At 42.1% G+C, this 269,632-nt stretch overlaps 8 protein-coding genes, 1 long non-coding RNA gene and 2 other non-coding genes across 24 annotated transcripts in view; 6 read left to right on the top strand and 5 right to left on the bottom strand.

Annotated features, from left to right (window-relative positions):
- Ppef2 (protein phosphatase with EF-hand domain 2) overlaps positions 1-9,052 on the top strand; it is a 25,234-nt gene extending 16,182 nt beyond the window's left edge. The window contains exons 12-16 of the mRNA XM_021648646.2: positions 335-477; positions 3,909-4,015; positions 5,498-5,661; positions 6,706-6,793; positions 8,301-9,052. Coding sequence (XP_021504321.1) covers positions 335-477; positions 3,909-4,015; positions 5,498-5,661; positions 6,706-6,793; positions 8,301-8,554 — 756 coding nt within the window. The 3' untranslated portion in view covers positions 8,555-9,052. The remainder of the gene's footprint in view (positions 1-334; positions 478-3,908; positions 4,016-5,497; positions 5,662-6,705; positions 6,794-8,300) is intronic.
- A 17,658-nt stretch (positions 9,053-26,710) lies between these two features.
- Positions 26,711-32,446, top strand: LOC132652819 (endotoxic shock protective protein U9-ORF-like). Its single transcript, XM_060378740.1, has 5 exons — positions 26,711-26,809; positions 27,930-27,995; positions 28,936-28,989; positions 30,742-30,777; positions 31,701-32,446. The coding sequence occupies exons 2-5, from the start codon at positions 27,942-27,944 to the stop codon at positions 31,827-31,829; spliced, it is 273 nt and encodes a 90-aa protein (XP_060234723.1). The 5' UTR covers positions 26,711-26,809; positions 27,930-27,941; the 3' UTR covers positions 31,830-32,446.
- A 7,667-nt stretch (positions 32,447-40,113) lies between these two features.
- Uso1 (USO1 vesicle transport factor) lies at positions 40,114-103,619 on the bottom strand. Of its 4 annotated transcripts, XM_060380930.1 has the most exons (26): positions 103,372-103,619; positions 94,880-94,910; positions 91,605-91,691; positions 91,277-91,341; positions 86,347-86,423; positions 77,296-77,396; positions 76,780-76,882; positions 76,579-76,634; positions 72,589-72,709; positions 67,851-68,029; positions 63,947-64,087; positions 63,067-63,155; positions 62,564-62,718; positions 61,457-61,668; positions 60,154-60,174; positions 54,481-54,591; positions 54,093-54,211; positions 53,789-53,970; positions 52,602-52,723; positions 49,658-49,796; positions 48,307-48,470; positions 46,905-46,991; positions 44,661-44,759; positions 43,067-43,174; positions 41,574-41,789; positions 40,114-41,072 (listed from the first exon to the last, which is right to left on the bottom strand). In XM_060380930.1, the coding sequence occupies exons 4-26, from the start codon at positions 91,309-91,311 to the stop codon at positions 40,992-40,994; spliced, it is 2,718 nt and encodes a 905-aa protein (XP_060236913.1). In that variant the 5' UTR covers positions 91,312-91,341; positions 91,605-91,691; positions 94,880-94,910; positions 103,372-103,619; the 3' UTR covers positions 40,114-40,991. The 4 variants fall into 4 exon arrangements, with proteins under 4 accessions (XP_060236913.1, XP_021504302.1, XP_060236914.1 ...); XM_021648627.2 differs by lacking the exon at positions 94,880-94,910; XM_060380931.1 differs by lacking the exon at positions 86,347-86,423 and having other exon boundaries at positions 103,372-103,618.
- LOC132653312 (small nucleolar RNA SNORA57) lies at positions 49,035-49,181 on the bottom strand. The gene has a single exon (XR_009591081.1). It is a non-coding gene; the product is annotated as a small nucleolar RNA SNORA57 (small nucleolar RNA).
- A 168-nt stretch (positions 103,620-103,787) lies between the features above and the next one.
- Positions 103,788-176,684, top strand: G3bp2 (G3BP stress granule assembly factor 2). Of its 7 annotated transcripts, none has more exons than XM_021648640.2 (12): positions 103,788-103,959; positions 158,612-158,730; positions 161,222-161,303; positions 161,960-162,133; positions 163,678-163,768; positions 164,358-164,460; positions 165,301-165,481; positions 166,398-166,496; positions 171,270-171,372; positions 172,493-172,621; positions 173,353-173,471; positions 173,803-176,684. In XM_021648640.2, exons 2-12 carry the CDS (start codon positions 158,636-158,638, stop codon positions 174,073-174,075), a joined length of 1,449 nt encoding a protein of 482 aa, XP_021504315.1. In that variant the 5' UTR covers positions 103,788-103,959; positions 158,612-158,635; the 3' UTR covers positions 174,076-176,684. The 7 variants fall into 7 exon arrangements, with proteins under 7 accessions (XP_021504315.1, XP_060236917.1, XP_060236916.1 ...); XM_060380933.1 differs by having other exon boundaries at positions 103,840-103,858; XM_021648638.2 differs by lacking the exon at positions 103,788-103,959 and adding an exon at positions 148,842-149,077.
- Positions 106,540-117,850, bottom strand: LOC132653194 (uncharacterized). Of its 3 annotated transcripts, none has more exons than XR_009590956.1 (3): positions 117,642-117,850; positions 107,302-109,404; positions 106,540-107,121 (listed from the first exon to the last, which is right to left on the bottom strand). It is a non-coding gene; the product is annotated as an uncharacterized LOC132653194 (long non-coding RNA). The 3 variants fall into 3 exon arrangements; XR_009590957.1 differs by lacking the exon at positions 106,540-107,121 and having other exon boundaries at positions 107,235-107,430; positions 107,530-109,404; XR_009590955.1 differs by lacking the exon at positions 106,540-107,121 and having other exon boundaries at positions 107,235-109,404.
- On the top strand, positions 172,696-172,820 carry LOC132653323 (small Cajal body-specific RNA 23). Its single transcript, XR_009591092.1, has one exon. It is a non-coding gene; the product is annotated as a small Cajal body-specific RNA 23 (non-coding RNA).
- An 8,463-nt stretch (positions 176,685-185,147) lies between the features above and the next one.
- Positions 185,148-213,799, top strand: Cdkl2 (cyclin dependent kinase like 2). 3 transcript variants are annotated; one of them, XM_021648636.2, is made up of 15 exons: positions 185,148-185,351; positions 185,612-185,954; positions 188,826-189,024; positions 191,816-192,010; positions 192,722-192,900; positions 194,199-194,311; positions 196,050-196,195; positions 200,349-200,437; positions 203,121-203,250; positions 205,252-205,547; positions 206,067-206,160; positions 207,688-207,811; positions 208,014-208,120; positions 208,842-208,930; positions 209,802-213,799. In XM_021648636.2, the coding sequence occupies exons 3-14, from the start codon at positions 188,857-188,859 to the stop codon at positions 208,905-208,907; spliced, it is 1,707 nt and encodes a 568-aa protein (XP_021504311.1). In that variant the 5' UTR covers positions 185,148-185,351; positions 185,612-185,954; positions 188,826-188,856; the 3' UTR covers positions 208,908-208,930; positions 209,802-213,799. The 3 variants fall into 3 exon arrangements, with proteins under 3 accessions (XP_021504311.1, XP_021504312.1, XP_021504310.1); XM_021648637.2 differs by lacking the exon at positions 185,148-185,351 and having other exon boundaries at positions 185,458-185,954; positions 207,715-207,811; XM_021648635.2 differs by lacking the exon at positions 185,148-185,351 and having other exon boundaries at positions 185,459-185,954.
- A 7,262-nt stretch (positions 213,800-221,061) lies between these two features.
- Positions 221,062-228,636, bottom strand: Odaph (odontogenesis associated phosphoprotein). The gene is made up of 2 exons (XM_021648632.2): positions 228,506-228,636; positions 221,062-223,417 (listed from the first exon to the last, which is right to left on the bottom strand). Exons 1-2 carry the CDS (start codon positions 228,570-228,572, stop codon positions 223,080-223,082), a joined length of 405 nt encoding a protein of 134 aa, XP_021504307.1. The 5' UTR covers positions 228,573-228,636; the 3' UTR covers positions 221,062-223,079.
- Positions 228,637-244,944: 16,308 nt separating this feature from the next.
- On the bottom strand, positions 244,945-249,002 carry Thap6 (THAP domain containing 6). Its single transcript, XM_021648631.2, is given in 5 exon segments — positions 244,945-247,576; positions 247,579-247,639; positions 248,714-248,740; positions 248,743-248,804; positions 248,933-249,002. Coding segments are annotated over 5 exon segments (540 nt in total). The 3' UTR covers positions 244,945-247,256.
- Positions 249,003-249,386: 384 nt separating this feature from the next.
- Positions 249,387-266,738, top strand: Rchy1 (ring finger and CHY zinc finger domain containing 1). Its single transcript, XM_021648633.2, has 9 exons — positions 249,387-249,829; positions 256,762-256,881; positions 257,101-257,216; positions 260,419-260,497; positions 262,910-262,954; positions 263,059-263,117; positions 263,206-263,232; positions 264,071-264,191; positions 266,104-266,738. Exons 1-9 carry the CDS (start codon positions 249,740-249,742, stop codon positions 266,230-266,232), a joined length of 786 nt encoding a protein of 261 aa, XP_021504308.1. The 5' UTR covers positions 249,387-249,739; the 3' UTR covers positions 266,233-266,738.
- Positions 266,739-269,632: the final 2,894 nt, after the last annotated feature.

Raw genomic sequence — 269,632 nt, 5'->3', positions numbered from 1 at the left:
GAAGTAATTTGCCTGGCACACATAACTACTGTCCAAGTTCATAAGACCCAGCCTGCTTCTAGGCTGCATTGAATGAGGATAAAGATGTGAAATCATGTTATGGATCTCCAATCAATGTGAGGGTCTACAACTTAAGTCACAATTCCCTAATTGCATTGAGGACAGAGAGAGGGGTGTAGGAGGAGGAGGAGGAAGAGGAGAAAGGAGGGATGGATGGGAGGAAGGGCCACAGATGGGCGTGAGAAGCAGCCGGGAATGTAGGTTTGGCCAATGGGCTCAGGGACGGAGGCTCCTCAGCATGCATAAATTCTGTGTCGCTTCCATTTTGATTCAGGTGTTAACCATTTTTTCTGCCTCCAACTACTATGAAGTTGGCAGCAACAGAGGAGCCTACGTGAAGCTGGGGCCAGCCCTGGCTCCGCATATTGTGCAGTATCAAGCTAACAAGGCGACCCACAAACTAACCATGAGGCAAAGGCAAGACTTGTCCCTTCTTCCCTCCTTTTTGTTTGTTTGTTGTTTTTTGTCTTTTGAGACAGGGTTTTTCTGTGCAGCCCTGGCTGTCCTAGAACTCTCCTATGTAGATCTGGCTGGCCTCAAATCACAGAGAACTGTCTGGCAGACACCACCACTCCCTGGTAAAGGCAAGACTTTTCCTTTCTTTTCTTTTATTTTTTTAGACAGGGTCTCATGTAGTCCAGGCTGGCCACAACCTCACATATAGCTAAGGATGACCTTTCTTCTCCTGTTCCTTCTGCCTCTCTTTCCGAAGAGCACTACCCAACCTGCCTGATTCTGTTCACAGTTATTATGAGGATGTACCTGAAGCAGGGTATTGCTAAGGGAATGAGCTTACTTAGCATGTAGTTTTGCAGGCTGGACATGTAAGACTGGGCAGTCCCTTGGTCTGTCCCTTGGTGAGGGACAGCTGCACGTAGCTTCTCAACAGGGGGAAGTCCACACCTTGAGGTCCGAAGCAGACAAAGGAGGAGGCATCAGGTTCTATCTTAATAGCTTACATAACTCAGTCAAGAGTCCTACAAAAACTGCCTTAATCTCTTGAGCAGCGGTGGGGGCAGGGAGTCTGCGGGGTGAGGGAGTATGACCCAAGGACCTTGTTCTTGACATCACCCTCTAAAACTTCCATCACCACACTGCGAGCCAAGTTCCCAACACCCAAGCAAACCCCAGCAACGGAGAGCAGCCCGCTCCTCCACACACACCTGCCCCAATCCCTTTACCCTCCCATCACCAATACAGGGGTCTCTGGATAAGGTCTACACAGCAGGACACTGAGTCCTGTTACTCTCCTATTTCCTGCTACCCAGGGAAGGATTTGCGCTACCCCAAGTCTTTTACCCGGGGAACTTAGCAAACAGATTTCAGAGCACAGGTTTGTTAGCGGTGAGCCTTTCTGGGAAGGAAGCATGGGATAAAATATGACTGGTATCTGTTGAGGTGATTTGGAGTTCTAACTCTCACTGAGAGCTTAATGTATGTTGAGAGTTATGAAGAATTTACATAGAGCATGCCACACTGAGTTTGTGGAGTATATCCATCTCATTTTATCAATTTCGTGCTGATAGATGAATTCACTAAGAGGCAGAACTCAGTGAGCCTGGAGTGGGGTAGGCGGCCTCCACTCAGGTGGTCTGATTGCAGCATTCCTGGGTTTAATGACTGTTCCTCATTGCCTGCCACGGGGAAGAGGGCTTCGGGGTAACTGTGCACTCACTGAGAAGTCTGGGTTTACTCCCGTGAACAATCTTCTTTAATCATTCAGGCAAACCAAATTAAAAAACAAAACAGACAAAGCATGAACTGAGTGGGTGGAGAGTTCAAATACTAAGATTTAACATCCAACTTTTTCCAAAAAGAAATGTGACACGAAACGTAAACTTCCCACAGAAAAATTAACCCTCCTGTGAATCTAAATCTTCTTGGAGCTTTATAATAAATAAATAAAGAAGCAAACAAACCTGCAACCCATTGGAGCACCACACAGGGCCAACCCAGCTGCTCCAGAGGGAGGAGCCAGCACTGGGAGGCTGTGACTTCCTAGGACTTAGCTGTTATCACGACAAAAACGGTCACCGTGGGTGTGTTTTCATAAAAGGATCAAAGAGAATTCCACTCCTGGTAAACATTTGAGTGGGTTACATAAGTAGTCCACCCAAATTTCCCGGAAGTCACTTTTCAACCGCGCCAGCCACACGGAGCACTTAGAAATAAGGGGGATTGTCCCAAAGCCTCAGATCCACCCCCTGTCTTTGCTTCTCTCAGAGGAACAGTCATTTGGCAGGCCTTTACTGTTTCACTTCACTTCTACAGTAACGGCACAGCCGGCCTGGGTTTCAGCCATTGAGGCCATGGCGTCCTGTCATAGTCATGCTACCTATGTCAGCAGGTGTGAAGGAGAATCTGTGCGGACGAGCTGGCAAGATGGCTTGATGTGTAAGAGCATTTGCAATCAAGCCAGAAATCCTGATTTCCATCTTTGGGCTCCACGTGATCAACACACACACACACACACACACACACACACACACACACACACACACACGCCAAGCAGGGTTCCAGAGAACCTCATCCATCCAGAAGGTTGTCCAGGCTTTGCTACCCCAGGCCTCTGCGTAACTATGGATGACTACTGTTTGCAAGGACACCATCCAAATGACTCCTCTCACTGATTCTTTTCAGGCCCCTGTACATCTGGTAGCTTATGACATGACAACAAATTCTAGACAAAGCTCATGTACTCCTACACCCATGCCATTTGGACCAAGTTTTAATGATTAATGGAGCCCACATATGAGTTACTAGTTAAATAATTTAAATTGCAACAAACATCTTTCTTCTTTAAGAAGGAACAAATGAACAAATAAGCAAACCTTTCTGTTTTGTTTTGTTTGTTGAAAGAATGTCTCAAGTAATCCAGATTAGCCTTGAACTCGCTACACGGCCATAACTACTCTTGAACTTTCTGTCTCTGCTGGGATTCTAAGGCATGTACCTCTACACCTGACCTGCAATGAATATTTTTATCAAATGTGACAAAAAATGCTTTAAAAAAATGCTTTGTCACTTGAAAAGATGGGTTAGCCTCTCATTGTTTATAGAATGGCTGGCCTTCCACAACACATTACAAATTAAGCACATTTGCTTGTGTCTCCTTTATGTCTCTTGCCCCTTGGGTTACAGGTATTTATTGAGTGTTCTGGGCCATGTGCTGGGCCCACAACTATTTGATTGACCTACTTTTCAAAAATGAGAAAACTGGGGTAGCTCTGTAGTTTGTAACTACAACACTTGCTTAGCACGGGCAAAGCTCAATCCCAGGACTTCTTCCCCATCAGAAAATAATTTTAAAAAACAACTGGATTAGTGATTTTTGTCTCTTATGTAAATCTTATTTTCTGCTTAAATTATTCATAAAATATGAGGAAAACAGGACGATTGGGTAAGATTACAAGTAGCACATGGCACATGCCAGGCTTTCTGCTAAATGCCCATTATGAATTTACTTATTTAATCTCCATGTTCGCCCTGTGAGGGCGGCGCCCTTTTATACCTGTCTTTCGATGGAACAGTTGAGGCACAGTCCGCTTAGAGCACGTGACCACGGGGGAGATCTTTCTCTGGACCTGAGCCACCGCAGCTCTGGAGTAGGGAGGAATGATGCTCTCAGGCTGGTCCCTGGCGTAGGGAGGACCAGTGCTCCCGATCTGGTTCACACGTTCACATACAGCTGGGGAAAGTGAGGACAGGAAGGAGGCATGCGCTGAAACTCTTCTCTCCAGAGTTGAGCTCTTAGGGGCTTGAGGTACTGACAGTGAGAGAGGGAGCGTGTTAGAGCCAGGACTTACCTCAAGTTTCAGCTTTTCCCAAACCCTTTTCTCCCGTCCCAGGATCAGCAGGGTAGAGGAGTCCGCCCTGAGAGCCCTGCGGCAAAAACTATTCGCCCATTCCTCGGACCTGCTAGTGGAGTTTCGGAAGCACGACCCTGAGGAAAGCGGTGAGGACAAAGGAAACATCCTCACCCCACCCCCACCCCCGCCCCGCCCCACCCCGGGAAGGCTGGAGCCCTGGTTAGGGACCAAAGGCGACTTCGGAAGACTTCCCTTCTTCTTCAGCTTAATGCCATTTTTGTAATTTTTTAAACGCTAACCTTATGGCAGATGAACTTGGCTAGATGGAGATGGTGAGGGTGGTGGGATCACCGGAAGGGCCAGGCCGAGAATCGAGGGGGAGTAGAGCACTCAGAGTCTGGGGCTGTAGCCCCCAGGGACCTCTTGTCTCCGAGCTTATCAGTCCCACGTTCTATTGTCAAAGCCAAACATTTGTTTTTATTCAACTTGGGGGAATTGCTAACCAAACTTTGATTAGCTGCAGCCCTATTAGAAATTGAGAAAACATTCATACACATATATTACAGGCTCTTAAGGGTTTCCGTGAGTAACACAGTCCAAGGAACGTAGAACATCAATTCTTTCTGTCTTCAGTACTTCAGTACTGGGAATTGAACCCAAGACCTTGTATAGGTTAGGCAAGGGCTCCGTACCGAGGTACACCAGCACCTACCTTTTTTTTTTCTTCTTCTTCTTCTTCTTCTTCTTTTTCTTCTTCTTCTTCTTCTTCTTCTTCTTCTTCTTCTTCTTCTTCTTTTTTTTGAGAGAGACAGTATTTCTCCGTATAACCTGGCTGTCCTGGATTCACTTTGTAGACCAGGTTGTCCTTGAACTCACAAAGACCTGCCTACCTCTGCCTCCCACAGTGTGTGATTACAGGCATGTGCTATCGTACCCGGCTCAGTACCTACCTTTTAAAAATACCACACACATACACATACATACGTACACATGTGTATATACATATGCACATACATACACACTTACATATACACATACACACACTCATACATAGACACATACATACACACAAATATACATACACACTCATACATGCACATATACACACTCATACACAGATACATATACATACATATACACATAGGCACATATTCATACACATGCATATACTCAAACACTACATACATTCACAAACACATACACACACACATATATACACATACACACGTACATACATATATATTCTTATACATACACACAGACACAATACACATATATACATACATATAAGTATACATACATACACACAATGTTTTACGAAATTATTTACAATAATCTTCATGTACCCAAATTAAAAAAAAATAGAAACAATACATGATTAAGTTTTAATTGTAGGCAAACACAAAGTTTTACGTTTGACATTTATGCTCTGCCAGGTTGTGTGTTGTCTGGCAAGGCTGGTTTCCAGTCAGCTCTGCCGTGACCAACGAAAGTAGTGGCAATGCCCATTATTTATTCCTGTTCCCACCGAGAGTTCAAGGGTAACGGTGTGTGCCCTGTGTGTCCACCCTGCTGGGCAAGAAGCGGACTTCTGTGTGGCAGGCCAACAGGCCAGGTCTTTTCTGCAGGCGTGATCACCCTGAGTGACTGGGCGGTTGCCCTGGAGTCTGTCCTGCGCCTGGGACTGCCGTGGCGGATGCTGCGGCCACAGCTGGTGAGCAGCTCAGCAGATAACGTCTTAGAGTACAAGTCCTGGCTGGAGGGCTTGGCCAAGGAACAGCTGAGCCGAGAGGTAAGCCGCGACGGGTGGGAGCACACTGTGGACTCTGAGCCCCACTAGGGAGCCCCGAAATTCTGAAATAGCCATTTGGGGCCCCAAAGGCAGGGTGAGGGAAGAAGGAGCAGCTGTTAAGTTCCTGTGTGTCAGGCTATGTATTGAGGGGTTTATGTAGCTGCCTCAGTTAACTCCCCCAAACACCCTAGAGATAGGTGTTGTCTGTGCTATTAGACCTGAGAACGCATTAGCCTGGGGTTATGGAATTTCTCAGCCGTGACTCAGGCCTGAGAAAAGGGTGTACTTTGCGGGAAAGCATGTGCTTACTGTGCCCAAAGCCCTGGATCAGCCAGGCCCCAGTACCAACACAGAACAGAAGCAAACTCAAGTCTGCTGACTTTAAATCCCATTTTGTTTCCCCAACACCAAGACATTTCCTCTATCCTGAAATGCCAGTCAATAAATAGTTGCTGGCAATGCCGGCTAAGTGAGACTTTTCCTTGTGTGCTTTCGAAAAACATCTTAGTGTAACATGATTCACACGCTTAAAAGGATGAAATGCAGTGACATTTAGGATGCACTCATCCCTTGGTTCCTGGCCTGAGGACAATACTCAGAGGCTATGGACCCTCAAGTCTCGTATGTAAAACAGCATGGTTAGCATAGCCCCCACGAGACTTTCGAAGCTACTTGTATCACCTAGCACAATGCAAATGCTATGTAAAACTCGGCACTTCTGTAGAGAGAGTAAAGATGAGAAAAGTCTGAGCGTGTCCAGTACTGACACAAATTTCATCCACGGTTAAACCCTCGGATGCTGAGCCTGTGGGTGTGAAGGGATGACTACATTTGCAAGTATGTGCAACCACCCACCAGTCTCTGGATATTTTTATTTACTGTGAATGACATCCCTACTTCACTCTAGGGAGGTGGAAGAGTAATAAAAAAACTTCATTCTTGAAAAAATGTCAGAGTTCATTGTGTATTAATTATATGTCAGGGCAAAAAAAAAAAAAGGGTTTTTTTAATTATTGTTTTGTTGTTTTGGTTTTTGTCTCACAGAACATTCAGTCAAGTCTGCTGGAAAAACTCTATCGAAACCGATCCAACTTGGAGACCATTTTTAGGATCATAGACAGTGACCATTCAGGTAAAAATAATGCATTGCCGTTTCGCTTCTTATGCACAGGAATTATTTTGCTTGAGACCCTTTAGTTTCCTTCACAGCTCACCTCCTCTCAAGTTACATGCCGACGAGTTATCCCCAGAGGTATTGAAAAAACTACTCTGTTTATTTGTTTTGTTGGGTTTTTTTGTTTGTTTGTTTGTTTGTTTTTTCAATACAGGGTTTCTCTGTGTAGCCCTGGCTATCTAGAACTTACTCTGTAGACCAGGCTGGCCTCGAACTCAGAGATCCACCTGCCTCTGCCCCCTGCTCCAGAGGCCTGAAATTAAGGTGTGCGCCACCTCCTCCTGGCTTTATACCCTCCTGGCTTCTTCCACTAGATAGTCTCGGGTGGGATTTATTTGTTGTGTGCGTGTGTGGCGTCTGCCTGTGTTTTCTAGCTGGCTGTAAACTCCTGCTCATACAACATCTTCTTGCCTAATTCTCCCTAACTCTCATTAGTAGTTGGGATTCAGCATGTATCACCTCCCCTGGCTTCATTGGGTGATCTTGGAACCTTTGTTTAAAAAAAAGAAAGAAAGAAAAAGAGGGAGAAAGAGAGAGAGAGAGAGAGAGAGAGAGAGAGAGAGAGAAAGAAAGAAAAAAAGAAGGAAAGAAAGGAAAGAAAGGAAGAAAGAAAGTCTATTGCAGGCCAGTGAAATGGCTCAGTGAATCAAAGAAGCACTCCACACATAGCCTGACAATCCCCAGAACCCAAAGTGGAAGGAGAGAGAACTGACTCCTAGAAGTTGTCCTCTGACCTCCACTGTGCCACACATGGCCATGAGCGTGCATGAGCATGTATGTAGGTGTGAACAGAACCCTTGCCCTGGCCCAGGGTTCAACTTCCAGAACCACAGAACAACAACGGAAAAATACAACTCCAGCCGGCTGTCCCTGCATGTTTGCAAGGGCTCTTGTTAGGTCACACTCTGTTTGCTTTTGAGGTGACATCTCTCTACACTGTCCAGGCTGCCGTCTCACTCCTGGGTGCAGGCAAACCTCACACCTCTATCCCGAGTAGCCAGCACGAGGGTACCCGGTGTAAACACATTGCGTAAGCAGTGTAAATGAGATAAGCAGTGTGTCTGGGAGGGCTTAACAGAAGAAGATGTCCACTACTGACATTTTTGGGCCAGAGAGTGGATTGTGAGGGGTTCATTTCGTGCATTGCACAGTGTTAAGCGGCATTCCTAGCTTTTATCTGCTAGACGTTTCCAGAACTCCACTCTCATGTTTGTTACAACTGTAAAAAAAAACAAACGCCTCAGACATTTTCGAATGCGCCTCCATCCCGGGGAGCACAGTTGCTCCCAGCTGAAGGCCGCTCAGGATTGATGCTTTTCTGCGGCCCTCTTGGGCGTTGATAGGTCACCCTGAGCCTTGGGGTCAGTGTCTGCGTACTAGTGAGGGAGCAGAAGTCTCTTACATAAGTGAGCCGAGGCTAGCACTGGGAACTAGATGGGCTCACGGGCTTCTCCCCTCTGGTAAGGGTTCATCTCCCTGGACGAGTTCAGACAGACCTGGAAGCTCTTCAGCTCTCACATGACCATCGACATCACCGACGATGGCATCTGTGACCTTGCCAGAAGCATCGACTTCAACAAGGACGGCCGCATCGACATCAATGAGTTCCTGGAGGCCTTCCGCCTGGTGGAGCAGTCCTGCTCTGAGCGCCGAGCCTCTGCCTGCCCACAGCCCCCTGACACTGCAGAGAGCGGCCGCAGCAGCCCGGGCCCTGGCTGAGGACAGCCTGGCCTTCAGCACCCACAGTGCCTACAGGCGATGCCAAGCTTGGGCTGGGCCTGGGGTATGTGTGCACGCTACTGCATGCATGCGTGCGCACACACTCATGAACAGAGAGTGAACCCAACCTCTGGTTTTGGTACGTTTAAATTCTCAAACCTGCTCTAGTTATCACTGATAATTCAACACCCTGTTGTTTTTATTTCATATATTTTATTTACTGTTTTAAAAATGTCATCGGTAAAAGAAAGTTTTTTAATTGTGTATAATCCCATGACCCAAATGTACATTTTTTCATTATGTGCTCTTTCTTCTTATAACTATAAAGCTTCTCTGATTCTGTGTCCTTGTTTTTAAAGAAATTTGTATTTAATTGTGCATACTTTTCCATGTTGCTAAATAATCTTCACAGCTATCATGATGATATCATGAACATGTATGATTTTCTTTCAAATTTATGTAATCTGTTTGGTTCCTAATTAGTAAACAGATACGCTGCTTAGTTTTTTTGTTTGTTTCTTTGTTTTTGTAAATAACACGATGGCTAATTTGTTTTGCAGAAATAGTTTTGAATGAAATGTTTTTTTTTTTAGGATACAAATCTCAGGAATACAAAAGATATTGTATTAGTTTGGGTTTGGGGGGGAAAGAGAATCAATAGGCTATAGATAATTTACTCTAAAGAACTGGCAAGGGCCTGGGAGATGGCTCAGTCAGTAAAGCACACGTCATGCAAGCATGATGGCCTGAGTGTGACCTCCTAGCACTCATGAAAGTGGGACCTCCTGCTAGAAGGTGAAGGACATGCCACCCAGCCTAGCCAAGCACGGATCTCTGCACTCAGTGAGAGACCCCGTCTCAAAAAATATGGAGAGGCAGAGAAGAAGACATTACACATCAGCCTCTGGCATATACACACACATACACACCACATGTACACATATTCTCATACAAATGCACACCACATATGCATACATACCACACACACACATACACACACACACACACACACACACACACACACACACCATTCCCACTCGTACACCACACACACACACACACACACACACACACACACACACGCACGCACACACTCTTAACCTGAGCTAGGGCTGCCTTTGAACTCAGTCTATGGCTGAAAGTGGCCTTGATTTCCCAGTCCTCTGGTCTCCACTACCCAAGTGCTGAAAGACTCGAGTTTAATCTAGTACTCAGGCACTCCATGACCCATTCAAATCAACATTTAAATCACCCATCAGAGCTGTGAGTGTTTTGTGGTTTGATGCAGTCCAGATTGCTCTTGAGACCACGCATGTGGATTCTACCATGAGCTCACAGCTTCCAATGGGGCCATTTCAGATCTTTGCTAGAGGTGAATGATGAGTGTTCCATTTGTACCTTACTGAATGTTTCACTGATTCATGCCGAACTGTCTCCCCTCCCTCATTGTATTAATCATGAATGAAGCAGAGCTTCAGAGAACTTTCTGAGTCTGACTCAGTAAAACAGCAAAACCATGACTCCATGATTCTCACTTCTAGTTTTACCTGAAGCATATAGGGGGAAAAAATTACGCTCCTCTCCACTCTATTGAATGCTATGCAGCCACTAAAAAGAATGGTCTGCTATTGGCTATGGTTATGCGGGGGTGGGTGGGATTTTCACTTTTTATGTAAGTGGCACACTAGTAAAGATTGAGGTGAGATTTTAAAAACAAATATAATTTCTAAAGGCATGCAGACTGTGAGGAGGCCAAGACAAATGACCAGGCTTCTTCAGCAAATAAACCACAAGGAGAGGAATATAAAGAGAGCAAGGAGAAAACCACAGACTTAAGAACGCTTATGAGCTGGCCATGGCAGTGTAGTATACCTTCAGGTCCAGCACTGGACCTCTGTGAGTTGGAGACCAGCCTGGTCTACATAATGAGACCCTGTCTTGAATTGTTATAGGATGTAACAGTCACATACAGAACTTAATCTGATCCCCAAAGAATGGCTGCTTCCATCTTAAATAACCAGAAGTGTCTGAATAATAGACTATTGCATGATGTGATGGAATTATTCATCTTTTAGATTTGGAGGTCATTTTAAAGTCACTATCCATTACACACTGATTTGTTTCAAAACAGAGGCTCCTACATGGGCATGTGAACAAAGCCGGGCTGGCCCCAACTGGATCACCATGGGAGCTACATTAGGGATCTTTGCATTTGAAATTTTCTATCATATGTTTTTTATTTGTTTTGTTTTTGTTTTTTTGTTTTTGTTTTGAGACAGGATTTCTCTGTGTAACAGAGCCCTGGCTGTCCTGGACTCACTTTGTAGATCAGGCTGGCCTCGAACTCACAGAGATCCGACTGCTTCTGCCTCCCGAGTGTTGGGATCAAAGCCGTGCACCACCACTGCCCAGATATAATATTCAGGGCAGGGCCAGGTGTGGTGGTGCTCAAGAGTGATTCAGTGCGTGGGAGGAGGAGGCAGGATCATGAGCTGGAGGTCAGCCTGGGCTCCAGAATTAGTTTTAGGGCAACCTGTGCTACATAGTGAGAACTTGTCTTTAAAAAGACACATGAAAATCAGACTTCAGTGTAGAGTGAGAGAAAAGTACAGCAGATTTGCTAACTCAAACAAGGGTGCAAACTTCCTCAGGCATAGCTGGAAGCAGGAGAGGTCCAGCATAGTCACTAAAGCTCTGAGTGGACAAGAGTTGAACAGAGTCCTTTTGCTGCTGCTGTTGTTGTTCAGTTTGGTTGGATTTCAACAGAGAATTCACCTAATACCATATGATAAAGAGGGTATCATATGGTATTTTCCAGGGAAGTCACATGGCTTGTTAAAGTAGGTTAAGGTGCAAACAAGGTCCAGGGAAGGATCCTAAGCAGAGCTGGCTAGGCCCCATGAGTGATTGTAAACTTTAGCTTTGCAAACATAAGCAAAACGGCTTTTGTTATATTTTGCATCTGTCTATACTAAGAAAACTGGAACTTTAGCCAATCAGAAGCAGCCAATGAAGATAAGCATGCTAACAACAGACATTCTAGGGGACAGACCAAATAGCACAACTTTATTGACAAATATTTATTTGTGTGGGGGTGTGTACCATGCCTTAAATACAGGTGGAGGTCAGAGGACAACTTGCAGAAGTTAGTCCTCTCCTTCCACCTTGTGGGTTCCTGGAATTGAACTCAGGTCCTCAGACTTGCCAGCAGGTACCCTTATGCACTGAGCTAATTCACTGGCCCTGCAACCCAAACATTTTTTTCTATAAAAATCCATCCTTTATGCTTGGAGAATAGAGTCCCTGAGCCCTCCTCACCTCTGCTCAATTCATGAATCCCTGTTTTCTGCAAAAAGTCTTGAAAATTTTGTATCCTGCCTCAGTTTACCTTTTTAGCAGGCAAATAAGAGAAAGAAACACAGTCAAAAGTATCTGGAAGCCCAAGAATTGCTGCCCCATGCCTGTGGGTGTCTGTACTTTACAGTCTGGTTGTGGAGGACTTCTGTGTTGGGTGACGGCTCAGAGTCTGCAAATTTGAAGATGAACAGAACAAGAACACCTATCATCCCAGTTACGGTGGAGGAGGTGGCCGAGGAAAGAGGATCAGCTGAGCCCAGGAGTTGAGGGCCAGCCTTGGCAACAAGACATGGTCTTTTTTAAAAACGGGGCTGGAGAGATGGCTCAGCAGCTAAGAGCTGTGCGGCTTTTGGAGAGTACCTGAGTTAGGTTCGAAGTACTCAACGTTGGACAGTTCACAACTGCCAGGAACTTCAGGTCCGGGGACCCCAATACCAAATGCTAGACTCCAAGGGCATCTGCACTCATATGCGCGCGCGCGCACACACACACACACACGTGTACATCCCACATTCTTTATTAAAAATATATATATTCTTTAAAAAAGATGATTACATTTGCCCTACTTGGTCTGATTCAGTGGTTCTCAATCACAGAAGACATTTGAAAGTGCCAGGGCTTGCCTGTTTATCTAGGCCAGATAGCTCAGAACCTCCCTGAATGTGTCTTGGGCACAAAAATTGTAAGTGCTGTCACAAGTGCTGGCTTCTCTACCCATTACACAAAATAGTTACATGTCAAGTTGCTTTTTGGTCAGTGTACTTCTGAGGCACTCATTAAGACCTGGCTTGGTTAAATCTGTTCTTTTTGTTTTCAGACATGACCTCACAGGTATAGACTAAGGTGATCCTGGACTCCTTCTCCCTTTACCTTCCAAGTATTGGGATTCAGGCATGGGACACACACACACACACACACACTCACACACACTCACACACACGTTCCGTTATTAAGCAACTTTCAGTGGCTCGATGAGCTCTCTGGGTGCTCTGAAGGAGCAGGCGCTGGCCAGTTGTGCATCTTTGTAGCCGTCTGGTCACAGCAGATCTGCCAGCTGCTGACTCAAGAGTCAGCTCAGGTCAGATGTCTCCAGTGGGAATTTCCCAGTGTGTCTCGGCGCCTTCTGTGGGACGTACGTATCCCTTCTGATTCCACACGGCTTTGGGTTTTGCAAAGCTCTGAGCTTTCTTCAGCTGTAATCATGGTAGATCAGCCAGAGCTCCTGAGTCACCTCCAGACCAGGCCTTTTGGAATTTGCATGCTTGAGTCACACTGAGAGCCTTGGAACAGGAACCAGGCCGGAGCCAGGCCATACCACTGCACCCTGTCCAGGACCCTGCAGCTTCAGCTTCCTGTTAGGCCACCCTGCCTGCTTTCGAGTACTCTCTGCATGAGAAACACACTGAACTGGATTACACAAAAGACTTGTGCAAGAGAACAGAGTTTTTAGAGTCAAACACTGTGAACGCAGAGTGAAGATTCGCCAAGTCTCTTTACCAGGTACACAAGCCGTGGGAAGCTGTGGAAAGTGTTCTCATCTTCTTTAAGGCACACCGTCAAATGCAAGACACCCGGTGGGAAGTTCTGACCCCAGTGACTGCTCAAATAGTCCCTTCCCATCTGTGCAACTTTGAGTAAGATGCTTGACCGTTCCCCCACTGCATCCTGGAATGTGTGATAGTAGCTGCTTCCTCAGGGCCTGAGAGGCTTAGATGCCTTAAGGCGTGAGGTAATGGGGTGAGCTATGCAACTCAGGGAACTGTGGTTCTATTAATCAGGCTCAGAAGTCCCCTAGTCTGGAATTTGTCTGTGATTCACCCAGAGGACTTACTTCCAGGTCTGCTTAGGGGTAGGAGTTTCAGTTTGGGAAACCTGAAAAGTTCTCAAGTGGAGGTTGTGTGCACTGAAGAGTGAACATGAAAGCTGTAGACTTTTTTACAGCTATTTCATGGGCATAAATACATTGTGATATAAATATAGAAATAAATACATATTTCTAGCGAGATGTTTGGTGAAACTGCTGGTGCTGGCTCACAGGTCGTATTCTGTGAGTAGCAGGCCCTGCCTGGCTATAAGGAACCTCCACCACTGGATTCAGATTGAGCTCTGGGGTGTAGCAAGGTGTTCTTGGTGGCTGCTCCCTGGGATCTCCATAGCAACAGCCCGCCAGCACTATGCTCTGTCTGGATCAGATGCAAATCTCACCCAACAGCCTTCAGCGGCCATCTTGCTGCTGGGTGCCAGCACTTTGCATCAGAGAGGAGCCATCCCTTTATTTAAGCAAATAGGGTGTTAGTTGGGGGCTCCTTTGCATTCACCTGCTTCAATTGCTCTTAACACCATTCTCCCCGCCAATGCTTCCCCTGCCAGTTTAGTGCTTCCCTGCTCTTTGCATGTCTATGACTCCAGATAATGATAGGTCCCGGGGCTTTGCCTCACTCACTGGATAGTGTTTTCCTTGGGAGCAGGTGGTTCCTATTTTAATCAATTTTCTCTGTCCTCCCTCCTCCTTTTTTTTTTTTTTTTTTTTTTTTTCCTTGAGCCAGGCTCTCACTATATAGCCTGGGCTGCCCTGCAAGTCTATATGTAGACAATACTGACCTTGAGCTCATAGAGATCTGCTTGCTTCTTTCTCCAGACTGTGCCTGGCCTGTGTTGTGCCATATTAATGCCAGGGAATGCTGGAAACCCTTGAGGTGCTGTTGGGACTTCAGTCTTCTTCGTTTGGCTGTCATTACTACCTATCAGCAACTGAAAGCAGCTGGGAGGTGCCAGCCAGCTGCCCAGGCAGTCAACACCTACCAAAGCGAAACCAAAGGAAACGATGCAGGAATCTTCCTGGGCTAAGCATTCAGACACCAGTGGGCGTGGGAGAGGAGCTGTCACCCGTGGACCCAAGGCAGGACATCTCCTGAAAGGCTTTGGTCCCAGGTCCACTTTGCACTCTCATTTTATATTCTCTAAAACCATAAGATGGGGTGGGCAAGTGAGAGAGATTTTACGAAAAGGCACTTAGCAATCAGCAGGTTGTCAAGGGCAACGACCCATTGTTTCAGCTGTTTCTCCAGGTCGTTCCATTCCAGGTAGGAGTGACATCGTGCTTTTAGTACAAGCAGCACTTTAAGAAATCACTAAATAAGCCAATAAGTCAGCATCTAATAGTTGGCCCTTTTACCTTATTCTACTTCATTAAAACACCACATCTCAAAGTATGTGATGCTTACTTAAACCAGGGGGATCTGATTTCCCACAATAACACACTAGACCTTTGCTAATGGCATTTTTTTCAGTGGTTGTTTCCCATCTTGGAAGAAGTTCAGGCAAGTTTAGACTCTGTCCTCAGAGTAATTTATGGGACTCTTCCAGTACTGTGTCCACTTCCTGAGCTGTGGGAACAAGAGCGGTCACTGGCCCGTTCACAGCTCTGCTCAAGAGGAAAATGGCCTGTCAGCTTTCCCACTCTGAGATGCAGTCCCGGGAGGAGCAGGCATTCTCAGAGGCTAAAACCTTCAAGAGTCGAGGGGGTGAGGCATAAACCCCAGAGGGAAACCCCCTTAGAGCAGTGGATCTCCACATTACAACTACCTGAGGAGGCACATGCCTTAAAAATGCAAATGCCCATGCCACACCCAGATCGCCTGTGAGAAACAAACAATTATTTGGAAGATGAAGCTTAATGCAATAGCTTTACAGCTCCATCGCACAGGACTTGCTTCCGGTTTCAGAGGTTTTTAGTCCATTATCATCATGGCGAGCAGCGCAGCAGCATGCGGGCAGACGTGATATGGAGAAGTAGCTGAGACTTTTACATCCTGATCCACAAGCAGCAGGCAGAGAGAGAGAGAGAGAGAAAGAGAGCAGAGGCAGACGGAATGACAGACAGGCAGAGAGACTGGGCCTGGTGTCACCCTTGGTGACACACTTCCTCCAAGGCCCTCCTCGTCCTTCCCAAACAGTTCCACTAACTGGGGACGGAACGTTCAAACATGCAAGCCTCTGGGGCCATTCTCATTCAAACCACCACATGCCTGTAATTTCAGCCCTATGAAGAGGCAGGAGGGGCATCGCTGGGGCTTGCCAGGTAGCCACATACCTGAATCAATGAGCCCCAGGCTCAGTGAGAGACTGTGTCAAAAATGAGGTGGAAAGAAACTGAAGATATCCAGTGTTGACCTCTGGCCTCCAATCTCATGTGCATGTGTGCACAAGCACACACACACACACACACACACACACACACACCCCACAGTTAGAAACCCTTATGAATTGAAGTCTAAATCTAGAATTCTTGGCCACATCTACAGCCCCTTCCAGTAGGGATAGTTTTTGCTTGACAGCCTTTAGAAAAACAACATTTGCAAAGATGAGGTTGTAGCCACGTGCCTTGCTTTCTTTACGTCTGCCCCTTGGAAGGAACTGAAAGCCACGTGCTCAGCTTCTCCTTCCCCAACTTGGGGAAGACAAAGTAAAATGAAGCCCGTGTAAGAACCGCTCAAGACGGGCTATAGAATACAAGGATGGTGTGTGGCTGGTATATTCATTTCTTCTCCTTTTGTTCCCCCAACTCTTTATTTATCTGTCTGTATGGGTGTTTGGCCTGCATGTATGTCTGTCCACCTTGTGTGTGCCTGGTGCCTCAAAGCCCCTCTTGGCCTCAGATCCCCTGAGACTGGAGTTTCTGATGGTTGTGAGCTGCTCTGTGGGTGCTGGGGATCAAACCTGGGTCTTTGTGGAGAGCGGCCCTTGCTCTTGGCTTGCTAAGCCAACTCTCCTGCCCTGGCATATTCATGTCTTAACGTTGCCAGAAGAAACCACAAGTTTAGAGGCTTAAATGATACCAATGTGTCACCTTACGAGTAAACACAGGCCGCCCAGGGGAACAGCAGGGGTTTGATGGCACTGGTTGCTTTCGGAGGCCCTGAAGAGGGTTCCTTTCCCGTGCTTTTCTAACTCCCAAGCTGCCTGCATCTTGAAAGCCAGCAAAGGCTCAGGGATCTTTCCCGAATCACCTTTGCTTCTGCATTCCATCTCTCTTCCAGTTCGAAGGACCCTTATGATCCCACTGTGCCCACCTGGATAATCTCAAAGTCCTTAATGATGCCTGCGAAGCCTCTTCTGCCACGGTGGTAGCAGGTATCGGTCACAGGTTTAGGACCTGAACAACTGCAGAGGCCATTATTCTGTCTCCCCAGCAGCTCAAAATGCCCAGGATAAACCCGAGGCGCTTGCGTCCGGGCCTGCCATCCAGGAAGCACAATGGCTGCCAAAGGCTCTTCCGGTCCCACGTCTCAGTCTCAGCCCATTCTCCTTCCTCATGGCATCCTCGCAGGCGTGTCGCCAAGCTCACTGTGCCCCTCCGTAAACATCGAGACCTCAAGGTGATTTCAATTGTGGTCTCACCGATGATACTTATGGAATGTACGTTTTTACTTTCCTTGTTGTGCTTGGAGAACAATGATCTCTTTTTGATCTATAAGAGATGATTTAGTTTGCAACTCAATTATGCATTGAGGAAATCATATCAGTAGAAGAAGAATGTTAAACTGTCAAGTTAAATTGTGTGTGTGTGTGGAGGGGCTTAAACTTAAGTCCTAAGTGAAAAGAAATAACTGCTCTTCACTTCAAAGAGGGAGGTGGGGTTTTTTTTGTTTGTTTGTTTGTTTGTTTTAAGATTTATTTATTTAATATGTATACAGTGTTCTGCCTGCAGGCCAGAAGAGGGTGGCAGATCTCATTATAGATAGCTGTGAGGCACCATGTGGGTGCTGGGAATTGAACTCTGGACCTCTGGAAGAACAGCCAGTGCTCTTAAAGTGAGGGAGATTTCCCAGAAAGATAGAAGCCTATGAGGTGGGACTGAAGAGCCGCAGCTGTAGTAGCTTGGCATCATTCACCTTAGAACTGGGGAGAAGGGGCCTATTTGGGCATCCAAAGGCCTCTGTGGGCCATGAGCAACAGAATATAATGAGCTTTACCCTAAAGCGGTCTGTTCCCTTAATAAAATTCAGGAGAAGCATGGAGATGTCGCTCAGTTGACACCCGCCTCGTACGTACAAAGTCCTGGGTTTCGTCCCCAACGCCACATAAACTGGGTGGTACACACCTGCAGCCCAAACCCAGGAGGTGGGGGCAGGGGGATCGGAAATTCAAGGCCAGTTTTGAGGTCTTTGCCACCAAGCCTGACCACCTGACTTCAGTTCCTGGAACCCACGTGGTGGCAGGAGAGAGCGACTCCCACATGCTGCCCTCCCACCTCTCTGCACATGCTCATTGGTGCGCACAGAAGACAGACGGTCGTTGCTCTTGCAGAGGACCCAGGTTCTATTCCCAGCATCCACTTGGTGGCTCACAAATTTGCGCAGCTCTAGCTCCAAGGGGTGATGCTCTATTTTGACCTTTGGGGGCGCCACATACATGTAGCATACATACACACACAAAAATAAATGTTAAGCAAAAGAATTGCTGGGCCAAAGCGTAGGTGCATTTTCTACTTGGTCAACCTTTCACTTGCATTGGTATTTCTTCTGGAAACTTCTTATTCATGCTCTCAGTCTGTTTCTTTTCAAGATTTGTGCCTTTCGATTTTGTCTGTGTGAGTGTTTTGCCTGCGTGTATATATATGTACTTCACCTGTGTCGAGTGCCTGCAGAATCCAGAAGGGGGGGGGCGTCAGATCAGAGGCTACAGAGCCACTGTGTGCCATCTGAGAACTGAACCTGGGTCCTCTGCCAGAGCAGCCGGTGCTATTAACCACCGGGTCATGTCTCCAGGCCCCTTAATCTATTTTAAAATAGAGTTGTTCACACTTTTTTAGAAACTTTTTTCATTTTTAATGAGTTTTGTGCTTTTGACAATCTCTCTCTCTCTCTCTCTCTCTCACACACACACACACACACACACACACATACACACACACACACACACACACGCATGAAAACATGTACTTAATTCACATCAATCACCCTCACTCTTACTTCCCTCTCATCCCTACGATTACCCTCTCTACCAGTCCATTCCTCACGTTCCTCTTTTCCTTTCTTTTGTGACCCGCTGAGTTTAACTATGGCTGTTTGTGATCCTGGAACTGCACATTAGCGCATAGCAGACACATGACTGAAGACAGTGCCTGCCTCTCACTCAGAAGCCATCCACATCGCTCAGTTCAGCGGGGAGCGGGGGAGCTACATGGACCATTCCCTGACATGACTGACTGATGACAGGCTGGTTTCCAGCAGCCAAGGCTGCTGTGAGATCATGATGGTGCTGGCTGCCTCCCGCCCACAGGGCAACACTTTGCAGCCTTCTCCCTATCCTCACACTCTGACAGTCTTCCTGTCCAGAACGCTTTCTGTGGGAGGGAAATGTAGTCATGTGACGGATTGTTAAGGGAGATCCTCCAATCTTTGACGTCTTGATTTTTTTTCTGAGTTGCCAGTGTCATCTCAACTATAATTGAGAGGTGACAATCATTGTCTTGGATGTTTTTGCAGAGTCACGTGATTTGTCCTAGGACCTCAAAGCCTGTACAGACCTGGCTGAAGCTTCCCACTTTGTCATCAGCCCGAGTTCAGAGGACTGAACTCCTTCTGGGTGCACAGCCCGTTGTGTGATTTCTCTGTGTGTCTACTCACACCTCTGCTGGCTGTGCCTTTCCATCCTTCCTACAAACCAAGGTAGACGATGCTGGTCCCTTCAGGGTCGTTGAAATCATCTTCTCCACCAGGAAGCCCACTGAGTGAGGAGTTTGTTTTCCTGCAGCTTGCTTATACTTTGGATGGGATATGGCGCCGTGTCGCCAGCTCTTACGTCACATTTTACACGTTTTAAGTTGTTTTTGTGTTGCTTTTAGTCAGTCTTCACACAAGCCTGAGAGGTAACTGGACCTGTCGATGGAGCCCCATCTCTCCCAGGTTTGGGGAAAATTGGGGAAACTAGTGGCGTGTACCTAACTACCCAGAATCCAGTGCTCTTTCTCCTGGCCCATTCTGCCTCCACACAGCCTAATGAAAATCTAATTTGAACTCTATGGCTGTTTTCAGAGTGGGTTTTGAAACCCCACAGTATGGCACTTGCATCTGTTTAAGCTTTACAGCTCTGGGAATGCCTGAGGCCTCTTTCTCTTGCTACTGGTCACCCCCCCCACACACACACACACATAAGGACCATATGTGTCCCACGGATAACGGTCCAGCAAGTAAAGTCTGGTAGCCTGCATAGTGATTGCTCATTGTCCTTTGTCTGCTGTATTCTAACACTTTCTCCCCTTTTCTCATTCTTGACTGTCAGCCTTTCTGCTTTTCTGTTGTTTGTTTTTAGAGACAGCTCAAAAGTCACTGTGTAGCCCAGGTTCGCACTGAACTCAAGTTTTGTTATTTGTTTTGATAATGTGTCGTAGAGTCCAGATTGACTCACACTGTGTAGCCAAAGATGATTTTGAATTCCCGAGTGCTGGGATTGTAGGAGTGGGCCACCATGTTTGGCTTGCTGGCACTGAACTCATAATCCTCCTGCCTCAGCCCCCAGAGTGCTGGGGACACAAGTGTGTGCCAGCTCCTCCCCTGCCCCCCATCAACCAATAAACTGTTTAACGTCTATTAAAATTAGTGTTTACAAAGCATCTATGTATTGTTTAGTGAAAATTTGTATTTATTTAATTTTAATGTTTTTTTTTTAATGTTCATACGCTGGGCCACACGCCCTTTACCACTAATCCAGAAATATTTCCACCACCCAAAAAGAAATCCCAGACTCATCAGCCATTCTCCATTCTCATCTCCCCAGTTCCTGGTCACTATTTTCTCTACTTTCTTCCTTTTCTGATTCACTTATTCTGAATATTTCATAGAGAAAGAACCATGGGCTATGTGAGATTTCATGTCCGGTCCCACGTCTCAGTCTCAGCCCATTCTCCTTCCTCATGGCATCCTCGCAGGCGTGTCGCCAAGCTCACTGTGCCCCTCCGTAAACATCGAGACCTCAAGGTGATTTCAATTGTGGTCTCACCGATGATACTTATGGAATGTACGTTTTTACTTTCCTTGTTGTGCTTGGAGAACAATGATCTCTTTTTGATCTATAAGAGATGATTTAGTTTGCAACTCAATTATGCATTGAGGAAATCATATCAGTAGAAGAAGAATGTTAAACTGTCAAGTTAAATTGTGTGTGTGTGTGGAGGGGCTTAAACTTAAGTCCTAAGTGAAAAGAAATAACTGCTCTTCACTTCAAAGAGGGAGGTGGGGTTTTTTTTGTTTGTTTGTTTGTTTGTTTTAAGATTTATTTATTTAATATGTATACAGTGTTCTGCCTGCAGGCCAGAAGAGGGTGGCAGATCTCATTATAGATAGCTGTGAGGCACCATGTGGGTGCTGGGAATTGAACTCTGGACCTCTGGAAGAACAGCCAGTGCTCTTAAAGTGAGGGAGATTTCCCAGAAAGATAGAAGCCTATGAGGTGGGACTGAAGAGCCGCAGCTGTAGTAGCTTGGCATCATTCACCTTAGAACTGGGGAGAAGGGGCCTATTTGGGCATCCAAAGGCCTCTGTGGGCCATGAGCAACAGAATATAATGAGCTTTACCCTAAAGCGGTCTGTTCCCTTAATAAAATTCAGGAGAAGCATGGAGATGTCGCTCAGTTGACACCCGCCTCGTACGTACAAAGTCCTGGGTTTCGTCCCCAACGCCACATAAACTGGGTGGTACACACCTGCAGCCCAAACCCAGGAGGTGGGGGCAGGGGGATCGGAAATTCAAGGCCAGTTTTGAGGTCTTTGCCACCAAGCCTGACCACCTGACTTCAGTTCCTGGAACCCACGTGGTGGCAGGAGAGAGCGACTCCCACATGCTGCCCTCCCACCTCTCTGCACATGCTCATTGGTGCGCACAGAAGACAGACGGTCGTTGCTCTTGCAGAGGACCCAGGTTCTATTCCCAGCATCCACTTGGTGGCTCACAAATTTGCGCAGCTCTAGCTCCAAGGGGTGATGCTCTATTTTGACCTTTGGGGGCGCCACATACATGTAGCATACATACACACACAAAAATAAATGTTAAGCAAAAGAATTGCTGGGCCAAAGCGTAGGTGCATTTTCTACTTGGTCAACCTTTCACTTGCATTGGTATTTCTTCTGGAAACTTCTTATTCATGCTCTCAGTCTGTTTCTTTTCAAGATTTGTGCCTTTCGATTTTGTCTGTGTGAGTGTTTTGCCTGCGTGTATATATATGTACTTCACCTGTGTCGAGTGCCTGCAGAATCCAGAAGGGGGGGGGCGTCAGATCAGAGGCTACAGAGCCACTGTGTGCCATCTGAGAACTGAACCTGGGTCCTCTGCCAGAGCAGCCGGTGCTATTAACCACCGGGTCATGTCTCCAGGCCCCTTAATCTATTTTAAAATAGAGTTGTTCACACTTTTTTAGAAACTTTTTTCATTTTTAATGAGTTTTGTGCTTTTGACAATCTCTCTCTCTCTCTCTCTCTCTCACACACACACACACACACACACACACATACACACACACACACACACACACGCATGAAAACATGTACTTAATTCACATCAATCACCCTCACTCTTACTTCCCTCTCATCCCTACGATTACCCTCTCTACCAGTCCATTCCTCACGTTCCTCTTTTCCTTTCTTTTGTGACCCGCTGAGTTTAACTATGGCTGTTTGTGATCCTGGAACTGCACATTAGCGCATAGCAGACACATGACTGAAGACAGTGCCTGCCTCTCACTCAGAAGCCATCCACATCGCTCAGTTCAGCGGGGAGCGGGGGAGCTACATGGACCATTCCCTGACATGACTGACTGATGACAGGCTGGTTTCCAGCAGCCAAGGCTGCTGTGAGATCATGATGGTGCTGGCTGCCTCCCGCCCACAGGGCAACACTTTGCAGCCTTCTCCCTATCCTCACACTCTGACAGTCTTCCTGTCCAGAACGCTTTCTGTGGGAGGGAAATGTAGTCATGTGACGGATTGTTAAGGGAGATCCTCCAATCTTTGACGTCTTGATTTTTTTTCTGAGTTGCCAGTGTCATCTCAACTATAATTGAGAGGTGACAATCATTGTCTTGGATGTTTTTGCAGAGTCACGTGATTTGTCCTAGGACCTCAAAGCCTGTACAGACCTGGCTGAAGCTTCCCACTTTGTCATCAGCCCGAGTTCAGAGGACTGAACTCCTTCTGGGTGCACAGCCCGTTGTGTGATTTCTCTGTGTGTCTACTCACACCTCTGCTGGCTGTGCCTTTCCATCCTTCCTACAAACCAAGGTAGACGATGCTGGTCCCTTCAGGGTCGTTGAAATCATCTTCTCCACCAGGAAGCCCACTGAGTGAGGAGTTTGTTTTCCTGCAGCTTGCTTATACTTTGGATGGGATATGGCGCCGTGTCGCCAGCTCTTACGTCACATTTTACACGTTTTAAGTTGTTTTTGTGTTGCTTTTAGTCAGTCTTCACACAAGCCTGAGAGGTAACTGGACCTGTCGATGGAGCCCCATCTCTCCCAGGTTTGGGGAAAATTGGGGAAACTAGTGGCGTGTACCTAACTACCCAGAATCCAGTGCTCTTTCTCCTGGCCCATTCTGCCTCCACACAGCCTAATGAAAATCTAATTTGAACTCTATGGCTGTTTTCAGAGTGGGTTTTGAAACCCCACAGTATGGCACTTGCATCTGTTTAAGCTTTACAGCTCTGGGAATGCCTGAGGCCTCTTTCTCTTGCTACTGGTCACCCCCCCCACACACACACACACATAAGGACCATATGTGTCCCACGGATAACGGTCCAGCAAGTAAAGTCTGGTAGCCTGCATAGTGATTGCTCATTGTCCTTTGTCTGCTGTATTCTAACACTTTCTCCCCTTTTCTCATTCTTGACTGTCAGCCTTTCTGCTTTTCTGTTGTTTGTTTTTAGAGACAGCTCAAAAGTCACTGTGTAGCCCAGGTTCGCACTGAACTCAAGTTTTGTTATTTGTTTTGATAATGTGTCGTAGAGTCCAGATTGACTCACACTGTGTAGCCAAAGATGATTTTGAATTCCCGAGTGCTGGGATTGTAGGAGTGGGCCACCATGTTTGGCTTGCTGGCACTGAACTCATAATCCTCCTGCCTCAGCCCCCAGAGTGCTGGGGACACAAGTGTGTGCCAGCTCCTCCCCTGCCCCCCATCAACCAATAAACTGTTTAACGTCTATTAAAATTAGTGTTTACAAAGCATCTATGTATTGTTTAGTGAAAATTTGTATTTATTTAATTTTAATGTTTTTTTTTTAATGTTCATACGCTGGGCCACACGCCCTTTACCACTAATCCAGAAATATTTCCACCACCCAAAAAGAAATCCCAGACTCATCAGCCATTCTCCATTCTCATCTCCCCAGTTCCTGGTCACTATTTTCTCTACTTTCTTCCTTTTCTGATTCACTTATTCTGAATATTTCATAGAGAAAGAACCATGGGCTATGTGAGATTTCATGTCTGGTAGCTTTTATTATGTGCACGATGGTTTTAAGGAACAATCATGCTGTGGCATGTGCTGACACTTTGCTCCTTTTCCTGAGGGAATAGTAAATATTCTTTTGTGTGCACAGGTCACATTTACTTATCCAGTCACAACTGCCTGTAACTTCAGTTCCAGGGATCTGACATCCTCTTGGTCTTTAAGGGCGCCTGCACTCATATGTACATGACACACACGCATGTACACACACACATGTATACACACACTTACAAATTCAATAAATATCATTTCGTGGATTCTGTTCAAAAGTTAAATGTGCTACTTTCTTTTATCTCTTAGGTAATGTACATCAGTAACATAGACTTTGCCATATCTAATAAGCTTCAAGAAAACTAGCTTCCCTGCCAAGTCCCTACAAGAAGCACCCAGTAGCTCTGACACAATCGGAATCCAAAACAAAACAGAACAAAACACAGAGAGGGCCATGGTGTCTCAAGCGGGTAATCCCACTACTTCATAGTGTAAGCCTGCTCTGCATAGCAAGTTTCAGGCCTGCCAGAGTTACATGGTGAGACCCTGTATCAAAGAAACTATGAATCAAAGAAACAAACAATCTGTTCCATCTTAAAGAAACCCCAAACAAATGGCTAATTGAGACACCTATTAACACATACCAAGGCAGACATTGGCCAGTTCTTCCAGCATCCCTCAGTCCCTGTGGCTTCTCCCAGCACTTCTCACCCCATCCCTTACCCCAAACCTTTTCCTTCCAGGATCTGGGCCTCTCTTCCTTCCCCCAGCCTGATCCCTATATGACTCAGCCATTTTGGCTTTGTTCTTCTGGTTCCCATGCACTCTCTTGGACCTTTGGCTAAACACCCCCTCTCTGGCCTCCTCCTCTCAAGGTCCGGTTGAGTCTGGTCTCCTTCAGAAGTCTCTGGCCGTTTGTTCTCTCCCTCATATCTACAATAAAACCTTCTCCGAAACCATACCTAGGAGCAGGCACACCCTCATTTTCATTCACAGACACAGAGAAGACTAACGGTGACTCGGTGACTCGAGTAGACTGGATCGTTCAGTTTCCCCCAAACCGAGAAATTCAGTCAGCACACCACACCTGCCTCTTAGAGGGGACACAAGGAAAGCTTTCCTGCTTGGTTGCCAGAACCTCAAAATCTAGTTGTACACAGTTAAGGGCACGTTAGCTTCCTCTGAAGAAAATGCCCTGAAGAGGAGTCAGGCTTGACAGGTACTGAGTCTGCTGTGACTCTACTAAACTTTGATGAAAGTGTGGGAGAGACTGGACCCTCCCGCAGGGACCTTCGAAGGGGTATCTGCAGGGTGGAGCGTGGAAGGCTTCAAGGCAAGGGGTGGGAACACCATCCAGGAATGGAGCTGTGTGAGAATTCTGAGCGCTTGGGAGCAAACTCCTAGACACTACGCGTCTTTCGACTGTTCTTTCTAAACATGGGTTTGTGCTTGGAATGTGCGTGCATGCCCCTCCCCGCTGTCATGGGTTTACTTCCGATTGCCAATTGTCTTACATTTGTTCTTCCAAAATGTTTCCAGACGTGGCCTGTCCTCAAGTTTGTACACAGTTTGAAGTCAGTGAACTTTGCTCCTCTGCCCCTGCTTAGCCTTCAGAGTGTAAGTTGTCTGATGTTCTGAATAAAGTTAACTATCGCGTGAGGCAGAAATAAAGTCCACCTCACTTGTAGGCACCACTCTCCCCTGCCTCTAGATCTGTGACAAAAGGAAATGACTATTTTTTCAGTTCTACAGAGAATGAGTTTTTTTCCTGAAAGAGGGTGAATTGCCTTAGTCTTGTGGCCTGGAGTCAGCTGGGGCCTAGCCGTGGGAGAGCTCTGCAGAGATCTTTGCAGGGATGGGATCCCTCCGATAGCTGAAGGCAGCACCATCCGTCCCTCGAGTTGAGGTTGGACTGGACAGGCCAGCCATTGTGCAATGTTTGTTTGGAATGTTTACCCCGCGCTCTGTCTCCCACCCGCTGAAATCCAGGGCAAGCCCTCCTGCAGATGCAGTCTGCACACACTTCAGGACATTCATCTTATGATTTTTTGGTTGAAATTCTCAAGGCATCATAACCCCTAGCTAAACTACTCAAGCGTTACAGTAATTTTCTGGTTGTTGCAATTCTAATTATTCATTAACAAAACCCCCGGTGTACTGAAACAATTATTCGTGTGTCACAAATAACCACAAAATTGTGCTAACCAAACAGGAAGAGGTGTCTTAGCCCCTTAAAGAATGAGGTGGGGAAGCCCGTCTCATCATATGTAAATAAGGGTCATCAGAACTGTTTTTGATGCGCTGATCTTACACATATAAATACCTGTTCATATCCAGACGGTCTGAAAACCAGCTTCAAAGGAACTCAAGATTATCAGACGTCACACCCTTCCTGGTCATACTGGTAACATTTTTTTTTTCCAATCATAATTAGCTTTGTCTTATAAAGCATTTAAGAATTTACCCAGTAACATTCTAGCTCACTTTAGCAGTTTAAGTATTCATTTTGTTCTTTAAGTATTGTCTTAAATGTTCTCATGTATTTATAATATGTTTTCATTTTACTTATTTTGCCGTGTATTTTGGTATGTTGCTCTGAGAAATACTCTAGGTTATAGTAGGACTTTAAAGTAGTTAATGACTAAAAATAAATTGTAGAACAGTCACAAAAACTCTATAGACAACATAGATTTTTTTTTTAAAAAAGATGTATTTATTTTTACTACTTATGTGAGAGTGGTCTGTTTACATGTATGTCTTTGTACCACATGTATGCTTGATGTCCAGAAGAGGATTTCAGACCCTCTGGAACTAGATTTATAGATAGTAGTGAGCCCCTCTGTGGGTGCTGGGAATTAAATCTGGGTCTTCTAACAAGATCAGCAAAGGCTCTTAACCCCTGAGCTATGTCATCGGCCCCTACTTGGACTTTGTTTTTCTTCTTTTTTCTTTATTCTTCTGTCATAAATTACATACGTGCCCTCCTCCCAGCCTTCTCCTTCCCCCCTCTTTCTCCCCCAGATCCACTCTTCTCCTTTGTCTTCAGAAATGAGCAGCCCTTCCAGGGATATCATAACCAAACATGGCACATCAAGTTATAACAGCATTTTAAATTTGTACAAAAGTCAAAACATCGGAATAATATTTGTTATAATACAGTAGAAAATGGAAAACTGGCCCCATTTTTTATGTGTTTGTTGATCTATGAAACAAACAGTCAACACCATTATATAGAGGAGCAGGAAGGCCGAACACCCACCACAGAGCTTGGTGATAGTGTGTTGCGAGCTCATATGCAGGTGCTGGGAATCAAACCTTGGTCCTTGGCAAGAGCAGCCAATGCTCTTAACACAGAGCCATGTTCCCAGCCCTTCCACATTTATGTTTAATAATATTTTTGAGTTTGGTGTGCACACCAGGAGGCAGGAGGCCGAAGGGGGTGGGGGAGGATCGTGAGTCCTTGCTAGCTACACAGTGTGACTTAGTCTCAACTAACTACAGTACAACATTTGCTTTACTTACAGATAGAGTTGAAAATGAAAGTGGTGGTTCTGATGGCTTTCCTTGTGCTCACAGCCCACTGTGTACCTGTAAGTAGCCCCTTAATGTCCTGCAAACGAGCTTCAGTGTATACATTCTGAATTTTCAGTTATACTCAGTCCTGAAAAAAAGGACAAATAGGTCACCCTGAGAGCAAAGCAGCGCCTCCATTCTAGGGGTTCCTCTGGGCTTATAAGGAAGTGGCTCTTCAAGCTGCTTTGAAAGACCTTGCTACAAAAAACCAGATGTAGCCCATGGGAGCAGGAAGCTCTCCTGGCCTCAGAGCACAGGAATGGCTCACAATCTTATCTGTTCTTTGGACTCCTTTGGGAAAACTCAAAAAGTCCTGACATGTGGGTGCCACTCCCCCAAATCTGGCCTAACTGGTCTGCGGTTTGTGCCAAGTGTCAGGAGGCTCAAAAGCTTCTGGGGTTTCTCCACCATCAGCTGGGCTGAGGAGCAGTGATGGAGGAAGAGGCACATTCAGTGAGAAGCTTGCCCTGCAGAGAGCCTGAGTAAGGCCGGTCGAGACCAAACAGCCCAGGTTGTCACTGCAGATAAAGAAGAGAGTGACTGTCAGGCTCACAGGTGGGTTGGAGGCCTGCAGACCAGGTGTATCTCAGGGCAGCTCTGAGACACAGCCCAGCACTTTGCCGATGACTAGGCCAAAGGGCTGCCATGTTTAAGGGCTGGCCATCTTGAGAGGATATGGCTCCTTCTTGACTTCTTCTGCGACACTGCGGTCTCAGGAAGGCTTCTGACTGAGATTAACGTGTCAGATCTGGCCACCCATTCTGTCAGCAGCTGTCTCTGGAATATAAATACGGAAGACAGGTTGATCTTGCCTGGTGCCAGGATGGCTTCCTTAACAAAGACATAGAAGGATCCCTCCTTCAAGGGATTCAAATCGAATTTCCCAGTTCTCCACTGTGACTGTCGCGACAATGGATGTCCTCCGTCACCATGCCTTCTGCCTCTCTGTTTTCACAGGTCTCAAGATTCCCTGGCAGGATTATATTCTGCTATCCTTTCTTAAGATGGAAGGTAAACTCTCCTCCTCCCTTTCCCTCCCTCACTCCTTCCCTCCATCTTTAGAAAGATGATATAGAGAGAAAACAGATGGCATTTTCAAAGATGTCATATTAAGTATAACTAGACTTTTTTTCCAAGGTAAAGTCAGGCGAGCACTGGGGCAGGATAGCCAGGGACGGGCCCTGTCTGAAGGCTGTGAAGCCGCAGCAGGGAGCTCTCCTCAGGGCCGCAGCCCTGTTCACCTGCTCCAGGTGAGCAAGCCCTCTCAGCAGTCAGCTTGTCTCCTCCTCACCTCCTTCTGGAAACAAGAGGATAACAGAAGCCATGAAATTCCACTTACACATTTAGCGAAGAACTCAAGGAGCTGAAGGGTCTTAACGTAGAAGAGGAGTGTAGTTTAAGGCCGAGGAGATGTTGCTATTAAGCATCCCACGATATGTTTATGCGTCCAGTTTTGTTATACTCCAGTCCATAAACAAGCTCAGCTCTCATGCGTCAGGAATAAATGAATGGGGCTGGAGGGTTGATGGCTCAGCCGACAAAGTGCTTGCTGGGTGAGGACCTGAGTTCAACCCCAGAAAACATAAAAAGGCTTGGTGTGTTGGCATGCACTTGGTATTCTGGTGCTGGGGAAACCGAAACACGTGCGTCCCTGGGGCTGCCTGCTCAGCTGGTCTAGCTGCTTAGAGAGCTCCAAGCCAGGGAAAGAGTGTGTCTCAAAATGAGGCAGGTGGGGGAATGACCACTGAGGTTGTGCCCCAGGCTCCACACAAATATGCACCCACCAAACACACACACAGACAAACACACACACTGTCACAACACACTGTAACACAGACTATCACCAACACACTGTCTCACATACCTTGTCTCACACACACACATAGTCATAAAACACAGTCACACAGGCACAAAATAAACAGAAGCTACTAATTACTTACTAATTAAGTTACTAAGTTAATACGATCAAGTTGCTAATTAGTCAGAGAGTAATAAAACATTTTCTTTCACCTTTTTCATCTCCTGCCAGAGTGCTCTCCTCTCAGCTATTCATGTCTCATAGTCTAGTTTTGCCAGACACAGCAATTATGATATGCAAATCTCTCTTCAACTTACATGTAACATGTTCCCTTAGAGGACTTTCTGCCCATTGGTAAACTTTTTTCTTTTGGTCAAGAAAGCTGGCAGGCAACTTTGTTTTTATTTTTAGCCACTGTATTTGACTCAGATTTTACTCTTCAACTGCGGCCTTTTGGTATTCTCCTGTTGCTCTGAATCTTCCTGAAGATGCTTAGAATATCTTGATAAGCTCAGGCTTATGCTCAGAGATGGCTGCCAAATGGCTTCTTCGTTCATAGTTTGAGGAGAAGACAGGAAACAAGTGAAATGCACACGCCCACAATTCCAGCACTCAGGGAGGATGAGGCAGGAGGATAGCAAGTTCAAGGTCAGCCTGGATCAGAGCTTCTATACGATGGCCCTGGAGCAATTTGTATAATTGTTTTCTTAAAAGAACTTTTCTCCAGAACATTGAAAAATAATCTTAGCCAGGCGATGGTGGCACACCCCTTAATCCCAGCACTCTGCAGGAAGAGGCAGGGGGATCTCTGGTGTGCAGAGTGAGTTCCAGGACAGCCACAGCTGCACAAAGAGAAACCCTGCCTCAAAAAACAAAACGACAACAACAAAAAGAAAAACATACTAAAAAACATAAACAAATAACAAGCAACCGAGGTGTAATTGCTCTCTTTCCTTTCCTTGCAGTCATGCCAGAGGCTGTGTGAACGCTTAAATATCTGTGTAAGTTTTCATTCTTGGTTTTCCACTATGATAATGCTCAGAGAGAGTGAAAGAGGGAAAAGCAGGGAGGAGAAGTGTTTGACAGCTTTGGATACACTCCCAACTCATGCCTTCTTTTGAATAAAAGCCTAAGTCATCATTTAGGATCTAAAATACCCAACCCATAAGAAAAAAATTACAGTTATGTACCATTCTTTGAAAATGCTAAAGGCAGTTTTCATTGAAAATGCTAAAGGCAGTTTTCAATTGTGTTATCTATCAAAATATCTGAGAATAATTTTTTTTAAAAGAAAGAGAACACTTATTTAAAATCACATAATTATAATTTAAAACAGAACTACTTTAGAACTACTTTTGAAAAGTTCTTCTTTCGGACCTGGAGAATTGGCTCCATGGTTAAGAACACTTGTTACCCTTGCAGAGTGAGGACCAGGTTCAGTTCCCACAGGGTGGTTCATGACCATCTATAACTCCAGTTCCAAGGGATCAGATGCCCTTTTTGACCAAAACTCACACACACACATACACACACACACACACACACACACACACACACACACACACACACACATGCCCTGTGTTCAGGGAAAGATCCCCAGCTGAAAAGGACAGAAGCAGAGAGAGAGGAGGACACCTAGTGGCTTCTACAACATGCACACACCCTAAGAATGAAAAAAAAAATTAAATTACCATGCACATTTGAAGAAGAAGTAGAGGTGATAGACGGGAACAAAAAAAGGAAAAAAAATAAATAAATAAATAAATAAATAAAGGTCTTGTTTAGAAATCCTTCCTGCCCTACATATATCACTGCCTTATTACACAAAATAGCTAGGTGCTTTTTATGTCTGAATACCAGCTATGCCATTTTTATGTATCAATTTTTTTATAAGCAAGTTTTTCTTGATTTCTGTTTTTATCAGAGGAAACCACCGATGAACAGAAGAACCACCATGGTCCCATCATTTCCACCCACAACAGAAGCTGACCTTTCCCTGACTTGGAGTCCTCCTGCTCCTACTACCCCCGCTAGGCGGGGAGATTCCATATAGGACAGCTCCTCACAGCCCAGACAAGCCTCTTTCCCCAGTCAGATCACACTACCAGCTCGCGGCTCCTGTACCACCGTGTCCCTTCCTGTATGGTGCCTCAACAAAAAGCTTACGTCACACTGCTTATTATGTGATTGTGCTGGACAGTGTTTGTCAACATGAGACAAACATACACGTACACGGGAAGAGGGCATCTCTCTTTTTATTTCCCTTCATTTTATGTGCACTGGTGTTTTGCCTGGATGTATGTCTCTAGGAGAGCGTCAGATTTTGGAGTTACAGACAGTTGTGAGTTGCCACATTTGAAATTTCAACCTGGGTCCATCTGGAAGAGCAGCCAGTGCCCTTAATTGCTGAGCCATTTCTCCAGCCCCAGGAAGAAGGAATCTCAGCTGAGTAATTACGTCCATCAAATTGACCTATGGAAATGCCTGTGGGGATATTTTCTTGATTCTAAATGATGTAGAAGAGCCCAAGGACTGTGGGTGATGCAGTGGAGATCTAGCAGATGCACCTGGCTATATATTAACAACAAACAAACAAAACTAGCTGAGCAAGCTGGGGGAGCAAGCCAGGAAGAAGCTTTCTGCACGGTCTCTGCCTCAGTTCCTGCCTTGAGGCTCCTGCTTTGGCTTCCCTTATTGATGGATGTTAATCTCTAAACTAAATACAGATTTTCTTCCCCCAAGTTTGTTTTGTTGTTCAGTGTTTTACCACAGCACAAAAAGCAAACTAGAACAGTAATATTTATTAATCATCTCACCCACCATTACCAGCTTTAAAACATTTTTAAGATTTATTTATTTTTACATATGAATATTCTGTTTGCGTGTATGCCTGCCTGACAGAAGAGGGCATCAGATCCCATTACAGATGGTTGTGAGCCACAGTGTGGTTGCTGGGAAATGAACTCAGGACCTCTGAAAGACCAGCCAGTGCTCTTACCCACGGAGCCATCTCTCCAGCCCCATTACCAGCTCTTTAAGGAGGAATCAGGAAAATGTCAAAAGTCTGGCTTGGAGCCAGGGATTCCCTCACACAGAAGAATGCAACCTGCATTCTCTGCTGTAGGATGATGGTGGGTGAAGGAAGGGTCTGTCCCACCCCTTGAGCAGACTACTTGGGGTGTGTCTAGCAAACAGAGGGGCATTTTGACTCTTTGGATTGTGGTTTAAACACATAAAGCTGCAAGGCTATGTATGCATTTACATTCTCCTCAGTTGGGAGGGAAGGCTGTAAGTCTCTCCCTATCTGTCCACAGAGCTCTAGAAAGCAAGCGAGCAAGCAAGCAAGCAAACAAACAAAAAAAAACGGGGAGTCTATCTTTCAGGAAGAGAACAGCAGCAGCAGCAGCCATGGCTCATCGGCTGTGAATGATGGTCACAGGCTATTTGTCCATCCATCCCTCTGGGTGGAAGGTCCCTACATGCTGTTCATAAGGGCTTTACAGGCTTGCTGGGAAGTGTCTATCTTTACAGCTGGCAGTAACGGGGTCATGCCTAAATGGCAAAGAGGATGGAGTCAGCGTAGGAGACAGAGCTTATGTAGCACCATGTCACCGCACCAGGGAGCTTGTTGGAAACGCAGAGGAATCTATACTCTCCAGCAGACCTCTGGGAAGATGCAGGAGTGCCAGAACCCTACACTCCTCGGCCACAGAGCACCAGAACCACATCTTTACTCTAGGGCACTGCAGGCATAGCAGCCCATTCCCCAAGTATGGGAGTAGCTTTCACACTGAAAAGTTTGTTTGTTTTGTTTGTTTGTTTTTAAGCATGTTTTGTTGTTTATATAAAGCCCAAACTGGCCTTTAACCCACAGAGATGCTCCTGTCTCTGCCTCCTGAGCACTGGGATTCCAGGCCTGAGCCACCACAGCCAGCTGCAAAGATTATTTTGACAGGAAACTAAAAGAGGGTTACAAGTCAGACTCTCTGGTCATACTGAGTACCCTGGTCCTCTCACCTCCTCAATGATCCTTCAGATGAAAACATCTCTCCCAGCTGAAACTTCCATTCCTGCAGCCACTCTCTCTGTGGGACGTTTATTTCTCCTAAGACTAGAGTCTTCTCAACATCCCCTCCCAAAGACAGCTCCAGAATGGCACATAATATCACAGATGTGGTTAGGGAAGGGAAAGTGACAGAAAACAGGGCAGTTGTGTTCTGTATCTCACATTCTTTCTATTATGATCTAGGATTGTAACTATTTTTAGGTAACTGCTAAGTTGTTTTCATGTCCTTTGGAAATGTATCTGATCTCTTCTGTCTGTTCCCTTGGATTTCAGAAAAGGACATTGCCTCTGCTATCTGTTGTGTGATTAGACTCAGCTCAGCATCCTCACTTGGGAACTTTATTTATTTCTTTTCTGTTTGTTTTTGAGAAATGATTTGTGTTCTATAGTTCAGGCTAGCTTCCAGTACATGTTCCTCTGACCTCCCAGGTGCTAGGATTACAGATTTGCCCCTTCACGGCTCACTCAGAAGATATTTCGGTTTGTTTGGAGACAGGGTCTCGCTATGTGTCTGGCAGGCCTGGAACTCGCATAGATAGATACCCCTGCCTCTGCCTCCTGAGTGTTGGGATTAAAGGCCAGCAGAAGAGATTTTTTTTTTTGTTTGTTTGTTTGTTTGCTTGCTTGTTTGTTTTGCTTTGGTGGGGTTTGCTCATTTGGTTTTTCAAGACAGGTTTTCTCTCTGTGTAGCCCTGGCTGTTCTGTAAACAAGGCTGGCCTTGAACTCAGAGATCTGCCTGCCTCTGCCTACCACGTGCTAGGATCAAAGGTGTGCGCAACCGCTGCCTTTCTCAAGAGATATTTTTTTCTGGGGTTTATCACTCAATGAATTTCAGCTCAGTATTCCAACATGTAGTCTCAACCTTATTCATTCATCAACTTCTAATTCGAACAGCACTCTGCAGTGTACTGAAACAACTTTTGTCATTGGTTTGGAACCTGGGGCTTGTTGGACCCCGCTATTAATGTCAAAGTCTGGCAGTACCAGAAAGCCCCTGAGCTTGATGCTAAATGATGGACTCCTTTCCTTAGGTGGGTTCCCTCCTCTCTACCTGATCTGAGGAAACCCCAGGTCCTGTAAGGAATGTCACATAGCCTTCTGGGAGATTACAGGGCCAAGCCTTTTCTGATAAGAGACCCATTAAGCGTGCACCTGGGGATTCCTAGAAATACACCTCCCCATGCTAATGAGATGTCTTAGTACCTTAGCTTTCAACCAATGATCTTTTCCCATACCTCCTTACTCCATACCTTGGAGTTCTTTTCCCCGAGGATAATCAAGTACTGCATTCCCCTTCTCATGCTAGGACTGTGCTGCTGCATGGAAATGAAAGCTCAGCAAGTCCACAGGAAACATAACCCTTGATCACTTGCTCATCTCATCTTGAACTCAGCAAACCTAGCTGCCCTTTTCAGGAACTGCTCCTGATTTTTTTTCCCTCCTCTATTCCCTAGATATTTGCTGTTTGAGTCCTCTTAGCTCTACCTGCAGAATTTATCTCCATTCCGCCGCTTTAGACACTGTTACCCCTACAATATAGTCAGAACGATGGCAACAGCTTCTAGCGTGGTCTCTTGACTTCCTTCATGACCTCTGCCCCAGACAGTTCTCAACATAGCAGAAATGTAATCTGTGGACAGTAGTGTATCTAATCACTCACTCTTCTGTCTCCTCGTCAAGCTCTGAACAATATGCAGGCTTCTTGTATATTTATTGTTACTACTCTAGGATGTAAACACAGGGCTTTTGTCTTTCCCTCTGCTATATCTGCAGTGCTTAGGGCTGACTAAACAAATGAGTTTTGCTCTGCCAATGAAGCTTATTCCTGAGGAGCAGAATAAAGCCTGTCTAAGTGTTCTATTGCCGTGAAAAGGCACCATGACTGTGACGTTTTTAAAAAAGTCATTTATTCATTTACTTACTTATCTATTTACTTAGTATAAAGTGTTCTGCCTGCATGTAATGTGGTTGCTGGGAATTGAACTCAGGACCTCTGGAAGAGTACTCAGTGCTCTTAACCTCTGAGCCATCTCTCCACCCCCATGACAACTCTTAATAAGGAAAGCATTTAATTGGAGCTGGCTTAGTTTCAGAGGTTTAGCCATTATCCTCATGGTGGGGAAGCATGGCACACATGCAGACATGTGTGCTGTAGAGGGAGCTGAGAGTTCTACATCTGGATCTGAAGGCAGCAGGGAGTGTGAGCCAATGGGCCTGCTTTAGGCTTTTGAAAACCAAAGCCCACCTCCAATGACACACTCCCTCTAATAATGCCACACCCACTAATCGCTCTCAAGTAGTGCCAGTTCCTAATGACCAAGCAGCTAAACATATGAACTTACGGGAGTCATTCCTATTCAAACCATAAGGACCTAAGATAGCTGCAACAAAAATAATGAAATGTACATATCTGATTCCTGTCATCATAATTCCAGATAACAAAACTGTTAACTTGTGAGCTGGGACTCTAGACAGCACCTACTTTGAGAAGCAATTAGACTGTCAACATTCCAGAAAGTGTGACCATCACTCTGAAGAGTCAGTTATTGTAAAGGGCTTGGTAGGGTTCTCACTTGAGGGGCTTTCATCACATCAGTATAGAAATCATTCTCCTCAGAAAGAACAAGGCTCTGGGGTGGCAGTTAGGAACTGGCTACTTTGTGCAATCTGTAGTCATATACAGAGCTTGATCATGCTGGAGTCAGGATGCATGGCAGCAGTGGGACAGTGGTAGGCAGGGGCATGGTGAAGTCTTCAGGGGTGCTCTGCTACATACTGCCATTCTTTTTCTTAAAGACACAGGACTACTTACTTGTTGCAGGATATTTGATCCCATTGTGAACCCTGAGATTAACTGTAAAAACCTGTTTCTTGTTTGGTGTGGCTCATCCCTATAACACACCTTTAATCCAAGAGCTTTCTGTACACAGGATTAAAGTTAAACCTAGGTCAAGAGGGGAAACAAGAACCAGCTGACACCAAGTAAACAGAAAGGAGGGACATTGAGTTGAAGGGTATTTAAGGCAGCATGGAGATGGGAGCTTTTGGCTTTTTCTGCCACACCCACGCCAGTGTCACCATAGTAGCATAAGCTACAGGGCGGGGGATATGATTTCCCCGGAAATAATGCCCCCTGGAAGGTCCCTGGCAAACTCATCCCACTTGGAAAAGAGACGTGTTCTGAGACTTCTACGCTTCTTCAGTTGTGGCTCTGGGGCTGGAATAATGAATTCTATGATCTTTCTCTGTGACACCTGAAACAGCACAACTAACTTTATAAAGAAATTTATTATTAGTAGATTGTTAAAGGCTTTAATAAAAATAAGTTTAAGGAAAGTAATGAATTAAATTTAGTATTAATAGGCATTAAGAATAGTAAAATAATAATAGGCTCCTTTTAGAGCCTATTATTTAGAGCCTAAGAAATAATAGCATGAGAGGTGCAGCTGGCGGGAGTTTCCCCCTCCCTTCAGTGCCTTGTTCCTAGAGAAGATCATAAATCTTGGGCAGGACATATGGGAGGAGGGTTAACAAAGGTGTAGTTAGATTTTGATATAGAGAGGGACTTTGGCAGGCATCTGACTTAGCTCCTGACTTTCCTCTTCATTGGTTAGCAATAATAAAACTATATTTGAGGTTTCTTTTCCTTTGTTTGCTCTGATCAAAAAGTTTTTAGGCCAAGATTATTCGTGGGTACTGCTTTATGTTTGACTGCATTTTGAGTTAAAATGTAAACTTCGTATTCTTGGTAAAAGTCTGAATGTTCTGGGAAGTATGCCAATTTTAAGGTGCCTTTTGTGAAATCATTATAAAAATACTAGCTTGATTTCAGTAAAGTTGCAGCAGAGTCAAAACCATCAAGGTGTCTCTGTCAATTCTTCGCCGAAACCGTGTCTTCCTGTCTAAAGCCTTGTTCTCCCGCAAACGACGGGAGCCCGACTGGGCCGGTCCGTGGCATTTTTCCTTCTGGGGCATGAGCTGAGTAGGAAGGGCTTTTCCTTCTGGGCTGTGAACAGAGTAGGAAGGGCTTTTTCCTTTCAGGGTGTGAGCTGAGTAGAAGCAGTTTTCTCCTTCTGGGACATCAGCTGAGGAGAGCAGCTGGGTGCTTTCTCTGCCTCTCCAAGCTAGTTGCTTTCACTCCTGCATCTGGCTTCTGAGATTTTATTGGTCAAATTTGAACATTTGGTATTTTCTTTCATTATAACAACACTTCGCTCTCTTTCGGAAGTTTGTGCCCATAACTGAACTACACAGCCATCCCTGTACTCAGGACAAATGACAGAAATTAGCGCCAGCCTTCCTTTGTTGCCGTCTTTAAGTGGCCCCTCAGCCTTCTATTCATTTTGTGTTATGGGTGTTCTGCCTGCACTCACATCTGCGTGCCACATGCAGGCCTGGTGTCTGTGAAGGCCAGAGGAGAATGTTTATTAGCCTCGAACTAGACTTAGACAGTTGTGAGCTGCCATGTGGGTGCTATGAATTGAACTTGAGTCCTCTGGAAGAGCAGCAGGTGCTCTTAACCATCGAACCAGCTCTCCTACTGCCCCTGCCCAGCCCCCTTTTTGATATTCTTAGTTACATAGTCCTAGAACTATGTACCACATCTGGCTTAGAACTTGTGGCAATCCTCCTTGCTTCAGCCTCTTAAGTTATGGCTATAAGCTACCACAGCCTGCTAAATCAATTACTACTTCTTTAAAACCTGCTAAGAATTCCAATGTGAATGTAAAAATATCAAAAGCACCCTCCAGAACTTGACAGCAAAAACCCTATTGCTGAAGAAACCATGTACTGGAATGTGCCACACACATTCCTGGAGAAGAGATGTTCCTGGAGAAGAGATGTATGCATCAATCTTACCCAGCTGTGAACTCTGCAAGCTGTAATAAAAACATGCCCACTGGTACAGAAGTGGCACAAATATCACAGAACAACCAAACACTTTTTTTTAAATTGGACTTAAGGCTGCAGAAGATGAAACCCATATCTAGAAGTGTTACTGGGCCAAGAACCTGTGGCTAGATGGGTCACAGGCCTTAAGAGAGGATCTGCTCCTTTAAATTGACTCCCAACGATTTATCATTATACCCCCAGACAGTACATCCCTCAACCCACAGCAGAAAGGCTTCTATTCCTATCATTCAATACAGAGAGACACAAGTGGTTCACAGCGCCAAGTAAGAGGCTCTGCAATGCTCAGCCCTCAGTGGGGCGGCTGTATCACACATACACACACACACACACACTCCCCAAGGCTCAGGGATCATCACACAGGAGGGAGTGGAAAGAGTGCAAAAGTCGAGACTACTGATAAACAGTGTTTTACACAGAGTCCAGTACTGAACAGAGGAACTCAGAGCAACTGTACAGCATGCACAGGGTGGGTACAAGCTCATGGCACACATGACCCCAGAGTGGAGAAGAGAGGTGAGCACTAAGTCCTACCCCTAGGTGAGGAGCTACTGGCAGCTGAGAGCTGCTGAGAGAGGGAGAGTCAATTTTCTTCACATATAGCCCCTGAAAGGTAGGCTGACAGTGATCTAGTGAAAGGCCATATATACTGGACTTGGGGAAGAAAATGTTGGGTGGGTAGGGAAGGGGCTATGGATCTAGTAGGAGATGGGGGAGGTAGGTAAATGACCAAAACACATTGTACAGAATTATCAAGGAACTATTAAAAAATGAGGGAGAAGAAAACAAACAAACAAACAAAAAACCCAAATCTCACTTTAAATAACCTCTTCCACTCTGGCAACCGCTCCAATTAGTCCCTTCAGTCTTACAGAATCCTGGCCACTGGCTTTAATGGTAAGAGTGCTCCTAACATCCAGTTTACAAAGAGAACGAAGAGAAGCCAGCTGGTTTGAATAAGAGCAGCTCCAAATAGCCCACATTTGAATGCTTTGTTACCAGGGAGAGATTCTGATAGGATCAGGATTAGAAAGATTAGGAGACCTTGTCTTGTTGGAGGAAATGTGTCATTGAGGTTTCAAAAGGCTGTGAAGGCCCAGGGTTTCTCTCTTGACTTGTGGATCCTATCCACTGCTCCAGAACCCTGTGTGCTCTCTGCCATGATGATGATGGACTAAACCCCTGTAACCAAGTCCCCTATTACATGTTTTGCTTTACAAAAGTTGCTTTGGTCATGATGGATCTTCACAGCAAGAGAACACTAAAATAAGAAGTCTCTGTAGCATTTCCACTTGCCTTACGTCTTAGGATGAACTAAATACTTTGTTAAAACCTAAACAAAGGGAACCATGACAGAGATTAAGTGAACATAATATCTATTTTTATTATGAAAACATTAGACTTTGACACAATGCTTCATTTGCTTTTTAAAAATCTATTTTCTGACTTACACCTATTCAGCAAAAATGCCAATAAATTATATAAATCATAGTTTTGGGTCTTTTTAAAACTAAGAACATGTTTTATGATAATCAAACAATACTAAATCCCAGCTGTGTGAACTGCTGACTACAATTTGTTTTCCATCTTTAGCTTAAACAGAGAAAAGCAGCCACATTACTAGATTGCTGCAGTTTCCCAGACTGCCCTCCACACTCCTGCAGTCTTTCCTTTCAGAAGGCAGAGTGTGGCTCTGTTGATGGCAAACACTCACGCCAAACTGTCCCATTCTGCTCTCTGGGAGGCACAGTGGGGAAGGGGTGATAACACACAGGACCCCTGAGCCAAGGCTATCCTGTCTTTATGTAGAGTCTTTACAAGGAAGTAATCAGCTGAGAACGCAAATGCTGATTTAGAAATAATGATTCCCATTCAATACACATTAAATCAAATATGTCAGTGCTGAACTCACAGATTCTGAAAAGCAAACAACCAGTGAGCCAGTAAGGCAAACTGCATTGCCAGCACACGCCTTCAAGTGGTGTATTTCTGAAGCCTGATGCTCTTTGCAAATTGTATTTTGGGAGAGTTCAGATGAACATAAATAGAACTTCCACATGAAGTTAGAGTTCTCCACATGAGTGGCAATATTAAAAAAAAAAAACATACATCAATAGTTTTATTAGTGAATGCTTTCCACCTGTTCTGTCTTTATTTTCTGTGGAGGCAAACCAAAGCACTATCTTAAGACTTCTTCAACACAATGACATAATTGCTATCACTCCTAGGGTTTAAAGCTAGATATCCTGGTCCTTGTCACCATCATCAATTTCTTCATCATCATCATCTTGGTCTCCAGATTCATATTCTTCTTCAACCTAAGGGGAAAATACAGATTTGTTCATATATGCACAAGACAATACACATGATAAACATATACATGTAAAACACATGATAATAAATAGTAATAGTCTGTCATTGTAGTAGAATCAGATTTCCTTGACTTCATAATGTTCATTTTTAGCATGAATGGGTTATGTTACTCAGTTAACTTTAATGATAAATGGTCATACTTTTCTACCAACAAATCTGAACCCACTGTGATAAAAACAGTGAGCACCCAACTCACCCTGATGGGGCTCTTATCACCTAGGAGCAGGGAAACCAGTTTTGTTCTAGGCTCCAGGTCTTCAAATATTGCAAAGAGAATTTGACTTATTTGTGATCAGCTCACTGAATAGTGAGAAATACAACTACTAATACCATGTCCATGACCCCATGTTTCCACTGCTAACACAGGAATGACTTTCCCATGCAACATTAAACTTAGCAACATGCTTTACAAATACAGATCACTTGTGCTGGTATTTCAGTCTTACTGGGTGACCGAGATCCTTGAGTTTACTCTTCAACGACAGGATTTTCTGATCTTGATCGGCCAGGAGCACCAAAAGATCATCTTGTTCTTTCTTAGAATCCGTAACTTCCAAGTCTAACTTGTCCTTCTCGGTTTGTAGGATGGCGATGGTGCTGTTAGATGAATCCAGCTGCTTTTTAATGGCAGTTTTCTCCTCAGACAATGCTTTAATTTCATTCTAGAAAACGGTGACAAGAACAAGTGACCTAAATCAGTACTCACTTCCTAGAGCTCCGAACAGCTTCTGTTGATGACAAATCAGTGTATGTCATGGTTTAGGTGTGAGATGTCAGCCTCTGGCTCCCTGGGTGGCAGGTGTAAGTCACTAGCAGGGGGTCTTGATAGGTGATATCTGGTCTGGCCAGAGCTGTCACTTCCTGATCTGCCCACATTTGGCCACCTTATATTCCCGCTACCACAGCTGTGAGTGACTTCTGACACTGTGCACTCCCAGCCATATGGACTGTGTCACTTGACCTGTGACCAAAAATAAATGTCTGCTCCTTAAAGTTACCTCTGTCAGAGTTTTTGGTCATAGGAATGTTTAGGTAACTAATATATGACAAGTGTTCAATCTGAGGTACTTTCGGTGGACACTGGTGAGTTATAAAACATGCACCCAGGACATGAGCATCTGTCGGCAAATAAAGCTACACTGAAGAACATAGCAGAGGCGCAAACCTTCCTTTCACTCAAATCCTGAGAGATGACATCAGACAGAAGATGGTAAACATCAGAATCAGAACTCAAGACTAAAAGGAAAAAATTCCTTTTCAGTCTGAGAATTAACTGGAGAGAATAGTTTCAAGTAAAACCACAACATTAATAATTTAAACACAATCCAAAAAGTATAACTATGTATCATCTCCCTTTTCAAACTTCTCTTCATGACTTATTTATGAATGCCACCCAATTCTCCTCTTCAGTTACTCTGACATGTCTGTCACAGTATTCCTCACCCTATGAAGTCATATGCCGTTTTGTTTCTGGAGACTGTCCCACTCCACATCACCGGCTGGCCTGCAACTCATAGCCACCTGTCTCACCTCTGCCTCAGTGCTAGGATTAAAGGTATGTGCCACTGTGCCTGGCCATTTGTGGTTTCTGTATTAGCCAAATTTGTTGCCCTTATTTTGTTTTGATTAAATATGATACTGTTAAGAAAACTTGCTGGGTGTGGTGACACACACCCTTAATCCCAGCACTCAGGAGGCAGAGGCAGGTGGATCTCTGTGAGTTCCAGGCCAGCCTGGTCTACAGAGCCAGTTCCAGAACAGCCAGGGCTATACAGAGAAATCCTGTCTCAGAAACAAACAAACAAACAAACACACAAACAAACCACCTTCCCATTTTCTTTATAAGCCTAAAGGGCTCAAAGATTAAATGAAACAAAGTCAAATTTTCTGCAGTTACCTCATATTATGTATAATGAATAGTAGTTTTACCAAAACCAACCTTTAACTCTTTCGTCTCCTGCAGCAAGGCAGATAGTCTCCCTTCTACATCAGTAGTTTTAGCAGCTGCCACATTCTCACATTCTCCTTGTATAGGAACTGATTTTGTCTGAAAATAGAAATTTGAAAAAAAAAAAAAGTCTGTTTAAAGTTATAAATGATACAAACTCTGTGTGTATATCTTCTTGCCGTTTTGGAGTTTTATTCCAAATGAGAGAAAATAAGAGTCTTCATGTATTTCAGTGACAGCAGCAGCCTGCTCTGACAGACTAGCTGTCCCCTGGTGGAGCAGTGTTAACCCTCCTCAGCAGACAAGGAAGGCTCAAGACGAAGACCAGTGCAGAAAAGCAGGCATCATTCCAGCAGCTCTAGTGTGGCATCTCATGAGCAGAGACTCAACTTTATGCCTTCTACACTCCTGAAGCTAAGAACACAACAGTCACATCAGACATTAGTCCAACCTAATGTCATCACTTGGTGATGTATTTTAAGTGTTCTATGAATCAAAAAAATGTCAGCACCCACCCTTTCTCTATAGAATACCAGAGAGTGGGGTACTGGTAGAACAAATAGGTCAGAATGTGAAAGTGGCTTTGCAACAGGGCAATGGACTTTTGAGTTTATATTAGACAAGGCTTACGACACTTCAAAGAAACTACTGATAAGAATATGAACATCAAAGGGAATTCTGAAAAGGATTCATAAAGAGAAAAAGACGGGTTATAGAGAAAATTTTTAGTTTTGTGCACATACATGAAGAGAATGTTGGTAGAAGTATTAAAGCTAAACACATTTCTGGTGAGGTCACAGAGGGAAATGGAAAGCATGTGATTGGGAATTGAAGGAAAGACAATCTTTGTTATAGAGCAGCAAAGAGCATGGCAGAGTTGTGGCCTGGTATTTGGAAAGAACACAGATCAATTGATCAGTCAGCCTGCTGCTCCATGTATCTGTTAAAATGTGCCTGTAAAGTTGTGCAAGCTGTCTAACTCAGTTATCACTACACCTGGCATGGTAAGTGGGTAACCCAAATCACCTATATAACTGATATTAATAAACAAAGAACTATAGTGCAGTCTCATTTCTCTCTGCTGTTTATAGTAAACTGTAAGAAGAGAGCGAGAGAGAGAAATTTACAAGTAAGTTCATAAAAATAAAGATTTTGACATTTTCACCTTTCCCAGATTGCAAAATATGAGGAAGTGTACTCTGGGAAAAACACGAGGGGTCTGCATCACCTTTAGTAAGCAGCCACATGCGTGGATGCAGTCAACCCTCTAGGCACAGGCCAGAGATGAGGTATGTGGAGGGCTTTCTTGTGTGACAGTTTGGATGTATATGGGACTTTGGTAACTTTGTAGCAGCAAAGAAGCTGTCAGTTTGGATGTACAGGGATGGAAATGGAATGTTACATCAGTGAAACAAACCATTCATAACTAAATAAATGAATCCATACAGTAATTTAAAAAAAAACAAACAAATAAAAACAGAAGAAGAAAAGGCTGCCAAGAAGCCCGTCCCTATAACTCTAGCTAATAATGAGCAATGAAGACGGTGGCTGAGAGCAGATGGAAGGGAAGACAAGGATGACTCACCAAGACTTCGGCTCTCTGTAGCAGCTCATGGTTTTCTGCCTGGAGTCTGGTAATCTCAAGAGACTGTGAGCTTAAGTGGGACTTTAATGTTGCCACTTCCTGAAAACAAGAACAGCAGAGTTGTGGTGCACACAGCATTGGTTTCTAAGGGAATGTCCGTTTACAGGAGGAAAAATCTTTTTTTGACCCTATCTTCAAAAATCATAACTTTCAAGTTTTAAAATTTAATTGTTGAGAATTACTCTTGATGTTGGTTCAAGATGGAAAATGAAACGCTTTTATTTATCTCTGTAAGAAGAGAGAGAAAAATTTACAAGTGAGTTCATAAGAATAAAGATTTTGACATTTTCAGCTTTCCCAGATTACAAAATATGAGGAAGTGTGCTCTGGGAAAAACATGAGGAATCTGCATCATCTTTAGTAAGCAACCACACGTGTGCATGCTTATGTCCATATGTCCTCCCCCTCCCACCAAAAAAACACAAAGGGAGGAACAGGGAAGAAAGGAAGCCAGGCAGACAGGTACGCATAGAGACAAGTAAATCGGGAAAATGAGTCTGGAGAACCTGAGAAGGAAGTGCACAGGCAACTGAAAACAGAAACCTGAAGGCTAGGCTGACCATAGAGAAAGTTAAAGCCAGCAGTTGATTTACAAGGAATCTAACTTCCTGGTACCCTTACTCTCTTTAGAAAAGTTTTGTAAAAATGGGGTGTAAGTCCTGAGGATTGGTTCAAAGTCTATTTATGAGACAGCCATCAGATCCCTGCCAAATCTCATGCCTCACTATTCCTGGCTGAAGCCTACACCCTTAGTGTTTGCAACTCAAAGCAGAACAGCTTTGGGGCCATCACACATGACAGTGGCAATGCTACTGTGAAAATGAGGCAAGAAATTGCTAGTTTATATTGTTAAACTTTCTGATGGTTATTGCCCTCCCCCCACACAACTGCAACGACAGAGAAGCCATTTAAATGGTAGCTCCCACCCAGTGATGCTCGCTGCCCCTCAGGACATCTGGCAATGTTTGGGAGACTTGACTGGTGATAAGATACAGGCATGTAAATGATGCTTCAAATATCTATTGTGTATACATACGTCTTTTCTTTAATTACTTTCTACTGCTAATTTAAAAAAAGTATGCTGACAATATTATGAATAATTTTTGTTCTTGTATTTATTCTCATTTTTGTGTATGTATGGTGTGTATATGTGTATATGTGTGTGTGTGTGTGTGTGTGTGTGTGTGTGTGTGTGTGTGATGACATGGCATTGGGGGCCTGTATGAAGGCCAGAGGTTGGCTCTGGGTGTCCTCTACTTGGTCTCCACTTTATTTTGAGGCAGTTTCTCACTGAGCCTGGGGCTGTTTTGGCTAGACTGGCTGGAGAGCCATCTCCCAGGACTGAGCTGTCTAAAGGCATGTGACAACACATCTACCTTTCTCTCATATGGGTGCTAGGGATTCAAATTTAAGTTCTCATGCTTGTGTAGCAAGCATTTTACCTACTGAGCTACACACCCTGTCCCTATACAGCATCTTATAATTTGTAATATAAAACATAAAACCCTAAGTTGCTAGATAAAGCTATCACTTAAAAAAATGTCTATTGGCCAGACATAGTGGTGTATACCTTGAATGCCAGCATTTGGGAGGCAAAGGCAAGAGAAGGCACGGTGTGGCCATGTCTCAGTCTGTGAGTGAGGCTGCTGACTACCAGAGGAGACAGCAGTTAGCACAGCAGCACAGCTTGGTTTCTGATCATTTTTCTTTGCAAAATATCTACACATTCCTTTATAACACAGAAAGAAGGAAGGATGGACAGAGGAGAGAGATAGAAAGAAAGAAACTTAGAAACAAGAAGCTAGGCCAGCAAGATGGCTCAGTGAGTGACTACCTGAATTCAGTCCTATGATCCACATAGCAGGGGAGAACCAATTCCCTGGAGCTGCCCTCTGACTTCCAGATGTGCACTTTACAACATAAGCTGTACACACATGCACACATTTATAGCACAATGACTAAATGTAAAATGTAACAACTAAATGTAAAAAGTTTAAGACAAACCAGTAATAGACAAAACATTAGTGTCAAGGTAAATAGAGCTTCAGGATTTTCAAAGCTTGTGTTAATCACCAAATTTTGTTGTTCCTGACAATGGAGTTCTGGAACAAGGCAACTGCAGGGTGTTACTCCACTGGGACTGACCCAAGACAAGACAGAACTGGGCTCACGCCGCAATATTACCTGCTTTAACTCTGCAACCTGCTCAGGATCTGAGGGTGAAGCTGATGCTGAAGTCTGTTTGTTCATGCCAGATGCTTGCGAAGATTTCTACAATTAGCACAGAAATAACGATGAAACAACTTAAGCCTGGGAAGAAAGGGAGCCAAAGCAGAGTACACCTCCAGGCAGGTCCTGCAGAGGCTCCCCAAGATCTCAGAGACTACGGTTTACAAGTAGGGTCTACTCCAGCACGGCGCTGACACAGTTCAGGAGCTACACTCATGGATCTAAACACATACCTGAACTTGTAAGGCCCAAGAGCTTAAAACCAGACATTCACTCAACTACTTCCACATTAAAACTCGATCTCATTTTAAGTGTGAGGAGCCAATGGGATGGCTCAGTGTATAATATGATTTGTATGTTATGTCATATGATCAAGCCTGGCAATAAGATTTTGATTCCTGAGACCCACAGGGTCAAAGAAGAGAATCAACTTCTGAAACTCTCCTTTGGCCTCCACTCTGTGGATGGACTGTGCCTGCACAACACACACACACACACACACACACACACACACACACACACAAAGTGCAAAATAAAATCTCTAAACCACACGGTCACTATTTTTTTAAAGAAATAATCTCTATCACTTAAGAAAAAATAAAAAATTAAAAAAAACAAGCTGAGTGTAGTGGCTCAAGAGTCTAATCCCAGCAGAAATAGCAGGTCCAGTCTGGTCTACACAGCAAGTTCTAAGAAAATCAGGGCTCCACAGAGAAACCCTGTCTCAAGACAAAAAAATAAAAAAAGGACATGAGCTGGTGGCAGTGGCACTCATTTTTAATCCCAGCATTCAGGAGGCAGATTTCTTGAGTTCAAAACTAGCATGGTCTACATAGTGAGTTTAGAAGCGCCAGGCCAGGCATGGGGGTGCACACCTGTAATCCCAGCAGTTGGAAGGCGAAGGCAGGAGGATCAAGAATTTATGATCACTGAGTTGGCTGAAACTGTCAAAAACAAAACCAAAAAAAACAAAACCAGGGCTGGGTATAGTGGTACATAAAATTTGTTTTGTTTTTTGAATAGGGTTTCTCTGTGTAGCCTTAGCTGTCTTAGACTTGATTTGTAGAGCAGGCTGGCCTCAAACTCACAGACATCCACCTGCCTCTGCCTCCCCGAGTGCTGGGATTAGAGGCATGTGCCACCACGCATAGCTTTGGTACACATCCTTCAATCCAGCTCTCAAAATCTCTGTGAGTTCAAGGCCCGCCTGGTCTACATAAGGAGTTCCAAACCAGAGCTATACAGTGAGATCCTGCCTTAAACAAAACAAATAAACAAACCCAGAAAAACAAACAAGCAATATGATGAGAGTTACTCTTGATCACTTATTTATATATTTTTTTTAACATTTACTTACCAAGTTTTCGATCAAAGAATCCTTTTCGGCTAGCTGGCTTTGTAAGAGCTCCTGATGACTTTTTAAGCCTTGTATCTCTTCTCTCAGCCGGCTGATTTCTTCTGGCTGAATGCCATTCACCTGAGCCCCATCACCGTGAGAACTCTGATGGTGATTGTCTTTTCCTATTAAACATGCACGACAATGAGAAAAGCTGGCACGAATCAAGCTTGCCATCTTCGAGACCAGAAGACTACAGTATGAGATCACATGACTCCAGTGAATGTCTCCTTAGTGGGGAGACTGGCAGGGAGATCACAATGGTGCTTCCCCTGGCAGAGGGCACTGATCTGTTTCAGGGGGGTTCTTGATTAAACGGTATAGTTTGGTGAATTATGACTAAGAATTACACTAGCTTAAATTCCAATTCTGACAATAAACATAAGAGAGGTCAAATCTTCTCAGAGGAATAGCTACCCACTTGCATTGAACTAAGACAAAAAAAAAATTATAAGGAAAGACAAATCTCTAGAAATGTCATTCACCTCACAGAAATAAACTTGTTACTTTCAAGTACCTAGCATTCTCATCACAAGGCCCTGCAAGACGATGCTCTGTACAAACATGTGAGGTCTGGCGGTGTGGCTCACTGTACAGCATCACCCTCACATGCACAGAGACCACCGCTGGAGCCTTAGCACCACCAAGAGAGTAAGAGACAGAAATGTGAATTCTCTTTTTTCCCCCCCTAGTGTCCTACTGTCTGAGGTTATAACTGGTGGACGGGAGGCCACAGGCACCAAAGACATGATGCCAAGAGGTTCAGAGCCCTTTTCTTCTAATCCTGTACATAATGAGGAGTGGGACCATAGGCCTGGGCCCCACCAAGAATAGGTGAGGATACAAGGTTAGGCCCAGATCCCTGAAGCACCCAAATGCCCACACACAACTTCTGAGAAAAACATTCTTTCGAAAGGAAGACTGGGAATACCTATCTGCCTAGGACTGAAGTAGAATTTTATATCTACTATTTCATTTAATTTCCAGATGACATGAGTGCTATTATTTTAATTTTGGAACTGAAGCAACTGGAACACTGTATCAGTCAATCTCAAATAGCCTGTGGGTTATATCACCTGGGGAGACTATAACGATGAGTCAAGGCACAGTGTGTCTCCAGCGTCAACAATCCCTTAGTCAGGCATCAAGCAGGAAGCGTGGAGACTGGACATCATACTGGAATGATCTGGTCTTAGCTACTCTTTTAATTACAAGCCATCCTGCACTAAGTTCTGTGATCATGGCTGGAGAACATGCAGTCCCCAGAGACTCCATCTGTGCACTCTGAGGACACAGTGACCTGGACACTCACCAAGCTGAACCTTGAGAAGATTGTACTGATCCTTGTGCTGCTGAATCTGAGATGCTTGCTGGGTGACTGCCGTCTGCAGCTGCTCATTCTGACATTTCAGCGTGGAAACTTGCTGCTTCAGTTCCTCCAGCTGTAGGTCCTGTGAAACACACATCATTCAGATGTTCTCATTTCATACGCTAGGCACACAAATAAAACACACAGGCTTGCTCAAGATCGTATGTTACGACGCTCAACATTTACACACAACAGCACTAGGACCTGACTCTATGTGCAAAGCCAGTCATCATGCCGAGGTTTCAAGGCACTCTGCTGGTGAACACCATGGCACAGCCTGCAATCTTATTCATTTTGGGGCCATGAAACCACTTAAGGAAGTATACCAACCTACTTAAGAAACTTAGTAAATGAAGATACACATATGCATCTGTATGATTTATTTAAATTTATTACATTTACTTGTTTATATGTGTGTGAGCCTATGTGCAAAGGCACATGTGTGAAAGTCAGAGGAAAATTTGTAGGAGTTCTGTTTTTCTGTCTTTGGTTCTGTCCTTTGAGCATGTCAGAAAGACCAACACCTCTGGCCTCTATAAACAACTGCACTCATGTGCATAGAACCATACACAGATATATGTAATTAAAAGTAAGGCAAGTAAATTAAAAAAAGAAAGAAAGAAATGGGGACACAAGCGGACCCCATTTTTCTACACTTGGCATAGTCAGTTCATATATAAACTTAGAACATTTAGATAGCTTACTAATTGTCCACACTACTATACAGTTTTCACAGTCATAATTTTAAAAAGTATTTTATTTATTTCTGGGTGTGTGTACGCCCTGAGTGTTCTCTTCTATCACACTTTGCCTATTCTTTTGAGGCAGAATCTTTCTCTAAACATATGGCTCATGTTCTCTTGCCTAGTAAGAGACAGAAATGTGAATTCTCTTTTTTTCCCCCCTAGTGTCCTACTGTCTGAGGGGGGAAAAAAAGCCAGCAAGTCCCAGTATCCTGTTTTTGTTCTGCTCCAAGCTGGCGTTACGGAGCACTGGGCACCTAGTCTGCTGTATGGGTCCTAAGATCTCAACTCAGTCTTCATGAGTTATCTTTTCAGCCATAATTTCTAATTCTCATTTAATATCTGATCAAGCAGGTATAAATTATATTAAATGTTTTCAACACTAAAATTAATTTTTACCTTTCAAAATGATGTTATTATGTAAGTATATTTGTTCAGTTAACATTTTTCTTGAATTTTGGAGAATTTCCTTAGGATGTCATTCAAGGGAAATAAACATTTTACAGTTCTAAATGTTTACTGTCTGACAGGATTTAAGTGGTGAAAATATATAAAATTAACATTTCAGTCTAGGTGTGGTGGCAAGTGCCTATAATCCCAGCACACTAGGAGGGAGAGGCAGGTAGATCTCTGTGAGTTCAAGGCCAGCCTGGTCTACAGAGTGAGTCCAGGACAACCAGGGCTACACAGAGAAACCCTGTCTTGAAAAACAAAACAAAAAAATTTGTTAGAACACTTTACTCTTTCTAAATCAACTGTACTTATCAAGCCCAGATGGAAGCTACATACCACATTTCAAAAACGCTACATTTATAAACTAAAAATTCGTGTATTTAAATCAAGACATATTAAAAATCCATAATTGGGAAAGTTTGAGGACTTAAATTTTGAGCAAAGATTGATTGTGGTTTACTGATTTGGCTGAACATTGAAAAGCTGAGAGCAAACACTAAGAATTCAATTACATTTTCAATCTCAATCATATATATTGTGAGGAAGAAAAAAAAATACCATATAGGTAAGAAGATAAACCTATCCCACATTGGCTGTTACATTTCTTTTATGACATTAGAATTTTAATGACATCAGCAATTTAATTTTCCAGACAATACTATGATCCTTTACAAAATTCTATCAGAGTGTATAAGAAAGAAACTGAATGACACTGGAAAGGCTACAACAGGGCTGAAGGTGTGCTACACAATGTGAGTGAGGGACAGTGGCCAGCACTGTGAAAGGAGAGCGTCAACTGGAGACTCTGGCAACATCTAACTCATCACCAACTCTCCAGAACTGCCTGTCTAACGACCATGACAGAAAGTGGGGATCACACCTTATCCTTCTGCACCTTACCACCTGCAGAGAAACACTGCCAAGTTTCCGCTTCAGTTTCCACACTTCTCACTGTCCCTGCCACACTACACAGTATGAGCTGTACACTGTCACTAACACACATGTACTTGAATTCTATTCTAACAATTACTGAGAGGTGCTGGGAGAACTCACTACGTCACAGATTCCCCATCTATCCCAAACTGAATATAGTTACTACTTGTAGAGATGCTGTGAAGAAATACAACAGTATTTAAAAGACACTGAGTTCAGAGAACCCAGCAAACTTGTCAGGTAGTCACTATCACCATCACTGTTATCAAGATCCTCCCCTAGCTGACCACAATAACCTTTTTCCTGGCCTCCCTCCCTCCATGTTCCCCACTCAAATGTCTCCTTTTCCCAGCCAGGAAGCTGCTCTGGTGTATGTCAGCCACAGAAGACTTACTATGCTGTATGCCATCTCCTGCCATTAGCTCTCTTATGGACAGTGTGTTCTTAGGTTCTCTCAGAGCTCAGTCCGAGGGCTGCTGCACCTTAGATTAACTCTTAGCGCTAGCACAAGGCTTAATATGCTATAACATACATGCCACAATAATTTAGATGTTTGTCTCACTCTGAAACTGCTCCATGTTTTGATCTATAACATCCTACACAGTGCCCAGCACATAGTACGCATTCAATCTAGTAAAGAGATGCTTTGGAAGATAATGAGGTTTACTTTCTGTATCCCTCTTCCACTTGAGATGCCAAGCAGCAGCATCCCCTCAAGTAGAGTTGCTGCCAGTCAGCAGAGGACAACTGGTACTTACTTGTTCACGGATCATATTCTTATAGTGAGTCACAATGTTATCGTGCTGTTCTAAGGTTTTCTTTACCTCTTCCTCTTTCTTATCTTCTTCACTGGACTTATAAATGGCCTTGGTAATAACCCCTGTAAGAGAAAATGTACTTTAACTCCGCACTGAATGGTTTTCTTGAGGCTCTGAAGACTGACTACAGGGTGCAAATGTTGTTTTTATTTCCTTAGCTGAGGGGTGAAATGAGAGCCATATCCAAGCGAATACACAGCTTGGGCTGGGCCCAGAGCGTTCTTTCTCTTTTCTATCTAGGCCCAGGCCTGGAAGCTTCTAGCCTCTGTACAATCTAATCTTCTGCAAGCCTGGACCTCGACGGTATCAGCTTCCAGCCTCCATCTGTCAACCTAGGCCTAGAATGTTTTCAGCTTCTGAGATTTACTGCTAAATAAGCTCACCCTTTCTAATTCTTTCTGAACTCTGGCTGGCTAGTTCAACTCAGCTGTTCTGGCTCAAAACTCTTCTCTATGATGATTGATTCAATGTGGCTTCTCACTGAATTGCTCTGTTTCAAAAAGGTGCCTCTGAAGTCTACAAACTAAACTGCACTGCACTGACTGCATGGAACCAACTGAATGGAACTGAAGAAATTCAACTGTATTCAACTGAAGTGACCAAATTTAGCTGAACTCTCTCTCCCTGCATTGCTCGTAAGTAGCCTCTCTTCCTGTCTACTCTTGGGAGAGTTGGGCATGTCCTATCTCTGACTCATTCTGTCAAATTTTTCTCTGGTTCATCGCTTTCTCTGCCCCTCAATTAGATATCACTGTTTGGGATTAAAGGTGTGTACTAAAGGCATGTCTGTATTCCAGAAGAATCACACAGACCACAGACCACAAGGGATGTGATCCTTTGTCAGAGTAGCCATGTTGCTAAATGAAAATTCCCTTACAACATGTGCTACATGTGCTAAGTACATGCTCCACCAATCACCTATTATGTCCTTAGCTTGACTTTCAGCATTATAAACCTGACAATTTTTAAGTAAGTCTTTATAAAAATAACCTAACTCATGACAGTCATGTACTACTCTTCCTAATCTTAGAATCCAAAGTCTTCCCACATGCTACAGATGAACTTCTTGGCTTATCACTCATCTGCACTCAGAAACACATACACACACAAATGACTTTGGATCTTACCTTCAAGTTCTTTCACCAGCTTTGTAAACTCATGATCAAATATCATGTACTCCGGACTCGGAAAGTTTGGCTGGGGTTTCTGAGATGCTCTGGAATACAGCTCATGTTTGCTAATAAATCCTAGTTTCTCTATGAAATTCTCTTTGCCAATCCTCTTCTCTATTAGTTGCTTTAGTTTCTCTCTACATAAATAAACATATGGCATGCTTAAAAAATTACAAAGTCATAAATTTGGCTTACTTATAGTTTAGCAAAAAAAATCTACCATTCTCTCTGGATGACTACAGAACCATTTTGCCCTTACTTTGTGTAGTTTTCTAGTGAATTATCGTTGAAATAAATTGAAATGCCCAAAAGGAGGGCACATAAGCCTTGGACCAACTGCTCTTCTTCTCCGAGATTTTCTGCAATTTGTCCTGTAAGCTGACATATTTGTTAAGGAGTTGAATACTTTATAATATATAGAATATTTTATTTTGTAATCTGAATTTAACATAAATCTTACATAAGATTTTCTGTAGGATATTCTGTCTATTCCAAACCAGCATACTATAAAAACCTACACATACACCACACACACACACACACACACACACAGTTTAAGCATACAGAATTACATACCCATAACATTTTCAACCAAAGTTGAAAGACTTACATTACTTACATGTATGATACCAAAACATAAAGGATACAAATGGAACATTGGCTGAATTGTGAAGAAAATGTGTCACTGCAATGGGACAGTTGCTTAGCCAGGTACAAAGCAACATTAACAACCCGACTCTTGTCTGTATTTTGCTTCCCTGCAATAGAGAAGTTGACAGAAACCACTTTATATTTACTATTTTTTAAAAATCAAAGTTAGCCTACAATCCCTTCACTTTTGTGTTAAAAGAACTTAAGCATCATGAGATGTGTAAGAAAGCCAGATTTTAAAAACCGAACTAAAGAATACATTTTGTGTCTACCACAAGCTGCACTTTCCCAAATGAACACAGTGCAGAAATTAAGACTGATTCATAGGCACCAGTACAAGCGGTTACTTAAAATAGCAGTGGTGGCTGGGATGGCAACATAGTTCATTGATATAGTGCTTGTCTAACATGAAGGAAGTCCTGGGTTCCATCCTCAGCATTGAACAAAACCAGGTGTGGTGGTGTACACCTGTAATCATAGTACTTGGGAGATATGAAGGTCAGAAGTTTAAAGTCATTCTGGACCATGCAGTGGGTTCAAAGGCAGCCTGAGCTAGAGGAGAACCTATATAAATAAACAGTGGTAGAAAAAGACACTAAGAATAAAACTATAGTGTGGAAGCTTTAAAAGACAAATCCCAGGTCATATTATTAAACATAAAGGACCCATATAAAGCTGTGTGGGCTGGGAGGTGGGGAGGATCTGGGAGAAGCTGGGGAAGGAAAAACATGATCAAAATATGCTCTATAAAAATGTAATTAAAAAATAAAAACAGCTACCAGGTACAGTGGTGCACGCCTGTGATCCAGCACTCAGGGAGGCAGAGGCAGGTGGATCTCTGTGAGTTTGAGGCCAGCCTGGTCTACAAAGGGAGCCCAGGTCAGCCAAGGCTACATAGAGAAACCTTGTCTCCAAAACCCCAAAAAACAAACAAACAAACAAAAAACCCAAAAAGTTCTAAGCAAATTAGTCTCCTTCCTTCGTTCCTTCCTGTCCTCCTTTCTTTCTTCCTTTTTAAATGAAAGAGGTTTTATTGGGGGAAAGGGAAGTAGAAGAGAGTCAGGGCCTGTATAATACCATGAGGGCAGAGAGACAGAGATGGGGACGGGGTGCCCCGGCAGAGAAAGGGGAGAGAGACTGAAACAGTGAGGGCAAGAGAGCATATTTCTTTTTTAATTAGGAAAACAACAAGAGATTTTATTGAGAAGTGAAAAGGTAGATATACTGCAAGGGAACCTCAAACAGAATTTTAAAAACAAGATCTTGATAAAAGAAAAAGATTGTCCCTTCTTCAAAAAACATCACACACACACACACACACACACACACACACACACACACACACACGCATACACACATACCAGCAACTCACAAAAAGAATCTCCTAAATTATTTAGTCAAATTCCATGAGAACATATTATTTTCAAGTAAGAGAATGAAGAAACATGTGCAAACCTAGCGACAGCACGCCAGGTAATTCTCCCAGGCGTATATACCTAAGGTAGCTCGGTTCACTGGCATCAAAAAAATGCCTTGAGGGCTGGAGAGGCAGCTCAGTGGTAAGGCACTCTGGCTGTTCTTTCAGAAGTCCTGAGTTCAATTCCCAGCAACCACACGGTGGCTCACAACCATCTAGATCTGTGCCCTCTTCTGTTGTGCAGGTGTACAAGCAGACAGAACATTGAATACATAATAAATAAATAAATCTTGAAAAAAAGAGAAAGAAATGCCCTGAACATACACTGTGCTGTTGCCAAGACCAGGTAAGCAAGTAAAAAATCACGTGTCCAAAAGGTTATGAGTTTTGAAGTTTTAATACATTTAGATATCTGTATAAAATTTAATTCATTTAGATTTCTGTGTATAATGTTATTTCTAACATTGCCACTGCCCACTTCAGTTTTCTTTTTAAGAACAAAATCTGAAATAAAATAATCAAAATCAGCGTAGTAATGCATCATTTGGGGGGAATTTTCTGAAAGTATCCAAGTTATAATTATTCAGTGAAATGAAACAGGAAATAAACTTAATTACTACTATGCTTTTCAAGTGTTCTTCTTAGATTTAAAATATATATACTTATTAATATGATGTGGGACAAGTGTCACAGGGTGTGTGAGCATGTATATGTGTGTATGTATGTGCTCATGCCTGTAGGTCAGAGGATAGTTTGCTAGAGTTGGCTCTCTTCCATCATATATGTGTGTGTGCTTGCACAGACGTTGTGTAGGTCAGAGGATAGTTTGCTGAAGTTGGCTCTCTTCTTCCATCATGTGGGTCCCAGTGTTTGAACGCAGGTCCTCAGGCTTGGTGGCAAGGGACTGCAACCACTGAGTTATCTTTCTGGTCCCTGTTCAAATTCACCAAGATTGTTCTAATTTCATAATCCTTGAGGTCTTAGTTTACTTATAACCTATTCTCAGGTGTATTTAATACTGATTAATTTCAAACTACTTTAAATGATCTTCCAAGTAGGTATCAACAAGAATTAGTTTTTACATGATTACCTTTTTCCTTGTTTTCACAGTATAGCTTTCTGTTACAGAAAATGGCAAGCTGACAACTCATTCTCAATTGAATACATGCATCATCTTGCTGATCTCCTTGATTATAGCATGGGCTTACCCTTGATAAGCATGGGCTATAATACTGAGCTAGACCATAAGTTTCAAAGAGTTTTACTTTTGTAGAAATAATCTGATTTTTAACATCATATGGAAAAATAAACTAGTGGAAATAATTTTAAGGATACTGTGAAAAACAGTAATAAGGTGATACCACATCATGGAGAAATCAACAGAGTCAAAGTCTAGAAATGGACTCGTACAAATGAGAATTTTAGTGTGTGGAAAAGGTACCAAACAACCACCAGTGTGTTGCAGATAAACTTTAAAACACTGGGACAACTAGATAGCTGCCTAGAAAAAAATCAGAAGGGGCTGCCAAGATAGTTCAGCAGGTGAAAGTGTATGCTGCCTTGTCTGGTAACTTAAGTTCAAACCCCCAAATCCACGGCAGAGAGAACTGATCCCCAAAAGCTCTCCTCTGACCTCTATACCCATACTATGGCACGTGTCCTAAATAAAGTAGGGAGGCAGACACACATGCATGCATGCATGCCCACACAGACCATGAGGATGGTAAGATAAAACTTAAATCAGTGGATCTGTATCACATATAGTTCATTAAGAAATATGGGAGAGAGCCAGGTGTGACAGCACACACCTTTAATCCCAACAGATTAAAGGAGAGGCAGAGGCAGGTGCATTCAAGGCCATTCTAGTGTACAAAGCAACTCCAAGACCGCCAAGACTAAAAGAGAAATCCTATCTCAAAAAAACCAACCAACCAGAAACAAACAAACAAACCAAAAACCAAATCAAAACAACAACAAAAAACCAAAGTGAGAGTGAAAACACTCTAGAAATGATGACTGGAACTTATGGTGAAGGACCCTAGATCCCTTCAATATGGCCTTTTACAGAATGACTTATAAAGCAGAAATCATAAAAGAGTGATTTTTTTTTAAAATCCACAACATGGGCAGGAGAAATGGCTCAGTGATTAAGAACACTTGTTGAAAGAAAAAGGGCATGCAAGAAAAAAAGAAAATACATAGCTGTAAGCCATATTTAGCACACCAGTTAAGCTCCTCAGTGTGAGCAGAGATTAGTAAGCACAGAGCGAGCACACAGCTCCACAACCATGTGAACCATGGAGGAGACTTAAAGACAAAAGGAGACTGAATTACCACTCACTGCATTCTGAGGATTCCTTCATTAAAAATCATAGAGTTGAAAGGATGAAAGAAAAGCCATAAATACAGATACACATTTAAACTGTTTATTTCTTATGAGAGGAAGGGAAGGAAGGAAAGAGGAGGGAGGGAGAGTGGAGAAACTGAGGGAGCACCCGTGTACACTTGTGCTATATGTGTATATACGTGATGTTAAGTAGCTTCCCTCTTTCTCCACCTTATTTATTTGTTTGTTTGTTTGTTTGTTTGAGTCAAGTGAGTCTCTCACTGGACCTGGACCTAGCTCATTTTTTGGCTAGCCTGGTCGGTGAGCAGGTCCCTGGGCCCCACCTTCTCCACTCTCTCAGTGCTGGGGTCACACGCGCACACCACCATACTCAGCTTTTATGTGGGTTCTAGGGGATCAAAGCATAGGACCCACGCTTGTGTGGCAGGCACTTTATTCACTGCGCCATCTCACCAGCCCTTTTTGTTTTTCTGTCTGTCTGAGCCAGGGTCTAAATGTGCATCTCTGGCTTGTCTGACCTCACTCTTTATACCAGACTGGCCTCACACACACAGTGATCCTCCTGAGTCTGCCTCCAAAGTGCAGGGGTTACAGATGTGTACCACCACGCTCACGTATAAATAAAGCATTTGAAGTTAACTCAAATAATCTTTAATGTCAGCGAGTACGCTCTTCGACTACATTTTATAAACAAAAGATCCTTCTCATCCCTACCATGTTCATTCAAGTTGAGCATTTTGTTTATGTAAATAAAATGCTGGCACTTAAAACTTTAAGGTTTTTTGCATGAAAATAAGGTTCCACAAGTTGGACATAATAGATCTACATATAATCATAGCACTGGGGAGGTAGACGCAAGAAGGTCAGGCGTTTAAGGCCAACCTTAGCCACAAAGTGAGTTCAAGGCCAGCTTGGCTTACATGAGACCCTGTTTCAAAACCAATAAAAAAAAAAAAAAAAAAAAGAATAAGAGTACTGATGAAATTCTTGAAATTACAAAAATATTCTATAATTTGTGATGAGCAGTTTTAAAAAAGCCAATCAACTGAAAACATGTGTCTTTTAAGTGAATGGTATTTATACTTATAAAAACACATCCTAGTATCAAAACTTCCAGGGCCGGAGGTTGTGGCTCACTGATAGAGCACTTGCCTAGCACACACGAAGCCCTGAGTTTGATCCCCAGAACCATAAAGGAAAACAGAGAAATAAAAACTGCTGGCAGAAGTTGCCAAATATGTGTGTGTGTGTGAGTTATAAGTGCATGCTAAGTCATATCACACATGAAAGTGTAATTACTGACTGAACCTCACTTATTACTACCCACATGCACTGAACAACTGAAATGCATGACTAGTTAAACACTTTGTCAAAAGAAAAACTAAAACAGAACCTAAATAACACTCTCCCCTAAAACATAGAAAAAGCACGGTAGTTGTGGCAGACAGATTACACCCAGAATAATCCACAATACCTCATTTAATATTATAATTACAAAAATTTTACTATGGTACATTTAAAATAATGTAAGTAATAGAAAGTCACACATTCCTCCTTCACATACTGATTATTTTATTTAAGACACATTTATTTTCTTTAAGTTGTTTTTATAGGAAATAAAGAAACAAGCTTAAGGGAACAACACAAAGAGCCAGAACTGAGGAGTATGAGGACAGTGCAAGCATCCCTGGAGGAGACCAGGCACAGGTTTAGTTGTTCCCATAGTCCTCAGCAACCAGTCCAGAGTGAATGGAGGAACCTGGAGAGCCACCTGTGACAGACAAACTTGCCGACACATGTGAGTAGGATGGAACTTCAAACAAGCTGTTAAGAACCAACTGCAAAGCCCAAGACAAGGAAGAAGGCTGTCAGAAGAAAAGGCCTCAGCTTATCAGGTGTACATACCCGTCTGTCGATCTTATCACCCTGTAAATTATACATCATACATTATTCACAAACGTTGCTTTGCATCATCTAAGTCCAGAAAGATACCCTTAAATATGCAAATCCAAGCCAACACTTAGTGATAGTGAGGCTCTACTCTTCTATCTAAAATGGCTCATAAGGGCTAATTTTATAACCCTTGCTTACTTACAGAAGCTTAACCACCACCACCGTAGGCCTTCACATTATAGAATCGTTACAGGTACAAATGTAACATGTGTCTATGGCAATGGTGGGCAGAGAGTTTTCACCACTGGCTTGAAAGATTTGTTTTCAACAGTGTCAGGAAGCAAATATTTGAAATGTTTAGTATAGTTTTTTCTTTTTTAAGCCACTAAGAGACAAGTGATAAACTGGCAACAGAAGTAAACCAATTTAAATATCCTTCAATTTCCCATTATAGTTATTTTTATAGAGTTCACTTACAACTTCTATGAGTAATAGAAGTTATTATTTTAATAAAAAAGCTCAAAACTGAAAACTGGAGATACAGCTCAGTAGTGGAAGTTGTTTAGTAAGTACTGAGTCTAATGCTCAGCAGCAACAACATCGACAGCAAAAGTTCAAAACAAAGAAGATGCAACATGTGGTGAAAAAACAGTGAGCACTGCGGGGCTCAGGCCGCAGCCTCCACTGCTACAGCAAGTAGACAGAACCACGGCTTTGTCCAGAACTAGGTTTCCCTCAGGACTGTGACCCTAAAGCGTGCCCAAGCATGGCTTCAGGCGTTGAGAAGGGCTAAGTGCCTGCGGGCAAACCGTGGAGGAAGATGCGTGCCCAAGTGCTGGGCAACCATGCTGCACTTGTTCTCAGTAAGCAGCGGAAGGAACACACTCACTTCTAGTTACTTTCGTGTTTACCTGGCTAGGCACGATAGAACTCACAGAAGTTCTATCTGTACACACTGAATATTTAATAGATTGCTATTGTTTGTTCTGCAATGACCAACTGCTTCAGGAGAAAAGAGGGAGGCACATAACTATGAATTGCATATTTTACTTTCTCTCCTCAAATGACCCAAATCCCGTTACTGGGATGAGAAAAAGGACAGGGAAGAGCCCTAGCTAATCTCAGAAGAAAGACGCAAAACCTGGCTGTGCGGAGAACTGGCATCTTTCTCATACTGAGGTCCTTATGACTATCTGGCAGAACTCCTCTAAGAAGTTGCCGTGTCCTCTCTTTAACACATTCTGACGGCAATGAGGCAGTAAGTCATCGAGGGCTTCCTTTCCTTCTCTGCCCGCACCCTCCCGGAGCCCCTCACCTGGGAAAGGATGTTGGTGCACTGCTGCAGCAGGGACACAGGAGGGTTGCCGATGCTTGTGGCCAGCTGAACCCGGAGCAGCTGTTCCTTCTGGGTGCTGTTCCCCTGCAGTGCATGGGCGAGGGCCACAGCCGCACACCAGTTTGAAAGGGAGTCGGTTGAGAACAAACCTCCACAGAGCAGTTGACCCGCGGACACGGAGTTACCAGTTGCTGTAAGCAGACGGAAATGTTGGGCACTGACCCCATGGAATTACCCCAAACTCATGAGTTTTGAAAGAATGGTTTTCAACACACAAACACAATTACATACTATCTAAAACTTTCAAAACAAAAGGAAAATAGACGACAAAAAGGCATCTCCCAAGAAAGGTAGCTATCCAAAGAAATACCAGAACACTGTAGGCATCAAACTGATGGTAACAATTCAGAAAACTATCTTCATGGAAAATGGCATTTCTAAAACAACTGGCACATTGTTTCACTACCTCCATCATCTTATTTTCACTTATAGAAAATATGTCTTTATGCTATCTCTTACAAAAATAATTTTAGTAAAATGCAATTAAATAGACTAAATTTTTGTCAACCTCCAACATTTATGTAATTAAAATGAACTCACTGATGCTTCTAATCATTTGTGTCAAATTGTTTGTAAAGTTATGAAAATAGCCTTTTAAATACATCTCAAGTAAACAGAATACTGGAGAATCTGTGAGTAATGGCTGTACCCGGTCACAGAATCATAGACCGAAATGTTGAGCGTGACTAAGTGGTAGGCTTTACCTCCAGATGCTAATCACTGTCCCCGGCAGCCCAATTCCCTGGTGTTTATTACACACCAGGACCTAGGTCACAGCTCTACCCATGTAACCGCACACGTGTAATCTGCACTTCTCTAAGGACATCACCCCCACAGAGCAACACCAGCCCCACCTTAATAAAGCAAGACAAGCAGAAGGTGCAGATGCAGGTGTGGTCTGACTTGGCTCTTCTGCAGCCCAAGGAAGGCTCTCCTCTGAGTGACAGACTACCATAGGCTGAAACCTAAGCAAAGACCCACAGGCTTGAAAACAATGTTACTAAGTATCAGAACTACAGTACTTGCCGTCAATAGTGGAAGGAAGAAGTGTTGCCACAATCTCCCCTTGTCCCTTCTGGTTTTTATACAAGAAGCACTGGAAACAGTAGAGAACGGCACAGCGCAGTACAAAAGGCTGCCTTTCGTTAACCATGGACATGAGAAGTACAACAATTGCCGGTCTGTCAGAATACAGAGAAAAGAAGGAAATGAAGTACAACCCAAACACATACATAAACTACCAGTCATTTTGTGGCCTGACCCAGGAACAAGTATTTCCACCTGCATTTCACAAAGAAGGGAGTTGGGGAAAGGTGAGTAGCGTGACTTATCTGTCAACTGAAATGCTGGTGACTGAACCAAATATTAGGTTCCAGAAGCACACAATCTTAGATACCAGCACCTTTACCATTGGACTATTCACAGTACACACTACCCTTAAAGAAGAGTAAGATGTGCATATGAGACCCACTACACCTGAAACTAAGCGCCTACTTCCTCCCAGGGCGCCGGCATGTCCTGCTTCCTACCTTGGGGGATTTGAAGGTGCATTCACAGAAGCAAAGTAGCCTTGGTTTACTTGGTAGCCTCGGATAACTTCTGATACAGTGTTTATTGTCTGTCAAGAGGGAAAAACAAGGGAACCCACAGAAATTAAGTTAAGAGGGAGGATCTCCTTTCCAAAGAAGAAAATGTTACATCTTGCTTTTTGTTCTTATTTATTCAATTCATTCATTCATTGGAGAGACAGGATTTCTCTGTGTAGTCCTGGCTGTCCTAGAACTCCTCTGTAGACCAGGTTGGCCTTGAACTCAGAGATCCACCTGCCTCTATCATGCGTAAGTGAGGAAGCTACCATAAAAATGGTTAGCTACTACTATTTTTTTCCTTCAGTTAGTGTCTAATTCCTAGGATTCCCAATTTCAACTTCTAACTGGATGTGATGGCACTTAGCACATCTCAGCACTTGGGAGGCAAACACAGGTGGATCTCTGTGAGTTCCAGCCTGGTCTAAAAAGTGAGTTGAATCTCCCTGAAGGGGGAGCAGATTTACTAGGCCACAGAGAAAGATAATGCAGCCAGTCCTGATGAGACCTGATACCTTAGGATCAGAGGGAAGGGGAGGAGGACCTTCCCTATCAGTGGATTTGGAGAGGGGCATGGAAGGAGATGAGGGAGAAAGGGTGGGCATTGGGAGGGCATGAGGGAGAAGGCTACATCTGGGATACAAAGTGAATAAATATTATTAATAAATAAGTTTAAAAAAAAAGAAAAAGTGAGTTGAAGGACATCCAGGGCTATACACAGGAAACCCTGTCTCAGAAAACAAACAAACAAACAAACAAACAAACAAACAAACACATATCCCAATTTCAACTTCTATAGAGTGGCCTCTGTCCTCTCATTTACCTCAGTCAGGATATCAGCAGGAATTCCAGTAGCCATCAGGATAGTGCAAAGTTGCTGTAGTAATCCACACTGGAACATGGCCTTCTGGCAGCTGCTGGTAGCCCCAGGTGGGTTGGTGGGAGATACTAGTACCCGCACAAGCTGTGGAAGAGAATAAGATTTGTCTTTTAAAGACTTGTAGCAGGTCATGGTGGTGCATACCTGTAATCCTAGCACGTGGGAGGTGAGGGAGGAGGGCCAGGACTCCAAGACTAGTCTACTTGGATGAGGCCCTAGCTCAGACATCACCTGGAAGGGCTTGAGACAGAGCCAGCCATGCAGACAAAGTCACATGTGTGGAGCATTCCCTTCTGTGCTCCCAGACCTGAGTGCTGTGCCCTTCTGCCTTCTACTGAAACAGTGTTAGCACATAACACACTTTGCTATCTACTTAATGTGGTTCCTCTTAGGTGATGAGAACTCCCACAGAGTCGCATCTGCCTCAGTCATTTCTGCACTCAAATAACAAGCGGTATTTGCAAAATAAACATATTCAATACAAAATCGAATTATGGTACAGGATAGCAGGCTTCTTAGAAAGTATGATCTAAAAACGGATGAGGTCCAAAAGCAGACTGGCCTGAGTTACTATGAATTCCTGTAACGCTGGAGGTAGAGAGGCTAAAGCTAACAGCTGGAGGCCTGACAGAAAACTCCTGCACTGGGCGGGAGCTGGTCTCATTAACTGAATCCCTAGGATTCTGAACCTGAACATGAAATTTCAGAAACAACTATTTAAGCCCCATTCCAGCTTCAGAATAATGTTAACACATGGCTTACATTTTCCAAACTAGCCATGTTTTTATATGCAAAAATTGTGTGTACCTAACATAATAATAACAACACTTAGTTAACTAAAGTGCCAGAAAATGTCATTCATGACTTTATGGTAGAGATGCTGAAATAATTAACTAAAACAGTTATATCACTATAGGCAGGACGTATCACAGGTTTTGCTTTCCTGATAAAGAGGACTTTTTGGAGAGGGGCAGAGAGACCACAGAAAATACATGAAAATAAAAGATTTGAAAGTGATGTTTTGTTAGATGTGGTGGCACACCTTTAATCCTAGCACTCAGGAGGCAGTCAGGCCAGGGTCACAGAGTGAGACTCTACTGCTAAAGAAAGAAAAAAGTATGACCCAACTTAGAGAAAAAGCTCTAACCTTTTCCTGCCAAGTAGATTAATTTCAGTTTTCAGTGGCTTACAATCGGTGATTATAACTGTAACAATGAATATAAGTAACAGTTTCATTAGGGTACATCTATTCAAGGAAACAAAGATGCACTTTCATTCAGTGTCTAATGGAGAACTTGAAAGATAAGCAAACCTAAATAAAACTGGAGGAGATACTTTATAGGCATTCTAACAAGATCACTGTGGCTTCAAAGTCAGGAACTCACTGCTCCATGTCTGTGATGGAGAAAACAGTTGAATGAATCTCAGTACCTTTGCTGTGGACTTCATGGTCTTCACTAAGCAGAGGAAAGGGTCTTTTCAGTGAGGGAGGCAAGGCAGGGTGAGCCACTTTTTTAAAGTAAAAAAACAAAAAACCAAAAAACAAAACTGCAATGAACCTACTTACATATGTAATATATAATACACAGTACACAATATACATATGTGTAGTAAATGATACTGCATTTTTCTGTTTACATGATGTACTGTATTTTTTTTTAGACAGTAGTATACTTTGTGGGTTTTTTGAGACAGGATTTCTCTGTGTGACCCTAGCTGTCCTGGAACTCATTCTATAGGTCAGGCTGACCTTGAACTCAGGGATCCGTCTACCTCTGCCTCCCAAGTACTGGGATTAGAAGCATACACCACACCACCTGGCTAGTAATATACTTTTTAAACTGACACTTTTTTCAAAATAATTCTAAAACTTTCTTTTTCTTTCTTTTTTTTTTTTTTTGGTGTTAAGTAAATTGGGAAGACTAGGACTGAAGGTTACAGAGAAAGGGTGCTAAGATGAAAAGTCTTTCAAGAAAGAGCTAGCTTTATTTTTTTTTTTTCAAGTTAAAAAAAATTTATGTACAATGACGTTTGTCTGCATGTATGTCTGTGTGAGGATACTGGATCTTAGAGTTACAGACAGTGGTGAGCCGCCATATTGGTGCTGGAAATTGAACCCAGGTCCTCTGGAAGCGCAGGTAGTGCTTTCCATCTCTACAGCCTTTTAAAAAATATATTTCTTAAAATTGGTGCTGGGGACCCAACCTAGAACCTGTGCTTCCTAAGGTTCTCTACCTTTGAGCTAGATCCCCAAACCCTATTTTTAAATTTTTATTATGTGTGGAGGAGAAGGGAGAGGGCGAGTGGGTTATGTGAATGAATAGGTCATGTGTGTGTGTTCGTGTGCGAAGAGGCATCAGATCTTTTCTTTTTTTTTTCAAAGATTTCTTTATTTTACATATATGAGTGTTCTATGTGCACCTATACCCGCACTCCAAAAAGAGGCAACAGGTCAAAATAAAGATGGTTGTGAGCCACCATGAGGTTGCTGGGAACTGAATTCAGGACCTTTGGAAGAGCAGACAGTGCTCGTAACTGCTGAACCATCTCTCCAGATGTACATCAGACCCCTTGAAACTGGAGTAATACGCAGATGTACCTCTTAATATAAACACTGGAACTAAGCCTAGTTCCTCCAGAAGAGCAGCAAGTGTTTTTAACTACTGAGCTATTTCTCAGGCCCTCAAAAGAAATTCTTTACATGGTGCTCTAAGTCATAACACAGCCACACTAGTCCAGGCCCAAAGGTCTTTGCCAGGCCTCCCATAGAAATACTTGTGCTTAAGTCATTACTGCAGCACCAGTCACAGCAGCTAAGTTAGGGAACCAACATAGGTGTCCAACAACAAAGGAATGAAAATTTGGTATATGTACAAAACATTATTTTTTCCAACTATAAAGTACGGAGTTATGGGGGTCGAGAGATGGCTCAGTGGTCAAGAGCACTTCCTGCTCTTGCAGAGGACGCAGCCTGGTTCTCAGTCCGAGTGCACGGTGACTCAGAACTCCCTGCAACTCCAGCTCCAGGGTCTCCAATACTCTATTCTGGCCTCCACGGGCGCCCACGCACAAGCAGCACACATTTACTCAGACACACACAGATAGAAATGAAAGAGAAAATAACCCTTAAAAACAACAAAGTCAGCCAAGAGTCTGGTCTAACAAACAAACAAACAAAACCCAACGTTAAGCCTCTGCAGGAAGAGTGAATGCAACTAGAGACAATCATACTACACGAACGGGCCAGTCACAGAAGACAGTTGTCACACTTTTTTGCCATTTGTGGTTTTTAGATTTTCCATAAATACAGAGAACCATGTAAATATGAATGGCACAGAAGTAGAAGTGAGACCATCTATAGAACTGAGGGGAATAATGGTAGGGGAGAGTGAGAGTGACGAGAGAGCAGGGGAGTATAGGGCTACCATGTGATCAGATCAGTATGTAATATACACTTTTCCAAGTGTCTTAAAGGCGGGCAGCTGGAAATGTCGCCTGGTAACCTGAGTCTGTTAAATAAAACTACCCTACATAGACCTACCTGCTGGAAAAAGACCGACTTCCTCAAGCTGTCCTCTGACCTCCATATACATGATGTAATGCATCATGTAATACATGATGTGTACACGCTCAAGCATAGTACACTAATAATAAACCATAATGAAAATGCCCTTATGTAGCACAGTGCTATGCACAATGAGCATTTTTTTTTTAAATCCTTTTTAAAAAAGGTTTTCTATATCCCCCAATACCAACTGAAAATCCTGGGTTTCCCAAATGGAAGCAATTTTCTCTTCATTGAAAGAATCCCTGATAAAATCCTATCCCCATACTAAGGGCCACATACCTGTAGCATTAAGTGTAGATTGGTTACTTTCTGTGCTGACCAACCAGAATTTTCATCTCCAACTTCAAACCAAGGTTTCATACGTTGAATATATGAGCCTTCTTTAAAAAAGTTCTGATTGGAATTGTTGTTTTTTAATAAGTTTTGGAGCAAAATCAAGCAGTCTTCCACTACTATACCTGGGGAAAAATGTGAAATGGAGGCATTAAGGCTGGTGATATGTGAAAGAACTCATCTGGTGTCCTAAAATGTGTGTCTTCATGGTCAGCATGGCACGGCAGGCAGCCTGTTCTGACCCCTGATATCCCACGCCTGGTGTCTGTGTGCTCTCTCAGTCCCCCTGCGACATCTTGATTTCTGTGTCCAACTCAGCACAGCAAGCCATCTCTCATATTCACAAATAAACTTAAATATACGGTTTTCAATACGGATGGTCAAGTCCCAGTGACTAGGTTAAGATTGCCATACATGGCCTTCTAGAAGCTTGTTCTCTCCACTAAATTGTAATTCATGAACATAGGAATTTGTCAATGTCCTACTTAACTCTGCATTCCTAGCAGAGATAAGAAACAAGACTTCAGATATGTGCAAAATAGCAAACTATTAAATATTTGTTGACTGACTCCATCCTACTTACGTGATCTCTGAGACTTATCTGACACTTGTCTCTGCTTCTTCTTCAACACCCCTCTCCCTCTTGGTTTCTCAATCTGGCCACTCCTCAGGCCATTTTCACACCCTCCACTGTTTCATTCTCTGTCCTAGGCTGTTTCATCCACACTACAAATTATGTGATAATCACTTCCCCATTGGCCTCTACTAAGCGCTAGAACAACCAAGGGTTCCTGTTTCCTCTGTGAGCAGCATGTTCACAGTGCTACAGCTCTCCACCCCCTAGCACACATATACCTTTGGTCCTATAGATGTATGTTCAGTGGGGTAAATACATTTGCTGACAAGCCTGATGACCTGAGTTCAAACCACAGGACCAACATGGTAGAAGGAGAGGGACAACTCCTGCAAACTGTCTTCTGGTCCCCACACGTGCTGTGGCACACAACATACTAAACAAATGTGAAAAACAATCTAAATAACTGCTTCTTAGAGCAGGCTTATAGAAAAACAGGACAATACGAGCTCCTGCCTACTCCTCTCCCTGTAGTCCCCTCATTATCGTCATGCATTAGTGTGGTGCACTTGTTACAGGGATGTTTACATGCTGGCACACATTACTGAGGATCACAGTTCACTCACTCTTCATGCTGCCAAACTCCCTGAGTCTTGAGAAATGGAGACTCTGAACAGTTAACCAAACAAAATTGTTTCATCACTCCAAAACTACCCTATTTATCTCCCTTTCCCCTCTCCCCAAAACCGCAAATACTCCCTCTACAGTCTTTTGCAGGAAGATGTATGGAATCACTCGGCAGCAAGGACTTAAGATTCCCTGTCGCCTTTCTGCAGCTTGACAACTCCTTTCATTGCTGAGTAATATCCCATTTTATGAACCTATATACCTTGATCCATTCATCTACTCAAGGACATCCTGGTTGCTTCCAAGTTTTAGCAATGTGAATAAAGCACCTGTGGACATTTGAATGTGTAATTTTCTGTGTGGATATTAATTTTAATGTAATTTGGATAAATATGAGCAGTATTACTATTAGATCACACAGCAAGATTGTGGTTAGCTTTGTAAGAAACAGTGTCTTGCACACTGGTTGCATCCCTTTGTATTCTTAACAGCAATGCATGTCTGTTTCTCCATATCCTCATTGGCGTCTAGCAGAGTTAGTGTTCTGAGTTTTCTGAGGTATCTTATTGTTTCTTTTACTTGTTACCACAATTACCTAATGACGAGATGCTGAGCATTTATTTGAATGCTTACTTGCAAGCTGTAGTATCTTCTTTAATGAAGACTCTGTTCAGACCTTTTGCCTATTTTTAGATATGTTTTACTAATATTTTCTCTCAGTCCATGCCTTGTACCACATTCTCTTAATAGTGTCTTTTGTAGAACACAACTTTTCAATTTTTCCCCCCAGACACAGGGTTTCCCTGTGTAGCTTTGGCTGTCCTGGACTCATTTTGTAGACCAGGCTGGCCTTTAACTCACAGAGATCTGCCTGCCTCGCCTCCCAAGTTCTGAGATTAAAGGCATGCACCAGGTACAACTTTTCAGTTTTAATAAAGTCACATTCATTAGTTTTTTTCTTCTCAAAGACCATGCTTTTAGTACTGTATCTAAGAACCCGTTGCTTTGTCTGAAAATTTACCATGCTATTTGTTTTTTTATTTTATTTCTTTTATTTTTATTATTATTTGTTATAATTTATTCACTTTGTATCCCAGCTTTAGCCCCCTGCCTTTTCTCCTTCCAGTTCTTCTCTGTGCTCCCATGCTTTCCCTTAATCCCCTGATAAGGGAGGTCCTCCTCCCCTTATATTTGACCCTAGCCTATCAGGTCTCATCAGGAATATCGGGATCCTCTTTCTCTGTGGCCAGTAAGGTTACCTCAATGGGGAAGGTGATCAAAAATCTTGCCACTATGTCCATGTCAGAAACACCCCTGCTCCCCTTACTAGGGAACCCACTTGGAAACTGAACTGTCCATGTGCTACAGGTGAACCAGGGGTCTAGGTTATCTTCATGGTACTTGGTTGATTCATCAGTCTCTGCAGGACCCACTGGGCCCAGATTTTTTCTCTGTTGGGGAGCTTCTGTCCTCTCCAGGTCTTTCTATCTCCCTCTTCTTCCATAAGATTTCCCACTGTACTTAGGCCTTTTACTAGTTTTTTTTTTTTTAAATTAATTAATTAATTTAAATTTTTTCCCCATTTTACCATGCTATTTGTAATGGTTACTTACTAAGCATTTAAACTGACAAAATAAAAGTATGAAAACGTAGGTATGTTTATGAAAAATTTTTAGCTGTCCTGCAATTTTGTATTTAGTTCAGGCTGGCCTCAAACTCAGAGATCCACCTGCCTCTACCGCAAGAGTGCTGGGATCAAAGGTGTGCAGCACCACAACTGGCTCAATTAAAATATTTAAACTCAAAAGAAAGCAAATCTGGCTCTAAAATGTTCAACTTTCTGTTTTATTCCTTGTTGAGGCTTTCAATCCTTCAACCAAGTAACTTTCTCCCTTTTCAGAGATTGACTTTCTTATTCAGGACACACACTGATAATCCCAGCACCTGGAGGCCAAGAGGAAATTATCTCAACTGAAGGCTAACTTGAGCTGCTGTTAAGGTACTGATTGCTAAGCATGTGTGAGAGGGAGTTTGCTCCTGCCTTAAGTTCCCCCATGCTGTTTCGGGCACCAAGACTTTATCTTGGCCCTATCTGACCCAGTCTTGAGGCTGGAGGAAGACTCTGTACCCGGGAAGACAAGCTCCACCCATGAGGCACAGACTGCTCCTGGGAGTAGCGAGGGCGCCCCACACACTAATTGGGGACACCTGGGTATATTAAGATCATATCAGGAAAACAAAGTCCAAGAATTTATCAGGGGCCAGTGAGATGGCTCTGTGGGTACCAGTGTTTGCTGTGCAGGCCTGGAACCTGAGGTTGGTCCCTGCAACCCACTCCACAAAGTTGTCTTCTGAACTTCATACACAAATGCAAATGCAGCCCAATGCACCACCACTGCTCCCTGAACACAGACTTTTTTTTTTTTTTTAAGAACTCGTCAGATACACCAGACCAAGGAAAAGGTAACTCCCTCACTTGATCCCCATAAAGCAGTGGATACTCAGCACTGGGACAGTGAGAATCCACTCATTTCTCATCTGCTCACTCAGTAGTTACTAAAGGATGAATAGATCCAATTGTCCCATGGGCTTCAAGCCTACTTGGTCCCTTCTGTGGCATAGTCCACTGTAATTGTCATTTGCTTATCCTGTTCTGTCTGAAACTTCTGTCCATTCTTCTGTTCTCCCCTTCACCTTGCTCCTGCAGCTCAACTCTGACCCTGTAAGCTTGACTCTAAAGTCAACAGCAGCAGCTACAACTTTTCCAGTTTTTTTCAGTTCAGTCTGTATGCAAAAATACAGATTATCATACTCATACAGACTCTATGCTCTATCAGCTTCCCTGGCTTCTGGAAGCTCTGACCTCTGCTGCAGCCCTGAGCTCTATGTATCATATTCACACAGACTCTATGCTCTATCAGCTTCCCTGGCTTCTGGAAGCTCTGACCGCTGCTGCAGCCCTGAGCTCTGTGCAGTCTACATCTGCACACACACATAAATTTAGTGAGTGACGGGTAGTGTATGATCTGTGAGTTAGTATTAGTAACTAGGACTTCAATACAAAAACCCGTGTTGGCAAAGTTGCTGCCCCTGAAATCACAATGCCTTGGGATTATTATTCAATGAATTCTGACACTGAAGAAGACATGAATGAGCTCATCTATGTTTTAGACATGGCACATTCATGATGCAGACAGACTCCTTCCTCTCTTCCCTCCCTAGCTTAGATGTTTATAGAGCTTCATTTCCTGTACTTGAGAGATAATTTGCTAAAGACTGCCCTGACTTTCAGGTCCCCTCCCTGGAAAAGGCTGGAATCTGTGAAAACCTGATGTTTTACAGTGACCTTTGATTCTGGGAGTTAACAAAACCAGAAAGAAGGGAAAAATCACGAAAGCAAGCATATGCATTGCTGTAAACCATGGTGAATGTCCTCAAGGTGAGTGAATACAAAGCACTCTCCACACAGTCTCTGATTCTTACCTCCATCACTGTTTCCCTCCTCTGTAATAATGTCCAACAGTCTCTCAAAAGCATTTTCAAAAGCAACAATTTTCTGTATTGCTCCATTGCTCCTCGTTAGTGCCTGCAGCAGTAAGACACCCTTGCAGAGAAGAAAGGTGCCATCAGTTGAGGCCGAAATTTATTGGACATTTATTCTAAAAATTACTTTAGAATCACAGAATCCTACAATAAACTGGATTTTTACAAATCCAACTACTTTGTGTTCTATATACAGAAGGACACAGAGGCATAGACAGTTCAGCAATTTGCTCTCCTGAAACTCATACATAGGAATGGGGCCTTAGCAAAAGTTCACACCTAACAGGCTTTGTTTGGTTGTTTGTTTGTTTTACTGTATTCAGTAAAAACACAATTATTTCATACTCATCCATCATGGTGTAGTTTCCATGAGCTGAGAGTTATTAGACCTTTCTCAGATTTGCTCTTCTCAAAATGATGATATAAATCATCAAAACCATCAGAACTTCTACAGAGTTCTTGCAAATGCCTGGTCTCCAAATTTCTACAATTTGATTTTAAACCAAGAGAAAACAAGTGAAAATTTATGCCTCATGACTGCACAGAAAGTTTACAGAAGATACTTGTGGCATAGTTTCCGTCCTACAGTTCCTCATGCCTGCCCTTTCTGACTTGGGACTGGCAGAATGGCTTCCACAAAGAAGGATGGCGAGATCAGCTGTCTGCCAAAGGCACCATCACCATTCACAAGCACAGTCATGCTTCCAGAAGTGTGCCCCCGGGCACTGGAAATCTAGAATTTGTCATGGAGGAGATGGGGCTCCAGGTGTGTATGTATAGGGACTCCTGGTGCACATGGGGACTCTAGATGTGTGCACTGATAAGGGCTCAGCAAAGTTGTCTGGGTCAAAGGAATAAGAAATGTTCTATAGTGTATCATGGTAACTTATGGCCCTGTTAACACATTTCAAAATCTATAGTCAATGTGCATGAGACCTAAGTGCTGAATATTAAGTAAAGCTACAGAACTGACAGACAAACAACAAAGTCAGGGGCTAGAGAGATGCCTCAGTGGGGAAGAGCACTACTGGCTGCTCTTCCACAGATCCTGCATCCAATTCCCAGCAACCACATGGTGGCTCAAAATCATCTGTACTGGAATCTGATTCCCTTCTCTGAGTGTGTAAAAACAGAGCACTCATATACATAAAATACCTGGATGGATGAATCTTTCAAAAGAAAAACAAAATTCCACTCAAGTTTTTTAAAAAAATTTATATAAATCTTTGCCCTCTTAGTATTTTCACCTCATTAAGCTGTAAACGTTGACCTATTTTGTCATTTATCATTAAAAAAACTTTACAATGCTGCTTATTGTGCATTTCTGTTTATGTGTATGGTGTTTTGCCTGCATGCACACTGTACGCCACTTGCACACCCAGTGCCTGCAGAGGCCATAAGAGGGCATAAGAGCCCCTGAAACTGGAATTAGACAGTTATGAGCTCACATGTAGGAACTGAGAATTGAATCCAGGTCCTCTGGAAGAACAGCCAGTGTTCTGAATTGCTGAGCCATCTCTCCATCCCTATTACCCATTTCCTATTTCAGTGCCACACAGCAAGTGCTTATGAACCCCAAGGTGACCACACAGTGAAAGAAAAAAGAAATACAGTAAGGGGAAAGCATAGCTGCTACTTCAGAGGAAGAGGTTTAGCAAGTAGGGAGCTAGAGGGATTGAGTCCCATGGTGGCAGATGACAGACACCTGGCTGTTATTGGTGGCAGCTCAGCTTCTGCACAAGTTTAAGAAACTTGCAACTCACTGGGCTCATTCTACTCCTTCCCCTGATTTTTAAATTTCCATACTAACATGAGAAAGGTAAAACAGAATTTATAGATGTCAAGTTGTCCTGCCAACTTAATACTGCCAATCTGAATTTAACTATAAAGAAGAAAAATAGTACATGCAAGACAGACAAACTGAGTCTGATAAAGTGGACAGAGCCAAATGCCCTACTTACTAAAACTAAGACGTGAGATGTTACAACAAACTTAATCTCGATTTGTAAAATTAACAAAAGCCAACATGATATGTCTCAAATAAAAATTGAGGAAGAAAGAAAAAAAAAGGGTCAAGAGTTAAAACAAAATAGACTTAAATCATGGTGGGGTGGGACAACATGGAGCAGATACCTGATAAGCTGCATGAAAATGTAGGAATTTTATTTTGGACAATGACTATTTGCTTTGAGGAAGGAATGAAAGAATCAAAGTAGGCATCTGTAAGACAGGGCAATTTTATATCTGAAAATTAAAACAAATTCTGATGACATGAACAAAGACTGAAGGAAACAGAATTTCCTCATCTGATGGCTTAATAGCCTCTTATTTAAACTGAGGGTCGAACAGAAAGCGCGAGTTTAAGGTATAGTCATATTTTCTTTAATTAAGAAATATATTGATGTAGCCCAGGGCAGTTCAGAGTCCAAGTGGGTTACATAGTAATGTGAAGAGGGACTGCCTCTGACATAATCTGATTGGCCTGCTCTTTGATCACCTCCCTCTGGGGGGGAGCAGCCTTACCAGGCCATAGTAGAGGACAATGCAGCCACTTTTAATGTGAACTGACAGACTAAGATCAGAAAGGAGAGGAGAACCTCCCCTATCAGTGGACTTGGGGAGTGGCATGCATGCAGAGGGAGGAGGGAGAGTGGGATTGGGAGGGAAGAAGGGAAGGGCTTATGGGGGGATGCAGAATGAGAAATAAAAAATAAAGAAAAAAAATTACAGGCATAGTGAACCTTTTGATGTGGTGGCTGGAAACCATACCCTGGTCCTCTGTAAGAAATAATCATAATTGTTGAGCCATATCTCTACCTCCTAGAGTCATATTTTAATTATGGAAAAACATCCCAAATTATTCCTCGTAGATGGATGTCCATCTAAACAAGACAGTTCAAAACGGTATCCTATGAAGTAGGTACAGAGACCTATGTCTGCAACACAGACACTCAGGAGCAAGGCTCGAATATGGGCCAGCATAGGCTGTAGATTCAGATTCGGTCTCCAAACAAACAATCTGTAAAAGCATTTGAATGTTGAACACAAATTTATTTCTTGTAAGTTACATTATTATATCATTTTACTGTCTATACCTCGCTTGGCCATCCACACTACAGCATTTGAAAGGTTTAGGATAATTTAATGTGTGGACATGAATGCTGGGCTGACTATGTACGTGCACCATGCACATGACCGGCAGAAGGAGCGTTGAATGCCCTAGAAATGGTGTCAGGGATGGTGTCAGCTGCCATGAGGTGCTACGAGCTGAGCCTGAATCCAAGGGCAGCAAGCGCTCTTAATTGCAGAGCCACCCTCTATCCCCACTACAACAAAATGTTAAATGTGAAGTTTAAAATATATATCACACAGATCACAAGCCAAGGGTTTCGTTTGATCCTGTTTCTGCTTTTTGTTAACCTGTTACAAAGTTCAAAATCATATGCAAATACCAAAGTGAATATCAGAATGGAAAATGACTACCGAACAGTCAGACTCTGCAGGTAAAGAGATTATTATCAATGGAAATCCTTTGGACACATATTCAATGAAATAAGAATGAAGGAGCCAAGTGCAATGTATTGTAAACTTACACTAGTTAATGTCTCAGAATGTTTTCTTTACTCTGTAGGAGAAAAGACAGTTTCTGAGGTGGAGCTCTATGCCAGCATTTCAGAAGACCATGGAAGAAAGCCTAAACATATGGAAGTAGTGAATTTGAACAGCAAAATGGTGCATATAACTCTGAATACTTGCGAGGTAGAAGACAAGTAATTTACATTTCAGTTTAAAAGGTCTAAATGAGTGGCTATCACCCCACCTTTCCAAAACTAACTTTTCTGAACTCATAAGGGTTAAAAAAAAAAGATTTTATTTGCAAAGAGAGAAAATAAGCATCATGTTCTTTTTCTCTTTCCAAATTAAACTTACATCATTACGTATAATTTCTCTGGAATCTGCCAGTAAGTCCATTAGTCTTGAAACACCTAAAATATACAACCATGAGAAAAATACAAGCAGTCTGAAAACACAAACAGTGACTTCAGTTATAATTATGAAGGCACTATGCCAGGCACTTCTAGGAAATAACCTTTATTTTGTGCTCACTGTTACACAGGAGGAGTCACTCACCCATGGGGCTGACTAAGATGATTTGCTGCACTGGAGGCCCTAGCTGTTTTAAGAGAGAAGTCAGGAGTCTCACGCCAGGCCAGCGGACATGGAAATCAAACTCCTGAAATGGAAGAATTTCAACTGTTTAGCAACTATAATTGGTATTTTCTAGGAAACACTGTTTTCAATTAATAGTGCAATAAGAAACTACAAGTGAAAAATAGAATTTCAGTGAACTTTAAAAACTAATTTTAAGAAATAAAAAGTTAATATTAATTGATTAAACTGACTAAAATGTTAATAATGATGATAAAATAATACTTTGTAAAACTAGAAATAAGATGCAGATATCATTCAATAGATCACATAGTTTCTACAGCATGCATGTGGATCCCTCAATGCATTCACGAGCAGGATCCAGCAAACTTCACTACGTACATATTGAAGTACGTACATGTTACTTCCTCAGTAACTCCCACAAAGGCAGCAAAGACAGCTTATTAACATGACAGAATGTCAAGGTTCCCTATTTACCTCCAACAAAGATAACAGGAGAGTGACATTTTCTGGCTGCTTAATGAAAATTTCTGTAAACTGGCTTCCCAAATCCTCACTCTGTCTTGTAGAATTTTCTTCTGTAATATTCAAAGAACAAAGTACTTCAACATGATGCTATATTAAAGTATCCTTTCACCAAAGAGTTAAACAGAAATGGTATTTTTTCTGGAATGTAAACAATTCAACAGTATGGCTGGTGTCAGTAATGCAATTAAGATTGAAAACGGTATTTGTAAACTCACTTTCAAGGCTAGTTAAATATCACATTTCCTCAAAGACATCAGATTAAACTTTTATTAGGGTAAGGGTAATAGAAATATTCTGTATTGAATGTGGTAGTGGTTATACTATCTTTGTTTTCAGTGCTAGGGCTTGGACGCAGCTCTTTGTTTATGGCAGGCAAGCACTTAACCACAGTGCCACATCCCGTCAACCACTACTCAATTCTTTCCTTTAAACTTATAAGACTGTAAAACTTCTATGAGCAAGTTTTATTTTACATTAAGTATATCTCTAAATCAGTACACTTCAAAATGGTATTCATTACTGATTTTTTACTTATTAGTGTAATTTAATTATAAAAGTAAACCATCTTCAGATCATCCAGTATTGTTTTCATATAGAACTTAGAGATGTATTTGGTAATAAAAGCAGACTTAAACACTGAATTTCTTTACAATATTTAGTATCAAGATGATTAAAAATGTATAGCCCTGAGTGGTAGTGCATGCCTATAATTCTAGCATTCATGGGGCTGAGGCCTTAAGTTTGTCACAGCAACGGACTGAAACTGGAACAAAAATTAGTACTAGGAGTGGGGTGTTGTAATGAATCTAACCATGTGGCTTTTACGCCTTGGACTGGTTGTTAGAGGACTGTGGAGGACTTTGGAACCGTGGGTTAGAAAAGCTGTCTAACACTTAACAGCTGTTCATTCTTGTGGGATCTTAAAGGTAAGAATGTGAAAAAAACACAGACAATGACCCAACAGGATCAAACATTCTATTAAGGTAGTATGTGACATTTTGGGTTAAGAATCTATATGGGGCAAGAGATGCTTAGCAGTCAAGAGTATATGGTGCTGCTGTGGAGGACCTGGGTTTGGCTTCCCATACCCACGTGGTGGCTTACAACTATCCATACCTCCAGATCCAAAGTTTGAGGGATCTGATGTCCTCTTCTCACCTCTTCGAGCATCAGGCATACAAATGTTGGGCATACAAACATGCCAGCAAACATTCATTGACATATAATACTTTCCCAAACAAAAGGGAATCTGTGTGTACTGATCAGCTGGGGCTGAAGAATGAGCTAAGATTAACAAGAAATCAGGACATCTGTGCTTCACTGGGGCAGCGGTATGCTGGTCTGCTAGGGCTGAAAAGCCGCCATGATTGGTAAGAGACTGGCTTCACTGAGGTGAACTCTCTGTACTTTACTGGGACAACAGGGAAGTATTTCCCTAGGGTCAGTGCACAGAAGCTGAGGCCCAAAGGGGCCAAGCCTGTATCTCCAGCTGACAACTAGAACTTAACATGGTGTTAAGAGTCCCTTCATGGTACTGGCTTTGAAGGTAGGAGAGGTGAAAGGTGGCAGTGGGGGTGGAGGGAGTGTCACAGAGAGCAGCTGAGGCCTGGTACTGTGTGGCAGAGTGGAATCCCTGAAAAGAGGACGAGATCACTGCTGAAGGTGTGGCCTTAGTTACAGTGGAGCTCAGCCCACTGTGGTTGGCACTCTCCCCTGAGCACACGGTCCTGGGCTGTATTTAAAAAGCCAGCCACGCATGAACCTGCAAGTGAACCAGCGTGGTTTCTGCTTCCACTTCCTACTCTGACTTCCTTCAATGATGGACTATGCCTTGGAAGTGATAGCCAAATGAACCCTTTCCTCCCCTAAGTTGCTTATGATCATGGTGTTTGTTATTGTAACAGAATAAAACATATACAAAACCCAAATTATTAAAGAGTTGATAGAAGTGGGTGGATGTTATCAAATTTCAGTAGTCCTGAACTAGAAGCAACTCAATGCCCACTAAGAGAACAGATTTAAAGTGTTGCATTCTGGGGCTGTAGAGATGGTTCAGTGGTTAAAAGCAAAACCTGAATTCAATTCCCAGGACCCACATGTTGGCTTATAACTGTCTGTAGCTCCAGTTCCAGAGCCTCCTATGCCCTCTTCTGGCCTCCGTAGGCACCAGACATGCAAGTAGCATATAGACATATATTCAGGCAAAACACCCATACACATAAAAAAACAAACAACAACAACAACAAAAAACCCAGAGTAAACTAGTCAAAGAAGAAGGAAAATAGATCTCATTGAATTATCCTATAATGAGGCTTCGTTAATTTAAAAACATTTATTTATCTTTTAATTTACATGTCTGAGTGTTTGCCTATATGTACGTTAGTGCACCGTGTGTGTTGAGTAATGGTCGGTTGTGAACCACCATGTGAGTACTGGGAACCACATCTGAGTCCTCTACAAAAGTAACAAATGCTTTTCATCCCTGAGCGTCTATGTTCTCTAGCCCCTAAATCATATTTTCGGTGCTGAAATATTTTTATGGAGGTAATTACAAACAACTAAGCTATGGCTTCAGTCTTGGTAAGCTCTGCAAAATATAGTGCAGTGGGGCATGACTGGGGAACGGCGGCATGCATCTGGTGAAGCAGAGCCTGGGACAGGCATGTCTGGGAAAGCAAGCAGCTTCTCCCCGCAGGCTTCTCACTGCTTACTATCCATGTGAGAACTGTGTGGGGCCTCAGGGGGAAGACTGCATGTTGCATTTATCTGACTTTGGACTGTATAAAAATACAAGACATGTCTTAGGATCCTTGGCACACTCAGGGATGCAGGCCAAATAAAAGGGTTAATTCAATGCTTGCGCCAAACATAGGAGAATAACCTATCAAGAAATAGTTTAGGCCGGGCACAGTGGTGAGTGCCTGTGATCCCAGCACTCAGGGAGGCAGAGGTAGGCGGCTCTCTGCAAGTTCGAGGCTAGCCTGGTCTACGAAGCAAGTCTAAGACAGCCAAAGCTATACAGAGGAACCCTGTCTCTAAAACAAACAAACAAAAGAATTAAACCAAAAGAAAAGAAACAGTTTATAGGGCTGGAGAGATGGCTCAGAGATTAAGAGCATTGGCCACTTTTCCAGAGGTCCTGAGTTCAATTCTCAGCAACCACATGGTGGCTCACAACAATCTATGAGACTTGCTGCCCTCTTCTGGAGTGCAGGCATGCATGCAAGCAGAACACTGTATATATAATAAATAAATAAATATGTAAAACCCAGTAGTTTACTCCTCCATGTTTTCTGTAACTGTAGTATATAAAATACTGTAGCTTATTATTAATTTGGCTCTATATTCTGAATTGAGCTCCTTTGATATAATCTAAGATCACTGCCTTATCTAGGGTTTCTATTGCCATGATAAAACACTAGGACCAAAAGTAACTTGAGGAGGAAAGGGTTTATTTCAGCTTAAAATTGTAGTACGGCATGAATGTAAGCCACGGCAGGAACCTGGAAGCAGGAACTGAAACAGAGTCCATGAAAGAACACTGCTTCTTGGCTTGCTCCGCCTGCTTTCTTAGACACCCAGGACACCTGCCCAGGGGCAGCACCACCCACAGTGGCTGGGCCTTCCCATACCAACCACCTGCATTCTTGTCTACAGGCCAGTCCTATGGAGCCATGCTCTCAGTTCAGCTCCCTCTTCTCAGCTACGTTTAAGATTGATAAAACCAACCAAGACAACCATCAATTTTCAGAAGTCAGCCCTAAGACAGTACTTCCAAACTTTAAAGATCTATTTATTTTTATTTTATGTGCAGGGGTGTTTTCCCTGCATGTATGCCTGAGCACCACATGTGTGCAATGCCTGTAGAGGCCAGAAAAGTGTGTAAGATCCCTTGGACTGGAGCTACAGAAGGTTGTGAACCACCATTTGGGGGGTGAGAGCAGAGCCTGGGCTCCTGTGGAAGAGCAACCAATGTTCTTAACCACTTAGCAATCTCTCCAGCCCCAGCACTTCTAAACTTTAATGCAGGGCCCCCATTAGCTAAGGAATAGTACAAAAGCTTTTAGTTGTACAGTAAAGTTAAGATTGATAAAAAAATCATATCTAAAAGTTATACATCAAAACCACAGCCATAAGAAATTTTATCTAGCCAAGTGTGGTGGCGCATGCCTTTGATCACAGAACTCTGGGAGACAGAAAGGCAGATCTCTGTGAGTTCTGGGCCAGCCTGATCTACATAGTAAGTTTCAGAATAGCCAGCTATTTAGAAGACTCTGTCTCAATAAAAGAAACCAAACAAAACAAAGTGAAATTATATCTATTATACAAATAGGCAAAAATATGAGACAAACCATCCGGTCACATTGGTATACTTATATCACAGCTGAGTTTATCTCTTTAATCGTAGTTTATATTTTACATGAAACTTTCTCTAACCTGTAAAGTAAGTGATCCCTTAATGTAAGTGGGAAAAAAACTGAGACAATTGTTATTACAAAGATAAACCTAAAATAGAAAAGTAAAATCAAAGACTAGTTCTTAATGACTTTATGTATGTGTGTGTATGTATGCATGTATATGTACATAAATTTTTATTTGAATATATACACATACCCTATATATGTATATATCACAAACATAGATATCTCTATATATGCATATCACACACAGATACATGTATATATATATATATATTATATATCCTACCACTTTCCAGATCTATTTAAAGAACTAGCTTCTAACTAAACACATATGGGTACATATTTGTTCTTAAAATGTATTTATAGATGTATGTCTTCCAGAGGTATAAACTGTTTAAAAACACCACAGGACCTTTTAAAGCAACTCCTCATCAAGTTCACAATCTATACTCTAGAGAACAAAATTGCTGTATAAAAAGAGACAGTCTAAAGCAGAGCATGGTGGCATATGCCTGTAATCTTAGCACTCAGAAGGCTGAAGGATCACTCCAAATTCTAGGCCAGGCTGGTCTATAAAATGAGTTCCAGCAAGGACCACATTACAAGACCCTATCGCAAAAAACCAAGTTCTCCACCCCAAAAAAGAGAAGAGAAGGAGATGTTCTAACTAACACAGTTAGACTACTAAGTAATCTTTACAACTGTGGCCAGGCAGTTAAGCAGCTCTCTCTATTTTAAATGCTTATCTGAACTTTCTATCAACCAGTTATGTAAATTACATAATTCATAAGTTCTAGTTAGAAAGTAAAACTGGCACTTAATTCAACTGAAAAATCTATGGAGTATTTAAAAACACGACAGGGCAGTGAGAGAGAAGACACTGTTCTGTTAACTGTGTCACAGTGTATGAGTGACAATGTCCAGCCTCTTGGTTTTTTAATCTGAGAAAAGAGAAGCAACACCTACCTCAAAAGCTGCTATGAGGATTAAGTAAGATATTGGACATGAAAGGACTCTGCACTCTTTAAGGCTCTACACAAATATGAGAAAACAATAATAGAAACAACAGTTCCTGATCTGTAACATCCCAAAGAAACAGCCAACAAAAGGAAAGACAGTACTGTGGCATTTTCTGATTTCAAGCAAGGCAGTCAAATGCCACAAAAGGTGATAACAGTGGCTTGGTAAGTTAGTGTTCTGTTAGTATCAGCAACTGTTATTTTAAGTCTACTTTACATAACATTTCATTAATTCTAAAAAGTATTTAGGAATATTAGTTAAACAAAATAAGAAGGAAACTCGGTTATTTTAATTATGAAGAAAAAAAATACTGTTAAAAGTTACTGGAAACAACAGATCACCAGAGGATAATTATCAGTGAACTCCAGAAATTAAGAGGGCAGTCACTGAGGCACAGCTGTGCATGTGGCATTTAAAGGGACAACATCAATATACATGTATTCTCTGCACTGGGTAATTCCAGCTTACTCATAATAAGGAGACAGATTTGTATGCGTACATGTGTGCACATATTCAAATACTGCTTCCAAATAAACAATCTTTTCCAGGAAGTATACACAAATTTGAATAAAGCCAGGGGAAATTTTGATTTTATTAAAGATACTCTAGAATCATTTCATGGTATGGACAGCAGATTATTAAATATTCCCCTTTAATTACAGATTCTGACACCCTGAAACCCATGTCAGAATTTTTAGCAGCCAGAAGAAACAGCACTTGACAGTGTCCTTTTATATTACCAGGTTTTATGTCTAAAGCGTCATGCATATGAAAATGCAAACTTTTACCTTCAACATCATCTGAAAAGGTAGACAAAATAAATAAATAAATAAATAAATAATTAAATAAATAAATAAGAAGTTGGTGACAAAGAAAGTGATCTCTATCTGTGTAAGCATGGGAACAGGCCAAGAAACAGCACTCGTGGGAAGACGAGATTTCCTCATTTAAGTCAAACTGCTGAGGATTGTTCAATACACACACACAATATAGTATATATTTAAGACTATGAGTAGAATTATCACTAAAGGGTTATAAAATATTCCCAAGGTAAAGAACTCTAAAGTAGTTTTTGGACTAGAGAATTACCTCATGAAGCATTAAACAGAAGGTACTGATTATACAACTTAAGAACACATTTTTTTTTGTTTTGTTTTGGTTTTGGTTTTTTGGAGACAGGGTTCCTCCATGTAGCCTTGGCTGTCCTGGACTTGCTTGCTTTGTAGACCAGGCTGGATTCAGACTTAAGCAGATCTGCTTGCCTCTTCCTCCCTGAGTGCTGGGATTATAGGCATGTGCCACTATACCCAGCTGAAACATATTTCTTTCTTTCTTTCTTCTTCTTCTTTTTTTTTCGAGACAGGGTTTCTCTGTGTAGCCTTGGCTGTTCTGGATTTGCTTTGTAGACTAAGCTGGCCACAAACTCACAGAGATCTACTTGTTCCTGCCTCCCTGAGTGCTGGGATTACAGGCAGCGCCACTGTGCCTGGCAATAACACATTTCTTAATATCTAATTTTAAAAGTTTACTCACATAACTGAAGTTTCAGAAAAAAAGGTCCCTAGAAAAATTATTCTGCTCCCCTTTATTCAAAAGTTGTTTTACCTATGTTATCAAAAAGGCCTTTGAATGATGAATTAAAAATAAAGAGCACAGAAGCAAGCACCGTGGCACCTGCCTGTAATCCTAGTATCCAGGAAGCCAAAAGACAAAGACTGGGCTGCAAGGCCAGCCTGGGTTATGTGGAGAGTTCACGACAAAGCTCCACAGTAAAACCCTGTCTAAAAACTGCAAGTAAATAAAACAGGAAAGTCCCAATACAGGAACCACCCTCTCCCAATGCCAAAGGTCTAAGAAACAGGCGTCTTAAACTATTTTGAAATGACTGTGCCGCACGGCTGCACGGCTTGGCACACCTCTAACTCCGGCACCTGGAGGGCAGAGGCGGGCGGTCTACCTGAGTTCAAGATCAACTCGGTCTAGAATGCAAATCCCAGGACAGCTAGCACTGCACAGTGAGACCATTACTCAAACAATAGCAAAGGCGTGTTGTGTTTAATTTTCTAATCTGAAAAGCAACTCGAAGTAGGCAACTTTCTCTTGAAAGCATATTCCTGTGTCTATATTGAAGGGGCTACATGATCAACTTCTTCTTCTGCGGACAAGGTTATGTTTACTAAATATATTTATACCTTAGAAATTAATCAACTTCTAAGTGAGATATCACAGAGAAAGAAAATCTTAAACAAGCGTATTTAATTCTGTGGGACCCTGACTATTCACACTCCACTTCAAATATTCCCATCACCAGTATCACACTCAGTGGGGTTAGCACGCACAAGCTTTTCTGCTGAACTGTTAATATGTACAAGGCCAACCAATACTTAGTTGACATTTTGTGTCGTATTTTGGTATGAATTAGAGATACAGAACACATGAATGAGTCTGCTCTCTTTTCTAAAATAATGAAAACCCCACTAATGCCTTACTGTAACCAGCAGCTGGCTAAGTGGAATGCATCCAAGAACACTGCAGCACTACTCACTGAGCATCTTTTTACAGATCCGCAAGGCACAGGCATTCAGCTAAGCCTTTTGCCAAGTAACAAAGCAAAGGATACTTAAAGGTTTCCAAGTATGTTGAAATAAAGGAAAAGGAGGACATACCAAAGAAAGAGTGAATTTCAAACATATCTATATTATTTCATATCAAATAGATCACATAAAATTTTTTAAAATATCCGAGTTTAATATTGTTACTCTTTTTATATTAACAAAGTGTTGAAAAAAAAAGGCCTAAGTATTAGGAGAAACAGCCCCCAACTTTGTGCTCAGGCACAAGGATAATAATGCATAAGAGAACAAACAACAACCAGAGGGGTTACTTAACTAAGCATTGACTATATGTACAGTACCTAATTACAGTCCAAAGGGGGAAAAATTAAGAAAGGAGGATCTGCTGGGTGTAGGGGGGCACACCTCTAAAGCACAGCACATGGGAGGCAGAGGCAGGTGGCTTTCTGTGAAGCTAGCCTACATACTGAGTTCTAGGACAGCCAGAGCTTCATAAGAAAAATAAAAAACAAGAGAGAGAAGAGGAAGAGAGAAGAGAGACTGAGATATAGACAGAGGATCTGGGGTTGGTAGGTGAGGGTGACAAAGAATCTACTAAAACACTTCATTTGAAAATGTTACAATATCTAATACCTTGTATGTCACTGAAAAATAAAAACTTCAAGGAAACAGGTGAGGCATGGTGGTGTGTGCCTATAATCCTAACGCTCTGGAAACTGACAGGTGATTAGATTAGAGTGAGTCCTGATATAAAGACAGAAACCCCTTCTACCTGGTCATAATGGCTCAGCACACACACTGAGCCATCCTAGAGACACTATTCAGGACTAAGGTTAAATCTTTATTGTGTTGATTCAAAGAGCAACTTAAAAAAAAAGAGCATCACACAACTAACAAGTTTGTAAGATAAACTCAACTTCAAAGCAAAACTGGCATAACCTAGTTAATTTATATACAGAAACACAGTAAAATAACTGGAAACTTACCTACTTCTTCCTCTTCATCATTAGATATTATATTATAGAGTGTGTCCAAAGCATAAGCTATTATTTCAGAATCCGAACTGGAAAAAAGAAATTATTATACTTATATACTGCTGGCTGGAGTTTAAACTGTTACAGCCATTTTTAGGCAGTTCTTTCAGAAGACCAATAAAGTACTCATTGCTTTCCTACAAACCTAATCTAAGAAAGTATTAGTAAAAGGCGTATATAAAGCCAGGCAGTGGCTCACACCTCTAATCTCAGTTCTCAGGAGGCAGAGGAAGGAGAGTGGCTACAGAATAACCTGGACTACACAGTGAGTTCTATATCAGGCTGGGCTACAGAGTAAAGCCTTTCTTCATCTTCATCATCACCACTGTCACCACCCCCCAACAACAATAAAAAGTTAAAATAAGAGAATACATAAAGATATATTTAGAATTGTAAAAACTGAGAATAACTTGATTGTCTAATTAAAAAGTAGCATACATAAGACAGCAATGAAAATGTATCTTAAAAGAATATATAATAGCATGGTAATTAAACAAATCCACATACAGTATCAAGTAGGAAAGAACTAAATTTAAAAATGGATAGATAAGGGGCTGCAGAGATGGCTCAGTAGTAAGATCACTGGCTGTTCTATTCCCAGCACCCATATCGTAGCTCTCAACTGTCTCTAACTCCAGTCCCAGGGAACCTGATGCCCTCTTCTGACCTCCATGGGCACGTGTACAGAATAGATGCAGGCAAAACATCCACATGCATAAATAATACAGTAATTAAAAAAAAAAAGACAATAATTCTATTAGCAAAACATGTTTATGTGTATGTATGCATGTATGTTCATCAAAACATATTTATAAAATAAACCAAACTTTAAAACTAGCAAACAGAAGAGCCAGTGAATTTTATGTTCATGTCCATTCTCACATATGTAAAACAGCATTATCTGTAGGTCATCTACCTTCTCTATATTTAAACTTCTCAAGAAATTCTTGCAATAATATGTCCAATTTATAAAATCAAGAAACACAGCTTTTGTACTTGCTGACAGATTTCAGGATCATTTAGTTTGTTCCTCATGGAAGATGACAGCAACACCCAGAGAAACAAGAATGTCACAATGGTCCCAGAGTCCGTACACATGAAGAGGGACAATGGAAACAAAGATGATAAACAGAAGGGCTATTAGAGGCAGGATTACTGAACAATATGGGCTTTTACACAAATTATTCACGGCGTTGCTTTGAAACACACCTTAGATGAGATGACTGAGAAACTCAAACTATAAGAGACCATCTTTAATATGATCAAGACATTCACAAGAAGGTCACAGCACAGTGGTTAAGACAGTGTGGCATGTGTAAGGCCCTGCACTTAATCCCCAGGGTTTCAACAAGACACAAAGCTCCTGTAACTACAAATACTGGAGAAGGAGAGATTATTTTCCCCCTCAGGTAAGAAACACAGCCACAGCGTCCCCTTGTACCTTTATCCAACCTTGAAATAGAAGCTACAATTACAAAAACACACAGGAAAACTGGTGCTGGGGAGATGGCTCAGTGGGTAGGAGCACTTCCTGTGTAATTGTGAGGACCTGAATCTGAGTCCCCAGCACCCACAGCTGTGTGGAATCATTTCATTGACTCCACACAGGAGGAACCAGAGAGGTCAAGGACATCATGAGAACACAGCCCACAGAATCAACTAAGCAGGAGGGACTCTCAGAGAATGAAACAACATGAACCCTGTATGGGTCTGAGCTAGGTCCTCTGCATATATCTTAAAGGTGTGTAGACTCTTGTGGGACTCCTAACATTGGGAATTCAGGGATCTCTGACACTTTGCGCTTAGGACCCTTTTCCTTCTATTGGTTTGCCTCACGCAGCTTTGATATGAGGGTTTGTGCTTTGTCTTACTGCATCTTGCTATGCCATGTTTGGCTGATTTCCCTGGGAGGCAGTATTGTAGCTTAGACACATAATTCATTAAGAAACTACTAGAGCTGGTAAGCAAGTTGAGCAGTCACAGAATACAAATTCAACTTACAAAATCAAGTGATTAGGAAATAAAACAATTTCATTTAAATAATTCCAATGATAAGAATAAATAAAATACTCGAAACAGAATTTCCTAAAAAGATATGAGATTTGTCTTTGAAAAATACAGTACGGCCAGGTGGTGGTGATGCATTTGGGAGACAGGCAGGCAGATCTCTGAGCTTCAGGCCAGCCTGGTCTACAGAGTGAGTTCCAGGACAGGCAGAGATACACTGAGAAACCCTGTCTCAAAAAACAAACTAACACACACACAAACAAGAAGAAACAGAAAGGAAGGAAAACACAAAATAATGCCAGGTTGTATAATTATAGCACCAGCCTATCATTTTCAGGCCTTCTAGAAGTCAGCAATAGTGGGTCAATTATGTCTCATATCACAATTTTCAGGCCTCCTTCTTCACTTCCCTGTCCTGTCTTTAAGAACCTAGGTAGTCACACTGGATCCACCTGGACAATCTGTATAATTTCCTTTCATCCCTTACCATAATTCTACCTGAAAAGTCCCTTCTGCTATGTAAGGTGGCCTTCCCACGTTTGGCTGATAAAGATGCAGGCACCTGGTGGGGCATTACTCTACCTACTCTAATTTACATGCACTAGAATTAGCTGGCTTTGGAAAGGAAGTCAGTGCAGGCTCTACTGTCTGGGAAGAAGTAAGGACAATTACTTTGGTGTTGCTAGACTATAGCCAAAAGTGGCTATAAACGGACAAGTGATACCCAGATCTTTAAAAACTTATACTCTCTGCCATAAGAAATCTGAATTTGGTGTGGTGCATGTCTTTAATCCCAGCACTCAGGAGGTAGGGGCTGACAGATCTCTGAGTTGAGGCCTGCCTGATCCACATAGTGAGTTCTAGGACAGCCAGGGCTACACAGGGAAACCCTGTCTCAAAAAGCAAGCAAGCAAGCAAGCAAGCAAACAAACAAAAAGTTTGATTTTCGATTTCACACTACATTGAACTGGTGAAACACACAACCAAAGAGATCAGAGGCAAAAACCACAGTTTAAACGTAGTGGTAGTTTTAGATGTCTAAAGCTCTCTGATACAGCTCCCAGAAGGAAGATCCTAGTGATCTACCCCTTAAATGGAGGCAACCTGTTTACTCACTTCTGATGACTGCAATGTATGTGATTTCTGAGAGTAGACTGTTAAGAGCGTCCTGGCTTTCTCCTTGCTCCAAGATCATAGGCTCCAAGTGATCCTAGAAAGGCCATCTATTTCCAGAGTGCTCAAGCAGGATTAAAGTAAGCAACATGGAGGGTTGCTGAGGCCTCTTACCAGCAGCCATGTGACTAAGTCATCTCACAGTGAGACACTCCAGCACCAGTCAAGTTTATAGCTGACTGCAGCCTCAGCTGGTATTTTTGCTGCAGCTTGCTAAGAGGCTTTGGCTCCTTAGCTAAGCCACCTCTCAACCACTGCACTACAACTATGAAGCAAGAAACTACGTTTTTGGTCACTAAAATTTAAAGTACTTTTTCATATTTTGTAATAGCAAAAGCCAGGAAAATGATTTAAGTGTTGGATATACTGAGTGCCAGAATGAAGGATGAGAAGGTTGAAAACATGATTACTTTTTTCTTTGGCCCAGAGGGACGAATTCAGCAGGAATCTTCTAGTTTATGACTCAAGGGAAGGATAATACTGACTGGGTTAAATTCAGATGCAAAGGTAGCTGAAGTGGGCAAAGACAGGACAGGAGCAGGAGGATCAGAGACCACCTGAGCCCCTGGGATCTCTGCCTGTGTCCTCCCATCAGCAAGCTGCCCTGTCAAGCTTTTATCTGGGTATTAGGGAATCTGAACTCAGGCTCTTATACAGCCCTGATTCTGAACTTGATATCCTATGTGGGATCTCGATGGAGTAGAAATATGTGACAAGCAACTTAAGCTTGACAGACATATTTTATCAGAGGCAAGATATAAAAATTCTCTATGCACAGAAAATACAGATAAAATCTCCTAAAAAGAAACAGACTGAGTTAAAAACAGGCCGAGTTACCTCTCTCTAAAGACACACCTTATTTGTGGACTCTTATTTGTGCATTTACTGTCCTAAGGGGAAAAAATTATTTAATATATATACTATAACATATTTTTCTTTTGTAAATGAGTATCAGTACATCCATTTACCCAATACAAATCAAAACCTTTTTTCAAAAAGATTTATTTATTTTATATACAATGTTCTTTCTGCATGTACACCTGCACGCCAGAAAAGGGCACCAGATCTCACTATAGATGGTAGTGAGCCACCATGTGGGTGCTGAGAATTGAACTCAAGATCTTTGGAAGAACAACCAATGCTCTTAACTTCTGAGCAATCTCTCCAGCCCCCACAAATTAAAATCTTAAAGCCATTATGATTAACTTACATCATCGCCCTTTTTTTTTTTTTCAAGACAGGATCACATGTAGCCCAGATTGGCCTAGAACTTGCTAGGAGGCCAAAGATGACCTTAGCCAAGAAGGAGAGGCAGGAGGATCTCTGTGAGTTTGAGGCCAGCCTGGTCTACAGAGAGTGGTCCAGGATAGCCAGAACAACACAGAGAAACCCTGCCTAAGAAACAAACAAATGAACCAACACCAAAGATAATCTTAACCCTATGTCCTTCCTGCCTCCACCTCAAGAGCTTTGATTTCACGTGTACACTTCCACATCTGCTTGTTTTGTTCCACTTTTATGTCTAAGCTAATGCTTGGCATACCGGCTCATACCCAGTATCCAATAATGTTTACTAAAATGACAACTAAGAATTAAAATGTAGTGTAGACTTAATGTTACTACCTTCTGGAATGATGGTTACTCTAGAACAACTTAAAAGTTCTAAAAAAATTAGAAAGACAAATCAATACATGAAACTTACCGATCCGTTTGTAAAACATGGATAAGATGTTCCATAGCTTGGATTCCTACTTCCAAGCGATATTTCTGCACAGAAAACAGGAAAGTGTTATTAAAGAAACTAATGCCCAACTGAAAAAACAAACAAACATGGTAATTTCGCTGGAGAGATGGTTCTGCTCTTCCAGAAGACCTAGCTTTGAATCCCAGCACCCACATAGCAGCTCATGACTTTCTGTAACTCCACCGCCTTCTCCTGGCCTCTGGGAGCACTATGCATGCAAGTGGTGCAGACAAAACGCCCACATGTAAAATAAGAAACTTTTAGACAGCAATTTAGTGCTACAAACCTTTGAAAGTGATTTAAGAGCACGCACAGCATTTCTTCGGTCATCCAATAGAGTAGAGGAAGCTACTCGGTCGCAGAGCTTCTGAATCTATCAATGAAAAATAAAATAGCATTGTAAGAAAAAAAACCCATCAAGTTGTGCAGTCCCAAATTTATACCATTTAATTCTGGAGAAAGATCAGCAAATGGGATGTTGAGGAAGTGATCTTTCACAAGTCTTTTTATTTAGATAGTATTATCCAATTGCAGAGATGTTTTTTCCCTTACAGAGACTTGAAAAGTGAGAAGAGAGCCAGGTGTGGTGGTGCAAAACTTTAATCCCTAAGCGCAAGGGGATGGTCTACAAAGTGAGTCCAGGACAGCCAAGGCTACACAGAGAAACCCTGCCTTGAAGAAGCAAAACAAAACCACCAACCAAAAAAAAAAAAAAAGTGAGAGGAAAATGAAAAGTCAACTCAGTAAGTCAAGGTAGTTGGGAAATTAGACCAGCTGCTGGTAGGATTGGAGCTGCTATGTGCTTATCAGGGAATTTCAACTAAGAGGGAGAAATCCAGATATTCAGTCATTGGGTTACCTTCACAGTGCAACTACGTACTGAGCTGAGAAAATTCAAAATGTGTATGAAGAGTTTAAATTTTCTTTTTATATAACTTTTACTTTACGTGTAAGAGTGTTCTGCTGCATGTGTCTGTACCACTTGCTTACCTGGTACCCACAAAGATTGGAAGTGAGCATCAGATTCCCTGTAACTGGAGACAGCTGTGAGCCACCATATGGTGCTGGGAATCAAACCTTCATCCTCTAGAAGAGCAGTGAATGCTCTTAACTCCCAACCATCTCTCTAGACCCCAATTTTAAAGTTAGTTCTAAGTGCCTCAAAATCCTTAAAAACAAAATATTTCTATTTAAACAATTGCATGATTAAAATTCAAACTAAACTTAAAAATAAACAGTAGAGCACTAGATACAACAGAAAAAAAGGACAATGTCCACCAAATGAGGAAAGTCAAACACTCTTTTTTTCCCCCCCAAGACAGGGTTTCTCTGTGTAGCCCTGGCTGTCCTGGACTCACTTTGTAGACCAGGTTGGCCTCAATCTCACAGTGATCCACCTGCTTCTGCCTCCCTGAGTGCTGGGATTAAATGCATGGGCCACCACCACCCAGCTACACCTGTAGCTATTCAAAAGAATTAACTGTACTGACATAAAAAGAGCATCGTGCAGCAAATACAAGCCATGAAAGTACAGGTAAATGAGCATATGTATGTAAACCAGTATTTATTTATTTTGTATGTGTGTAGAGTGTAGTTGCGCATGTGTCCAGGCGTTTGCGTGTGTGTGTGTGTGTGTGTGTAAGTTAGAGGACACAATCTATGGAAAACTACTCTCTGCTTTCACCACATGAGTCTAAAGAACTGAACTCGGGTTTTTGTTTGTTTGGTTTTGGTTTTTCGAGACAGGGTTTTTCTGTGTAACAGAGCCACGGCTCATGGACTCGCTTTGTAGCCCAGGCCGGCCTTGAACTTAGAGATCTACCTGCCTCTGCCTCCCGAGTGCTGAACTCAGGTCTTTAGGCGTGGTAGCAAGTGTCTTTACTAATGGAACCATCCTGCCTGCCTGCCTGCCTGCAAATGTATATTTTTAAAATTGTACTGAAAAATTAGATCCAAAAGACACATATTTCATCTAAAAACATAATTCCAACCCCCCCAAAGTATCTATGTAGAACTACAGAACTGTTAGAAGAAGGCAGAACAGACAACCCCTGTAATGTTAAAAAAGAATCTTCAGACGTATATTAAGAAAACACTTAACACTTCTGTTATTTGAGGCTAGTTGGTATACACAGAGTTCTAGGCCAGCCAGGGCTACACAGTTTGATCCTCTCTCAAAAACAAAAGAAAACAAAACAAAAACAAAAAACCCTTGCTATACACTCCTTACCGACAATTCTATAAATGACGTTTTGGTTTATCATTCAAATGCTTACCCTTTCTATATTTGAATAGTACCTAAATACAGTGTTTTTCAAATTCTCTTTCTGCACCCTGTACAGCCCTTGGAGATTCAGACTTCCTCTGATTTCTGAGCATGTGGGAAACGTACAGTCAGTTCACAGTGAACACAGGACAGTTTACAACGCTAGCATTTGGATGTTTGCTCTGTTTCTGTTTCTATTTGAGACGAAAGCAAACTCGTATCTGAAAACACAGCCCTGACAACCCCTACTTCTGCTGTTGGAGAGCTTATCACTGCCTGTTCATATTTAGGGTGCCTATGGCTTCTTAGTGATCTTCCCAGAAGGAAGTGTCTCGTTGCCACTCTCTAAAGATAACTACAACCAAATGAAACAAAATACATTGCCTATGCCCAATTCCTACAAAGATTGGGCGATGTTATCATTCAAACACAGGTCTACATTTTTTCATTTTTAGAGCATTAATTATGCATAATTTCTATCTAGAATTTGTAATCTTAAAGATTGTCACTCCCAGCGTTTCTCACTGCTGTGTAATTGTGCTGTGGCTCATCTGGACTCTGTGTATGTAGCTGCCCACACAGAATCCTTTCTGAGAATCCCTCAAAACATGGTATCAAGTGTGACCACATTCTGACCAACAAATTATAACTCAAGGTCATGTTCAAAAAATAAAACTTTTGTGTTCTTCATTCCTCTTTGAACTTCTCAGCCTGCAATTTGAACTTGATGGTGATAATGACTCCTCTCTGGTTTATATTAGTGTAGTCCTATAGGTGAGGGCAAGGACCACACAGAGGTCTGAGGAGCAGAGTGCCCTGTCGCCTACTAACTTGTACTTTTACTAGACAAAGAGAAACTTCTTCAAACCTATCTTCTAGCTCTTCTCACATCAGCTGAACTAATGCCCTCAAATAAAGTCATTTTACAGGTAACAAAAACCTAAACTCTGGTAAAGCACATGCTTAGCAGGCAAACTCAATCCTTAGTACACACACACACACACACACACACACACACACACAGGAACAACCTGGTTTCGAAACAAAATGTTGTGGGCAATGCATTTTCACTGATGTGATTTAAGAAAAAAAAACTTCAATACCTACTATTACATATTTTAAAAGTGACTCTCACAGTAACCGCTTCACTTTTGAAAAGATATCCCTTTGTATATACATACATATGTATGTGTATCACTTTGTATATACATATGTACATATGAGAGAGAGGTTGTTCCTAGTGATGGGACATGACATTAAGAAGTCAATTGTAGACTATATATTGATTTACTTACTCTAAGATTTGTTTTTTTTTTCTTCAATAACCTAAGAGAAAAAAACATCAAAAAATCTGTTAGATCCCATTTTCTCTCTAGCATGTCTGTTCTAGCACAGGCCAGTTGGCTTTTAGTCACCTGCTTTGTGAGTACAACCGTTTCTGTTGTGTCATTATACTCTAAAACTCACAAGGACACAGAATTAGTGGATTCTCAAGCACTCCTCTGAAGGAAAACATAAGGTTAGCTTCCTGCAAGCTGCTGGTCCCAATCAATATAAAGCCTTGTTTTTTTTTTTGTTTTTTTTTAGCCAAGTGTAGCAACACATCTCTAATCCCAGAACTCAGGGATTAGAAGGAGGGAGGTGAAATTCTGTGAGTTCAATGCCAGCCAGGCCTACATAGCGAGACCTTATTTAATAGAAAAATCAAAACAAATATCTCTCAAATCAAAAATAACCCCTTTGTTTTATGTGTATTTCGCTTTAAAGATCCCTCATCTAATACATATCCTTACTCATGGATATCGAACTCAAGGCCCACAGCTCTTCATGCTAAATGGAATTACTTAACCTAGGTTTTCTGTAAAATACTTTTTAGCCATCCTGTTGCTGGGAAAATCACTCAGCAGAACTCGGAGGCCATTTGTTACAGAGAAATGTCAACAACAAATTCAAACATGCAAAAAAAAAAATGCAATACCACACAAAACACTGAAAGGATTCTGTTTACACTGAAAAGCAGAAAGGAGCGTTAGGTGGTCTCACTTGACCTCTGCCAGATGTGGAAACGGGGAGAGCATTTTCACTGCTCTATACTGTCCTCAAATGAGCAGGAAAGCTCTGCAATTGATTTGAGGGCTGCAAGTACGCTCCAGTGAAGCTGCAAATAAAAACTGATAAGGATGCAATGTACCCACAGTATAGTTCTAAGTCCACTTCGTTATCTCTGACATAGAAGGATCTAAACAAGATGCACTCTTAGGATTACTTAATATTTAAAATTTGAATACATGAAAAAATATTCTATTTCAACTTAAGGAATAACAGCACACTTAGTATGTGAAAGTTATCTGAATTGTACTGTACTGGAAATAATTTTAAGTTAGCTCTTGAAAATTGTCATATGAAACTCCACATTTCTATCTTTTATTCCACCCCGGGGACAGGGTTTCTCTTTGTACAGAGTCCTGGACTCACTTTGTAGATGAGGCTGGCTTTGAACTCACAGAGATCCACGTGCCTCTGCTTCCTGAGTGCTAGGATCAAAGATGTGCAGCACAATGCCTGGCTTAAATTACATTGTGTGTGAGTGTGTGTATGTGTGTGTGTGTGTGTGTGTGCATGAACGTGCCATGGTGTGTCTGTGGAAATCAGAAGACAACTTGTGGGAGGTTAATTCTATCACTCCCTCATGCAGGTCCTGGGGATTGAACTCAGACCACCAGGCTTAGTGATGAACCTCTTTATCCGACTAAATATCTCACTGATCCAGAAACAACATTCTAAGACTCACTCACTGTGCTTTTTTTTTTTTTTTAATTTAGTTATTTGTATTTTGTGTGCTTTGCCTACATGTATAATGGGTGCTCAGAAAGTGTGAGCACTGTGAGGTGCTGGAATCACCCCAGGTCCACTGTAAGAGAAGCAAGTACACTGAGTTATCCCACAAACTACATACTGTCACTGCAAGTGCAAGCGTGTTAGTCAGTCCCCTCCTTCCACCACGAGGAAACCCTTTATTAGTGGGATAACAATACTAACCAACATTGTAAGCTCTATTTCAACTTCAGAGATGTATAATTGCCAACATGTATTTTAGTGTTGGCAAAACATTGTGTGTTGGATAGTTTTATGTCAATTTGACACAAACTAAAGTCATTTCAGAGGAGGGCACCTCAAAAAAAAAAAAGCCTCCATAAGATTGGGCTGTAGGCAAGCCTGTAGGGCATTTTCTTATTTAGTGATTGACTGGGAGTGGGGAACAGCTCACTGTGGTGGGGTCATCCCTAGGCTGGCGGTCCTGGGTCCTATAAAAAAGCGGGCTGAGGAAGCCATGCCGAGCAAGCCAGTAAGCAGCACCTATCCATGACCTCTGCATCAGCTTCTACCTCTAGGTTCCTGCCCTATATGAGGTCCTGTTCTGACTTCCTTTAGTGATGGACTAAATGTGGAATTGTAAGCCAAATGACCCTTTCCATCCAGCTTGCTTTGGTCACGGTGTTTCACCAAAGCCACAGAAACCATAACAAAGGCACATGCAGCACTTATCCCGTGAAAGATGGGTCCTAAAGTGCTCTTTCTATATTAAAATTTATTAAATCTTCATAAAGTCCTGATGACATTGTCACCATTCCACATCCCCCTTTTAGAAACTGAGAAACAGAACATGGAGTGGTGGCATCAGAGAAAAGCAAAGCTTTCCCACTACCTTAAATTGGCTCACTGGGTCTACATTCAAGACACTTCCAGCTGCTGCTGGGTGCCAGTGACATCCTTTAGCCTGGATAGGTTGCCATAGCTTCATCTCAGGCTTCTGGGCTCTCCTCTGCCCTGCTGCTTCACTGATGCTCCCATCCTGAATGAAGTTTTATGGCTCTCACACTACACAACAAAATACCATACAAAGACAATTTACCACAAAAAAAGGCGCTAAAGGGAAAAACACTTTGAGTAAACTTTAACTCAGATAAAAAGAGTTAAACTTAATTAGTACCATGTTCAAGTCTGGAAAGAGAGCTGTACTGCAGAGGATAGCCAAAAGAATGTAATGTTTACTGGTATTGGTTGTACATGCACACAGAGAGAGACACACAACCAAGGTGTCTTAGCACACATCTGTAATCCTAGCTACTCAGAATGCTGAGGAAGGAGGACAGCGAGTCAAAAGCAGCCTGGGCCCCCGCTAAAATCAAAATCTTATCAATAGAGCATTTGAATCATTATGAAATCCCCCAGATAAAAGTCTCATCAAGTAGAGCATTTGCGTCTCCATGTTTCTGATGTAGCTCTGTAACTTTGAAGACAGGAGAAAAGCAAAGGTCTGGCTTACTTTCAGACGACCTCAACTACTACCCAGCCCATTTCTGGGTTTCTGGGTATCTATGTGAATCTGCCATGGTACTACATTGCTTTATCACTGTCCATGCTTTCCCCATGAAATGGACTACTTCTAAAAAGAACAACCCTTCAACAAGACTATCATGAAATCTGTCTACCAAACAGCCTCTCATAAATACCTGCACCTTAAAATCTAACACTACAGGGGCCAGAGTGATGCCTCAGTGGTTACGAGCACTGAAGGCTCGTCCAGGGGGTTCCAGTTCAATTCCCAGCAACCACATGAAGCTTATAACTAACTAAATCCAGTCCAGGGGATCTGATGCCCTCCTCTGGCCTCCAAAGGCAGCAGGCACACCCATGGTTCAACAAAACACCACACACCTAAAAGTAATTAATTTAAAACAACAACAAAAAACTTAACATTATAGGGCTGGCAAGATGGTTCATGGATAAAGGTTCTTGCTGCCAAGCCTGATGACCTGAATGTCATCTCTGGCACCCATGTGTAAAGGAAGAACCATCCCCTGACTGACAGACAGCTTCATGGTATGAGTGCGCCCATTCTCAGACACACAGATAATACACACATGAAAATGATCCTTTAAAAAAAATCTAACACTATAGAAGTTTTCAAATTAAAGATGACCAAGACTTCACACAAGAATAATTTTCAACGATATTTGGAACAGTTAAATACAGAGTCAGCCTAACATTTTTACATTGAGAAGTTCTGGGCTGCGTGTGGCAGTTTATAATCCCAGAACTGGGGCCGAGGCAGTTGAATTCTGAGTTCAAAGACAGCCTGGGCTACAAAGTGAGACCTTGTCTTAAAAACAAGCAAACAAACACAAGTCTCTAAAACTGAGCTGGGCATGCTCTATCGTAGAAGACAATCCAGTTGGCAAGGACGGCAATAACTCCTGGAATCAGAAGTGTTCAGGGCTTATTCTCTTAGGTACACTGCTGCTGATCACAGAGAACTCTTGAAAAACAGAAATTAGGTAAGAATATTATATACTTATATCACAGTATAACAGACCTGCTAGGACAAATTTTCCCTATGTACATTTCTCAAAAGAGTAAACACACATAGGCACAAGCAGGCACGTGTGCACACAAAGGGTCAAAACAGAAAACTGTGAAAACAGCACTCTTCACACATCTATATAAGAGGTTTTCTGTTTTGTTTGTGACCACCACACAACACAATTCCTTGGGAACAAACTGTTTTCTAGGACATCCCAAAGAATGTTATTTACATCTACAAGGTGGAACACACCTTGGTAATGTTAGGGAATGTAAATTTTAAGCGACTCTAGCTCTTTGGTTTTTGAGTTTTCAGGGATCCTCTGTGGCCTTAGCTGTCCTGGACTCACTGCCTGCCTCTGCCTCCCTGAGTGCTGGGATTACAGATGTGGGTCACTGTACCCAGCCTGCGCCTCCCTAAGTGCTGGGCTCTTTCTTTAAAGGAGCCCAAAGTAATTAACCTTCAAAATGGAAAGTGATGGAGACATCTTTGCTTAGACAGAAGAGTCATCAGAAGCAAATCACTTTCCTGTTGTTCTCTGACACTCCCACTGCAAGCCAAGCGAGACAATGTTCCAAGTAAGATACCGACCTAGTTACTAGCATAGACTGTGAAGCAGCAACTCCAAGAGGACTTTCAGAGCATACAATTATACTAACACTACCATGTGCTCGCTCACACACATAAAATGTGCTTCATCAAACCTAAACTGTAAACTAAAGCAAATCTCTTTATTATTAATGTGTGCGTGTGATGGGTGGGGCTGCTCCTGCCACGGTGGGATGCAGCGTGGTCAGAGGACAGCTCTGTCAGGCTGGTTCTCTTCTTCCACTTTTTTTGTGGGTTCTGGGACTTAAGGTTGTCAGGCTTGCAAGGCAAGTGACTTACCTGCTGAGCCAGTGGCCAGACCTAAACTGCCAATTTCAGATTGCATTCCTCCCTGAGCAGTCTTAGGTAAAAGAAGCACACCTGTGGCTAGCCTGTTTTCTGCCTCCTGAGCCAGTTCCTCCAGATAAAGCCCCACAGAGGCCTGCAGCAGAACACTGATTCTTTGGCTTTCTGCCTGTGGGCCACTTTCGTGCCTCAGGATTTAACCTGGAAACAGAAGGCACTCCTCTTACGACGTCTAATCAGATATATTCACATTTCTTAATGGACTTTTCAAGACACTACCTTTTAAAATGAGTATCAGTTGAAGAGGAGACGTAAAACTAAGAACACGTGAGCATTCACAAGTATATGTGGACTTTTACTGAGTTTATGAGCACCTGTAAATCAAGGTGAAAGGGGTTTCAATCTTCAGACACCAGTGTCTTTACCTCAAAGGGGGTGGGGGGAGAGGAGAAGAAAACATATTAAAAAATACTAGACTTTAAAATACAAAGGGCAATGTGAGTGGAATCCTAGATTTAAAATGTCCCCCTTTTCACAGACTTGCCGATGATCCCGTGATACAAATACAGGTCCTTACCTCTTGGCCTGTTCTGAAGAATATCTGAACAGAAGTCCAAAATCAGCCTCAGTAGAGGCTATGAAAGGTTAGGCGATAGCAATCATGGCCTGGGGTGTAGCTTACTCAGCCAGGGTCAATTTCTAGCAGCAACACTACCACTATCATCACCCTCCTAGCCCCTCCTACAACCCACAGTAAAGGAAGAAAAAAGTAAAGGTAGGAAATCAGCTAAAGCAATCAGCACATTACAAAAACTCTGCAGGCTGGAGAGATGGCTCAGAAGTTAAGAACACTGGCTGTTCTTCCAAGGGTCCTGAGTTCAATTCCCAGTCAACTACATGGTGGCTCAGAACCATCTGTAATGACATCTGGTGCCCTCTCTGGTGTGTAGGCACAAATGCAGGTAGAATGCTGTATAAATAATAAATACATAAATCTTTAAAAAAAAAAAAAGAAAAATCTCTTAAGTAAAAAGTCTGACATCGAGACTTCAATTATTTAACAACTGTTGTCCCTAAAGGAATAAAATGGCACTGTTTGCTACCTAAGAGTTGTAAGTTACTCTGAGTGTAGTATCTTGTTTATTTGATATATACCTTGAATTAATTTTTTTAAATATTTATGAAGGGGGATTGGAGATTTAGCTCACTGAAATGTCAGTGAAAAAGTTTTTACAGTGCATATATTACTACGGGAAAAACCCTACCATACAACTTACAAGATGACATATATAAATATATATGATATATACGATAGAAAGACACAGTGCCTGGGGTACATATAAATGGTACAAAGAACAAGACATGTTCACCTAGTTATAAAGCAATGATTGTTCTGGGAGGAAAGAGATCATTTGCAGTTTCTTGGGCAAAGAAGTCAGGGCTGCATACTATAGAGAAAAAAAAATCAATGACGGGTCTGAAGAACAGGTAGACTTCAAATAAAAGATGCTTTTTACTGGAAAAAGATGTGAGGAAGATGTAGAAGTGTTCTGAAGAAGATGCAGCGATGGAAGAACCTGTGCAGTAGGTGACGATGCAGAAGTTAAAGGTTCAAAGCCCTGCTAAGTCAAACATGTAGGCCAAATAAAAAATCGCCAATTAAAGCACCTAATATTACACCATGCACTCCACTGATGCTCTATAAATCCATGCAAATTAGTGGCCCATGGGTCCTTGCTGTACTTCCTGATAGAATCAGGACTAATTTTGATCATACTGGAACTCAGTGAACTCACTCTTCTCAAAAGAAAAACTACTTTTCCAATTTGAGTACATGCGAAGTGGAGCAGTAACAAGGCCAGTTTACATGTTCATCACGGTGGCACACTGAAATAATAATGTAAAAACTATGCTGTTGATCCACACACAGTGAACCAAAGTGTCTCTGTCCCAGCTCTGCAATAGCGCACAACTTACTTTGGTGACTGGGGAAGCCTGACCTCGCTGCTCCAGACAGTCTCAGCTTTAAATTCCTATTCTCTGAAGAACTTATCACCTTTCCCACAGAGGTCACTAGGACAAGGCCAAAGGGTATTCTCAGTCAAGACTACCCTTTACTGAGCATCTACTAAGGGCCACACTTTCTACTTCTCACTCAAAGACTCACTGCATCCCTAGGAAGCAGCGCTTTTGTCCTTTCAGCTAAAAACTATTATCCAAGTCAGTCAATGGTGGAAGCCTAGATTCAAACCAGGGTCTAACTTCAAAGCAAGCTCTTAATTTTTGTGTCTTACACACACAAATACCAGACAAATTACAAAAAAGTTAAAGAGATGGGCTGTGGCTATGGTAATCTAGAGTCCCTGGTCTTCTAGTGGCCTCGCTGCCAAGGGGTGAGCGACAAGTGACGCCAGAAACAGGGTGGAAGAGATCTGATTTTCAAATTCAGCAAACAGCTATGACATCTGACAGCTCAGGTCTAACCTGGTGCTGAGTCTGGTCAGTGGCAGAAGGCTTGCCCTACATGTGATAAGGGCCTGGATTCAAAAGTCCTCCATCTCCCCGAGGAAGTACTGACAGAGACTTTCTGTAGTAAGATTATGTAAATTTCCAAAACTGCAGGTAGGAAGTGAAACACACGGATCAGCGACAAAGTCCAGACTTAGTAGAAGGCTGTTTCTATCGTAGTAGAATTCTAGCGCCAAGACTCTGGTCAAGTTACTTTAATTCTCTCTTCATTGGTAAAGACGGTATCCTATCCTGAAGAGTACTTTATGACCCTTCCGGATCCCCAAAATAGAGCTATGACAACTATCCAAAGTTTATCTTTAAAATGTCACACGCGGTCATTTTTCTGCATATCTAAATTTATTATTCTCACGTAAGTTTATTTTTTTAATGCCATCCAGAGCAATTTTCAGTTGATTGTATGCAAACTTCACAGTCAGTGTATCCTAAACCTAAAATCAAACACTGGTTTTTCCGTGTCTTAATAATTAAAAAAAAAAAAAAAATTAACAAATCGTGTCACCACGAGATCAGAGGAGTCCCTGGAGTGGTTAGTGCGCAGATCACTCACTACAGCGTCCAAGAGAAGTATTGCCACATGACACATTTGGACGAACCTGAAAAGTAGGGTCCGAACCACCAACCCTAAGCAAACGGCGGTCCTCACAGCTGATGGGGCAGGAACAGGTGGCTTTGTGCCCCAAGAATATCGCTTTATTCTTAGCCACACGCCCTCGCCAACAGCTGGGCTTTAACCTCCTTCCAAACCCTCCAGAGCCGGGTTTCAGCCGGCACCGAAGCCGGCCGACAGGTTAAAGGGAAGGAGGGAGGGGCCGCGCGGTCCGCCCCGAGCCGGGTCTCCGAAGCCCTCCTGTCACCCCGGACCGGGCTGCACCGCCGCGCGGGGGGCTCGCGGGTCCCCGCAGGGGAATTAAGGCGAAGGGAACGACGCGGACGTCCCCCACCCGCCCGGTCCTCGCCCAGCCCGTCTCCCCAGCCCGGCCCCGGCGCTGCGCTCACCGTCTCGGCTTCTGTGTGCTGGGGGCCGGCACTCTGACCCCCCATCACCCCGCGGAGGAAATTCATCTCGCCGCTCAGCCGCCGGCTTCACCGGCCCCTCTGCCAAAGAAACCAAGACCGGGCCCCCCTCCGACCCCCGAAGGGCCTAGCCCCGGAGACGGCTCTCCGCACTCCCCGGCCTCAGCCACCGCCGCCTCCTACTCAGCAAGCCGCTCGGGCCCCCCGAGCCCGGAAACAGCCACCGCCGCCAGCCGCGGTGCGCATGCGCGGGGACGTGGCGTTACGTGGCGCCTGCGAGGGCGAAGGCAAAAGGGGAGAGGAGGGAGCCCGGCTCCGCAGACCACGCCCACCAGCCGGCCTCCCCGCCCTCGGACACGCCTCCTCCTCCGCCCTGCGCCGCTTGCCGCTGCTGGCCCCGGTCACCCACGTGGTCGCAGCCCAGCCCAGTCGGCTCGGGAGGATCTGATTAGGCTGCGCGCTCCGCCTGGTAGGTGTTTTATCGCCGAGCGGGACGGACTGCAAGCTGTCAAATTCAAGGGCTTGTTTGGTTGAGTCGAAAGTGAAATTTTCCTTTGGCCAACGTGACAGGTAAGGGGGTCGGGGGTCCTGTCCCCTGGGAGGATTCGTTTGGTTCTTTTGGTTAAGCGGTACGAGCGAGGTGGCCTTTTGATCCTCGCAGACTGCATTTCTTCACAGGGCTTTGTTTGGTGGTAAAGGGGTGCTAGGGACCCCTCATTCCACTGCCACTGGAGGGCGCGTTTCTAAGTTCTTGCTCCTCAACCCTGCTGAAAGGAATTCCTAGATCTAAATACCGGGTACTCCGCTCATTTTCAAGTGCGGGGAGGAACCCCCATCGAAGCACCTGCGTTTACCTCACTGTAGTGAGAGGTTAAAAATAAATTGTTCCAGAGTGTCACTTTGGTAGCCCTTAGCATAATGGGTTTTTTTCCCCCCGTTAACTCTCGATTCCTGCGTTTTTAGTGTTTTCAACAAGCAAAATGTCTTTTTTTTTTTTTTCCCAAATCGGCATACTTGTTCTCTCCAAATGAGGCTGCCAGGTACACATTGCTTCTGGAATAGTCTTGTAAATTTCTTGACACTGAAAGGCAGTCTAGTTAGCCAACTGACTCATGCATCTCTCGGTTTCAATTCCCCGTCGGTCTCAGATGTGACGGTTAAGACTGAACTCATGTCTTCCCCAGCCTCCCTCTCAAAAGAAATCAGTACGCTTCCACAGTATGCCCTAGCAGACTCAATACGACCCCTACCCAAATACTTCCCTAAACCAGAAGGAAGAAACCCAAGACTTTTGGCTTTGCACTTTCACATGTTCGATGTTGAGTGTATGGTTTATATTTGCAGACTGTTTCTCAAATCCTTCCTCTCCTCGGACACCCTGCTTGTTGATATATTCTCCTCTCACACTGAGATTACAGCAGTAGCTTCCTAACTAGTTTGTCTACATTCAGCCCTGGCTTCCCTCAGTCCACCCTTGGGTGAGCCCAAGAAGAAATATGTCTTATTAAAATTCTCTAGTGGTTCCCCAGGCCATATAATGAAATCCAAACTCCTTTGTTTGGCAAACATACCTGTTAGGATTAAAGCTCCTGGGTCCCTCACATACTCAACACTTTTGTCTTGTCAGGGTGCCCCTGCCCCCTCTGTGAGGCAGGTTCCTTAAGCCTCGACTTCAGCAGCATCTCAGCAGAGAGTTCTTGAAACTGGGATGAGGTGCTGTCACTTTGCAGGTGGGCACTGAATTAAAACTTGCTACGCCAATGGTCCTAATGACAGGACCATTTATTTGTATGTCAGTTGCTTACTGTTCTTTCCCAACTGTAAAGAGTGATTTTGATGGATAAGTGAGTAAGCTGTTGCATGAATACATGAATAGTATGCTGAGACTTCTTATTCTGTCTGCGAATTACAGAAAACACACCGGAGAGGCCACTGTGGGGGTTCGTTTCAGTCCCAAGGTCTTGGGCCTGGACACAGGGCATGGTGGGATACTACTGCCAGAAATGCTGTGTGCCAAGTATTGTCCTCTGCTTGACATTTTGCTTTAGACATTTTCCATGGAGGCATATTACCGCAGCCTAAAAAAAGTAACTATTAAATTCTCAGCAGTCACCGAGTAAAGCCAGCAGAGAGCCTCACCTAACAGTCTCACCTTTCCCTGAGCCTGACCTTACCTCTTCCTCAAGCCTCAGGGTCCTACCTTAAGAGACTCGGCTCAGATATGCTGGGAGGGAGGTTTAGAGATAGATGTTTCTCTTATTTGGGAATGGGATGCAGGACCTTGACATTATAGCAGAATTGTTTTAAGGAACAAGCCTTGTTAAAAATCTCTCGTTTTAAACTTTGGTGGACGTAGTGGTCACGACTTAGAACTTTTCCTTCATCTGACCTGTCTCATTCATTCCCTAACAGTGTGCCCTGGGCAGGCAGGACTGTGGGAGGAGGGACTGAGGGAAGGGCGCCAGGGTGAGGAGTGATGAGGGTAAACCTATCCACGCTCCCTGGCCTCGTAGTCTCTCTTCTGTTCTGCTCACTACTTGGGGTCTAGAAAGGAGGCAGAGAAGGTGTAGGATAGGATAGGATCTGAGGGAGTCCAAGCAGGGAGCAGACATGAAGCGGACTCCTTATTTAAGAAGAGGGTTACACAGGAATTTATCAACGCTGTTATTTTTAGAGGAGAGTTAGGGACAATGTCTTTTTTCTGCTTGTACTCTTTTGTCATGTGGCAGAAACTGCAAACATAGTAGTTGCTTAAGAACCACTTGTTAGATACAGCAAGAGAAAACATGAGAAGGTTGTGACTGAGTGACTCTTGTAAGGACTCAGGATTAGAGTGGTGTGGTTCACTTTGTTTCCACTATCTAAAACTTCGAGTTGATGAGAGCAATTTCCCCAAACCGAACCTGACCAAGACTAAAATTCATTATTTTTTGTTAAAACCAGTTCCTTCAGCGACTGAACTTACCTATCATTTTTTTTTTTTTTTTTACTCTCTGGTGGAAAACAATGAAACATTATAGCACAGATTGTTCTGTAGCTTGGCGGGGGTGGGGTGGAGGGGGTGTCCAGATAGTGGAGGGCTGTCAAGGCTTTAGAGCAGTGATCCTCAACCTTCTTAATTCTGTGACCCTTTAACCCTTTAGTACAGTTTTTGTTGCTACTTCATAACTGTAATTTTGTAGTTGTTATGAATCTCAGTGTAAATATCTGATATGCTTCTGATATGTGACTCCTGTGAAAGGGTCGTTCTGAATCCCAAAGGGGTTGCGACCCACAGATCGAGAACCACGGCCCTAGAGCGAGAGTTGACGTCATCTTCTGTGAAACAGGGTCACGTTCAGGGTTTGGAAACACTCCTACTGGAAAAGCAGTGCCCCAAAACACTGTTAATATGACTTACTCATTACTATCCGGTTAGCCTAACAACGTACAACAAAATAAATTGGTGAGGCAGCAACGCTCAAAGTTCACAGCCAATGAATAGTAATGTCAAGTACTTTTAGCCTTCTTCGCTAGGCTCTGTTCAAAGCGATTTGCATACGTGAATCCTCCTGGGCTGGAGATATAGGTCAGTGTTAGAAGCTTGCTTAGAGCTGGAAGCCCAGCTCAGGAAGTACAGCTCACTTGAGTATAGTGCTTGCCCAACGTGCATCACCTTGAGGAAGTGAAGGTGGCGATGAGGGTTGTGGGAAGGATCAGAAGTTGAAGATCCATAGCAAATTAAGTGGCACCCTGATAGAAAACAACATTCCACAATCAAATCCTCCTACACATACAGGAAGTTCGCTTAGCGTTTATATGGCCCTGGATTTTCAATCGTCAGTACCATAATAATAACGATATGGTTTTTATTTATTTATTTATTTTTGTTTGAATGTTTTGTTGTGTTTTCTGAGGCAGGCTTTCACTCACCGTGTAACTCGGGTTAGCCTTGAGTCGGCATCCCGAGTGCTGGAGTTACAGACGTGTTACATCACACCTGACCCAATAATAATTGGCTTAATCTTCACAGCAGCCCAATGACGTAGATAGTGCTGTTAGCTGTTTTAGAAATGAAAAAGTGAGGCAGGGGTGATGGTTCAGTGGCTTAGAGCACTAGATACTCTTCCAGAGGACCAGGGTTCAATTCCCAGCACTCACATGGCAACTCACAACTTCATTTTATCCAATTCTAGGACATCAGACACCTTCTTCTGGCCTCTGCTGGCACCAGGCACACACATGGTGCACAGACATACAGGCAAAACACCTGTGCATGTAAAATAATTAAAATTAAAAAGAGAGAGAATACAGTTGCTCTGGGTAGCTGGCCTTTTCGTTTTTCTATCTTTGAGTAGAATAGTGTCGCTCACATCCAAGTTGGGTCTTCCCATCTTAGTGAATTCTTTCTGGAAATGCCCTCGCAGATAAACCCAGAGGTATGTTTCACTCAGCTCCCAGGACCTTCTTAACTCCATCACAATCAAGTCTGATCTTCACAGGCTGTAATCCCAGGACTTAGGAAGTAGAGGCAGGAGGATCAGGAGATCAAAGCCAGCCTATGCTATCTAGTAAATGTGAAGCCAGCCTGGGGTACAAGAGACTCTGTCTCAAAACAAAGCAAAACAACAAAAACAAAAACATTATCTATCATACATAGCTGACCTAAAATATGGAGAAGGGTATATATGAAAGTTTCCTATCACTTTATGGTCACCCAGGCAGTTAACATAAGCAATTGTATATTCATCCACATACAATTGTATATGTGTATGAGTGTAATACTATTTTGTTGATAATACCAATAACTGTATTGCATGGCATCCAGTTTTCTATATCTTTTCTCCTCCTTCAGTAGAGCTGGAGATTAAACCCAGAGTCCCACCTATTCTAAGCAAGTGCTCACTGCCACTAAGATAGTCCGATGTCCTATCCTCTATTTAACGTAGCTGTAGTTTGGTGATTGTTCTCGATCAGTCTAAAGGAAGCATCCTCATTTTTTTCTTGCTATGAGGCAGTCTCTGTTGTCTCTGAGACAGGGTCTTATCCATCCCAGGCTGGCCTCAAATTCACTGGGTAGTATGAGGATTTCTTTGAAATCCTGATCCTCCTCCTAAGTGCTGCGATTCCCAATGTGTACCAGTGTGTCATTCTTCATTTATACAGGGATAGGGATTGGACACAGGGCCTGTGCGTGCTAGGGAAGTACTCTACCAACCCTGTTTCAGCTCCAGAAATCCAGCCCTCAAAAGCTCTTTCCAAAGCATTGTTCAAGCTCTGGGAATCCATGTTAGCGGAAGGGGCAAGAAAAGGTCTGGGTTTATTCACATCCTTCTCCAATTGAGTAGATTTCCAATGCTTCTTCCTGTTTTCGTTTAAACAGAAAGATTCAGAGGCAAAAATGTTGGACAATCACCCTTCTCTGGAGATGTAAAATGTGACCAAGGCCAGGACCTGGAATTCTTGGGATGTTGTGCACACCCTCAGGTCCAAGCTTCTTGCTCAGGCTCTTTAAAGAGGAATGGCGATTGTTACCTACCTGGCCTGGTTGTTTGTAAGATTAGGTAATAGTACTTACAACATAGTGAGTATTCAATAACAACTGTTACGTTGAAGAATCAGACCATCCTTGTGTATTGTCATTTTCTTAACAACTGAACTTGTAACGATTTTGCCCTGTAATAGTACCAGCTCAACTCCATTGGGCCATGTTGCTAGGAAGTCTGCTCCTTCAAATGTGGCTTAATCTGGGACGTCTAGACATTTCCCCAAGGAGCTGGGCTCTCACTGTTTCTGGACTCTTCTCTTCTTTTTCATTTCCATAGAGGGGCAAAAAGCTGAGGGCCATGTAGTCCTATAATCTCCCAGGTTTCCAGATTCATCAAGGAAGATTCAAATCTCCCAATAATCCCAGCGGGTCTTGTTCTCCTTGAATCCAATTAGATCGCGCGGCCATGTGTTTTCCTTTCCTGTAGTCCAGGGTTTGAGGTGTTCTGACTCACTTTCTGAAGCAGGGAGGGAGGTCCTCAGCTCATCCTAAAATACGTGGAAAATGGATGTCCCATAAGAGAAAGTTGGAGTTCTGTGATATTAGCAAATTACTTTATCAGCTTAAGAAAATCAGCAGATAGCCTGGTGTGGTGGTGCATGCCTTTAATCCCAACTCTAGGGAGGCAGAGGCAGGCGGATCCCTGTGAGCTCAAGGCCAACCTGGTCTACAAAGTAAGTCCAGGATAGCCAAGGCTATATAGAGAAACCCTGTCTTGAAAAACCAAAAAAAAGAAAGAAAGAAAAGAAAAGATATCCTCATATCCCTCTGTGGAGTGAACCATTTTGTAGGGTTTGTTTTGTTTTGTTGCATTTATTTATTTGTTTGCTCACTTATTTGGGGGGTATGAGAAGCATGTGTACCACAAAAAAGTGTATCTAGAGGTGTCAGAAGGCAAGTTTTGGGAGCTGTTTCTCTCCTTCCACCATGTGGTTCCTGGGGATCGAATTCAAATTGGCATTAATTGGCAGCAAGTACCTTTGTCTGCTGAGCTGTCTCCTAAGCCCCTTGCTAGGTTTTTAAATCTTTATCATCATCATCATTGTTACTACTACTGTTGTTATTTATGTGTGTGGGTGTTTTACCTACATGTATGTCTGTGCACTATATGTGTGCAGTGCTTTCAGAGGCTAGAAGAGTGTGTCAGATCCCCTGGAATTAGAGTTACAGGAGGTAGTGAACCTACATGTGGATGCTGGGAATCGAACCCAGGTCCTCTAGAAGAGCAAGTGCTCCAGGACGGAGCCATCTCTCCAGGAGCGAGTTGTTTTTAGAAAGTCTTTTCAGCAATGCCACAAACACATTGCTGACATCAGTTCTGAGGCTTTGCAAAAGGTTTAGCAGATGATGATGTTATTTGATAAAAGGAATTTGAATTGAGTTTTATTTCTGTCTGCAAGGAGATAGATCTAGACCTTTTTAAAAAAACATGTCTTCCTGGTATGTTTCTAAGTTTAAGAAAATCCAATAAGTAGAAATGCTTACCTATGGAGAATCTAAATTAAGAATCTCAGGCAATTTTTTATAAAACTATCAAGGAACAAGTTTATGGGATCCAGGCCCTAGCAGTTCTGCTTTTGTGAGGCATGTGACCATCACCTCCTACCTCCATTGCCCTCTCCCTTTCCCTACAGCTGGCTGAACAGGCAGGTCTTCAGCAGTTAAGACAAGGGATTAACATTTTTATTGTCCCTTTCCACAGCTAGAGCAAGCCTTTGAAGTTCTCATTGGCTGATGCCAAGATTCCGTGGAAGTATAAGATGGTTTATTCTGGAGCCACAGCCCCTTCTCCAGCAAGGCTGAGTTACAGGGCGTGCTGCAGCTGTCCGCCTTGTTTGCTGGTGGCCCATGTGAGGCTGTGGCAGGCTGAATATCAGGCCTGTCTTGTCTCTTGGGTTTCTGGTAACTAGAACCTTCCAAGGCTAGCCAGCCTACACCTTCAGAGTCCCCCCCCTTCTCAATTTCAGGTTTGTTTGTTTTTAAAATTTTAATCAACACCTTCCCCAAACCTCCTACCCTGTGTGTGTGTGTGTGTGTGTGTGTAATTGAGCCTAGATCACGGGTTGCAAGCATGCTATGCATGCTGTTTCCCTCTTAACTACATTCCCAACCCCCACTTCTAGTTCTTCACTGTTGTTGATTATGGGGTGCCAATGCCTTCCCATTAGTGACCACTCCACTTTCCCAGATAACCAGGAAGGGCTCAGCTGAGTAACTTTCAGGTATCAGGTGTAGAGTCTAGAATTGTCATAGACAAGTACATTGAAGATAAAAGTGAGTTGAGTGTAGACATTATTCCCTGCCAGCCACTCAGGAGTACCTGGACAGTGGCATAAGAGGTGGAAAAACAAGAAGAACATATACACCCGGAGGTGGAGGCTTCCCCCTGGCCTCTCTTCTCTGCTGCTGTGCATTCACATAAAGCAAGCATCCATTCCATGCCTCTGCAAGTGCTTCAACAGAGCATGCTGTTATTTAATCAAAGGCATTTTATATCAAATTGTATTTTTTTTTAATTTTTTATTTTTTTAATATTAGTTACAGTTTATTAACTTTGTATCCCAGCTGTATCCCACTCCCTCATTCCCTCCTAATCCCTCCCTCATCTCCTCTCCGCCCCTTTCCAAGTCCACTGAAAGGGGAGGACCTCCTCCCCTTTCATCTGACTCTAGTTTATCAGGTATCTTCAGGATTGGCTACAAAGTCCTCCTCTGTGGCCTAGCAGGGCTGCTCTTCCCTCAGGGGAGGTCAAAGATCCAGCCATTGAGTTCATGTCAGAAGTAGTCCCTGTTCCCCTTACTAGGGTACCCACTTGGATACTAAGCTACCATAGGCTACATCCGAGCAGGGGTTCTAGGTTATATCTATATATGGTCCTTGGTTGGAAAAATGGTCTCACAAAAGACCCCTGTGCCCAGATATATTTGGTCCTTGTGGAGCTCCTGTCCTCTCCAGGTCATACTAACTCCCCTTTCTTTCATATGATTCCAAATTGTATTTCTATCTGTAAGGAAATAAATGAAAGTAGATGTGGTGGTTTAAATAATAGCCCCCATAAATCTTATACTTGAATGTCACCGAGGAGTGGCACTGTATGAAAGGATTAGAAAGATTAGGAGGTGTGGCCTTGCTGAGTGGGTGTGGCCTTCTTGGAGTAGGTGTGGCATTGCAGGAAATGTGTCACTGAGGGTGGCCTTTAAGGTTTTAAAGGCCTTGGCCTAGGCTTCTTGTCCTGTGGATCAGGAAGTAGCTCTCAGCTACTGCTGTGCCTGACTGCCTGACTGCTACCACACTCCCACCATGATGATAATGGACTAAACCTCTGAACTGTAAGCCAGCCCCAATTAAGTGTTTTCTTTCATAAGAGTTGGCGTGGTCATGGTGTCTCTTCACAGTAATAGAGCACTAGCTAAGACAGGAGATAAAAAGCGAGAAGAGCCCCAACCTGCCCTCCTACTACACATGTCTCTCTGAAGCACACAAAGTCTGTGGGACCCAAAGCGACCCAGAGCCAAGCCCTAGAAAAATCTGCCCAGTATTTGTCTCTGCTGTAAAATACCTGAGATGTGGGCTGGCCAGGTCACTCAGGAGGTAAAGGCACTTACCACTTGATGATACAGGCCTGGTTACCTGAGTTCCATGTGGAAGGGGAGAACTGTCTCCACAAGGTTTTGTTTTTTGTTTTTTTTTTTTTAAACCCGTCATGCACACAGTGTCACATGGGCACCCGCACACATACATCCTACATGCACACACACAGTTAAAAAGCCAGCTGTAGGGATGGAGAGGTGACTCAGTGGTTAAGAGCACTGTCTGTTCGGTGAACACAGAGGTCCTGAGTTCAATTCTCAGAACCACATGGCTCATAACCATCTATAACGAGATCTGGTGCCCTCTTCTGGCATGGAGGTGTACATGCAGGTAGAGCACTCCTATACTAGGTAGATGGATAGATAGATAGATAGATAGATAGATAGATAGATAGATAGATAGATAAATTTTAAGAAATAAAAAGCCAGGTGTTGTGGTACATTCCTTTAATCCCAGCACTCAGAAGGCAGAGGCAGGCACATCTGTTTGTTGTAGGCCAGCCAGAGCAAAGTGAGGCACTGTCTCAAACAGCAAAACCTCTGGGATCCAAGATCTCCATAGGTCATTGCTCCAGCCATTCCCCTTCCTGGAAGGCTGCTAACTAGGTCTGGGCCTAAAATCTGGGCCAGAGTGAAATGACGATTTTGGTATTTTGGTAATAATTTGGAACAGTAGGTGTCAGGATTTGTCTTTGTTTTTAGGCTGTCAGAATCCACACCATCTAAAACAAAGCAGGGCAGTGACATGTTTAGCACATTTCATTGGAACCTGTATCAATCAGCTCTTAACCCCTGAGTCACTGCCCAAGCCCCTGGCTAAGCATCATGGGGCTGGGGAGAACGAAGTAATTTTCTCAAGACTGCAGTTCCAAAGTGGCAGGATTGCAGTGAAAACCGAAGCCTGTGTGAATCTGGAAAGAAAATGCACCCAAAGCCCTGACCTCACTCTGTGAAATAGCAATAGGAAATACAAGTAGTCTCCAAGGAGGCACACGGGCGAGGACCCACAGCAGGGCATGTGTGACAGGTTGGCCTGACTGGCATGCGGTGCCTCGCAGCAGCTTTCGCTCTTCCGCCTAGAGCTTTTGGAAGCTGGGCTCTGGCCAGAGCTCCCTAATGCAGCAGTTTGGGCTTTCTTTTGGCAGCTGGGAAGAATGGTCCTCCCTAACCTGGCCTTCCATCTCCCAGTGAGACATTTTGTTCATGGAATTTGTTTCATGGAATCCTTATCCTCCCTGTTTGTGGAAGCAGACAGTCTGAGGCTGGATTGAAAAGGTGGGGGTGGGCTTCTAGGCAGGCCTGGAGGAAGGGGAAAGGATGTGAGATCCAAGAAACTGAATGGAATTGCTGACTCACATCTGCAGCCCTAGGCTCGCACACATAAATACAGTGACCCCCCCACCCCCGCTTAAAATAGCTCACTGTATCAGCATGCTGAGTGAGAAACAGATGTGTTTGCCTTCTTGAATTATTGATTCAGAAAACACTGGGCTGTCTTCTGTACCAAGCCCCGTGGTCCTCTCCCATGTATTGCTCACTTGAGACCTCTTGGAATTCCTTTTCCTGTTTGACAGAAGGAGCTTGCCCTTAGCGTGGAAAAGAGCAGAAAGACACATTTTCTTTGCAAATCTAGACAGTTTTTCTTTGCAGCCCTGCCGCTTTAGAGTTGTGGCCTTGAGACCCTCCCCACCCCTCCCCAGTGATGCTCAGCCTTGGAAGATGGCTCAGTGGTTAGGAGCACTCTTACTGAGGACCCAGGTTCAGCTCCCAGCATGCACACAGCAGGTTACAACTCCAGTTCTTGGGGATCTGAAGCTATCTTAGGACCACCGTGGGCACGTCGTGTCCAGGGTGCACATAGGTACATGCAGGCAAAACAGTCTGCAATAAACAATAAAATACAAATAAGCATTCCCCCCCCCCCCCAGACAGGATTTCTCTGTGTAGCCTTGGCTGTCCTGGACTTGCTCTGTGGACCAGGCTGGCTTAGAACTCGCAGATATTAGCCTGCCTCTGCCTCCAGAGTGCTGGGATTAAAGGTGTGTACCACCACAGACCAGCAAAAAAAAAAAATTTTTTTTTTTTTTTCAATTAAACTGATAGAAAGCAGGGCCTTACACATGGCAGTGATCAACCACTGAGCTACACCTGTAGGGCGGATTAACTTTCTGCTCCATTTTGGTCCCTATGCAGTGCAACAGAACACTGAAGGGTGTCTTAGATAAGATCCCTGGAGGTGGGCAGTGCGGAGAGCAGCCTAGAATGTCGTATGGACTCCAAATTTCCTCCTCCTGGCAGGACACCCAGCCTGTTTTGAGCCTCCTGCTGACTCATCTCTCTCCAGCGTTGCAGCCTTATTCTGGGCAGGAAAACGGTAAAGACGAAGAACCAGCCCAGGCTTCTCTCCCCATCCTTTCTCACCCTTTTAACCTTTTATTAACGAACTAATTTTCAGAACCAGACGAGAGACTGCAAAGCTATATAAAGAATTCCTTTATGCCTTCACCCAGCTCCTTCGAATGGAAGCCTCCTTAATTGCCTCCTTCTCTGGAAATATGTGCGTCTCCTCCTGAACCATCCCTGAGAAGTTTATTGGCATGTCCCCAAAGACTTCATCATCCAATTCCTAAAGATGAAACTGTTTTCTTAAATACCACAGGGCTGTGATTAGGGCCAAGAAATTAGCTATGATGGCCTTGCCATTTTCTTGTCTACACATCTTTAATTTTTTTTTTTTTTAGCAGTAGCCCTACTACTTTAGTCCCCCTTTTTGAATAGTCCCCCTTTTTAAGGGGGATTTTTTTGTTCTGGTCTTGGATTAAATGTTTCATTTAAATATTCTGTAGGTGTCTTTAATCAAGAATAACTTCTTAGCCAGGTGTGACAGTACATGCCTATAATCCCATGCTTGGGAGGTAGAGGCAGGCAGATCTCTGAGTTGGAGGCCAGTCTCATCTACAGAGTGAGTTCAAGGACAGCCACGGCCACACAGAGAAACCCTGTTAAAAAAAAAAAAAAAAAAAGAATTTCTTTAAAAATAATTTTTGGTGGGGGCAGGGCTAGAGAAATGGTTTATTGGTTTGGAGCAATTGCTGCTTTTGTGGAGGACCTGGGTTTGATTCCCAGCACCCACCTGGCAGCTCACAACCATCTATAACTCCAGTTCCAAGGACTCCAATGCTTTCTTCCGGTCTCCATGGGCACCAGGCACACATGTGGTACACATACATACATACATGCAGGCAAAGCAGTCTTACACATAGGATAAAATAAAGAATAATTCCTTGGGCTGGTGAGATGGCTCAATGGTTAAAAGCACACACTGCTCTTCCTGAGTTTGTGTGTGTGTTGGTGTTGTTTTGTCTTTATAGTGCTGGGGATAGAACCCAGGCCCTTGTATATGCTAGGCTAGTGCTCTAACAGTAAACAGAAAACTCGGCACTGTGAATATGCTTCTTCCTGTTCGCTTCCCACCTCCCATGTGGGAAGCCTTCCAAGAGGCAGTCTTTTGACTTCGTTTTGCCAAGAATTGTATCCAGCTTTAGTTGTGAGAATGTCTGAAAAATGTATAGCTTTGTTGTAGTAGGGGCACCTCCGTAGGAAAAAAAAAAAAATGAAACCAGTGCTGGACATGGTGGTTCACACTCTAATCCCGGCACTCGGGAGGCAGAGGCAGGAGGATCTCTGATCTGCATAAAGAGTTCCAGGATGGCTAGGACTACACAGAGAAACCTTGTCTCAGAACAAAACAAAGACAGCTGATGACAACACTTCAAAACTGCCCAGTTGGAAGCATATTGTTCAAATAAAGACTTGGCTCAGATTTCTTCATATTTGGATCTTGTCTTCTCCCTCCCCGACCCAGAGAGCTGATCTGTATTAGGCTAGTGATTTTTCGCTTATTCTCCCAATGACCATCATCCAAAAAGACCTTGAAAGGGAAAGTGGTCAGAGCATAATGGAACATTTGCTCAGCTTGACAAATAAACACAGTCATGGTTATTGATTCTTTGTAGTTTTTTTTTTTAATATTTAACAGAAAGAAAGAGGGAACTGTGAAAATGTTTTCGACTCCTGACAGTTATAAGAGTTGGAATTTTAAAATAGCCTTGCCCCTGAGCTCATTTGAAAGAGTGTGAACATTTAATGGTGACTGGCAGTGGACTCTCACTTGGTTTAACTGTAACCTTTACACCAAATGTTATGAAATAATAGCATCAGTACATGACGGAAATAAAATACGATACTAGGAGAGGAGCAGACCTGGTTCAAATTACATGTATGGAATGATCACAGCTTGTTTAAACATATATACATAGGGGACTGGGGAGAGGCTCAGTGGTTAAGCTCACTTGCTGCATTTTCAGAGGACCTGGTTCAATTCCCAGCACCCTAGCGGTGGATGCACAATCATCTGTAACTGCAGTTCTGGGTCTGATGCTCTCTTCTGGTCTAGCTTAGGCACCAGGCATCGTCTGGTACGCAGACATACTAAAAACCCATACACATAAAATGAAAACACACACACACACACACACAGGCACACACCCTTCCCCAGCACTTGGGACACAGAGTCAAGTGGGTCTCATGAGCTCGAGGTTAGCATAGCCTACATAACGAGTTCTAGGACAGCCAGGGCTATGCAGAGAGAGCCTCTCTCAAAAAACGAACCAACACAAAACAAGAATAGTTATATTTGGGGCCAGGCATGGTGGTGCCTGCCTTTAATCCTTGAACTCTTGGGAGGCAGATCTCTGTTTAAGGCCAGCCTGGTCTACACATCAAGCTCTAGTCCTGTCCATAGTAAGAACTTATCTCAAAAAAAGTAAAGAAAAGAAGAAAAAAGAAAAGACAACAACAACAGAGTAGTACCTGCAGTACCTACAGAGTAGTATGGGAAGAGCCTGAGCGATTGTTCTTTCTCCTGTTAATAATTTCTAGCTTTATTTTTACTTTTGAGATAGGGTCTCACTGTGTAGCCCTGGCTAGCCTTGAATTCACAGAGATCTGCCTGCCTCTGTGCCCGGTCCCTTCTGCTTTTTATTTATTTACTTACTTTTAATAATCACAAGTAAAACATATCAGTCCGAAGCAGCTGTGGGAGGGAAGCATCGTCTGGAGCCCTGCTGATTTACCTGTGAGGAGAGCCCAAGGGGCTCCAGCTGTGGCTGATGCCTGGACCCAGATGTCATCCCTTCAGCTTTGATGCCATCACATTCCTTCCCTCTGGTCTTCTTCTCCTTGGGGCATTAATTTCTTTTTAATGTCAGGTAGGTGACAAGATGAAGAGATGAGGTTAAGAGAGAAGTACTTTCAGGTAGTAGGAAGTGACTATAAGGCCAAAGAGACGGGGATCTGAACTTTGACTTTATCTGTATTTATTCAACAAACACAGGTTGAGAGCTGGGCCAGGGCTAATTAGTTAGCAGTTAAGGCCACCGGCAAAATTACTGCCTTTGTGGGAGTTACATTCTGGAGAGGGAAAACAGTGTGACTTAAGAGGTCCCGGAAAGACACCTAGATCAAAAAAAAATGTCTGCCCAACCACCTGCATCATGCAAGATATGCTGTTTAGAACTCAGCTGTTTGGAAGAATAGCCCTCTTCAGTATCAATGAAAAGAATAATGGTCCTTTTGAGGCCATGTAAACCTGTTGTTTCTCGAGCTCTGAGGGAGCCATGCAGGAAAGGACATTTTAAGTGATGAGAGGACCTGTAGGTACTAATGATCTAGGAAGAGTGGACTTGTGTGGGCTCCAGAGCAGGCCTGCAAGGCTCCTGCAGAAATGCAAGGCTTAGGAAATGCACGGAAGATGCACTAAGCTCGGTAGGACTTGGAACGGCACTGCATCCTGAATGTATTAGTTGGTCCTGGTGGAAGACTGTCAGATCTTCAGTGCTCTCCTTCTGAAGGCCAAGTGTTTGAAAAGATCATGTAATCTGGGTGTTCTTAAGGGGTGTATCTGTGGCCTTCTCAAGTACCTCACAGAGGCAAATATTTCTAAAGTGATCACCTCCCTTAGAATATGTACAAGAAATGAGTAAGGGGCTGGAGAGATGACTCAGTGGATGACTCAGAGAGATGACTCTTAAGAGCACTGTCTTCTCTTCCAGAGGTCCTGAGTTTGATTCCCAGCAACCACGTGGTGGCTTGCTACCATCCATACTGGAATATGATGCCCTCTTCTGGTGTGCAGGTGTACATGCAGATAGAGCGCTTATATACATAAAATAAATAAGTAAATAAAGTTTTGGTTTGTTTTTTGAGACAGGGTTTCTCTGTGTAGCCTTGGCTGTCTTGGACTCACATTGTAGACCAGGCTGGTCTAAAACTCAGAGATCTGCCTGCCTCTGCACTCTGCCAGAGTGCTGGCATTACGGGCTTGCATCACCACCTCCTGACTTCACAATGTCTTCTTAATCAGTGCTTTTCCTCTCTCTGATGAGCTTTCTCTGGACCCTTGGCCTCTCTGCTAGTAAACCTGACATTGCTTTGTCTGCATAGACCCCAGTCCAGACACAGCAAGGACTCCCAGCTCAGCTCCCAGCTAACTCAGATTGGTCCTCCTGGCGATCTCGGTCCAGTCATAAGCCCTGCTATTATTTCCTGTGTTAGTTTTGGCTTAGCTTGCCACGGTAAGGATTGGGGGGATTATAAATCTGAAGCATCTTGCACTGAAAATGTGAGATCATCGGTTTATCAATCTCAATCACCCCTGACCACTGTACTGAGCTCTTTATGTAGGCTGTCTCCCTCAGGTGTGCCACGCCAACTTACCTACGTTCACCTTTTCTGCTCATTTCTCAGTTCTGTTTTGAGACAGGGCCTCACTGTGGCCCAACCTGGATGGGAATTCGTCTGTATCAGTCATCATGCTTCAGGTCGAGATGCTCAGTAAAGCTTTGCTTTACTCTCCCATCCAGATCACCTCAGCTACTTTTAGCTTACATGCTGTCGTAAAATTGAAGTCAAGCGTCGTCGGAGCTGATTTGTTTTTTCTCAAGTTGGAGTCCAGGGTTAGGTGATGGAATTGCAAGACCAATTGCAAGGCCAATAGGTTGGCCACCCATGGGACGGATGACACTGAATGGAAAAAAACCCTTCACATTTTAAATAAAAAGGAATCAACACTCTTGAACATTATAAAAGTGATTTCTGTAGTCTATGCCTGTATCAAGCGTGTATAAGCTCATGATCTTGGACGCTAAGCAGACTCTGGCTTGGTTAGTTTTTAGATGGGAGACTTGGATGAAGGGAGTAAGCTGGACCACAATATCAAGTCACTCTCTTCTCCCAGATGCACATACCCTCTCCTGTCTCGTCTCACCAATGACTGCTGCTCCTCTTGTTGGCCTCTGGGAGGCACTGTTTCCCCTGTAAATGTGGACCAGAAGGCTTGCTTCTCATTAGCAAGTGCTAGGTTCTGGCCACCGCGAATGATGCCATCGTTGGTCATCTGGTTTATAAGCAAGGTTTATAGACCGTCATCTGCAGCTCCAGGAGCTTCCCTTGTTGACTATTACTGGACTCTGTGCAGACTGGCTTTTTACTCTTGGCGTGTAAGAATCATTTGCCAGCCCTGTTGCTGGGGGCTGGAGCAAAATAAATGGTGGTTATCCTTTCTCAGCCAAGTCCAGAAAGGGAAGATGGTGTCCTAGCTTGCTTTTTGTTGCTGTGATAAGCACCATGACCAAGGGCTGGTCACTGAGGGCAGCCAAGTCAAGAGAACCTGGAGGCAGGAACTGAATCATGGGGGTACCTTGGTTTACGTGCTGGTTTTCCATACCCTCCGGCGTGCTTAGCTCATGCCTTTCTCATACAGCCCAGGGTCACCTGCCCAGGGATGGGATGTCTCCGGTGGTATGGGCCTTTCTTTCTATATCAATTTGCTATTAAGCAGATACCCCCACAGACATGTTCACAGGCCAGTCTGATGGAAGTAATTCTAAAACTGAGTTTCCCTCTTGCAGGTATGTCTAGATTTGGGTCTAGTTGATAAAAACTGACTAACGGGTACATTAATTCCTTAAGACTCAACCTAGGGACAAGCCTGGTGAAACAGCCCTGTGCCTTCCCAAAGCTTCCAGGGTCTTTAGTTTCTTGGTTTGAAGTGGAAAGGGGTACTTTCTTCCTTTCAGGAAATACTGTAGCTGTCCTGACCCCTGGATAGCAGGGGCTTGGCTTGCTTTCTGCATCTGAATTTACTATGCAGTAGATTTGTATTTCACCAATACACTGGCTGGAAAGCAGCCAGTAGTCCTACTACAATCCAATTAGCTCATTCGCTAAATTAGGATGTTTACATTTTTATATTCAAGATTAGCAGTTAGTGTTGGATTACAAGTCTTCATTCACTCAACTCAACTGTGCTCTGAATATATTTTGTGAAGTGTAAACAATATAACTTTTAACGCCTGTTTGACAGGACTGCGGCCTAATCAGCATTTTAAAAAATGGGTTAAACCTTAGGCTTCTAGTGAAACTAAGCATTAATGATCCTTTATAGAGGAACTATAAATGGCTTCTCATTCATAGATTTCATAGCTGCCTTCTTTTCTCCAACCTGTGTGTCAAAGTGTTGTTTCTTCTGGGCCCTACAGAGTCTATGTCATCGTGTATACCTGCCTTTTATTACATTTTTCGACCATTAAACAGTCGCACTTAGTTACTCGGTTTTTGTTAAATATTTGTTTGTGTGGTGTGTGTGCATGTTAGTGTGTGTTCACACATGCTGAAGACAGACTTAGGTGTCTTTTATCCTTTGCTTTCTACCTACCTATTTTAATTTTTAGTCATTTGGTTTTATGTGTATGGGTGTTTTGGCTGCATGTCTGTGTACTGCATTTGTGCTTGTTCCTTTTGGAGACCAAATGAGGCCAAGAGCTCCCCTGAAACTGGAGTTGCACATGGTCTTGGGCTACCACGTAGGTGCTAGGAATTGAACCCTCGGCACTTAGAAGATTAGACTTCTCCCCTTTGCTGGGTTTTTTAGTCTCTCACTAAATCGGAAGTTCATAGATTCAGCTGGACAAGCTGGCCACGCTCTGCTACCCCAAGGCTGGGGTTCCCAGGGCAGGTGCCAGGGCCAGAGTTTTCTGTGGCTCCTGGGGATCTGAACTTGGGTCCTCACACTTGCCTGCCAGGAACTTTACCTCCTGTGCCATCTCCCCAGCGCAGCCATTTACCTCTAGCTGGTGAGGTCTTTCACTCCCCACTGGCATACATATCGGTCCTTGTCAGTATCATTTGCTCTCTGTGACAGAATGTGGACTTTCAGTAGAGGCTCTTTTTGATGTGTTCTAGACTCTGAACATTGCTTATATATAACCCTTACTTCCAACCTGTAGAGAGCCAGTATTAGAGCATCATTTGACAGCAAGTGACAGAATTTGGGCTTGAAACACAGTCCAGCTTGAACCCACAACATATATAAGAACACGTAATAATGGCTCAGTGCCAAGTGCACTAGGAAAACCAAAGTTCAAGCATAAGTAAGGATCTTAAGATCCTAACAAACCTCGCTTTTAGAGTGAGTGTGCACAAGAGTATGCGTGCACATGTGTATGTGTGTGCCTGTGCCCCGTGTGTGTGTGACTGGTACAGGTGAAGTTAAGAAGTGGGTATCAGATCTCCTAGAACTGGAGTTTGAGCATGGCTGTGAACCATCTGTTGTTGTCGGGAACCAAACAGCTCTTTTCCAAGTGCTGTAACCCCACAGTCATCTCTCCAGCCCTTCACCAGTGAGTGCTATCTTATTACTTCAGTTCCTTAAACCAATTTCTTCTAGTGTAAAACAGAAACAACATACTGATAACTCAAATTGTTGTGGGAACAAGAAAGTTGAAACTGGCCTAGAGCAAGTGCGTGTTATTCCGAGCACTGTTCCTCAGTAACTTTGCTCTTATAGCGTCCACGAAGCAGAGCTTGTTCCTGACTGTATGTGTAAAGGCTTTTTCCATGGCCTTCTTCCATAGCATCTGGTACGCCCTAAAAACAACACGGGACCAGGTATGGTTGCTCCCAGTACTCGGAGGTGTTTGAAATACTAAATATTTGGTTTCAGGCAACCTTCTGTTCCTGCCTGCGGCAGAGCATGTATGGCATTCCCTCCACCCCTACCCTGAACTCTGCAGCCAGAGTTGGGGGCTTCCCCTTCCCCTTCACCAGATAACACAGACATTTTGTTTCTACCTCTCTTTCTCTCTGCATCTCTCTTCATTCCTCTCTTTCTCTCTGCGCATGCGCTTCTCTCTCCTTCCCTGCCCCTCCCCTGCCCCCAATAATATACTATAACTTCGTCTGGCAAGCTCATTCCAACGTTTCATTCACTAAATATTAGTCTTTTCTATCAAATACTATACAATTTGTGTTTGGGAGAAGGTCTTCAAATCTTTTTATCTCTCTCTTTTTTTAAGGGGAGGGTGTTGGAGGGGTGAGACAGGGTTGCTCTGTGTAGCCTTGGCTGTCCTAGCTCGCTTTGTAGACCAGGCCAGTGTCGAACTCACAGAGATCCGTCTGCCTGTGCCTGCCTGTGCTGGGATAACAGGTGCGTGCCACCACACCAGGCTTCACATCTTTTTATGACCTCCATCTTGTAAAACTTTCAAGGGGAAGTTTTAATCTCCTCTACTGGTAAAGAAAAGACACACAGCAGCATTCCAGGAATTTGATGGCCTGGAGCTGTGACACTCCCACCCCAGCCAATAGGAAAGATATAAGTAACCACCTGAGTTAGAATAAAAACCAAACCCAGGTCCTGGCTGTGTGTTTGCTTTTCCCAGCACATGCTCTAAGAGTGAAGTTTGCTTTGCCCAGACACTAAAGTCGGAGTAGTGGTTTTCTTTGTAACCTCAAACTTACTTTTTTGTTTTTTCTAGACAGGGTTTCTCTGTGTAGCCTTGGCTGTCCTGGACTCACTTTGTAGACCAGGCTGGCCTCGAACTCACAGGGCTCCTCCTGACTCTGTCTTCCAGAGTGCTGGGGTTGCAGGTGTGCTTACTTCTGAGGCAGGAGGATCTCTGAACTCAGCCAAGGCTAGCTTGAGCTTCCCGGAGTTTCAGGTCAGCCAGGGCAATTCTGTGAGACTGTCTTGAAAACAAACAGCGACAGCAAATAGAGCCTAAAGGGGTTTAGAATTTTAGGAAACCTGCTTCAGCCTCCAGAGTGCTGGAATTACCCGCGTAGGGACTTGCCCGAAAGAGCTCACGGGAGTGGCCCAGGAAGGACCGGAATGCTTTCTTGCTCCCTAACCTCTGGTCTCCTTAGCACCCCACTGTCCCCTGGAGAGAGTGTACTCTACCCTCACTGCTGGAAGGACTGCTCTGACCAGCTGAGCTCTTTAATTTGTTTTTAAAAATAAGGTTTACCACCACTGTGTTCTGCAGGGAGACCCAACCACAAACAATGCACAGGAAAATGCGGGGGAAGGTGCAAAGGCGACTTCTTTTGCTCCGGGCTGTGTAATTCCTGGCTCCTATTGAAATGTTAAAGCTGTGAATTGCTGCTTTGCCTCATTCTGTGGTCCTATACCTTCTCCCTCAACTGATGGTACAGCCAAGGCTTTTGTGTGTTGGGGGGGGGGAGGGGGTTCTCTTTTCGGAAGTGAGCGGTTTGCCTCTGAGGAAGTTTCTAATGAAGGGAAAGTCAGGCAATTAAGTTAATCTGCGACTCTGATGGGCCGGAAATTATCCCTTCAGGGTATTTTCTCCTTAAACTTGGCTGAGAGTTTAGCTCTCCAGGCTGGCCCAGAGGTCAAAAGACTAGCAAAGCTTTCACAGAAACTGTTTAGGGGATTATTTGCTTTGTCAAGGTGAAAAAAACTTCTCAGAAGGGTTTACCTGAGTTCTACAGGATCATTGTCTTAAGAATGAGCTGTAGGGTGAAATTATCTTTTACTTAACCTCAACAAGAAAGTGAAATGGCTTTCAGCGGAGACTTGAATAGAGATAGTAGCCATGCAGGGGGTTTGAGGGGTGGCGGTGGGAAGGGACACAAAGAAAAACCTTCCGGATCGGTTCACTGCTAGGGCTGAGTACCTGCCTAGCTTGGGTGAGACTAGGACCAGACCCCTGGCCTTTCAGGCTTCCGAATGTGCCTTGACTCACCCTTCCGAACCCACCGCCCCTCTCCTCTCCACCTCGCCTCGACTGCTTGTTTGGGCTTTTATTCAATTGATCTTAGTTTTCCGAGACATTCTTCCCTTTGTCCATGTCCTGGGGCTTGAAACTCACTTTGTAGATTTCTCTGCTTTGGGCAAACTTTCTGCCTCTGCATCCGGGATGCTGCAATTACATTGGCCACCACACCCAGCTTGTTTTACCTGTCTAAAGCCCAGTTTGACGGATGTTTTCAGTTCCTGGATGTTCTGACTGTTCTCTCCCGCTGGACCACTTTTCATTCCCAAAGTTGGTTCTTCAGGCCCCGCCCACCACTTTCAGTGTTGATTTGCTGTCTCTGCCAGCTCCTCAGGCCTCTTGTCTAGTTGGCAGTCCTATATATTTTAGTCCTTGGCCCCTTATGAACACTTAAACACTCCATGAACTGGGTGTGATGGCATGTGCCTGTAATCCCAGCACTCAGGGAGGCAGAGGCAGGTGGATCTCTGTGCGTTTGAGGCCAGCCTGGTCTACAAAGCAAGTCCAGGATAGCCAGGGTTGATACACAGAAAAACCCTGTTCCCTGTCTCAAACAAAAACAAAACAAACCACTCCCTAAATGGAAGGATTTGGGGAGGACAGACACAGTTGCATTGTTGGCAACAGGTAGGACTGAAGTGGGTCTTTGGGTGCCATTCCTCAGTCTGGTCAAGTCGTCTCCGTGCTTTCTGGTCCCCTGGCTGGTCAGTGACCGTCTGGAGCCCAGCGACAACGGCTTCTGCCAATCGAGTAGGTGTTTTTGTTCGTTTGTTTAGAAAGGTACCTCATAGAGCAGAGTGGAGGGAGGGACTCCAGCATTTTCCCACCTGAAGCTCCAGGGAAGATAGTGTGAACAGAAGACAGTCTGTGGTTACCTCTTCCCTTCTTTCTTGAAGGTCTAATTAGTTTGGCCACAGAATACTGGGCAGTTTAAGGAATGGCCTTCAGCTAAGTGGGTTTTAAGTCTTGTAACTGTTCCCTCCTCTGGAGTCTGTTCCAGGGGATGTGGTAGCCAAAGTGCCTCTTACTCTCAACAATGAAGGACTCAGTGCTGGACTTGTTCCCCTCATGCTCTTGCCTTCCAAGGTAGAACAGTTGCCCTCCTCTCTGCGTACAGTTACTTTTTCTTTCCTCCTAGTAATGGTCCAAGGTTACTTACTCCGTACAAGTATTTGGAAGTTTCCTCTAGGTCCCTTGCCATGCCTTTGTTGTCTGATACAGTCCTATTTAGAGATTCCAGATATGGGGTCCTGTCAGGTCCATCCAGAACTGTCATGTTGCTACGGCTTCCATGATGGTAGCCTGGGCTTTTTGTCATAGCAAGAGCAATATGAAAATTCCAGATTCAGTGTATGCAAAATGTATTGGGAATATAAGATTTTTGAGAAAGAAAATCCTTTCCTTGGTTCCTATCCCTTTAGGTTCTATGCATTGGGATTATGAGTTATGACAAAAGGCAGATTAGCAAGAGAAAAGACAAAATGTAGTCACATGTTTTAATTATAGGAACTCACAGAAAAACCATGTGTTTGGGGCTCACACACCCATCCACACAGGGGAGACGGAGAAGAGCAGTTGGAGGAAAATAAATGGCCTCAATGGCTCCAAGAGGGATAAAAGGAGTCAGGACAGTTTTGTGACAGCGTCTGCTGGGATGCGCAGTGGAGACTCGTTGTCTCTGGCCATGAGTCTATCTTCCTGGCTTTTATAAAAATTGAGTTATTTTGGGAGGTTCTGCTTTCAGAGTGATTTCAGGAACTGAAATGCCTCTTGCCGAAAATAATTTTAATGTTACCTTGTCATATTCTGGACCTCTTGAAGGTCTGCTTTTGTATTCTGTATATCATTCTAGCGGAATGAATAAAACAGAGCATAACTGTGCTCCAAAATTAAATACATTTTAAAATATTTACTATTATTATCTCTCTCCCTCTCTCTTTGTGTGTGTGTGTGCGTGCAAGCGCCATGTATGTGATTCTGTGAGGTGCTTGTGGAGGCCAGAAGAGCTCATGAGCCATATGGGTGCTGGAAACCAAACTCAGGTCCTTGCAAGGATAACATTTCCTCTTAACTGTTGAGTCATCTCTTCAATCCCCCGCTCAGTTATATCAGTGTTTGAGAAGCCTTCAAGAAGGTGTCAAACAAGTTATTAAAACAGATTTTTAAAAAATTAACAAAAAAGGGGCCTGGAGAGATGGCTCCGAGGTTAAGAGCACTGCCTGTTCTTCCAGAGGTCCTGAGTTCAGTTCCCAGCAACCACATGGTGGCTCACAACCATCTGTAATGAGATCTGGTGCCCTCTTCTGGCATGCAGGGGTACATGCAGACACAACGTTGTATACATAATAAATAAATCAATTTTTAAAAAATTAACAAAAAATAGTGATTATGGCATTAATTACTAGGTCCAGATAACGATGAAAATTCAAGTATAAAAATAATGCTTACTCTGCAAAGTTTTCGCCTAAAGAGGTGAGAAATATTTTATTCCTTTTTTTTTTTTTTTTTTTTTTGACAGCATAAGAGGCTTGAACAAAGGCTTGCTTGCTAGGCAAGCATTCCACTACTGAGCTACACCCCTAGCAGTAAGAAAAAAATTTGTGTGTTAAGTCAAATTATTTTAAATTGTTGGCGCGCTGAGCACTAGGTCCTTCTCTCTGTCTCTGTCCCATGTTCATTTTACAGGAAGTGGTGATGCTGGGTGTGTGTGTGTGTGTGTGTGTGTGTGTCAAACCTCAAGCAAGCCAGGCAAGTGCTTCACCTGAGCCACATCCTCACCCTTATCACCCCTTTTTATACTAAAAAAGACATGATCTTTTTCTTTCAACAAGTGTTTCCTGCATCAGGCACTGTTCTGTTTGGAAGTTTTAGCTGTGATCTTGTGATGTGGGGAAGGTCACAAGGAAACAGCAGTGCTGAGACTTTCTGTGTGGAGGCTTCAGTCTCAAGGCCTTTGGCAGAGCAGCTGAGGATGAATCCTCTCAGCCGAGGAAATAGCCCCTGCGATTGCTGACACGCTCAATACTCACCTGCTCCTTCATCGGCAGTGATCACCACAGGCATTATCTAACTTAATTCTCTATTTGATCTTATCCCGGAAGGCCAAGAAGTGACATAACTTAATTCTTAACAATTCAACCAAAAGCTAGTGTTGGTTCTGCTTTATAAAAAAAGAAAAAAAAACAAAACTACACGACCGTTCTTGTATTGATGAGAAATATTAATTTCCTGTTTCATTTGTAGAATTAAACATGTCAGATACCCTTGACTGCTACAGTTTTTGTTTATGTTGATTCTTTGATATTTAATAAATTAATTCAAGCTGGCTTTTTAAAAATATTTGCTGTGGTTATAACTAGGGCGGGTGGGAAGCAGATAGGAAAACCTGAAGGAAATGAAAGTACTAACTGAATTAGTATTCGGTGGCATAGTTATGTAATTATGGTAAATACAGTTGTGTTCCTGTTTTCCACACTTTCATACCAAGCACGTATTTCTTAAATGAAAATAAGAAATTTATGAATAAAGAATGTGCTATAGATTATGGTAATAGAGCCTCCTAGCCAAGGGAACTATCCACAGAATTGTATCTAAAAGAAATGACTATAAAGAGAAAACATATGTCAACGTGAACTATGACACAGACAGAAAAAAACCCAAAATGTATTACAGTCAGTATGCCATGGTACATAAACTAATGAAAATCAAATCTTGTAATCATGTTATAAGGAATATATACAAGTCTAATGCTGTGAAAGGCTGGATGGACAGTCTAATTTGCAGTGATAAAAAGGCAGGAGAAACTGCAAGGGGCTCAGAGCGAAATGTTTACTAGCATTTGCCTTTGAACTGCTTGCCCGGACTTCTCTAGGATCCTGTTTCCTCCTCGACCTGATGAACGGTCCACACTGCGCTGAGGCTGTTAAGTGACAGCCAACCGGGGTGGAAAGGGAGTTAGAGCCCAAACCGAACCGCAGAACCGTGGACAGCGTCTGTGAGCTTTCGTCCACGGTGCGGCAGACAGACGAAGGAGGTATGGTGGGAATGTCCTGGTTTTAGGCTGGGTTATATTAAGGCACATTTACATGTTGCTGGATAACCTGGTAAAGGGGGGAGTATCAGTGTCTGAAAGAGAGCTGTAGGAACAATGCAGAGAGGCTGAGGGGGCGGGATCTGCTGTAGATGCAGAAAGACCCGGTGGGACCAAGGAGTGGGTAGCTGGGTGAGTAGGGACCGCGAGGGTTTGAAAGTGCCCCGGTTTCTTTTGGTCTTGTGGGCATTTGATCAAGTCCTTCCCACCAACAAAGAACATGGCCAAAGAAGTAACCTGAGGAGGGTTAGAAGGTATGAAATAGCTGGCTGTTGAGGAGAATTGGAGGGTGAACTGATAGGAAGTACATTGCAACATTACGGAGTTCGTGGACTCCGGAAGTCAGTAGGCTGAAAGGTCAAGGGAGGTCAAGTGGCTTGTTGTCTGTCTTCAGGCAGAGTCACTGGCTAAAGTCAAGGTGTCAGCAGGGTGGCTTCCTTCTGGAAGCTGCAGGGGAACCAGTGTCTTTGTGGTTGCTAGCTTCTAGCATTTCTTGGCACACAGTCTGTTCTTCCATCTTCAAAGCCAGCAGCAAAATGTCATTATGTTTCTCCACTGCCTGCTTCCTTCATGACCCAGGCATCTCTCAATACTAACACACTTCCTCCCTCTGATGAGGACTCATGGGCGTCCATAACCTTCCTTCCTCACAGTTCTAAGTTAATGTCTGCAAATCCCCACTCCCTTGACCAAAATAATATAATTTTAGGTGTGCAGAGTAGGAATATCTCTCTGTGTGTGTGTGTGTGTGTGTGTGTGTGTGTGTGTGAAATACAATGTGTTTTTATTTCAGGTAGTGAAATAAAATGTATTTTCATATAATTGGCTTTTAAAAGTTTCTGCTTTTTCTTAGCACTTGGGAGGCAGAGGCAGGCAGATCCCTGTGAGTATGAGTTCAGTCTGATCTACACAGTGAGTTCCAGGACAGCCAGAGAAATCCGGTCTGAAAAAACAAACAACCAAAACAACAACAACAACAAAAAAACAACAACCAACCAACTAGCCAACAATTCTTTTATGAATTTCCCACTGATGAGATTTGTAGTAGCTAGGGAGTGTATGTGTTGCCTATTTCTCCCAGTTTATTGGGTTTGTTGTTGTTGTTGTGTACAAAGTGGTATTTGAGATAAGTATGTTAATATTTAAATTTTTATATTGTAGAAAATGTCAGACATTGCTGGAGTGGTGGTACACACCTTTAGTCCTAGCACTTTCAGAGGGAGAAGCAGTGGATCTCTGTGAGTTCCAGACTAGTGTGGTCTGTATAGCAACTTACAGGCCTGCCAGGGCCAGGTAGTGAGACCTGTCTCCAAAAAAGGATAAAGTCAGCAAGAAGAGTGCCCTAAATCTGAACTTTGCTTAAGTTACAGACCCATGGCTAAACTCATTTGTTCTTATCATTGCTCACCCCTGTATTTATAATTTCAAAGCAAATTTTAGATGTGTAATTTCATCTACAGGTTTGTTTGTTTGTTTGAGAGAGTTTCCTGTATCCCAGGTTAGGTCTGAATCTAGAGAAGGATGACCTGGAAACTTCTAATCCTTCTGTCTCCACCTCAGGAGTGCTGGCACATTTGCCACCAAACCTGGCTCATTTACGAATATTTTACCAAAATCCATCTGTGTGTGCTTTCCCACATAGCTTTCTCTTAGTTGTCTTTTGTTTGTTTTGTTTTTGTGTATGTGACACACAGACAGAGGTCCTTATCCTATGATAGTGGAAAAAAGTGAATTCTGAATGTCTTTTTCTTGGTCCCGCGCTTGGGATTGAACCCAGGCTCTGTCTGGAGCATGCTACCAGGTAGCCTGCCACCAAGCTACACTCCCAGCCCCTGCTTTTATACCAACGAGGAGGATGCTTCCCTTCAGCTTGTTTTTCCGAGGAACTGCCAACTTCTAACCGTTAAGCCAGTGTGTCTAGGCATTTATAAAGTCAGCAGGCTGCCCTCTGGTGTCCTCAGTCCCTGCTTAGTCCACTTTCCACGAGGACAGCGATGATTGGAACAACTGGAGGCTGGCAAATTAATTGATCTTTCAGCGCCGCTGGATACTGATGGGTAAACACAAATGTGCAAACAGGGAAGAGCACAACCTCCCTCCTCCAACTTAGCCTGCTCTTTGACGATCTTCTCTTCCCAGGCAATGGGCACCCAGAGCCTTTGTTGCTCACAATCTATGCTGGCCTGGGTTGTTGGCAGCCACAAACATATGAGAGCTGTTGGCTTCTACTTGGAGGAAGAAGGTATATGACAAGATCGGTGTTTTCCTAGGACTAAATAGGAGTAAGTAATCCGGACTGGGAGTGACAGTGCATTCCTGTAATCCCAGCACTTCGGAAGTAGGAAAGCAGGAGTATCAGAAGAGAAAATGGCTCAGTAGGTAAAATGCTTGCTGCCTCAAGCAGTGAGACCTGGGTTTGGATCTTTAGTACCTGAGCAAAAGCCAAGACTGCTGGAATCCCAGCATCTAAACCCAGCACCTGGGTGGGAGTCTAGGATCAGAGACAGGCAAATCCTGAGGGCTCACTGGCTAACCAGTCTAGCCTAAATGACAAGTTCCCCTACACATATGTACAGAGGGAGAGAAAGAGAGAGAGAGAGAATAGGTGGTTTGAGTTTCAGACATCAAACGTAGCCGCAGAACAGTTCAGTGTGTGCTTGCCGTAGCCCTAGCAACTCTCCAGCCAAAACAAACACAGCCCAAACCTCAGTCAGTACCATAAATATCAACAGGCTTCTTTGGCACTCTGACTTCCTCACCGCGTGCCGCCTTAACTCCTGGCTGCCGTCTGGCTTCTACCTCTTTTTGTAAAAACTCTTGAAGGCTACCAGCCAAGTCTTGGACATCCTCTCAGTTTAGGCCCTGTGTGTCCTGTCTTCAGTGTGCGGCTGCCAGCCGTACCCCTCTTCACTCTGCCAGGCTTGATAGGTTTGTTGGTGCTGGATGATTCTGTCCCACTCAGACGTTGTCTGATCTGTCTTTGCTGTGGGGGCTGCCTTCAATTACAGCCCTTTCTAGTGGTCCCTCTGTTGGGACCCAGTCATCCATGCCCCTCTCTTAGCAAGCACTCTCTTCTCAGCTCTCTCACTCTCAAATCTGGGTTTCAAGTCTAACTCAGTTTGTGACCTCCTCATGCACATTTCTGGCTCGTTGCTGTCCACACAGGCTCTGTTTCCCTTGGACTTCGTAGGCCAGTCTCTGCCTCTGTCGGGCCCTAATCCTTAGCACTTGTTCTCTCTAGGCTCAGACCAATATGTTCAGGGACAATCATAACAACACTTGCAGAGAAGCAGTGTGTGGATCACAGTTAAAGTGGGTACTGTATTTCATGAGTGGAGCCATGGCACTCCTGCCGTGTAACTGTTCCTCCTGGGCAGCCAGCTGCTGCTTTCCTCTTCCCTTCCTCCTTCTCCTCTCTTTGTTTTTTTTAGACCTTTAAGATGAAAGAGATTTATTAGCTGGGCCTGGTGGGGCATGCCTTTAATCCCAGTGCTCGCAGGTGGAGCTCTGTGGGTTTGAGGCCAGCTCTGATCTACAGAGCAAGTTCCAGGATAGCCAACGGTACACGGAGAAACCCTGTCTCGACAAACAGAGAGATTTATTTATTTATTTACATACTTACTTGTTTACTTATCTACTTGTTTGTTTGTTTGTGTGTTTTTGCCTTGAGTATATGCACATGTGTTCAGGGGAGGCGCGAAGAGGGCACCAGTGTTTTAGAAGTGCATTTCTAGATGTTTCTGAGCTGCCCTGTGGGTGCTAGGAGCTGAACCTGGGTCCTCTACAAGAGCAGCTGGTGCTCTTAACCACTGAGCCACATCTCCAGTCCCTCCTCTGTTGATTGAACCACTTTTAGGTACTGTTAACAAGAGGGCAGGCTGGGGAGTGAGGGTGGGGTGTCTCACTCTTGCCCAGGCAAACTCTTTCACCCACTGGGCCATCTTGACAGCCCCATATTATCTTTTTCATGAGAAACTGGACATTTGGGTTTTGACGTGAAATACCTAAGTATTCAGTGTCGGTTTTCCTTTTTAAGCCCTTTTAAGTAGAACCGTTGTGTGTTGGATGGGACGTGCGCCTCTGCAACCCCGGCTTTCTAGAAACTCTTCCCATACCTTGCCTACTCCCTCACACTTACCTTTTGATCCTCTCTCACCCCCCACAACACACACATATTCCAATCTGTGTGCTTCAAAGTGTGCTTGGCTTTCTAATAGCGATTAAGGCAACAAAGAGGGGAAGCCAAGCTCAAAAACGGGTTGACAGGTGGTCTGGATATCCAGTTCTGAAAGGTGAGCCACAGCAGCAATCACAGTTTAAATCGACAAATTCAGAGAACAGGGAGTCCCCTTACTTAGGTCAAGGAGCTCAGTGAGCTCTAGGTACAAGTTGCAGGAGAACAGATGGGAACTCAGTCACAGAAACCCTGCGTTTAAAATCCAGATCCAGCCCACTTGTTGCCGTTACCTGGGTAACTCTAATCTCAGCCCTTGGGAGATTGAAGCCAGGTTCAAGGCCATTCTGAGAGCCCAGTGATTTCAAGGGCAGCTTGGGAGAGACTCTCCCACTCTCCTCCCTCCATTTCCTCCCCCAGATATTTGGGTTTTGAAGAGAAAGAAAAATGGGAAAGTAGTAGGCTTTTGTTTTTGCTTTTGTTTGTTTATTCTTAAAGACGGCCTTCACACTGTAGCCCTGGTTATCCTAGAACTCACTAGGAAGCCCCAGTTGACCTCATAGGCTCAGCAATTCTCAGCTACTTCCCTTTTTCGTTGTCTTGACGGATCTAATTCCCTAGTGTTTCTACATTTGTTTATAATTCAGACATTATCACTGGTGCAAAACCACAGCTTTCATCTTAAAAAAAAAAAGCTTATTTATTTTATGTGTATTAAAGCTTATTTTATTTTGTTTTATGTGTATAAAGCTTATTTTATTTTATGTGTTTTGCCTGCAAGTCTTATCTGTGCAGCATGAGCACACAGTGCCTGCAGAGTCCAGAAGAAGCCCTCAGATCCCCTGGGACTGGAGTTAACAGACAGTTGTGAGCTGCCAGGTGGCTGCTGGGAATCAAACCAGGGGCCTGTGGAAGAGCAACCAGAGCTCTTAACCACTGAGCCACGTCTCCAGAACCCACAGCTCTCATTTTTAGGGAATAAAAGATAGTTTGTTCTGGTTCCATTTTGATTGCCCATGGCCTGAGCACACAGAGTTAGGTCATTCTAAGTTCTGTGTTCCTACACAGAAACAGTTTCATGATGTTTTACAGTTTTTACAGAACAAGGAAATTCACAAATCAAGGGGAGTTAAAATACACTGATGGCTGCATTAGAGGCAGCTACAGCAGGGTTGGGGAGGCTTTTCTGCAGGCCTAAGATGCTATCTGACAGCATTCTTCGTTTTGGGGTTGGTGGAAGCTAGTGAGTTGGACACATCAATAGACTGCAAAGGTTTTTCTCTATTAGTCATAGGATGTTAATTCCAATCAGAGCTGAGCAAGGAATGGTTGTTTCTAGGGACTGAAGCTAGCCCAAGATAAGGTAATTAGCCTCTGGACGTGTAGCATTCCAATCTTGCCACGGAACTGAACTTCTAATCAGCCAGTCAGTCACTCCCTGCAGACACAGTTTCTTTGTAAGAGTTTCTTTCACAATACATGGGTCGAGATCCATACCAACTGAATAAAATCTGTAGGGTAAAACCCAGGGATCAGTATGTTTCAGAGGTCTGGGACCACCCCTGAACCCCCACAATACTGGCTCCTGCTGAGCACTAGTCACAGAGAAGACTAGTGGATGTTAGGGAGGCCCTGGGACTCAGATCATTTCATTTTAATCAGCTCTTTCCCACTGCTCGTAAACATCCCAAGGTCTCACACCGTATCCAACCTGGAGACACAGAGAGGGTCAGATGATAACTGTAGTGAGACCTCCAATATTGGTTTTGGCCTTTGTTTTACTTTTCTTAAAGTATAAAGTTCAGGAGCCTTTATTATATTTACATGGTTGTACTGCCACCACAGTCAATTGTAGAACTCTCTCTCTGTCACTTTAAAAAGAACTCCAGGCCAAGCCTGATGGCACAGACCTTTAACCCCAGCACTCAGAAGGCAGAGACAGGTGATTCTCTGAGTTTAAGGACAGACCAATCTATTTAGCAAGTTCCAGAACAGGTGAGACCCTGTTTTAATCATGGTGATGATGACCCTATTTCAATAATGATGATGACCCTGTTTCAGTAATGATGATGATGATGATGATGACCCTGTTTCAATAATTATGAGGATGATAAAATAATAATAGAAGCAGCAGCAGCTGCAGGGACAGGCATGGAGCTTATTGGTGGGGTGTTCACCCAGCATGCACAAGGCCCCACGTTTGATCTTCAGCACATACACACAAATAAATAAATAGTAAATCAGAAATCCTCAAAAGCTCTATCTACTTCAGCTAGCAGTCTTGCTGCCCCACCCAGGGGCTACTTTCCACTTCTATAGGTTTTCCTATCACTCTAATGACATTCTTCTGGTTTTTGCAAACCTGAGGCCAGCCCAGGACCTCCTGCTTGCTGGATTAGCACTCTAACCCTGAGCCAGCTTCATCCATCAGCCCCTGAAAGTTGGTCTTCTACCCAAACACCTTCCTGATGCAGGACTCATGGTGGGTGACCTTTGTGGTTTTTATGTGGTTTTCCGTTTGACTGTTCTGGGGCAGGGTTGGTTTTTTGAGACAAGGCCTCACTGTGTAGTCCTGCATAGGCCAGGCTCGCTTAGAACTCCCGAGATCTGCTGGTCTCTGTTTCCACAGTCCTGGGATTATTGGTGTGTGACACCATGGCTATTTTTATGTAGTTTTTATGGACTTTTTGAAGTCTAACATGTATACAGAAAAAGAACATAAGACAAACTATTGAAACGTTGCAAACTGAACCTACCATGCAAACAACATTCAGATGTGAAGGCCACAACCTTACTGGCACCTGGGATGCCCTGCTTGTGCCCAGCTCCTCCCAGGGTAACTTTTCTGGCTCACAAAATCACAGCCACTGCTTATTTTACACTTTACCCCAATGAGGATAAAGACCCTTCCAGAATCTCATTACACACGCCCAGCTGGTCTGGAACTCTCAATGCAGGTCAGGCTGGCCTTGAACACACAGATCCTCAGGTGTGCCCACACTAGTGCATCACCTTTCATGTCTGGCTGCTTTTGCTCAGCCTCATGAGGCGTGTCCATCTTCCTACCAGTAGCTATCATGATGTTTTGATGGTATTAATTCTACTAGGAATGTATTCCAAGTGAAAAGGAAAAGTGAAAATGGAGAATAAAGCATGCAAAATTAAACCTGAACTCCTTCTTTTTTCTTTCTTTCTTTCTTTTCTTTTCTTTTTCTTTCTTTCTTTTTTTTTTTTTTTTTTTTTTTTTTTTTTTTGAGACAGGGTTTCTCTGTGTAGCTTTGGTTGTCCTGGACTCCCTTTGTAGACCAGGCTTGGCCTTGAACTCACAGTGCCTACCTCTGCCTCCCTGAGCATTAGGATTAAAGGCCTGTGCTACCATGCCCAGCTAAACCTGAACTTCTTAAAAGAGAGTGACATTATTAAGTTTCTAATGATTCTCTAAGAGTCACACGTTACAACCAGCTCCCAGCTAGAAGGGGTTATGCTACTCATCTGAGTCTTTCTTTCTGTGATTATTTCAATAATGTCTTTGTGACAGCTCATTATTTTTCATCCTGATTTTTTTCCTCACATATAATAATATTCAATATAGTAGATCAACCTCTTTTGTTTTGTTTTGTTTTGTTTTGTTTTGTTTTTAGTCCAAGAATATTTAACAGTGTGTCTTTAGCTAGAGGTGAAGTGGTGTTTTGACGTTGATGAGAAAATGGAAAAAATCTATTTTCTGAATTATTTATATCAGTAGTTACCACCAAATGTTCAAATATGCCTCCAGTGGCCTCCCAGGTTTCTTAGCTGTTTCTTCTTTTTGCAAGACTGCTGTTCTCAAGCAAGCAAGTAAAATGCTTCCTAAATGTGGCACAGTGCTTGACAGACATTTGCACTTGTTTTTAGGGACCAGTGTAACTTTTTCCTGGAGGACAAAATACAAGGGAGTTTCTTGTGAGGCAGACCTTGGCTAATCTATTGGAATGCTCAGGGGACCTTCGGAGACTGTGGCAGTGTCGGGTGTTCCAAGTTTTGTGCCGTGGCCTTGTCCCCAAGGTTAGCCCTAGTTGCTCTATGTGAAGTCAGTACTGATGTCAAAGGAATTGGGGTTCCTTTTGGAGGTTGTCTCATTAATAAAATAATTCAAGAGTAGACTCGAAGAGAATTTTGGGGACAGTTTTATTAGAGTTCAAACTTAGAAGAAAAAAAAAAACAAACAAACCAGGAAAGGCAAGCTGTAAATCTGGGCAGCTGCCCGAAGGAGGAGTATAGAAAACAAGGGGAAAAGGCCATGTTGCAAGCTGGCATGGAGGTCAGGCACACGGGGAACAAGCGGTCGTGTGGTAGGGAGGAGGACTTCAGGGAAAGAGGAAGGGACCTTAATGCAAACAACAGAGCATCTGCTTGGTTCTAGCCAGCTTCCAACAGGAAGAGAGAAGCAGGGATAGCCAGAGTAGCATATGCCTTTGATCCCAGCACTCCCGAGGCAAAGGTAGGTGGATGAGGCCAGCCTGGTCTACGTGAGACAGCCAGGGCTACATAGTGAGACCCTGTTTCAGAACAAAATGCAACAAAACAACAGCAAAGTTACTACTTTCTGAGTGCTGACTTCACTCAGAAGTCAAGGGAGGAGGGACCCAGTGACTCTCATGGCAGCTCATGGAGGCTTGCAGGGAGGGACGTGCTGGGGCGGGAACTTTGGGAAGGAAAAGTGTAATACCTCATTAAAGGAATCAGCCCCGCCTGTCTTCTTAGCATGGCTTAAGGTGACCCCCTTTGTGAGGAGTGACCCCTTAGCCAGTCACTGAGCTTGACCGCTGGAGTCAGTCTCTGTGGAGGCTGGAGGCCTGCACCATTACTGTGAGAGTATATTGGCTTAGCGACCAGAGCGAAAACATAGACAGCAGACTCTGTAAACCTTGACTGTGCCCCTTCTCTGGGTGCCACTTCTCTGTACCCATCAAATTAGCAATGGGGTTTACTCTTCATACCAGGCACGGCTGGAAAAATTATCCCTAAGCAAATGGGCAGGAATCAACAACAACCTCTACACATTTCTTTTTTTTTTTTTTTTAACTTTATTTTTGTTGTGTGGAGTGGGGGAGAGAGGGAAAGGGAGAGATGACAGCGGGCACCAACATGTCACAATTAATGTGTGGAGGTCAGAGGACAGCTTGGTGAATCAGTTCTCTCCTTGTACCTTCACATGGGTGCCAGAGGTGCGCAAACTTGGGTCCCCAGGCTTGCCCACAACTGCTTTTACCGGCGGGGCTACTTTGCTCACCCTCTTTTTCAGACTTCTGATAGAGCATTGTCCTAGCTTCCACTTAAGATTCTACATGTTAGAAGAAATGTCACTAGCTGGACGTGGTGGGGCACACCTTTGATGTCAGCACTCAGAGGGCCAGAGGCAGGCAGATCGCTGAGTTCCAAGGCCAGCCTGGTCTGTAAAGCCAGTCCAGGATAGCCAGGGCTACACAGAGAAGCCCTATCTCAAAAAACAAAACAAACAACAACAACAAAACAAAGTCACTAGACTTTTCCCTGTTTTATGAGAAACAAAAACACTACTTTTTGTTTGTTTTGGTTTTTGTTCCTTTGAAACAGTGTTTCTCTGTGTACCTCTGGTTGCCCTGGAACTCACTCTGTACACCAGGCTGGCCTTGAACTCACAGAGACCAACTGCCTGTGCCTCTTGAGTGCTGGGATTTAAAGGGGTGTGCCAGCACCGCTCTGCTAAAACGCTCCTTTTAAATGCTCAAAGCGGTATAGTTTCTCAGTTTACAAAGAAAGTGAGGAGGAAATGTAGTTTGTCCTTGGATGGGCATAGCCTTGCTCATCACTTTCTGTGATGAAAGCTTGCGTGAAGTGTTTTTCTATAATATGTGCACAACGAGAATTCTTAACGAAAAGCATTTCTATGCCTCCTCTGCCCTCCTTTCTGAGATATGGTACAATTGAAGATTGTGACCTGATTTGAGTGAGATCTGGCAGCAGTCGAGGCTGTGGTTGCCAGCTCATCACTGCTGTAGCCTAGGCCTGGGCAGTGACTGGGGAGCTATGCACTTTCTGGCTCAGTCTTGCTACACCTGCAAGACAGCTCAGAGGCCTGGGGCTATAGCTTGGTGACAGCGTAATTTCTAGCATGAGAGTGATCCATCAAAAAATATAGGCAAAGCCATTAATACCTGAGCGCAAGTGCTATCTCTTCCAGCAATTCTGAGTGACTAGTTGAATCAAATCACTTCTTTCTGTTCTCAACCTATGCAAATCTGTCTTAAATTTTATTGTACTACAGTGATATTAGAGTCCTTTGAATGCATCTTTTCCAATAGTGTATACATTTTTTTGAAAACATGTAATTAAAAATGTGAGTATATAATGACTTTCCCAGTATTTGGGAGGCAGAGGCAGGTGGATCTCTGTGAGTTCAAGGCCAGCCTGGTCTACAGAGTGAGTTCTAGGACAGCCAGAAAAACCCTGTCTTGAAAAAACAAAGAGAGATCTTCCTCTGTAATTTTGGCTGACCTGGAATTATGTATCCCTGGCTGGTGTCATATTTTTATTTTCAGATTTATTTTGTTTTTAGATGAATGAATATTTGGCCTGCACTCCTGGTGTCCTCGGAAGAGGGTCCTTCATGACTGAAGTTTCAGATAGTTGTGAACCATCATGTGGGTACAGGGAATTGAGCATAAGACCTCTGCAAGAGCAACAGCGCTATTAAACACTGAGCCATCTCGCTAGACCCCTACCTTCCAACTTGATAATCTCCTATCTCAGCCTCCTGGGTGCTGGAATTACAGGTTGGAGCCATCATATCAGCTTTACTTTTCTTTTAAAAATCCTAATATTGTGATCCAGGCACGGTAACGCACTCCTTTAATTCTGGCACGCATTAGGCAGAGGCAAAGGCTAGTGGGTTTCTGTTAGTTGGAGGTCAGCCTGGTTTATACATTGGGTTCCAAACCATTGATTTTTGAGGGCTACATCATGAGACAGTGTCTCAAAAAAAAAAAATCATAATATCCTGGGGACAGGAGAATGCTCAATATTTATCATTACTTAAAATTTGGGTGAATAATCCTTGATGGAAAACAGGCAGCTTTTGTGCAAAATACCTCATCATCTTTTTAGCATATTAGTAAATAGAAACAAGTTTTTTTTTTTTTTTTTTTTTTTTTTTTTTGAGAGAGAGAGGGTTTCTCTGTGTAGCCTTGGCTGTCCTGGACTCACTTTATGGACCATGCTGGCCTCTGTGGATCTGCCTGCCTCTGCCTCCCCAGGACTGGGATTACAGGGGTGTGCCACTGCACCCAGCTTAAATAGAAGCAATTTAGATGAAGATTTTATCAAAATTTCAGGGTTTTTAAGCATATATAGACTGGCATATCCATTTGAAACCTTACCATGTATGTGTAGGTCATATTAGATTTTCTTTTTTCTTCTTCTTCTTTTTTTAAATTGTTGCCGGTAGTGGAGATGAAGCTGGGCCTTGCTCATACTAGACTCGCACTCTGCCTCTGGGCTGTATCCATAGCCCTGGGTTTTCTTTCAATGGGTAGGACCTTGTTTATGATGTTTACTATCATTTTGTAAAATTGGGTTTCTAAGATTACCTCAAAGAAATGTATTTCTCCTTTGGGATCTTGTCTGAAAATCACTTGTCACCCAGTGAAGACTGCTGTGTTGTCAGGCTGGCCTCAGCCCCTCTGTGCGGCTAAGGAGGCCTGAGCTTCTGATGCTCTCCTCCTCACGGCCACCAGGATTGTAGGTGTGCGTGCTGCCGCGCCTCTGTGTGCAGTGCTCCTTGCTATACCAGTGTGTGCAGTGCTACCCTGTCTGTGCAGTGCGGGGGATCAAACTCTGGGCTTCCTGAGCTGGACAAGCACTCTGCTGACTTAGCCACATACCCGGACCAGATCATAATCTCTGGGGTTTTAGATATGTTTTATAAGACAATGAAATAAGTGCCCTTTCAGGGGGGAAAAAAAGACGCAAATATACATATATGCAAAATGTTCTCGATTGTACAAACTCCTCAAATATGTGCATAGACTTTGTGTTGAAAAATATCTGGTTTAACCTGCTTAAAGAAATAAAATTTGCTTAACCCAGGAACTCTATTTTTACTGATATTGGCTTGTTTATGAGGGGAAGGCCTGTGATGGAGCAAGTGTGTAGAGGTCAGGTCAGAGAGGAGCTCTCTGGACTTGGTTTCCTGGTCCGCCTTTATGTGGGTTCAGGATGGGAACTCAGGTCGCCCATCTTGCACAGCAGGCACTTCGCCTCTGAGCTGTTTCAAAGCTCCACCCCCGATTTTCTTTGTACTCATTTACTTACCATACTGAAAGCCTTTTGGCTTCTTTGTAGTGTTTGGTGGTGGTGGTAATTCGAGGGGCAAACAAAGCCCTGAAAACCTTTGTTTCTAACACTGTTGCCTTTATCTATGTTTACCCAAGTAGTAAGCAATCCGTTACTTTTGGTTCTGTTTTCCTTTTCAGGTCACCACCCTGAGAGCGGGTAATTTGGGGTCACATTTCTGGGATTGGGGTGAGGCCTCACTGGGTCACGAAAGCCTGGCTATATAGAGTAGAGTGACAGGGGTTCCTGCTAGTTTTGAACCAGGGCCAAGTAATATATAGCGAGATGGATGAGTCAATAAGGTAGAGGTCAGAGTGGGGTTTTTTGTTTTGTTTTGTTTTTGTTTTTCGAGACAGGATTTGTCTGTGTAGCTCTGGATGTCCTAGACTTGCTTTGTAGACCAGGCTGGCCTCAAACTCACAGAGATCCACCTGCCTCTGTCTTCTGCAGGGATTAAAGACGTGCACCACCACAGCCTGGCTGTTTATGGTCTGATGAGGGAACATTTTGATTGAGAGGGCGGTTCCTGCCTTAACCCAAAATCTCCTCTATGCTTCTGCTGAGATGAGTGTTCTGCTGCCATGGAACCCCAGCCCAGCTCAGCCACTAGACAATAAGGAAGCAGTTACCCTGGAAACACATAGGGAGATAGGGAGGATGCTGACCCTGAACAAGGGATGCTTAGTGTGTTCCTCTCTAAGCTGGAGGGGAAGTGTTCACCCTGTGCACCAGCGGCTAATCTCTGTGTACAGGTGTTTTTCCAGGCAGAAATCTCACAGACAGTCCACTGTCTTTTAAGCCTCCTGCCTGCTGATGGGTGCTCTCTAGTTTTCATACAGTTCATTTTCTTACTGTCGTTAACAGTTTTACAGGCTAGTTACTGAAAGAGATGAGTAAACTTGACTCTACTTAAGACACACCCTGCGGTTTCTCTGCTCTGCCCCCAAACCAAGTATTTGAGCCACAAAGAGAATAGGGAGTAGACATGGGGTCTGGGAGACCTGGACCAGCCATCTGACTTTATAAAGCGCTGTGTCCCTTGATAATGGTTCCTTCTTTCCTTGTATTCTTTGTCCCAACCCTCCTTTCCTTTTTTCTGCCCCCTAAGACTCTTGGTTGTGCCCAGGCTACCCCAGAACTGGGTTCAAATAGCCCTCTTGCCCCAGCCTCCTGAGCACTAGGAGACACAGGCTCATGTCTGGTTCACCTTGTTTTTACCATGGGAATCATATATATACGCACACCTTGCCAGGAGCCATGCTAAACACTATAAATAATCTTCAGACCCACCGGAAACTGTCCCTCCTTGAGGAAAATGATGGTCAGAAAAATTAACTGGTGAGTTTCCCAGAGTCACGTGGTGAAGAAGATGGCTTCCGATCGTGTGCTTCACACTTCTGCATTTCATTGAGTGTTGGTTCTTCAGCTTTGGCTTCACCAAGGCAGTCTCCTGCTTCTCTGTGAGAACTCTGGCCCAGTGGTTCTTCTGGACACTGACTTAAGCTATGGGGCCTGATTAAGGAACAGCCAGAATTCCTGTCACAAAGACAGATGCATATTCCCTATAGATGAAGTATCCCCTGATGAGTCCCCCACAGTGCTTGGTGAGCCTGAGTCAGGGAATGGGATAACACTGAGGCTTTTAATACTGTAAGGCCTGAAGGATGAGACTCACCTCAGCCCAGTAATGGGCCAGAGTAGCCTTGTCTGACAAAGTACAATCCATTCTGGACAAGCAAAATAAGCACCAATGGCATTTTCTCCCTGGACTCCAGTCAACTCAGCACTCAACTCCCTGTCACCATAGCTTCATGATGTATAGAATTTTCATTCTGTATAGAATCTATTAGAATTTACCAATCCAGATGAATTATTTTGGTAGTCTTGTGATTTAATCCTTTGTAGGTTGATTTTTGCTCATGATTGCCTCGGAAAGTTGAAGCAGGTATAAAATGGGTAACTAGTATAGACATTAGGTGCATTTTCTAGACATGTGACACGTTCCATATATAGTAATGAAACAAGGAGGAAAAGACCTTTTCAGCCTTAATCTACCCCAGCCTTACTGAGAGGTACCAGATAGAAAGATTACAGGGAGAAGTTCATATGTGATTCCTTCTTCCAGCCATTATAGGCTTTCTCCTCTCTTGTTCTCAAAGGAATACTTCTCTGTGAACTTAAAAGGCTTTGTAAGGAAGCCAGTTGCACTAAAGGAAAGCCCTGGAATTCTCTAGTACTTTTTGTTTTTGTTTTCAACAAGGAAGACTTGCTCAAAGGCTGTGGAAATTTGCCACTGTATCTGGTGAAGCAGGGCATGACAACAGGGGGCAGAGTCTCTTTGATTTAAAATTTGTGTTGTTATTATTACATTTATTTGTGCATGTGTGCACATGTATAAGAGCATGCCACTATGCTCATGTCCGTGTGGAGGTCAGAGGACAACCCGTGGAAGTCAGCTCTCTACTTTGGCTGTGTGAGTCCTAAGGATCAAATACAGGTCCAGGTCCGTCTGGTTGGTGGCAAGTGCTAGAGCTACCTCTCTAGCCCTTGGGTATCTTTTCTTGCACAAGCCAATTTTAATCTTGGCCAGCCTGCCAACTTTATGAACTGTTTGTAAAACGAAAATGAGTTCTGTTGCTGTGAAGAGACATCTTGACCAAAGCCACTTAAAAAACAAAACCAAAACAACTCCTGTTTAATTGGGGGTTTGCTTATAGTTTCAGAGAGTGAGTCTGTTTCTTTATCAACATCTACTAGTAGATTTTTGTCTGGTTTATCTGTCTGGTTTGTCTGGTTTATTCTTCTCATTGTCACTTGGCTTGGTCTGCTTTGGTGTGTGATGTTAGACGATATAAATGTTTATAGTGAGAGAGAAGAGTCAGAGCTCTGAGATTGAGAAATTACCATTTTGCCTTGCCTTAGGCACTAAGATATTGTGTTATTTTATTTAACAGTAGCATGGAAAAAAGAAAAAAAGAAAAAAAAAAGTAGCATGACTAACAATAGGAAGGTAGAAGGTATGATAAAACATTAAGCTAGTCAAAGACATGAAATATTTTTCATAGAAAACTGACATTTTTTTAATTTTTAAATTTTTAATTTTTTAGACAGGGTTTCTCTGTATAGCCCTGGCTGTTCTGAACTTGCTATGTCAACCAGGCTGGCCTCTACCTGCCTCTGCCTCCCGAGTGCTGGGACTAAAGGTGTGCATCGCCATGCCCGGTTTGACTATCATATTTCTGACTTGAGATTATATGGTAGGCGGGCATTCAGAAGGCAGGAGAAAGAGGATGCAGGAGTCAAGGCTAGCCTCAGTCACAGAATGAGTTTGAGGTCAGCCTAGGCTTTGTGAGGCCTTGTCTGAAAAAAATCAGAACCAAAAAGAAAGAAAGAAACAAACAAAAAAATCTTATCTCATAAACGTATTTGATTTGAGATTGAAGTAAAAATGTCACAGAGTATTTTTAAATATTTAAATTGAGGGCTTTAGATGTGTTCATTGAGTACATGTCTTAGTTTATATAACTGTTTAACCATTCACTACTGGATATTTCACATGCCTAAAACTTGAATGCCTCAAGTTTGTTTTCATTCCTTTCTAAGATTTATTTTTATTTTATGTGTATGAATGTTTTGCTGGTTTCTATGTAGAATGTGGTGGTTTGAATAGGTATGGCCCCCATAGACCCATGTGTTTGAACACTTGGCTCATAGGGAGTGACACTATTAAGGTATGCCCTTGTTGGAGGATGTATGTCACTGTGGGGGCAGGCTTTGAGGTCTGCTATGTTCAAGCTCCTCCCACTATGGAATTAGAATCCCCTTCTGCTGCCCATGGATGAAGATATGGAACTCTCAGCTCCTCCAGCACCAAGTCTGCCTGCATCCTGCTGTGCTTCCTGCCATGATGATAATGGATTAAACCAGCCTGTAAACCAGCCTGAATCAAGTATTTTCCCTTATAAGAGTTGCCTCTGTCATGGTGTCTCTTCACACCCTAACTAAGACTTAGACACATTATGTTCATGTGATGCGATGCCAAAGAGGCCAGAAAGGAGTGTTGGATCTCTTAGAACTTACTGGAGATTGCTGGGATCTACCATTTGGGTACTGAGAACAGAAGTCAGGTCTTCTCGAAGAGCAGTAAGTGCAGTGTGTGTGTGTGTGTGTGTGTGTGTGTGTGTGTGTCTCTATATGCGAGTATGTCACATGTGTGAAATGGTGGCATATGATGAACAGTGGCGGCACTTGCCTTTAATCCCAGCACTCGGGAGAAAGTGACAGGTGGGTCTCTGAGGTTCAAGGCCAGTGTGTTCTACAGAGAGAGAAATTCTGTCTCAAAAAAGAAACAAACATCAAAAGCCTGTCATGGTGGTACATGCCTGTGATTCTAGGACTCATGAAGACAGGACAGGTGGATCTCTGTGAGATTGAGGCCAGCCTGGTCTACAAAGCAAGTCCAGGACAGCCAGCGCTACACAGAGAAGCCCTGCCTTGAAAAACAAAATAAATAAATAAGTGAATGAGTAAATACATAAAAATTTTTGCTTTTGTGAGAGGGATGAACTATAATGGAATTAAGTGGAAGTATCACAAATAGGTTTGCAGTAGGCTTTATATGGTTGCAGAAACAGTGGCTGGTTTAATGTAGACTAAATGAAGGTAGGGGAGAAGAAATGTACTGATATTGGCTATGTGGTATGACAAAAGACTGAATGAAGTTAAGGGTGACTCAGGGTTTTAGCCTGATCCACTTGACTGAATATCATTCACACTGGCCTGCCTGCTTGGTCCATGGGGACAGTGGTTGCTTCATGGTGGTCATTTTGAAAGGCAGAGATTAACTAGGCTGTTTCTACATCGTAGAAAGATGATGCGGGCCTAACCTGGGCAAAGACTGACAGAATGGAGAGGTATTCAGAAAACGGACTAGAGAGACATTTAGAAAATGAAAAACGCTGGTGACCTGTGGGATTTGGTTAATTTACTAAAACTGGAGATAGCTGGATTTTTTTTTTTTTTTAACAAGTAACCATTTATTGGTATCCCTTGATGGCAGGGGTTGCCTGAGGCCTGCTTTCGTATAGACCTAGGGCTAAGCTTAGAAATTTTCTTACGCATTGAAGGATTATAAAAAGAGGGGAGATGAAGCTAGTAGCTGATCCTTCAGTGACATTTGGCAGCCTCTGCCTTAGGAGTGGTAAAATGGTTGTCTAGAGCAGCCGTAACAATCCCCCGGTTGTTAGTTAGCATAACGTTCTTGTGGACATTGTTCGGTTTACCCTTGTTCATTCAAATGCTGAGTTCTCTACCCCGCTATCTGGTTTCAATCCAGACATAGCATTGTGATGTTTATTCTAAGCATCTCCTGTCTCAAGTTTGTGTAAACATGCCAACCAACCATTTGTTCTCCGTTGTGCCAATAAAATGCCAATCAGCCAGTGCTGGTGAGAATAGGGTGGGATATCCTAGTCCATTGAGGGGAGGAGAAAGGAGAAGTGCAGGATATATTCAGAAAGAGAGGGCCAGGAAACATCCGGAGAAATGAACTGGAACCAGGATATGATTAAAAAGCAAGTATAATGTGGCAAATCTGAATGGGAACTTGGATATTTAGGATGGAGTAATTATTGCACAGCATTGTGCTTTAGGCTAACTAACTAAATCCTAGTCTCTCTGTGTGGTTATTTGGGTATATAGCTGGTTAGATAATGCTGCCATAATAAATTTAGGGCTAATAAGAAACAGTATTAGCACACACTTTTAAACTTACCACAATACCTAGTACTTTTGGGAAGTGCACATTCTCAGGCCTCAGCACACACCTGCAGAGTCAGAAACTCTGGAGGAGTTTTAATAAGCCCAGATCTGATTCTGATGCACAGCAAGGCCTGAGACCCTCTCTCAATGGACTTCCATCCTTATCTCAGGTTACAGGATAAAGAATACTTATAAAAACATTGCATGGAGCCCAGCATGGTATTACACACCTTTGATCCCAGTACCCTGAGTTTGAGGCCAGCCTGGTCTATGTAGGGAGTTTGGTGCTACACAGGGAAATCTTGTCTCCAAACATCAAAAACAAAACTAAAGCAAACCAAAAGCACTGGATATGGACTGGAAACAAATGAAACTTTTAGCAGTCAATAATAGCATTAATAGTTTACAATTAAGGTTGTGGGCTGTGGCTTCAGACTGCTTATGCTGAAATGAGTAATTCCTGTTTGTTCATTTATTATTGAGATAGTCTCCTTATGTAGCTTTGCTGGTCTGGAACCTGCTTTGTAGACCAGGTTCATCTGGAACTTGTGATCCTCCTTCCTCTGCTTTCCAGGTGCTGGGATTAAAGGTGTGTACCTCATTGACTAACTGGGTAATAGGTGTGTCCTTGGGTAAATAGACCTCTTAAACCTTCTTCATCTGTAAAGTGTGCGATGAAATAGATACTTTTTTTTTGTGAGACATAAGTGATTTTATAAAACATCAGAGGAGTATCTGGTCTATTAATAATGTACTTAAAAGGTTATCTCCATAAGTAATGCATTAAGGAAAACCATCTCAGATTCATTTAATGGTCTCCCCATATATTTTGCATATGAAAATCAGTAAGCAATCCAAAGTAAAGCCAATGTAGATTTTGGAGGCGCTAATATCAGTCTTGCCTTTTGTGAACCTTTTTTATTTTTAGGAAATGCATTGAAATGGCCATGACTATGAGGGAAAACTGATGATGTATTTCATGCCTGCATCATGCATGATTCAGATGTGTTCTATTCTCCTCCAATTGCCCTTCTGTTCCTATCACCATTTCATCATATCTTCATTCCCAATTTCTTCCATCCTGATACTGAAAATACCGCCAGGTCTATTATTGGCAAAGTAACATCTTGTCTACAAAGGCTTTTTCCATGAATCAAGGTCCCAACAGCCTGTACTTATGTGATTTTTTTTTTTTTTTTTTTTTTTTTTAATTTTAAGCCTTTTAGCCTACCGTTGTAAATGTTCCACTAAGTTCCACTTAAGGATGAAACCACCAAGGCCATACAAAAGACCCAAGTCTATACAGCCTATGTCGTATTTTTCCCATACTCCACGGCTCAGCATCCTTTTAAACTAGCTGGATGACACTGACTAGAAAGGCTTAAAACCTCCATTTCTTAAGACAGACTATTAACAGGTTATTAGCAGTATAAGTGTGCTCACTGTGCCCAGCTGAAAACTGAATTTTAAGCAACCTGCCGACACCTAGCTCAGGGACGCTGTTAATTTCCCTCCCCCTTAACACGAATATCCGTTCGTAAGACACTGCTCAGCGGCGAGCCGGCTTTCTTGTTCGCGCCACCTGAAAGGCCAGGGAGGCTTCAGCATCACTACAAGAGAGAAAGGCAGCTTCCTTGTGACGTCAAGTCAGCGGCCTCTCGCCCGGGCTTCAGGCCGGTTCCGGTTCCCTGGCTTTCCGGACGCCCGAGTGAGCGAGCGCGGAGCCGTACTGCGCGTGCTCCGCAGAGGGACGCGAGGAGGTTGGGTCCAGCTCTCCAAAGGGATGCCTGATTGGCTGGCGTTGTGCTGGGGGGTTCCCTAGCCCTTTCGGCAGGGGTAAAACAATAAGAGGGGGCGGCGGCAAAGGGGGCGGGACGTCCGTGTTCCTGTAGCTGGCTGCTGCTCCAGGCTCTGGGGAAGAGGTGGCTGTGAGGGGCCTGAGCTCGCGGCTCTTCGGATTCCGAAGCCTCGGGTTTATTTGAGGGAGGAGAATCTGCTGCGGCCGATCCCGCGACACTCCTGACCTCCGCGCGACGTGCCCGCCGCTGCTGTTGGTTGGAGGTGTGTACGGGGGCCGAGAGGGGCGGTCGGTGTGGTGGTCGGCAGGGGACATTTCCCTCCGCTCCGCGGCTCGCGGCAACGGTCCGGTGTGTGCGCTTGGTGTCCGGGGTGCTGCGGTAGAAACATTGTTCTCGCCGGCTGCCTACGCCAGCAAGTGTGCGTGCGTGCGGAGCTGAGCCTTTCCTGCAAGGTGAGCGGGAGGCTGCGTGGGGAGGAAGATGACCGCGCGCGTGGTGCAGAGGAGGGCACAGGTGGGGCTGGGGATTGCTAGGATGAGGCGGCCCGGGGGACCCTGTCCGCCTCTGCTCCCGGAGCGCGCCGACGGGCGCCAAGCCGCGAAGCTGGGAGTGGGCTTCTGCAGAGGTGGTTTCAGCTGGCTCCCCGCTCATTTGCGGCCTTGGTTCCCGGTTGTCGCCCCGCCCGTGGGGGGAGGGGAAGGAGGCCGTGTCGGCGGAGGCAGAAGCGACGCAGATGCGAAAGTAGCGGCCTCCGGGCACCATTTCTGTGCCCGGAAACTGAATCCGGGGTTGAAGGTGGCAGCCGCTCCACTTGCCGGGTGCTCGGCGTCCCCCTCCCTCCTCTTCTCGGATTATCCCGAACACGTTCGGATACTAGGGCTATAACGTGCGTCTCCTTCGTCCTTTTTCTGCAGGCGATCTCCTGTTAACCAGGAATAAAAAGGACGTTTCAGTGCTTTGGAAATAGGTTTTTCTCCCCCCACTATTCTTTTGGAGAGGGTTTGGGGAGAAGAACGTAAGTTTCACTAGATAGTCTGGGTTTTGTTAGTGGACTCTGATCGAGGTTTTCCTGCTTAAGAACAGATTTTCTTCAGGTGTGCCTATGCTGCTTTGGGGCTGTAGGTCGTGTTAACAATTTTTACTCCCAAGATAGAACTGGTTTTAAAACAAAGCGCACACACAAACCAACCGAACAAACAAAAACATGAGGTGCCTTTGCCTTCTTAAAAACAAAACACGTGCACCAAAGCTGAATGAATCAAGGAAAATTGCCCCCTTCCCTCCGGGTATGATTGTCGTGCTATTTATTAACTTAACGTTTCTGGTTTTTAGATTCCAGACATCACACCTCATTCAATCCAAGTACCCAGATCGGGTAACCATTAACTGCAGTTAAAAGGACGAACTAGAATAGATGAGGATAGTAATTTCTTGTCCCAACTCCATATTTGGCAGTTAATGTAGCCTAGGCATGTGGACCAAAGTTTCTGAATAAACACTTGGCTTTGCCAAATCCAGTGTCCCCTTTATGGTCTTTAGGTTTGGGCCTGGTGTCAGGAGTCAGAGGCAGGTGGGTCTTTGAGTTCAAGCCCAGCCTGGTCTACATAGTGAGACCAGGACAGCCAAGGCTACATAGTGAGATCCTGTCTCAAAAAAACAAAGGTTTGGTTATTTTGGACCATAGGACTGAATTACGTGTTGTCCCTTTGTTACTGTTTTAGGTCATATGTTCCTGTGTCACCATCTGATAGCAGTGTATACAAATTATTTTGTTCTGAAAAATCAATTGTGAGAAGGGCTTCAAAATGCGTTTTGTGTTTTGTGATGATGGGTTAGGTTATTTTGTGTTCAGAACTGAGATAATGCAGGGTGTGGGCTCCTGATTTTAATCTCAGCACTTGGGAGGCAGAGGCAGGCCAATCTCCCAAGTTCAAGGCCAGCCTGGTTTACAGAGTGACTTCCAGGACAGCCGAGGCTACGCTCTGGAAACAAAACACAAACTAGAATTGAAATATTAGGGATGGGGAAAATAAGCTGCCAGAGGAGCAGCTAAAGAAGTCATTTGATGATTTAATACATTGACTTTGGCCAAGATCCTGCATTTTACGATGAAGGCAGCAGGGATACCTGGAGCATCTCAAGTACCCAGCTCCAGTCACCAGTCGCTGGGGGATGGGGAAGGCAGTTTCTTGCCCAGCTCTGGCCTGTGAACCTAGGGCAAATGTAACATCTAGACTACATGGCAGCGTAGTGACAGAGTAGTTGCATTGTTAGGCAAGTTCTGGTTTGGAGTAAATTGTTGGCATTGTTGGTAGCAGGTGATGTGTGGTAGCTTCGTTTGTATTAGAGATTAAAATACCAAAATTTCAGTACCTGTAACTGGAAATTTACAGACATTCAGGTACTCGTAGTGTCTTTAGATTCTTGACAGTAATTTGAATAATTTTTATTATTACTCATTATGAATATTAGAAGTTATTTTCTAAGTTGCCTAATTTTTTTCCCTACATTTTGAATGACATCCTTTCAACATTGACAGTGAAGCACAAATTGGAATGCTTCTGAACAGAAAGTGGGTGGAATTTAGCTGAACGTCTTGACCTGGTTACTACTCTTCACTGGTAGATGTGTGCCTAATTGTCCATAAAGCAAACCAATCTTTCTTTTCTAAACCCTTAGGAAAAGAATGCTTTTCCTGTTTTGGTTTGTTTTAATCATCTCATTTCTGGATATTTTATCCTGTCTTGTTACTGTACTAACTTTGGGAATATTTACTATATTGTTTTGCTGTCCTGTTATTTTTTTTTTCCCACGCAGCAGCTTAAAATACGCTGGAAGTTGGGTTTATATTTTATTTTTCATCTTAAGACAAGATTCTTGTATAGCTCATGCTAGCCTGGCATTTACTATGTCCTCGGCTGGCCTGGAATTTTTGGTATTCTCCTGCCTTTGCCTCCTTAATGCTGAGATTACAGGAACATGCCACCATGCTCAGCATGAAAATTGAACTGTAAAGTTTAAGGGCTTATTTTATTACTTTTAATTATGTATATGCACTTGTAAATATGTGTATAAAAGGAGTTAGATCCCCTGGAGCTGGAAGTGACGGACGGGCAGGTTGTGAGCTGCAGAATGGGTAGTGGGATTGTGCAAGGACAGTTTGCACTCTTAACTTCTCATGGAGCCATCTCTCTAGCATCTTTAGACCAGGCTGATCTTGTTTCCAGAGATTAGATTTGTTGTTGGAAATTTTGATCCATGAACCAGAGTGGTAGAGGAGCCCACGGAGCCTCATACCCACAAAATAATGTATTCACATCATGCTGCTGCTTCCTCCCCGTCTCTTGTTTTGGAGATTGGGTTTCTCCCAGCTGTCTGGAATTCACTCTCTAGACTAGGCTGGCCATGAATGAACTCCACCTGCCTCTCCCTCCCAAGTGCTGGGATCAAAGGTGTGTGCCACCATACCTAGCCCAAAGCAAATTTTCTTAAGTATAAATAATGAAAGCATCACGGTGGTGACATAAAATTCTTGTTTGGAACGAAGTAGGAGGAACCTTGATCTCCTTTAGTTCTAAGTATCAGTTTCATTTTTCTGCAAATGAATTTACTGCCCTCCCCATTCAGGGAGGTGAAGGAAGCAGGGCAGTCATCAAACTTGAAAGCATGAAGTGAGGCTGGCATGCTTGCCCTATGCCTGTGATTCCAGAGGCGGGGCAGGCACATCTATAGATGGGAGTTCCACAACAGACAGACCTTGTCTCAGGGTTGGGGGCAGCATATCCTTTTCTTTTTGTTTGTTTTTGAGACAGGGTTTCTCTGTGTAGCCTTGGCTGTCCTGGAGTCACTTTGTAGACCATCCTGGCCTCGAACTCACAGAGGTCCACCTGCCTGTGCTTTCCAGAGTGTTGGGAGTCACAGGTGTGGGCCATCACACCCTACTTTTTACGGTTGCTTTATCCATAACCTCCCTTGTATCTGCCAACTGGTTCTTGGATCCAAGGGCACCACAACAAATCTTTGTTCCTATTCTAAAACTGTGTGGATAGTATTGTAGTCATTGAAGTCTTTAAACAAAGACCTTCAGTAGCTTTGATAGTTACAGAGTTAAAATGGAGCTGGCATTTTAAAGTAGAATCTAGTCTTTGGGTCAGCGAAGATGGGCCTGGGCCTAAGTGTGAGCCCTGCAGAGAGAGTGGGAGCAAGCAGCCTGTGTGGAGGTAAGCTGAGGCTGAGCAAGGGTAGTCTTTGATAGCAGTGTCTGTAGAGAGGCTACAGCCTTCTGTTGGGGACATTCTTTCCATGAGTACAGTATGATATGTATAACCGTCCTAGGCAGATAGTTTTATTTTTCTGCATTTCCCCCTCCTTAACTAGGTATTTTGTTTTCTTGATCTTCTGTTCCAATAAGAAAGTATGATTTCTTCTCCACAAGTGCTTAGTTTTCCTATTCTCTCCAAGCATTGAAATAACCACCAAAGAATGACATGAAATTTCACGCAGCTAGTTGCAGTGAGTGAAGTTTTTGTGTTTTGAGGCTGTGAAGACTGAAGGGTGGTACTGAGGCTAGCGCTCAGTTGGTGGAGTTGTGCTTAAAGCTCCCCAGCTCTCCATAGACTGCATGGACTGATGCCCCACTCTAGTCTACCTTTCAGGCAGTGAAGGCTGGAGGGTCAGAACTTGAAGGTCATTCTGGGCTACATGACATCCCATGTCAAAAAAAGAAAAACAACAAAGGTCCCTGTTTTTGAAAATGTATGGGGCTACAAGTTGAAGTTGGAGGATTTTTAGATTTTTGAACTATGCATAGTATTGAACATCTCCAGTCTGAAAGCTGGAATGTTCTGAAATTTGAAACAGTTGCATTGGGAGTTATGGCTAGATATTTGTAGCTAAAATTTGATTTTTTTTTGAAGGGCCATTTTATCACTAACAATGGAACACGATCCTTAGTAAGACCTTGAGGAGAGGCCTTTAAGATAATCTCCGAAATTAATAAGAATTATTTTGCTTTGGATAACCCTGTCTTTTCTATTGTAATCTGCTCTAGTTTATTCTTTTGACTATTGCATACATTGCTTTCTTTTTTGTTGTTGTTGTTTTCCAGACAGGGTTTCTCTGTGTAGCTTTGGCTGTCCTGTACTCACTTTGTAGAACAGGCTCACAGAGATCCACCTGCCTCTCCTTATCTGGGTACTGAGATTACAGGTGTCTGCCACTGGGCCCTGCTTACATTGCTTTATTATAATGAAACCATAATTGCAAAAGATTTATTTAGTAGTATACAGTGTTCTGTCTACACACGAGAAGAGGGCATCAGAGTTCATTATAGATGGTTATGAGCCATCATAATGTTGCTGGGAATTGAACTCAGGACCTGTGGAAGAGCAGCCAGCACTCTTAACCTCTGAGCCATCTTTCCAGTCGTAATTTTAAATTTTATTCTGGTCTTTTCAAGTTCTTGTTTTATGGCTCTGTAGCCTTTGGCAGTATTAGAGACTTGCATTTGAATCATCAACCAGTTTCATGGTTTGTCCTTTGAAGACAGTGAAGTTTGGGGTTGCTCATTAGGATCTGTAGCACAAGCTTTTCTCTCTTAGTGTTGAACTGGGACGCAAACCTAGAACCTTGGGTCAGCTGTGGAAAGCACTTTCTTCCTGAGCTACAGCTCCTGGTCCCAAGGCCTTTCTCTTTGTGTATGTGTATGGGTGTTTTCACTGGCATGTGTGTCTGTGGACCACATGCATTCCTGGAGCCTGCAGGGGCCAGAAGATGGCTTCAGATCTGCTGGAACTGGCGTTGTATGTGATTATGAGCTGCCATGCGGATGCTGGGATCATTAGCCAGGCTTTGGAAGAGCAGCCAGTGAAGTTCTTAAGCACCAAGCCGTTTCTCCAGACTCAGTGTTGTTACTTTTTCTCGCCTTAGCTGACCATTCCAGCGTGTTTCTCCTACCTTTGTTTCCCATCTCAGCTTCCTCAGTCCACCTTTACTGAGTACTATTTTAGACTTTAGCTGTTAAGTATTAGTGTATCTATCAGAAGTATTACTAATGTATGTTCGTGCTTTGTTCCAGTGTCTGTATACCTAAGCATACTTCATAGCTATACTGAAAGTGGGTAGTTTTTAGCTTAGTGATGTTATGCGTGGCATGGTGCTTTTACCTAATCTCAGCCTTCAGGAATCCCGGGTAGAAGGACTGCTGTGAGTTCAAGGCCAGTCTTGATTAAAGTGAGTCTCTGTTGCAAAAAACCAGTAATGTTGACTAAATTTTCATTTCCCTCAATGATGTCGTTGGAGTCCAGGACCTCACACTAGGCAAGTTAGCTAAAATCCTTGGATTACTTTTGATCTTTATTCTAAAACCATATTTTCTTTTTCGCTCTTTTTAAGACACATCTCATTATGTAGATCAGGCTGCCACAGACTCCAAGAGTGCTGGTGGTAGAGGTGTGTGCCACCACACTAATCCGTCTGCCTTGTCTACATTTGTGCATGGGTGTTTTGCTTGCATGTCTGTGTACCACATGTGGATGCCTGGTGCCTTGGATCCCCTGAGACTGGAGCTGCCAGGTGGGTGCTGGGCATCAAATCCAGGTATGCTGGAAAAGCAGCCAGTGACGTTAACTGTTGAGCCATCTCTCCAGCCCCTAGAACTATATTTTCTAATCAGTAACATACCTGCTGACTGGTTTCCAGAAAGGGATGAAAACTGTAAAACAGTTGTAAGAATTTTACAATTACTACACCTCTGACATTTAGATGGTGTAGTAAAGCTATAGGCTGTAGATTTCGAACTCACCTTTAGAGAGAATATAACACAAAAAAATTGCATGGTGGGTCTGTGGTGGCAGTGATAGAGATGGAAGCAGCTTTCCAACTATGTGTGACTTTGACTTCTAGTTTCTGCTCTCTCCATGCTTCAATTATTTTCTAGTCTCCCATTAAATTTTATAACATAATTTCGATAACAAAACATACAGGGCTTCAGAGAGATGGCTCAGAAGTTAAAGACATTTCGGGTTTAATTCCCAGCATCCACATGATGGCTCACAACTTTACGTAACCCCAAATCAAGGGATCCCATGTCCTATTCTGATTCCATAGGTACCAGGCATGCATGTGGTATGCAGACAGACATTCGAACAAAACACTCATATAAATAAACCTACAAAAAGAAATACAGGGTGAACTCATGATTCTTCTGCCTCAGACTCCCAAGTGCTTTGTTTTGAGGCTTGAGCCACTAAACTTGGCTCACATACTCATTTCTGTACTATAGCTTTTTGTTTATTTTTTTGTTTTTTGAGACGGTTTCTCTGTGTAGCATTGGCTGTCCTGGATTCACTTTGTAGACCAGACTAGCCTTGAACCCACAGAGATCCTCATGCCTTTCCCTCTCAGAGTGCTGGAATTACAGGCATGCACCACCGCTCCTGGCTTCCTATGGCTCTTTTATTTATTTATTTTTTTAAAGCAAAGATTCTTGGATAGCATTGTCCACAATTGTAATTCTTGCGAAGGTGGATATTCTTTCTTTTAATTAATTAATTTTTATTTTGTGTACATGGGTGTTTAGGGTGTTTAGCTTGTATGTATGTCTGTGTGAGGGTGTCAGATCTTGGAGTTACAATTGTGAACTATCATGTGGGTTCTGGTAATTGCACCCATGTCCTGGAAGAACAACAGTCAGTGCTCTTAACCACTGAGCCATTTCTTCAGCCCCGGATATTCTTTTCTACACTGGTACTTTTTATTTTTCGTATTTTTGAGTGCATATCATAGTACTCAGTAACAAGACAGCCTAACATTTGATAAGTTCCAGGCCAATGAGGGATGCTGTGCTGTCTTTTTTAAAAAGTGGACAGTGCCTGGAGAATGGCACCTGAGTTTGTCTGGGGTCATGTACTGACACATGCGCATGTAAGAAAGTGCTCTTTAACTTAGCTGAAACTGCATTGCTTGGCTCTGCTGCTCTGTTGTAGTTTGTATTTTGTTCTGTTGTGCTTTGTCTGACAGTGTGGGGATGGAACTTGGGGCCAGCCTTGCACTTCGCTTGCCACTGACCTATGCCTCCAGTCAGCTTTGTAGCTGAAGTGTGGCACACAAGTCTTTCTGCTTAGGATCATCAGCCTCTTAAAGTGTGTTTGAGGAAAACTAGTGGCACCTGGAATTTGCTGTCTGCATCTGTTTCAGTAGGTATTTGTGAAAGCAAGTGTGACATCATATAAAATTTTAAGTAGATTGGGTCAACCGAAAGTGTAGGAGGACAGTTGCAGAGTAGAACAAAGTAGAACATTGAAGTCACTAGAACAGCACTTAACCAATGTGCTCCACCAGAGAACCTACCTACCTGACAGTTATGAAAAGTATCACATTGTGTTAGATTGTGGATGTCTTTGGCAGTAAACTTATCTAGTTGATTAAAGAAAACCTGCACTGAAATTTGTTAAAACAGGAATTCAGATAGCATTTTGATTTGCCTGATAGGCACGAAGATGTGTGGTTGGTTTTTGTTTTGTGTCTCTTCCCTCCTCCCATTGGTACTTTTTAAGTAAAAGGGGTTGGAGAGGTGACTTAGCAGTTAAAGAGTGCTTTCTCCTTTTCAGAGGCCCATTGCTACTCAGGATCATAGCCACCTGTGATCCACGCTCCAGGGTTTGAATCAGACACCCTCTTGTGGTCTCTGTGTGTACTTACATGTACATAATAAAAATAAAGTCCCTTTGAGGTGTGTGTGTGTTTTATTTGTTGCTCTACACACATCTTTTTGTACATAAGATTGAACCCAGGGGAATTTTTTTGGAGCAGCTGTTCTATGCCACAAGTTAGCTACTATCAGTCATAGTACTACCTTTTTTTTTTTTTTTTTAACCAAATAGTGTTTAGGACTTTCTTCATTGTGTGTGCATAGAAGTGGAGGTCAGAAGTCAGTTTTCTCCACTGTGTTGGTTCTGGGGAATCAAGCTTAGGTCAGGCCTTTACCTCCTGAGCCCTCTCACTGGCCCTCTCCCCTCCTCTTCCTTTTTTCATATATATTTTTATGTATATTGTATACCTGCTTGTATGTATATGTACCATGTGTTTGCTTGGTGCCTACACAAGTCAAAATAGGGTGTCTGGTGTCCTGGAACGTGGTTGTAAACCACTTTGTGGGTTCTGGGAACTCAATCTGGGTCTTCCACAAGAACAACAAGAGTTTTTAGCTGCTGAACCATCTCTCCAAGATGTATTTTTAATCATGTGTATTTGTGTATTGGCCTGTAGGTATATGCATGGGTAGCTTTGGGGCTAGAGGTTCAGATCCCTTGGAACTGGAGTGATAGATAGGCAGTCATGACCCATATCTATAGTCCGTTGCGCCTTATTCTTCATGTTGGTTATAGTTACACTGTTCTGAGGACTAAATGTATAAAGTAAATAATAAGCTGCATTAATAAATCTTTCCTTTTTATTTATTTAATGCATATGGGTGTTTTGGCTGCATGTGTATCTGTTCACTGTCTGTGTTCTGGTGCCCAAGGAGGCCAGAAGAGGCAGGCAGATGCCCTGGAATTGGAGTTATATGTTATGTGCCTTGATGTGGGTGCTGGGAAATGAACCTGGGTCCTCTGTTAGAACAGGCAATGCTCTTAACTGCTGAACCATCTCTCTAGCCCAGAAATTTATTTTCCTACTGCTAATAAATTTTTAATAAATGGTGTTAGTTTACTTTATTCTTGTTTATGTAAGATTTATTTCATGGTATTTTACAAAAATGACTTAATAGCTGTTTTTCTTGTGTTTTCTTCTCCAGCATTTGACATTGTGCAGCAAAGAAATGGTTATGGAGAAGCCCAGTCCGCTGCTTGTGGGGCGGGAGTTTGTGAGGCAATATTATACTTTGCTGAATAAAGCTCCTGAATATTTACACAGGTAAAATCGGGACATTACTTAGTATTCTCTGGGTATGGCGCATATTCTTGTCTCTTCTGTCTCTTTATAATATCTTTGTGAACAGAAAAAACGTGATATCTTAGTACCATAACACAGGTACTGTTAGCATATAGGCAGCCTGCTTCTGGGTTGTCTAGTAACCTATGATGGCATCATGCGTCACCCAGCAGGTGTGTGACAGACATGGCTCAGCTGCACATACAGAAGCTATAAAAGGACCAACCTGCTGCTTTGTCTTTCTTACATCCCTCTCTTGCTCACTCTGCCTTGCTTTCTTTCCTGGTTACCCCCTGCCATGTCTCTCTCCTTTCCTTTTCCTCTCTCTCTCTCTACTTCCATTTAATAAATCTCTTTCATGTAATATTTGTTGTGTCTGTGACATCATTTTTAAGTAAATACGAAGTTACACACACACAGTATTCCTTAGTATTTCATGTTTCGCTGTACTAATGTGGGGCTTGACTCATCACAAGATTCCAGTGAGCAATTAGATTGAACTAACCTTTTTAATTTTCATAGTGTCGAGAAATAGTACTACACCATTACTAAAGGATTTGAATTTCTCCTCATCTGAAAAGTAGTATTTCTTGCTGAGACTCTATTAGTATCTTGTTCACTATTTGGCAAGAGTTGAACATCTGTAAGCTTAAGTTTCCAGGGGTTGGAATGAAATGTGTGTAGCAGATACTTCTTGGTAAGTCCTGCTCTTCTGAGAGAAGTACTTGTGCAAGTGGAGGGTGAGTGAGACTCTTGAAAGGCACAGTCTTTCACGTTGTTGTCCATCATTGTCATGTTCTACGTTGTTGTCCGTCATTGTCACTTCCTTTGGAAAGGCCATTATTGACTCTTGTAGGTCTTTGGTAAACACTGTGAAAGTAGATTTTGCAGTTTATGCTGTTGGGTTGGGCATGTGTTATTATTGGCTCTTCTGCAAAATTTGGTGGGGTTTTGTATTTAGTGTTTGGTGAGTTCCCTTTCTGTGAATACGTTTTTTTTTTTTTTTTCATGTAAACTTTATGCTGGTCTTAGTGTAGGCACCGTGGTTATCTCATTTTTCATATTGTCAGCTGACAACCATCTGTGTAGTCCTGGCTGTCCTGTAACTCACTTTGTAGATCAGGCTGTCCTCAAATTCAGATCATGAACTGTCTCCTGAGTGCTAGGATTAAAGGCATTCACCACCACAATAAGGTATTCAACTAGTACTATAATTGTATTATTAACAGCTAGCAACATGGTACAGTGGGTAAAGAAATTTGCCAGGAAAGATTGATTTCTCTCTCTGGAACAGACATGAAGGTGGAAGGAGACTCTACACAAACATGATAAAGCTTCCATTAAAAGGTTGGAAGATGAGTCAGCAGTGAATAGTGCTTGTTTGTCTTGGAGAGACTTGAGATTGTTTGTGTGTGTGTGTGTGTGTGTGTGTGTGTGTGTGTGAAGGTGTCAGATCCCTTGGAATTGGTGTTACAGTGAGCTGCCATGTGGGTGCTGGGAATTGAACCCAGGTCCTTTGGAAGAGCAGACAGTGCTCCTAACAACTGGGCCATCTCTCCAGCTGGAGGCTTGACTTTGATTCCGTGTCCACATTTCAGCGCTGATATTCGCATTTATGAAGATGGATTTTTAAGAGTGTGTGTTTGTAGCATGTGCATAGGCATGTATGTAGGTGTCTGAGGAGGCTAAAGCAATCAGATTCCCCTGGAGCTAGAGTGATGTGACAGGTGGTATGAGCTGCCTGGTGTGGGTTGTTAAACTTTTGTGCCTCAGTTTGCCCATGAAACAGTAGCACTATTTAGTGTACGAATTTGTTGGGTTTAAAAGAGTTTGTATATGTCACTGAAATTATGCTTGGGACAGGAAGTTTGGACATGTTTGACTGCTAAGCAGATTCCCTTCATGTTAATTCTGCTTGCTCTGTAATGCTGGGGAAGATCTGATTTTATCATGTGCTAATAACATAAATCAGAAATGGGATGCTGAGATGATTATGACCTCTCACTTGGTCTTTGAATTAATTTCAGTTTGAAATACGTAAGCTGTTTAAGCTTTTGGAATTAGTAGCCACTTGGAGGTCATTGAGTAGAGTATTAAATAGGATGTCTGATTGTCAGACAAATCTGGACAACAGAATCTTTTTATCAGAAGAAAAAAAGATCAGTGAGTTACTAGAGTACTAACTGTACTTAGGATGCACTTTGACTTGTTCTTTCATTTATTTATTTATTTATTTAATGTTAATGGTGTGATAAGAATGACGTGAAATTTAGGCCAGTGAGCATCGGCCTTGTTACAAAGATATACTAAGGCTTCCATGGGCATTGACTCATTTCATCTTTATAGCAACTCCCTGAGGAGTAGTCAGATTCCTGCTTACTAAGGACCCTCTCTCTCTATCACCAGAATTCTAGTGGCTCCTCAGCTTTCCTGGCCATGACAGTGGTGATTTTAATTGCCAATACTTTTCCAGGTTTTATGGCAGGAATTCCTCCTATGTCCATGGTGGAGTGGATGCCAGTGGAAAGCCCCAGGAAGCAGTGTATGGCCAAAATGTAAGTCACAAATGATCTATTTTCACATGTATTTGAATTAAGATAAACTTTAAAAAGTAGCCCTTTTGGACTCGGTGGGTGTCTTTAGTGTGATCTTTTGCTGTGAGTTTTAGTATAAACATGTTGGGCTGTATTTGAAAGGAGAACATAGGAAAAAAAATTTTACACACAAGTAGTTGAAAGTATTTTGCATATTATAGAAATGTACAAAATAATCATCTTTATGACTTGATGGGAAAAGAGGTTGTTAGAGGATTTAGGGCTTCAGGTGGACTCCAGAATTGGGGTTTAGCAAACAGGAAGAAATATATAGAAAATGGCATCAGCAAACACCATAGTAAAGTAAAATTGGGTATAATGTCAAAAGGCAGTTGTAATGGTTTATGAGAATGACTAGCTGGTACAGAAATGAAGGGGAAAGCCATATAATTCCTAGACTACCACACAGTTCAAACCCACATTCTGATTTCTTATATAGAGGTGATGGTAGTCTGATTGTTAATACATAGTTTCTGGACTGGATCCAAACTAATGCAAAAAAAGGGAAGTAGTTGATCTTTTTGAGGTTGTGAGGAAATAAGCAATGTATATCTACTAATGTGTAGTTAATGTGATAGCACAAATTTTTATTTTCTTCACCCTTTTCTTATGTAAAGGACATACACCACAAAGTGTTATCTCTGAACTTCAGTGAATGTCATACCAAAATTCGTCATGTGGATGCTCACGCAACTTTAAGTGATGGCGTAGTTGTCCAGGTTATGGGATTGCTGTCTAACAGTGGACAGCCTGAGAGGAAGTTTATGCAAACCTTTGTTCTGGCTCCAGAAGTAAGTACCACACGTAGTTTGAATTTTGTGACTACCTGGTAATAGTTTGTCGAAATGCTTCCTGCAGATTTGAATTTACTTGTTGCTATTTTTTAAATTGATATTTTGAATTTTACTCACTTTTATGGATGTTTTGCCTTTATGTCTGTGCACCACATGCACAGCTGGTGTCCTTGAAGATCAGAAGAGGGCATTGGATGCCCTGGAATTGATGTTGGAGACAGTTGCCACTAGGTGCTCAGAATCAAACCCTGGTCCTTTAGAAGAACAGCTGGCACCCTTAATCCATGAACAATCTCTCTAGCCCTTTTAATTTCCTTCCTTTCTTCCTTCCTTCCTTCCTTCCTTCCTTCCTTCCTTCCTTCCTTTTCTTTCTTTTTATTATTGATTTATTATTTATACAATATTCTGGCCTGCATCTGTGCCTGCACGCCAGAAGAGGGCACCAGATCTCATAGATGGTTATGAGCCACTATGTGGTTGCTGAGAATTGAACTCAGGACCTTTAGAACAACAGCCAGTCCTCTTAACCTCTGAGCCATCTCTCCAGCCCTTAATTTAATTTCTTATTAATTAAATTTCCTAATTTCTATGTATGAGTGTTTTACCCTGAATGTATGGATGTGTGCCTGATGCTCATGGAGATGGGAGGTGTAGCGGATCCTCTAGAACTGGGGTTACAGATAGTTGTGAGCTGCCATGCTGAGAACTGAACCTGGGTCTTTGAAAGCAGCCTTTGTTCTTAACCACTAGGCCATGTGTCTCTTTAGTCTGCTTGCTGCTGTTTTTGAGAGATTTTATTAGGTGTATTGATACATCTTACTTGGAAATTGTACTTGTGTGCATTAAAGTTGGATCCTGAATTAAATGTGTAAGTGTTAAAAAACAAACCAGAGGATTGGGGTGGTATAGTCAGTGGTAGAACACTTGGCTTTGTGTTCAAGGCTCTGAGTTTGATCCCCAGGACCATAAGACAAAGGAACAAACCCATATCATTTTAGAAATATTAAATTGTATTTTTAAAGAGTTTTTTTTTATTGTAATAATTCCTTAGTTTTAGCATCTATTCTTACATAATGCTGGGCTTTGACATTTTCATATATGTGTGTGTTATGGGTTTTTTGTTTGGTTGGTTTGTTTTTCGAGACAGGGTTCCTTTATGTAGCCTTGGCTGTTCTGGACTCACTTTGTAGACCAGGCTGGCCTCGAACTCATAGTAATCCACCTGCCTCTTTTTTAAGATTTATCTATTTATTTGTTTGTTTATTTATTTGTTTGTTTGTTTTATGAATGCTCTGTTTCATGCATATCAGAATAGGGAATCAGATTCCATTACAGATGGTTGTGAGCCACTATATGGTTGCTGGGACTAGAACTCGGGTCCTCTGGAAGAGTAGTCAGTGCTCTTAACTGCTGGGCCATCTCTCCAGCCTCCTAGTTTGTTCTTCTAATACAATACCATGGATGTTTACAGTTGTTCGAGGATATTGTGGGTACTTCTATTCATGGGTATTTATGGCTATTTGTATGTTGTTTTTCTATAGGGATCTGTTCCAAATAAGTTTTATGTCCACAATGATATGTTTCGTTATGAAGATGAAGTATTTGGTGATTCTGAACCAGAACTTGATGAAGGTGAGCTTAGATTGAAGGGAAAAGGTTCTTGGTAGTTTCAATAGTATGAAACTTTTAGAAACATGCCATTTATTTTAACTGAATCAAACTCCATCTGTAGTTTTTGTTAGGGGAAATATAAATATGTGTATACATGGAATTATGTAAAACTCAAGCCTAGGAAGTATGTATAGGTAACATGTTTATATAGAATCTATACTATAGAGTTTGGTACCTACTCTGCAATTGTTTGGGGACACAAAGAATTAAGTGAGTGGCATGGAACCTTTTCACTTCTTATTTGTTGCCAGTCCAAATTCTGGCTGTACTGTATTTATTTATCTTCCACTGATAGAAATATTAGTTTGCTTTCCTTATCATTACTGCATAAAATAATTTTTCAGCTTCCTTGCAAGCTTTTCCTAACTAATACATTTTGTATTAGAACATAGTAATCAAATTTTGTCGTACTTTTTCTCTTTAGTTTGCAGGGAACAGGGAATATTTCAGTGACCTTTTAAACCAGCATGCATTTAAACATACTATAGTCTATGTGTTAGAGATTGTTTGAGTGCTTCTTAAAAAGATGTGCTGTATTATGTATTGTCAGAGTCAGAAGATGAGGTAGAAGAGGAGCAAGAAGAAAGGCAGCCATCTCCTGAACCTGTGCAAGAGAATGCTAACAGCGCTTATTATGATGCTCATCCTGTGACGTAAGACTAGCACTTGAAGGTGCATTGGCACTGACCTGTAGTGTAACGGACTGTAAGGTAGTTGATTCTAGGATTACTGTTGGAAGTTAATTTTTTTCCTTTAGTGTTAGGTATTGAACCTCAGACTTTGTGCATGTTAAGTATGCACTTTGCCACCAAACTATACCCTCAGCCCCTGGGAATACATTTTGTTAAAACTGTACATTTGAGCCAGTATTTGATATATACCAAGATACTGAAAATTACTACTTATTTCAAAAATTTCGCATGGTTTTGTATTAAACTGGTTGACTACTGATAATGCAGACTGCTTAGAACAGTGCACTGAACTTACTCTGCAAACTTTTATTTTACATAAACATGGCACATGGGGAGGGAGGTGGCTCAGCCAGCAGTGGGGCTCACCCTGCAAGCCTGGAGTGCTAAGCTGAATTCCTTATGTAAAGTGGAAGATCACTGATTTCATAAAAGCCTCACCTCGTGCATCGTTCTTATACACACTAATTAGAATATAAACATTATTGATAACTTAGATTTTAAATCCTGTAACTGTGGATATAATGATAGCACAACAGTTCAGAGCACCCCTATGGCAGTAAAATCCTGTCTCAAACAACCAAACCAAAGAAAAGATGGGTTTAGACTGGAGGTGAGCCTCTGTGGTGGAGCAATTTTGTCGGTATGTGCACAGCATCTGGCTTGGGTTTTATCCCTTCTGAACGCCCACATGTACCTGAACACAGAACAGGTTACTGGCACATATCTGGCTACAACTGTTAGTTTGGAGAGAAACAGTTTTGTTTCATTTGAATGCCTAGTGACCTAGATGTTTCATTCTAGTAATGGCATAGAGGAGCCTTTGGAAGAATCCTCTCATGAACCTGAACCTGAGCCAGAATCTGAGACAAAGACTGAAGAGCTGAAACCACAAGTGGAGGAGAAACACTTGGAAGAGCTAGAGGAGAAGTCTGCCACTCCTCCTCCTGCCGAGCCTGCTTCTCTGCCTCAAGAACCGCCAAAGGTGAGATCAGAGGAACTTTTCAGACCTGAACCTCACATTTTCATACTTGGTGCCATTAACGAAGCATGATTTTGGTTCATTTATTTGAAAATAGTAAGCTTTACTTTTGTGTATATGAAAGAAGCTGGAGTTTTTGTTGTTCTGGGGAGATTTCATGGTTTCTCTCTACCCCACAAATATTCCTAAGAGTGAAATTTATAACATAAGATTACTCTTGTCTGTATGCAGTGTTGAATGACTTACATGAAATTATTCAAGTCCATGTATGAGGCTTTCAGTTGCTCATCTCTTCTGATGCTCCAGGAGTCATGCAATGTCCCAACTGAAGTTGATCTGTGAGAGATATCTGCTTGTGATATAAATGGGATCAGTTTCCTTACTCTACTAATTTTCTTGTAGAGATGCGTGACACCCATAGTATATCATGTAAAACTTCTCTATCTCTGTGAAGTAGAAGATTAAAGTACATTTGGGCAGTGAGAGAAAAGTAGTACAATAGTCCTTGTTCAATTTGTAAGTGTCTGTTAAGTTTCCAGCTAGTACTCTGCTCTTTTCTATTCTTCCCCTTTCCCCTAACACCATCCCTCACACATCCTGTCTTCCCAGAAAAGGGGAAGGAAGTCCGTTCTATCTGGTTCAGATTTTACAGCATGTTTAGTTGATAGTGGTTTTGTTTGCCACTTGCTTATGTAGGAACTTGGTTTATTTAGCAGCTGAGACAAAACAGTCATATCTCGCGTAATGAGATTTTGAAAGCTGGCACGCAGACTGGCATGTGTGTGCCTTTCTTGTAGGAGTCCTTCAATGTAAAGGAGCAGATTAGAAATGAAAACAGATTATATATTTGGAAGTTTCCCTATAGGAATGTTGGTGGTTTTCCATGATTAGTAGTCTAGGTTTGTTGCATTTCCTGCAGGCTTTCTCCTGGGCTTCAGTGACCAGTAAAAACCTGCCTCCTAGTGGTACTGTTTCTTCCTCTGGAATTCCACCCCATGTTAAAGCACCAGTCTCACAGGTAACGATCTGTGAACACATTGGATTGTATCCTTGTTACATTTGCCAATTGCTTATTTTTTATACATTTTTAAGTGAGTCAACCAGAAATCTGGATTAAACATACAAAAATGTATTAAATGTCAGTGCACCCACTTTAAATGCCAAATCTCTATTAATCTACAGAGGTGGTATTTGGGGCTTGGGTGTGTACAATACAGATTAAGTTGGTTTTACTAATTCTATATTGTCATTTTAAAGGCTTCTTTAAAAAAGTACTCCTTTTGAAAATTTTACAACTTAGTAAGAACATTTTAGGTAAGAAATTTGGAAAGGCACAAAATAGAATGACATTTAAAAATCATTGTTCTAAAGAAATAGAAACTCGGTGTGTGTGTGTGTATATATAATATATATGTTACAATATATATTACATATATTTACATTGCCTAAACTCAGTCTCTAAGTTGTTTATACAATTTAATTGAAGCCTGTACCAACTTACGACTGTAGTGTTCACCTTAACAGAGCATTTCAGTATTCTGCTTTTTGTCTGTTTGTCATCTTAACCCATTTCAGAGCTTTCCAAAACTGTGAAAATATGACACTATTTATGATGCTTGTTAGATAGTTAAGATTAAATTTGAATTAAGTTTATTGGCATATATAAGTATCCAGTTTTTCCCCTCTATTTTGAGTTGTTTCATTTTCCTAGGATTTACATTTAAAATGGTTATTGTATGCATCTTTAGATGCTCTTAACATTGAGACATTGAGGTTTTAAAAGTACCTAGTAATTACCTTGTCCTCGATGTTTTATACATTGTAACCATCTATACAATACATAATATCCCTGTATTGTCATAGTCCCCCCCCTTAAATATTTAAATTGGTTATGTTTGATCTCAAGCCAGAGTTCCAGCCTAATGATTTGTGCTTCTCAGACTGATCTGGAGAAGGGATAAATGACTTGGGACTTTGAAATCTTGATTTCTAATTTAATTTTGTGTCTATGGGTGTTTTGGCTATGTGGGTGCATGTGCATACAATGCCGTTAGAGGCCGGAGAAAGTGTTGGTACTCTTGGGACTGGAGAATACAGATGGTGTGAGCTGACATAGGTGCTGAGTGAGGATGGAACCCTCTGGGTTGTCTGGAAGAGCAGCCGGTGACTTCACTAACTGCTAAGTCATAGCTACAGCACAGTGCTTATTTTAAAAGTTCAGTAATAGATTCCTTTCATTTGCCTAGCCATTATGTTCAGCATGATATTTTCACATTTGGGGCAGGAGCAGGGTCTCACTGTATAGCCCTGGCTGGCCATGAACTCACAAGATCCACCTACCTCTGCCTCCCTAGTACTAAGATTGAAAGTATGTACAGATATTTCTTCTTACTGAGTCCTTAAAACCACCCTGTGTGAGAGAGGTATTCTCATTTTAGAGACGAAAATTAAAAGTCTAGCATAACTCACCCATGTTTGGACAGGTGAAATGTAGCCTGGCTTTTGAATTGATGTAGGTACACATCATACATACTACATAAGTGTTTCTACATGTATACCTTTTTCTTTAGTAAGAATACATAATTAAGGTATGCCTTAACTTACGAGATTCTAGACTCGTAGGTATTTCACATTTGAGTCATTCAAGGGGCTGGAGAGATTGTTTACCAGTTAAGAGCACATACTGCTCTTGAGTTAAGGATCCCAGCACCCATGTCAGGTGATTTAAAACTACCTGTAACTCCATTTTCAGGGGACCTGATGCCTCTGGCCTCTGTTAGCATCTACACTCATGTGCACGTGTACCCACAGATAACTTACATACGTACATACATACTTAAAAATAATAAAACATAAGCTTTAAAAATATCCTCATGTCTTTGTGCTATGTTTGGTTTGATATTTTCACTTGGTTTAGTAACCTTCAACTTTGTTACTTTTGAATAATATTCATTTCTTTATATTAGATTATTTGGTAAACGGAAGTTAAATCTACATTTAGGATATTGGTAGGCATTGGGATAGAAGTAGGTAAGTGAAATTCTTGATTAAATAGCTCATACTCAGTTGAAGGACGTGTGTGGTATGGTGATTCCTTTTTGGCTTATTTGACCATTTTTATTTTATATTTTGTTGGACATTCATCTGTAGGATTTGCTGTGAGATCTTCCTCTCTGGTTTCATGAAGTTAAATTGAAAGCCCTAATAGTAGGCTATTAGCCACTTGATTTGTTAGGAATAATTAGTTGTAATCAGCCGATGAGAAGAATTACAAGGACATACCTGCATTAGTTGACATTTCTTTCTTAGCTTTTGGTTCTACTTTTTATGCACTGGCATTTTGTCTACTTCCAAAGTCAAAGTTACTAAAGCAGTGTACAAATTATTCATAAGACGGGAAATCTTTTAAGCTTAATTTTAAATGGCTTTGAGAATTTATTTTGGAAAGAAGTTTTGAAATGTTAAGGTCAGAGGCTCAGGTTCTTTGATAATATTTAGATTGAGTGGTGGTCTTTTTTTCTGAAAATTCTAAATGCAAAGTATTAGCTATTTTTTTAAAAAAAAGATTTATTTTTATTTTTATGAGTATGGGTGGTTTTGCATGCACATATATCTTATGTACCACGTATGTGCAACGCCTTTAGGACTGGAACGGCCTCAGGGATCCTGGACCTGAAATTAAAGGGCTTTTAGCAACCATGCAAGTTCTGGGAACTGAACCGGGGTCTTCTGAAAAAGCATTAAGTGCTTTTAACTGCTACCCATCTCTTCATGCCTTCTTTTGAGACAGTCTCACCATGTGGCTCTGCGTTGGGACTCTGGCTATATAGACCAGGGTGGCCTTTAATTCACAGGATTCCACTTGCCTCTGTCTCTTGGGTATTGGGATGGATTGAAGGCTTGTTCTACCATTCCCTCTACACACTCGCCATTTTTAATTTCTAGTAAGACACTGAAGTTTGCGTGGAGTACATTTTTTTAATTCTGATTGATAATACAAACTGTACTAAATTCTGCTTTGAAACTACCATCGGGAAGTAAGCCTAAGTTGTAAATACCTGCCTTTTCTAGACATCAGCGTTAATGTTCTGTTAAACTAAGCCCAGGCAGTCGTTACCTCATTGTCAGGTATACGGCATTCCGAGCTAAGGACTGCCCAACATTTGCTCAGGCACCCTGCTCGGTTCTTTCAGTGGTGCACATCTGCAGTCCTAGCACTGCGGGGAAGAAATGGAAGCTTCATCACAGGTTTAAGATCTCCCTGGGCTGGAGCTGAAGACATGGCTCAGCAGTTAAGAGGACTAGGGTTCAAGTCCTAGCACTCCACATGGCAGCTCCCAACTGTCTGTATGTAACTCCAGTTCCTGTGGATCTGGCAACCTCACGCAGATGTAGAAGACATACATGCAGGCAAAATACCCCAGTGCACATAAAAATAAATGAATCGTTTAAAAAAAAACAGTCCTCAAGGATTGCCTTCCTCCCATACACACAAAGCAAGATAGCTAGAGAGACTTTATAACAAAAACTAAGTCCTCTCACTATGTAGACCAGGTTGGCCTTGAATTTACAGAAATCTGCTTGCCTCTGCCTTCTGAGTGCTGGATTCAAAGGTGTGTGCCACCTTAGCCAGCAAAATTAATTCTGTAACTAGGCAGATTCCAGGACATGTGAAAATGTAGTCTACACAGGTGGAAGAAAAGTTTGTAAGAAGTGGGCAAATCTTGTAATTAACTATTAATGTTGAAGCTGCATAGTTTTGTGTGTGTGTGTGTTTAGATTTGTCCTTGCAAATTATAACATCTCAGTTATATATGAAAGTTGGAGTCTTGCTTAGATCAAGGTACTAGCTCTAGTATGGGGTGTCTATAGTCTGTTGAATGTTTTCAACATCCTTTGATGATTCGTTTACTTTTGTCTTTTTCTTGGGCTATAAATCCCTGAGCAATAGAAAGCCCATAGAGGTTGAGAATACTGAAAATGTTATTATGTTAGGGGAAATGAATGATCAGTGTGCACAGTATTTATTACAAAATATGTGATTGTATTAAGTCAGCAGTCGACAGCAGTCCTATCACTCCCACCCAGTTAAGGAAAATGGTTGGTCAATCCTTTTAAAGGGCTTCTTTGACTATTTGAGATATTATATGGAAACTCCTGTCACTTTATTTGTGAGATGTGGTCTTATTGTTTCAAGGTGGCTTCAAATTTATGATCCTCCTGCCTCAGTCTTCTGAGTGCTGGGATTACAGGCACTTGCCACCATACTAAAGGGTTATTGTTTGAACTATTAAAATACTGGTTTGGAGATTATGGGATGGAGAAGGTGTGACTGAACACTATTGATGTCTGAAGGCAGTAAACTAGGTATTTACTGAGGAATTATTTGTCTTTATTTTTGTCTTCATAAGACAAGAAAGCTTTTTAACTGTCTTATATATGTATATGGAGTTGCTCATCTTGCATTTTGTGATTTTTGTAGCAATAACTTACGCTGTTTCATTGTGAATATAATTTTAATTTTAAGCATGTTATTGTGCAAAAGCAGCTTAGTGTGAATTATACAGTCTTGAGTGAGAAAATTAAGATCTACCCTACAGTCCTAGCTTGGTACAGAATATCTTTTTAAAAGTATTTCTTACATATATGGAAAATTATGTAAAGAAATCATAAACTTAATATCATTATCCTTGCTAGTGACTTGCTAATATTAGTTTTAGTTGGTTTTTCTCCAGTAAAAGTTATTTCTTTATAGTATAAAAATTTTAATAATTTTTCTGTTATATTTTAGCCAAGGGTTGACGCTAAACCAGAAGTTCAGTCTCAGCCACCACGTGTGCGTGAACAGCGACCCCGAGAGCGACCCGGTTTCCCTCCTCGAGGACCAAGGCCAGGTAAGCTCAACTCTTATGGCCTAAGATTGATTGCACACTTTGAAAAGACTAAACTTTAAAAAGTGTATTTGGTTTCATACACAGGTCTGTGTGAGGATCCGATTGCTTATGTAGGGACATGCTGCCGAGATAGCTTGGGCTAACAACTTTGAGGAGTGGGTTTGTTGCTGACCTTTGCAAAGACACGTGTTTTGAAGGAATAATAGAGCACATTTGTCATTTGCCGGTTGTTGCTGGCTTTAAGAATTCTAAGCTGAGGCTGGAGAGATGGCTCAGGTTAATAAGAACATTGATAGTTCAGCAGTTAAGAGCAGTGGTGGCTCTTTCAGATGACCCAGGTTTAGGTTGCCATGCACCCACATGGCAGCTCAGAATTGTCTGTAGCTCCAGTTGTAGGGGATGCAGTGCCCTCTGCTCATCTGCCAGCACTAGGTATGCACATGAATAGACATACAAACTACCCGTGTGCAGATAAATAAGACAGATAGCCTTTTCAAAAGAGAATTCTGTGGCTGTGGGTGGGATAAACTACTGTACCTAAAATTCAGAAATGTATAAATAAAAGTAAGTGATGAAGTGAGATTTTATGTGACAGTACCTTAGGAGATAAGCCTTAAAAAGGAAGTGTTTGTATTGCTACTGATTTGGCTGTACTATTCAAAGATGAAGTGTTTCCTGTTTCAAAAGACAACTAAGGAGATAATTAGTAGGAATATGCCTTACTGACCTAAAGTCTGCTTTGTTCATGGGTTATATAGGAGTAACTATTCTTTTAGTATTAGCCATTTATAATCAGACCTGTAGTCTAGTGATCTAGTTAATATCTGTCTGCACCTGGCATTCTTTTCACCCACTAATAACACACTTCTTCAAGGAGAACATCTGGGTTTTTTTTTTTTGGCCAAAGCAGGAATATTAGTATTGTTTTGTTTGTTTTTATTTGAGTCACAGCCTCATTGGTTAGCTCCGGCAGCCTGGAACTCGAGAACCTCTCTGGCTTTTGGGATTCAGTGCATGCACCATTGTGCCTGGCACTAACGGTGTTTTGCTTTCTAGTTCATTGCTTTGTGTTGTTTTATATGTTGTTGTGGGCTTTAGAGTCTCCTCTCACGTTTTTCAGGCAGAGGAGATGTGGAACAGAACGACTCTGACAACCGGAGAATTATTCGTTATCCGGACAGTCATCAGCTTTTCGTTGGTAACTTGCCTCATGATATTGATGAAAATGAACTGAAAGAATTCTTTATGAGTAAGTGGTTTAGTTTGCTTTTATATTAGACTTTTAAATTAAGATTTAAAGTTACCTATATTAGACACACATAGATGCTCACCAGGGCTCAGTCCTCTCCTTGTGGTCCTGACCTGCCCTCCCTGAGCAAGAGAATCTGCACTGGTTGGGGGTGTCCTGTCCAAGTGGATAGCAGGACTCCACGGTTTTCAGTGTGACAGCTCTGCCATCTGAAATAACCTGTAACACAAAGGCTCCCTATAAAAGGAAATGTTCTTGAACTTAAATAAACCAGTAAAGGAAGAAAGACTTTTTATAATAAAACCCAGTTTGTAAAATTACTTATCTCTATAGTGTATCTTACATGCTTTCAATCTTCAATTGGTCAGAAGGGAAGAAATGATGAAATTACAATTCCCAGTGACTGTTGAGTGTGGCTTGGTCCTGTTCAGGGGATGAAAGAGATTAGTTACTAGAGGACTGTCTGAAGGGGGGGGGTATTTTTTGTCTTTCAAAACTTGACAGGTAGTTTTTTCTCATGATGTAGAGAGAGGCGTCTGGTGCCAGAGTTAGGGGTGTGATGTGGTGGCCCACCTGTGCTAATGTTCTATAGCGATCATCTGGCATAGGAGCCTTGCCACTTTTATTTCCAGGCGGATCAGAAACAAGACAGTTGCTCATTCTGAACAAATAAAGTCACTAGACTGTTTTGTTAAAATATTTAACCCTTGGTGTAATGTATATTTTCACAGGTTTTGGAAACGTTGTGGAACTTCGCATCAATACCAAGGGTGTTGGGGGAAAACTTCCAAATTTTGGTTTTGTGGTTTTTGATGACTCTGAACCAGTTCAGAGAATCTTAATTGCAAAAGTAAGTGATTTAAGGGACATAATTCAAGATTTTCCCTTTTTTGTTGTATATAGTATGGATTGAAACATTTAAAACCATAGAAAATCTTTTTATGGTAAAGCTAAAAATAGTTAATTGTGAAATGGTATTTATGCAAAGAATAAATGAAAATAGTATTACAGATTGTTGTATGGACCATCTTTCATTTGCTCATCTGAAAAAGGCTGAAATTTGCATTTTCGAGACTTCCATTAAAGCTTTTTATTTCTTAGAAGATTTTCTTACTTGTGTATGCAAATTCATACTTGTCTGCTCTTATGTAACCCACTCATACCATTTTTCTGTTTTAAAGCCAATTATGTTTCGAGGAGAAGTACGTTTAAATGTGGAAGAGAAAAAAACGAGAGCTGCCAGAGAGCGAGAAACCAGAGGTGGCGGTGATGACCGCAGGGATATCAGGCGCAGTGATCGAGGCCCTGGTGGTCCACGTGGAATTGTGGGTGGTGGAATGATGCGTGATCGCGATGGAAGAGGACCACCTCCACGAGGGGGCATGGCACAGAAACTTGGTTCTGGAAGAGGAACCGGGCAAATGGAAGGCCGCTTCACAGGACAGCGTCGTTGAAGTTCCACTGTCGGCAAAGTTTTGGCAGTGGTATCTAACTCATCGTGTTTGCATTCTTGTTAAGTTTTTTTGGCTTTGGAATGTGACACAGCCTTTTTGATCATTTCTTTGATGTGAAAAGCATCTTTTGGTTATCAGTTAAATTGAGGTGGACATTAATTTCCCCAACTTCACAACAGGATTCATATTGTTAATTTATAAATCTAGACTTGGAGAATTAAGGACTGAGATATGACCATATCCTAAACTGTCTACAACAAAATGAACTTAAAAAGGACATGCCCACTGAATTCGGGTCATTTGAGTTTAAAAAAATCCTCTGCTGCACATTTTGTTTAAGTGTTAACTGTCTCTGCTGTTAATGTTGGAAACACAAATAGTGCAGTTTGTGCAATTGGAGAATCTTGCCTTTTTTCTTGGCTTCCCCCCAAAACAAACCAACAGAAACTTTTTGTGTATTCATCAAAATGCACTATCGGGTACTCTGAAGTCATTAACATTGACATCTCCACCAGGAGGCAACAGGGAAAAAAATCTTTCATCTTCTTTTCCAGTAGAGAATAGTTTGTGAAATGATGAGGGCATTTTATCTGCTTGCTGTGACCAGCGTGTGCATACACAAACCTTAACAAGACTGCAAATATTCCAGAAGGAAGTCATTTAGTTATGAACGAAATAACAAAAATTGAGAACTTCAAAAGCTATGGTCTTAAATACTAGACCAGATTTAGTAGCTCTGTATCCTAAGAGTTTTCTACCTGCCCTCTTGAGTACAGGGATGGCTGGCTGCTCAACACACTCCTCCTCCCCTTTCCTTTCTTTAAGCTGTGTACAGTGAAAACTGTCTTTCCTGTATTTTGTTCTCTGGTAATAAGCATGATGGTGCCTTCTATAACATCATTCCAGTCTTGCTGGTGATTCTGTACAGCGTGGTTTATGAATTGCTGTGCTGCAAAGCCACACAGCTGCAAAACGTTGAAGTAAATCATTGATGTATAAAAATTGCAGTATCTTTAAATCAGTAAAATGGATGCTTATTATTTATCTTGTTTTTTTAGTTAACATCTGTGTTCTATGTGGGAGGGAGTATTGTGTGTTTGAAGGGAGAAGAAACCAGTTGAGTCTCTAGTTGACTTTTCTTTTAGCTCCAAAGTGAACTATAAAAAAAGGTTTTCACTTAATTTTTGGAAAAGTCCAACAACCTGATGCACATTTTATTCACATTTTAAAAGCAGTCAGATTCCCACAAATGGCAAGTAAACTTAAGTGAGGATGCTGCAATTTTCAGAGGGAAGAATGGCAGCTCTTAAGATTTGGGGGACAGGGAACTGTCATTCATTTTGCACAATTCTTGAACTGATGTCAACACCCAAATGGCTCCTGAATTTAAGTCTGGGACGACATCTTTTTATTTTTACATGAATCTTTAAACAATTCTGTGAGCAAAAGTTTCTAGCTGCTGGATTATTGTCTGTCTTTATAGCAGGTTCCAGTAAACCACAAGAATGGCAAAGGTTATCTGGTTTTTATGGTTGGAACAATCAGTATATATCAGATTTCTGATGTTTCAAGCAAGAAGCAGAGTAAGCAAGTGTGACCACTTTTAAGCTGCTTGTTAACATGGAAGACTTCTCCATTCTACCTTAATGAAAACAAAATGCACACTTGACATGGTAGCAAATTGGTTCTGAACTTTGTGACGATTTGCTAGTTATTAAACTTTTTTTTTTTTTTTTTGTCAACTGGGCAATATGGGTAAAATTTATTGTCTTTTTTTTCCCTTTGAATGAGGTCTTCCATGTTTGAGGAAATGTCTTGCACTATTGCATATATTTTGTGGACACAGAGTTTTGTAGTTTCCATTTTGGAAGGCTAAGGTTTTTTGTTTGTTTGAAACAGTTTTACATTTTCTAATGTACAGTACTTGAAGTTCGTACTAGAGAATTACTTTGGAGTTTTGAAGCTTTTATCCAAACTACTTTGAAATAAGTGGCTTTCTTGTCAGTGGTTTGCCCCCAAATGTAATTTTCTTTGTTATTATTTCTCCTTTCTATTGTGTATTTGTTTAAGTACTTACACACACAGAAACATATCGGCACAAGCATAAGTATTTCCAATGCAAGATATTGCCCTGAAACCCATATGAACTGTTCTGGCATCAAAAGACAGATAGATGTTAAGTGTAACAGATAATTGGAGCTAAGAGCCATTCAGCTTCAGCCTTTACATACACAGATAAAATCTTAAAACATCACGTGGAGAAGTTTACATGGTGACTGTTCACCCGCAGTACTGTGGACTTTTAACATTGTGTCCCCTTTTCAGTGAAATACTAAAAAAAGTACTCATCTACCATTACTGTTATTTGCTGATTTTATTTTATTTTGATGGTAATATTCTATCCTTATGACACTATTGCAACCAAATTGGCTTTACCATCTTGGCTTTAGTAGGTATAGAAGACAGTGGATTACCATCTTTATTTTGTAATGTGTTAAGCATTATATGCTGGTAGAATCTAGTTTGTTTCAGGTGGAAAGTATTCTCTTTGAGTTTCCATTTTGAATGTGTTTGGACTAAAACAATAAACTACTGATGTCTGCAGCGTTTATCTATGTCCCTAATTTAATCTGAAGTTATATTTTTCCAAATATTTTTCTCCCAGTTGCACTTCGTACAGCCTGAATGACAAATGGTTTGAACCAACTGCTTTTGTTTTGGAATATAAAAAGGCCAAACAAATTATTTCCACTTTAACATTGTCAGTACTAGCCCCTTTCTAGTGCTGATTTTGATACCTAGTATACAAGTAACAGAATATTAAAGCATACTCAGGAGAATGAGAAAGCTAAAAGTACAATCTGTCTTAATAGTTGTTGGGAGGGGAGATCCTGTTACTCTGGCATTTGGAGAATACAGGCAGATGGATCTGGAATTCAGGCTCACACACAGACGATCTGAGTCCAGTCTGGACTACTTTCGAAGCTCAGAACAGCAATATCAAGTTTGTGAATGTGTGTTAAACTAAGTTGTAATGTAAGAATCTAAAAACATCTGTAGGCTGTCTGGAAATTGGCTGAACTTTGCAGAAACGAGTTACCTGGTCTGGAATTTTTAACTTGTATTTTGGAGACAGGATCTGGAGAACTTAATCAGGCTGGTCTCATTTCAGATTTCTGGAGTCCAGTGACCCAGTTGGCTTGGCCTCACAAGCACTGGGCCTGCTGGCAGCATGCAGGTGTGTATGACTTATTGCCTGGCTTATTTTTAAAATATTTTTGTGGTGTCAGTGAGACACATTGCATTGAGCCTAGGACCTTTCTCTTGCTAGGCAAGTACTTTACTACTGAAGTATACTCAACTTGGCTTAGGAAATTCTTTTAACTATTGATTAACAAAGATCTTTTTTAAAAAACACCAGAAAACTAAAACTGTGTTCATAATACATTCTGACAAGATTGCAGTAAGTTTCCCTGGAAATTAATTATTTTTAAAAAGTTAGCCAGGTAGTGTGACAGACAACCTGTAAATCTAGCACTTGGGAGGATCTGTAGATCAAAGCCAGCCTATGCAAGTTTGAAGTCAACTTTGCCTGAGGCACTCTTTGACACACAAACCTAAGCCCAAAATCTTTGCACTGTTGTTTCTAAAATAATGGTGGTTCTTGGTTGCTTTTGACAAATGGGAAAAGGGGCTAAAATCCACAAATCTTTATGGTGTCTATGTATCTGTTGTGTTTAATACCCTTCCAAACTATAAGAAGTCTTTTGGCATTACCAAATTCTGGGGAAATATTGGCCATCCGTATGTGTCAACATTAACTGAGTTATCCTTGGTTTCTAGAATTTTGATTAAGCTGGTTCCTTCCTTGGAGTAGTTCACTTTTGTGATTATTCTTCGCTATTCCATTTTATGTCACAGCATTAACATGGACCTTTTCTTTCCTTTTCTTGTCCTTCTCTCTGGGGTCATCTCGCTTGGGGGAGGGAGTTTCTTAATAGTTGGGAGTGACAGCCTCAGTAGCTGCCCACCAGAGGTGCTGCTTTTTTCTGACTTAGGGTTTGTTGAGTGTAATAGGCCCTCTGAGTGAACTGTTGGATTTTTACTGTTACCTGTGTCAAATATACATAACTTTCAAAATAAAATTTTAAGATACATACACACGTACATAAACACACATCTGGTTTCTCAAGACAGGGTCTCTCAGTGTAAGCTTGTCTGTCCTGGAACTTGCTCTTTAGACCAGGCTGGCCTTGAACTAGTAATCACCCTACCTCTGCCTCCTAAGTGCTGGGGGTAAAGGCCAGTGCCCCACTGCCCAGGTTTTTTGTTTTAAATAAATATGTGTGTGTAAATTATTTTCCCCATTTTCCTTGGATTACTAGGTAACTGAAAATTAGGAAGTGAAAAACAGTGTGCCTTTCTGGTAAATTTATTGAGCCTGTCTCTAATGAGCATCCTCTATTCAGCCTCTCAGTTTGGAGTCACAGCTCCCCTGAGCACTTTCCTGTCCTGCTTCATTGTGCTCCAGGTTGCCAGATCTGTTACCCGATGGTACCACTTAAGTAGTCCATCTTACTAGATTGTCTAGTTTTAGAGTGACATGCTTTATAAATGTATGATCAGTGAGATGCTTCTCTTAAGTATTGAAACTGAGGAAACTCAATTAATAGACACTAGTAGAGAATACTAATTGTCCAAAGCCATGAGCCTCATAATGCCTCATAGTCTTCATTACCATGGCACGTATGTCTTGTTTAAGATTTTATTTGATTCATTGTTTTACTAAAGTCATTGGAAGATGTTTATCAAATGTCTGCTGAGTACTTCTGTGACCTGAATCCTGTTCTTTGAGTGGGTCATGCTAGCCTTGGCTGTCGTGAAATTAGAGCTTGCACAACCCTGGATTTATTTAGGGAGCACCTCTGTGAAGAGGTCTGCTAGAGACTTGGAACAAAAATTAAGAAGCTGTTAACATTCCGTGGGCTGAGGGACTTCACGGAGGCCTTTTGTGTCTTATGCTTTTTTTTTTTTTTTTTTAGATTTATTTACTATACTGTGTATACACTGTTCTGCCTGCATGTATGCCTGCACTGCAGAAGAGGTCTCCAGATCTCATTACAGATAGTTGTGAGCCATCCTGTGGGGACTGAACTCAGAACAGTGCCCTTAACCTCTGAGCCACCTCTCCAGCTCACGTCTCATGTTTTTAAATCTGGAAGCCTATTAAATTTTGATTTTTTTTTTTTTTAAGATGAACTATAGCTTGGAGAGGCTCAAAATTAAAATAATCTCATCTAGGGTGGTAACAACGATTGTGGCTTTTGGAATAGAAAGTCTCATTAGGTGATTTGCTTGCTATCACAAATGACTTCACATGTTTTAAAGCTGGCACAAATACTGCTTGGAGTGTGCAGAGGTGAGGACTATAGCATCAGTGGCTATTTAGTTCGAACAGTAATCCCATGAAGAGTAGAGTTTGTATTATGGAAAGGGTAACTGACAACACAGCGAGCTTGTTTACCTAGGAATGGCTTATAGGGATAGAAATAGAGAATGTAATAGTGACCATACAGACCTATGATACCCCAGGGGGGTGGGGATTAGCCAAGTGAGGCACATTTTGAGACCAAACTTGAGGAAATCTAGAGGAAGGACATTCCAAGTGGGAAAGCAACGTAAATGTCCCTAGTTTCATAGGCCAATTTGGATATTCTTGATGAAGCATCAGTCAAATGTGTAGCTCTGTTTTGGGGTGTGTATGTGTCTCACAGTGTTGTTCTGATGGGCCTGGAGCTTGCTATGCAGACCAGGCCGGCCTTAAATTCACAGACTATCTGCTCTTTGTGCACCATTGCACCTGGCTGACGCTGGAATTGTAAAAGGCTCTTTGCCGAGTGGAGGTTTGCATTCTTTGGATTAGAAGAGATCACCTAGAAGAGTATAGAAAAGACCAATGCTAAGCTTCCACGTTGAAGATGGAAGTGCAGGCTGCAGGCAGGGAATACTAGGACACCAAATACAGCAGGAACTGCCTAGAGGTCAGAATGACAAATGACAGGCCAACTTCTGTAATTAGGCCCTGAAAGTGGTTCAGCTGACAGTTCTCCCTATGTCATGAAGAGTCCTAGAACAGCAGCACAGCAGTCGCCACTTGCTCATTTCAGAACACAGTTGAATGCAGGCCTTTCCAACTGAAGTGTATGGGAGCTTTGACATGACCTTTGAGCTCTCCAAACAGGAAGCAGTAGGATCTTTGTAGGTTTTTATGGAGCAGGACCGGGTCCATTAAAGTCTGTCAGGGCTACACCAGGATTCATTGGCAGCAAGAAGTCACCCATCAGTGGGGTAGGAAAGAGGCAACTTATTGTGAGTAGCAGGTTATGTGCCATGTGTGATTGGCAGCAGGTAGGATATAGTGGGTTGGTAAAAATCCATCTCTTTGGGCTGGTAGAGGAAGGATAAGACTGGAGGCAAGAAAGGGAACTAATTGATGCCGACTTCTGAAGAAAGTGTGTGTGTGTGTGTGTGTGTGTGTGTGTGTTTTACTTGCCTGTGTGTTGTTGAACCAATAGTTGCCAGGTGCCCTCAGGCTAAAGAGGGCATTAGATGCCTCAGAGCTGTACTTACAAACAGCTGTGAGCCACCATGTGGCTCCTCTGGAAGAGCAGCTAGTGTACTTAATTGCTTAATTGCATCCATCCACCCCCTTTTGTGAAATTTTGCTTCACAATGGAGTAGATGCTACAGAGAAATTAAAGGGAGGATTATATGTGAGGCATGTTACCACTGTGAAAAGACATCAAACAAAAAACTTCATATATTTTAGTATTCGAGGACTGGATTTTCAAGTTGCCACCACCTTAGTGACAAAGCAAAGTATGAGCTATGTGAACTTGAAACTTGGTATACTGTATCTTCCATTTCCAAATTGGTGTGAGCATAGGTTGAGACCTCTGATCTCAATATATAGACTTGGCTTTGTCTTTTGCCTCTCTGCCTCCTGAGTCGCATGGGCTACTTAATATTCTTATCCCTCCTCAAACCCCCTTTTTGAGACAGGATCTTTATAGCCTTGGCTGTCCTATAATTGGCTATGTACCAGGCTGGCTTGGAACTCTACCTGCCTCTGCAGGTGCTGGGATTAAAAGTGTAAATCATGACACCTAGCCCTAATTAAGGTTTTAATAAATGAAGTCATTCTAGTTGAGAACAGAATTAACTCTTCTATGCCAGATGTCTTTAGATAAAAAAAAAAAAAAAAATTCCAGAGCCTTACACTCATTACACATTTGTCCCATTTTCTTAATGTAGTGATATGTTGCATTCATAGTCATATGCTGAACAATAGACTGTAACAGAACCTTACTTGTCAAGATTCTAAGAGCCAGGGCTGGAGTACTGGCTGCTCTTCCAAAGGTACTGAGTTCAGTTCCCACAACCATGTGGTAGCTCTTAACCATCTATAATGAGACCTGGTGACCTCTTCTGGTGTGCAGGCATACATGTGAGCAAAACACTATACATAATAAATCTTTAAAAAAAAAAGATTCTAAGAGCCTGTCATTTTCTTGATGACTTGAGGTGATACCAAAAGCTCTTGATAATCAGCTTCTCAGGACTGGTGAGGCTTTGGGGTAAGGGTAATGAAGCAATAATAACCGATACATACTGGTCTTTGGATGGCAAGATATATAGCAATGATGGTTATGAAGTAGTTGAAGAGAGATAATTGTCAGAGTAAGGAAAAGAACAGGTCCACTGTAAGCTTAAGATTTATAAATTCACTGAAAAAGGTACTTTTGGGGCGAAGGGTGATTCTTTAGAGTTCTAGAAGTTTTCTTTTTTCTTTTATGGGGGGGTAATTTACACACTTAACAACCACTTTAAGAAAAGAGCATGTGTGTGTGTTTACACATCAGAGGATGGCTTTCAGGTTCTCATTTCAGCCATTTCATTGGCTTCATTCTGTTAAGTGTACAATCACTACTTGTAGATTTTACAAGGTTGTATAACCATCACTAGTATCTAATTCCAGAATATTTTCATCACCTCCGAAAAGAAACCCTACACCCACTAGTGGTCATTTTCTTTTCCCGTGTCCTCTAACCCAGTGGTTTTCAACCTTCCTAATGCAGTATTCCTTTAATACAGTTCCTCATATTGTGCCTGCCAACCATAAAATTAATGTTGTTGCTACTTCATAACTAATTTTGCTACTGTTATGAATCAATGTAAATATCTCATATACAAGATGATTGATAAATGGCCCACAAAAGGGCCACAATCCCATGTTGAGAACTGCTGATCTATGGAATGAAAATGCTGGAGCTGAACTCCACCCTCAGTGTTATCTCTGCTGACGGACATTTGGGGTCCCACTTGGCTATTGTCAATACAAACCTACAAGCATTTCAACAGAACCTTCTGTGTGGATACACCATGTCACTTCTCTTGGGTAGGTATGGAGTACTGAGAAGTGGAATTGCTGTTATGTTCCTGAGCCTATTTACAGCTTTACTTTGTTGCCATTTCTGGAGAACTGGATTCTACCTCAGGGCATTTCCAGTGTTTTTCTAAGAACATTTTCACTTATTCTGGTGATTTTTATGGCTTGTCCACTGTAGTCCTGGGTGAATAGCTCATGTTAATAGCATTTTTTTTCTTTATTCTGTTCTCTTTTCTTTGAACTAAAAAACACTTATCTTAACTTCAACTACCCCAAAGAAGTGCCATATAGTTCACCCTTTTTAATTATTTGGAGTGCTACAGAACTTTGTGATTTCTGAACAAAGGCTGTGTCCTCACCCCTGAATTTTTACCCTGTGGATATATTTTTTCTTATATTCTTTTATTTTGCTTCTGTTAAATTACTCTTACCATGTTCAGTTACTTCTGTTTTCAAATTATTAGCTAATCATAATTTATCTATTTGCCTAGCTGGGTACAAGGATTTCCCCAGTATTCTTGATTTCTTAACCTCTGTTTAGTCATCATCTATTACACATCTTATTTTCTCTCTTCTTGACCTTGAGCTTGTCAAATTGTATGAAATAGGATCAGTTTTCACTGTAAATTCATGGTATTCAGGTTCAAGTGGGCACATTATGCTTTTTCTGTTCATATTTAAGTGATTGCTTGTCACAACTACCTGCTGAAGGGAGTTTAAGCTCACAAATTCTGAGGCCTCAGTCTGACCTGTGCTTTTGTTGTTTTGTTTGAAGCAGGGTCTTAATATGAACCTTGTATGTAGTTTAGGCTAATATTAAACTCAGAGATATGCTTGCCTAGGATTACAGTTTTCACTACCATGCCAGGCTGAGCAGTACAGTTTAATAGAGAAATTAAGTTTATTAAAGATCTAGGCTAGCTAATGTGCATGTTTTCTCTCCTTGAATTCTGGCCTAACTAAACCCTTAGATTTGGTATTTCCCTAACTACTGACGCTACCTCCTTAACGCTCTACTGTTCTTCTCTACCAGTTATTTTACTGTTCAAGAAGAAAAAAAACAATCCCATTTGTCCTATAACCTCTTAAGTGACTGGGACAACCCACGATGTATAATCTTCCTCCTCTTTCCTTCCTTGACAGTGTCTCATGTAACCCAGGCTGGCCTTAAGTTTGATTTTAGCTGAGAAGGATCTTGAATTTGTGATGCTCCTGCTCCCCAATTCCGAGGGCTGAAATTACAGAACTGTGCCACAACCATCATGCCTTGTTTTATAGAATGTTGGGTATATTCGTGCATTCTGGTCAAGCACTCCACCACTGAACAACCCTCCCAGTTCCCAATGGGAACTGTGCTTTCTAAATACCCTCTATCTCCTTTACACTTATTTCTAACTTTTATTTTAAATGCTTTCTCAAGCAACACCTGCTCACCATTTTTGGCCTTTATCCTTTATCCTTTATCCTTTATCCAACGGGCCATTTCAGTTTCAGGGCCTCTTTGAAGGCCCCTTAACTGTTTCTTTTTGTTAAGTTGGGAAAAACTAAAATATTTACGAGCTCTTCACCCAAACAAACCCCCGTTCATTCCATAAAAGTTCATGTGAAGAGGCTAGAGATGGACCAATGGCTTAGCACACTTGTCCCTCTCCCTGAGGTCTCAATTTTGAGTCCCAGCATGCCCACAGCAGCTCACAAACTGGCTGCAATTCTAGTCCCCGGGGGCCTCCGTGGGCACAAAGCACGCTCACGGTACACGGACATAGACGCAGACAGAACACTTTTTTTTTTTAAGCTCATGGGATTTGTTACAGTCTAGAGATGGGACATATCTTCAGCTTGGTCACAGCTCATTGCTACATTGTGACACATCTTTGGCTGTCCAAAACACAAAACAAAACAATTTCCATACTCAGGTTCCAGATGTGGTCCTCAAAATTGTAGGTTCAGGAACTCGACTTTAATAAACAGTTTGATGAATGAAGGTAACTGAGTACTGGGAGGATAATGCAGAACCAAACTTTAAAAAAAATCATAAAACACTTGTTTTTACACCTTAGTATGCAAGAATGAACCCTGGGTGCTGGCTAGGATATGCATTCCTCTTGCCAAGGATACTTCCCTGGGTCCAGCTATTTTAGGAAGCAAATATGATTACAAATTGTGTGGCTACTGTGAACACAAAAATTTGGCCTCACAGTCTCCGTCCCTTAAAAAAAAAAAACGAGGGAGACTCCATTTCCAGGTTTCTTGTAGGATGTCAGCATATGCGTGGTAGTGGGCTACCGATTTTGCCTTGTCATGGCTCATCTGTTCTTTAAACGTAAGGTAAGTTTTAGGCTCCAGCGTACTCCACTTGCCATACGCACCCACGCCAGCACCTTTCTTCCTTTCGTGTCTTCTCTGGGCGCTTCTCTTTCCTTACCAGGCTGGCATCCCCAGCGTCCTTTTACATGTCCGGTCTGCCAACGGTTACCTTATTCACCTACTTGCGCCAAACAACCTACTACGCTCTTGCGATCCACAGCCCGGAACGCAAAGGAAGCGAGGAATCGCTGCTGGGCGGAACCTCCCCGGGTGGGGCCCGCGCTCCGCCGAGTCCCGCCCCGCCCCGCCGCGCCTCGCCCCGGGGCGGGGCAAAGCTGAGAAACCTCACGGTCACCTCAGTCCCACGTAACCGTCGCCTTCGCCCTCCTCGTGGCCACTCGAGCAATCTGCGCTCCCTTGAGGGCTGAGGTCTCCAGGCGCCGGCAGGAAGGCCCCTACAAACTTAAGACGCTTAGGTGTGGAGACGCGGCCGTCAGCTGACCGAACCTGCGGGATCCAGGTGAAGGGGCGGGGCGGGAAGGCGCGGAGCCAATCATGGCGCTTGACGACAGGGCTCAGCCAATCAGGACCAGGGAGGCTCCGGCGCAGGCGGGGCGGGCCCGGGCTGGCGGGGGCCGCCCCCTTGCAGCTGGGTGGCCAACGCCTTCGCCCAGGGCTACTTGGAGTGGTGCAGCTTTCCGGAGCTGAGCGGCCCCGGGGCTCTCGGCCGCGGTGACCTCTTTCCCCACGTCATTTCTCTGCTGCTCTTGGCCTTGACAGGTGCTGGTGTCCCTGCCTGTGGTGGACGCATTCTGACTCGGGCCCTTCCTCTCTCTGGAGACTGCCTATGGCTGGGGACCGAGTGAGGTCGTTGCCTTGACGACGACAGCATGCGGCCCACGGTCCTCGGAAGTGTGAGCTTGTGGAGGGCAGAAGCCAATCTGCCTCCCTGCCTGCTTCACCTAGGACCCGTAACTGCGTCCGCAGAGGAAATCCCAATATTAAAATTGCTAGTTTGCTAGTCAGCATCTTTTAGATCTGCTAGCGAGATGCATACCACCTCCAGTTTGTTTCCAAGTTGAAAACCTTTGGCTCTTTCCATGTGAAGGGTGTGGAAGAAATAGTAAGTATAATACTTTTTAGAGCCCTGTTGGCTCGTTCTTTTATCTGTAAGAGATTTCAGTCTGATTTTAACCAAAGAAAATTGGTGGTTTTTGAACACTATGCTTGTATGGCACGGATGTTAAATTATTATAGTGCCAGCGTACGAGGCTTCCTTTTTGTATGTCACGTGATACCCATAGATTTAAGAGTGGAAGGCAAGGAAAGACGTAGGTAATGAGTAACCGAGGAAACAAGGCATGTTTTAGTCCAGGATACTTTTAAGGTATTTTAGACAGGCCCACTTGAACGAGGTGTGCTCAGTGTAGCATGTCGTGTGTCCACATGTTGGTTGAGAAAATAAACTTGGAGTAGCCCACCTGTATAATGCTAGCTTGTGATACGTTTCAGAAGCCTGTAGGCATCTTAAGGTAGTTTTTATTTTGTTCCCTTTGCATCTTCAAATGCCTAGGATGCCAATTACAATCTGTTTAAAAGCAATCCAGGGGATAGAGTCCAGCTATTTGTGTTATTGGTATTACTAGCCTAAAGCTTACTCCTTCATAACGTATACTTAAGGGAAGGCTAAAAACTGAGCTAGTTGGATTACACTGAAAGTTTTTCCAAATGTAAATTTTTTATTAATAAGTAATTAAAGGTAAAGAGAAGTTAAAATGTCAAATATATGGGAAGTCAGTTTCTGTGACACTGTAAATAGTTTTGAGTAGAATCTAATAACCAAACTGGTAATAAAACAGTGAAGGATTTTGAATTTGATGTCAGGGATTGTTTTCATTCCATATCCTTCTTTTGTTTTTTTATGTTTAGCTGTATTTATAGTATGCAAATAATGGGTGCTGGATAGTGTACTTCAGTGGTAGAACCAATACCTGCTTAGCCTGTTGGAGGCCATGGTGCTTAATTCAAACGCACGCACTCATGTGTGTGCACACACACACACATACACACACATACACATATGCTCATAAAACCTCAAACTGTTAAATGTCAAGTGTTGGAAATTATTTTTTATAATAAGACAGTGGTTTTTTTGTTTGTTTGTTTGTTTGTTTTCTGCTTTTCCCCTTTGCTTTTAATATATAGACAGAGAAACTACTAAAAATCACCACCCTTTCCACAAGTTTGTGATAAGTTATTTTGTTTGCTCAGGCTTTAAAAATTCATCTAGGAGCCATTATTTGAATGTCAACTTACCTAATATTTTTAAACATAAACTTAGCTAATGTTTAGGCCCTCCCAAATTCCTGTTGAAACCAAATCAGGACCTAGAGCAATGTGGGGTTTTGTTTTGTTTTGTTTTTCTTTGTTTTTTAATTCATGGCTACTGGAATTTAAATTTCAAAAATCAGACTTTAAAAAATAGATAAAATTTATGCTGGGCATGGTAGCATACTTTCTCTCTCTCCCTATGTATATACAGTATATGTGTATATGGTATGAATATGTGTGCTGTAATGTTCAAACCCAGGGGCTTCATACCCATGCTAAGCACACACTCCACCACACACATTCCCAACCCTAAAATACAATTTTTTTTCTGTATTAAACTGAATTACTGATAAAATAAGATTCCATTTATGAGTGACTTTATTCATAAAATGCCTTATAGTAAGATGTAAAAGAATCCTGGCTGGCTGGAGAGATGGCTCAGAGGTTAAGAGCACTGACTGCTCTTCCAGAGGTCCTGAGTTCAATTCCCAGAAACCATATGGTGACTCATAACCATCTATAATGAGATCTAGTGTCCTCTTCTGGCATGCAGGTATACATACAGGCAAAACACTCCACACCTAATAAATAAATAAATAAATAAATAAATAAATAAATAAATCTTAAAAAAAAGAGAATCCTGTCTACAGACTTTAAGTGATTTAACGTTAATGTAGTAATTTAATCAGCACAATAAGAAAATTAGAGAAAATTTACCAAAGATTCAGAATTAATTCAGTGATTATGTTGTGATGATTTTTTTTACAATTAAGCTGAAAGTGCTTAAGGACTTCCAACTTGGATTTTTGAATTTGGTATAAAATTTTTCTAGGATTTTGTTTTGTGTTGTTTTTATGACAGGTTCTCTCTACATAGCTGTAGCTGTCCTGGAACTTAGTATGTAGACCAGGCTGTCCTCAAACTCACAGAGATCTGACTGCCTCTGCCTCCTGGATGCTAGGATTACAGGCGTGTGCCACCATGCCCGGTAGATTTATTTTTATTTTGTTTTTCTCTTCATATATACATGTGCACCATATGCATGCTTGTGCCTGATGCTTATAGAGGCCAGAATTAGGTGTTGGGTCCTCTGACACTGGAACAACAGATGATTGGTGGGTTTCTCGCTGTAGCCCTAGCTGTCCTGGAACTATCTCTGCAGACCAGGCTGGCCTTGTACTCACAGAGATTTGCCTGCCTCTGTCTCCTAAGCACAGTGTGCCACTGTTGCCAGGCTGTAGTACATGCTCCTAATTACTGAATCATCTCTCCAGCTACAGCAAAATATTTCGATCTTCATGAAAACCAAATTCAGTTGTGCCGTTGAGTGAAAACGATTGTGCTTTGTGAGCTGTACTTGTTTTGAATGATAGTTTGTTGCTTCACATAATTAAAAATAAATTTTATTTCATTAATATGAATCTACATAATTTAAATATAAAGTTGGTGGCTTCAATTCTGTATTGTCTATCTTCAAACTGTCTAAACATTTTGAATGCATAGCTTAGTGTGGGAATGGTAAGAACTGTTAGCATAGATAGCTGTGAACACAGGGGCTGCTGTAACAGGGAGACAGTCTCAGCAGAGTGAAGCTTCTGGGAGACTGGAGCACGCGCACGTGGACACACTCAGCGTGACTAACACTATGCTTTGGTTTCCACAGCAAGAAAGATTCCTACAGGTTTTAAATTAAAATGGAAAAATATGAGAACCTAGGATTGGTTGGAGAAGGGAGTTATGGAATGGTGATGAAGTGTAGGAACAAAGACAGTGGAAGAATTGTGGCCATTAAGAAGTTCTTAGAAAGTGACGATGACAAAATGGTTAAGAAAATCGCCATGCGAGAAATCAAGTTGCTAAAGGTAAGTGCATCCGTCAAACTGCAAAGATGACTTGCTTCTTGTTCAAGATTGGGCTTCATTTGAAGGAAAATATTACTGTGGTTTGTGTGTGTGTGTGCTTTTGTGTACACGCACATGTGTGTGTGTGCGGGAGCAGATGGAGATTGCACGTATGTATGTGTGTGGATGGGGTTGCACGTATGTATGTGTGAGTGTATGTATGTGTGTGAGTGTATACATGTGTGAATATGTGTGTGTGCATGTGGATGCGATGGGGTACACATGTGTGTTTGTGAGTGTGTGCATGTGTGTATGTGAGCCTGTGTGAAAGTGCATGGATGGGGTGCACATGTGTATATGGGGGGATGAAGGTGCATGTGGGGGTGAGTGTGGATGGAGTGCACATGTGTGTGTACTTTTGGAGGCCAGAAGACAGTCCTGGCTGTTACTGCTCAGGTGCTGGCCATCCAGGAAGTTGTGAGGTAGAGTAGACTGGCTGTGCAGAGCCCAGGCTTCACGTCTTCCCCTGCCCAGCACGGGATTCTCTACCCGGCTTTTCATGTAGGATCTGGGGATTGAGCTCAGCCTTGTGCTTGCTGACTAGCTGTCTCCCTAGCCCTGCATTTTTACATTTGTGTTGTTTAACAAAATTCAAGCTTAGTGTGGACACCCGTCATCCCAGCGCTAGGAAAGCAGGTGGGTCTCTGCAAGCGGAAGCCAGCGGGTCTACATAGCAAGTTCAGGCCAGCCAGGCTACACAGAGAAACCCTCTCTCAAAAATAGCAACAACAACCCCAGAAATTCAATAAGTTTATTTTTGACAGGAAGAAGAAACAAATAATTATCTAGCCCTACTTTACCATCAATATGGTTATCTCAGTGGCATTCAAATACCGTTTAATCTTTTTCTATTAACCTCTTTGCAATCTTGGATGTAAGCGTATACCTTAGAAACACATAGAGGTGGTATTTTTTGCTATCCATCATGGGTTTATGTTTTTACATTATAGTATAAATTATATTAGCATGGTCATATATTTTTGTACTTGATGAAAGTGAACTCTGAAAATGAGGAGGCTTCCCCTTGTCCCACTCAAGCATGTTTATTTTGAGTGTCATCTAAAACTCTCTGTTCTAGATCAGGTTGGCCTCTTGGTTCTATAACAGGAAGTGTATTAAAAACACTGAATCCTGGAGAAGAGCTAGAACATAAACATTTTCAACACAGGCTGCTGTTGCTTCTCCCTTGGTATAAATCCCTGTGGTGGAAACAAGCCAGAAGCTGACCCATAGAGAGAAAGCTGTCTGTCTAGGACTTTGAGTTTCATTACTTTCTTGTCGAAGACCAGCTTCAACACTACAGGGTAAACTGAGGTGGGGTGGAGATCTGGCTGCTGCCTGTTAACCTAGCAGACATTTTCTGAGGGTAATTAATTTCCCAGGGCCAGAACTGATAGTTACCAACCGTGGCTTCCACTGACAGCAGCAAACTGAGGGGCCAGAATTTTCGGAGAAAACAGAATTCTTTGAGTTAATTACATTATGTTGAAAATTTGATTCCACTGTTCTGCTGTTTCAAATGTTCCCATGAAAAGTCCGCTGTCTCTTTTACTGCGCTTCTAAAAATAAAGACTTAGAGCTAGGTGTGGTAGCGCATGCCTTTAATCCCAGCACTCTGGAGGCTGAGACAGGTGGATCTTTCTAAGTTTGAGGCCATTCTGGTCTACATCTTGAGTCCCAGGGTAGCCAGACCTATGTAACAGGAAACAGTCTCAAAAAATAAAAATAAAATAGAATGTGTGCTGTCTGTGTTATATCCAGGATGGCCATATTTGGATAAGGTTTGTTCCTTTATGAAATTGATAAATTGCCTATTTTTTTTTTTTACTTAAATACAACTTGATTAAATATAGTTACTGGATCACATAGTCTAGTGATATTTTAAAACTGGCAATGCTTTGGTGAGTCATTTGTCTTACACTTTTCAAAGAGCATTGTTGAACACATCTTAGAATAATTCCCACTCCTTTTGTCCCCTTTCCCCTCCCTGTCTTCCTTCTTTCATGCTAGAGATGAACCCAGGGCCTCACTCAGGCTAGGCAAGTTCTCTGTTACTGAGCCCCTTGGCACCTTGAAAGTTTGAAATTTATGATAATGTGGTACTTTTGGAACATCTATTAGTAAGAGGTTCATTTAGGGGAGCAAACAGGATTTGGCTGGGGTAACATAAATCCATCATAGTTCCTAATCATTTCTTTATATCATAGGGCTGAGTATAACACTGAATTCTGTTAGCCTTAATTTCTCTGAATTTTTAATTTATGAATTTTTTTTCAAGATAAGGTTTCTCTGTGGGGCCTTGGCTGTCCCGGACTTACTCTGTAGACCAGGCTAGCCTCGAACTCAAGGAGATCTGCCTGCCTTTTTCTCCCCAAGTGCTGGGATTACAGTTGTGAGCCATCATGCCTGGCTCTGAAATTTTTTACTTTGTCTTTGTCTGATAGGTTCTTTTCAGCATGTGTTTCTATGTAATTGTTACTCAGCCTGCCTTCTCTGCTAGTTTTTGGTCCTGTTCAGTTCTCAGGATGCTTTTTAATATTTCTTTTTCTTACAGGCTCTATTGTGTTTTCTGAGAGGAGAAGGATTAATATGCTCTTTTGACCGTTGTTTTAGAACTTGATCATACTTTTACATTGTGCACTGTTTATGCTTTTTATTTACATATATTTCTTAACATTAGCATTTTTTAAATGATAGCTAATTGCTCACAACTTGATCTTCTAAAAGTATTTTATATATTTTTTAATAACAGCAACTGAGGCATGAAAATTTGGTGAATCTGTTGGAAGTCTGTAAGAAAAAAAAACGGTGGTATCTGGTCTTTGAATTTGTTGACCACACGATTCTTGATGACTTGAAACTATTTCCAAATGGATTAGAGTATCAAGTAGTTCAAAAATATTTGTTTCAGATTATTAATGGAATTGGATTTTGCCACAGTCACAATGTAAGTATTAGATCTGTTGCTTATTTTCCATGCCTTCACTGTGTAGACACTAGTGACTTAGCTAATGAAATACTTGCTTCACTTTGAATCTGTAACATAAGAAGTGAATTGTATTACTTTGGTATTGCTGATTTTCATGTGTCATATGTATTTCTAAAATAATGTTGGGCCCTAATGAAAGGTTAAAAGGCACACAGTAGACACCCTTTTCTCCTAGCTATATTATGCATTTAAGAGTTTGCTGTAGTTGCTTAATAATTGTGTATAATCTGTGCACTGTTTTATAATCTGTGTTTACCTGTTAGTTTATTAATCTCTAATACTTCTATATTTTAGAGTAGGTTGCAGACAGCAGTACGCTTTTTGTACACCTGTTGATTGTGTGTGCACATGTCAGAGTGTAACTTGCAGGGGTCAGCTCTCTCCACCATTAAATCCCAGGCATTGGACTTAGGTTGTTATGCTTGGTGGCAAGTCCCACTCACTGAACTAGCTCTTCAGGCCCCTAATCCTGAATGCTAAAATAGTAAATTCTTCACTAATGAACTATACTTAAATATTTGTTCATTGATGATTTTTTAATATAAAATTTGCTGGGTGGAACAGGCAAATTTGTAGTGATGGGTTGTGGCAAATGTGTATACCAAGGAACCCAATAAATTAATTTTTCTTTAACATATTTTATACTCTGTGGGTTTATTTTTGTCTTAGATCATACACAGAGATATAAAGCCCGAGAATATATTAGTCTCTCAGTCTGGCGTTGTAAAATTATGTGACTTTGGATTTGCAAGGACATTGGCAGCTCCTGGGGAGGTTTACACTGACTACGTGGCCACTCGATGGTACCGCGCTCCAGAACTGCTGGTCGGTGATGTCAAGTACGGCAAGTAAGAGACAGGGAGCGGACGTGTTTGTAATAAATGACAGGGAGGGATGTGTTTGTAACGAATGGTCACTGAACACTGAAAGGAGGGCCTGGGTCTATTGTTTACCGAGTGGTTTAGAGCATTGCCTAGCGCTTTCTCCTTGAAAACTGAGTTGCTGTGAGGGTGGGATGTGGCTTGGTGGCAGTTTCTGCCTGCTACAGTGAGATCCTGGTGTTTTTTCCTCAGGGCGTCAGAACAACAACAACAAAGCTTGTGATTGTGGTACAACTTGAAGTAGATATACTTATTTTAAAGGGAAAGCTGAGTATTTTCAATGGTCAGAAAAAAAATTCCATTTGTGAGTGTCTAGAGAGTTGGCCCAGAGGTTAAGAGAGGACACTGCTCTTGCAGAGGGCCTGAGTTTGGTTCCCAGCACCCACTTTGGGCAGCTAACAACTGTCTGTAACCCCAGCTCCAAGCGGTCTGATGCCTCCTTGGGCACCTGCACTTACACACACATACACACAGGCACCTACACCTAGTTTACCTTAAAGTTAAAATGTTTATCTCTAAGAGAAGTTGGTATCGATAGAGAAGTTTTATGTTATGACATGGGTAGAGCAAGCAACAATGAGGGCAAAAATGTTATTTCAAGACCTTTAAATGTAAGTTGTCTTTACAGTGAATTCTTCAAAGAGGGAACACTATACATTTTACTTTTGACATAAATTTTCCTAAAATATTCTTTGTAATTTTTGAGTAATTAAACATCTACTTTTTTTTTAATATTCTGACTTCTCATTTTTTAGTTCATTACTGTAGTTTTTGTAGGCTTTTACAATTCAGCCATGACTCTGGCAACTTCAAGGTTGCTGGCTATCTCCTAACATATTTTCTTTTAGTCCCAACTGAGTGTTAAGATAGGTTTAAGTTTTCTCTCTCTGTTAGTGTTCAGTGCTTGTTGCTACTCTATCAGTGAGTTTCTTTTTTCTAGGGTGCTTTTTTTTTCTTATGTGTACCAAGACTACACTGTAACTTGTTAGACTGATGTGGAAATGGAGGGTAAGGAGGCGCTCGCTCAATGGTGGCCAGAGAGTCTTCTTTTCAGAGTAGTATGCATAATCAGTATGGTTTTTCACAACCTTAAGCTTCTGGGAGTCTCACTTTTATAAAAGGTTAGAATTCTTACAGAGAAATAACTTGAAGTGATAAGACTTACTACTGTGCCAACAGAACTAACCTGGTGACGTGCCAAGAAGATGCAGGCCTGGGAAAGGTATCAGGGTGCCATGGCTGACATCATATTACTTTTTTTCTAGGGCTGTTGATATCTGGGCCATTGGTTGTCTGGTCATTGAAATGCTCATGGGGCAACCCTTATTTCCAGGAGAATCTGATATTGATCAGCTTCATCATATTATGACATGTTTAGGTAAGATTATACATCTGTGTTTTAAATTTTACAGTTCTTTTTCTGTGTACATTTCTAGTGTTTTTTTAAGCTGTCCATATATTAAAGATGATATTTTAGATAAGTATGGAGCAAATAGAAAATACATATACACACATACACATGCACACACATAATCACACACATACATATATACACATTTGCATACACACATATACACACACATACCACACACATACACATTCTGAGCCTCTAGCAAGGCTGATCAATGTAAGAGAAAAGGTGATGGTTGAGGAAGACAAGTAGAATTGTGAATATAGTAGGCAGAAAAATTTAAAAACTATATTAACAAGGACTGTTTCAGCATACAGTCAGCTACCTTGAAGTTGCTCAAAGCCACTGCTGATTTTAAAATGCTGCAAAAATTATAACAAGGCAGTGTAGTGAGAACTCAGACTAACTCAGAAAATACTAATATCCCTGAGCCTGCTTCTGAGTCACTTCCAGCTCCCTCAAGAGAGATGTCATCATCACTTCTTACCCTTGAGTCAGTGAGATCCAGCTATCCTCTTCATCCTCATCTTCATCTCCAGGATAAGATGAGAGACACAAAGACAAGAAAGCTTAATGTGGTCTTGCATTTGAATCTACATTTTTTCTTCTGTTCTCTGAGACATGGGGTCTCATTGTATAGCCCAGGGTTGCCTCAAACCCTTCTATCCTCCTGCCTAAGCTTCTAAGTCTTTACTGTCTCAACCTCCCAAAGGCTATGACCACAGATGTGCACCCCCATGCCTGCAGATACAGATGTGCACCCCCATGCCTGCAGATACAGATGTACACCCCCATGCCTGTGGATACAGATGTGTACCACCATGCCTAGCTTCCTCAGATTTTGTTCTTAGTGCTTTGGATGAAATTCCAAAGCTAGACTCTGAGCCTTACATTTATTGGAATAAAAAATTCATATTCTGAGATAGATTTTGAAATGGAAATAGTAGGAAGACTCTTGATGATTTAATTATTTGATTTTAAGTTTTGAGATTAACAATTTGTTAAGTATTATATGATTTCTTACAAAAAGAATTTTTATATTACTGTTTACCACAGGGCGGAGGGAGAAAGAACAGAGGGGTTGCATCTGTACTTAATGTATATATTATTCTTTTCACTATTTCCTCTGTGTTGTACTTACATAGTATCTATAGTTTATTAGTATATCAAAGTTTATAAAATTTAACTTTTTCTTTATATAGCTTATGATATAATAGGTATTAAAGTTGAGAAGAAGGTTAAAATGCTCAAGTCTGAACTTAGATATAGGTACACAAGCTGTTGAATAAAAATTAAATTCCTAGAGAGAGGAACTGACTTACCTAACTTAGATTCTGTCCATATGACTGTGTCTTCGGTGTTTGGGGCAGCATGGTGTGGTTTACATTAGAAGTAGTGGTGCTTCAGCTAGAGACATAGTTTCTCCCTGTCATGTCTTCACACTTATTTCAGCTTGTGGTTGTATTTGCAGTTTTAGATGAATATGTTACAAAAGCAGTGTGCATTTTCTTAAGCTGTCTTGTATTAAGACCACTACAAAGACTTTCAAGTGCTATGGTATTAACAGGTCTGTCTTAGGTTGATCTTATGCTGAGAGAGACCCACTCTCCTAAGCTATTTCACTCTTTCCTCTACATCCCCTGACTTTTCACCATTTCTGTCATCTATACTGACAAAGATGTATGCTTCTACCCCCTGTCCCCAGGTAATTTAATTCCAAGACACCAGGAGCTATTTTATAAAAATCCTGTGTTTGCTGGAGTAAGATTGCCTGAGATCAAAGATACAGAAACAGAACCCCTTGAGAGCCGCTACCCTAAGCTCCCTGAAGTTGTGATAAATTTAGCAAAGGTAATGACACTTTTCCTTCTTCTTTGTGACAGGAAATTTGTATAGTGTGGAGACTTGGTTCATGTATGTCCTTCTCTCTGTCTCTCTCTCTTTGTCTCTTTCTGCCTTCCTCCTCCATCCCCTCCTTGACCTTAGGTCAAGAATTTCCTCAGATGATTTTAAAATTTGTGTGCCAAGGAAAGGTTTAAATACTTTTAGGTTGTCGGAGGAGCTTCAGAAGTAAAGAAAGCCTGAAATCTCTTTCTTTTACTTTTGAGATTATAATATTTTTACATCATTTCTCTCTTTCCTTTCCTCCCTCCAAATTCTCCTTGCTCTCTTTCAAATTCATGTCATTTTTTCACTAATTGCTATTATATGTACATAAGTATATACATGTATTTTGAAATATAACCTGCTTAGTCTCTATAATGCTACTCATGTGTTTTCAGGACTGACATTTGGTATTGATAATCGTTTGGTGTGCTCTTCTTTGGGGGAGACTATTCCTCTGGCTCTTAGCATTTTTTAGTTGCTTATAGTTCTTTGAGTAGGGTCAAGGCCTCGGAGAGCCTGAATTTTTTTTAAAAATAATTTTATTTTATTTTATTTACATACTTACATTGGTGTTCTGCCTCCATGTATGTCTGTGTGAGGATGTGAGATCCCCTGGAAATGAAATTACAGACAGTTGTGAACTGCCATGTGGGTGCTAGGGTTTGAACCCAGGTCCTTTGGAAGAGCACCCAGTTCTCTTAACCGCTGAGCCATCTCTCCAGCCCCTGAAATTTTATCTGTCTTAAAATTCCATAGAATATTTCTAACATGTTTTGTTTGAAAATATTCTCATTTAAAAACATAATAACTTTTAAATGGAAATAAAAGCTGAAACAAGAGAAATAAATGTAAAGAATTAGGAAAATATTAAAGTGTAGGGCATAGATTCATAGGCTATTATCAAGACATTTTATTTAAACATAGGCTATTATCAAGACATTTTTGCTTAGACAGGGTGCTATTATGGAGACAGTTTTGCTTAAACATCAGATTTCTTGAGGCTAATTTACAAATTACTGTTGCTTTTATTTGTATTTAATTGAGGACGCCATTACATTGTCTCTGATAGCTGATTCTTTAATATTATTAGTTAAGAAAGTTATTGTTCAGAATACTGCAAAATAGTATCCCTAAAACATCAGGATTGTGTAACCATTTACTTGGTGTCTTTGCTTTCTTTAGTTCATTAAAAAAAAAAATTAGGTAGGGGCTAGAAAGATGGCTATCACCAAAGTGTGTGCCATGTACGTAAAGGGGCCTGAGCTTATATACCTAGCATAAAAGCCAGGAGTGACAGTTAATGCTGTCAAACTTGAAAAAATCTGAAATCCTCTGGAGAAGGGCCTCTTAGCATGTCTGTGGCGGGACTGTGTTAGTTGAGGTAAAAATACCTGTTCACTGTGTCACAATTCGCTATGCAGGGATCCTGGACTGCAAGAGTAGAAAAGGCAAGCTCAACACTAGCAAGCACGCATTCATTGCTCTTGTCTTCCGACTGAGTATGTGGTGGGCTGCTTCAAGCTTCTGCTGTCTTGACTTCCTAATCATGATGGACTGTGTCTTGAATTATGACCTAAAATAAACCCCCTTTACCTCAAGCTGGCTTTCCCCCACTACCTTTTTTTTTTTTTTTTTAAATACCTTCTACTTTTGGAGTATCTTGAAGCAAATCCTAGACATTATATTTTTATACTTAAGTAGTAAAAGTTCAGAATCAACCGTAGAACTTAGCTTGTTCACTTGAAAGTGTTAAGACTTCTTTCTGTTTTTACTTATGCTGGGGGATTTCAGGGGATCAAAGCAACACCTTGTTTAATGAAGTCACCTGTGTGAGGCACCCAGCATAGTGGTGATCACAGAGAGGGCTCTTCCTGCTCTTCTGCGACAGCTGTATGTTTTTTAGGAGTTCATAGAAGTATGTGTGTGTTCTTATTGCTGTTGAGATAGGATCACACTGTTTTTCAGGCTGGCCTCCAACTTGCATCACTGTTCCTACCTCTAGCTACTGAGGACTGGGCTCACAGGTATGCACCACCACATCTAGACTGTTATTTGTTATCTAAATTAATTCTAATTAGCACCTAATAATTTCTTAAGGTCATAAAATATATAATCAGTTGCTAAAATTTCCTTCTTTCCTGTTTTCCTTCCCTTCTTCTCTCTCTTCCCTCCCTCCCTCTGTCCCTTCCTCCTTCCCTCTATAACCCTGGCTGTCCTGGAACTTGCTCTGGAGTCCAGGCTGGCTTCATGCTCAGAGATCTGCCTGCTTCTGCCTCCCTAGTGTACCATCACCTGGCTATTTTGTATTTTTCAAGTACAAATCTCATACCTTTTTGGAAAATTCTGTTCCAAGTATTTTATTTATTCTTACTACTAGAATTATTTAAATGAAATTGTTTTCTTATTTCCTAATCATAAACTTTGCATTTCTTTTTATTAATCACAAAATTTGTATTCTTTGACTACTCACTTTGCTTACCAGCTTAGTTTTTGTTTGTCTTTTTTTTTTTTTTTTTTTTTTTGGTTTGGTTTTTTCAAGACAGGGTTTCTCTGTGTAGTCTTGACTGTCCTGGAACTCACTCTGTAGACCAGGCTACCTTCAAACTCACAGAGATCTGCCTGTTTCTGTCTCCCAAGTGCTGGAATTAAAAGCATGTGTCACCACCACCAGGCTCCTGCAATTTTTTAAAAGATATTTTTTAGGACTTTATTTTGTGTTCATGGTTTATTTTCTGCATGTATGTCTGTATATCATGTATGTACAGTACCCATGAAAGCCATAAGGGAGCATTGGAGTCCTGGGACTGGAGTTAGAGACGGTTGTGAGCTGCCATGTGGGTGCTGAGAATAGAACCTTGGTGCTCTGGAAGAGAAGTTCTCTTAAACACTGAACTGTCTCTATAGCCCCACTCTTCCCTTCCTCCTTCCCTCATTCCTTTCTTCTTCTTTTTTTCCTTCTTTTCTGTTTCTTTTTTTCAAGACAAGGTCTTAATATATAGCTTTAGCTATCCTGTAACTCACTACATAAACCAGGCTGGCCTCAAGTTCACAGAGAGCCTCCTGCCTCTTTCCCAAGTGTTTAATTAATGGTAAGTGCTGAACTATAGGCATGAACCACCATGTCCTGCTGTAATTTCTTTGGTAATTTAAATTAGGATATATAAAGAAAATCTATACATGACCCAGCAGTTAAAGGTGCTTGTTACTAATCCTGATGACCTGAGTTCAATCCCTGGGAGCCATGTGATGGAGAAAACCAACTCCTGCAGTTGTTCTCTTACCTCCATGTGTGCACTATGCCATGTGTGCATGCACACTAGACATACACCCACATACGCATATACCTACATACAGAGATATACAATAAATATAATTTTTAAAAATTAAAAAAGGAATATCTAGGTTGCTGCTGGTTGATGTTATTTTTGTTTGTTTTGTTTTATGTTTTTGTTTTTTTGAGACAGGGTCTTGTTATATTGACCAGGATGGCCTTGAGCCCATAATCCCTTTCCTCAGTCTCCCAAGGGTTCTAGCATCACAGCTGGCAGTTGCTCTTTAAGACCTAATCTCTGTATTTACTTAATCACTTCTGTTTAAACCCTGCACTGTATTAGAGCAGCCAGGTTGTGCTGTATAACCTCTCACTAGTGTGGTCTAATTTGTTCTACTGCCTTGATTTTGTATAGACAGGCAATAGAGTTACAGACTAGAAGCACATTTTTTTCCTGGAGGCTGGGTGTGGTGGTGCATGCCTTTAATCCCAGCACTCAGAAGGCAGAGGCATGTGGATCTCTGATAGATGGAGGCCATCCTGGTCTACAGAGTGAGTTCTAGGACACCCAGGACTACACAAAAAAACCTGTCTCGAAAACCCAAAATAATAATGATAATAATGATAACAATAATAATAATAATAATTTTTTTCTTGGAAAGACTGCTTCTTAGGAATTAGTGCATTTATTTACATCTATAGACACTGAATGCCTGTTGGGCCTCTTTTTGTGACATAAAATCACTGTCATGATTTGAGATTTATTCTGTTCATTGGCTGTAAAGAAGAAATCTAAATGTAGACAGGGTTCTTTAAGAAGATTTGTATGTGTTCTTGATTTTTCAGAATTGTTTGCATGTTGACCCAGACAAAAGGCCCTTCTGTGCTGACCTTCTACACCATGATTTCTTTCAACTGGATGGATTTGCTGAGAGGTACCGTGCCGGCCTGTACTTTGCAGGCTGTAGGGACCAGGGTCAAAGGGAAGGCTCCCACAGCCACACTCATATGTGTTATCACTACCTATGCAGGACGAACCCTGCCCCACTCACTGTTGTCAGTAACATAATCCCTGGGAGTGACTGCCTACATTTATTAAACTGGAGCTGCTGGAATTGATGAAGCAGACTCCTTTCTGTCTTCCTTGGTGAAATCTACCATTCAGGTCACACTAATTCCTATGTTGCTGCATCTGTGCAGTTGCCATCTCCTGTTGCTGCCAACTCATGCTGCACCAGGTCCAGTTGTCCTGCTGAGTCCTTGATGTGCCAGTCATACAGATGCTAGTGCTGCCACAGCAGTTCCCAGTGCTGCTCCAGGGTTAGCATTAGCACTGCTGACCAAGCAAGAGACAGCGAGATGGGTGGCTGTGGCTACCTACCTATATGTAGCATAGATATATATATTTATTTATGTGTATGCAAATGCATCTGAATTTGTGTATGTGTGCACAAATGAAGTCACTCTTGGGGGTCAGAAGGGGGCAGAAGATACCTGGAGCTGGAGTTGCAGGCAGTTGTGAGCGTCTGACACGGGTGCTGGGAATCAAACTCAGGTCCTCTGCAAGAGCAGTGTGTGTTCCTTAACTGTTAAGCTGTCTTTCCTGTCCTAAAGCTTTATCAATTTGCAAATCTCTTAAAAAATCTAGCTTAATGCAAGATAGCTGGAGTTTTACATTTCCTTTTATATTAATTTGTTAACATTGTAGTATGTTATTTTCATTGGAAGAAACAAAAGTATATATAGAAAAGTGGAAGAGTATTTTTAATAGTCTTTTGAGGTTATTTAGTATTCTTTGATTATGTCAGATTTTGATATTATATCAAAACCTGGCCTGGCAGTGGTCATTTCTTCCTTCTTTCTTTCTTTTTCCCCTCGTTTCACCTTCTTTTTTTCTCTTCTTTTCTTATTATTTGAGGTCAGGTCTTGCATTGAACTTGTAGCTGATCTGAAACTCACTAGGTAGCCTGGGCCTATGATTCTCCTGCCATGGCCTCCTGAGTACTGGAATTTACAGGTGTATGACAGTGTACCCAGATGTATTGTTTAAAAATTTGTTTTACTTTTATTTGTATTGTATGTGTGTCTGTCTGTCTTTGTCATATGTGTATGCTCATAGAGGCCAGAAGATTGTGTTAGATGCCATGGAGCAGAAGTTACAGGCAGTTGTTAGCTGGCTGATGTGGGTGCTGGGAATCTAATATGGGCCCTCTGAAAAAGCAGCAAGTATTCTTAACTCTTTTTTAAAATAATTTATTTAATTTTCATTTTATGTGCATTAGTGTGAAGGTGTCAGATCCCTTGGAATTTGTGTTGCAGACATTGTGAGCTGCCATGTGGGTGCTGGGAATTGAACCCTGGTCCTTTGGAAGAGCAGGCAGTGCTCTTAACCACTGAGCCATCTCTCCAGCCCCTATTAACTCTTGATCCCAGACTCCAGTCCACTGTAGTAGTTTGTAAAGACCGGTTGCATTGTGAAATTTAAAGGAGCTTTTCTTTCTCTGTTGCATTAAAATCCATTTTGTCTGCTCTTCTGAACTGATGTTTTATCCCTGCATGCTTTTATAACATACTTTTATCATTTGAAGCATATTGGTAATTTAAAATTATGTAGCCTTAAAACGTTGGTATGTTTTCTTATATAATATTAAATATTATACCCTGTTTTCTCAGAAAGCTTTTTTCCATTTATTTATTTATTTAATCACTTTACAGCCTGATCCCAGCCCCCACCTGCCTCTCCTTCCACACTCACGCTCACACTTGCTCCTATTCCCCCTTCTCCTTCTTCTCAGAAAAGGGAAGGCCACCAAGGGGATCAGAAAGCTTTTGAACTATTGGGAGACCTCTAAGACTCCAGGTTAATAGAACTGTGATTTTTACATGAAGATTTGAGTTTGATAGTTTACAGAAATATTGTAAGTTGATTTCCTTGCTATGAGTTGTTCACCTTGTTCTTCAAAGCAAAATGTCTGTTGCATACCCATCTGGATAAGCATGGCTTTTCTGTTAGTCATTCACGAGTAAATATTTTATGAAAAACATGTATGGCTTGTCTTGAGCTTGGGCAGCCATTCAGTGCTTCTCTTAAGACAACCACTACAGCCTACAGGCACCTCTCTCCTCACATAAGCTGAAGAGAGATGTTTTTAAGGATTCACTGAGCTTTAGTGAAATCAGCCTTTTGTACTGCTTCACTGTGAGCAACCTTAAGTGACATCCTTATACACACATACATGCACACACATACAAACACACACCCATGCATACACAGCATGAATGTGCGCCTGTGAGGAGCACAATGACTGCCAGCATGCTTTGGTGCAGGTGTTTCAGTTCTTGGTAAGAAGCCACCAGCCTTCTCCAGCATTGTTTCTGTCACCAGGACCAATGTTTACAGGGTGGTGCAGACATTTTCAGTCTAGGACTCCTGGAAGGTGTGCTCACACCTGACAGCCTACAGCTTTTAGGAGCTGTTTATCTGGGGTGTGATTTTATCCTTTTAAATGAAATGCGTTAGTTTAACACTGAGTTTTGAATGATTATCTTGAGTTTTTTTTTTCTAGGTTTATCTTTCTTATAAAATTTTATTTTAATTGAGAATGTACTTTTGTATAGGTTTTCTCAAGAATTGCAGTTAAAAATAGAGAAAGATGCCAGAAATAATTCTTTACCTAAAAAATCTCAAAACCGAAAGAAAGAAAAGGACGATACCTTAGTTGAAGAAAGAAAAACACTTGTGGTACAGGTAAATGTTTATGCATCAAAGTTTAAATTTGTGTTGCTGAGTGCGGTGGCACATACCTATAATCCCAGTACTCAGGGAGGCAGAGGCAGGTAGATTGCTGTGAGTTTGAGGTCATCCTGGTCTACAAAATAAGTCCAGAACAACCAAGACTACACAGAGAAACTGTGTCTTAGAAACTAAACAAAACTGTTTAAATTTGTGAAGGAAAATAGTGAGGATTTAATTTTTTTTAATTAGATTTATTCATTTTATTTGGTGTGAGTATTTAACCTGTGTCTATGTGGAGCACACGCAGGCTTAAGACCTGCAAAGGTCAGAAGAGGGCATTGGATCCTGTAGAATTGGAAGTTCAGATGGTTTGTGAACCACCGTATAGGTGCTGGGAATCAAACCCTGGTCCTCTGTAAGAACAACAAGTATTCTTAACCACTGAGCAGTCTCTCTAGCCCATTAATGAAGATTTTAAAGTTTAAATTACCGAGTAAATTGTTAACTTTCTTTTTTTTTAATCTTTATTTATGTATTTTTATATACGATTGCTCTGTTTGCATGTACACCTGCACACCAGAAGAGGGCATCGGACCACATTATAGGTGGTTGTGAGCCTCTAGAACAGACACTGCTCTTAACCGCTAAGCCATCTCTCCAGCCCCAAACTGTTAACTTTCCACCTGGCTGCAAAAAAACCCCAAGTAAACAAGAGATAGTGTCTTTCCTGCAGATACTACCTTAAAATAAATTAAAAAAAAAAAAAACAAAACTATTTTAAATGCTCAACAAGTACTAGAAAGTGCAGTAGAGTTGCACAGAAGATCAACTTAACATAAAATAATGACTGAAGGCTATAAGGAAATGATGTACTGGTCCAAGGATGGGTAACCATGCCCTGGGAATTTGGATTTGAGTTGCCCTGAGTGGCATATTTTGCTGTGAGAAAGTGGTAGCCATGGGATGAAGAAGGTCATAAGTCAAAGCTTTCACTGAACACACTGGTAGGTGTTAGGTAGGTGGGCTTCAGCAGAGCAGGAAGTCTTTTCTGTGTTTCAGGTATTACTTTACAGCCTTTACCTTGGATTGGTAGAGGCTGGAGTCCACTCTGCTTAGCAGTAAAGTCTCAGCTCACCTAATAGTCTTGAGGAAGCTGAGTCACACACAGAGTTTAAGTGGCTATTAAAAACTAAGAGAACCCACAGTGATTTTGGTGCTAGACCTATATCCACCTCCCCACAGTAGCAGTTGCTCACCCAAAGTCAGTCTGTAAAATCTTTAGTAGAGATGCAGCTTCAAGGAGAATTTCAGATCCACACACTCATCTAAGAATACCGAACATCTACACACACACACACACACACACACACACACACACACACACACACACACTGGGTAGCAAACACATGCATGTTGAGCACACTCAGGGACAAACACCCAATTTAGTCTATTTTCCTTTCTTAATATTTCTAACAGGAACTCAATGACTGGCTCTTTGGCCTCCCCACCCCCGAAGGGAGGAGCAGTCCTGTTAGTCCACAGAGGAGGGCTTTGCAGCCAGTCCTGAAGATACCTGATAAAACAGGATCAGATGAATGGGGAGGAGGTCCCCCCTATCAGTGGACTTGGAAAGGGGCACGGTGGAGATGAGGGAGGGAGGGAGGGACTGGGAGGGAATGAGGGATCGGGACACGGCTGGGATACAGAGTTAATAAAATGTAACTGATAAAAAAAAAATAAAAAAATAAAAAATAAAAAGAAATATTAGAAACCGAAAAAAAAAAAAAAAAGAAAATGAAGGTATTACTTTTAGAATCTATCAATCATCTGTCCTCTTTATCTGTCTGTGTATCTATCATCTATGAAGTTGGTATGCATCATATACATTCTTCTTTAATTTTCACAATAACTACTTGAATAAGAATCTTTATTTAATTATAATTTCATAGGTAGAATAAATATGTGAAGTTTCTTGTCAGATCATTAACTTTTAACATCTTTATCAATGGTCAGGATACCAATGCTGATCCCAAAATTAAGGATTCTAAAGTGTTTAAAATAAAAGGGTCAAAAATTGATGGTGAGAAAGCTGAAAAAGGAAAACCTTCAAATACCAGCTGTCTCCATGACAACGGGGCAAGCCACATCAAAGGCTTGGCTTCCACAAGCCTCAGAGATTGCAGCAATGTCAACGTTGATCACTCAAGGAACGCAGGCATGGCAATTCCTCCACTTACACACAACCTTTCTGCAGTTACTCCTGGCATTAATGCTGGGATGGGGACTATTCCTGGAGTTCAGAGTTACAGGTACGAATGGGAAACAAGACAGAAAATGCTTGTTAATTTGTTCACGTTGTTCACTGTCCAAAATCTGGATGTAATTTCTACTTATAAAGTAGCTCTTTAAATATGTTTTGACCTTTGTGATGAGAATCACAAGAATTTGCTAAAAGAAACAAACAAACAAAAACAAAAGAATTTACCTGAGTCCCAAGAAAGTAGAATTTTTACCATTGTTTACATAAAGAGAAGGTAGCTGTTCAGTTTAATAAACAGCTGTCATTAATAAAAGGAATAAGTTTCATGGACCGGTGGTGAGCATTTAGCAGCACGCAGAAGCTCCTTCGGGCATTTTCCTGAAAGGGGCAGCTGCAGGAAGCCCGAGTGGCATGACAAATGGTAAAATGTTGCATCAGATTTCTGTACTTTGTCTACGTGAGATACGCATTCAGTTCTCATTAAACTGAACATCATTTAGCATGCTGTCATTGATTTTGTGTTTGAAAATAATTGTTAATGATTCTAACTTAAAAAAATTTGTTACAGAGTGGATGAGAAAACTAAGAAATACTGTAATCCATTTGTTAAACCAAATCAACCTTCTGCATCAGGGATTTATAACGTGAATGTGAGCACATCTGTAAGTAGCTCTTCTCTGTAGCAAAAGAGCAGGCTCTCATCACCTAGCCCTACGCTGTCTCAAGCAGGAGAGTGGAGAATTAAGAGTTTTTTTTGGAGACATAGAGTAAAACCTGACTTATGTAATACCATTCTACTTATCATAGTCGTAATTCTGAATATTTTAATAAATTTTCTAATCTGAATGAAAGATTCTCTTACGATGCCATCTCATTTATTTTCAACAACATAATAATAAATTTTCTTAACCTAATACTTGCAGTTGAGTTCTTTTTAAAGAGTAAATGAGAAGATTCACTGTCTTATTATCTTACCAGATTTTTGTGAAAATATTTGTATAATCACTCAAGAAACATTTATGGTCGCTCTCTTGTATATAAGTTACTGGAATTAATTCAGTCTTTGTGGAGTTTATGGTTTAGTAGATCAGCAAAGTAAAACAACAATGGTAGATTTTAATATGAGAGGCATAAATGAGGTTCAGAGAGAACACGGGAAGGAGCATTGTTGCTCTCAGCATCACCTCCAGAACCCTGGTCTAATTCCATGCTAAGTAGTCACCTTTTATTCTGATTAAAACTCTCGGTTGGCCTTTGTTCTCTGTGTAAGGGTTAGAGTCCTGACAGGTAATAAGTCCCTATGTGACTTAAATCCCCACCCCTGTGTTCCATCTGTTTTCCTCAATCTGTTCCAGCTGTAGATTTCCTCCTTTCTTTGATACGATGGTCAGAGACACCCTGCCTTTGGGCTCTTACACTTACTGTCTGTCCCACTTAGAACATTCTTCCTTTAGATAATCCAGCAAATGCTTTTGTCCATAAGAAACCTTGAGGTCTTCCTTAGTATTGAGCTTATTTTAATATTGCATCTCATCCTCCATCACTGTCTAAATCCTCTCCTTAACTAGTTTTCTTCTAGTATATATACCTGCTACCCTCTGTGTGCGATATATAGTCTATCTCTTTGCAGTGGAAAGGAAGGTTCAGCTCAGTAATTTGTCCTTTGTTTTCCTCAATGAGCCATTCCATCATTACAGTAATGTTTATTTAGCCCATTAGAGCTGCTTAAGAGGGTCCAGGGTATAACAAGATTATACTGGGACAGTAAACTTAGGGGTGGAACAATGTATATAAAGCCCAACTGGTCACAGTTACAATAGAGAACAGCAGCTGTTTGTTGAAAAGCCCAGGTGGTGGAAGTATAAGGTTGACCCCACTAGCTTGAAGAACCAGGATGTCATGCCATCTTATGCTGCCTATTGCTTGCTGGGATTCCCACTGAAGACTGGCAGAGGGGAGAAAAGAAAACAATTTTCTTTTTAGATTTCTTTTCAGATTTTCTACTTATTAGCAAATTTGACAAATTCGGTTAATTAACTGTTTTTTTTTGTGTGTGTGAGTAATGTCCTTAGAGTTTATTATTCCAGTCCTTGAAATCACACATTTGAGTATATGAACACAGTAGTTATAACAGAATGAAAGCCTAGCTCACCTTAAAGCTAATTTGTGTTAATCATTCTGATAATTAGGTCTCTAATGAAAAGTACCTCCTTCAGGCTAATAAGAAAAGGAAGGAATATTCCAAAGTAGATGTGCGATTGCCCGAACTAAACTACAACCATCTCCCTGAGCTGAGAGCTTTAGAAGGCATAGGTATGTTTATGCATTTCTATTCTTTTCATCCCTTTTGCTTATATTGCTAAATTGTAAGTTAAATAAACTGACAATGTTAAGAAATGTATAGTAATTTATGTACTTACGTAGGCTAATGCATTTGCTCATATATAATAAGTACTTACAAATGTGGAAAACTAACACTATTTTTTTCATTATGTTTTTGATTATTTTTATCTAGCTCGAAATTCTAGGCTAATAAAGAAAGAGAACAAATCTCTTTCAGAATCTCGAATTCCCTCTCTGGCTGCTATTGACCTGCATGCATCCAATCTGGCATTACACCAGGTACAGAACTGTTTTTTGTAGATGCAGCTCTGGTCTCTCCCAAACTTAATGTACTTTATGGGAAATATGCTCTCCGGAATTTGGTAGGTTTCACATGGGATTTATTTTGTTTATACGTTCATCGTGCATAGAACTTTATCACACACACTTTTATTGCAACACTTCCGAACTGAAATAATCCATTCTTTAGTTTTAGTTTTTGAAATTGGGCCTTTAATCTTTAAATTTTTTTTATAGACTTTATAATACAAACTTGGAAGCTGGCCATAGTGGTGCATACCTTTAATCCCAGCACTTGGGAGGCAGAAGCAGGTGGATCTCTGTGAGTTTGAGGCTAACCTAGTTTACAAAGTGAGTCCAGGATAGCCAAGGCTACACAGAGAAACCCTGTCTTAAAAAACACCAAAACAGGGGGGCTGGAGAGATGGCTCAGAGGTTAAGAGTACTGGCTACTCTTCCCGAGGGTCCTGAGTTCAATTCCCAGCACCCACATAGTGGCTCACAACCATCTAGAATGAGATCTGTCTCAAAACAAACAAACAAAATATGTATAAGCATATGAGTTTAGGGTCCTCTAACATCATCCTTTTTCACAAAAGCAACTCAAGCTACAAATAGTTACTCCTTAGCATGTGAGTCTGAGTAGACCCAATCAGAACTCTTGGGAAGTGGGAGTTTTGCAATTACTGCACACCTGTAATGCTTGCTGATTTGTTTATAGGGATCAGGATCACCCATGTCAGATGACTCTGAGGGCGATTTGCCTCGGATGGAACACCAGCACTGAGACTCATTTTAGTCCTGAATGGGGTAGGTCTGATTCCTCACGCTTACAGCTGTGTAACTCGATTCCATGAGAACCGCTGTCAAAGAAGAGGTATACCGCTTAGAAAAGCAATGGGACCAGCGTCCGTGGGATGGGCTCACTCTCCACAGGGCTAGCTGCATTTTATTGGATAAGGCGATATGAATGTAGAAGGACAAGTCCTCCAGGAGAATGCGGGTCTGTCTCCAGCATCAGGCTTTCCCCGTGGGCTTGTAAAGCAAGAGCCATTCAGTGATTACCTGGAAATGTCTGTCCAGTAAAGCAGGATCTGCACTACACTAACAATAGCCTTGCCTTTGTGAGAGCTCAGACATCTTTTACTAGTAATCTGCTTTGCAGCACTAAGCGCAGCATTTATTATTTGATATTTCATTATCGAAATATGATGGCAATAAAATACCATGTGCCTGTAACTGTGTCACTGGAATTCATTTGTTAACCTCAACAGAGTATTTTGAACAGCTATGACATCAAAGCTAAATTTACTTTCAAGTGAACGAAGCTTAAATTGTAAGCCTTTATTTGCACAAGGCCCCAGGAAAGGTCTCTATGATGTAGTCATTGAGTTAGGTCATACAAACGAGGAACACTCAGCTCACATATACTATACAGGTTGTAGATCCTATAAAATTTATATTTGTTTTGATCAAAATCAGTTATAATTTGCATAAAGTGACAGTATGCTACACACAATTGCTTCAATTGGCGATTATCGTAAAGATTAAAACCTCGAAGTTTCTTAGACTACAAAACACCCACAAGTATTACCAATATATTCAGTGTGAGAAAGTAAGCGACTTAAAAGTCAGCTCCCAGAAAGAGTCCGGTAAAACTTGGTGTGTACCCTGCTTTCAGATGCTGCCAGCACTCGAGATGATGTCCTCTTGCACCCAGAGCCCAGATGCCCTAGAAGAGACATGTGGTTTCACTGTTTCCTTCTGGACTATCTGCATTTCCTAAGACAGGCTTTGCAGAAGAAGGCAAGACAGACTTCCAAATACTTCAAAGGAAGGTTGAAGAAGTGGCCCCCTGCTGTTATCCCTTCACCTTTCCAACCTGTTGATACTATTTGACATATATCCATGGAAGAATAGTGATATGGTTCTTGTTACATGAATGTGTATTAGTAGATTGTGTATTTAAACTTATCTGAAATTAAAAGTTTAAAAAGGAGAGAATCATTATAAAAGGTCATGTTTTATGCATTGAACTTTGTGCATTATCTACATATATTTATACTTGAAAAAATGAAAAAAGCTAGGATCTGTAAGAGAAAAGTTTCCTTTACCTTAACTATAAGAATACATTGAAAAGCTTGCTTTCTAGGCAGTAAGGTAATGTGCGATTGCTGTCTGTGGTTAGTTGTGTCTTGTTTTCTGTCATAATTGCTGACAATCTGGTCTCTACTAATCTAAGAACTGTGCTGTGCAAATCTGGCAGAGAATCCTTCTGTTACTAATGCCCTGGTGTTGGATACTCTTCTGTGTTGAGAGACTCCATGTTCTGCCTGAGAGGACAGGATTGAGTGGTGCGGAGGAGAGTTTTGCAGATACTCTTTTGAGTTAGGAACTGAGCTTCTCCCTGAGGAAAAAGATATAGAAATAAGAGATGGGGCTCAGAGCTGCAGAAGTCTGGCTAGTTCTCCTAGCTAGCCCAGTCACTTACCTGAGGAGGCTTTTGGAGGGTTTCACGGAGTGGAACCAGTCTTGTCTGTGATAGTTTGAGGTTGATAGTGCACTGAGCCCACAGAGATTCCTGTTGCCTTCTTACCTCGAATTCTTAGGCTCTCCCAAAAGCCTTTTAATAAGGTGCAAAGTCATTTCCCCGAATCGGACACATGCTGTCTGATGTACAGGCTTACAGCCAATTTTAGGTGAGAGAATTAGACCATTTTGGCTGCAGGGTCTTGGTTTCTGGCTACCCGTTTGCCATTTGAGAGAATACTTGTTCAAGGTCAAGAATTTATGTAGAGTTTTTGCATTAACCAACTAATGGCTTCCTCCCCTCCCCCCAAAGCCATTGACTAGAATTTAGCCTAATGAGAATTCTTCATTACCCTGGGGGACTTAATGAAATCCTAAACTTGGATAGTTGGGACCTCAGAGGAGTAGACATTCAGGAGTAGACAAAATAAAGGGTTCCAACATAAAAGTCTGTTGGCAGTAGTTACAATAAAAGTTGATTTTTATTTAAAAGCTGTATTTTAAACCTCTGATCAAGGGTTTGCCTAGATTAGTAAGACTAACATCCTAATAAAATCACTATATCAGTAGTAATGGAGTTTTTACTAAAATACCACTATTTATTGTTATGTCAAAAAATATTGCCAACAAACAGCAGCATGGTAAGGAGACAGCACGTAAAGGTGACTGGCTTCCAGCTAATTTCAGTGCTGTTTTCATGTAAAGGCCAATGTGAAACATCAGCTTGATGACTGAGGGTCTGGGTTAGCTAACTTATAATTCATATACTTGAGTTTGGGATCTTTGGCCTATTAAGACATTTTATGAACTTTAGAAATAAGAAATTAAAAATCACTTAAGTCCTTATTGATATTTGAAGATCATATTTTGTTAAAGCTTTGGTGTGGAACTGAAGAACTAAAGGTTGTTCAGATCAAGTCTATAGGTATTGAACCAAAATCTTTTTTCAGCTTGTGGGTGTTTAGTCTCTTCTTACAAGGATGTGATGTATGTGAATATGATAATGTGAAATTATTTTATGTACTTTTTGGAGACAATGGGCTTGCTGTGCCTACCTGTGTTTTAAAAATTAATAAATATTATCTAGCTAATCATGATAGATGGTTTTAATTTATATGAAGAGATTATAAATAATATACATACCACTATATGGTATTAATAAATAAAATTGAAAGAATCAGTTAATTCTTTTCCTTTTTCTTTTTGTAGAAATTCTGGACATAGGTCTGGCAAGTTAACTGTTTTATTTGTTTGTTGAGACAGGGTTTCTTTCTATAGCCTTGGCTGTCCTGGACTCACTTTGTAGACTAGGCTGTCCTTGAACTCACAGAGATCCTCCTGCCTCTGCCTCCCAAAGTGCTGAGATTACAGGCATGCACCACTGTGCCTGGATGCAAGTTAATTTTTTTATATAGCTGTTTACATATGTAGGCAGTATGTGACAAACTAACACTCGGAAACCATTGTCTGGCGAAAGTGTGAGAGGCCCAGGCCCAGGCCCAGGCCCGCTCTGCTGGGAGGGAACCCTTGTGCGTGTTTGGAATGTCAGGCTTGCCACCGAAACAGGAGCACAGAAACATGCTTTCTAAGACGATTTTCATCTTAAAAAATCTTAGTACTACTTATGGCTGGATCTGTATTTGATGAAAAATGTGGTCGAATTGCTTTTAAGGCCTCCTCATGCAACCAAACCACAGGCGGGGAAGTAGAGACCACCGGAGCAGGAGTTAACGGCTTTAGGCTTACCTAGTGAGTTGAACTAACTGTAGCTTTTTCTCTATTGTTTCTTGTTGAGTGCGTTTGTGTCAGAAAGGAGCCCTTAGCTCTTCTGTTTGTATAAAACGTTATGTTCCCATAATTATTTCTAATTGATATTACTTAGTTTCAACCATGAAATAACTTGAGAATGTAATTAACTAGCAGTGTAACTCTCAGCAGTAACGTGAATAACACCTGATATGCTACTCACTGCAAAGTTTTTTAAAACAAAAAATAACATTTTACTTGTTTTTCATGAAAATTTGTCTCCCCCCATTTTGGAGCCATCTCTAATATTTTTTTCAAGACAGTGTTTCTTTGTGTGTAGCCGTGGCTGTCTTGGACTTGTTTTGTAGATCAGTCTGGCCTTGAACTGCCTGCCTCTGCCTCCCAAATGCTGAGATTAAAGTCATGTGCCACTACCACCCAGCAAATTCTTTTATTATTTACTTTGGCATACAGGGTCACTTCTTGTAGAAGTGAGAAAGGTTCCAATTTAATTCTGGGAAAGCTGTGTCAGTTAACATAAGATAGAACCAGGGGAATGAAAACATTGTATCTCAAGTCCCCACATTTTTCCTGTCTCTAGACTAGGGTGAGATCTCTAATCAGAGGATAAGAATATTGTAGTGTCACTGCCTTGCTGATTTTTTTTTTGTCCCTCAACATTAGAAATCATAGCATATTAATGTGTTTCTCTACTAGAGTTGCATTAGAATAGCAACTGAAAGCAGAAATATCATTCATATTTTGTATGTAAATAGGTTTAGACAGTTTATAGAGTTTACTTGATGGTAAGCTAATTGGTGTTTGTGACATAAATTATGGTTGTTACAGTAACTTTTATTTGCCTGCTAACCTGGGTTTAGTCCTGGAAGCTTCTAGCCTCCGTACAGTCTAATCTAGGCCTACAATGTTTTCAGTTTCTGAGACTTACTGCTGAACAAACTCACCCCCCCCCCCCCTTTTTTTTTCTTTCTGAACTCTGACTGGTTGGTCCAACTCAGCTGTTTTGGATCAGACTCTTCTCCTAGCTGACTGATACAATGTGACTTCTCTCTCAGCCTCTGACTTAATTGTTCTGCTTGGCCTCATACTCACTTTGGCAATCTGTTCTAATCTTCTGGCTCCTTCTCATTCTCTGGCCCATTCTATCTTCACCTGTATCTAGCTTGCTCTCTTTTCAACCTGTCTCTGTAAAACTCTCCTAGTAAAAACTGCCTCTGGATTCCATGAGCTGAACAGCCATGAACTCAACTCCATTGCACTGCCTCTCAACTCCGTCTTTCAAGCAAACTGCCTAAACAGAACTCAGAGATCTGCTTGCCTCTGTCTCCTGGGATTAAAGGTGTGTCTGTATTTCAGCTGTGTCGCTGAATTAAAATTCCTCTACATCTGGTTGTGATTATTTACAGCAGAAATTGATTTATAAAACCTTTCTTTAGATAAGAAGAGCTGGGAGCTGGAGAGATGGCTCAGTGGCTACCAGCTCTGGCTGCGCTCTCAGAGGAGTTGGCTTCAATCTTGAGCAGCTACAGGTCTGCTCACAACTCCACTTTCAGTGGACCTGATGCCCTCTTCTGGCCTGCACAAGTAACAGGCACTCAAGTGGCAGACATAAATATGTAGGCAAAACATACATATTCAGAAAATAAAAAAGTTTTAATAACTTACGTGAACTTTTGTAGACTCCTGCTATTACTTCCTTGTCTACCTTCAAAGGAAGAGCTTCACTTAATAAATACTGGACTCATTTTCTGCTAAATTCTCTTTCTTTAATTATCAGAAGTGAAAGAAAATGGGATTTCCCCCACTGGGTTGTGCTGGTAGTGACATATTTACAGAACTGCACAGCCTCTACAAATCAGTGAAGGCAAGGGTAGATGCTGGAGGAACAAATAGTCACGGTGTTCCCCAGAGATCAATATTTTGAAACTACAAATGGTTTACAGGAGAGTTCTGTGAGTTCAAGGCCAGCCTAGTCGACATAGTGGATTGATATAAAAAAAAAAGTATGCTTCATTTTAATTTTGATTGATTCTGCCAAATTTTTCTCCAAAAAAGAATACCAAATTATATTCTTATCCTCACTAAGTAAACAGATAACTCTTTTTTTATATCAGGTATTATTGTTGTCATCTTAAAATTGTTTTAATTTTATGTGAACGGATGTCTGTGTCCCATGTATATGTACCATGTGTGTGCCTGATATCTGTGGTTGAGCCCCCTGAGACTGGAGTTACAGATGGTTTTGAGCTGACATGTGGGTACTGAGAACCAAACCCAGGTCCCCTAGAAGAATAGTACTTTTAACCACTAATACATCTCTCAGGTCCTTAGCTAATATCAATGCATTTTATTTTGGTCAATCTGATGACCTGTTTGATTTGTACTTTCTTGGCTATCACTAGTGTTGCAAATATTTTTATATCTTTAATTTTTTCTATATGTTTATTGGCTGTTTAAATTTTTATGAGGTAAATATATGAAATATCTTGAAAAAAGAAGAGATGAAAGCTGATTTGGGCTTGAATGTTGGAGATTTCTCTCTGTAGATGTTTTCCCTACCGCTAAAAATAAAAGGAAATGTCAAATTCAGGGAACATCTATATATAATATGACTACCTCAAAATATGTTGTGGGTCAAAAATTAATACTGAGAAATGCAGTCTAGTCAGAAGAAAGAAAAGGGGATAGAGCTCAATGTCTCTGATGGGTCTTGGGCAGAAAATATGATGATGATAAATAAGCACTTCTGGACCGAAGGGATGAAGTCTGCTGCTTGAATGGGCAGAAATTGGGCAGCTGGCTCTGCCCAGGGTTGCCAAACCATATTCCAGGAGGTGGCAGTAGAGCCCTACTCACCATAAGCCATAGCCGCCTCGAGGGGGAAAATGCTAGAATCTATGATGAATTTTGTGAATTTAGTATCTGTTCCTTTTTGTCCATGCATTGAAAAATGGTCATGTTCTACTTTTTTGGATTTAACCATGTGTGTATGTCTGTGTGTATGAGTCTGTGTATGGGTATGTGCACATAGGTGTGTGCACAAGGACAAGAGAGGCATCAGATTCTCTTCCACTGGAGTTAGAGGTGCCTGGAACCCAACTCACTGAGCCATCTCACATCACTCTTTCCTGTATGTTTGTTTTTGTTTTTGTCAGGGTACAGTGTGCTAAGGTGAGATTGATCACTGGAACCATAGGGATGGCCCAGGAACACTGTTATGGGCATCAGAAAGTACTGCCAGTGCAGCGGTGCTCCCTGGAAAGCACTGAGGGCACAGTGTTCATCCAGGCTCCAGGGAAAGTTTATAAAACGCTCTGGGTTGGTGGACCAACCAGGCTGGCTGGTCACGATCTCCTCACAGCCCCTGCGATTCTCAGGGTTCCCCTGATGCCGGCAGGCGGCTGGGGGCTCCTAGATCAGCAAGGCAGAACAGCAGCTGGTTGGGAAAATGGTAATGACGAAGAGCTGTAGATGCCATCAAGAGTCCTGGGTATAAGACGAAGAGTTCCAAAATGAAGCTGGGGAGATGGCTGAAGGCAGATTGTCAGGGATGCTGAGCAGCACACATCGAGAGCACCAGTCTTACAAGGCTTGGAACATGTTCAGAACCAACTGGAGACCCATCTTTCAAGTGTGATGTGTAAGAGCAGTGGTCAGTCAGTCCCCACAGTGGATGGAAATTGGAAGGCTGAAGCTTTCTCCCTCAATTCTGTTCATCTGCACAATGCAATCTCAGCGCTAATGGCAGTTAGAAACAACAGCTGCGAACAGTTCATCGAAATTTCAGTTTTAAAAATGCACAGCAAATACTAGAATCTATTTTATGTCTAAAAATATAAGTCCATCTTTCAAAATGTTGATCTGTGGGGGGAGCAGTCACTGAAAAAAAAAACTGAATCAGGGAGGGAGTAGAAGAAGATGCAATAGCTATGATATTACGGAGACAGGAGGGTTTTAGACCACGGCTAGAACACACTGCTTCTGCTGTAGTTATGAGAGCCACCCCTGTCCTGAGAAGAACTACTAGTTCTTTTGAGGGAAGGAAATAGTGAAAAACATTTCCAAAGTTAAAATGGTTGTTATATGTAGAATATATAGGAAACCCTGTCTCTTGTACACTCTCCATCCATATGCATGTCTTGACCTGGCCCTGCAGAGAGGTTTTACAGAGAGGATTGGCCTCAGTTTTAATGAGTATTTATTTTCAATGTATGTGTCTGGGCATTTTGCCAGCATATGTGCATGTATGTATGTGCACCACATTCATGCCAGGTGCCCACAGAGGCCAGAAGAGGACATTAGGGCCCCTGAGACTGGAGCTGCAGATAGTCACCACGTGGTGCTGGGAATTGAACCCTAGTCCTTTGGAAGAGCAACAAACCATCTCTCCAGCCTCCCCCAACCCTGATTTTTTTAAATGATTAATGCTGCTGGGAAAAGTCTGAAAATTGCAAAGTTGTGTGCTAATTGAACACAGGCTTCTTTGTCTGCAGCTACCACCCCAGCTTATTCTCTGAAACCACTGAAGAAAAATTGCATCTTCAGCGAAATGGAGACAGGTCTGTTTTAAGTCTCCTGAAAGGTTGAAAGCACGCATCAGCGATTGCTGCCTATTTATTTTCTTTGGAAGGAATGTGTGCCTTCCCTGGCTCTCAACAGATGTTCTTTGTTTTCTGAGTGAAGACTTAAGATAATATATAAATTGATGAAAACACTAGTAGGGCTGAATATCAAAGTACAAAGACTCATTTGGTTACCAATAATTGGTTGGATTCTTATTGTGTACAGGAGTTGTTTGAAGTTTTGAAGAAAAAGGAGTGAACAAAATTGACAGAAATCCCCATAGATAACAAGACTGCAGATGCTTGTGTCAGGAGCAAGAGCGAGAACAGGTACAAGAGAGGAAGTTAGGCTGTGTGTGCCCATCTCAGTCAGGCCAGGGAACTAACCAGTGGCATTCTGTGGTCACCAAAGGGCATAGGTGGGCACCTCTCAAGAGAGTCCAGCTAGCGTACAGGCCCTGAGGAGGAAGTGGGCTTGTTCCTTCAGAGCAACAGCAATGAGGCAGTGTGGAGTGCAGTGAGAAAGGAAGAGTGAAAGATCAGAGGGGAAAGATGTTGGGACAGGAAGGAAGTGTGGAGATGGCCTGTGGGCCGCCAGAAGTATCTCTGTTCAGCATCTTCCAGAATGTTTGTGATGGCTCGTTATACTCAAGATTATTTAATTGCTGATTTAATCCACATACCCTAATTTTTTAGTGTTGACACTGGGGGAGGCATATTCTGTTTGACCTGTGTATTTACCTGTTTACAGAGTTCTCAGCTAGTCAGATTATAGCATTAGATTTAAAACTATGAGAAACATTGTGATTGAGCTGTGTGCAGTGATACAGGCCTTTACACTCAGTACCTAGGAGGCTAAAATTGTTAAAGAGGCTGAACACTGTGTTTATATGCAAAGCCAGCCTTCCTAAATCGTATAGCTGTATTGGGAATCTGCAGTTACCTCTACCCAGCCCAGGTGGCACTTGTTACTGCTAAACCGTGTTTCTCCAAACTCCTACGTCTGCGTCCTTACCGTCTCAGTTCTGCATGACTCTGTTCTCAGATGGAACCTCTACTGAAGATGAACCAGGTGTGGTGGCACATACCTTTAGTCCCTGCACCAGAGGGGCAGAGGCAAGGCGGATCTCTGCAGCCTGGTTCACACAGTGAGTTCCAGGACAGCCAGCGCCGTGTGTAGAGACCCTGTCTCAAGACAAAACAACAAACAAGAACTGGAGGTGTCGCCGAGTTCCCAGAGTACTTGCCTAGCACACACAAAGTCCCTGGGTTCAGTCCATTGCACTGACTGAAAACACTGGGCACAGGGTACACACACAGTCCCAGCACTTGTAAGTGGAGAAAGGAGGATGGGTTGTACAAGGTTATCTTTGACCGAACATCAAGTTCAAGGCCACCTAGGGATATAGACCTGTTGGTATAATGCTCTTTTGGAATATATACAATTTACCCTTGTTCATTCAAATGCTGATTTCTCTACTCCACTATCTGGTTTCAATCCAGACATTGCATTGTGATGCTTATTCTAAGCATTATCCGTAATAAGTTTGTTCTGTGTATTTTCAATAAAACAACCAGCCAATGCTGTGCAATGGAGAGAATAGGGTGGGACATCTTGGTCCGGAGAGGAGGAGAAAGAAGCAAGTGGGAGGGATCAGAGAGGAGAGGAGAGATTGGGAGGAAAGGACTTGGAACCATGAGGAGAGATGAACTGGACCTAAGATATGACTAAAAGCAAGTATGATGGGTGAAATCTGAATGGTTGGAAACTATGTGGGATTGAAGGTTTAGGATGAAGTAATTGTTGCCCAGCATTGTGCTCTAGGTTAATTAAATAAATCCTAGTCTATGTGTGGTGATTTGGGTATACAGCTGGTTTAGGAATAACCACTGTTTAATTAAAAGATAAATCAATAATAAAATATTAATATCAACAACAGAGACCTGACAATTTTTTAAGTAGTTAAATGAAGCCCCTAGGATGAGCCTCCTTCAGTCTGAATGAATCCCATCTGACCACAACAAAGAAATTTGTTCACAGAAAAGGACATTGGTGGTACGTGTGCCCAGAAAAAAACAAACAAACAAACAAACAAACAAATGAGAATAGCAAGGCAGAGAGAGGCCTCTGTGGAAACAACCCAGGAACACTTTGATTTTTGACCAGAGCCTCTAGAACTCTGCAGAAAGAAAGTTCTACTCTTGAAACCATCCAGGCTGTTGTCTCTGGGTATGGCAGCCATTGGAAACTGACAGCTCCTGAATATTTCCAAATGACATGAGGTAACGTTAAAATAAACAGCCTCCCCTTCCCCACCAAGAGCTTATGAACCCCCGGCACTGACTATGGCTTCAGTGTGTCACACACCAGTTATCAGACACAGACAGGACACAGACTGTACACTCTGCTTTAGATACTTGTCTCTTGTTGGCCCCTTGGGCCTACAAAACATACCTTCCTCCCTGCTGTGGTGGCTCCGTCCTTTGTGATGAAGCCGGTGTCCAGCAAGACACACTGCCAAGTGTCCCAAGTGTTAAATGTGGCTATAGTTTGACTGGGAACAATCGAGAATGACTTCTCTGTCACTCTCATGGGGGGTAATGCCCTCCTCGCAAATCTGCCATCCTTTGTCCTTCTGTCCCCTCAGTAGCTTTGTTAGGTCCAGAGGCTCCAAGATCTCAAGACATTTACCTCACTCCTATTTCTCATCACCAACCACAGAGGCTCAAATGCAACCCAAGGACCTGCCTGCTGTTGGCGGTTCCAGGCAGGATATGATCTCATGGCCCCTCCTTTTCCCTTCGAGAACTGTGCTTGCAGGCAGACCTCCCCTGCCCTCCAACTAAAAGGTAGCCTCCCGAGACATAAATGCTCACCAAGTCCCACATCAGTCAGGCTAGATAAGTGGTTCTCAACCTGGGGGTCTCAGCCCATTCAGGGGTCAAATGATCCTTTCACAGGGGTCACATGTCAGATATCCTGCATATCAGGTATTTGCATTGCATTCATAACAGTAGCAAAATTACAGTTATGAAGTAGAAACAATGATTTCATGGTGGGGGTCACTACAACAGGAGGGACTACATTAAAGGGCCGTAGCATTAGGAACGCTGAGAACCGCTGGACTAGAGTCTCAAAACTCTTACAGCTAATGTGGGAGTCATTGGTAGGGAGGTCTGGGGAGTTATTTTTAACTTCTCTTTAAGGCAAGGATAAATATAAGATTGACTTCTGTGTTTTTCTTTAAAAAGATTTATTTTTAGTTATGTGTATATGTGTGTTCGTGTGCGTGTGCGTGTGTGTGTGTGTGTGTGCGCGCGCACACACACACACATGTGAATGAAGGAGCCCTTGTGGTCCAGAAGAAGGTGTCAGATACCCCGGAACTGGAGTTACAGTGGTTGTGAGCAGCCTGACCAGGGAGCTAGGAAGCAAATTCAGGTCTTTGGTATGTCTGCTTACCTAGAGCCACTTACCAGCCTCTCTATTGTTTTTAAGAGTGCTTTTAAATTGCCATTCTGAAATGATGTCACACTATAGAAGAGTAGCAAGAATTTCCACATGGCCTTCCTTCCGAGCATATCAACTGTAAAAACATTTTGTTATCTCCCTACCTATCTATTGCTCATATGTCAGGTACATTGTTTTTTTCTTGACTGAACCGAGACTGAATTCTTGAAATTATGCTCTCACTCTCCATCAAATGCCTCAGGATCTCTTTTCTAAGAACAATTTTCTCACAGAATTGTAAATTCAGAAATTTAGCTGACATAGCACCATCACCAAATGCACTGTTCGTATTCTAAGTCTGCCAGTTGTCTGAGTCATTCCTGACCATCCCCCTCTTGCCTGCCCACTCCAGGGAATCACTCACTATATTATTTGGCATGGTCCTTTCATCTTTAACCTTCACCTTTCATGACATCAGACACAGTTTTGAAGATGCTCCTTTTGAAAATATCCCTCAGTTTGTTTTAGGATTAAATTGAGCTTATCTGTATGGCACATAACTGGAACTTTAGACTCACCTGGGTTATTCTTGTCTCAAAACCAAAACTACATTGAAGAATGATCATAGCTCTCTGAAAGACCCATTTGCTTCAAAACCAGCTATATGTTATTAGGAATGAATGAAGGAATTCCCCGGAGAAGCTGCTTCACCATGAGGCACTGGTGGCTGAAGACTACCCGCCAACTCAGCTAACCTGTCAGAGGTTACTATATTTTAAATGCAAAGTTGATGAAGCTGAAGGAACGATGCAGAAACGTGTAAGTCACAAAAACTTAACGTTTTTATTGCAAGTGTGTGTGGCCTATGGCAGAGAGAATAGGATGGTGTTTTCATTCAGGTTGTCTGCATTTCCTGTAATGCCCTGCAGAATTAGCCTGCTTTCATCAATAGACCCAGCGATCGAAATGCTGAAGCTGCCACCCACCCTTACTGTGTAACCTGAGGTTCACCCTCCGCCTACCACAGCCTTGTAAGGGGCTAGGTTTCAGTACCGCTAGCTTTTAAACACTTAAACGTGTTCTTTTTATTATTGCGTATGAGAGGTGTATGTGCTGCATGTGGGTGTCATGTGCCACAGGTCAGACCACAACTCTGTGTAGCCGGCTCTCTCTGCCACCTTCTGTGGGTTCCGTGCAGTCAGACTTAGGTCACCAGTTTTGTGACCTGCTAGGCCACCTCTCACATGGCCAGAACTGTTGATTTTCTTCATTGCTAAAGTTCCAATGTTTGGAGAGAGAAAGCCCTAATCAAAACCCAGGTTGGTATGAGATGGTGGAGCCGTGAGCGTGCGAGCACATAGGTGTGCTTTGAAGGGCTGGGAAGAGAAGCAGGATGAAAATCCAAACCCTCATCCTTCTTCATGTTTGCCCAAGGGTGGTCTTTTTCTGGCTTGTTCTTCCTTCCCAACTGATAGAGAATGTGTAAAGTTCATTTCAAAATACAGTTTCTTGAGGAGGATTCAAATAGGTTTTAACTTAAGTGTATAAATTTAAGGAAATATCTGTCCTAACACTACTTCTTATGATCCTTAATTTTTCTTCTTTTATCATTTGACAGAGGAAGGAAGCATGCCAGCACGATAATCTTGTCTTCTTTTCCTGGGTGTCCATTCCCAGAGTTCTGCATTTGTGTTACCATGATTTTTCTTTCTTTCTTTGTTGCAACAGTAGCAGCAATGTCTGTACATCCTTCTTGAAAACAAGTGAAAGTCGTTGGCCACAGGCACAGAATCTAGGTTCCCAAGTCACAGGCAAGGTGAGTGGCACAAGCAAGAGGTGGAGTTTTTACGAGAGGTCAGACAAGACCTTGTTTCTCATTCACCCGGGAGCACAAGGCCCCCACAGCGGGCTGCAGTCAACTAACATCCAGGTAATTTTAAATCTCGGTTTTTGATTTGGAACCATGTTGAAAGTTTGAAGAGAAGCACTTCATTTTACCAGTGTCTATGTGACGATTACAGGAGAAACAGTGACTATTTGTCAAAGTAGTATGAGTAAATAGTTACTATAAATAGTAAACTAGGGCATTTCAGTTAAAAGAATTTGAGTTTGATAGTTCAGTGTATAATTAGAGTATTACCTACAGCTACTTTCTCTAGAAGGCTTTTTGCTTTTATCTATCTATCTATCTATCTATCTATCTATCTATCTATCTATCTATCTCTAATCTATTTTAAAGTTCACTTTGTAGATCCACCTACTCTCTAAGTTTCCCAATGAGTACGAAAAGAGTATCATTAATGTCTGTATTTGGCTCATAATGGTCTCTTTAAACTGTCTTTCACTCTAATACAGAAGAGGGTATTAACACTGCTGGTGTCTAAGTATGGATAGAAATCATTAGAACACCCCATTTAAAGAGTATATTTGCATTAATAGCCTGAGGAATAAGACTGATGCAGTTGCTGCTAGATTTTGTAAGCAAAAATGTAGGATCCAGTCTTTCCATTGTTGACAAAAAAATTTGAGTCGGTGTCACTGAGGAGACTTAGTCTTATAATGGAACGATTTTAGATTGGAGAGAGAAGCAAACAACCTCTTTGCCTTTTTCCGAAGCATCAATTCTTTCGCATAGGCATGTTTGGGCTTGTCATTCCTCTCTGCTTTCCTCCGATGAGCTTCCACTCTGGAGCTGACTTCCAAGGAAGAGCCTCCCAAGAATCCATCTATTTCGTGGCAGGTAGAAAGGTGGGAACTGGCCGCGGCGGTTGTAGTTTGGAAGGAGGAAAGGTCCTTTAGGAAAGCGTGGGTAGAAGCCGGGTCTTCTTTGGGGAAAATAAAACCAAGTAACTACAGGTGTCCTTGTGCTGGGCTGGGCCCTTGTTACCGGATTCCTGGTGGTGGGTGGAGGGGTGAGTGTGAAGATCTGGCAGTCTGTAGGGCTCCCGTTATTTTGTGAGCCAACAGGAGGGGTGACCACATCTCGTCCTGTGGAAATGAAAATGTAGATCAGGACATGGGCCAGGCAACAGAGACAGAAACAGCCCTCAGGGTGAGGGCTGGAGAGATAATAATAAAATGGAGACATTTTAAAGCATGACTGAATGAAGTGCAGTGGGATAAGGAAATAAAGCATGAATATAACCAGTGATCCACATTTACGACTGGGGAGCTGACCCAAAAGAAATAAATGCAAACCCAAAACTATTAGTTCAGGAATGTTCATAGCAGCCCTAAACAATCCAAGAGCCCATCAATAGGAGAATAGCTAAATAAACCATGTGCATTTACACAATGAAACAGTCATCAGAAGTGAGAAGCAAGAACAGCCAATACCTAGAAATCCAGACGAATCCATGTTATGTTGGACAAGGGAAATTAGATACAGAAAGGTACACATTGTAAGAGTCTGTTTAAATGAAGTTTATGATAAAGAACATGAAGGTAAGGTTAAAAATAAATCAGGCCAGTATTAAATTGAGGGTTAGCACAAATGTCATTTCATGGAGTAATTAACCAAGAAATGCTTCAGCAATGTTCTACACCTTGATCGTGGTAGTTATTCATTATATTTGGATATATGAAATACACACACATGTATACCTATACAAAGTTGAGGTTTTTTTTGTGTATGATTTATAACAAAATAAAACTCACTGAAATAATACAGAATTTATTTACTATTAAAAAATAAAAATAAAGCTTGGCATGGTGGCTCATGCCTTTGATCCCAGCACTCAGGGTGGCTGAGTCAGAAGGATTGATGTGAATTCAAGGCCAACCTGGTCAACAAAGTGAGTCCAGGACAGTCAGGGCTACACAGAGAATCCTGGCTTGAAAAAAAATCAAGAAAGAAAGAAGGAAAGAAAGAAAGAAAGAAAGAAAGAAAGAAAGAAAGAAAGAAAGAAGAAAGAGAATCCCAGAAGCAGAAAGACACATATGGTATATATTCACTTATAAGTGGATATTAGACATATAATATAGGATAAACATACTAAAATCTGTACACCTAGAGAAGCTAAGCACTCAAAATGACAAACAGGATGGACATTGGAAGAAGGAGAAAACAGGAAACAGGACAGGAGCCTATCACAAAGAGACTCTGAAAGATGCCATCAATGTATCAAAGCAGATGCTGAAACTCATAACCAAACTTTGGGCAGAGTGCAGGAAATCTTATGAAAGAAGGAGGAGATAGTAAGACCTGGAGATTACAGGAATGCCACAGGAGAGCAACAGAACCAAAAAATCTGGGCACTTGGATCTTTTCTGAGACTGATACTCCAACCAAGTACCATTCGTAGATATAACCTAGATAACTTAGAACCCCTGCACAGATGTAGCCCATGGCAGCTCTGTCTCCAAGTGGGTTCCCTAGTAAGGGGAGCAAGGACTGTCTCTGCTATGAACTCAGTGACTGGCTCTTTGATCACCTCCCCCTGAGGGGAGAGCAGCCTTGCCAGGCCATAGAGGAGGACAATGCAGCCAGTCCTGATGAGACCTGAGAAGCTAGGGTCAGATAGAAGAGGAGGAGGACCTCCCCTATCAGTGGACTTAGAGAGGGAAGAGATGAGGGAGAGAGGGTGGGATTGGGAGGAGATGAGGGAGGGGGCTACAGCTGGGATACAAAACGATAAACTGTAATTAATGTAAAAAATAAAAATTTAATTTAAAAGAAAGAAAGAAAGAGAAAGAAAGAAAGAAAAGAAAAACAAAGAAGTACACACAGCTTGGTTCTGAGAAGAAATTTGGGGTGCCGGTTCTTCTTGTGCCTGAATTACCCATCTGAGTTGGTCTTGCAAAAGTCAGTTTTGCTGTGCAGATTTCCTTGGCCAAGAACGTATTGACTTGGACATGAGAAGACCGGACAGATGTAAATAGTGGAAACATGCACCTCCTACAGGAGCTGCGGAGTGCTGGTTAATTAACAAAACAAAACAAAGCAAATAAAAGCTAGGTCTTCCTCGCCCAGGACAGTTGGTGTGAGTTTCTTGGCTACACCGGATATGGTTGATTATATAGCTACCAGAACTTTTATAGCAGCCTTGGCCCACCATCATCATACTTATCAGCTATGACATTATCACTCCCAAAATACCTACCAGACCATTTTCCAGATTGGCCCTTCCACTGGTCTGTGGAAGAACTAAATCATTGGAGAGAAATCTCCATTTCTATAAATGCAAAAGTTCCTATGTTCCTAGCTGTTGCGGATAGTGGGAAGATTAACACGTATTTCCCATACATTACACACTGACATGCCAGCAAAGGAACTGCACATCAAAGCTAAGTGTCCTGAAAATTTAATAAGACCAAAGTAGGTGACGTATTTGAATGCTGATTAAAATAGCTGGAGAGTCAGGGCAACGCCATGTTCCAGAAGCAGGATTCCTGCGTTCTGCTACTAATATTCTGACTATGGCCAGATCCCCTTGCCCCTGAGGCTTTTTCCTTATTTTCAGGATGGAAAGAATAATATGGCCTATCCAATGGGCTTGTGAGGTTATCCAAAATAAAATATTAATGTTTCTTGTTGCACAGTGTCACATAATGATAGTTGGCTATCATTGTTATTTGTTGCAATTGTGAGTGATCTAGAAGGATAGTTAGCAGCACAGGTTTCATTTCTTAGGTCCTTCAGACTTATATTTTATACGTGAGCTGCACATCAAGGCGAGGCAAGGGCTAAAGTACATCATTGCTGTCAGTCTAGGACTTCCATGAAGACAAGGCATTATTGACTCTGTTGCTCATTGCTGATGGCCTCAGCACCTGGAACACTTCTTGAACGACAATGTTATCTGTGAGCATTCACTAAATGGCCAGGCAGGCATTGGCTATTCCTCTGTGTTTTTGTGGTACTCAGTGAGAATTTAATTTCTGACTTAGAATGTTTTCAATAATAATTTATATTTCAAATTATAGTACTGTATAATACAAGCCAAAATGTTGTTTGGAGTTTGGATATCATTTTTAAATGGGCTTGTTATAGTCTAGACATGAAATTTATAACATACCCAAAAACTAGCACTTTAAAAAAAAAGGTAATGATGAGAAGATCTTTTTATAATTACCTGTACTCTGTGGTTATCTGGGCAGACAATAGCTGTTTTGTAGAGGACTGTAGTGATTTTTAGAGAGCGCTGGTCTAAGTCTGCCATTCTTCCTTTACAAAGAACCTGGAGTCTTAGATTCCCCACGTCCTTTCAGACTTTAACCACAAAGAAATATCAGTGCCATGGTTAACTGACCCACAGTAACTGTAACTTAATTAATTTTGTGGACTCAGAGAATGACTGGCTATTTTTGTCAAATCCATCATTTGAAAGATAAAGCATTTAGAGCCCAGAAAATGCTATATAGGCCCTTTTCAGTGTGCTGTAAGTGAAGTTGGCTCAACAGTGGGCACATTCCATGTCAGGTGCTATACTAAATGCAAAGGTGACAGACATAGCATAGCGCCTGCCCCTGAGGATTGGAACAATACTACAATTATGCAGATCTGCAACAAGAGTGGAATGGAACATACACTGTAGGTGATATTCAGATTGCTATGACAACCCAAAGATGTCAGAGAAAAAAAAAATCCGTTTTATAATAGTATGTATTAAGAAGACTTGTAAATGCAATAGTATAGTCACATTTAAATGCTGTTACTTGAAGCAGAATTGCAGAAGGCAGATGTGAAGCAGGAAAGGAGCAGCAGCTGCCATGGAGGGGAGCATGAAGAATGTGAGACACATATGACTCTGCTGGTCAGTCAGTCCCAGGACAAGTAGAAATGAGTGATGCACTAGAACCCAGGCTGCCAAACTCAGATCAAATCTCACATTTCAAATGATACTTTTGTTTGTTTGGGAACATTGTCTCACTACACAGCCCTGGCTGTCCATCCTGGAACTTCCTATGTCTATTCACAGGTATCTTTCTGCTTCTGCCAGGATCAAAGGCATGCACCACCACACCCGGCCCTCAAAGCATATTTTTATATATAAACAATTGAAATACCTAATCCCATTATAACTTTTTAAGCTATTTTCAAAGCCCCCAGAAAACAAAACAAAACACAGAAGTCAACAAAATTGGTTTTGTGACCACATGTGCCCATAAACTGGTAAGAAGGTGGCCTCTTTTTCAGCAGATGTCTGGAACCTTATCTTGGGAATTGGGGAGCTGTTGTCCTGTGATAGTGTAGTCTGTGCAGAGGCTGGATTAGCGGATCTCTGGGTATCCAACAACAAGTGTGATGCCTCTCCCCAACTCCAGCCTGTCTTAAACACTGTCAGACGACAGCAGGGAAAACTCTGGTTTTCCCAAGAACACCTTGCAAAGCCCTAGGTCAGGGCACAGACATGGCAAAGGCTTTGTTTGACTTTGGTCCCTCCTCACTGAACAGCATCTTGTTCTGGAATTAAGGTCAATTAGGGAAACAAATGCTCGATGTGGGCCCCCAGATTCTCCTTCCCTTTCCTTTTCTCCCCTTTTCCATCTCTTCCTTTGGGTAGATGCTTGAGCGTTAAAGCTCAGAGCATCGGCAGATTCAGCTGCAGAGGAAAGGAGAGAAACTAGGAGCAATGGAGAAATCAGTCTCAGGAAATCTGACAAGCTCGTGTGTTTCTCTGAAGCAAGGGACAGAGACTCAGCACAAAACTGGCTGCTGGAGACTGAAGGGAGCCGACAGTGCTGTAGTTCCAGGTTGAGCTTGTTAGCATAGTAACAACACCAGCAGCTGTGTAGTGCTTTTAACCTGAGGTTTTAGCATACAGCTCAGTGGTCACCACTAGCCCCACAACACTGTATTGTCGCATCACATACAAGAAATTTGCATGCAACGCTCAAAATGGTTACAAGTGTCTGAAATCACAGCGCTAATGATGAGACTTGGATTCTGGTCTTCAGATGAGAAACTCCATCCTCTCGTTTTAACCACACAGGCTGATGCTAGCAGATATAAACAAAACCAATTTATGGAATCATGTAATCATGGAAGCCACATTTGTTTTTCATATGATACTATGTAACCCACATAGAGTAGGTAAAAACAAACAAACAAAAACAAAAACAAAACCCTCTTACCTTGTGCCATAGTTACCACCAACCAGCAGACCAGTAACCAGAAGGAGAAGTGGAGTCCGGGAGCCATGGCTTCTGCCCTGAGTACTCACTGCTCTGGTGAGTGCTGCTTTAAAGGAGAGTGAGGGAGGGAGGAAGGGAGGGAGGGAGGGAGGGAGTCACCAGCCTGACTCAGGTAGTTTGTATTTGCATAGTGGACCACAACCACCTGCACCTGTGGCCTGAGAGTTAAACATTCTCAAGGAAATAACCAGACAGTACTCATCAACCTGAAGTTTTGTAATGCCAGGCAAACACCATTCATCTCTCCTTCATTCCGGTTGGAATGAAGTCACCTCATCTTCACTGTCCTTTCAGTTACAAACGTTCCCCTCCCCCTTCACCGGCTTCTTTTTACTTGTATCTGTGGCTCTTCAGCTGCAAGGGAAGGTTTCTTCCCTTGCTTGTTTTTCTACTGCTGTGACAAAGCACCGTGACCAAAGCAACTTACAGATCAGTGTTCTCATCCTTCCTAATGCTGTGACCCTTTGGTACCGTTCCTCATGTCGTGGTGACCTCCAACCAAACAATTATTATTGTTGTTACTTTATAACTGTAATTTTGCTACTGTTATGAATCATAATGCAATAATATCCTAATGTGCAGGATATCTGACGTGTAACCCCTGTGAAAGGGTCTTTTGACCCCTAAAAGGGGTCTCAACCGACAGGTTGAGAACTGGTTATAGAAGAAAAAGTTTACTTTTGGGGCTTACAGTTTCAGAGAGTGAGTCCATAACCACCACCATGGGGGAACATTGGAAGCAGACAGGCAGGCATGGTGCTGGAGCAGTATCTGAGAGGCTTATATCTCAGCCATAGGCCCGAGACAGGGAGAGAGGGTGAGCTAATGTGAATTGATGTGGGCTTTTGAAACTTCAAAGCCTATCCGTAACGACACACCTCCTCCAACAAGGCCACACCTCCTAATCCTTCCCAAACAGTATCACCAACTTTAGATCAAACATTCAAATATATAATCCTATTAGGACCATTCTCAAAAAAAACCCTCACAGAGAAGGACTTCCAGGGAGGCACTTAGGCTCTCATCATGTAGCTTGACTTCCTGGAGCAAAACATGAGGGAAGAGGCGATGTAGAGGTTTCCTGACTTGTTTGAAGAGACTGCTGTAACAGTTGACCTGAAAGTATGGTTCTTCTCTGCTCTGTGTCTGCCAATGAGGGAAAGGCCAGGATTAGAAAAGTGTCTTTCCTTGAAGCTACTACAGTCACTGTTTAAACAGAACTGAAATCGGAGAGCATGACTATTGACTCTTCTTTCTAGACTTTCTTCAAGGTCACCAACTTGCTTGTAAGATGGATATGTGTCATGGTCACTATTCCATTGCTGTGAGGAGGCACCATGACTCTTGTCATGACATGGAAGGCAACTCTCACAAGGGAAAGCATTTAACTGGGGGCTGCCTTACAGTTTAAGAAGTTTAGTCCATTATCATCATGGTGGGAAGCATGGTGGCATGCAGGCAGACATTGGCACAGCACCTGAGAACTACACACTGATCTGTAGGCAGAGATATCTGGGCTTGGCAGGGGCTTTTGAAACCTCAAAGCCAACTACCAGTGACACACTTCCTCTAACAGGGCTGCTGCAAATCTCCTAATCCTTTTAATCCTTTCAAATGGTGACCCTCAGTGACTAAGTATTCAAATTTATGAGCATATGGAGGCATTCTTACTCAAACCACCACAACATGACACACTATCCTGTGCCTGGATAGTCTCCTGAGAGGGTTCTTTCAGTTGCAGAGAGTAATAGGAGGTGAGCACAAGTATTAAGAGCCTGGTTTTTGCTAGGGGAAATAGAAACCTCTTTGAGAGGCTGAGGTGGAAGGAAGGCTTGAGCCCATGAGTTCTAGACTAGCCTAGGGAACACAGCGAGCAAGGCCCTGCCTCAAAAACCAAACAGAAATATGTTTTCTTCCTATCAGTTCAGAGGCATGATCTTTGGAGAGGCGTTTGTATTAGTTGGTGTTCTATCACTGTGGTAAGATACTTGAGAATCAATTTATATGGTATAAAGATTAATTTTGACTCATAGTTTCAGAAGCTCTTGTTCTTGGTCAGTTGTTTCTGTTGTTTTTGAACCTGTGGTGAGAACATTATTGTAGGGGCACAAGCTGTTCATCGCATGGTGACCAGGGACCCACGTGGGTGGTGCTGAGGTTCCAGTGTTCCCTTTAAGAGCACCACCCTGGTGATCTAGCTTCCATTCACTAGTCTTCATCTGGTAAAGGTTCCACCAACTGCTAGTGGTGCTCCAGGCTGGAGACCAAGGCTTTAACACAGGGGCATTTGGGGTCTCTCAAAATCTGAACTATGGTAAGTATCTCCCTCAGAGAACTCGAATAAGGGCATTGAAACAAAGCTCAAACTATTGTGCTAGCCTGTGAAAGGAAGTATTTGTGTGAGTGTGTGTTTTTAATTAAATATCATAATGTCAATTCAGAATTTGTACTTTTAAGAGGCTGTGTTTGCTGAAACATCCAATCAGTCAAAAGCCTACATTTTGCTGGGCAGTGGTAGAGCATGTCTAGTCTTAGCACTCGGGAGGCAGAGGATCTCTGTGAGTTTGAGCCCAGCCAGGCCCACAAAGCAAGTTCCAGGACAGCCAGGACTGCAGAGAGAAACCCTGTCTTGAAAAACAAAACAAAACAAAACAAAACAAAACAAAACAGAACAGAACAAAAGCCTGCTTTGATCAGTGTTTTTCATCAGCACTTTAGAAAGATCAGGATTTGATAATAGTCTTGGGGCTTAAAGGGTGGCAACTGAAAGAGATGCCACCAAGGATCAAAATGGATGTTTAGAAGACAAAGAAACACAAATGAGAAAGTGGTCAATTTCTCAGGCTGGATTTTAGTCCTTGAAAAAGTTCTGGAAGAATTTTTGTTTTGGGGCAATAGGGTCTTATTACATTGCCCAGGCTGGTCTTGAACTTGTGGGCTCTGGCCATAATCCTGCCTCTTGAGTAACTGCAACTTAAATCTTGTGCTACCATGCTGCATGCCCAGGGTATGCCAGACCCTGTTCCAAGGGATCCGAATACAGACAAAAAAAAAAAAATACCCATCACAGTGTTTATATTCCAGTGCTGTAAAATAACACAGGAAGAAGGCATTGATAGATTAGGGTGTCCTGAAATATGAGCTACAGAAAAATGAAAATGCTCAAGGTAAGAAATATGAGGAGGCTGGAATTTTAATTCAAAGATGATATTTGAATGGCGACTCCAGGGAGGTGGGGAAGTCATGCATGTGGATGTTTGGAGCAAGAGTGGTTCAGACAGATGGTGAAAAAGCCCTGAGGTAGAAGAGGGGTTGCATATAACATCTGCCAGCATGGAGATTGTTGTAGCCAGGCAGGAGACCGCCATCGGGGAGAGGTAAGGGAGTCCCAGGAGGCTGGCTCACTGTTGTGGGTAAAATGGGGAGCAACTGGAGGTTTTACAGAGAGTCCCAGCATGATCCTACTTGCAAGTTTCGAAGGTGACTCTGTCCATTGACTGGAGAGTAGACGGTCAGAGACAAGGTGGTCTGGTGAGAGCAGATGATCACAGTAGTCTTGAGGGAACCATGGGGACTCCAGTTGAGGTGGTAGCGTTGGAGCTGTGGGGGATTCAAGGCTTGTGTTGGAGGCCAAGTTAAGAGGATTTTCTTGTAAATTGGACGTTGGGTGTGAGAAACACTGAGGAGTAGTATAGTATCATGGCTTTTGGTCTGGGGGTTAGGGGATGAGAATATGGCTGAATTAAAACATGTCATTATACTGATGTGTTCATAAGTAATTGGGAGAATAAAAATATCTTGCCCAGGCATGGCATCTTAAGCCTCTCAATCCAGCACTCAAGAGACTGAGGTAGGCAGATTGCCATGAGTTCAAGGCTGGCTTAGGTTACTTACTTAGTGAATTCAAGACCAGGCTGGGCTACAGACTAAAGCCTTGTTTTAAAACAATAGCAGCAAAACCAAAAATGCCTTGTTCTGGAGAATACAATGTTACATAAGAGAGTAAATGCTGAGAACATTATTCTTGGAGCAGTTATTGGTCTCCAGCCGTGTAGCGAGGGGCAAGTGGCCAGAAACTGGGGATTCAGAGAAGTGCAGTTTAGGCCCTAAGAAGGATCCACATTGCTGCCCAGTTGGATCCAGAACAGCTTTGTTCCTGCTAGGGGAGAGAAAGGACCAGGTGACAGATGGTCCCACGTGTGGGACTTTTTCTGTTGACCCACAAGGGTACTGGGTTCCTTAGCTTGCCTCATTTGTCCACCTGCGACTCTCGTGTAATAAACGCGTGTTGTGAGAGAGTTTGGAAGTGCTAGCTGGGTGGCAGAACTAGTTCTGTGCCTATGATGGGCCTTTTCTCAACGTTTCTCTCACAGTTTTGGAAGAGACAGAAGTGGAGGGTGGGAGAGGCAGAGAACACGTTGCTCAACCTATTATGGCAATCGACATGGGAATAGATGTCACAGCCAAGTTGAGCTCACATATCTCTTCTTTTGCTCTGGACTTTGGGATAAAGTACGCGTAGCATGGTATGAATTTGACCTTTTTCTAATGGATAGAAGCAAATCAGCTTTTAGCCTCAGTGCTGGGAGCCCTTGGGAAGTAGATATGGGATAATGTCTGGCATGTCAATGGATGGAGCAGTGGGAATGATCTGTTCACGGGTAATTATGCGCCTTGCCATTACAGGGAAGGACAGAGAGCAAGATGGTAGCTTTACCCAGGGTTCTTCAGTGCTATGTTGTACCCTGTGTATTGGATTTGGACAAGGGGGATTTTGTAGCTCTTTTCTCGTCTTAAACCCTATCATGGCTAGTCTTATGTCTTGTTTTGACTGGGTCTTAGTGTTTGTATATGTAATGAACCATTGTTGCAGGTGTCATTGTGAGGGTGTTTTGGGACTGAGTCACACAGGTTTGCCATCTCCCTTGTGAGTGGGCCTCAACGAGTCAGTGGCAAGCCTGAAAAGAGCAAAAGTCTGATCTTCCCCCAATGGGAGGGAATTCTGCAGGGGGCATCTGCCCCAGATGACAACTGTTTTTCAGGCTTTTCTCTGGACCTCTAGTCTTACCAGACTACACCATGGAGTTTGAACTCATCAGCTCTTATAATTTTATGAGCTGACTCCTTAAAACCAGGCCTCCCAACAACCATGTTTTATTGGCTCTTCCTCTCTTAGAGAGTACTAATCTACCTGGCATATTTCCTCTACATTCATGGGTATACACTGCTGCTTCTGAGGCTGAGTGGACAGGTACCATTTTGTGAGATTCAGAGGATAATTTACAGTAACTACAATAACAGTATTTTTAGTATTGAATGAGTGAGTTTATTAAATAATGCACACACACACACACACACACACACACACAGAGGAAGAACATCCAGTAGAGACTGACTGGGGAAGCCACTTTAAGGCAGCCAGCTAGCATTCCCAGGTAGAAAGTCTGAGGCAGAGCAGGGTGTCCCCAGGTCGGGCAGAGAGGTGATGTTATCAATTTAGGATTTACAAACATCTAGTGCAAACTCATTGGAGAAGTTGAGGCAGTCAGCTAGAGTTCTTAACTAAAATCTTCTCCATGGCTAATCTTCCTGTGGCCAAACTTTCAGGTTCTCTTTCTCATAGTGGGCACAGCATTATGGAGTAAATATTATCAGCACCTGTTGGAAATAGCTCTTCTTCTACTGGTCTTCAAGGACAGGACATTTTTACTGTCTTCTGTTTTCTGTTTTCTGTTCTCCTCCCACCCTATGACAGGTGAGGTGGGGCAGCACATCCCCCGACCTCACAGAATGCTTTGAGACAAACATGCTTGCTTGTGAAGCAGGTGGACAGCCCCTCCTACAGAGCCGGCCTCTCAGTGAGCTCCAACTCGGCACTAAAATCATGCTAAATCATGCAGGCACATAGGAAGGCACTTAATAGATCTGTTGCTCCTAAATAAAACAAAGGCCACCACCAAGTGCCCCTTTGCCAGTGATGTCATGTCTGGGGCATGTCACACTTTCTTCAGAGGATCTGGGTAAGGGGAGTAGCCTGTTCCCATCCCCCTTGTATGCACCCCCTTCTCAGGAGGCCAGGCTTCTGCATTCTGGGGAGGAGCGCATAATGACTTCACCCTTGTCAGTCCCTCCCTCTTTCCTGGTAGTTTAAAAATGTGTTTAGAATTTCAGGGAACTCAAACTCTGAATATATTTTGTTTGGCTGATAAATGATCTTAGTAAATAGGTTGTTTAGGTTAAAAATAGGATTATTTGGTTTAAATAAATTTTAATGGGGCTGGAGAGGTGGCTCCGTGGCTAAGAGTGCACAGTGCTCTTGCAGAGGACCTGGGTTCTTTCCCTAGCACCTTCGTTAGTTTGCTCACAACCTCCTATAATCTCAGCTTCCGAGAATCCAATGCCATTTTTGTACTCTATGGGGACTTGCACGCATATATTCAACCCCCCCAACAAACATATATATATAAATAATTAAAGTGACAAATATAAAATTTCAAAAATATTTTTACATCCATCATCTGTCTGTCTATCTATCTATCTATCTATCTATCTATCTATCTATCTATCTATCGTGTGTGTGTGTGTGTGTGTGTGCATTTGAATGTGTGGAGGTCAGAGGCAACTTGTGTGAACTGTTTTATTTTATTTTTTTGTCTGCATTGTCTTGTTATTTTATTTTATTTTATTAATTACACTTTATTCACTTTGTATCCCCCCATACAAAGTGGTCCCACCTTCCCTCCCCCTTCTTCACGCATGCCCCTCCCCAAGTTCACTGATGGGGAGGTCCTCCTCTCCTTCCTTCTGATCTTAGTCTATCAGATCTCATCAGGAGTGGCTGCATTGTCCTCTTCTGTGGCCTGGTAAGGCTGCTCCCCCCTCAGGGGGAGGTGATCAAAGAGCAGGCCAATCAGATTACGTCAGAGGCAGTCCCTCTTCCCATTATTATGTAACCCCCTTGAACACTAAACTGCCATGGGCTACATCAGTAGCAGGGGTTCTAGGTTATCTCCATGCCTGGTACTTGGTTGGAGTATGAGTCTCTGGAAAGACCCCTGTTTTCAAATTTTCTGGTTCTGTTGTTCTCCTTGTAGGGGGGGAACTGTTTTCTTGTTCTGCCTTGTACATTCCTGGAATCAGACTCTGGTTGGCAGGCTTGATGGTGGTGTCTTTACCCAGTAGCCATCTCTCTGGGCTAAATAGTTTATTTTTGATACTCAGGTTCAGTATAAATTGAAACGGAAGCTAGAATGTTGACAGGGTGGGGTGGGAGATGTTCAGAAGGACTTCTGTTCTGTCCTCCTGTAGCTTTGGGGGCCTTTGAGGACTCAGATCTCCCGGGTGGGCAACAGATCCACTTCACCCTGCATTGCTAGGCAGAAAAGCTCATTCACTCTCCAGCCTGACGTTAGAGCTGCAAAGGCCACTCACCCCGGATCAAGATCAGGCTGAAAGTGCTGCCTCTGCCTGGGAGAGGACTGCTCATAGGGCCTGGTGAGCAATGTCAGGCGCGCCGTGGATCAGGGTGTCTGTGCCAGGGAGCGTGGGAGTGGTGGATGCCTGTGAGTCAGACTGAGGAGGCTCTGCTATGGCTGGAGCTGACGGTCTGGGTCTTTGAGGGGATTGATATGTGTTTGGTACTGACTCTAGGCACAGCTCTGACTTCCTGGAGGGCCTGTTGGCATATCATCCGCTGCAGTTGTTCCTGGAGTGTAACTTGACATTACAGGCCAATTAGGTTGGAAGATAAGGAGTTGAGGCCGGAGGGGGTGACTTTATTCGAAAAGTCCACTGTGATGTGAGGTGTTTAGGAGCGCATGGTTTACAGGGCTGGGTGATAGGCGCTCCCGCAGTGGTGTGGATACCCTCTCACCATCGCAAGGTCCCAGGTCTGCAAACAGATGGTGCACATCCTACTTGTTTAATCACAAGAACTCTTCAGCTCTGCACATGTCAGCGAATACACGCCAGTGATTCTTTTTGTCTATTGATCAAATTGCTGACATGCAGCTCCTGACGCGACGCGATGGGCAGGCTAACAGGTGAGACTGCCCAGAGTAAGAAGATGAACGTTAGGTTGTGTTAAAAATAAAGAGCTTTGTTCTTGGCCGCGGGACTTCTCCTAAAGGAGGTTCAGTCATCTTTGCTATACCTCCAGTTCCCCCATTTTGCAAAGTGGGAGACTGAGGGCTGTAGAAACCTCCTGAGGTCACCTCAGAGATCCAACAACAGAATGGCAATAACACGCTGTTCAGGGCAGGGCAATGCCCACTTCAAGGCCTTGTCAGTTAAGGACTTGAAACACAGTATTAAGGCAATGGAGTGAGTCAATACTCTAGTTCACGCCATGTCACCAATCATCTGTGAGACCTTGAGCCCGTCAGTATTGTTGCCTCTTAATTTTCTCGTCTATTTTGTTTAGTCTAAGCATTGGACCTATACAAAGCCCCTTATTTATTGAACAGCTCAGTGAGGTACAGGAGGCAGTCAGCCTCATTTTAAAGATGAGAACGTGGAGGCATGGAGAGCAGAGACGTGTGGTTGATAAATGGTAACAAACTCAAGCCATCTGACTCCGGAACTCTGGCCTTTCAGCATCGCGCTTCATTGCTTTGATACATTGGCTCTCAGTTTCCGTAAAAGACCTGCAGAAGCATCCTTAAAATTCATGCTTTGTACTATGCCACAGAAAGGCTTGCCTGTTTTTTTTGTTTGTTTCTTTGTTTTTTATGAAAGAAAAGAATAAGCATAAAGACAGAAAGAAGGACCCTGTGATGGCCAGCTTTAATTGTCAACATGACAAAACGTAGGCTCACATGGGAAGAGCCTGTCAGTGTGGTGGTTTGAATAAGAATGGTCCCTGTAAACTCAGATTTGACTGTTTAGGGAGTGGCATTAGGTGGTATGGCCTTGCTGGAGGAAGTGTGTCACTGGGGGTGGGCTTTGTTGGTTTCAGAAGCTCAAGACAGGCCCACTGGCTCTCTCTTTCTGCTGCCTGCCAATCCAGATGGAGAACTCTCAGCTCCTTCTCCAGCACCATGTCTGCCTTCATGCTGCCACACAGCAATAGAAACCATAACTAAGATAGTCAGTGAGGAATTGTCTACCCTGGGATTGCCCTGTGGGCAGATCTGTGGGAGATTGTCTTAATTAAGTTCATTAATAAGGGACAATGCAGCCTGCTTTGGGCAATGCTGTTTCTCAGCTAGGGGGTTCCAAAATGTGTAAGAGTGGAGGAATCCAGCTAGGAACAAAAAAAGCTAGTGAACATGTATGCATCTGTTCTCTCTGCTCTTGAATGTGCTGTGACTAGCTGCCTGGAGTTCCTGCCTTGATTTCCCTGCAGTGATTGACTGTAACCAAGACTTGTATGTTAGATAACCTTTTTCTCCTCTAAGTGTCTTGTCAGAATATTTTATCACAGCAACTAGAACAGGTGAAACTAGAACAGAAACCACACAGAATGAAAGGCGTAGAGGTTTCATTGACCAGTTACTGTAATGAATGCATGGCTTCATTTAGGTTCTGTTTTAAACAATTTATGGTTAAAAAAAATGAAGACAACCAGGGAAACATGAACACTGAGTGGGTGCTTGATGCTGTTAAGGGACTGTTGTTACCGAGTTTCTAGTGTGGCTTATTCTCAAAAGAAAACAAAACAGAATTGTATCTTTAAGAGATCGTGTATATACAGCATATATGATGCTACCCGAGATTCACCTCAAAATGACCAGAAGAGAGGAGTGGCTCCAGATGGAACAAGATTCCCCATGTCTCGTAACTATTTAATAGTAGGAGATGAGCACATTAGAGTTAAACTATTTTTCTTTGGAGCCTTATGATTATACATTTTTTAAAAAGTTAACTATAAGAACATTTATTTAATTCTGTCTGGGAAATGTCAAAAGCCCTGAATTCCTACCTTACCAGGCAGAATAACTCTCTCCAGGGAAATGGAAGGACAGTAAGGAAGCTGACCAGGGTGGCAGCCATCTTTAATTCCAGGACTCTCAGGAGGTAGAGGCAGGCCGATCTCTTGAGTTTCAGAACAACCAGTGCTACGTAGTGAAATCTGTCTCAAAAGACCGTAATACTAATACTGACACTAATACTGATACTGATACTAACTAACATTAATACTAGCGAATACTAAAATTTGTTAAAAGTAGACTGGTAGAACATTGCTCAAGAGATTCACCTTCTAAGGGTACTGCCACTTACCGTAAACCATCAGGGAGACCTCTGATGGTTTACGTGTGCTGGGCACACTGTGGAGCCACTCCAGCTGAAGGCATGGGCCTCTGAATACGTAACTGTGAATGAGTTCGGTCCACCGTGCGTTGGAGAACTCCTCTGTCATAAGGTCAGAAATATCGTTTACTGCCTGGGCCAAATACAAGGATAAAATGATCTTGTGTGTTTCATACAGGGCCAGGGATGCCTTTAACCGTTTAACATCTTATTCTGGTGGGAAAATGTACTCGAAGAGGTTTTCCTAATAGAGAGTCCCCTCTCTGCCGTGATTTCACTCTGGCCCAGGGATCCGATGCTCTCCCCTCTGCTGCCAGCACACATTTCACTGGGTTCCTCCTACAATCACCATTTCCCTATTTTTCTGCCTCTACAATTATGGAGTAACCTATGCCTGCTAGTCATAATTTTTCATTCTGCTCGTGTTAGGAATGCTATGGCGGTAAGAATAGGGAGTAGTAGGGATAAAATGTTAATAAAATGTACTATTAGGGAGAGGATTTGAACCTCTGGGAACAAGTCTTTTAAGTCTTACGCAATTTCCTGACTCTGCCACCCTAATTACCTTGTCTAGGCAAATGATAGTACAATTACATTAAGTCAGCATTTCTATGGTCAGGGGAATTGACTTAGGAATAGGTGCTGGACTCAAGTAAAGTCCATCAGGGCCAGAAAAAACCGTTGTTCTGAAGCTGGACCTCTTGCCAGGAGCATGTAATACTGGCTACTCAGGAGGCTGAGGCAGAAGGCTCCTAAGTTAAGGGCTGGTGTAACCTACAGGTTAAATTCAAGGCTAGCCTGGGCAACTTAGTGAGACCTTGTCTCAAAAATTAAAAAATACACAAAGAAGCTGGGGTGCAGCTTAGTGGTAGACTGCTTGTCTAGCACGTTATAAGTCTCTGGGCTCCAGCGCTCTCATCATGAAGCAAGGTCTGGTACCTTTGTGTGAGCCACTGGAAAGGAAACATACGTTTTTGCCTTCGGATCTGAAGTTTTCAGGAGATATGGCCCTAGGAAGGGAGAGGCTGCTTGGCTAACAAATGGGGGGACACTAGATCCCGAGACTTGAACTTCTAGACCCAGCTGTCCTCTACGTGGCACACTGTGTTTGATTGAGAAGCATTCAAGGAAGCCTGAAGCAGCAAGTCACCGAGCGTGAGAGTCGTCTATGTTAAAAAGCAGAACGAGCTGTGTTGCAAGTTTGTGTTTCTGTATTTATTGATCGGGGCCATTCTGTCATTCTGCGCAACCCTTCTGAGAGCTCCGAGAAGCCATGGCATGAGGCAGACACCTGTGTAGGAGAAACACATGCGTACTTGCTTGTTCTGCCTGTAAGGTGGTTGAGGTGACATCATTCAGGGCTCAGCCACGCTGGGCCTGGTGGTAGGTAGCATCAGACAGATCCAGATTGTGGTGGTGAGTAACTGTGGGCTGTCCTCCCCCTCCTCACAGCAGGATGACATCACATTCCTTCCTCACAGTGACCCCACGGGAGCTTCTGAATGCAATGGCTGAAGTCTGGCCTGTGGGACATTATGAATGCAACAACTCAACACCCAAACCTCTGGGTCTAGCATAGAAAATCAGAGCTGACAAGAATGAGATTTTTCTGGTTTTGTTCTTTTTTTCTTCTTCTTACTGTTTTTTTTTTTTTTTTTTTTTTTTTTTTTGCTGAGGCCTGGGCAAGTTACTTTTCCCTGTTTAATCCTCTCAGCTGTAGAATGACAGTGATTGATGGCAGTCCCTACCTGACAGGATTATTGGGAGGGGAATGAGAGTGAAATAGAGACCAGCATCTTATAAATGTCAGCTGTCACTACTACTGAAAACCAAATCTTCCTCAAACAGGCATCTTTTTCTTGAACACGGATGTCTGATGCAAGTCACTAGAAGGGCCAGAAACATAGGTTTTGTTTTTTTTTTTTTTTTTTAAAATGGTGATTGGATCTATGAGAGCAAGAGCAGAGACAACTCTCAATGATGGAGACTTTATGGTTGTGTTCTGGATTGTATGGGACATTAAGCAGGCTGGAAAGCTATGTTTGAATGTCCTTGATTGGGTCAAGGGTCTGTTAGGTGACTAGTTATGTATCACACACACACACACACACACACACACACACACACACACACACGGTTTTGAGAACATCAATAGTTAAGCCAGCACAGCTTTGAGAAAGTTCCTTGAAATTCCCGGATGCCACTGGACTTGGACTCCACACCCCAGGGACATGATGAAGAGAATGATAGCAAGTAATCTCCACTTTTCAAAGATAAAATGATTTAGATTGTAGTTTGTAGAATGCCTATCTTAGTCTGTTTTCTGTTACTATAACAGAAATGCATGGAGCTGGATAATTTCATAAATGAAAGAGATTTACTGAGTTCATAGTTCTGGACTGAAGAGTTCAAGATGTGGCAGCTTCATTTTGGGGAGAGCCTCATGCTGCTCCATCCAGCCGCGTAGGCCAGCAGCACTTCACAGCATTATAAAATCTACTTTTGAAATAGCCACAAGTAGGCTTCATTTTTATTGTGTGTTGAGTATACTTTATTTTTATGCCTGTCTCCATAAGGTAGTCATTACTGATTTTTGTGGTTGGCTTCATGCATAGCCTATATACCTCATTCTTTATTTAATAAAAGTACTCTGTCTTATAAAGCAAAAGGCCTCAAGCTGCTGAGTCAGATGTGATGTCACCTTTCAAATGCATATGGCTGGCCACAAGGATCGTGGGAGTTGATTATCTGACACAGATGTCGGGAATTCCTCTGCTGTCAACTGACCACAAACCACAGCTCTGGTTGGTCAAAGACTGTTTAGCAAGCGACTCAGTACTCTGAGTGCTCCAAGGAGCCAGACTATGAGCTGGGACTATTCCAGAATGAGATATAGCGCTTCGTCCAGAATGTCAATTAATATTCTGCTCCATTCACGAGAAAAATCTATCATTGAATCAAACTGTTTCATGACGTAATCGATCAACATTCTGGTGCAAGTTCACACTGGTCTGTGAGCCACATTTTGAGGAGCATTGTTTTCATTTTATGAAAGTGGATGAGTGAAATAATTATATCAAAAATGGACTAGGTGGCATGTTATAGTTAGGGTGGAAGGGTGGAGAAAAGATTCTTCATAAAATAAATAAAATAAAAATTCTCTGTAAGTTGGACCATGTTCCTTGCTCACTTTTAGTTGGCACAAGAGAGGGACACATTTCTCAAGAATGCCATCAACCCCTGCAAATGTTTCCTCCTCTTGCTGTTTTTCTCTTCTTGTTCTGACCCCTTTTCAATGTTTCTGAGATGGAATTTAAGAGAGAGAAACATTACATGGAAAGTTCGTTGTATAGTCTTGGCTTTAAACACTTTATTGCTTGCTTTGTAAATGCTCAGGGAAATTCAGCATGTAAGAGAGATCCATGATCAACATGTAAGAGAGTGGTAGGCTGGCTGCAATTGGAATCCATGTTGGCTTGGTGTTCACACCCTAATGAGTATGTTATCTGGGCCAGAACTTCTAAATTGCCCACATTGGCATACTCATTTTTTTTTTTCTTTTTGGAATCTTGAGGCTAGTTTTAGTGTCATCATCTTTGTCATAGCCCTTGCCACTTACCTGTATTTGTGTTCTGGATTGTATGGGACATTAAACAGGTTGGAAAGCTATGTCTGAATGTCCTTGACTGGTCAAGGGTCTGTTAGGTGACTAGTTATGTATCACACACACACGGGGATCTAGTGTCTCTGTAGATTGTGGATTTCATCTTATCATCTTTGTACCCTTTACAATAGTGTGTGGACTGCTGAAAATGGTGTGTATGATGTTATTACAGTAAATGGTAGTGGACAAACTTCTTTATGTTTCTGAGAATATAGCAAATGATAACCCCAACACTCAAACTTAGTATGTTACGGTATGAATTTATTGAACTTGAATGTTATCAAGGCATCATGAGTATAAAAGCCCATCTTCTTGAGATATAGCATCCTTGATATTCATGAATCATGAGCTTTAGAATTTCTCACTGATCAGTAACCTCCTTGAGGACCAGAAATGGGTCTTGGCTCTGCTGTTTGTCCAGTACCTAGCATACTTACCCTCTACATATAATTCCTGTAACTGAAAAAAATGTGTGGAAGCTCTGAATGGGCTCTTCAGTATTTCCTCTTCTATTGCTGCTAGTGCCACCACCAACACACAAGTGTTTCTCAGGTTACAGATTGTGTATCATCTGGTCCCAGGCTTCTCAATTCTCATGCAACCCTTTTTTCTTCCATGTACAGCTCTGACGGCTTTGCTGCCCAGCAGGCACAATTCTCTGAGAAGCATGGCTGCTTAATACATTGCAGATGATGTGAGAGCATGGGTGGCAACACCGAGGACTTTCTCTAAAGGTTGGTGACAGCTGTTAGAACTAGGAAATAAAGTCTGAGGAAGCAATGTGGAGTCTGACCACAAGACCTCTAAGAAAGTCGAAAGGCGGCATCCACACCTTGCCTCAAGCCTGACCCAAGCTCACTCCTCTTTTAGGCTGAATCTCATTTTTTTTTTTAAGTGTCTTTCTTAGGGAAAGAACACTTTTTCGCTCAGGTGGGGAATCAGGGGAATCAGGCCTTCTACAAGTGCAAGTGCCAGGCTTTGGGCAAGAAAAACCCATGGCCACAGTCAGTCAGACCTCTCAGCCCACTCCCACCCCCTTTGTATCTTCTTGTTTCCTTTTGTAATGTTAAGCCATCAAACACAGAGGTTCCTCCTTCCCCTCACATTGTGTTTCTGAGAACCTGCCCCTATCATGCCATTTGAGGGCACTACAGTGCATGGCCAAAGCCTCTTCCCCAGGAGTATGACTTTTTTTTTTTTTTTTTTTGGTCAATGTACCAGGATCTCTTTTCATCCTATCTTTGTAACTGGAGCACTCCATCCGTGCACAAATCATTAAATCACCGTAAACTCATTTGCTTTGGATTCTGTGTCCTGGTAAGTTTGATTTGCTTTGTGGTTGGTTTGCCCACAGGTCCTGTCACTGCTGCTGTCAATCTCGTTGGTTACAAACATGACACAAATTAACATGGATGTCTAAAGTGAGATGACAGGGCTGCATCCTTGTGGGTGCAGCTTGGGGTGGAATTTCGCTTTCTTTTCCAACTTCTAGAGGCTGTCTAGAAGTTTTACATGCATGGAAGACATTTAAAAGGAGAGGCCAGTTGACTATAGTGCCAGGGGTAGAGGACATATTTTGGCACTGTGGATAGTTTTACTTATTGTCTTCTATACTTAGCGATAGCTTTTGTGTAGAAAAAGATAGTTATACCTCTTGTCTATTATACCACTTCTCTCGTTTTCTTTATCCAAACTAGGACAGACAAATCTGGAGGAACATCTGGGTTGAAGTCTCCAAGGGTGACCCTAAGTTTGATGGCTCACTAGAAAGGTTCACAAAACTCAGCATATAATTGTCCTTGTAGCTATCACAGGAAATTGAAAAAAAAAAAAACAAACAAAAAAACAAACAACAACAACAACAACAAAAAAACCCAAAATCATCAAAGAGATCTGCAGAAGAAAGGGAGGTATTCATTTTAAATCACATTGGCCCTCTTCATGTCTCCATTTAACTCATCACTGTGGTCCCTGGAAACCATGACCTGTTGTGATGGAGATCTGGAGCCCTCTTCTGGCCTGTAGGTGCACATGCAGCTAGAGCACTCATACATAAAAAAAAAAAATCTAAAAAAAAAAAAATCTAAAAAAAAAAAGCCTGCTATTCTTTTGGGCTCAAAGGCACTGTATTTCACTTCTAGCAATACTGTTTTTCCCCATATACTGGGGAACATAAAGAGCTGCCATTTTTAAGAGCTACACAAAAGCAAGCTAGTTCATACTGGCTGATGTATGTGCTGTTAATTTTTTTCTGACCATTGTACTGAATCAAGGTATAAAAAACACAACACATTACTAGACAAAATTTTTATTTTTCAGAGAAATAATTGCTTTCATTCCTCAATTATTTCTGTACGCAATTTTTAAAAATTAAAACTATATATTTAATATATTTCATCTTTTCTCAAATTATAGCTACTTTTAGCAACAAAATCTATTTTCAGAAATTTAAACTTGAGGCTCTTTGACACCCCCCTTCCCCCATCCCCCGAGGGAGGAGCAGCCTTGCTAGGCCACAGAAGAGGACATGGCAGCCAGTCCTGAAGAGACCTGATAGGGTCAGATGGAAGGGGAGGAGGACCTCCCCTATCAGTAGACTTAGAGAGGGGCAGGGAGGAGATAAAGGAGGGAGGGTGGGATTGGGAGGGAATGAGGGAGGGGGCTATGGCTGGGATACAAAGTAAATAACCTGTGATTAATATAAAAATAAAAATTAAAGAAAAAAAGAAATTTGGACTTGATATGGAAAGGAAAATGCCACATCAAGTCCTTTGTCCCTTCTTTGGTAATGGTGTGTTCCAGAGTCTAGAGACCAGTCCATGTTTAGAAACTACAGACCTTAGATCAGCTTTGGTTCCCTGAGGACTTCTGGATAGGCTATGATTTAGCTTTACATCATCATCCACCATCACTGTCGTCATCATCATCATCATCATCATCATGTTTTCTTCCAGACAGGATTTCTCTGTGTAGCCTTTACTGTCCTGACACTTGATTTGTAGACCAGGTTGGCCTTGAACTCACAGAGATCCTCCTGCCTTTGCCTCCCGAGTCCGGGGATGAAAGGCGCACGCTGCCACAGCCCTGCAGCTTTACTTTGTCTCCAGCAGTTTTTCCCTGGAAGAGCTAGGCTGCAGTCTCTGAAGGAGACGGAGGTAGGGCTGTGTTCAGACATTTGCTTCAAGTGCAGGTGGTGGGATCCTATATTTTAAGCCTGATTTCTATTGGTAACTATTCCTCTAGGAGAGTAAAGAGCAAGTGGGAAACTCTGGCTCCTCACTGATATTTCTTCCAGTTACCAATTTCTCAGTGATACTAGACCCAGTGAAAGAGGACAAAGAGTTCACTGTGACACAAGCGGCAAAAGTGGCCGTGCAACTGTAATGGGGCAGAATCAGAATCTGGAACCTTCCTCTTGAGAGCCTTCCAGGCTTGCTCTATTGCGTGCAGCCAGGGGAGGGGAAGTTGGAGACGCTGCTTCAGCTTCACCTTTCACCACCACCGTCCTTTCGTCAGCGGTAATGCGCATGCTCACAAAGAGGCTGAGGCTTTAGACTCTACCTACAGTTCTGGTTCGAGTACCCGCTGTGACTTATACATTTGACAGCAAAATTAAGTAGCGGGCAGGCAATTAAAAAAAAACGAGGGTAAAAAAAAGAATCTCAGTAATTTTACTCCTTTAGCATGGTAATTATCTTGCAAATGGGGGGGGGATCTCTTTTAGAGGGAAGATTTACAGTCCTACATGAAAACACAAGAGCTTAAATACAAAAATCTTCAACTGACCATATGAAAATACAATAGCTTAAATATAAAAATCTTCAACTGACCATATCTTTATGATACTAAGATGAAACAAAGTTACAGTGAACAAATAAAATATGAACACATATTTCATTAATACAATGAAAGAATTGCTAGATACATTCTAATTATGCACGGATCTCGGAATAAGGTTCCTTCACAGACCTGTGCTATATATGGGGTGAGACTCTGGTCAATACTTTTTATTCTAACGTACAGTATTTATGACTCTTAATTTTATTTTTTGTAAGAAGTCAGGAGAAGCAAAATTTCTGACATTTGGCTTAATCAGTAAATAGCTGAAACTCTTTTTTGTGTTTCAGAAGAAATCCCAAGATGGCTCTTTTGCATGGCCACTTCTCTAAACTGCCACTGCCAGCCATCACTCCTGTTTCTATTCCCACTGTAAGGCCCACACATCTTAAACAGCTTTCCCTATGCTTTAAGGTTGTTAAGGGGTCAGCATTGCGATTCTTCAGCTGGTAGCAGCGCTAAGGGTTTGAAGAGATGAAAACAGCAGCCATGAAGTACCAAAACGACTCTCCTGAAATCAAACTTCTCTGTCCTTTGGTGTTTGAGGCTGGTTTACATCAGATAGTCCTTGTGGGGAGGCACTGTGCTAAAATCTTACTCTCAGGGTCTCCAGTACTTTGTTAAAAAAACACTCTGTAGCATGACTAATAACTACAGTGCATTGGGGTGGATGCGAGATGAATGTGTGTTGTAAACAAATTCTGCTTCATAGTAAAATAGAAAATTAAGATCACAATTTACTATAAAGCGTACACAAGTTAAGTGTAGTCAAAGTTAGAAATCTGATGTTCTTTTTTAATTGCTGTAACTTAATGTGGCCAATTTGATACATTTACTTTTTAAAGATTCAACTACCTTCCAGTAGTGACCCAGCACCAGTTTAGGTCTGGGAAAATATAATTGTCACCGGTCACACAAACGCACAACCACAACACATGTTCAACAAGTTTTTGGCTTGCCTACTGCTGGCAGTGATGTCATTGATGATGGGATCTTGTGTCGGTGCGTGAGAATCTTCTGAGAAGTATTATCGGTGTCAATGGCAGATGGGACATACAATAAATTACTTCGCAAACCGCAGGCTCCTCCTGCTTTTTCACGGCGGCACTCCCAACAGGAAGCATCCAGTCTTCTGGCAGTTTCTTGGCTGATCAGACATTTGTTCTTTACTTCCCTGGTTATCTTCCTCAAGGATTTCTGAAAATGTATTTCTTGGTCCAAAACATTCTGTAGCCTTTCCTTGGTATTCCTAGCTTGATGATCACAGAATCTAATTTATGCATAAATTTCTTTGGACTGTCCATAACACTGTAGCTATGCTCCTAAAATAAAACACCATATAAATATAGACAAAAGCTTAGCGCTAAGTTTCAGCCATTTCTTTCTTCTTTTTTAAAAACTTATTTATTATTTATACACTGTTCTGTACATCTGTAGGCCAGAAGAGGGCACCAGATCTCATCATAGATGGTTGTGAGCCACCATGTGGTTGCTGGGAATTGAACTCAGTTCCTCTGGAAGAACAAGCAGTGCTCTTAACCTCTGAGGCATCTCTCCAGCCCATTTCTTAATTTATGATGCTTAAAGGAAACATCATTAGAGGCTTAGCAAGCACAGGAAGAGGATGGGAAGCGGAAGCAGTATTATGGTGGCTAAGCCTTTTTCTTTCTGAGGCTCAGAGTCTGTGAGGAGCAGGGAACACTGTTTATTAAATCCTATTAGACCTTGCCCATGGGTGTCACAGGAATGACCAAAACACTAAATTAGAATCCTCAAGAGAGGGCTCAGAGGTTAAGAACACTGGCTGCTCTTCCAGAGGTCCTGAGTTCAATTCCCAGCAACCACATGGTGGCTCACTACCATCTATAATGAGCGATCTGGTGCCCTCTTCTGGTGTGCAGGTGTAACATGCACACAGTGCCCTTATAATAAATAAATAAACAAATATAAATAAATAAATACATAATAATAAATAAATCTCTTAAAAAAATCCTCAAGCTCTATCAGCAATGCAGCTAAATAATCCTTGGTCTGAACTTGCAATTTATACTGAACAACTTTTGGCTCATATATTTCTAAACAGAAGAGATGGATATTTGAACAAATATCCTTCATCTAGATTGTAAACTACGTGTATAAACAGTGAATTTAATTCAGTTAAAATGCAGACATTAGCAAAAGTGAGTCTGACAATTTGTGTGTGTGTTTTGTGGTGTTGGTATCTTGTCTTTGATTCCTTGGCACTTAAAACATTATAAAGGCATAAAGGAATCATTGTCAGTTCAATTTAACAAGGCAAGTTTAAAAGGACTTGGGAACTAAAGCTTGTAACTGCAGACCTAGGGAGAATCGCTCATTTCTTAAGAGCTTGGCTTGAGTACTGCAAAGTCTTACACATGAAATGTCAGCCCTTTTAACTTGGAAATTTAGCAAAACAGCGCGAAGCGCATCCAACGGCCGAGCAACATTTCACCAAGATTTTAACAACTCATAACAAAACTGTAGGAGAATGAAAACGAGTCAGTAACTTCAGGGCTAAGCCAAAGGCACAACCCCACCGCACCCCAACATCTTAAGTTTTGCCGGTAAAGTGTTCTAAGGACTCGGTACTTTACAAGAGCGGCATTTCGCTACGCCCCTTGAGGTCTGAGATTTCAACTTGGCAGGCTTGGTTCTTTCTCTCATGTTCTCGTATCTCCCCCGCTACAGGTCTGTGCCCACCAACTCCCGCTGGCACACTGCATGCTGCTCGACTTTCAGCGTCCCCTTCCCCCGGAGACACTACACACAAAAATCACCCTCCAAATTGTGATCTCATTTAAGGCAGAGACGGTCTCCGGTACCCAGCCGAGGGTTCCATTGGGGCGTGTCAGAGCGTGTCTACTTCTTTTTCACTTTTCGTTCCCTCGGCTCATACTAGCACTCCTTCCAAACGAGGCGCACGGGCACGGGGATGGGAACGGAGCGTGGGCAGCCGCGGACCCAAGGGGCGGCCCGCGCGAGCTCCGCCCCCTTCTGGAGGCCGAGGGCGGGGCCTCGGTTCACGCGCGCCGGCCCCGACGGCGGCCCCCAGCCGTCCCCACCCGGCGTCGCCGGGGTCCCCTCCACCCCGACATCCGGGCTGGCAGCGATGCGGGGGGCAAAGAGGAGCCAACCTACGGGTTGTCACTGGTGACAGCGGAGACAGCGACTAACGTCGACGACGGACTCGGCGTCTCACTCCGCTTCCCCGCCTCCCCCGGAACAGGAACCGGAAATCCGGCTGCCCCGGATCATGTGATCGGCCGCCATATTGAGTGGTGGCAGCTGCTGGGAGGAGGAGGAGGAGGAGGGCTGTCAGACGGGCTCTGCTTCTCTTAAAGGCGTGACTTCCAAGCTGGGGGGAAGGTTCTGTGGATCGTGACGGGGAGGTGGAGGAGGAGATGGCGGCGACGGCGCGGGAAGATGGCGTCCGCAGCCCGGAGCGAGGGCGGTGGGGCTGCGAGCACTATGACAGAGGCTGTCTCCTCAAGGTGACGACTTTAAAGGGCGCTTCCTGTCAACCTGCCGCCGGGGCAGGCCGGGGCAGGTGGGGCTAGGCAGCTGCTTAACTTTGGGCATACATTTTAGAGCGAGCTGCTTGTCAGGATACCCTCCACCTGTAATAGGATTCCCCTTGCAGGGAACGTTTTCGGTGAGTCGGGCGTGAGCTCCGTACTTGCTCTCAGCTTTTGTACTTTGCAAGCGAAGTTCTTGTTTATAAAGGGCCCGGGGCCTTCCTTGCACAAAATCACTTCGCCAGTGGGTTTATTCGTCCTTTGCGGTTGACAGTAGAATGTCAGGCCTGTCCTGAGCGTTTCTCCAGGACCGCTGTCAGGCGTGTATGATGAAGCAATGAAAGTATAAGCAAGAGGAAAAATCAGAATATAATTTCTGTTCGTATAGGAAGTACACAGTATACACAGTACAGTGTGCCAGCTTCATTTGGTTGCCTCGGAGTATGCCCAGACCTATCAAGGGGAAAATAAATGTGTGAAATGAGAGGCAGTTGTGTGTAATTGCCATTAAGTTGGATATCGGAGGAGTGCCTAATACGTATATGCTATATTGAAGGATGAGAAATGTTCTACCCATCTGTAGTTTTTAAAAGGGGCCCTCACACAGTTAAGAATGTCCAGATTTTTTAAAGAAGCAGTATGAATATTTTGTTGAGAAAGCCTGAGGGATGTAACCCAGCACTAGAACTTGTGCTTCAAATGCTGAAGGCCTTGGCTTCCATCTTCACAAGTCTCCTCCCACTGAAAAGAAACTTGCTGTTGCCCCCCCCCCCCAATACTTGAGTTCTGTCCCTGACTTGCTCTGTAATTTTGAGCAAGCTGCTGTTTAAATGGCTTGTATATGAAATGGCAATTTCAGAGGTTCCTTTTTTCATGGCTGGGCTTAGTGGTGAAGGCCCGTAGTTCCAGCAGACATCTGCTTCCAGCTATTTGTGAAGCTGAGGCAGCATGAATGCCAGTTGGAACTGCTATGGCCAATAAAAAAAAGGGGGGGGGGAGTGACTGAGGATATGCACCGGTTGTTGCTAGAGTATTGATTTCAGCAGAGAGACAGTCCCTAGGTTCAGTCTTCACGCCAACAAGGAAAAGCCCTCTTGTATAAACAATATGATGGCTACTAGAGTGCACGTGTAGGTTTAGGAGTTAGAGTAAATATTAACTGCCACTCACTGTCTGTCTTTTATTTTTTTTTAAACTTTACCAATCAGCCCTGGTCACTGACCTTAAAAATTACGATTAAATGATAGGCTTAGGTCTGTAAGACAACATAAACCCTTTTCTGTAGGCCATGGTTTGGTGAACATTGCTTCATTGCATGGGATGAGTTTCTTTCAAGCTGGTCAGTTACCTAATGTTGTAGAAGGAGTTAAACACTATTCTTTTGATTGCATTTCTACTGAAGTGTTTTTACAGTTTCAAAGTGAGGTATGAACCTGAATTTAACATCTTGGACTTCCCCCACTCACCCAAGCAAAGAAATTGCACAACCAAATTTGTGTTTTATAGCACTTAAATTGCTTTTCCCTAAGTGTCAAGCACTGTTTTTCTTTTCCCTCCCTCTCTTCCTTAAAAAGGAGAGGCCAGCTTAGGTGTTTCAGGGGCAAGTAATCTACTAGATCAAATGTTCAAGAAACATAAGTCGAGACAGTTGGCTTCTGATTTGGCAAGGGGAAGGTCACTTTGATCTTGACAAGAAATGTGTCAATAGAAGGATCCAGGATAAAACTTCCTTTGAGTGGATACTGGAAATAGCATAGAGAACTTTTGGATTTTATTTTATTTTATTTTTTGCAAAGGAGAGCAAAAATGTGCCTGTTTTGCTGAGATGTGTGTTACAGTGTGTTTCTGTGCACTGGGGAATGATTGGACAGGTCCTTTGTAATGCAGCAGGGAAAGGGAGAGCTCTAGGACTATTCCTGAGGAGTCCAAAGGGGAAGCACACAGCGAAGCTGGTCTTTACTGCAAGCAGGGGCTAACTGTAGATTCTTTGTAAAAGAGGAGAAGGAGAGTGTAGTAGTTTGCTGGTCTATTGCTGTAATAATAGACATTGTAACCAGAAAGTACTTGGGGAGCAAAGGGTTTACTGCTTGCCTTTCCTGTGATAGTTCATCACTGGGGAAGCCCAAGCAGGAAGGCTCTCATGCAGGGCAGGCTGCTTACCCCACTAGTTTGCACTCCATGACTTGCTAAGCCTGCGGTTTTTCCTTTCTCCTTTCTTTTCTCTTTCTTTCTTTCTTTCTTTCTTTCTTTCTTTCTTTCTTTCTTTCTTTCTTCCTTCCTTCCTTCCTTCCTTCCTTCCTTCCTTTCTTTCTTTTCTTCTTTCCTTCCTTCCTTCCTTCCTTTCCTTCCCCCCCCCACTTTTTTTTGAGACAGGGTTTCTCTCTGTAGCCCTGGTTGTCTTGGAACTCACTTTGTTGACCAGGCTGGCCTCCAACTCAGAGATCTGACTGTCTCTGTGCTGGGACTAAAGGTGTTCACCAGCACTGCCCTGTTGCTGCTTTCTTATATAACGCAGGATTACCTCCCCAGGGATGGGACTACAATGATCTGGGCCTCAGTCATTAATTGAGAAAATGCCTCTGCCAGTCTGGAACTGGAACCTGCCAGTCTGATGGAGGCAGATCCTCAACTGCGGTTCCTTCTCAAGTGATTCCAGTTTCTGTCTAGTCAGCAAAAACTAACCAACCAGCCCACAGAAGATAAAGCGTATTTATTCTCAAGAAGGTTCGTAGGTCTCATGGGTGGATGTTTTCTTTTTCTTACTACTATTTTAATAATTAAATTATAAGTAGCAAGGTCATCAGAATGCTACCAGGAAGGAAGAGGTGTTTGAGTTTTACAGGGGAAATTGTAAATTGATCATTTAGATCAGTGGATCTCAACCTGTGTAAGACTTAGGCTCTAGAAGAGTGAGTGTTAAGTATGAAATTGTGTTAATGAAAATGTTTCATTTTTTTTCTGAGTAGTTAAACAAGAGTAATTCATGGTGCCAAGAAAGATGCAGGGAATTCAAAGTTGTTTATCTTTATTGATGTATACACCAAGAACAGGATGTATACATTAAGAATAGGAAGTCACCTGAACAGTGAAGATGTTTGGTAAAGACATTTAACAAGGGGAAAAAAATGAAGTTAGTTTAGGGATAATTCTAGTATAATTTCTACTATCGGTGTAAGAATGAATTCTATGAAAAATGGCATCTGTGTTTAAGGGAAGAGCAGAGTTCTCTGATTATAGTGTTGTCTTCAAAAGTTCACATGGAGATCATGAAGGGGGTTTCCAGGAATCTCAGAGTAATAAAATTTAAAAGCTTGGGGGGTGGGCATGTAAAAGTGTGTCCTCTGTTGCACAGTAAAGCCTTTAAACTAAAAACAAAGGAGACCAGACAGAATGGTGTGGTTTTACTCCAGGTTCTGCTACAGTACATAGAAGGGTCCTAATTACTATTAGGATTTTACTTGTTAGTATTTGGAGAAAGCGAGGAGGGAGGTAGGTTATGTTCAAGGGAACACTTGGAAAAGAGAGACTTAGTTGCTAGAGAATTTCATGCTTGGAATTGAAATGCAGAGCTAGTATAGTTTGTTCTCTGGAGCAGCAGTTCCAAAGTGTGGCTGCACCCCCAGGAATCCCTTAAAAACTACTTTGTGAAATAGTAGACCAGTCTGTATCCAGTTGTGTTGACATTTGTACTGATGGTGGAAAGCAGTGATTAAAACAGCCACTATGTATGAATCAAGCAGTGTTGCTATATTGCAGCCATGTACACTGTAGTAAACCTATAGTTAGAACCAGTCTCACTTAAAAATGTCATTGATGAAGCACTAAAATTATTGATATTTATCAACTCTAAGCTCATACTTATATTTTTTAATAACTTATTTGACAAGTGGAAAACTTTTAGCAAACACTTTTTTTGATTTTCTTGAGGAAAGTTCTTAGGTTGGCTTATAAAGTAAATTAATTACTTTGTTCATGGAACATTTTCCACTTGAAGAAAATTGGTCATTCAAGCTTGAGTTTTCTCAGGGAAGACATTTTCTCTAGAGTGGGGAAGGAGTGAAGACTTATGAAAGAGAAACAATTGACAGTATTTAAAAAACACTAGTAATTTTGGTATGAGATATTGGTAGCTGTAACCACATAAACAGAAGTTCTTTGCTATCCTTAAGAGCCTTAGAGCATAACAGGGTCCTGAGACTGAAATGTTTTTGAGCTGCTGTTGTCTAAGTATGAGACTGTGGTGGAGAAGGGTTGGGATATGAGCCATTTAAAGTGAGAAAATTTAGGTATTGTGAAAGGATTATTGTGGATGTACTTATCACTAAGATTTAGGCAAGAGTAATGGAGAAAGAAGCCAATAACATGTTACGGCTCTTAAAGGACGAACTGTTATGGTTCAGTTACAGCATGGGAAACCGTGAGGAATGTGCAGATTTCTAAAGAAACAGTATTAAGCTGTAAAAATAACTTTTATTCTGTTGCAGTTGTCATCTCTGAGGTTCACTGCCTCCATCTGCTAACCTAGGCCTAGTCCTAGAAGTTTCTAGCCTTGGCAGAATCTAATCTAGGCCTGGAATGTTTTCAGCCTCTGAGACTTACTGCTGAATAAGCTCACTCATTCTTGTTCTTTCTGAACTCTGGCTGGCTGGTTCTTCTGGCTCAAACTCCTCTCTGACTGATTAAAACTGACTTCTCTCTCAGCCTCTGATTGAATTTCTCTCCTTGGCCTCAGTATCTCTAGCAATCTGTTCTAATCTTCTGACTCCTTCTCATTCTCGGTCTCATTCTCTCTTCAGCCTGTCTCTGTAAAACTCCCCCAGTAAAAGTACCTCCTCCTTCTTTCCCTCTGTACTACCCTCTCTTAAGTCACCTCTCTTTCTCCTCTCTGTTGTCATGAGAATTGGTTTACCCTATTCTCTTTCTCACATTTGTCATTTTGTCTGCCTCTCAATTAGACATCACTTTCAAAAATGGTGCTTCCTTCTACAAAATAATTTTACTTTCATTAAAAGTGTGTGCCAAGGGCATGCCTGTATTCCAGCCAGAGTAGCTATATTGCTGGATTAAAATCCCTCTATATTAGGCTAGCCCACTGGCCTAAGAATTCTCCTTCCTTCCTTCCTTCCTTCCTTCCTTCCTTCCTTCCTTCCTTCCTTCCTTCCCTCCCTCCCTCCCTCCCTCCCTCCCTCCCTCCCTCCTTCCTTCCTTGTTTTTTTTTTTTAATTTACTTATGTCTTAGTTAGGGTTTCTATTGCTGCAACAGAACACCATAATCCAAAAGCAAGTTGGGGAGGAAAGGGTGTATTTGGCTTAGATTTCCAGATCATCATGTCCATCACTGGAAGAAGTCAGGACAGGGACTCCAGCAGGCCTGGAATCTGGAGGCAGGAGCTGATGCAGAGGTAATGAAGGGGTGCTGCCTTACCATGTTGCTTCCATGGCTTGTTCAGCCTGTTTTCTTATCAAATCCAGGACCACCAGCCCAAGGATGGGACCGCCTACCATGGTCTGGATCCTCTCCTATTGATTACTAATTTAGAAAATGCCTTACAGTTGGATCTTATGAAGGCATTTGCTCAGTTAAGGCTCCTTCCTCTTAATGACTCTAGCTTGTGTCAGGTTGACACACAAAACTAGCCAGTACATCTTATTATTTTATTTTCTGACAGTGTCTTACATTTTGCTCACTTCATCCTCTCTTCCTCCCAAAAGTACTTTTTTCTTTTTTTGAATGCTGGGATTGAAATGAACACCTTGTATGTGCTAGGCAAGTAACTGTTCTACTAATCTACACCCCAAGCCCAGGCATTTCTTGATATAACAGGGTAAAAGTTAAGTATTTACAATGAAATGACCTAATGATGATGTTTAAGTAATAAAGAACACATTTCTTCCCAGATAACAGTTCCAAAGTGTGATCCAGATGGATAAAGAGCCTCTGTTCCACTTGGTTGGTTTGGAATCAGGTTTTTTCTGTTGTATTATTTTGACATATTTTTAGGTATATGATCATTTGTGGGATCCAACTGTAGAATAGTTGGGTAATCTGCTCAGGAAGGAGGGAACAGATTTCAGTAGAAGACTGGCAATTTTTAACATTCTCAAAATCAGTGAGGCCGGGTGTAGTGATGCATGCCTTTATTCCTTGCACTTGGGAGGCAAGAGTAGTCAGATTTCAAGGCCAGACTGTTGTACATAGTTCCAGGACAGCCAGGGCTACATAGAGAGACCTTATCTAAAACACAAACAATGGCTATCTCTTGTTTTTTAAATTTATTGCATCCTATACAGTTTTAGGTGTGTGCATTATGATTTGTGAATATTAGTCACGTTAAAACATTTCATGTTGGGGCTGGAGAGATAGCTCAGTGGTTAAGAGCACTGCCTGCTCTTCCAAATGGACCAGGGTTCAATTCCCACACCTACATGGCATATACAACTATCTGTAATGCCAATTCCAAGGAATCTGACACCTTCACACTAATGCACATAAAATAACATTTAAATAAATTTAAAAAAAGTTTCATGGTTTCATGTTTAGATGTTAAGGTATATAAATGATTTTTCTTTCTTTTTCGGTGGCAATGTCTTAGACGGTACTTTCTTCTGTTTAGGGTGAGAATGAGATTTGGATATTATGGCCTTGATTTTTCGGCCTAGAGACTTTTATATTTCACATTTTTTTGTGATTTAAAATTGAATTTAGAGTCATTCAAACAGATATTGAAGGGTAAGATTATTAGCATCAAATGTGCCAAGAAATGAATGCTAGCCATGGATTCATTGGTTGTAATCTTTGACCTTGATCCAGAGATGGAGGTAGGGTTTTTTGTTTGTTTGTTTGTTTGTTTTCTTTATAATTAACTTGTCTTTTCTTCTTATATTCCCTTTGTTCCCCTGGGTGTTAGGCACCTTGTTGTGACAAACTTTATACTTGCCGGCTGTGTCATGACAACAATGAAGATCATCAGCTAGATCGTTTCAAAGTAAAGGAAGTTCAGTGCATCAACTGTGAAAAAATCCAACATGTAAGATTTTATGACATCTGTCATATGTCTTTTTAAAGTTTTAAGGTGATTGAAAATTTTAATCAAAAGTTGAAAATGAGACTTAACATTCTGAGTAAGTAACATTGTTGACTTAGATGTTTAAAAACAAAAATAAGCTAAACATACTTTAACAAATTCTAGATATTTAAATAGTTTTGATAAAGTTACTTGAATTTTTAATTACTGTGTCATTTTCAGGCCCAGCAGACTTGTGAAGACTGTAACACATTGTTTGGAGAATATTACTGCAGTATATGCCATCTGTTTGACAAAGATAAAAAGCAGTACCATTGTGAGAACTGTGGGATTTGTAGGTACTGTATATAAAATGTTCGCTTTGAATTATTTCCAGTATATTTGGGCAATAATGGTCTATTAGTTACTTTTCTGTTCCTGTGATAAAACACTATGATTATGGAAACTTAGAAGAGCATTTATTTGCGCTCTGGCTTCCAAGGGCTAGGGTTTGCGATGGTGGAGACAGTTTTGGCAGCAGGTGGCAGGCATGGTGGCTGGATCGTCATGCTGAGAGCATATCTTGAACTGTAAGCCTGAGGCAGAGAGTGAGATCTAGCAGTCAGCTGAGTTTCAAAGCTCACCTTCATTTATTTTGAGAGAGTCTTGGAATAGCTTAGGCTCCTCTCAGACTTGTCATTCTTGTATTTCAGGGGCCCATGGGCTGTGATTACACTTGTGTGTCACCACTCCAGCACTGTTGTTTTAAAATATAAAAACACCAAAAGGGAATGTGAAGTCTGTCAGTGCATTTGCTGCACAGTTGAAATTAACCTCTTACTGTAATTTTTTAAAAGGCCTGTTGTTTAAATGTATGTAGTCCTCTGTTTTCTTGTCAAGATTAGATATTTACAAATGAGTCAGAAGCAAAAGTGATAATCTAAATTGAGAAAGGGTATTAAGATAATTCATATCTATTTGGAAAGCAAAAACTTGATTCTGAACATGTATTTATGTAATGGAATTTAAATTCAGGACATGGCTGCTCTGGCAAGAGATCACATCCAAAGACTTTCTAGGTCAGTGTGATCTGGCTGGAATAGAAACACACCTTTAATCCAGGAGACAGGCAAGCAGATCTGAGTTCAAGGCCAGCCTGGTATAGAGCAAGTTTCAGGTAAAGAAAAGTTTAGGTCCAGGTGTGGTGGTATACGTCTTTAATCCCAAACAAGAAAGGTAAAGTTAGTTTGTAGAAGCTCCCATGTTTGAAAGTGATGTCAAATTGAGTAGCTGAAAATATGACCAATCAGAAAGATTTGACAGAATAGGATATGCCCTACTCTCACAAGAAGAGAAAGGAAAGGGAAGCTACTTAATGGGCAATACAGAGAGAGAGGAGGCAGTTTTACTGGGAGAGTTTTACAGACACAGGTGAAGACAGAACAAGCCAGAGAATGAGAAGGAGCCAGAATATTACAGCAGATTTCTGGATTTAGTTTGAGGCTAAGAGAGCAATTCAGTGGCCAAGAGAAAAGCTAGATTGAATACATTAGCTGGGAGAGGAGTTTGAGCCAAAATAGCTGAGTTGAAGCAGCCAGCCCAGAGCCCAGTAAAAACAAGAAAACATTCCAGGCCTAGGTTAGATTGTACGGAGGCTAGAAGCTTCCAGAACTAGGCCTAGGTTAGCAGACAGGGGCAGTAAGCCTCCCAGAAAACAATAGAAACAGGCAAATAAAAAGTTCCTTTTACATATTCATTATAATGTGGTTTTGGCATTTTATGACAGAAACTCAATAGTGGTTCACGAAAGGTTGAATTTTATTTCTCAAGGAGATGCCTAATTCAGGTATAGCTTAATACCCTCCCCACACCTTGACAGCAAGGTGTTTTCTTGAATTTGATTCTGATGGCTCATACTCTAGGCCAGGGGGAAATGGCTAGATCTGTGAGGAGGAGAAGGCATGTTGCTTTCCCTTTATTAATTTTTTTAATTATATGATTAATTTGTATGTCGTGGTGTCAATGTGGAAGTCAGGACTGCTGAAAGGAGCCTGCTCTCTCCTTCACTGTTTAAGTTTCAGGATTGAACTTGGGTTGTAGGGCCTGGTGACAGTGCTTTACTTGCTGAGTCATCTCATAAGACTCTTTTCTTTGAGACCAGAAAATATCTTTTCACAACCTCCAAAGAAGCTGGAACATTGTCTTTTTTTTAGGATACGTCTGAGTAAGTGCCTTGTTAAATAAATGTTTCAGTGTAAAAGAAGCAAAGAATAGAAATATAGGGACTACCAAGTAATCTTATCTTTACCATTTATATTTTACATTTTATAATGAATTTCAACCTGAATAAAATATAGAAATGAGTTGTTTTAAGTGTTAGCATCTACAAAGGAGAATATGTTTATGGTCTATGAATTTACAGAAGTTTTTCTTTAACAGTGTGCAGAAAGCATAGCTATAAAGGAGCATATAGATGGTTTTTAAGTTTTACTTTTTGTTTTTATTTTAAATTCTCTGTGTGTGCATGTGAGTGTAGGTGACCAGGGAGTCTGGGGTTCAGATTCCCTGGAGTTGGAGTTATAGGTAATTGTGAGCTGCCCACCGTAGGTATTGGGAGCTGAAAGTGGGTCCTCTCCACGAGCAGTATGTGCTCTTAACCACTGACCCATTTTTCAAGCCCTTGATGGCTTTTTAATACATAGAAATTAAGGTGGGTTTTATGAACGTATAGACAACAGACCAGAGCAGTAATTCTAACATACATAAATGAAAAAGAGGAATAGCCAGGCTGTATAAAGAATTCTTTTAAATTGGTAAAAGGCAAATAACCAGGTAGAAAAATGAGAAGAGAGTATCAACAGAAAATTCACAGAAATATGAGCAATTCTTTAGCATTGAAAAATGTACTTTGTAATTTGAGAAATGAAGTTAAAAATAGCCTATCTTGTCTATTATACATGTGCCATGCTGCCCAGCTTGTGAGGAACACGGGTTGTGTGCTGTCTGTGGGAATGTAAGCTAGCAGTCTCTGCAGGCAAGAGGTTGCCAGTATCACAGTTGATGATCCAGGACCCTCTGACTCAGTAGTGTCACTTTTAGGGATCTTGAAAAAAATAATCTAAATGTGGCCTAAATGCTAGGTGGACATTTTAAAAATTATGTCATTGTAGCAAGTAAAGCTTGTAAATCACATCATTATTTTTGAAAATTGTACATCCATACCATGTGACTCCTTGTGGCTATTAATGACGAGGTTTTGTGTGGACAGACAATCCTTGGAATATATTACTAAGTGTAAGTAAGTTGTAGAAGAGCATCTGTAGACCTGCATAAGAAAGCTCAGATTGTGTGTCTGTCCTATGCATCTATATACAACTTTGCAGAAGAAGAGAAGTCTTAAAGAATGTCACTCTGCTAGTGGTGCTTACCTTTGACACTGTAGAGACAGTAGTTTCCCCAAGTTCTCCAGTGCATTTTGAATATTTTTACAGTGGGACTAAGAGAACAAATTATCATGTAATAAAAAAATAATCTTTTGGCCTTCATGTTATGTTTTGTTAGGATTGGTCCAAAGGAAGATTTTTTCCACTGCTTGAAATGTAACTTATGCCTAGCCATGAATCTTCGAGGAAAACATAAGGTACATGATTCATTTTGCATAATTAAAAAAAATTAGTGTTTTTGAAAACCAACTTAAATTTTAATATGTTTTGGAAACATGCTGATTTTCATATTACCAATCACAACTATATTTTTTTCCTTTTCTAAAAAGCAGAATTAAGTAGATAATCTGAAATATATGCCTGAAACATTTGATCCACAGTCTGTTTTCTGTAATGTAAGAATGCCTGTGCAATCATTAGTATAGTTCTGACAGCTGCTTAGGGTCTGTTGCTGCTATGAAATACCATGACCAAAAAGCAAATTGAGGAGAAAAGGGTTTGTTTGGCTTATATTTCCATATTGCTGTTCATTGTTCAAGGAAGTCAGGACAGGAACTCAAACAGGGTAGAAATGGCCCTGATGCAGAAGCATGGAGAGATGCTGCTCACTGGGCTTGCTTCCCCTGGTTTACTCAGCCTGCTCTCTTGTAGAACCCAGGACTACCAGCCCAGGGATGGCAACCCCCACGATGGGCTAGACCCTCCTCATCAGTCACTCATTGAGAAAATGCCTTACAACTGGATCTCATTGAGGCATTTCCTCAACTGAGGCCACTTCCCCTCTGACTTTAGCTTGTGTCAAGTTGACACAAAACCAGCCAGTGCAGTTTTTCAATTGATTTATTGATTCTTATTATTGATACTGCTTCTAAGATTAACTTTAAAAGGAAAAATGCTAAATGAGATAACCTATTTACATAGTGTTCTAAGAATAATTAGAAAGTATTCTTTGCATTTCCCTTCCTAATTAAGACTTATAAATATGGATATAGGAATTTTATTACAATTCCAGACACTCTCTCTATTTAAAAACAATCTTAAAAGGTACTATATCTATAGTACTGTTCTGTCTGCTGTAAGAAGTTAAAGAATGGAAGATCAGCAAAGTTAAGTGTAAAAGTCCTGCTAGTAGTCTTTTGTCTGAAGATGAGACACACACACACACACACACACACACACACAGAGAGAGAGAGAGAGAAAGAGAGAGAGAGAGAGAGAGAGAGAGGGAAAGAGAGGTATGGACATGGAGTGTTTAAAGACTTACAATATCTGAAATAATTTAATAACCACTGTGTTCTCTAGAAGATAAAGGTAAAAGAAAGATTCTGGTAGAAATAGAATATTTCGTAGGAGTTGACCTAAAATAGTATAGTAGTGAGGAAAATAAAGTATATTAGTGAAAATAGTGTAGTAGTGAGGATGAATAATGAACATTGGGAAATGGTAACTGAGAATTAGAGTGAGGCTGAGTAAAGATAACTCCCAAGACACCCTGTCTTGGCTCAGAGAGAGTTCATGAGCAGAATATGAATTTGTTAGAGACTTTGAGTCTGACGTTAAAACCTTAGGGGCACAGCGAGGTGAGCTGCCTGAAGCTGTGGCACAGGCCTGCAGTTTTAGCACGCGGCAGGCTGTGGCAGAATTGTCGCAAGTTTGTGGTTCGCCTGAGTTCTGTACAAGGACCTCGCCTCCAATCATTAAATTAAAAAGAAAGGCTAATGAAGGTAGGCTGGAGTCATAGCCTCACGGATTGCATTTCTCTGGCTCTGTTTTTGTCTCCAGAGCTCATATAGAGTACATCTGTGTACACGCATGCACAGGTGGGAGTGTACAGCCAGCTCATTGCATCTTCACAGCGTTCCCTCAGCGTTAGCACTGACTCCAGAAATAGCCTAATCACATAGAGGCTAAGGTATGTGGGTTTGTTGTATAGATGGAGTGTCCTTAGGCACAGAAATGAAATGTGTTAGCTTCATTTGAAAAGTAGAGAAAATTAGACTAAAGCACTGGCTTGTCTAAAATCTTACAGATTTATAAATGTCAGGTTACAATCCAGATTTTTCATTTGAGATATTTTTTTTTTTGCCTTAAACTCTATTGTATATACATATTCATGCATTCTCTTCTCTTGTTGGTTTGTTTCGGTTTTTTAATTCCTTAGCTATTATTCATTGTTTTAAATGTTAGTAAGGGGTCCTGGCTTCTATTAAAGTACTTCCACTAAAAACAAGGGACTCATCTGTGGCTTAGTGCTTTCTCTTATCTCCTTATAAGTAATTAGACATGTATATAATTGTATAAAATTGCCACACTAGAAACACCAATTGCTGGGATTCAAACTTAGCTCCATTTTTTAGTAGTGTACTTGTGGAGGTTGGACTGCAACTTGCAGGGTAGGGTCTCTCCTTCCAGCCTGTGGCCTCCAGGGATTGAACTCAGGTCCTCAGGCTTGGTGGCTTTACCCACTGTGTCATCTCACTGGTTCTTTTATTCAATTGATCTTTCTTCCTTTGTTGTTTCTTTCTTTTTTCATTCGTTTATTAATGCTTTTATAGTTGACATTTTTATCTTTTCATACTTTTGTTAACCTAAGATTCTCCTTTAAACAGTGTATTGAAAATGTTTCCCGGCAGAATTGTCCAATATGCTTAGAGGTGAGTGTGGAATATTTTTCACTTTGGAAATCTGTTTTGAATTTGAAGTACTTGGATGTTACTTGTGTCTTTATGCAAGCGCTAATACCTTTCTTTCCTTTTAGGACATTCACACGTCCCGGGTTGTTGCTCATGTCTTGCCATGTGGGCATCTCTTACATAGGTAAGGTACCTTTCTTCCTGCTCAGAGATGTCTGCAAATAATGGCGGCAGTTTCTCTTTTGCTGAAATGATGTTCTGTTTTCTTTCAGAACATGTTATGAAGAAATGTTGAAAGAGTGAGTTTTTGATTGATTTTAAAACTTAAGATTTTTTTTTTTTTGTGAGGAGGGTGGTGGGGAGATGGGTAAGTGAATAAACAGGTAAATATGATGGCCAGGTATACTGTTTTGGGTATGGTAGAACATATACAGAGATGAGTAGAGTAGATAACTGCTCTTTAGCTGGCAGGAAATCTTGGGAAATAGGCCTGTACCATTGTTCCCATGTCCTTATCATCCCTATTTCCTCCCACAACTTGAAGCAGGCAAACCCTTATTTTCTAGCCATATATACTGATGAAAAAGCATTGAGGAATAGTGTCCACATTTTATTAGTTCAGTATATTTGTTTTTCAATGAACTGCAAAGAAAATCAGTAAATTTTCTTTAAAACTGGAATAAGGTGAGAAATAGGAAGGAGTAGAAATGTGTTTTGGTTTTACCAGTTAATGAACAGAAAATTTTATACCTAGACAGGAAGCAACTTATGAAAATTTTTAGAAAGGAAGTAGTAATATGGTTGGAGTGATTTTTTAGAAATAGAATTTCTTTTCATCAGTGTCCCAAGAAATTAAAGTTTAGTTAATGAATAGTTTATTTGGTATTTTTAAGTAAAGACATAGTTCTACAAAGAATATTCACTAGTTCTTTTCTGTTTTAGAGAGTTGAGGGTAAAGACTTAGGATTGAAAAGTATCACAAGATACAGAATTTAATATTTATCTTTTTAAGTGCATAAGTCTTCAGGTTCCTGAAAAATTAGCTTGAAATGTAGACTGCTTCTGCTTGGAGGCTTCTGTGAGCTGTGTCTTCTTTAGACCAGAGTTGATGTGGATCCCACTTACTGTCTCTTGCAGAGGCTACAGATGTCCCTTGTGTATGCATTCTGCCTTAGATATGACCCGCTACTGGAGACAGTTAGATAATGAGGTAGCACAGACTCCTATGCCATCAGAATACCAGAACGTGACTGTTGATGTAAGTAGAATCCATGTTTAGAACTTTTTAGATTTCTTGCTGATATTCTTTCTTACTTTTGCCTTTTTGCTTAAATTCTAAAAACTACTGTTTTGACATAGTGTCATTGTAATTAATGAAGGCAAAGGACAAATGTTGTTGTTTTGTTATGCTGATATCAGACAGGGGAGGAAAGCACTAAGAGTGCATTTGTGTAGTTTCTCTCAGCACTAGATGGCAGGCAGAGACTTCGTTATTAGGGAGTTTTGGCAGATTGCTTGCCAGAGACAGAAGTGGATCACTGAGGTTTTATTTCACCCGTGCTTCACTTAAATTTTCAAGATTTTGTTTCAAGAGAATGTATTTGCTGTTTTTTTAAAAACCACTTTTTCATTTTGTTTTCTAATGATTTGCTCTTGGTATTTTGTTGTAAACTTTATTTGGTCTCAAGTAGCTTATCATTTGGCCCTACAAAAATGACCAGTGTTGCCTTGTAGCTTATTTTCAATATAGTATTGAGTTTGAGTCAGAATTGGAAAATTAAATAGCTTTCTGATGTTCTGGACATATAAATATTTTAAATGTCTACAAATACTTCACACAAAAGGATGTGACAAAGCCAGATAATTATTTTAATGTTGGATATATCCCTCAGTAGTAGTTAATATGTGCAAGGTCCTGGATTTGAACATAGCACCATAAAAGAAAACCAAAGACTCTTCTGGTTTATTCACTCTGGAAAGTTCCAAAATTAATGTTGACTGACTTGTTACTAAGACAGTGGAAGAGCCCTTAGATACTGTCTGGTAATTGTGATGCTTACTAGAGGCTGAAGTTGGCTGTGTTTATGTAGATGCTTTCTTTGAAATAATAGCTTTATAAAGGCACACTTCAGATACATTGGAGCTCATTCCTTAAAGTACACAATTCAGTGACTTTTAGTACATTCATGGAATTGTACAAATGACACCTCAATATTGTTTTTGTCATTTATAATGAAACCCCATGCCCAGGACTGAGGAGATGGCTCATTTGGTAACTTGTCTGCACCCAAGCACAGTGACCTGAGTTTGGATGCTCTGAACACACAGAAAAAGCTAGGCATGGTCATGTATGCCTACAACCTTATCCTTAAGGAGATGGAAGTAGGCTAGTTCCGGAAAGTCATTGGCTAGCCTAGTTGAGACATTGAGGGTTGTGTTCAGTGAGACACAAAAATGTCTCAAAAAAAGGAAGGTGGAGAACAATGAAGGATAGAGTAGCTTTCCAAATTATGTTAAGAACAATTCTTTATTTTTTAATTTTTTTGCTTATGATGTGCATATGCTAAGACTGCTGCATAGTTATATTGTCGATCTGTTCGCAGATGAATACTGGCGTTGTTGGGATCTTAGCACTAGAAGGATTGAGGCCTTGTCATCTTAGGGATAGACAAGATGCTCTGACTTTACTCATTTAGAAGATTCTCTTGTTCTTGAATTCATCCCTGAGGCGTAGTAAACATAAAAATTAAACAGACATTTCCAGTATTTACAAATTTCTATTATATTAGTTAATGTAAATTTTGAGTTCCAGTAAAAATAATGAAGTCATCATGTCATCATGTGTATTATTTTTTAAAAATATTAAGTGTTTGTATAATAAGTATTAGATCTGATATGCCCATGTTAATTTTCTTAGACTTGTATTATGTTTACTTTTGGGAACTATTTTTAAATGAGTCTTCTGTGCTCAGATTTGTTTTATTTTCTGCATTCAAAGCTACCTTAATAACCCTTAAAATACTAATTGGAGAAAAGACATTTTCACATCAGAAATGCTTAGACACATTACATGTATTTTTCACATCTTTTATATTACTGTCAAGTGATTGTTAATGCAGATAGTGCCACTGTAATTGCAAGGCTTAAAATCCTTCCTCTTCATTTTTCAGATTCTCTGCAATGACTGTAATGGACGATCTACAGTCCAGTTCCATATTTTAGGCATGAAATGTAAGAATTGTGACTCCTACAATACTGCTCAAGCTGGAAGTCGTAGAGTTTCAGTGGATCAGCAGTGAGCAACCTGTTCTTGGCTGGAAGAACAGTTTTGTGATGTAGATAAAGCCTGTATAAAAGATCCCGTTGTCAGAATGTGTGCTAACTATGCATTAGAGATGTCTCATTCCATAGTCGCACCAGCAGGTCATATCATATGCACCAAGGACTCAAGATCTCTGGGTGGAATATCACTGCTCTTCCTGGATGAAGCTTCTGCATGTGTGTTGACTGGAGATTCCTTTAGTGTCAAGTTTTAAAGCCAATGATGTTTGCCCAGACATTCATAGAATATTTTATATTTTTATGGAACTTTAAGTGACACCATGCATGCAGAGTTCATTTCTAGTTCTTGATAGAACTGCATTTAATTTTAACTAGTCTTTGATTTTAAGGACTGTACTATAATTTTTAAGTTCTTGTTAAAATCTAATTACAAATGCTTTTGAATTTTCTAAGACAGTCCTTTGGATCCTATAAATAAAATTTAATGTAAAAACTATAAATAAAATTATATTGAAACATTGTTCTACAGAGTTTTTTCCCTAAGGTTGTCTATTTTTGGCTCTGTTGTGACAATATAAGCCATTTTATAATGTAAAAGACTTTTTCTTTTGGGGTGTTTTTATAGATGAGTGATCTGAGAACGTGGTACATAAAGTAATGAAGCTCTTCTAAGGCTTTAAGGCAACTATTATTATTGCAAGTAATTTCTTTCAGTCTGCCAAATTACCTACAGAGTAATTTGTTTAGCAGATATTTTTCAAGCACATGTAGGCAATTGTGGTTGTAGATGCTTTATAGATGACAATGAACATTGAACACAAAAATTCTAGCCCTTGTATTGGTATATTCTGCTCTTGTTCATGTTTGAGCAACATATTTTATTAAGTAAGTAAGTAATGTGTATCTTCAGTGTAAACAAATGGAGTATTTTCTAAATTCTCAGAAGTAGGAGGTGAATGAATACGATGAGATATTCCTGGCAAGGGCTCTCATTTTACACTTTGTGCTTATCTAATAGAATTAAATATACCTCAACTTAGGACCAAAGTTAATGAATGAGCCCAGCCATATATGCATTGTCTGTCTCAACCCCTGACCCCCAAGGCTGAACAACATGTGGGGGTGATGGAAAGAGCATATGAGGTAGAGGATGAAGAGAGCTGGAAAGTGCTGTGGTTGGTTTGTTTTGACATGACGAGGTTGTTGTACACATAAACTTAGAGTAGCTGTGACTGAGCTGTGACTGCCTGCTCAAGACCTGTTTGAGAGCAAGCCAGTCAAGAACCCTGCAAGGATGTCTCAGGGGTTCCTGAAACCCTTCTCCTAGCTGAAGAACAGCTGATGGCTCCTGATGGAGGGAGGAGAGTTAGCTTTCTTAGGGGTTGGGGTTGCTGGTAGGGTGCACATGCCCCAGTGGACAGCCCCACCTGTGTGTATATGGAGGGCATTGATAGATCCAATGGGTTATTAATTTGAACAGGTAGGATCAGCCTGAGAGATGAATCAGTGATTAAGAGCACATGCTTTTCATGCAAAGGACCTGAATTTGGTTCCTAGGACCCAGATCAGAATTTCAAGCTTTCCAACACTTATTCACACCCAAGTATACATATAAATTAAAAAACAAAAAAAACAAAACCAAAAAAAAAAACCCAAAAAACAAAAAACCTTAGAACAAAAAGACAGAGGCCAGGCATGGCAGTGCATGCTTTTAATATTAGCATTTAGGAGGTCTGAGTTCAAGGTCATCCTGGGCTACATAGAAAGACCCTGTCTCAAAAAACAAAACAACCCAGAAAAAGGAAAGGGGCCCCCTCTTGGTGGGAACTGGAGGAAAGTAGTAGGAAGGGATATGACCCACGTTCAGGTATGAAATCTTTGGTGGAGTCTCTAGGGCTTTTTTATATTTAAGAGGTCTGTCTTCCAAAGACCGGTAATTTCTCTTCTGATCTAACGCTTGGACAGTGTGCCAGCTCCTTCGATGTCAACTTGACACAAGGTAGAATCATCAGAGATTAGGGAACCTCAATTGAGAAAAAGCCTCCATAAGATCTGCTCTAAGGTACTTTCTTAATTAGTGATTGATGGAGGAGGGCCCAGCCCATTGTGGGTGGGGCCACCCCTGGGCTGGTAGCCCTGTGTTCTGTAAGAAAGGCTGATGAGCACACCACAGGGAGGAAGCCAGTAAGCAGCACTCCTTTATGGTCTGCGGCAGCTCCCGCCTCCAGCTTCCTGCCCTGTTTGACTTCCTGTCTTGACTTTGTCCAATGATGTGGAAGTGTAAACCAAATACCCTTTTCTTCTTCAAGTTGCTTTGGTCATGGTGCTTCAGCACAGCAATGGTAATCCCAATAGAATGAAAATGTTATTATTTCTTGCTCTTTCATTGCTGTGGCTAAATTCTCCAGTATTCTATTGGGAAAACATGGTGGGACCAGGGCATCCTTATCTTGTTACTGATTTTAGACAAAGCACTTTCAACTTTTTACTGTATGATATTAGGGTTTTTTTAAAAAATTAAGTTGTAGTGCATTACTTCTATGCCTAATTTGTTGATAGTTTTAAATCATTGAAGTATGTTAGATTTTTTCAAATATATTTTCTGAATTTATTGAAATAACTGTTTATTTTTAAGTTCTTTTAAATTTATTTTTGTTTGTTCATTGGTGTTTTGGCTGCATATATGTCTGTGTGAAAGCATCAGATCCCTTGGAACTGGAGTTACAGACAGTTGTGAGCTGTCATATGGGTGCTGGGAATTGAACCCGGGCCCTCTAAAAGAGCAGCTAGTGCTCTTAACCTCTGAGCCATCTCTCCAGCTTACTTTCTTATTTTTCTTAAGATGGTAGATCACATTTTTATATCTTGAGTCTTGTGCTCCAGGATAAATCCCACTTGACCACAGTGTACTGTTAAGTTTGTTTTGCCAGTACTTTATTGAGAATTTATCCATTTCTTCCAGGTTATCCAAACTGTATATGTGCAATCGTCCATAGTAGTCTCTTACTGTACTTTGTATCTTTATAATAATAGTGGATTTATCTCTTTCACAATTGTTTTGTTTACTTGAGTATTTTTCTTAGCTTTCTTATTTGCTTAATAAATAAAAGAATTTGCAATGAGATGTAAAAATAATTTGTTCCCAAGTTTTCACTGTATCTAAGAATGTAATTGGAAGTGTATGTGTGAGAAATATGTGCATGTACATACATGGACAAAATCTTGAAAACTTTCCCCCAGAAATGTGCATTTCTAGAACATAATGATTGAAATTTTATATTACCGCAATTTTCTCAAGGTAGAAATAACAAGGATCAACTAAATCCTGCTGGAATCTGCCCAATAGAGACCTTTATTCAGTGCCTCAAAATGTACTTTGCACCAGACGCATGCCAGGTATTGGTTATGTGTACTTCT

Source organism: Meriones unguiculatus, chromosome 3 (genome assembly GCF_030254825.1).
Source record: "Meriones unguiculatus strain TT.TT164.6M chromosome 3, Bangor_MerUng_6.1, whole genome shotgun sequence".
Classification (NCBI taxonomy): Eukaryota; Metazoa; Chordata; class Mammalia; order Rodentia; family Muridae; genus Meriones; species Meriones unguiculatus.
This window is presented reverse-complemented; position numbering and strand designations above follow the sequence as displayed.

Excerpts from the sequence above, each read along its gene's own strand:
- Uso1 (XM_021648627.2), bottom strand. The coding sequence starts at position 103,437 with ATGAATTTCCTCCGCGGGGTGATGGGGGGTCAGAGTGCCGGCCCCCAG. Across the intron at positions 48,471-49,657 it reads TCTTCTCAAGGTTCAGCTTG|GAAAAGACAATCACCATCAG; the intron begins GTGAGTGTCCAG and ends CATGTTTAATAG. Across the intron at positions 43,175-44,660 it reads TACAGAGAGCCGAAGTCTTG|ACAAAATCAGTTCCTATACA; the intron begins GTGAGTCATCCT and ends TTCTATTTTCAG.
- LOC132652819 (XM_060378740.1), top strand. The coding sequence starts at position 27,942 with ATGAAAGTGGTGGTTCTGATGGCTTTCCTTGTGCTCACAGCCCACTGT. Across the intron at positions 28,990-30,741 it reads ATCCTTTCTTAAGATGGAAG|TCATGCCAGAGGCTGTGTGA; the intron begins GTAAACTCTCCT and ends CTTTCCTTGCAG. Across the intron at positions 30,778-31,700 it reads GTGAACGCTTAAATATCTGT|AGGAAACCACCGATGAACAG; the intron begins GTAAGTTTTCAT and ends TGTTTTTATCAG.
- Odaph (XM_021648632.2), bottom strand. The coding sequence starts at position 228,572 with ATGGCTCCCGGACTCCACTTCTCCTTCTGGTTACTGGTCTGCTGGTTG. Across the intron at positions 223,418-228,505 it reads GGTGGTAACTATGGCACAAG|GACGAGATGTGGTCACCCCT; the intron begins GTAAGAGGGTTT and ends TCATTTCCACAG.
- Cdkl2 (XM_021648636.2), top strand. The coding sequence starts at position 188,857 with ATGGAAAAATATGAGAACCTAGGATTGGTTGGAGAAGGGAGTTATGGA. Across the intron at positions 196,196-200,348 it reads TTGTGATAAATTTAGCAAAG|AATTGTTTGCATGTTGACCC; the intron begins GTAATGACACTT and ends TTGATTTTTCAG. Across the intron at positions 208,121-208,841 it reads CCAATCTGGCATTACACCAG|GGATCAGGATCACCCATGTC; the intron begins GTACAGAACTGT and ends ATTTGTTTATAG.
- Rchy1 (XM_021648633.2), top strand. The coding sequence starts at position 249,740 with ATGGCGGCGACGGCGCGGGAAGATGGCGTCCGCAGCCCGGAGCGAGGG. Across the intron at positions 257,217-260,418 it reads GAGAACTGTGGGATTTGTAG|GATTGGTCCAAAGGAAGATT; the intron begins GTACTGTATATA and ends ATGTTTTGTTAG. Across the intron at positions 260,498-262,909 it reads ATCTTCGAGGAAAACATAAG|TGTATTGAAAATGTTTCCCG; the intron begins GTACATGATTCA and ends TCCTTTAAACAG.
- G3bp2 (XM_021648640.2), top strand. The coding sequence starts at position 158,636 with ATGGTTATGGAGAAGCCCAGTCCGCTGCTTGTGGGGCGGGAGTTTGTG. Across the intron at positions 163,769-164,357 it reads TGAACCAGAACTTGATGAAG|AGTCAGAAGATGAGGTAGAA; the intron begins GTGAGCTTAGAT and ends ATGTATTGTCAG. Across the intron at positions 172,622-173,352 it reads ACTGAAAGAATTCTTTATGA|GTTTTGGAAACGTTGTGGAA; the intron begins GTAAGTGGTTTA and ends ATATTTTCACAG.